The sequence below is a fragment of the Chelonoidis abingdonii genome, chromosome 4 (assembly GCF_003597395.2).
Source record: "Chelonoidis abingdonii isolate Lonesome George chromosome 4, CheloAbing_2.0, whole genome shotgun sequence".
NCBI classification, from domain to species: Eukaryota; Metazoa; Chordata; order Testudines; family Testudinidae; genus Chelonoidis; species Chelonoidis abingdonii.
Window position 1 is genome coordinate 87,114,239 of NC_133772.1, and position 271,743 is coordinate 87,385,981.

The 271,743-nt window shown below is 43.9% G+C and overlaps 6 protein-coding genes across 19 annotated transcripts in view; 4 read left to right on the forward strand and 2 right to left on the reverse strand.

The window, feature by feature from the left end:
- Window positions 1-25,052, reverse strand: part of DPF3 (double PHD fingers 3) — a 269,649-nt gene extending 244,597 nt beyond the window's left edge. Inside the window, exons 1-2 of one of the 3 annotated variants that reach the window (XR_012655786.1) lie at window positions 24,891-25,045; window positions 10,565-10,696 (exon numbers count right to left, since the gene is read on the reverse strand). Coding sequence is in view for 2 of the 3 variants with exons in the window: in XM_075065418.1 (XP_074921519.1) it covers window positions 10,565-10,626 (62 nt within the window). In the remaining variant the exon portion in view is untranslated. Of the gene's footprint in view, window positions 1-10,564; window positions 10,697-24,890 lie in introns of all 3 variants that reach the window. The other 2 variants (XM_075065418.1, XM_075065416.1) reach the window with 2 other exon arrangements.
- A 420-nt stretch (window positions 25,053-25,472) lies between these two features.
- Window positions 25,473-43,022, forward strand: DCAF4 (DDB1 and CUL4 associated factor 4). 3 transcript variants are annotated; one of them, XR_004373829.2, is made up of 15 exons: window positions 25,473-25,546; window positions 26,775-26,892; window positions 28,485-28,576; window positions 29,492-29,649; window positions 31,065-31,147; window positions 31,923-32,025; window positions 33,394-33,537; window positions 34,269-34,318; window positions 35,902-35,981; window positions 38,033-38,128; window positions 38,239-38,336; window positions 39,072-39,248; window positions 40,993-41,107; window positions 42,077-42,230; window positions 42,590-42,673. XR_004373829.2 is itself a non-coding variant. In XM_032781372.2 (14 exons), exons 2-14 carry the CDS (start codon window positions 26,783-26,785, stop codon window positions 42,802-42,804), a joined length of 1,521 nt encoding a protein of 506 aa, XP_032637263.1. In that variant the 5' UTR covers window positions 25,473-25,546; window positions 26,775-26,782; the 3' UTR covers window positions 42,805-43,022. The 3 variants fall into 3 exon arrangements, 2 of the variants coding, with proteins under 2 accessions (XP_032637263.1, XP_032637266.1); XM_032781372.2 differs by lacking the exon at window positions 42,077-42,230 and having other exon boundaries at window positions 42,590-43,022; XM_032781375.2 differs by lacking the exons at window positions 25,473-25,546; window positions 26,775-26,892; window positions 42,077-42,230 and having other exon boundaries at window positions 28,485-28,551; window positions 42,590-43,022.
- Window positions 43,023-52,712: 9,690 nt separating this feature from the next.
- On the reverse strand, window positions 52,713-85,933 carry ZFYVE1 (zinc finger FYVE-type containing 1). 4 transcript variants are annotated; one of them, XM_032781370.1, is made up of 12 exons: window positions 85,909-85,933; window positions 83,369-84,280; window positions 70,075-70,579; window positions 67,740-67,954; window positions 64,231-64,337; window positions 62,752-62,860; window positions 61,984-62,081; window positions 60,948-61,065; window positions 60,012-60,182; window positions 58,818-58,998; window positions 56,703-56,816; window positions 52,713-54,824 (listed from the first exon to the last, which is right to left on the reverse strand). In XM_032781370.1, exons 2-12 carry the CDS (start codon window positions 83,861-83,863, stop codon window positions 54,592-54,594), a joined length of 2,346 nt encoding a protein of 781 aa, XP_032637261.1. In that variant the 5' UTR covers window positions 83,864-84,280; window positions 85,909-85,933; the 3' UTR covers window positions 52,713-54,591. The 4 variants fall into 4 exon arrangements, with proteins under 4 accessions (XP_032637261.1, XP_032637260.1, XP_074921525.1 ...); XM_032781369.2 differs by lacking the exon at window positions 85,909-85,933 and adding an exon at window positions 85,260-85,551; XM_075065424.1 differs by lacking the exon at window positions 85,909-85,933 and adding an exon at window positions 85,295-85,506.
- Window positions 85,934-99,361: 13,428 nt separating this feature from the next.
- RBM25 (RNA binding motif protein 25) lies at window positions 99,362-138,106 on the forward strand. 2 transcript variants are annotated; one of them, XM_032781367.2, is made up of 19 exons: window positions 99,362-99,551; window positions 107,811-107,931; window positions 111,255-111,304; window positions 112,862-113,032; window positions 113,365-113,422; window positions 113,828-113,988; window positions 117,347-117,529; window positions 119,701-119,754; window positions 119,997-120,080; window positions 123,601-123,881; window positions 127,152-127,368; window positions 127,724-127,813; window positions 128,855-128,928; window positions 129,765-129,915; window positions 130,365-130,689; window positions 131,341-131,615; window positions 132,247-132,345; window positions 133,728-133,775; window positions 136,480-138,106. In XM_032781367.2, exons 2-19 carry the CDS (start codon window positions 107,826-107,828, stop codon window positions 136,570-136,572), a joined length of 2,520 nt encoding a protein of 839 aa, XP_032637258.1. In that variant the 5' UTR covers window positions 99,362-99,551; window positions 107,811-107,825; the 3' UTR covers window positions 136,573-138,106. The 2 variants fall into 2 exon arrangements, with proteins under 2 accessions (XP_032637258.1, XP_032637259.1); XM_032781368.1 differs by lacking the exon at window positions 119,701-119,754 and having other exon boundaries at window positions 99,372-99,551.
- Window positions 138,107-146,019: 7,913 nt separating this feature from the next.
- On the forward strand, window positions 146,020-213,601 carry PSEN1 (presenilin 1). Of its 6 annotated transcripts, none has more exons than XM_075065422.1 (12): window positions 146,020-147,136; window positions 151,600-151,748; window positions 166,829-166,972; window positions 176,007-176,260; window positions 177,854-177,995; window positions 183,245-183,312; window positions 184,589-184,809; window positions 192,461-192,559; window positions 195,951-196,037; window positions 203,104-203,277; window positions 208,728-208,846; window positions 209,307-213,601. In XM_075065422.1, exons 3-12 carry the CDS (start codon window positions 166,889-166,891, stop codon window positions 209,460-209,462), a joined length of 1,404 nt encoding a protein of 467 aa, XP_074921523.1. In that variant the 5' UTR covers window positions 146,020-147,136; window positions 151,600-151,748; window positions 166,829-166,888; the 3' UTR covers window positions 209,463-213,601. The 6 variants fall into 6 exon arrangements, with proteins under 6 accessions (XP_074921523.1, XP_074921522.1, XP_032637257.1 ...); XM_032781363.2 differs by lacking the exons at window positions 146,020-147,136; window positions 151,600-151,748 and adding exons at window positions 153,926-153,965; window positions 160,481-160,707; XM_032781364.2 differs by lacking the exons at window positions 146,020-147,136; window positions 151,600-151,748 and adding exons at window positions 153,928-153,965; window positions 160,481-160,707 and having other exon boundaries at window positions 203,110-203,277.
- Window positions 213,602-239,044: 25,443 nt separating this feature from the next.
- Window positions 239,045-271,743, forward strand: part of PAPLN (papilin, proteoglycan like sulfated glycoprotein) — a 75,116-nt gene continuing 42,417 nt past the window's right edge. Inside the window, 8 exon segments of the mRNA XM_075065425.1 lie at window positions 239,045-239,133; window positions 248,503-248,565; window positions 264,126-264,241; window positions 267,970-268,030; window positions 268,836-268,938; window positions 269,643-269,773; window positions 270,137-270,260; window positions 271,106-271,186. Of these exon segments, the coding sequence (XP_074921526.1) occupies window positions 248,509-248,565; window positions 264,126-264,241; window positions 267,970-268,030; window positions 268,836-268,938; window positions 269,643-269,773; window positions 270,137-270,260; window positions 271,106-271,186 (673 nt within the window). The 5' untranslated portion in view covers window positions 239,045-239,133; window positions 248,503-248,508.

Below are 271,743 nucleotides of genomic sequence, written 5' to 3' on the forward strand. Positions count from 1 at the left end.
CCGGAGAGATGGGTTGTGGATTTGGGTGTAGATCAATGATCGGTGGGGTCTAAGGGTATGTTGATGTTGTTCATGTTAGTGTAGGGAGTATCCTGAGTAGATTTGCAGGTTTTAGTGTATTCCTCAGTGGGATTTGAGGGAAGTGCCTATAGAATTTGTGTTGGAGAGTTTGTCTGGAGAGTTTGTCTCATTTTGGTAGTCAGATGTTATGATGAAAAGACTCTTTATAGCTCTTGTGATGAATGTCGGGTGGTGTTTTGAGGCTGTGGATGGGCATTGCGTCTGCATGATTAGTTACTGAGGAAGCGTGTTGTTAGTTCTCAGTCAATTCTGCTGTGCAGCGTGGCGATAGCATTTCATGTTAGACGTCAGAATGTCATTTCGACCTCAGGGGAGTCCAGTGGAGTTTTTCTGTGTGCGTTGGTGGGGAGGGGTAATGTGTATAGTGGTGTTCTAGTGTGTGTTGAAAGTATTCTTTGAGTCGAGCCGGGCGAAAGTAGCTTTCAGATTGCCATAGAACTGTTATGTTGTGGGGGTGGCCAGGCCAGAAAAGAGAGTCCCGAGATGAGGACATCAGACTTTTTTCTGGGCTGGAGTGTGTAAGTTGGGATAGATGTGACGATATTGGGTGGGTGGGTTGGGGGTAATTGGTGGCCCCTGAGGCAGGTAGTGAGTTTTAGACAATTACGTCTTTTTTTTGGTAGGAGAGGTGAGTGAGTATGGTAGAGTTCTATCTTTTTAGTGAATGTCCGTTTTGTAATGGAAGTTTGTTTTAATGAGAAGTCTCTAGTTGGAGAGCTCTTTTTTGAATGTTTTCCTGTTTGCTTATTAGGATGCTGAAATTCAGGTGTTCCAGTTTCTTTTGATAGAGTATGGCATATATATATCCTGGTGTGTGTAGTGTAGAGAGCAGTGCTTTTTTCTTTAGTCGATTTGGGATGTCATCGTTTGCATTGGAATGGAGATGATATTGTTTGTTTTGTGCAGTTTGTATGAGGTTAGATGATTTCACTCCTACGGTAAATGCAGTCTTGATGGATGTCTAAGTATAGAGGGGTAGCCAGTTAGTCTGTTCTGTAAAAGCAAAAGATACTGTGGACCTTAAGATAAAAGACATTTTGGGCGTGAAGCTTTCGTGGTGATACCATTCGTCAGATGCATTTGTGGAATACTTCAGGGCGAGGGACTCTTTGCTGCTTTTACAGATCCAGACTAACACGGCTACCCCTCTGATACCTGAATAATGTTGTGATTTTTGGTATAAGGGACCATCTGTCAGAAAGACAAGCCTGCCTGGGTGGCAAGATAGTCCCCTTAGGTACTCTGGTCTATCTGTGACTCCACATTAAGACTCTTCCAGTTCTTGAGGAGTTTACACTTGATAATTGGTTAGTGAAATTTAAGTCTAGACCTCACAGCTAATTTGGGGTCTTTGCCCTGCCTCTTAACACTCTGCCCAGAGGTTGTTACTCAGGCTCATGAGCCACTGTAGGACAGCTTAAAAGAGGCTCTCTCTTTCCCCCTTTCCAGAAAAGTCACCCTAGAGATGAAAGAATTCAATAGCATTCTTTTACAACTTTAAAGCTGATTTATTATCACAAAAGAAATCACATCACGTTATCTTTACAAAAACGAAGACAGCGTCAGATGAGTTATAATTTTGTCTCCGTGCAAGATCATACTCTATTGACAGCATCACTAAGGCCAATACATGCTATTTACCCATTGTAGATTGGAGGCTTAAAAAAAAAAAAAAAATAGGAGCAGCAGCAATAGGGCTAATTTGCTAAAGGATCACTCCTCTTTGGAAACCAAAGAGCATAAAGACAAAAATCCTTAGAGCAATGCAGATCTGTGGGAAAATATTCTGCAGTCCTTTATGCAAGTCTTGTTTAACATCTTAATTAAAATCACTTTTCAAATAGTCACTCTCTCAGCTTGTTTAAAAAGGGGGGTTTCTTCAACAGAATCATCTTCCATCAAATCTATCCCGTAGCATTTTGATAGTTGAAACTTTTGAGATACTGTACTTGTCATCATTTGTTGTCAGACTCCTAATAAGTGAAGATATGCTGTTGATTTTTTCAGCAGTTTCAGATTTCCTTGTAATTTTGCATATAATCACATCTAAAGCAATGTAAAATACATCAACAGCCCAAAAGTAAATTATGAACAATGTCAGACCAAGTCACTTCATGACTTGTGCACACTTCTGGAAATGCTGTTGCCATGCCTCATGAAAATTCAGTTCCTGGTGTCCTCACTCTCCTCTATGAGCCATCCTACCCAGATGGACTATGTCTCTCCTGATGCACAGCCTACAGAGGAGAATGGGAGCATGAACTATCCAAACTGCAACTCCCAGCAGCATTTCACATTTTGGCTGAAATTTTTTTGTTTGTTTTCAGATTTCCACCAAAAGAAAAAACAAATCCCAAGTTTAAACAAACCTTTAATCCAGGTCTACTCAGCATTTTATAGGATTGCCTTGATCCTGCAAGGACAGATCCTTATCCCAGGCCAAGTACCAGTGAATACAATAAGACTTCAGCCAGGAATAAGGGTTTGCTCACATGGATCCAACTGCAGAATGAGGGTCTTAAATGGTCAGCTCTTCAGGTCAGGAACAGAGCAGTCATTTGTTTGAGACAGAGCATCTAGAGTGCTGTAGTACATGAACAATAACATCCATTTGTCATCTCAGTTTTCTTGAACCTCCTTGCTCTTGCATGAGGGGAACTATTTTATACCTCTGTCATACTCTAATATGATCTTTTATCCCCAAATAAAATACTAATTTTCTTAGTTTCTCCTCATATGAAAGTTCTCCTTGCCCCTAACCACACACATGTACAGTATACTGCACTGAATCACTTGTTTATTTTCTCTTTCTCATGTGTCATTTTTGACCAGAGGTCACAAAACCTTAATTCAGTATTCAAGGTGAGGATGCTGCACCAGTTGACACAATTGCATTATACCTTCCCCCTCTCCTTTATCTTGTTCTCTGTCCTTTATAAAATCAGATGTGTTTTATAGAGAAAGTGAGTACATGGCTATTAGTCAATTTACACTCAGTTGTTACCTAGGAAGAAAAATCAATTACATCTTGTCAGGTAATTAATCCAGTTTATACCCCATGGTCTGGTAGCCTCTGGAAGCTCTTAACCATTTCATACAGCATACTCCATCTGTCATCCTTCCTGATCCCCCACAAGGTCATAGCACAGAGTATGCCATTTAGATCCTAGAGCCAGTTACCTTAGCAGTTCTTTCCTGGGAACTTGGAAAGATTTCCAGTTCCTAATTAGAAAGTACTTTCTTGTGAGGAATGATAACTCAACCAACTCTAAGTCATTTTTAATAGCTCTTACTTACTCCTTTAATTTCCATCCAATCAAGTCCAAAGCCAAAGATTTTTGGAACCTATATACCAGGAAGTTATGTCGCTACCAGTATTTTAAATATGAAAGACTGGAACTGTCTTTCAGCTCCATAAGATAGGTATCCAGTTTAGTATCTTTTCTACTCCCGAAGACCATCTCATCACACTTTACTAAGAATAGGGGCAATATATACATTCTTTGTAGAGGTTTATTAGTTTAGAAGTTTGATTCATCTAGTAGTTCCTTCCAAACCAGTTTACTGCTTCTAAATAGGTCTGTGGCTTGGTCTACACTATATACTTACTTACGTATCACTATAGTCTATATCAATCTTAACCCCCTGTGTAGACAACGTTATATTGATGAGAGAGCTTCTCCCACCAACATAGCTTACGCCTCTTGCAGAGGTGGACTTATTAAGCCAATGGGAGAGCTCTCTCCCGTCAGCTTAAAGCACCTTCACCAGACGTGCTACAGAGGCACAGCTGTGCCAATGTAAATTTGTAGTGTAGACCCAGAGGCGGATTTACAGTAAAACACTGGTTGCCTTGGCACTGGGCCCCCCAATCACAGGGCAGCTGCAGGGGCAAAAGCTTGGTCCTGCTAGCTTCTGGGGCTCCTGCTGCAGGCTCTGCACCCACCGGTAGCCAAGCTCCCCATTCCCCCCACTCTTCCCCACCACCTCCCCCACTGCTGCCCCCATTGCTGAACAGCTGTTTGCCAGTGCTTAGGTCGCTCCAGGGGGGAAGTGGGAGAAGCAGGGCCACAGTGCACTCGGGGGAGGAGGCAGAGGCGGGGCCTTGGGGAAGGGGGTGGAATCAGGGCAGAGTGTAGCAAAGGCAGGGCCCCCGCACTCCCCCTACATATACCCCCCCCCGGGACCTGCCTGGGCAGGGGGCTGGGAGCACCCACAGGACCCCAGCCCACACTCCCAGCCCTGACTCCTGCACCACCCCGCGAGCACCAAATGGGAGCTCCTGCACCCCCGCCACATTCCCACCTGCACCCCTTGCACCAAATGGGAGCTGCCCCAGGTAAGTGCTTCCCACCCCAACCTCTTGCCCCAACCCTGAGCCCCCTCCTGCATCCTAACTCCTGGCCAGACCCTGCACCCCAACCCCCAGCCTGCTTGTTCACCCAAACTCCCTCCTAGACCCTGCACCCCCAGCCCTGAATACTGCATCCCCTTCACACACTCCCAGCCATGACTCCTGCATCCCTCTCACACACCCCAAGCCCCCACCCACCCTGACTCCTGCACCCCCCCACATCCCCACCTGCACCCCTCACATCAAATGAGAGCTGCCCCAGATAAGTGCTCCATACCCCAACCCCCTGCTGCAGCCCTGAGCCCCCTCCCGCATCCCAACTCCCAGCCTGCTCCTGCACCTTAACTTCCTCCCAGACCCTGCACCCTCAGCCCTGAGTCCCCTCCCGAACCATAAGTTCTGGCAGGACCCCACACCCCAATGTTTTATTACTTTTTTTTAATAAAGTGCTCTTATTCAAAGCACTTTACAATAGTTAGCTAATGGTACAAACAATATTTGGAAAGATCGTTAAGTGATCGACCCTCAGCGATTTTCAAGTAGTCTGTGGAAAAATAAGTTAGACTACAAAAACAATCACTTTATTTTCATTTACTTCCTATTACTTATAGGAGGAGGATGAAGAAAAAAAGAATGAAAAATGGAGGCGGTGGGGAGGTAAGAGAGAAAGTTCTTTTTCTTGGCTGGGTCCCAAGAAGAGGCCCCAAAAATGAAGCTGAGCACAGGGCCCCACTAACTCTAAGACTCAGGGCAGGTCTACATAGTGGTGGATTTTCTCCCCCACACCCTGATTATTTCACAGCTTTTGATAAGCAAGAGGGAGCTGGGCAGGGCACATCCCATGTACAATTTTTAAGTAAGTTTTACAGTTTCATAGACACAGGACCCAACCTTGCAATCTCATCCTCAAGGACAGACTCTGGCCCCTGGAGCCTGACACTGTTTGTTTTAATTCCCTGTCACATTCTCCCACACCCCAACAGATAAGCAAAACTACCCACACGTAGCCTCTTCATATGAGGATACAGTCTATAAAGAACCACCTACTTTCCCACGTAAACCCTCCTGGCTCTGACCCCTTTTCCTTCAGCATGTACTCCTGAAAGGTCTCAAACGAAAAACACTCTAGCTTTTTAAGTGACTGAAAGGCTCTCACAACTAGCCTTTTTTGTCCTAGCAGGAGAAAATTTGAGAGTTGTGTTGTATTTATTTAGATGGAATAAACGAGCTAAAGGTGTTAACATAACCCAGTCACTGTCCAACATCAAACTGTTAGAAATAAAGACTGGGGATTGGTGTACAGAGACCTCAGCCTGCTTAGCACCATGGCAAATACACCTTTAAACATCATTTAACCTTTTCTGAAAGATAGAGAGAAGAATGAAAAACAGCCTAAGCATTCAAAATTTAAAGTGTTAAATAGGGCTTTGATTTTAAACAGCAGCCCTTGTTCCCTTTCTCTTTAGCTGCAGACAGTTTTTAAAAGGAAAAACTCCCTGTTTGACAGTCTTCTAGATTGCATTAAAGATGGTAATAACAGTCCTTTTGAGGAAAAGAGAAGTTTAGTTGAAATGGGCTGGAGTCATTGCTGCTGCTAAAGTCCAATCTTAGAAGGAAAAGCCCCCTTATTTAACAGTCTTTTAGTATCAAAGATGGTAATAACTGTTCATCCCTGGTGGTCTTTGGGATTTAGCTGGGACCAGCAGGGTGGTGATGTCATCTGGATCCCTCTCTCTGGTCAGGACATCCCTCAGTACTAGGACAAAGAAGAGGGGGTCCCAGGAGACAGTGTGGGTGGCAGCTATGGTGAAGCTCACTCCAGTAGTTTCCACCTGTTCTGTCACTCTGTTCTTTCCCCACAAAAATATTTATTTAAAGGAACCAAAAAGGGGGGTGATGGGTGGAATAGCCCATCCCCTCATTATTTTGTTCAACAATTAGGCCCAATACAGGCTCATTAACTTCTGGCTCCACATTTCTTGCTTTTAGCAAGTACAATCTCAACACAGTCCTTGGATCGTATCAACTTGGTCTTTTTGTTTAGACTAATCTAGTTATTCTGTCTCCTTATCAGACCTTTTCCCATCAACATTTGTTATTATAGGGTATTGTAAGAGCTTATGAACTTTTATATAGTTTTTACAGTTGAACTCGTAATTTGGGTAAATGTGTAGGTCCAGTTGTCACAACAGTGGCCTGCATACTTCATAAAATCTTGCACCTCCTTTTTTCTTCAGACACAGAGCACTCAGATACAGGCGATTCAACAACATAAATCTCCAGCCAACAGAAGGGGAGGCTGTCCTGTGTCCAACTTTAGATATTGTTATGGCAGGAGTAACTAGATATCAATCTTCCACACAATCTTACAAATTTGTTTTCTTCACATGCGAACAGGGTACAGGGTTTGAAGAAATGCTATATTATTGTCAGTTTTATAGACTCATAGACTCTAGGACTGGAAGGGACCTCGAGAGGTCATCGAGTCCAGTCCCCTGCCCTCATGGCAGGACCAAATACTGTCTAGACCATCCCTGATAGACATTTATCTAACCTACTCTTAAATATCTCCAGAGATGGAGATTCCACAACCTCCCTAGGCAATTTATTCCAGTGTTTAACTACCCTGACAGTTAGGAACTTTTTCCTAATGTCCAACCTAAATCTCCCTTGCTGCAGTTTAAGCCCATTGCTTCTTGTTCTATCATTAGAGGCTAAGGTGAACAAGTTTTCTCCCTCCTCCTGATGACACCCTTTTAGATACCTGAAAACTGCTAGCATGTCCCCTCTCAGTCTTCTCTTTTCCAAACTAAATAAACCCAATTCTTTCAGCCTTCCTTCATAGGTCATGTTCTCAAGACCTTTAATCATTCTTGTTGCTCTTCTCTGGACCCTCTCCAATTTCTCCACATCTTTCTTGAAATGCGGTGCCCAGAACTGGACACAATACTCCAGTTGAGGCCTAACCAGCGCAGAGTAGAGCGGAAGAATGACTTCTCGTGTCTTGTTTACAACACACCTGTTAATGCATCCCAGAATCACGTTTGCTTTTTTTGCAACAGTATCACACTGTTGACTCATATTTAGCTTGTGGTCCACTATGACCCCTAGATCTTTCTGCCATACTCCTTCCTAGACAGTCTCTTTTGTCACAGTTTCTTTGGAGAAGAGCTGTTACAAATAGCAACAGAGTTCATACTCTGTGTTAATATCTCTAGAACTAGAGTTAATTCTTGATACACAGTTGTTTACTGGGAACCAAGCACTGGTTTGGGGCTAAGAGTCCTGAAAGAGGGATTTTGCAACCCTCTCTATTCAAAGAATGTTGTGTATATTGTAAATAAAACAAGTTGCCTAAGAAGATAACCAGACTTCGTGCCATTGATTTCTACTCCAACAGGAAATCAACCTCCAAGGCCATGCCCTCTGCTACTGCTCAGAAGAGGAGAAATATTTTCCAGCTGCATGAAGATTCAACTTCACACCTGAGGGAGATTAATAAGGAGCTGAAGTAGCTGACAGTAGTTTTACATCTAGGGCAAAATGTTTCTTCTGGGATACTGGCCAGTTCTTTCCACTTTTCATCAGGTCTTTCATGAATATGTTGCAGGATAAACTTCCTGCAATCACTGCATTAAGAATTTGTAAACTGATACAATGATTCAGTAGAAAGGGGAGCAAGAAAAAAAAAACAGTGGCAGCCAGCAAAGTCTTGTCCTCAAGGGATATTATTTATAACAAGATACCAACCATCTGCAGATCATGGCACACTTTTTTGTGGTGAGGGTGTTTCCTCATAGCCTCTCCATGAGCACATCATCCCAGTATTTCACTCTGTATTGGCTCCCCATTGAATACAGAGTCCAACTCAAATTCTCTGTCCTGACATTCTCAGCTCTCCATGGGATCACCTCTGCTTCCATGACCTTCCACAACAGCTTCCTTCCAGCAGAGCAATGACACTATCAATCAACAAGGCAGGTTTGGGAAGAGACAGAATTTTCAATGGAGTTGGACTAAGACTATGGAACAAGATACAAGAATGACCATTGACTTCAGCATCTTTAGAACTAAATGCAAGCCATTTTCAAAGGATCTAAGTCACTTTGGAAACTAAGGGTATGTCTTCACTAGCAATGTTAAACCGCTGCCATGGCTTTGTAGTGGCTGTGTAGTAAAAAAAAAAAAAAAAAAAACCAACACACACCTCCATGAGGGGAGTGGCTACCAGCACTGGTGCACTGTCTACACTGCTACTTTACAGTGCTGAAACTTGCAGTGATCGGGGGGGAGGCAGGGTTCACACCCCTTAGCAAGAAAGTTGCAGCACTGTAAAGTGGCAGTGTAGACAGGGCCCTAGTCCCATTTTCAGACATGACTAAGACACTTAAGAATCTAAGTCCCATTGACTTTCAATGGGCTTCTAAATGCCATTGTTACTTTTCCAAATGGGACTTATGTGTTTTTGAAAGTTTTACCCTAAACTAAAGCTGTCATATACAGATAGCTAAGGGTTAATGTCTCTTTCACCTGTATAGGATTAACAAACCGTGATCTGCAACACCTGACCAGAGGACCAATCAGGAAACAAGATACTTTCAAATCTCGGTGGAGGGAAGCCTTTGTTTGTGGGTTTTGGGGTTTGCTTTGTTCTCTCTGAGTCCTGGAAGGGACTAGACGTGCAACCAGGTTTCTTGCCAATCTCCCTGCTACAGTCTCTTATATATTCAGAATAGTGAGTATTAGTAAAAAGGCGGTTATAGTCTTTTGATTGTTTCTGTATTTGCAACTGTGTATCTGGCTGGTAGAGTTTTTAATGTGTATTTTGGCTGAAAGTATTTTAAATTGTATTTCTGTTGGAGAAGGCTTTTTCTCCTATTGTCTATAAGCTGAAAGACCCTGTAATATTTTACCATCTAGATTACAGAGATAACTTGTTACTTTTTTTTCTTTCTTTTTATTAAAAGTTTTGCTTTTTTAAAGACCTGTTTTGATTTTTTTTCCCCAGTTGAGGCTCAAGGGAATTGAGTCTGTACTTACCAGGGAAGTGGTGGGGAGACAGAGAGAAAGAAGGGAGGGGAAGGGGAATCCCTTTGTTTAGATTCACGGAGCTTGAAATCTGTATTGCCTCTGGCGTGAGGTGGAAAGCCTCTGTTTTTAAGATTCAAGGAGATTGAATCCCAGTGATCTTCTAGGGTTAACCCAGGGAGGGGAAGCCTAGGAGAGGCACTTAGTGAAGGGAAAGAGTTTACTTTCCTTGTATTAAGATCCAGAGGGTCTGTGTCTTGGGGGTCCCCAGGGAAGGTTTTGGGGAGACCAGAGTTTTTATCAGGCACTCAGAGTCCTGATTGGTGGCAGCGTACCAGATCTAAGCTGGTAATTAAGCTTAGAGGACTTCATGCTAGTACCTCATTTTTGGACTCTAAGGTTCAGATTGAGGAAAGTATACTATGACAAAAGCTTTTACTACTTTTTACTCCTGCTAGCTCTGCAAAATCAACCAATGAGCTTGATTCCATTTCTCCTTATGTATCCTCAACAGAACTGTGTATTAAGCCCAAATCAGTTACACCTGACTAATCTCACACACAATAGGACTGCAAAGGGGAAGCACAGGGCAAAATTTTACTTATAGACCATCTCTCGCTGCTTACAATGAATGACAAGGAAAGAAGCTGGATTGACTGAGGCCAGTTTGAATTGTGAATTAATAAGGCTAGTAGATTATATATAGATTTTACACAAACACACACACACACAGATTGTAGGGCTGGAAGGGACCTCGAGAGGTCATCGAGTCCAGTCCCCGGCCCTCATGGCAGGACCAAATACTGTCTAGACCATCCCTGATAGACATTTATCTAATCTACTCTTAAATATCTCCACATATACATTATACATATATTATACACACACACACATATATACACACACATTATTGAACACATTTGATATGAAAAATATTGAGAGTCAATAAGTATAGAACCCACAATGCCCTATCAAGGAATCACTTCTCAGAGTGAAGCAGCATTGTAATGTTGCATTAACACAGCAGCATTGCATACACCAGGACTTATTTTACAAACTGTTATAACACGTAAAAGACTTTGCTGTGAAAGTTCATTTTACTTGTGATCTTTTTGGTGTATTTGGGGACCTCCTTCCTTCAGTGGAGATGAAGTTGATATCATACGACACAGAGCAGGCTTCTTCTAACACCTTCAGTAGAACTTCTCTAAGCATCCTTAGCATCCTCTTGGACTTAAATACAAATAAAAACACATTAAAATAAAAAATTTAATTGATTACAGTATTATAGAATTGCAATACGGGCACAAAGCAGGTTATGAGAATACTCCAAAAGGAACACTCTGCAGACCTTGCAGTGTTTTTGTAAGTGCACTACTGCCCTCCAGTGGATGGAATCAGATCTATTCCAGTGTTTATAGACTCTCCTGCATGTCTAGGGAAGCTGCACCTCTAACTTGACAGGCAGAAGCCTATGTACTGGAAGTACAAGTTCTTAGATGCCAAACAAATGCAACAAGTGGATGGTCATGATTGTTAGCACATGCTGTTATGATCCAGCTATTGATGTTTTGTGACAATTTCCTGCTAAAGCAAGAGGATATAAACCGGAATTCAATAACTAGGGTCCTACCAAATTCAAGGCCATAAAAAACGTGTCACAGACTGTGAAATCTGGTCTCTCCCGCCCCCCCTCACTATAAAATCTGGTCTTTGTGTGCTTTTACCCTATAAAGATTTCACAAGAGACAAATGTTTCTCAAATTGGGGGTCCTGACACACGAGGGTGTTGCAGGGGTGGGGGTCGCAAGGTTATTTTAGGGGGGTTGCGGTAATGCCACCTTTATTTATGCACTGCCTTCAGAGCTGGGCAGCTGGAGAGCGGTGACTGTTGGCTGGGCGCTCAGCTCTGAAGGCAGCGCCATGCCAGCACCAGTGCAGAAGTAACGGTAGCAATATCATACCGTGCCACCCATGGAGGCTAAACCTCCCCAGTGCTGCTGCCAGACAGCCGGCTGAGGGGTTCTGGGGGGAAGTTTTTTATTATGCCCCATGCAGGTTCCAGGACAGCTGAGGAGACAGTATGTGCTACCACCTCCTCAGCTGCCCAGGAACCTGCATGGGGCATAGCAAAAGCTTCTTCCAGAGAAAAGAGATGCACACTTTTCTCCAGGTGGCTTGGGGTCTGCGGAGGGGAGGCATGGTGTGGCTGCAGCTGGCCCGGGACTCTGGGAAGGGGAGCTTGGAGCTGCGGCTGGCTGGGGGCTCCTCTGGGCTGCTGGGGGCATGGTTTGGGGCTCCAGCCAGCTTGGCGATCCTCCGGCCAAGTGGGGGAGACTTGGAGTTCCAGTTGAAGGGGCAGGGGGACGGCAGAAGGGGTGGAGCTGGGGCTAGCCGCCCCAAAGGGGGGCTCCATTCACTGCCCATAATGTCACCCTTACTTCTGAGCTGCTGCCTTCAAAGCTGGGCAGCTGGAGAGTGGTGGCAGCTGACTGAGGGCCCAGTTCTGCAGGCAGCAGCGCAGAAAAGACGGTTACTCACCTTTGTAACTGTTGTTCTTCTAGATGTGTTGCTCATATCCATTCCAAGTAGGTGTGCGCGCACCGCGTGCACGTTCGTCGGAAGAATTTTCCCCTAGCAACACCCACTGGGTCGCCAGGCGCCCCCTGGTGTGGTGCCGTTGCGGCACCGCATATATACCCCTGTCGACCCGCCCGCTCCTCAGTTCCTTCTTGCCGGCTACTCCGACAGTGGGGAAGGAGGGCGGGTGTGGAATGGATATGAGCAACACATCTCGAAGAACAACAGTTACAAAGGTGTAACTGTTTTTGTGCTCATGTGCTTGCTCATATGCCATTCCAAGTAGGTGAATCCCAAGCCTTAACCTAGGCGGTCGTCGAAGGGCCACTGCCATGCAAAACAGGCCAAGCCCAGGAGCTTGTGTCGTGCTGGATTGTTGTGCCAAGGTGTAATTGGGAATAGGTGTGCACGAGACACGTAGCTGCACGCATAGCTATGGTCGACACGAGCGGTAGAAAGGCGGTCGTGAGGCCTGGAGCCGTGGTGGAAGTGTCTGCAGTCCGCGCCCTGGAGAGGCGTGAGCTAATCATGGCATGCATCGATTGCACGCTGTGCCCAAGCGGATATTCTCTGAGTAGGGTGACCTTCATCGTGGTCTGCACGCGGTGACAAAAATGGCGTTCGGAAAGTGCTGGTGCGGTCATGTAGAATGCTAGGGGCTACGGTAGTCCACGAGTGTTTAATTTGCTGCTCGTCTCGGGATGCGTTGAGTTTAGGAAAAAAAGGACGGGAGAAGATATGATCTTGGTTGAGATCAAGGATGAAACCGACCTTGGGAAGGAGTGCCAGTGTCGGGGCGCCAGCTGCACCTGTGTCCTTTGGAATATCTGTAAGGTGGGATCACCATGAGCGCGCGAGCTCCGAAATCCTTCAGCCGATGTATGAGCTACAAGGAAGCCACCTTCCACGGATAAGTACAGGTGAGAGCAGGTTGCCAGAGGCTCCGAATACGGAGAGAGAGCATCTAAGTAGTCTGTTCGACAGGAACCAAATGGAGGGCCCAGGAAGGCAGGGAGCGGACCTGGAAAAGAGCACGTCCAGCCCTTTGAGGAACGCTGCGAGACCGCATCGGGTGTGAGAAAAAGAGGAAGCGTCCTTCTCTGGGATGGAATGTCGAATGGCAGCCGAATGCGCAAGATGAAGTGCGGGCCCTGCCTGCTTGAGGTACCAGAGTATCCAATATTACATGATGACCTGTCAGGGTGAATGGTGCGCCTGACACCAGCGAGCGAGAACCTCTTCCATTGGCCATGTAGGTAGCTCTAGTGGATGGTTCTTCCTGCTACCCAGGAGGACTCAGCTGCAACTTGGGTGTGGAGCCAGTGCAGCTCCCCCCGCCGAGGCGACTCAACCACTCAGGAACCATGCCTGTCAGGTGGAGGGAATTGCAGTCGGGATGAGAAAGTCTGCCGTGGTCTGGATATGAGAGTCCTTGATGGGAGGCAGGGGAAACGGGGCTGGCTACGAGAGGTCCAGGTGGTGTATCAGTGTTGGCGAGGCCACGCGTGGGCGATTTCAAAATACTCGAGCCCCTGTCCTGCACGAGCTTCACAGGACCTGTGCCATTAACAGAAAGGGTGAAAGGCATACAGCAAGGTGGGTCGGACCCAAAGAGACGAGGAAGGGCGTCCTGACGATCGAGCCCGTGGGCTGAGACCGCAAAAGGAGCAGAACTGGGAACAACTTACGGTTGCTGCGGGAGGCGAAGAAGGTTCGATGTGGGGAAAGCCCACTTTCGGAAGAGAGAATGAGCTACATCCGTCAAAGTGCCACTTATTGGGTAGAATGACCTGCTGAGCGGGCCGCTAACGTGTTCCTGGACCCCGGAGGAAGGAAGCCACAAGATTTCCATGGGGTGGGCTAACCAGGCAATTCCATAACTGATCGCCTCCTGACAAAACGGGAAGAGAGCGGGTCCCTCCTGGCTTGTTATATAGTGCATCGCAGTGGTATTGTCCGTGAAGCACTCGAAACATAACGCCTCGCAGGTTGATAAAGGCCTGAAGGCGAGATGGACTGGCCCGTAGCTGCCAGATGTTTATATGCAATGACAAGCTCCTTTGGGCGGACCTAAGGCCTTGTGATCGACCGAGGCGCCCCCATGGAGCCCCCCATCCCAGAAGAACATCCGTTGGCAGGACATGATGGTTTGACTGGGGTAGGTAAACGCGATGCCCCGCACACCACCAGGGAGGGGTTCTGCACCAGCGGAGGGAGTGTAAGAACGCTTCGTGGATTGTGATGACAAACGAGTCCATTGCTGATCTCGCGAGGGGTAAACGGAGGCTACCCAGATTTGCAAAGGGGCGGAAGGCGGACTTGGCGTGCTGGTGACAAAAGTGCAGGCCCATGTGACCGAAAGAATGAGACAGACCCGGGCCGAGGTCGTCGGGATGCATTTGTAGGCTCTCTAATGGCTGGTGACTGATTGCTGGAACCGGCAAGGGGGAGCGAAGCTGTTGCGGCGTTGATGTTCGAAGGACAGCCACCAATGAATTCTATCCTCTGATGTGGCACGTAGGTGGACTTGTCGAAATTGATCATGAGGCCCCAAACACTCGAACCAGTCCATATGGTGCGGCTACGTGTTGCGGCACTGGTCTTCGAGGTCCGCGAACAAGCAGTCCGTACAGGAAGGGAAGACGCATATCGCCTGACAACTCGAGGAAAGCAGGCCACCACTGGCTACATTTTGTGAAAAAAGATGGGCAAAGTCGAACAGGCCGAAGGACCTGAATTGGAAGTGCGATCTATCACCATAAAGCGAGGTAGCGTCTGGCGTGTGGGGTAAATCAGACATGAAAAAGTACGCGTCCTTCATGTCAGAGCAGCGAACCAGTCTCCCGGATCCAGGGGACGGGAATAATAATAGTCCCAAGGAAACAATGCGGAACTTCAACTTCTTAAAGAAGCAATTGAGCCCACGGAGGTCTAGGATGGGTCGAGCCTCCTTCGACTTGGAGAATAAAAATAATGGCAGTAAAAACCCCCTGCCCCTGAGTCTGAGGATAGCCTCCTTCCTATGGCCTCCAATTTCGAGAAGGTGCAGATCTCCACTGGCCAGAGGAAAGCTCGTGAGATGGGTCGACGGTGAGGTGTGGGTGGAGAGGAGGAGGGGGTGAAATTAAAACTGGAGATGGTAAACAACTCCACCGTCATAAAGACCCAACGATCGGAAGTTAGGTCTGGCCCCGGGGAGGAAGGAAGAAAGACGGTTGGAAAACTGTGTAGGAGTCCGGGGAAGGACTGGTGCTCTGCTCTCGACCGCACCTTCAAAAGTTTTGCTTTGGTCCCGGCAGTGGTTTGGCGTAACCATTATTCTGCCCCCCTTGAGAACCAGACTGGCGTCTCCGGTTCACCCGGCCACGTCTTCTATTAAAGTCCTGTCGAGGGTGTGGGGGAGGGGGTAGGAGTGTTGAGGGTGGGCCCGAAAAGACCGCCGTTGGGTCTGTGGAGTGTGCATCCCGAGGGAACGCATTATAACATGGTTGTCCTTGAGGCTTTGGAGCCTAGGGTCCGTTTTTTCAGAGAAAAGACCCTGGCCTTCAAATGGGAGGTCTTGAATTGTGTGTTGCAGTTCGGGAGGTAGGCCGGAAACCTGCAACCAAGATATTCTCCGCATTGTGACTCCTGATGCAACAGTCCTAGCCGCCGAATCCGCAGCATCGAGGGAGGCCTGTAGAGAGGTCCGGGAGATCTTTTTCCCTTCCTCGAGCAGGCTCTGGAACTCTGGGCGGGAGTTCAGTGGGACCAGTTCTGTGAATTTGCCCATGGATTGCCAGGTATTAAAGTTGTATCTACTGAGAAGTGCCTGCTGATTAGCAACACGCAACTGCAGACCCCCTGCAGAGTATACCTTGCGTCCCAGTAGATCCATACGCTTAGCTTCCCGCGATTTTGGGGCAGGGGCTTGCTGGCCATGGCGCTCCCTCTCGTTCACAGACTGCACGACCAGAGAGCATGGAGGAGGATGGGTGTAAAGGTATTCGTACTCTTTAGATGGTACCATATACTTCCTCCCCACGCCTCTGGCCGTTGGGGGGGATGGACGCCGGAGATTGCCAGATCGAGTCCGCTTTAGCCTGGATGGAGTGGATAAACGGCAGGGCTACACGTGTCGGAGCATCGGAAGATAGAATGTCCATGACCGGGTCCTCCACCTCGGGAACCTCCTCCACTTGGAGGCTGATGCTCAGCGCGACACGGCGGAGCAAGTCCTGGTGGGCTCGAAGTTCGATGGGGGGTGGACCCGAGGTTGATGTACCCGCTACCGCCTCATCCGGCGAGGAGGAGGACGAGAGACCCGGGACCACTGGCTCATGCTGTGACTCCTGTCCCAGAGGGGGGTCAGCTTCCGCTGCGTCCTCAGGGTCCTGGGTTACAGTTGAAACGTCGTCACCTGCTGGGGGAGGACGACTGATGGTGGCCTCGTACCCGACGGACTGAAGCCGCTGACCGTGATGTTGTCGTGGGATCGCCCTGGGCTTGGTGGTAGGCCCAGGGAGTCCAGAAGGACCACTGCGTTGGTTGTTCCAATCCCTGGGATTCAGGGAGGGCACGGGCGTGGGGGTCCAAATCCCCATACAGAGCACTGTCTGGGTGGGACGAACCCGAGGGGTGTCTTGACGTCCAGGGCGGAGCGGATAGTCCGTGCGGTGGGTACCGGATGTCACGCCGTGCCGCAGAGCGGTACCGGGAGTCATACCGGTGCCGAGATCGGGACCGGGACCTTCGACCAGCGCGGTGCCGGAAGGTCGACCGGGACCGAGAGTAACACTGGTGGGATCAACTCCGCCTGGAACGGTGCCGGGAGCCAGACCGCCTTGATGAGTACCGGTCCGGAGAACGCGACCTGGACCGGTGCTGCAAGTACGACCGGCGCTGAGAGGCGGATTGGTACCGGGACTGCGAGCGGCGTCTGGATGCTGATCGGCAGTACGAGCGGGAGCAGTGCCGGGACCTCGACCGAGAACGGTGCCTGTCCGTCGCCTCGGTGGACGTTGGCCTGATCATCGCCGGCTTTCCTGCCGAAGAAAGGACCCACACCGGCGGTGCCGGGGGTTGAGGCAGAGTAGGCTCTGTGAGCGCAATCAGTTCCCTCGCCGTTGCGAAAGTCTCCGGCGTGGTGAGAACAGCAAGCTCAACCAAGGCAGGCGCCGGGGAGCTGTCTTGCACCGGACTCGACGGCTCTTGCCTGGCCGGAGTCGACGGTGCGGGAATCACCGGTGCCGCGGCAGCTGGCGGTGCCAGACGGCTCGGTCTTCCTCCAATGCTCAGGACTGCGGTTGCGAAGATACAGCCGCAGGAAGCTTTGGATTGGCGCTTGCAATTCAGGGGACAGGAGTGGTGCCGTGGTTTACTTTCTGCGCCGGAGACGTTGGTGTCAAGAGGTGGTTTGGTAAAGGTACCGGCTGTCCCGACTGCTGGATGACGGCGCCACTTCTGGGGCCGGTGCGGACTGCGGCGCACTCAGTGCTGAAGCTGCAGGGGTCAGAGCCGCCTCCATCAGGAGCATGCTTTCAAGCGAGAAGTCCCGCTCCTATTTTAGTCCGTTGGTCTTGAAGGACACTTACAAATAACGGCCACTTTGTCTGTAAGGTGGGATTCCCCAGGCACTTCAGGAAAGACGATCATGGGTCTCCCAGTAGGCATCGGCGAGCTACAGGCCGAGCGCACTGTTTGAAACAGGGAGAGCCAGCCATGTAGCCCCGGCCTCCGTAGAGTGTGAGAGGATTGAACCTCAGCTCGTCTACTCTATTATACGAGTAACTATACAACCAATACTAATAACTATTAACAACCAAACAGCTCTACAAACTAGAACTATGAACTTAGAAGAGACAAAAAATGGTGAAGAGCCTAGAGAAGGTAGGTCCAGCTAACCGCACTCCACTGTTCCAACGACCGACACGGGCAGATAAGAAGAACTGAGAAGTGGTCCGGTTCGGCAGGGTATAATATTGCGGTTGCCGCAACGGCGCCACGCCATGGGGGGTCCTGCCGACCCACAAGGTGTTGCTAGGGAAAAATTCTTCCGGAGAGAACGTGCACATTGGCGCGCGCCACACCTACTTGGACAATGGATAATGCGACAAGCACTCGAGAGAAGTAAGAAGGTTGCAATAACATACCATGTCATCCTTACTTTCTGTGGCTGCCTCTGCAGCGAGGGGGTGCTTCAGTGCCTGGCCACTGGCTCAGTCAGCCACCACTCTCCACAGCTCTGAAAGCAGTGTTGTCCGACCTGTAGTAAAAACAGTCACAAAGTAAAGGATAGCAGTACCTCAACCCACCCGACAATAACCATCTCACACAACCACACACACACACACACACACACACACACCCATCCTGAATCTGTGTCACTCCATTGGTTACACAAGTTTAAACAAATCTTTTTTAATCCAGCTCTACTCAGCATTTCATCTGGTCCATGGAATCACAAGTGGAAAAAACAGACAGAAAAAAAATGAATACTACATAGCCCATTAGACCTAAGAATTTTTCAGGCAATGCACCTCTCCTTCAGATAGTTACTTTATTTAGAACATTGTTCACCCAGACATACACAGCTCATTTTCATGAGGATCCCCAGGACACAGAAGTAAGACTGACTTACATCAACAAGCTCTGGTGCCATACAAACAATATCACACTGGAGTCAAAACAGTGACACTATTGGGCCATCATCACTTCAAGTGGTTTCACACTGGTGAGGCTTTTAATAGGAACCAGTCTCTTCTCCCACTCACACTAATGAAAGGCAGGATTAACTTGTTGAAGTTAATGGAGCTCTCTGGTCTAAAATTAATCCAAGAGGAGAATCAGGCCCACAGAATCAAAAACAGCTTAAAAAAAATATATTGGTCCTACTTAAAAAAAAAAAATTGGCAGTCTATCACAGCCACTTGGGAATTTTCCAACCATCTGCATTCCCACAGGCCTTGCTCTGAGTCACTTTTGGTGCTAGGTACTTAAAAGTTAAAGCACAAGTCACCGAACCAAGAGTTGAATCCTGGAAGAATTCCTAAGAATCCCCTTAGAACCGCAGTCCATGCCACACGCACCTCCCAAGCAGCACATTTTCCCTTGTTTAACAAGCCTGTGAAGGCTAAGCAAGAGAAAGAGGGTCAGAATGTTCGACAGAACAAGTAAATGGATTTCCTGGTTTCCCCAACATTTGAGTTTTCTGAATTAAACTTTTGGGAATGGCAAAAATCTAGTTTGGGCATTTTGCAAGGGGGACCCTAACTCAGCATTTCTGAGTTTTCTTAAGTGTGGGATTTGTGTTTTATTGTAACCTTGACAATATTTCGGAGGAGCCCAGGTGGAGACCTTATCTGACCATTTCCTGTTTTCTAACATTCAGTTTGGGACTGAATAAAGAGGGGAAGGCAAAAAAGCCAGTTGTTCAGAAACAAACAACTACAGGTTAAGAAAGTTTTTTTTGTTTTTCTTTGTTTGTTTTAATCAAGAGGCTATATGAAGAAGCCACCAGTTACATTTACTTCCTCCTGTTGTTCTGCTGCTGCTACTTTAGCATCCTGCTGACTGACTGCTATCCTTGACTCTTCCTGACACCTTACCCACCTGAGGATTGGCTCTCATTGACCACCTGCCTGTCAATGCCCTAGCTTTCAACTGTCTGTTTCCTATTAGTGGTCTCTCACTGACTTGTCCCTCCGTTGCTCACCTTCTGATAACCCTGTGTTGTCCAACCACCTTGAACCAAGTACTGAAAGGGTTATTTCAAAATTTCAAAGAGCCACAGGCAGAAGGGGAAGGGCAGTTTCAGGTTGCCATTCCCCTCCTCCCGCCCCTTGCTCTGACTTAAATTCTTAAGAAATTGAGCAGCCTATAAAGGCAACTCCCCACTCATGTTCCCCATGCCAAACTAGATTTTAAGCAGTTGAAGCTAGGCCTGGGAGTGAAGCAGTGGATAACTATTTTTTAAGAGCCCTGCTCTTAAAAACTCCATCAATAAAAGGGCTCACTCACTGCAGGAGCACCTGCACATGGGCAGACATGGCATAGCAGCTGTCTCCCCATATGGTGTCACTTCATTCTGCAGTGGTCTCTCTTCCTGAAACTTGGCCTTCCAGCAAGGTCATACTTTATAGTCCATCCCTTCCAGGACGCAGAAAGCCCAACCCAACTACGATCCAACGACTTTATAGCAGCTCTTCCCTCTGTCACTGGGATCTGTGGTCCTTACACCCCTTATCCAGGAGACTTCACTCCACCTGCCACAGCTGCTAGGAAAACCCAGGCACTCCTTCTACTCTGGGTTCTAGCCCAGAGACCCTACAGCTAGCCACTAAGGTCTACTTCTTCAGACTCCTTACTGACTAGACCTAGACCAGAGATCAGCAACCTTTGGCACATGACCCCCTCAGGGAAAGCCCCTGGCAGGCCAGGTTGGTTTGTTTACCTGTCGCGTCCACCAGTTTGGCTGATTGCAGCTCCCACTGGCCGCGGTTCACTGCTCCAGGCCAGTGTGGCTGTTCATGGGGGTGGTGGGACAGGAGAAGAGTCCCCAAGATAGGACAGACTCTTCCCCCAGGCTAAGTGTGTGGATGGATAGATTAACAATATTGTTGGGTGAGTTACAGTTCTGTGGTGATCTGGAAGCCTACTCTCGTCGTCTCCGACTCAAGGAATATTTTCAACACACCACTGAACAGTGCACTGACCCACAGGAACCCTCCTACCAACACTACAAGAAGAAGAACTCTGCGTGGACTCCTCCTGATGGTCAAAGTGACAGACTGGACTTCTACATAGAGTGCTTCTACAGACGTGCACAGGCTGAAATTGTGAACAAACAGCATCACTTGCCATACAGAACACAACGCCATCCACAGCCTCAGAAACAACTCTGACATTATAATCAAAGGGGCTGACAAAGGAGGTGCATTGTACATGTACATTAGCCAAACCAGACAGTCTCTACGTAAAAGAATAAATGGACACAAATCGGACATCAGGGATGGTAACATACAAAAGCCAATTGGAGAACACTTCTGTGGTAATAGCCTCCTGTCCCAGATCTGGACTTTAGCGTCCAAGACCTGGGTGCTTACCTGAAACTCCCCGAAGCTCACTACCAGCTTGGATATTTTTGCTGCCACCAGGTCAGGAATTTATAGGGCCTGACCCCCCTTCCTCTCTCTGGTGTCCTCAAACCCTTCCTTGGGACCCCAAGACCCAGACCCCATGTCTCTCTCTCTCTCCTCTCCAGCTTCCCCCCTTTCTGGTTAGCCGAAAAAAAATGCAATGACATGCTATACCTTCACTCTCTGAAATACACCGAGAGGCACCTAAGCTTCCCGAGGCTAGGCATTCACCTAGGTCAGCTCATACAGAGATTCCCCATCCCTTTGTCCTGCAGCCTTTCCCGCCCTGGGACAATAGGAAGGTGAGACACGGAGAAGTTTGGGCTTTTCCCTCCCCACTCTGCCTCACATAGGAAAGAAACATTCCACAAGGTTTTAAAAAGAAAACTTTATAGAAAAAAAGAAAGAAAATATAAAACAATAATCTTGCATTAAGAAACTCAATACATGGCTCTTGCTTATAGAAAATATGAATAAACAGTCTAGAATTTAAAAGATAGCCCTGATTAAACACTCCAACACAATCAAATACATGTCAATACACACAAAGCGCATCAAATAGCCGAATTACTTGCTTTCCCTTGTACTCACAGATGTTTAGGAGAAACTTGAGATAAGAGGAAGTAAAGAGCTTGTCCCTCACAGCCGAGGAAGCAAAAACAGGGCACAGCAATCCACATCTGTACATACAACAAAAGCTCCTTCATAGCGCGAAATTACTTTTGCTTTCCTTTGTACTCACAGATGTTTAGGAATAATATTTGAGATAAGAGGGACGATAGAAGGAAACTTGTTTACCCATAGCCGAGAGAAAACAACAAAGACCCCGAGTATACAAATTCCCGCCCCTGACTTTAAACAATCCAGTTCTCTGATTGGTCCTCTGGTCAGGTGTTTGGTTACCCTTTCCAGGTAAAAGAAACTTAACCCTTACCTTATCTATCTACTTATGACAACTTCAATTTCCCTGGACATTCTATAACAGATTTAAAAGTAGCCATAGTTGAACAAAAAAAACTTCGGAAACAGACTTCAAAGAGAAACAGCAGAACTAAAATTAATTTGCATATTTAACACCATTAATTTGGGCTTGAATAGGGACTGGGAGTGGCTGGCTCATTACAAAAGCAACTTTCCCTGTCCTGAAATTGACACTTCTGCATCAATTATTGGCAGTGGACTACATCCAGCCTGATTGAATTGGCCTTGTCAACACTGGTTCTCCACATGTGAGATAACTCCCTTCTCTTCATGTTTAATAATGCCTGCATGTATAATTCTCACTCCATGCATCTGAAGAAATGTGGTTTTTACCCATAAAAGCTTATGCCCAAATAAATGTTAGTCTTTAAGGTATCACCAGACTCCTTGCTGTTTATGTAGATATAGACTAACACAATTACCCCCGGATACTTACTTTCCACAGGAACACCCATTTTTGCTTCCTTCCAACTAGCCCTTAGGATCTCAGCCTCCCTCCTTTAACATGACCCCAGCAATCTCAAGAACATAACCTAGCACACAAATCTCTCCCTTCTTCTCTCCTCAACCCCCATACTCATCAGGAAATTCACCCCACCCCTAAAATCCCCCCAAATCAATTAAAGTCAATGACTAAGACCCCACAATCCTTCTAAAATCTCTTACAGTAGGGGCACTCAGCCTCTTTTTGTAGGACTCCTGCCACCATTCATTCTCTCTCCTGGATGCCCCAGTGTCTCCTATATCAGCTGCTGTATGGTTGGTTGGCCTCCAATCCCCTCCCCGCCTTGAGAAGATTACATGGCTCCACCCCTCTGCTCTCCCTGTTCTTAAAGGAGCAGGAGCTCAGAGGCTGCTTTGCTCTTCACTCCTCTCTTCCTGAAAAATAGTTTGCAGGGAACATATTTCCGGTTAGTAATAAAATATATTTTTCTTCATAACATGCTCATTCTCAAGGCCAAGTCTTAAGAGTCCCAAGGAACTCACACTGGCCACCCCTTCTCTACTCAGCCCCTATGCTTCCTGTCATCTGCTGGCCATTTATCTCTGCCACCTGCCTCTACACCCTGCCCACCATTGTCCTGACCTCCTGCTGCTTATGATTGCCTCTAGACACCTCTTTCCTTACCTCCTGTCCTGCCCCCCTTCTGCCTGCCTTTTACTGCCCACCTAGGACTGTTCTGTACCCTTGCCACCTTTTCACCTCCAATTACTATGTTATGGTCTTACAGCTGTCCTGCCCAGACTTTATTTGCAATTCTTGCATTTTATTCCCACAGTCAACTTCTCCAATATGTCTTTTAATAGCATTTAATTCAGGAAAGCACTAGAGAATGACCCTCCTGGAACAATCTGTCTTGATGGAAGTGTGTGGCTTCCTTCTTATCCATGGTAAATTGTTAAAGAAAATGAGGTTCTAAGCTTTTAATTGATTTTGGGGAGAGTTATGAAAGGGGAGAGAGAATGTGACATTTAATTACATTTACATTTCAAAGTGGGTTTTCCTTTAATCTCCTTACTTGTATCTACTGCTCTCTTGTGTATTTTAGACAAGGAATTTCAGAGGCCATAGAAGCCCTGGCAGCTTGCATAGCTTCCAGACCTCTGCTTTTTGCTCAGTCCTCAATTCCTTTGTATAGGAGGATTGCTCATCTGTGGTTTGCCTTACTGCTGCTGGAAGGGTACCTGTGAACTTTTATGTCTCCATGGAAACACTGGTGTCATTTCCAAATCTCTCAGTAGATGCTGGGTTTAAGTGAGAAAACACCCATTTCCCTCCCTGCCTTTCCCCCGCCTTGAGAAGATTCCATCAGAGAACACTAGCCTCACTTCAGGTGTATTTATACCAAAACGTTGCTGGAATCCACTACAGTGCTTCAGTAAACAATATTCTGCATTTCTATCCAAGGATAGAAGGATCAAGGATCTCAAAGTGCATTTGACATTACAATACCCCTGTGAAGTGTGTATTATCCCCATTTCACAAGGTCAAAACAGACACTGAGTGTAAGTGACTGGCACAAGATAACACAGCAAGTCAGCAGAAGAGCAGAGAATAGAACTAAATTCCCCTCATAAAGCCCCAAATTAAATTCCTCATGCAGTTGAATAAACTCCCACATGAAAAGGAATTAGAGGCACATACCTCACTTACTATGAAAGACTAACATAACTTTTAACATTAATAATCTATATACAGTGTATAGGTTTTGTGGGACAAATTGTAGCTTGAGGCTGTAGGGAGCTGCTGAGGTCTCTAGGGCCTAAGGGCAGGGACTTGCACATAATATACTGCATAACAGACTTACTGCTGATCTGTAACAGCAAGATTAACTGCTGGTAAACAAGATAATCTAACAGTCATAATGTACATGATACACTGGGTAGGTTTTTGCCACTGGAATTACAGTAGAATTTGTATAGTTCAGATGGCTCTTATATGCTTAGTTGCTAGGTCTTCCGATATATTTTGAGCTGCTCTCTTTCCTTATAAAATAGGTAGTGGTTGCCTAGGTATCACATATTGTTATTATATAACAGTGTACTTATAAAAACACTAAATGCACGTTAAACTATTTATACATATTATACTGCTCAGAAAATATTTACTATTGTGGCCCCCACTGCCAGCAGCAGGATTAGTCAGTGTAAACAAATAACATTGTAGAAGTGAAGTTGTTCTACTAATTCCGTTCCTCCTTTTAACTTAAGCTAGCAAACCTAGGAAACAGTCCTATTTGCGTGCTTACAGGACATCATTCATGCTCTGTATCAAGCTCACATCCAAAGCCTTATCTCGAAACCTCTGGGAAGGGATTTTTCGGGGACGGGCAGCAGGAGCTGACTCGTGACTGTCTAGGAGGCACTGACTGACATCAAGGTATAATGTCAGCAACTGCCGTATCTCTTTAACAGCCCGGGGGGAACAACCTGGGTCTCCCTTACCCAGGGGCAGGTGCGCACAGAATCGGCCCCAACCTCACCGCCACTGCCGCGCCGCCTCACCCGAGGGCAAAGGAAGGAGCTGACAGCACTACCACGAGCACTCACAGGCACCGCCCCCAATCATTGCAACTGCGCACGCGCGGCCCAGACTCCCCGCCCCATTCCTGTGCACGACAAACCGCAGGAGTCCGCGGCGCGTTTCCACCGTCAGACCGTCACGTGACATACCATGACCGCTCCCACCTCCGCGAGTGATCACCTGAGGCCTGACCCTTTGCTCACTTGGCAGGGCGAACAGTATGTCATATGATAGATACTGTTCAGAACCAATCAGAAGCCGACAACATGAGAGGTGACCCAATGAGCGGGATGGGAGCGGCAAGGGGGCGGGACCGGGTACAGGAGGCGGGGCCATTTTCACGTGTGGCGAGTGGCGACCGGGAGCGGGAGGCCTGGAGAGGTGGGTTTCTGACAGGCGGGGGCCGGGCTTGTGCTTGATTCCGCCGGGCAGTAACCCCTGGGGAGGGGACCCCGGGCAGGGGCACGTGGGCAGGGCCCTAACCTCTTTGGGGCTAAAGGGGGACATTCCCAGTTAAGCAGGGAGCTGGTCCTCAGCTGTGCGCGTCCTGAAGGTATCGGAGGGAGATTCTCAGAGGGAGGTTGGTGAAATGCAGTTAAGAAAAGCACTGCCAGTCACCAGGCAGCTCTGTCTTCAGGAAATTCGGCTAGCAGTGTACCCTGACTCATGTTATTCATAAAACCCTGTAGTGATGATAGTGTTGAAGGTGTCCATGCATCACCTAGCATAAAGGGACACTGCTCCTGATTTGAACTGCTGGGCGTTGTTACTGTGATGTAAATCATGCTGCAAGAATCTTAGTCTCTGTCATCGTGCTGCAAGAGTAAAATACAAAAAAAAAAAAATAGGTATTATAGTCATGGAGAGAACCAGAATTTATCATTTAAAAATATATTCAGTATAACCCAAGCATTGACAAATAGGTCAGCCAAAAGTTAACTAAAACTCAGGCAACTAAGACTTATTTGTAAAACTGATATTTCTCCTTCCATCAATCTGATATTATCTTAATTCCTTGCAGAAAGAGACTTGACACCCAAAAAAAACATGATGCTATAATCTGAAGCACTGCACTTAACTCACTGCATTGTTTAGTTTGACACAGAAGAATATTATTGCTGCCATCATACTGTCTCCATGGAGCCAAATTCAGCCCTGGTGTTAGCAAGTGTATTTCCATTGATTTACAGTTGTTTACACCAGGCTTGAATTTGGTCCATAGAAATTCTAGGTACCTGGGCATTCATATTTAAACATACATAGAAATTAGGGGAAAATATATATTAAGTCATTGTATTGCTCTCCTGTGGGCCAAATAAGGATTATTGCATACTATATTGTCTCCGGTATTTAGTCCAATCTCATTTTAAATTATTCAACCTGTTGTTCTTTCTCTACTTATATTACAAGTGTGTGGCCTTTATATTCTCTCTGTGTTCATCCTAAAATAAGTTTCTTCCTTCACTATCTCTTTAATTTTGACCAGCAGCATGTCAAAACAAATTTGAAATCTGAGGAAAATTATGTATTAAGAGAATACCCTGTGTATTGAACCCTTCCAGACAACTGGACCTGAAATTGTAGTTGTGTATGTATCTGTGTACTTTAGTGTGAGAAATGAAGAGAAACAATTGGAGAAGTAAAGAAAAGGAGGGGTGGAGCAATCGCAGACAAACCTACCATCCCAACCACTACAGAAGACCCAACCATTGTAGCTTTACTGAAAGGCAAGTATACATCGCTTAATAATTTATCTTTAATACTTTAGACTTTAAGACTGTTCACAAAGGTAGTTTGGGGGAAGGAAGGTCGGGATTTTGGGTGTGGGTTGTTTTTTTTTGGTATTTCTTAATTTGTTTTGTTAAGGTTTACTGTAAAATAGATATGTATTTCCCATTTTTTACAGACTGGGAAACTGAGATAAAATTTATAGGGACTCTTATCTTGAAATCTAGTCCATTTTTACAATAAAAAGTAGTTTACATATTACATCTGCCTTTTTGAGTTTTTCTGATCATTTTTTTTGGCATTAAATTTTTTTCTCTCCCTTGTTGCTATGAGATACTCATACAAATAGTAGGGCAAACTGACTAAGGCTCTAATTCTGCAAACATTATGGACCATTGATTTTATTGGGACTACTCACATGGAAAGTTATACACATGTGTAAGTGTTTGCAGGATTGGACCCTTATTCTGACTATAAAGGGGAAACAGGTTTTAAAAAGGGTTTCAGATTGAAGTGATTTTTTGTGTGTGTTAATTGTTGTCCTTTAAATAACTAGTTCAATCTCACACAGCAAGCCAGTGATGGAGCCAGTATTAGAACTAAGAAGTTCCTTGGTCCTAATCCTGTTCTCAGAACACTAAATCATGCAGCCTCTAAGCCAGCTTGACCTACTGCTTTCAGAATGCATCTGACGAAGTGGGTATTCACCCACAAAAGCTCATGCTCCAAAACGTCCGTTAGTCTGTAAGGTGCCACAGGATCCTCTGCTGCTTTCAGAATGACAGGCTATAAGATCCATTACAGAAATTAGTAAGAACAGAAACATTGAGAATTAGTAACACATTATGCATGTAATTTTAAATAGAGTCTTAAGAAAATAACCCAGGGAAATTCAACCTAATATGGACCTTGCCAACTTAAAATAGCTTAGTTCTGTTTTGAAAGTCTTTTTCCTACTGTTATTGCACAAAATAGCTAAGCTCATTGTGATTGAAATAAAGTAGTAATTTTCTCTCATCTCTTCAGTTTTTTTACTCTGTGCATTTCAAAACACTTTGGGTGAAATCCTGGCTTCACTGAAGACAGAACTCACATTGACTTCAGCAGTACCAAGGTTTCACCAATAGTATCAGTTTCACTGTAGAGACAATGTGTTTTCCCCTGTTATTTGTGTGGATCTTTTACACAACAACATGGAGGCAGGGAGAGAGCAAATCAAAAAAACTCAGGGCAGTTGTACAATATTTAAAAAAAAAACAACCAACATTAAAAGTAGTTTCAGGTAAAATGACTAGATTTTAATGTGATGATGACCTGTTAATGTTTATATAATACCTTGAAGATGAAAATGAAGTATTACTATTTTCACATTGTATGTTCATTCTGTGTACATATCCTGTGTATACACAATATACCTAATAGCCTTGCCAAATTCTACTCACCTAGGGAAAATCATTGTTTTTAACAAAGCAAAATAGTTTTTTCATTAGAATAATCTTCATGGGAAAGGTATATGAGGAGATCTTGCGTCTGGGCTTGTAAATTTTCAAGACAATTTTGCAAGCCGGACATAACAGTGCTTTATTGTTAGGTGTGAACAAGAGGAATCATGGAACTCACTGAATGCAGGCACCAGCAACAGCAGATCCTCTTCTGAAGTATGTCATAGCTCTCCAGTGCCTGGTAAGGGACCATTGTGTGCAGGGGCCAAAAATCAGCACCTAAACATTGGGTGTATGAAGACAGAAGATCCTATCATAGTTTACTTCACCTCTCTAATATCTATACCCACCTGTGGCAGAAATCTTCTAAAAGTTACATTATTGAAAGAGTTATGTTAAACAGACAAAGAAAATACAACAGTACAACACACCCCTGTGGGATGGGAGGATCCCAGAGCTCAGGCTCCAATCTGAGTCCAGAAGCCTACACAGCAGTGAAACAACCCTACAGCCAAAGCCCTGTAAGTCATGTCAGCTGGCACGGGCCAGTTGCGGGTTTTTCTTTGCTGTGTAGAGGCACCCTGAGTGAGCCAGTGCAGTCCACAATTAAAATGTCTCATGGATTGGAGGTATCTAAGCCTTTGATTTGGGAAGTGTAATTAGGAAAGGGTGTTTGTCCTGGGGAAAGGGGATTGCTGCTTTTATGCTTGGCCGATGATCAGTTGTCCATTGTTCTTGGTGTTTGGGGCTTCCTAAAAAAATTTTTTTTGTCAGCACTGTGCCTTTTGTGACTTATTTATGTTCAAGAAGAGTGGCCATGTCTTTGTTCTCACGCACCTTTCCCTGTGTTTCCCCATTTGTATTTGCTGAATTTAATCTCCGTTACTGCTGGTCTCCCTCTTCATGTCCCTGTAATGACATTTCCTCTGCAGATAATAGGAGCATGATCTGGCTTTTGCTGAGGTGGCCATTAATGTAATCAATACCTCTCTCCATTTGTGACCTGCCAATCTAGAAGCAGAAGTTTGTGTCCTTTTTCACTTGGAATCCCCAAAGTGGCTGTCTTTTGGCTGCTGTTGTGGAATTGGGTGAGGTCAAAGGGAAATAGAAAAGGTTTGCTCTCAATCTGATTTTGTTTGGTATTTACTCTTTATAGAACTACCAGGATTTTACTATGACCCTGAAAAGAACCGCTATTTCCGCCTGCTCCCTGGACATAATAACTATAACCCTCTCACCAAAGAGAGCCTCCAGTACAAGGAGATGGAGTGCAAGAGACTGAAGCTCTTAGAAGAGGAGGAAATGCAAAAGAAGGTGGGTTCTGTCTCTGAACTTTCTTTTAAACTTTACTGTGCTGTGACCCAAGACACCAGGATGGGCTACAGGTTATAAAACCCTCCAGTTTCAGCTTTGGTATAATCGCCTCTAATGCTTGATGTTCATGGTCAAATATTCAAACATTTGTTCATACCCCGCCCCCCCAAAACTGTCAAGATGGAGTTATGGTTGAGACTACATAATCAGTAATTTAGGGTAAAATACATTACAGGGATGATGTAATAATCTCAAAACCAAGTATAATAAAGTCAGGAAATTCACAGTTAAGGTTAAACTTAAAACCTTAACTCTGCCTTGTCACAGAGTCTTCAAACAGTTCATTGATAAAACTCACTAAAATCTTGTGCCTATGCATTTTTTTTTAATTTTTTTTTGTAAGGATTAATAGTCATTTTTTCTAGTTGTGGAATTCTTTATAGTAGAACATTGTGTCCTTTAGCATGTGCTGAAAAAAAACTTCTATGAAGAATTAAAAAAAATGATTAATCCTTAACACTTTTTCAAATGTAACTTGAGGACAAGATTTTAGTAAGTTATAGGAAGTTTGATGTTTCTATGGTGTTCTGTTACTGAGATCATGGGGTGGGGGGGGAAGTCTGACACAAGGTGCTAAACTTCTTAAAGAGACCATTTTTAATTTAATTTTAATTCTTTAACTGATTTATTTTTAAGTTTTCAGAACAAATGAATTCTCTGAGAAAGAGTAAATACTATCATTTGGGGCCAGGATATGCTTCCTTCACTATGGGGTCAGACTGATGTCTCCATTAAAAAAGCGACTACATCAGTGGACTAGTTTTCACAGGAACTGTGCACTCGCAGATCCCATTAATCTCAATGGGAGCTGTGGGTGCTTAGCACCTCTGAAAGGCCCCAACAACCTGTTTGATTAAAAACTGACTTTCAATCTACGTTAAGACTACAAAATGGATTGTAAAAACCTGGTATGCTTTGCCTTGCCCCGGTTCCATCTACTGTTCCATCTTTTGCTTTCATGAGCACTGAAAGTATTCAGCCCAACTCTATAATGACAAATGGAAAAGCTTGGTTATTGCAACCTTAATGTTGCACAGTTAAAATAAAAAAGGAAATGCCAAAGCTAAAGTTTTGATGGCAGCATTAGGTGGCCATATTGTATTTCAAAGTTTTTGATTTAAGATAAGAACTTGAGACATTATTTTGTAGTGAAAATGGTACACGGATTTCGAACCGCAAGATGAGACAGTCACATAGTATTAAGCAAAAATTGGATAACTGTGTAATTCAGTAAAATGAAGGGCAGTTAATTTTGTGTTTGGAAGCAGCCAGACACTATTCTGGAGGTCAAGAGGGCTGCTTTTGATCCTATGCAAGCACAAGATTGCACACTTTCATTTGTTCTTTTTTAATAGAAAACATCCAGAGCTGGATTGAACTCATCACTTGTCTTACGCAAGAGGCAGTTAGGGTTACTCAGCTCCACCAATTATTGCAGGTAAGATAATTTCAAATCCCTTTTTCACCCTATAAAGTTCTACTGCTAATGTTTCTTTGCCATTAATCTGTAGCGTACTCTGTTGTTCCAGTAAGGGACAGAGCTGGGGAAGCATCGGTAATAGATACAAAAATATACACTGCCTTTTTTATAAGACGTCTCGTTGTTTTCTGTGCAGCTTTTCCATTACATTTTATACAGCACATGCCTACAGAATGGCTCATCAAGTCTTCCCTAAAATGACAAGAATTAAGATGAAAGAAAATATTCTCTAATCATCAGGTTTTGAATAGTTTGAGTGCGAAATTTCCCATCCTTATTATAAATACATATTCTCCTGCACTTTATAAGCATATTGTAGAGTTTTTCCTTATGTAAATACACTTTAATGGACCTAGTCTACAGGAAATTTCTCTTTTCCTTAACTTCCATGGCATCAGTGGTGCAAGGGAGAGTGCTACTGTAGACAGTGTGTCAGCAGATGCCAGCAACCTGCCTTTTCCAGTAGAAGCTGATTGGGAAATTGCATTGGTCAGACAAGGCTGGTGTATGTACAGATGGGGTCCCCGAAGATTATATATGGTGACCTCCTCTGAGTCTTGGGATCTGAAGGTTGCTCGTGCTATACATTGTTGAGGCTACAACCTGCCAGCTCCTTGGGCTGTTTACCTGTTGCCTAACCTGCTGAGATAAGGAAGCATCTCAATGCTTTTTACCCAGAATTCCTTTAATTGGCATTATATATCAGCATAGTTAAACATGTTTTCCTTTATAGCTTGGTCCACGAATTAAAGGTGAACTGCATGCAGAGGAGGAAGGTAGAGATTCGGAGCCCAGATTCCTCAGTTACTGGAACCAACAATTTTAAACTAATAGTGGTATGTTATGGGCACTTCAATTTTTAAGGCTAGAGAGCACTTGGCTATAGTTATTTTCTTGTGCACTCTGGGATTTGTAATATGTTGGTTTATGTACATTGGGAAGTGCTTTTCTTTGTAGCAGATTGTATTGGCAGTTTCTCCTCCCGTAAAGAAGGTATTCCAGATTTGGGGAGCTCTGGGGCCAGCTAAGCATGAATATGGTATCTTTTCCCTGTGACCATTCTCCTTTAAGCAGTCTGCACTGACTATTTTTCACTCTTTTGGTGGAATGCATATATCCTTAAGTCAAATATTGCTCTCGTTTACATATTTATATTGTGGCAGTGTCCAAAATGTGCTGGGTGCTTTCTTAACACCTAGCCTGAAGAGTTTACAGTCTGCAAGGACACAACCAGATGAAGGGTGGAAGGAAAGGTCATGAAGATAATTGGCAAGCTCGGCTGGTGAGAGAGGAGGAGAAGTAGGTGGATAATGGAGTATAACAAAAGAAGGAGGAGAAAGGGAGAGGATGAGATTGATGGAGTCAATGGGGGTGGAAGAGCGAAGTCAGTGATAAGAGCAGAGTTTATTGTCCAAAAAGTCTGTGCAGATGTTAAGAGCGACATCATGAGTCTGTGGATCTGAAGGGGGTTTTTGTGGGTTGGGGGAGAACTTCTGATAGCAGAGGCTACCTAGGAAGCTCAGCCACACTGAGCCCTGGCTGTGTAGATGGGAGTTAGGAGAAGCGGGCTGAGAAGCCCTGAACTTAACTCTATTCCATGGCTCCTGCTATGACTGGCGCTGTGGTGTGAAGCGGCTTTAAGGGGCGGCATCTTACAGAGGCTGCCTTGGAAGCTCCCTGCTGATCCGGTGCGTGTAAGTGAAAGCTGTTGAAGCCAATGCGGGTACTGAAAATTTCCATTGGTTTAAATGAGAGCAAAATCTGGAACTCAGGACCAGCACTTTGATTGCAACAGCACCAATCTGATCCGATAGGGAGAGGCTTTCAAATGACAGAAAAGTCTACATTTACTCTGAATGAAAATTCTTTATGCAGAGCCTCATTTATGCACTGGAGCCTGTACTTACTGATTATGCTTCCTCATGACAGCAAAATCTGTCCACAGTGCCATGCCAGAACTCAGCCAATAGGAGACACTATTCATTGCTGTCAGGTGTTGAAGTGGAAAATAGCAAATCTTAAATGTTTTTCTAGTGAATCTCTCTAGAATGCAGATGGCCACATACACGCAGTGTCTGTGGTGCTGAACTGCAATCAGGTGATGGTGGGAAAGCACTGTTAATGGATTTCTCATTATGGACCCAAGCAGACAACCTAAAGCCAGGTCTAGTTTAATTGCCCATCGTGATACACTTCTTTTGCAGGCAGACACGGCTTGTGAGCGGATATTCACTGTGAATGATGTAGAGCATGGAGGGTGTAAATACGGCATCATCAACCTCAGTGGTTTAGGGAAGGACTCTCTCACGGTGGAGATGTATGACAACCTCTACTTCACAAACCGCAAGGTACCGTTCTTCTTCCACTGGCTCCTCACCCAGGAGGAGTTCCTTCCCTTCTGGAACTCTCAAAATGTTGTACCATGGGATGTGTGAGTGGAAATGAGGAAGGGGGGAGGGAAGGACAAGGGGAAGGAAGAGATAATGGAGGAATCCAGCAATAAGGGATTGAGTAAATTTAGAAACCACAGAGACCTGAACGCTGATACTCCTGAATTGCTTTTGGAGAATGGTGTTGCAAAGCTGTCAGTCCAGCACCTTTTATGAACAGTATATTTCCACAGAATTACTCTTGGCAGCACTTGAAAAAAGAGGCCTTGAGGAATTAATTCTACTGCTGATTTGTTTGCTCTGTTTCATCTTAAGAAAGAAAAAAAAATGCCTCTCTTTGAATGGGAAGAACTTTTAGGACAAAATACGACAACCTGTAGGTGACCAGTTCCATGTAGAAAAACTGTCTTAGTTAAGAGGTGTGCTGAATGGGCCCATCCAGGTTTGGGGAGACTTTTTTGGGTGCTGACCCTTTTCTGCTTCATGCAAGTACTAGCAAGAGGCTGAAACGTCTGTGTCTCTTCATTGGACTAGTCATCACTAGTCATTTTCCAGGTTGTTCTTGACATTCTCCAGTATACTAAGGGTGTGTGCTCAGTTTTTCAGACTTATGTGGAATGTTTGAAAATGCACTTTTCTGAATTAAACAGGAGACAGCAAGTATTGGTCTATCTTACTTTTGTTTGTAGGTTAATTCTGTGTCCTGGGCATCGCTGACTCATCAAGATTCCCACGTTTTATATCCTTTTTTAAAATAAAGCTTCAGGCTTGCTTCCACTAAATGGCAAATTGCTTCACAAAACAGAACATAAAAACGGCCATATTGGGTCAGACCAAAGGTCCATTTAGCCCAGTATCCTGTCTTCTGACAGTGGCCAATGCCAGTTGCCCCAGAGGGAATGAACAGAACAGGTAATCATCAAGTGATCTGTCACCCATTCCCAGCTTCTGGCAAACAGAGGCTTGGGACACCGTCCCTGCCCATCCTGGCTAATAGACATTGATGGACCTATCTTCCAGAAACTATGTAGTTCTTTTTTGAACCCTGTTATAGTCTTGGCCTTCACAACATTCTCTGGCAAAGAGTTCTACAGGTTGACTGACAGCCACTTATCAATAAGAAATCCCAAGTACCTGCCTCAAAAGGGCTTAATGGGTCACTGGAAAATAACAAAAGAAGCCCTAAAGCTGAAAGAAAGTATGTTGTTAAGTCGTAAGTACACATGGCAGCATTCAGATGTATAGTAAGTCAAAAGACAAGGCTCTTACAACCTCACCTTCAGAGTTAACACAATGAATAAATAATATCAAATCACTTTTGGATATAGGGAGGAAATAGCAGGAATGACGAAATAATGGGCTGGGGTAGGAAAACTCTCAGAAGAGCTCTTTAAAGTGTTTTTCTTTTATGAACCCATCAGGGTGTCAAGTTTGGGATTGGCAATGGAGAATGTCTGATTAGAGATTAATGGCAGAATGCTACACAAAAGATATGCATCTTTACTGACAGGCTTGCGTGGAAGGTGCAGGGACACAAATGGGAAAATGTGAAAGGAGCATGGAAGTGAGGTTGTTGGCAAACAAAGGGTGTGTGCAGGAGTATTAGCAAACAAGGGGAGATGTAGGCAAGTGTTGGATTCTGAAGGACCTGGAAAGGGAGAACAAGGAGTTCAAAAAAATTATTCAGACAATAGCAAGAAGCTAGGGATAGCGTGAGGGAGCAGAGTGTCATGGTCATACTACCGGGAGAGGAAGAGGACTTTTCAGAGTGGTGTTTCAGACCTGCACTGCCGTAGGCCTGGAGTTTTCACTCTCGCCCATCTATTGATCATAATTCCATCACATCAATCTGGAAAAGTAAGTTTAAATCCTGCCCATACCTGTTACTACTTCCAGAGAGCAATGTGATACAACCCCATTTTTAATTTTTTTATGCATTGGGAAAGACAGACCCAAAGTAGTTTGGAAAAGGTTGTTTTTTATGTCTTCACTCTCCAAAGTTCTATATCTGGATGATATTTTATGATTGGGAAAATTTCCTGTAGGGGAACATTAAATATTAAAACTAGAATCATAGAATTGCAGATCTTGTCCTCTGATTCCTATGAGAGAAGGGGAATGAACACCTCTCGGATGTGATGAGGCTTAATTCATTAGTGACTGTGAATCACTTTAAAGGTCATCAGAGAGGCATCTTGAAGGACAGAATATTATATGTACCATGCTTCAGAGGCATCTCTTCTCCCTCTGTCCCCGAGTAATTTCATGCAACATGTGCCACTTCTGGGAGAAATCTTGGTTTTCTTTAATAGCCTCCAGCAAGTTGTGCCTCATGGGGATTGCAGAAACTCCAGGCTGTGCCAGTCTGCTTCCAGCATCCTTATTCAGCAACTCTAACCCAGGTAGAATACCTTTCTGTTCTGGTTAGAAGTTGTAGTCTGAAGAGGGCCTGAATGAGGAATGACTTGGAGTAGTTTTGTAAGCCTCACAAGAATGAATATTAACACTGTGTGATGAAGCCCAAGAACTGATTTGGATAGTAATAACTTTAGGAACTAGTTAACAAGGATAGCTTATGGCACCAGTTGTTTACTGTATAGTACTTGGCAGAAAATGTACTCACTTCTAGAGTAAATATTTATTTGGAACTTTTCCTATGTAAGCTATTTGGCCTCCCTTAATACCTAGAACCTGGATGGATAGATAGCCCATCAGGTGCTCACTCAAACTATCTGGTCCTTTCAAATGGAGTGAACCAGTGCACAATTGTTCTTCCAGGTACGACCTTTGCCCACAGTAATTGTTCACATACGTTTATTGATGGGACTATTCGAGATGGCAGTCCTCTTGTAGGCCCCTCTGCTCCTCTTCCAGTACTGATCTCCCACCCCCAGCCCATGGCAAGCACTGTTCAGTCATATGAAAACCTGAATATTAAAGAGAGAAGGTTAAAATAAATTGGCTTTAATTTGAAGGGTGTGGCTACATTCCCCTATGTTGTATTTGTGCTGTTCCTTTTCATAAGGGTGGAATTTCCCTGAGTTGACTTAAGTCCTCACTATGCTGCTCTCTCTAGGTCTCTTTGTAGTGTCATTCTCTAATTTTGCTACACCTCTAATTTTTGTGTCCTGTGCAAGTTTCGCCACAGTTAAATTTACACCAAAGAAGTGTCTCGTGAAGACAAACATGTAAAGCACTGTAATGGCGGGGAAATACATGAGTTATTTCCAGAGGCTTTTTAAAAACAGTCACATAGCGTTAGTGCTAACAGGAAGGGTTGCTGTTTGAAGACTGCAGGATGCTTTACCAGTTGACAAAAGTAGTCCTAGGGCAGTGGTCCCCAAACTTTTTCCATTGTGCCCCCCTCCCCTTACTCATAATGGAACCTGTCCATGCATGCGCACACACCCTAAACTATGGTCAGGAGCCATGGTCGGTTGCTGAGGCTGGAGCTGTGGCTGGGGTAGAGGGCGGGCCCAGAGCCAAACAGGAGGCAGAGTGCGCCTGGGTGGTGCTCCCTCCCTGCTTCCTGTGGGTGCTGGCCCAAGCCCTGCTGTGTCCCTCTGAATGTTCCTCCATGCCCCCTTAGAGCGGTCATGCCCCACAGTTTGGGGACCACTGTTCTAAGGTCTTTTGAAAAGCACTGCTTTCAGATACATAAGGCACCTGCAGCATCATCTCTAACCCTCAACTGAGGGCTTGGTCTTAACATACTTGTGTGAAGTGAATAAAAACTGCACACTTAGGAACTGTCAGTAGGTTGGTTTTGAACTGGGTTGGGAGCTGAGGGAACAATGCAAATCTCGTGTGTTGCTGTATAATTAAACTTCGCTAATTCAGCAGACAGGAGGGTCAGTGCAGCATGTTCAAAGCTGCGTTTGTCCAAACAAGACCCTTCCTCACTTCTCCGCTATTCTTCCTCTCCCCCCCCCCCCCGCCAGATGAACATAATTTTAGTGCCTAATGTGCTACTTTTTGAAAATCCTTATGAATTCTCATCAAGGGGAGAAGCAGGGGCATAGATAGGCTTTGGCTGTTGGGGAAGGCAAAATGGTGTCCTTATTCCAATGCAGTTGTATTAAAGCACTATGTATTCCCAGTTTTTATAAACCTTGAGAATGTGGGAGCATTGTGTAGCTATTTCTTTCAGTCTTCCCTCTCTTCCCCCAGAATAATGCCTATGACTACAGAGTAGTTCTCATGGCAGTGTTCTTCAGCAATCACTCAAGCATCAGGTAGAGCAATCTTCTGTTTCCAGAAGAACAGGCTGGGTAGCAACAGGCCTGTAACTGGGTGATTTAGTACACTGGAAGCAGAAAACCTGAATGTTGTTAGAGGTACAGAGGCCTGGTGAAATTTTCTAGGGGCACAGTTAACTTGAAGCTTCCTTCCACATCTCCTTGTGGTGCCTGGGGGCTTCACAGTTTGTTCTCTTCCCTGTTGCCACCCTTAGGAGATCAGCCTGGAATGCTGTGCAGCTTCAAGATCTCCACTGCCTGGTCCTGTGCTTGGTGCCTGAACCCCCAGGCTGATAACTGCTTCAGCACAGGTAAGCAGGAGTGTATTTGTACTACTTCTCAAGGGGAAAGAGCTCCACCATCATGGCCTCCAAGCGGTCTTGCCCAAATGATGGCCGTGTATTTGTTTTATCTTTCTCAGGGCTGATGCGACGAGTCCTTGTGACCAATGCAATGACTGGTCATCGGCAGACATTTGGAACAAGCAGTGATGTACTGGCACAAGAGTTTGCCACCCAGGTAGAAAGGGACATGGGCCTTTGATTTATTAGACAGATGTATGCATTGCTGATTTTGTGGAACCAGCAGCCCTATGTTCACTGTGACTACTTTTTGTGGTGGCTTCAGTAGCTGCTCAGTAATGAAGTTGACACTTGATGATGTGGCTGACCATGGAAAAGCAACAAAAATAAGCTACACTGATTTCAAGCTCCATTGGAAATGTGGGGTGGGATGGGGGGGAATCAATTTTGTTAAATAGAAAAGGGTTAAAAAGAAAATGAAACAACAAATGCAAGGAATTATAATAAGGCTTTGCAGTCATAGTGCCTATTATCTGAGCATCTTAAAGCACTTCACACACACTAAGTATTAGTGTTCGCATTTTACAGATGGGGAAAGTAAGGCAAAGAGAGGTTAAATGACTTGCTCAGAGTCAAAGTTTGTGGCAAAGGTGGAACTAGAACTCCCGTTCCCCTGATCTAACCACAAGACCAAGCTTCCATTGCTTTTTTACTGCTAAATGTTTGAAAGCAGAATGAAAGTCCTAAGTTGGTTGCAATGTTTTGCAACGTGACTATGCAATTCTGTTCTTGTGATCCTACATGTACAGTGATATTATTCTGGCACTACAATGAAGGGCTATCTTATTACTTGAACCCTTCCTACGAAAGTGGCCACAACTGACTAGAGAAACCTGTCTGGTACTGTTAAATGTTACAACACTCATCTCCCTGCATGTTCTGGTTTGTCTAGACTCCAGTGCTGTACAATGGCTGCCGTTCAGGGGAGGTTTTCAGCATTGACATTCGTCAGCGCAGCCGGAGGGGTCACAGCTGGAAAGCTGTCCGTCTCTTCCATGACTCAGCAGTCACATCTGTTCGCCTTCTCCAAGCTGAGTACTATCTTATGGCAGCAGACATGGCTGGAAAGGTAGAGTTTCTTTTTATGGAAAGCTAGATAGCGTCTCATCTGTTCTGTTGGCCAGGAAAGACCTGAAAGAGGATGCCTCTGACTTTAGAGAATTTTTTAGTTCTTCTTTGTCCCCTGCCCAACCTCTCGAAGCTTTCCCAGCTCACTGATTGGTCAGAAGGAAGTTGTGAATGGTTTCCAGATGTCTATATTCTCTGATCTTTACTGTTTCTGAGATACTTGGAGTTTGGCTATGTCTACACTAGCATTTTTGTTGGTATAATCTGTGTCACTCTGGGGTGTGAAAAAAAACACTCTGGGTGGGGAGGGATAGCTCAGTGGTTGAGAGTTCAATCCTTGAGGGGGCCATTTAGGGATCTGGGGCAAAAATCTGTCTTGGGATTGGTCCTGCCTTGAGCAGGGGGTTGGACTAGATGACCTCCTGAAGTCCCTTCCAACCCTGATATTCTATGATTCTAAGCACTGGTGTGTACAGTGCTATGTCAGCAGGAGACACTCTCTTGCTGACATAGCTATCACTGCTCATTGGAAGTGGTTTAATTATGTCCACAGGAGAGCTTTCTTCCATTGGCATAGAGCAGCTACATGAGTGATTTTACAGCGGCTCAGCTGCACTGGTACAGCTGTGCTGCTACAAGCTTGCTAGTGTAGATGTGGCCTGTCTTCTCCAACTGGTGCATGAGCACGAAGCACTGGAACAGCCATAGCACACTCACTCAAGAACTTGGAATTCTGCTGGGATTCCCTGACCCAGATGGAGATGCTGCTTACTAGTCAATGGGTCATTATAAGAAGTCTCATGCAGATCCTCCTGAGCAACTCCACCAGAGAGGATTCAAGAGCTGGGAGATTCGCTAAGAAAGATATTTTGATAATAAATTAAAGGCGAATGGGGCAAATAGAGAATAAAGGAGAGGAGAATGTGGAGTTTATGGAGGAGGTAAAATGGGGAGGCTGGCAGAGAGGACAGATATGGAGAAAGAAAGGCAGAAAAATACAAAAGTTCATTTTTCCTTTGGCTTCTAACAAGTTGCCAGTGCAGTGTATGGTATCACCGTAGCACTCGCATCATTCCCTAGAGAAGGGATTAGTAATGCTTAGCACTTCACATTTAGGTCAGCATAGGTGTGGCACTCAGAGTTGTGAAAAATCCACACCCCGAGCACCATAGCTATGCTGACTTAATCCCTGGTGTAGACACAGGTAGGTTGACAGAGGAATGCTTCCATCGACATAGTGACTGATGCTCCAGAGATGGAGTACCTACAGCAGTGGAAAAACCCCTTCCATTACTGTAGTCTGCATCTATGCTACATAGTTACAGCAGCATAGGTAGGTAAGGCATAGCTGTGCTGCTATAGTGCCCCTAGTGTACACATGGCCTAATCAGGTACTCCTTACCACAGCCTTGTGAGTTAAGTAAATAAGCAGTGTTATCTCCTTTTCACAGATTGGGAAACAGAGATGGGGGATGGGGTAGTGGTGCTCAATCCACTAGACAAGTTGCCTGCAGTAAAACAAGTGGAATGAGCCTTTCTATAACTGGTTCCCACAGCCAGTATCCTAAACCAGTGCTTCAAATAATGGTGTCTAGGTGGTAATTCCAAAACTGAAGGAATTCACTGGTGAGTTTGTAAAACCTTGGGTGTCTACTCCTTTCTCTCACTATCACCAGCAACAACTGTCAAAACTTGCCGCTGCTTCACTAAAATGTCCTTTCTTCTATTACCATTTTCACTTGCAGATAAAGCTATGGGACCTGAGAGCAGTGAAGTGTGTGAAACAGTACGAAGGCCATCATAACGAACATGCCACTCTCCCTCTGCAAATAAATGAGGAGGAAGGTCTTGTTACGGCAGGTGTGTCAGCTTTTCCATAGTGAATGTATGTTTGATTCTCTACACTCAGGTATGTGGGGCATTTGTAGAGAGAGGCTATTGTAAATTACATGGGCATAATAAACCACAAGTGTGTAACTCAAAACAAAAATGATTTGGATGCATTTTAACTGAGGATGGTCCTCTGGGTTTCAAAAGATATGCTCCAGCCAGTAGGATTTCTCAGTCAGAAGTTAGGAAAGACATTGGAAGACAAAATGGAAGAGAGACAGTGGCAAGTGTCTGATTTAGAAGTAAAGGAAAACAGTACTAAATCTTTTCATGAGTCCATAAAAAGGGAAGTAATTAACATAGAAGGATAGATGTCCTGGAAAGTCATATTAAATAACAGGAGTATATTGGGTCTTTTCTTTGATATCCAAAGGAGACAGTAGGATGAATGGGAATGTGGTGGGATGTGTACCCCACACAGGTTCTGAAGAGATTCATGTGGGCCTGAGAAGTCAGTTAAGATACTTGTCAGCATCTGCAAGAGAGCCAGGCTTTATGGATAATGAAGCCCCACTGAGGAAGGGCTGGGTTGTGATTATGATGCTAGGAAGTTTGTGGCAGAAAGGGAGTGCAGGGAGAGCCAGCAGTCACTCTCCGGGGGGATAGAAGAGATAGGAAGCATCTAGGGAGGCAGCACAGAATCTGAGGGAGTAGGTCTTGGCTGCCAGCTTACAGGGTCGCTGGGTTTGAGCCCAGAGTAGAGGGAAGGCCTGGGTTCCCCTATCAGTCACCAAGAAAAGTAGTGTGAAATCACCTGTGGTAAGGCGTATAAAGACAACAGAGCCCAGAGACAGAAGGAAGACTACAATAAGATAATTGGACTACAGTTTCATTGTACTCTGTTACCCCAAAAGGGGCAAACATAAATATTGTGACCTGGTGGGGAAGGCTGACTTATGGGAAGAGACTTCACTGTGGTGACAGAGTGCATGTCGCTAGGGGGTGCCAGACCAAAAGACAACTGATACACCATGCCTGGCCACCAGGAGGGCTGCTGCAGTGAAGGGAGCCCCTTTATAGGGAGCTATAGAAACACCAAGATATTCCTGAATTTGTTTGCTTTTTCTTGTTCACCATAAGCAGCACAATTATGGTAAGAGCTGTTTTTTTTTTTTTCCTCACTATGATCGATAATAAAGAACCTAGCAGTGGGGATACTGCTTTGGATAATGGCATACTAAGCTCTGTGTTGCCTGATTTTTTTGAGCTCTTGCCTACAGTTATTTGTGTCCATCCCACCCTATGTAGAGTAAAACATTTGACTCATGTTTTTCCTTTTTGGAGGAACTCAGGATTTTTTTCATGTGTGGATGGAGATGGGCATTGGTTCTTTTGTTATAGTGTATTAAATACCTTTTTCCTCTTCTGGGACCAGAATTTTTCAAAGCTAGTTATGATCATTTATGTGGAAATATTTCCTTGTCCTGATTTGCAGTGCTTTTTCCTCTCCAGTGGGTCAGGATTGCTACACAAGAATTTGGAGTCTCCAAGATGCCCATCTGCTCAGAATGATTCCCTCTCCACACCCATCCTCCAGGGACTCCATCCCCAGTGTGGTGTTCTCTTCGAGACTCGGAGGCAGCCAAGGAGTTCCTGGCCTGCTCATGGCAGTCAAGCAGGATCTCTACCACTTCTCTTACAACTCAGATAATCCATATTGTCCCTAGACCGGGTATACGGATCTTCCAGCCCCCCTGGGTGACTCAAGAGTCAGCTGTTAGGTGTGGCCTCTTATTGTCACCATTGCATTGACTCAAGCTGTGGTGATGCCCTACCTGCTCTGTCTGTGGAGTTTTGAACTTCACCCAGCAGGCTCAGAAACTTTCTACTGTATCTGCTCTAAAACTACGAGGCAGTTGTAAATAAAAGTGATGAGCTGTTCCTATAGAGTACAGGTTTTTTTAATTCAGCTGAGAGTTTGGAAGGAAGGATCATTTGTGGGATGTGACTTTCAGCCGGTAGCTGAAACTCATTGGCAAAAGTTGCATAGAAAAAGCTAACTGTTCTACTGACTCTCCAATAAGAGGGAGACATGAAAAGGGAATGGGAGAAGAGCACCCCAGACAGAGCAGGAAGTAAGGCTGCTCTCTAATACCGGACAGAGATTGGTTAAAACTGGAACAGTCAGGCTTCCAGGAACACAAGCAACCTCAGAGATTAGTGAACGTATTTAATATAAGGAGTTCTCTTCATCCCACAAGGCTCCATACTCACTGATATTTTGTGTGGCATCTTTCTAGGCCTAGTCACTTAGCCTTTCTGAGCCCCCCTCCCCCCCTTTTCTACTCCCCATCCCCTTTCTCTCATGCTCTCTGCATTCTCCCAACACAGCATGCTGTCCCCTCTTTTCTATGCCACTGTATCTTTGTCTTCAAATTTCTTATCCACACCACCACTTATTCCTGAAATACAAAACTCTGTCCCTGCTAGAACAGTGAAACGTTAAGGCGAGTGCTTCCTTTACTGGAAAAAAGTCACTCAGTGGGAATGTTGTGTCTGGACAAATGCCAGTGAATAATATGTGAAGTTTTATGCAAAAACAGACTGAAATTCTCAAATTAACTTTACAGAACAAATAACTAGGCTAATTTCTTCAGTTACTAATTCTTGGTCTATTTGTGGCTGTTTGTTGAGAATATTTGCAGTTTGCAATTCATGCTTTGGTTATATCTTACGTCATTGAGATTGTTTTTGTTTTTCAGTTGGATTGGGTAAATGATTTCCATATCCAGTACAACTTGGTACAAATGGTGACCGTTAACATCTACTATTCAATTGAGAATTGGCTTTTGGAGTATTTGAAGTTTAAAATGTCTTTTGTACAGGCATTTCTGCTAGTATCCCCTGAGCTGCTTAACATTTGTAGAAAGCAAAATAAACAGGGTTATGAACTCCATTGAATCAAAATTCATTCTTGAGTTTAAAACAGTACATTTAGAACCCCTTCCCCCACTGTTCTCCCAGCTGTAGTCAAGACCCTTGGCTGGATAGGATAAGGATCCTGTAATATTTGTGTCCCATTGATGTGGGAACACCAGCTAAAACAAGTGTGGCGGGAAGGCATCTTGTTTTTTTTCCTAGTGCTTTCTTCACTCCCGTTCAGCAAAGTCCATTAAATGCAAGCAGCTCAGCTGCTGTGCCTGCTATTTCTATGAGCTAAGCATTCATGAGCCCCCGCACACACATTCATCCCACCCCCTGCCAAAGTCCCTCCAGCTAAGGCTTCTAATTAAGCTTGTGACAGGGATACAAAGGAAGAGCTGGGAGTGCAGGGGAACAAGATGTGATCAAGTGTGCAAGCCGTGGCTGAGGGCACTGGAATAACCTCTCTGGAGCAGCAGTACCTGGGTCCTTGAAGCAGCCAGTAGGTAAGGCAGCTAGAAAGGAAAAGTCCTAGTGCCCTTCTACTGCAATCTCACAATAACCTACTTCCTCTGCCCTGATGTCCCAGCAGAGGGACTGTGGTCTAGCAGGAAATGCCCAGACTGGACCTGGTTCATGCTTGTTCACTCACTCATATGTAAAGCCCTGCAAATCCCCAGACCATTTATGTGGATCGCAGATGGATGTGGATTCAGATTTTGTATCTGTGCAGGGCTCTACTCGTATGGAGGAAGTTGGGGACATTTTTAAGCTCTGTTTCTCCAACACCTGTTTTCCCAAGGACTAAGCCTATTAGCCCTCATGAAAAATACTGTGCTGCCAGGCTACCAGAGGCGCACACATTTAACTTCAAGTGGCTTTCTTCATTTGCCTAGTGGAAGTCTAGTGATCAGCTCAAGCTCAACATGGCTAAAACGGAGCTCTAAATCTTCCCTTCCCACTACTCCCTTTCTCAATTCCTGTGGCTAGCACTGCTACTCTGTCATTCTGGCCTGTAGGTAGCCTCTCTCTAGGTTCTCATATCCAGATTCTTTCCACACATCTCCTCTCAGGTACAGCCTTTTCTATCCATCCACAGAGCTAAAACTCTTGTCCAGGCTTTCATATTGCATATTTATTACTGAAACATTCTTCTCTCTGGCTTGACCAATGCAGTCTTGCCCCTCTCATTACCATTCAAACTGCTGCTGCAAAGATACTTTTCCTAGCCTGTCGCTTTGACCATGTCACCCCTCTTTGCATCCCTGCACTGGCTCCCCCTTTCCTATTGCATTCTATTTTATAAGTTCTGAGACTGCATCAAACACAAGCTGCTTGTCTTCACTTTAAAAGCCCTTCATTTTCTATGCCCACCCCTACCAATCATTTCTCATTGCTATCAAGCTGTTAGTGCTCATCTCTGATTGGCATGATGATGGGCCAATCTCCATTGCCCACTCAACTTTTCAAACAAGCACTTTCTCCTATGCTGCCTCTCACGCTCCGGAGGGGCTTCCTGTAAACAGCCTCAAAGCTACTTCATGAAGGTCTTACAAACCTTCCTTTGCCAGGATACCTGCAAAAAAATTGACAGTAGTTAGGCTGCTGATGTGCTGAGACCACAGCGTATCGTGCTGGCCATCATTCCCAGTGTTTCCTTGTGTGGCTGTATCTGTACATTAGCTTTTGTCTTGTTTTGTACTTAGATTGTAAGCTCTTTGGGGCAGCAGCTGGCTTTGTATTGTGTGTTTGTACAGCACATAGCCTAGTGAGGTGCAAGAGTGGAGCTCCTAGGTGCTATGGTAATAAATCAAGGCTCTCTCCAGCCCCAATTAAACCCACCACCTGCACTTACCTTTTTGCTGGCTGTGGCTACTGCTTTCCTCTCCTATAGCTGGGTCCTTTGTTCTTCTATCTGCCTCCTCTATGCTTCAAGAAGTCACTCTGCGACCCTGCCCCCCTTCCTGTAGAAACAGCAGTGGCTCTAGCTACTCCTTCCCTGTTAAAGGACCAGTAGCAGTTGTTTGCCTCCTGTCTCCCTATACCCTCAAAAGAAGGTGCAACTCCACATTTTTGTGGTGGGGTCCTTCCCAACTGCCTGCTATCCAATGCCAGTATATAGACATGCTCCTAGCAAAAAGAGCAGTTTCCCGGTAAGAGAGGGCAAGAAGTCGGGCCCTGTCCAGGGACAAGCCATGGCTGGACAGCACTGTAGCTGACATCTGTTGGGGGGTGGGACTGCGCTGATGTAGGAATCAAGCAGAAATTCTGAGAAGAACCCTTCTAGGTTTACTGAAGTAAAGAACCTTACAGACACCCAGTTGTTCTCCTCACAGTTATAGCTTTATTTCAGCAGAGAATGAGTCCATGTTTGTTACCTTAGTGAAACATGTTACTGTATGTGCCATAAGGTACTGAAAGCAGCATACGATCCTCTTATTAGTCACTTATCTCTGCCCTGAGTGAGATTTCTCTTAGCACTGAGCTCCTTAGGTCACAAAGGGAACACTGAAAAATGGCAGCCCCAAACCTGAAAGTTACAGGAATGACAAGCTGGGTATTGCTCCTACGGAGTGCAACTGCTGCAGTATTTCTCATTGGCTGTTTTTCCTTCACTCCCTGCCTACAAACCCAGAACCATGGAGAAAAGTCCTGGCTGCACAAAAGGCAATGAGAAAACTCTCATTAATGTCAGTTAGTCTGCTATTATATTCATGACAATGAAATGTACATGACAATCCTGTAAAATGCTGAGTGCCCTCATCCCCTGAAGGGAGAGGGATAGCTCAGTGGTCTGAGCACTGGCCTGGTAAACCCATTATTGGGAGCTCAATCCTCAAGGGGGCCATTTAGGGAACTGGGTTAAAAATCTATCTGGGAATTGGCCCTGCTTTAAGCAGGGGGGTTGGACTAGATAGCCTCCTGAGGTTCCTTCCAGCCCTGATATTCTATGAAAATGTATTTGTGCCCTAGGAATGAATCCAAAATCAGTTAAAGCTTCCTGGCCTTTCATTTTAGTTCATTGCTCAACATCTAGGTCCTGCAAAGTAAGGACAATTGCAGTGGCCAGGTTGAATACCAATGATTTACTAATGAAAAATGAATTTTTAAAAACAAAACTTCATAACATGGCCCTTTGAATAAATAGTGTTCTTGTTTGGCAGTGGCAGGTGCCTGCAAACACTTGTGTATGTGCATTGCTTCAAGCACATGAGCAGTCAGATTGAAGTCAATGAGCCTACTCTCATGCCTAAAGTTAAGCACCTATATCAGTGTTTGCAGGATCCAGACCTATCTGCTAGCACAATTTACTTTCTCTAGATTGTCTTTTCCAGCCATAGATTTCAAAACACTTCACAAAATTATCCTCACATTAGAGAGAGGTTAAGTGATGTTTTCATGGTGTGGGCAAGTCAGTGAGAGGCAGTCTGACAGACCTCAAGTCTCCTGACTTCCTGTGTTCCAACCAGTAGACCACAGCTGTCCACGCTGTCTGTCACTGTTGTATCATCATTGTAGCTATGAACAGTTGTGATGTTTTTCTGACAGCCACCCTCTAGGTACTAGTGCTTCCCATTAAAAAATCTAGTCTGCCACTATAGAACTGCTTTCCAGAGTAGAAATGGAAGAATTTAACACCCATTTGGAAGTATTAGAAATCAGGGTTCAAAGCCTCCCAAAGGAAATTTCTACAATTAAAAGGCAGGGGGACAGGATGGGACTTATTTAACTCCAATGAAACTCTGATTTCTAAAGGAAGCTGAATTCTACAAGCCCAGCTTTGCAACAGCAGAGCTTTCAGATACATTTTTATTTATGCAATATGTAAACTACATTAATTAGTGACAATCTGTAATTCAATGCAGTGATCAAATGATTTATTATACTGGAGAAGATATTGTTACACCATATACTTGGATTTTTGTAAGGGAATTGTTCATATTGGTAGTGGTCATTTCAACCAAATACACTTCATTGCTAGGTTGCAATAACTGATCTTGCTCTTTGGCAGCTGCCATGTTGTTAACTTATATTAACTTCCTGTCACAGTGAATTGCTAAGTTGCAAGGCTTGACTACAGTAATTTTCCCATGTGCTGGGATCCCAGCTGAAGTCTTTCCACTGTGAAGAACTTGAATAGTCCCAAAATGCAATTATGTGGCTTATGGTTGGTGACTAACAAAATACACGAGTCAGGATTGTTTTCTGTAATAAACAGAGATGTTTCAGGAAAGATTGTAATTTTCACATGCATATGCATGGTATGATTCCCTCATTCTGTAATATCTCTGATTCTTTTGCTATTGCTGAAAAATGTGAAATGGACTGAAACGAATAGTTATTTGATTTTGGCCACAGCAGGAAAGCAAGACCCTTCCTCTTGCTTTAGTGTGTGTGTGTGTTTTTTTTTTAAATGTAAAAAATACAATTGCCATTGCCCTGCTCTACCCAATAGTACCTTTCAGAGGCAGCTGTTTTACAGGGGAATAGCTCAGTGGTTTGAGCATTGGCCTGCTAAACTGAGGGTTGTGAATTCAATCCTTGAGGGGACCATTTGGGGATTGGTCCCCCTTTGAGCAGGGGGTTGGACTAGATGACCTCCTGAGGTCCCTTCCAACCCTGATATTCTATCTACATTTCATTTTAAAACTGATGGGTTTAATCACTTTTAGCTCCACCTCCTGTAACTTTGTGCTAGCTACTCTCAGCAACCTGCATTTCTTAAGCCCTTAGCAGTAACACTTTGGAGTCAATGGGTGTGGCCCTGCACAAACTGATTAGCAAAGGTTAAGGACCTTTTGTGGGAAATTACCAACAATATATATCAGAGGTGGCCAAACCATGGCTTGTGAGCCACATGCGGCTCTTTTACAGTTTAAATGCAGCTCGTAGGGCCCCTCTTCCTCCCCCCACCCCATTTTTCACCCACAAGACTGGGGGTCTCTGCCCTGTGGTGGGGCTAGGGGCTTCAGTCCTGCAGGAGGGACCTGCCTGGGCTTAGGGCTTCAGCCCTACGGGGCACACCTGCTGGGGCTAGGGCCTTCAGAAGGAGCAGGGCTAAAGCCCCGAACCCCAGCAAGTACCTCCTGTGGGGCTGAAGCCTCGAGACCCCCCTCCCCACAGGGCAGAAGACCCCCACCCCCACAGGGCTAAAGCCCTGAGCGCCAGTAGGTGTGCCTGCCTCTCAAAACTTCCAAAGATTACTGTATGCGGCTCAGCCAGTCAGTACGTTTGGCCATCCTTGATACATATTTTCTCCCGTTTCAGTAATTTTTCATGAATTTTTTTTAAATGAAAAATTTTCAAATCTAATTCTCCCACCTTACCTTCATTTTCTGTATTTGTTTAGAAAAAAAATTAAAACTGTGAGAGGAAAAGGGGATTCTGCCCCCTCCCCCCAAAAATGAAAATCCAGTCAATCCCTTTTCATTTATTAGCAGGCAAGGACAAATCTATTGCTACCAAAAGCCCAGATCCTGAACTGTGTTTTTAGGTGCCTCATTCCCATTGAAATCAATGGGAATTAAGGCACCTAAGCATCTTTGAGGATCTGGGGCAAATGCTTCTGACAGAGGCTTAACTCCAGGTACTAGCACATAGCTACACTAGCTGGCGTTAGTCACTGAAAGCATATGTTGTCCGATTACACACTGAAAAGGGAAGATGTTCAATAGACAAAAATGAGATGCCAGCACAAACTCTAGCAGGCAGGCTAGAGGTAAGGGAACTACATGTAAAAGAGCCAGTTAGTTCTCTGTATGGCCAGGTGGAAAACCCAAAAGCTTTCATGCTATTAGTACACAGCCTAATCCCTCTTTCATAACAACTTGGGAACTGGTCGGTCTCCCAAGGCTTCAGCTGGGGCACTTGGGGATGCTGTAGCAGGCAGATGAGTGGTTTCTAGTTGTTGCAGGGCATGGCAGAGCTATGGATCAAGGAATAATATTTTAAAAAGCACAGAGTGGTTTTGAGACCATGGTCAGGGGAGGGACTGTTTGTTTTCCAGACCACAGACAAAAGGCCCAATGCAGAAGTGACAAATGGGGGGGTGTCAATTACAAGTGAGTAAATTGGAGAGAATATAATTCACAGGCCACACAGACAGCAGAAGGGTGAGGTTACAGCAGGAAAAATACAAAACAGGAGGGTCAAAGAAATGTTCCTTTTCTTTCACATACTCCTGCTAGATGCTTTTCCTGTCCCAACCCTGCTCTTCCACCCTCTGGTTGTCTAAATTCCAGTAGTCTACAGTCACCATGTGCTATATATACACATCTTATGTTGCCTCTGAGTTTGGCCCAAAGATTTCACAGTGTGGGGACATCTGAAAGTGAACAAATTTATAGTAACAGATAAACCTCCTACTGTGTCTAGTTCAAAATTGGAGAGGAAAATCCATCCTTTCTATTCAGAGGAACACGCATCTCGTTACAGGTAACTGACACAGTCAGCTGATTTGAAGTAGATAAGTCTGAGCAAAGAATAAAATCATCTATGTTTCCTCTTCCTGAAATCTGAGCTGCTTACTGTACAACTTGTGTAAAGAATTATTTTCATACTTGGGCAAACTGAGAGACATATTTGCACATCAATTCACAATTCTTATTTTAAATTTTATTTTATTTTATTTTTTTTGCCACATTTGCTAGAAAAGATGTAGTGGTTTCTTGATCCACTGTGAATCTGCCATCACTTTTCTGGCAAAAAAATACTATCAAGCACAAACTGCTTTTTTCTGTAAATCAAAAGTCTGTTATCTTGCCACATCTCAGATAGACTGAAACTAATCATCTTGCCAAGACAAGTGTTTACTGCAGCCACTAAAACATTACCATTACAGTGAACTGTTCAAGTTGGTGCAAAGGCCAAACTCCCACCTTGATTTACAAGACTTTAAACTGTGACTCTCTAACTGGTAATCTACAAAACCCACAAACTAGTCTTTTAGAAATATACTGAAAGAGAAGGCATTTTTCATCTAATAGGGAAATAAAGTTTTGCTTTTAACCCTGTGATGTTTCATTCCTCAATTCCAAGAATAAGTGTTTTCCCCACCTCCCAAGTGAACTTCATTCAACTACTAGACCTCTTCCAGTTGACATTGTGAAGTGATCTCCAGTTTCGGCTTTTCCAGCGCTCAGGAAAGGCTACCGATGCTCGGAGATGGACTTTTGCAAGAGTCACTCTATTTAGATGCTGTGGGAGTGTCTGCAAGAACAGCTTCTCTGGTAAGAAGTTGTGGGCTTAGACTGCAAGCTTGGGGTAGGCATTGTCTTTTTGTCCTGTGTTTGTACAGTGCCTGGCACAATGGGATTCTAGTCAGTGACTAGGGCTCCTAGGTTGCTATGGTAATACAAATAAATAATAATAATGAGCAAAAGTGAGTTTATTTCAGGTCTTCAAAATGGGGTTTCCACTTCCTGTCCCAGATGCTACAGTGTTACCTGCTTAACACTCTGAAGCATTAAGCAGGCAACACTCATTTTTCAGGTTGTTTTCCCATTTAAAAGTTTATGCTGCTGCAGAAATACAGAGCATTGTCTAAGTTCAAGGGAGTTGTTCAAAGCCATTTTCTTATGAAACACTAATGCCTCAAGCATAGAATCTGGTAATCCCAGCTCCTGCTGGGCTCAGTTAATGCACACATTCTAGGCACATTTATCTCCTTTAAGTGCCTGATCCAACGCCCCTTTAAGTCAACATGAATCTTTCCACTGACTTCACTAGGAGATGAATAAGGCTCTCAACCAGCAGCTAGTGCTGAGCCATCTAGGCTTTCTCATGAAGGCTGTATTCCAACATGAGAGCAGGATCTTGAATATGACTCATTTTGAAACAGAGAAGAGAGTCTAAAGAAAAAGTCTGACTATGCTCTATTCTCCCCACACCCATGATACCTGATGCTGTCAGAACAGGGAGAGAGGAGGGCCTAGAGTGCACAGCTTAGAACAGTGCTCTTTAACCTGTGTGGTATACAGTTTTTTTTTCCCCCTGGGAGGCTTTTGTAACCTGAGAATCTTTTTTCACGTTCTCCCTTTACCCAAGCACTCTCATTGGATGCTATTGCTATAGCAAAAAGCACAGTGCATTAAAACTTAGGCCTTGTCTATCTGGACAAGTTGCACCAATATAACCTAAGGTGTGAATTTAAACCAAACTAGTTAAACTGATGCAACCCCCTACGTAGACACTCTTATTCTGGTGTAAGACTGGTTTATTTCACATTAGTTTAAATGGATTAGGAACAGATTTAAATTAAACTGAAATAAGCCACTTAAACTGAAATAAGAGTCCACACAGGAATTTAAACTGGTTTGAAAAGTGATGCTCGTTAAACCAGAGCAACTTTACTGTGTAGACAAGGCCTTAGCCGAGTCTCTTACCTTTCCTGTTGCTACCTTATTTAGGGTTACCTGTTGCTCCTCTTCTTTATTTTACTGATGCTCAGCTACAACATTTCCCCCGACATCAACCCCATTTAAGGTAAGCACAACAAAAGACTCTTGCTTTGCTGACAAGATCTCAGCACAGTCCCAACACCCCAGAGCACTAGAACTGTCAGTCAGGATTGGACTCCATGTCCCAATAGGCACTCTGATACCACCGCAATGCATATGCTAGAAATGCATAGACAGCACTTTGTTTTAAATGGATTGAGGCAGTACATCTGCCTATGGCAGGACAAAATTCTAACAAGTCAACGACACAGAGATTCTGAAGTGAAGACTTTATACAGGGAATGTCATGGATGGTTTCCTCTTTGTGCATTAACATGGTAGTAAAGCCACATGCATGGAAGCCACACAGGGCATGGTCTTCAAACCAAAAACAAAATTGCATTGTTCACCACCTATTCAAAAATAAACAGCTCAAAGTGCAGAGCTATACTGTAAAATGTCTTTTCTAAGACAGGAGTGTTACCCACTCCTATCCCCCACTCCCTTCCAGGTGACTGTCAGCTTATGACAGCCTTTGATTACAAAATACAAGTCAGTCTCTGGCAAGTTTAATCAGCAGGGAAGGTTTCCTACCACACATTCCATTTCAGCTTCAGCGTGAAGTCTCAGAACAGCTGCCTGAGGCAGTCACTTTGCAAACAGGTTCCTTCAGGGGTGACAGCAAGAACTGTTAGTTAAAAGGCCAGAGCCAGCACACTTGTTCAGAAGGTCTAGTCTTTTATAGTAGTTAATTTAATAATATAGTCCTAACAGAGGGTGTCAATCATTGAGCTACACAAGGGCAATGTTTAACGGGTAGGACTAAATCAGTTTCAGGGTATCGTGTCAAACTTCAGCCACTACAATTGGAGACAAGTCCCCTCCATGGGAGCATCCCTTGTCTACATAAACCAAAAGTTCAGTTCATGATGATCTCTTATTTCTTGTCATGAGAGCCAAAACCCACAGAAAAGGAGCGTATCAGTTGAGCACAGTGGTTTGCTCATTGCTGATAAATTCAGTGGTTCAATGCAGACCTTTATGGAAGGGTAAAGTCCAGTGAGTGCCACTTGCTATAAGAGCTGAGAAGAGATTCCTGTTTTCCAGCTGGATCTGGAGGTTTGGTTGGTTTGTTGTTGTTTTTATAAGAAAGATCACAGTCAAATCTGTTCCATTTCTATGCAGCAGTCTGCAAGACCATTGATGGCACCATGGATTTGGGGACCCTTTAAAACTTTAGTAAGCCTAGCAAACACTAGACTGCAGGTCATGCAATCTTCCAGAAAACAGGCACTTGCCTCGTTCTGGTCACAAGCCTCTTAGCTTCTGATGAACCTCATAAAGCAGTTAAAGTGCTCCAGGAAGGAAATACAAGCGCATGGGAACATGGTCAAGAAGAGTGAGGCCCTGCAATCTTGTGCTGACGTGGAAATGGGTTCTACCGCAGATGCCCTAGCATTTTCCACATCATTTGTTTTCCTTTTAACAACTCTAGCTTGATCTCTGCCATGGTGCTAGGTTCACCTCCACTCACCTGCACTGCAGTCTCGTGACCTGCCAGACTAGCAATTGTTACCACAATTCAAATGGATTTTGCAAACCCCTTTAGTGACAGCAGGTGGAGCTTCCAGAGGAAGGGCCCTTCCCATTATCAGATGCAATTTATCTTGGGGAGCCGTGGACCCTCCTGGCAGCAAAGGGTCCAAACCTTTACAATAGGACCGTGTGATGAGTAAAATGCTTCAAGAGAAAAATTAGAAGGCACTGCAGTGGCTATGAATTTGACCCAATACAGCAGGGTCCAGCTGCATCTCTTATTTGAACTAGAAATATTCAAAACTTCACTAGCCACCGGCATCCTTAACATACTAAATTATATAGATATAGATGTTTAAACTGGAATAAAATACATTGGATTTGGGTTGCTCATTTATGTGAGCTCCCCCCTTCCCCAATCAGCTTACAATTAAAACCTGAAGGTCCAGTTTACTCACTTGAGCTCATGTCCCAGCATTCCAAGATGGGTACAACATGAGAGCAGGCCCGAGATCAGAAACATGCACTCTGGCTGCAAAAGGTGAAAGGGAGACCAAATATTTTTTTCTAACCCTGAGAACCTAAGGAATCATGAAGGACCCAGACAGGAAGCTGGGGTTAAAGATCACCAGGTTTCTTATTGCAGTTAAAACAGACTCGCACTGGATGATCCCATCCGCGGGAAGGGACTGCTCGACGCTCGTTTGAACATTCATCGCAGAATCCCTGGCCACAGGCTCGACAGTGGTGTTTAGAGATCTTGATGTTGAACTCCTTCTGACAGTTGTGGCAGTGCAGGATTTCATGATCCGGCACCCAGTAAGCAGGTCTAGCAGCATCTTTCACGAGCCCTACAAAGGATTAGAAAGAACCACGGCAATTAGAATGTCTCCTGTTCTTTGCTAAGGAAGAGGGGGAGAAAGACGCAAGGACTACAAGCAATGTCTGTGCCTTTCCAAGGAGCTCATTATGGAAACTGTTAAGTTCTGCCCACAGAACACTTCATTCTAGCAGGCATCTGCTACTAGTTCAGGCTATTCCAAATCTTTCATATTCTGCCCCTACACAATTCAGTGGCATTAGTTTAATGGGGACCCTACTACCACTACACTATTGTTTAATAAATAATAATAATAATTATTAGTTTGAGCTGGTTTGGTAGCCCTAGAGAAGGATATCCAATAGGAGCAACATGCACTGCAAGCTTCCTCTCCACATTCAACCGTGACCAAGTCAGGGGCCAGATAGCAGATCAGTCTCCAAGTCTCTCTCAATCCTAGACCTTTTTGCTAAGACTGCCACCTAGGATACCAATTTATAACACATGATGTGGATGCCTGTCTACTAGTAACCAGACTGAGAACTTCAGTTCATTCCACATCAGGCATCAAATAGCAATCAGTGGCTTACAACACTTGGCGACTACTGACCTGGGCTGGATTTGGACCAGTGACCTAAACATAAAAATTCTTGCATTAAATCTTATTCACCCTGGCACAGCAAGTAAAGTAGATCTACTAGATCTCTGTGGGCCATACAGCCCACACAATGTCATGGTCTTCTTGTAGTTCACACTGTGGAAGTAGGGCAGCTAATATTCTTAACCCCTAGTCTTGGCTCCTCAAGAAAACAGAGTGATCAAATCTCCCTGAATTACTGGAGTGATCCCACAAACAAACAGAGTATTATACCAAGAAAGGAAGAGATTCTGGGCTGGGGGAAAAGCACAGCCCACTTTACTAATTTTTTGCCATTTTTTGCAGAAGGCCCTCCAGGATAAGTGGAGGTGGACACCTCCTCCGGCCAGGACTCGTTCAGAGAACATTGGCTTTCTCTGCCTTATCTTCTGTCCATTGCAGTTCAGCTGGGCGGCCAGAACAATGTAATCATCACTCTTTCAGGTATGTGTACAATGGTAGTAACACCAACATCATTCCTGCTACCATTTTATTAAATAATAAAAGATCTACCAGCCTGAGTAAATTCCAGACAGAGCAATGTCGAGAAGGTCTGATTAGTGGTTAATGCAATTCTTCACCCTCTACTGCTGTGTACCTCTTGTGGGGTGGGGGGGTTTGGTCAGCAGAACAGACAGCAGTCCAGCTATGGAACAACATTTTAAACCCAGGTATCTGCTGAGGCACCTGGGTTGGTACCGAGCACACCAACAACCAGCACATTGTCATTGTACTAATTTCAGCATTAAGGACCATCCTCCCAGTTACTGGATGTTTAAATTTCTTGGTCCTGATTTGCAGAAGTACCGAGCACCCAAAGATCCCAATTTTGTCAACTGGAGCTGCAGGCACTCAGAACCTCTACAAACCCGATAGAATGTCTCATAGTTTGGCCATTATTTTTTAAGTACAGCCTAGGAAACTCAGCCTGTCAGATCACTGTAATAACCCTACTGGCATATTGAGAAGAAGTGATACTCAGAACTCAAGGATCTGTGATGCTGGACTGCCAAGATAATAGAAGTGAGAACGCATAAACTGGAAATAAAATGCTGAGGAAGTAGAGGAAACGTAGGGAGAGAGCTTGGCGGGGCCCATGGCCCTGCAGGGGAAGAAGTCAGAAGGGGGACCCTCGACCCACATTGGGACTCTGGGATAAGAAGGGTCAGTGTGCATTGCCAGCTCATTTCAAGCACTGAAGTTTAACAAACAGCTATGACATACCCAACCAAAATGTTGTTAGAAAAACAATTGGAAGCAAAGAGCACCCACCTAGTGGAATGTCTATGGCAGTCACCACAGCTCCAAGAGTGTTCTGCACTGCCTCACCAACCTTCCTGGCAATCAGCGTCCCACCTTCTTCCTCTGTCTGTGACTCAGGCACATCTGCATGATAGAAAAGTTATGGGTCAAAACCCAAGGCACAGTTCCTGCCATGTCTCAGTTAATCTGTATTATTAGAGAAACTAATGTTAAACCAAGGTAACTTGGTTGGTTAGGTGCAGCACCGGTAGCGTAGGCCTGGGGTTCTCTGGCATCCCAAACACCATTCAGCCTTTATTTCACACCCACCGTGCCTTCCTTGGGGAAATTTGCATGACCTTCACTGTTACACTTTCCCTCCACCCATATGGACAAGACACCATCTGCTCTAAGACCAGTGCAGAGGGATGCTATCTCCCCACCAGCAGATGTTGCCTTCTGGGATAGTGGGATAAAGTCCAATTTAGAAATAATTCCTCCAAGAGATCAGATTTTTCAGTAATTTCTTGTGAATGGTACTTGCAGTAAAAACCTCAACCTCAGCCTAGATCAACCCACACAAGCGGTCCATTTTCTAGACACTACTGTGCTAATAAGTGATGGTACTAAACACCACCCTATACCAGAAACCCATGACCGCTATGCCTACCTACATGCCTCCAGCTTCCTATCCAGGACACACCACAGATCCAGTGCTACAGCCAAGCTCTAAGATACAACTGTATTTGCCCAATCCCTCAGACAGAGACAACACACTAAATTATCTGTGAAGTATTCTAAAACTACAATTACCCACCTGCTGAAGTGAAAAACAGATTGAAGACCAGAAGAGTACCTAGAAGCCACCTACTACAGGAGGCCCAATAAAGAAATAACGAGACGCCACTAGCCATCACCTACAGCCCCAACTAAAACCTCTCCAGCGCACATCAAGATCTACACTATCCTTAAAAGATGATCCTCACTTCACGATCTTGGGAGACAGGCCAGTCCTCGCTTATAGACAGCCTCCCAACCTGAAGCAAATACTCACCAGCACCACACACCATACAACAAAACATAACCCAGGAACCTATCCTGCACAAAGCCCAATGCCAGCTCTGTCCACATATCTATTCAAGTGAACCATCATAGACCAATCACATCAGCCACACCATCAGGGGCTCGTTCACCTGGCAATCTACCACGTGATATATGTCCATCATGTGCCAGCAATGCGCTCTGCTATGTACATTGGCCATACCGGATCAGTTCTACGCAAAGTTATATTATATTGATGTCGCGACGACAAATTACTGACATCGAGGAATCACACATTTTCCAAGATAACCAGTGGGAGAGACATCTTCAACCTCTCTACCATCTCGGTGACAGACTTGAAGGTGCAGTTTTTGACACAAAAAAACTTCAAAAATAGACTCCAAAGAGAGACTGCTGACTGGAATTAATAGTGCAAAATTAGATACAATTAACTTACGTTTAAACAGAGACGGGAATGGTTGGTCATGCACTAATGAATATTTCCCTATGTTAAGTTCTCCTCACACCTTCTATGGGTCATCTCAATTATCACTTCAAAAGTTTTTCTTCTCCTGCTGATGATAGCTCATCTCAATTGATTATACTCTTCCTGTTGGTATGCATACTTCCACCTTTTCATGTTCTCTGTATGTATAAATTTCTCCTGTCTGTGTGTTCCATTCTATGCATCCGAAGAAGTGAGCTGTAGCTAACGAAAGCTCATGCTGAAATAAATTTGTTAGTCTCTAAGATGCCACAAGTACTCCTGTTCTTTTTGCGGATACAGACTAACACGGCTGCTACTCTGAAACCTGCAGTAAAAAGGGTCTCTCAGAGTTCATCTTTCCCCACCAAAAGCATTCACAAACATAAATTCGAATCCTGCTCTGAGGTGGCATGTACCCCAAAGAATGGCACCATCTACACCCATTACAAGGGCATCAGTTGGATCAATTTATGGGCCAACTTCCCTATCTGCCCTAGAATGGGGCTTTTGACAGAAAATCAGTGGTAAGATTTCAGACACAACATATGGTTAATGCTGACAGGAAGGTGGAGAATTTCCCTCCATTCCCAGAACTAGCATAGTCAGGTCAGGATTACCTAACCGGATGCCCCTGCTGTCAAGGCAGTTGTCACACACTCTCACTGGTGCTGGTCCCCAGCCCCGCTCAGGGACGGGGCGGGTCTTGGAAGAGCAGCCATCGCAGAAGCCCTCCCCGCAGGCCCGACAGTGATGTTTAGTATCATTATCTTTAAAGGATGTGCCACACTTGTTGCAATTCTGAATAAGACAAACCAGAAAGAGAAACTATTAGTTTGATTTTCCTAATTATCTCCAGTACGAAAAGCGTCCGAGAGCTAGATCACAAGATGGCAGGGACAATGGCACTCATGAAAGTGACTGGATCCTGCACAAGTGGGAAACGTATTGTAAGTCTCACAGTTAACTGATCTGTACTTGCACTGCAGAGACTTTTTGATGTCTTTCACTGAAGTGTCTCCGGCATAGACCCCACTTGGGGTGGTGCCAGCATTGTCCTTCTGGCTCGATGACTTCATACTCAAAGAAGGGACCCATGGGAAGGCTAGCATGCTGTGCCTAGGCCAGCAGCATTACTCTGAACCCCATGGTTGCATCCATGAATGGTTACAGCTACAGGACTAGGCAGTTGATCAGTGGGCACCTGAACGTTTTTGAAAACAAAGATAAGATGGTCATTTCCATTTTAGCCATCTGCCCAATTCCGTTTATATGCCTTCTCAAAGGAACTGGGAGTCTCTCTCTAATTTAATTGTAAGGGCCAAGTATTCATCTCCAGCTTCATATTTTGTACAAATTGGTTGCACTTGCAAAAGTGGGAATACAAAAATGGGAGGCCAGGACTTCAGCTTTGATTCTTTAGACTCAAGAGCAAGCATGTGGGAGCCAGCATTTTTATCAACAGTATTGATGGTGGGAATGGGTCCACCTTGAAGGAGCAGGAAGGGTCAATGGAATACTAAGGGGACAAATTGCACATCCAGGGAAGAAGGCATCTGACATTATCTTTCTCAGGCCACGCCAAGAATGTGAATAGCAGGGGTCCCTGCCCTTGGCTCTGAAGAGCTGCTGGAGGTACGTGAGCTGCAGTTTGCAATCCACAGGAGACAAGGCACCTGAAATCTATCAGATTTTTTTTAACTGGTTACTTTGTAATTTTATTTTTGGAGAAGGTGTGGCGGAAGGGTTATGTGCAGCTAAGCAAAGGGAGGAGGTTCCCTCAACAGCATGAAAGTACCACAGCTGCTACATACCAGGATTTGAGAGTTGGGTCTCCAGTAGGCAGGGGCGATCTGGTCCGTCAGCCAAGAGGTCACAGCTTTTGTGGGTCCCAGGCTGAGCTCAGACACAGACTGTGCCATGAAATTCATCCCATCCAACAGGCGCTGAGCTGCATTGTTGTTATCTTTCAGAAATCCATCTGTCTATAATACAATGGAGATTTACATGAAAATGGAAAAACAGACAAGGAAACGTTTACTTCTCCTGAGTAGATGCTTCTAGGAGGAAATGCCCGTCCACTGCTGCTGTTAAAATGGAGAACACCAACTGGAAGAATCACACTCCCATCTTTTTTAGAGATAGGGGATGTCTTAATGGTTCAAACATTCACACCAGGAGTCCAAATGTTGACAATGTCAACCCAGTTCTTCATCATTCCAAGGTAGGCTGAGTACTGTTCAATTTACTCTGTGCAAAACTTTCAGGGGGATCTTAAAAAACAAGGTCCTGTCCTGACTCCTGTCTCATGTGGCTATTGAATATCCCATGGCACTTTCTGTAAGAGTAAGAGGTTTGCTCATATGTCCCTTAATCCCACAGTTGTTCAGCATGCTGTGCAGCTGGTGACTGGATTTCAGTGGGGATGTGTGTAAGGAGCATATTGGGATGAAAGCCCACTATAGAAATGTAGAGTAATTTTACTTATTAATCAGAGATAGTAAAGACCTGTTGGGTTTTCTAGCTCATATCTTGGGGACCACTGCAACATTGTGATGTGTCCAATCCACTTAAATGTCCACTTGAGTAAACTGCCTCTTGCTAAGAGAAGGCCCACCCTGGAAAGGGCTTCATACTTCAAACAGCAGGGGCAGCTGCCATTGCAAGAGTCAGTCCATTTTTATTGCCATTATGCAAAAAAGAAAAAAAAAAAACCCACACCTCCAAAGCACCCCAACAACAAGACTTACTCCTGGCCAGACGTGCTCAATTTCTGTCCTCACCACTGTGTCCACAGGATCTTGGTTCCCGAACCAGTACTGCCGGCTGCGGTACACCACTCCACAGTTGGGGCACTCAATCACATACCTGCAGTGAGGAACAAGGAGAACTGGTTACCTAGCAAGGGGCTGGAGGCCCAAAGGAGTTGGAAGAGGAAAAGAAAGGGAGAGCAGAAAGACTGCCTGCTCCTGCACTCATAGACTCATAGGTCAGAAGGGACCAACATGATCATCTAGTCTGACCTCCTGCACAAAGCAGGCCACAGAACCCTACCCATCCACTTCTATAAAAACCCCTAACCTATGTCCGAGTTATTGAAGTCTTCAAATTGTGGTTTGAAGACCTCAAGCAGAGAATCCACCAGCAAGTGACCCATGCCTCATGCTGCAGGGGAAGGCGAAAAACCTCCAGAGCGTCTGCCAATCTGCCCTGGAGGAAAATTCCTTCCCGACCCCAAATATGGCGATCAGCTAAACCCTGAGCATGTGGGCAAGGCTCCCCAGCCAGCAGTCAGGAAAGAATTCTCTGCAGTAACTCTGATCCCATCCCATCCAACATCCCATCGCAGACCATTGAGCAGACCTATCTGCTGATAATCCAAGGACAATTGCCAAAATTAAACTATCCTATCATATCATCCCTTCCATAAACTTATCAAGCTTAGTCTTAAAGCCAGATATGTCTTTTGCCCCCACTACTCCCCTCGGAAGGCTGTTCCAGAACTTCACTCCTCTAATGGTTAGAAACCTTCGTCTAATTTCAAGCCTGAACTTCCTAGTGTCCAGTTTGTACCCATTCGTCCTTGTGTCTACATTAGTACTAAGCTTAAATAATTCCTCTCCCTCCCTAACGTTAATCCCCCTGATATATTTATATAGAGCAAGTATATCCCCCCAGAGTCTTCTTTTGGTTAGGCTAAACAAGCCAAGCTCTTTGAGTCTCCTTTCATAAGGCAGGTTTTCCATTCCTCGGATCATCCTAGTAGCCCGTCTCTGAACCACTCACCCTGACCATGCGTACTTGGCAAGGCCCATCCAAGGAGAATCAGTGGAAGCAGATGTTTTTGGCACCACATTGACTTCCTTCCCACGCTCGTAACAAGCCTGGAACAGGAGTGTTTGATTAGAATCACATCTTTTGGCATCCTAGACACCAAGTCCCATGAGACTGTTTGGCCACGAGTGGGTTTAAAGGTCTTATCTGGTGTGTGTTTGTGGAGATTGTTTGCTAAAGAGGCCACCTGATGGACCTCATCATTGATAATGGATTTTTTGTGCATTATAATCAAATGATGTCATTTGTCTAAACAACAGTAAAATTATGGCTGTGGGTGAAGTAACCTCTAGGCTCCTCCATGTGACCTTTGAGTTACATACACCCGCCCCCTCCCAAAAAAATCATCATTAGGGATGGCTGGTAGGAAATAGAGAGAGCAATTCAGGGGCTTATACATTCACTGAGACTGAACAGCAACACCTAATGCTTAACCTGTCCTGAGAAATGGCAGCAGCGCAGCCCTCGGTGATTCAGTCAGCGAAAAATTCAAGCAGTGTGACTGGGCTGCCGGCAAACAGAACAATTACCCAAGAACTGTTAAAGATCAACAGGAATCTTGTTGCCAAGTGAAGGCCAAAAGGTTGTTCCCACGAGTCTTCAATAGAAAAGAGGAGCAAGACCACAGGTAGATGAGAGTAACACCTCTCATTCTCAGAACGTGGGTTCCCCTCTTCTCCCTCTCCATGTACTGGACCCCATCCCTAGGGTTCTGTTTACCTTGCAGGTATAGACTCTGTTATCGTACTGGTGGGAGTATCTGCAGCGGCTCTTGGCTTCATGAGGAACTCCTTCTTTCGCATGGTTCATGCTGTTCTTACAGCCACAGCTGGAATTCAGAAGCAAACAGTGAGCAGGCTAGAAAGTCACTGGTACAGGACTGATCTCGGGATAAGGTCAGCTATGTTGCCACAACTAAATCTAGGTTTTATTCAATATCATATGTTTGTATAGGCCCTTTAATACCAAAGCCCTTAAAAGCTGTAGGTCCAACAGTGACTTCACTGGCCATTGTAATGCAGCCACCACGGAGTGGGGTAAGCAGCGGTTTCATATCAACATTATACAGCAATTTAGTACAGGAAGTGAATACTGTATCCAACAGAAGCTTCACGAGGGATCTAGATGGAACTAAGCAAGTTTGAAATTTGGCCAAGACATGAGAACTAACATCTCAGTTGTTACAAAGAAGTGCTAGTGAATCTTTAATGACCACAAAAGACAGAGAAAGTAGTTTTACACCTTATTTGATAGACAGGACTTCCAGCACCACAATCTTCCATAGCACCATGCTGATACAGCTCAGTACAGACTCAGAAGGATGAATGCCACCTACTGAATTATCAGCACCACTTTCCACACTACCTGGGCTTTCATTAGACAGGACTTGCAGTCAAGTTCTGATGCATCTGACAGGTTAGTATGCAAAATCTCATCAGCCTCAGTGGGTGTGGCTTCAGGTCACAGTCCAAGGTTGGATGGATGTCTGTTTTGGTGATGTTTATGTAATAAACATAACAGAAAGTCTCACAGGGCAATTATTTCTGACTTCAAGGGATTCTTGTAGACCACTCACTTCACACTCTGCCCCTTGAGGAACTTGCAAGTTCTGAGACCACATGCTTAAGAACACTATGGAAGGGATGTGGGCAAAAAGAGATTACACTGATACTTAACTTGCGATATTGCAGATTCTACAATATTAGGTTTCCACTGCAATTTTGACAGAGGGAGCCCCGGGCGGCCACTCTCAGCCCCAAGGGCCGACAGTGGAAAAATCACAGAAAAAGTAATAATGGACTTTTCTACTGCAAATAAGAACGTCCATTATTACTTTTCCTCAATTTTCCATGGCTTGTCTGCAACTCAGCTGCAATTTTTTGACATTCGTCCTGCAGTTCAAGTAGGGCCTTACTGCTATATGAAAACAAGACCACATTGTCTAACTGGGACACAGAGACTGCAGCCTCCACAGTACACACATAGAACTGCTTTTCACGGAGTTCAAGTGGGTTTTGGTGTCAGGGGAAACATACAAATTCTGTATTCAGACTAAGGAGTTACCACACTGATGTCACTGCCTATGCTGATGATGCTTCTCCAAGGTACTTGTGACCTCACTATGACAATGCATTCTGATACTGCAGATCTTGACAGCACTGTCTCCCAGAAGGATGAGGGTGTGTCTTGCCTACTTACCCACAGCTGAGACATACAGTAGAGCAGGTGAAATACTCATCCGGAAAGAAGGAGCTGTGAGCCATCTGGTCATCGGGGATCTCACCGCTGAACCGGTCGCTCAGTGCCTGTCAGACCAAGTGAGAGAAATTGCTGAGGAATTCAGAGCAACAAAGACATTGATTCACCAGGCCAGTGACAGCCTTCTGGAAAGGTACATGTCTTCATGGACATCCTGGGAGACTTCTCATGGATACTCCATGGGTTCCTCTTTGGGAGAGGGCCAGATGGGCTGTGTAGCTAACAAATCATGGCTCACTGACCAGGAAACCATACCTGTATGAGCTACAAAGGAAAAATATAATCCCTTCTGCCTTCCCTCTAATACAGACCAAACAAGATCAACAATCTTGCATGTGGCAGGGAGATGAAATGGATGATCAAGGGTTTTTTCCATCTCTAACTTCCATGATAGGGCAGAAGGGGGTGGAAGAAGAAGGTTGCACAGAGTAAACAGCTGGATAAAAAGGGTTTTGTATTCCACACTAAAGGAAACATTTGGTCCTACATACTCAACACACCATGCAAGGTTTGAGCTAGGTGACTTATACCAACTAGTATCAATTAAGGCCACTGGGAACCATATAGCTAACCCCCTGCAAAACTTTATTTTTAGTAATGGTGAAATAGTGCAAGTTTCCCTCCTGGGGCCTTCTCAAAGTGCCTCAATCCTATTCTGCAGGGACCACATATGAGGTGAAAAGGGAGCTCACTCTCCATGGTCCATTCAGCCCTTGGCTTTTGAGCTCATACTGCAAACAAGCATGATAATTAGGGCCAGCTGTGATGGTAGCTTCTGTGATGAAGACATGTCTACACTTGGACCTGGGGCTTGTCTACACTGGTAATTTACAGTGCTGCAACTTTCTCGCTCAGGAGTATGAAAAAACACCTCCTGAGTGCAGCAAGTTTCAGTGCTGTAAAGCACCAGTGTAGACAGCGCTGGCAGCTACACCCCTCGTGGAGGTGGTTTTTTTAAGAGCGCTGGGAGAGCTCTCTCTCAGCACTGCGCCAGAACCACACAAGCCATGTTAAAGTGCTGCCACAGCAGAGCTTTAGCATTGCCAGTGCAGACTAGCCCCTGGACTGTGACCAAACACATTATACACAAACCACTAAGTGGCTCAATTGTCAGTGCTTTCTGATTATTGATGTGGGCTAGATGTGAACTGGCAGCACCATAAACAAAATGTGGCAATAGCACTTAAATACGTGAGAAAAAGAAACCACCACAGCACACATGCTGCGGGAATGGTGAAGAGGTGGATATTCTTCTCTTCAAAAGAAATCACTTTTCCTCTTTCATTAAAAAACCAGCAAAGCAAAACAACAGATTCTTCCCACACCCCCTTCCCCATTAGATACTCAGAATTATGTACCGCCCCGGTGGAGCTATGTTCCTGACCTTCACTGGTCCCAAGAGTCAGATCTTTATCTAGAAAGAAAGGCAAGAAAATACTCTCTCTTGTAGGGAAACTGAGGAAAACATTTGCTTCAAATCTATGTCTAGGTGAGTGCCTGGAGATCAGTTACCCTAGTAACAACATAGATCTCTCCATTTTCAACCATTTTGGTACAACTGTGTCTGTCTTGGGCATTTATAACATGCCTGCCGCTGCTAACACTGCTTCAGGGTCCAACCCTATTTTTTATACCTGTATTATAAAGCTATGTTTAATGCTTTAGAGAGACAGAATAATGTTATTTTAAAAGTTTCATTTTTACAGGCTTTGTTTATCACGAAGCCTGAACTAAACATCACCTCTAATAGGCAACTCTATGCATGTAAGGTTTTCCTGGAGAGCCCATCACAATAATACTGAAGAGCTGAACAAATGAACTAAAGATCATGCTACTACTTTAAAGAGTTATCACATTCTCTAATACAATGTTGTTTGACTTTTATGTATGTATCAATCTCTACCAGGCAATCAATTCCTGATGGTCCCTTGGGTGACTATGCACAAAGTAAAATAATAATATTGTAATAAATTTAAACTCCTCAAATATTTTACTTCATGAGGCATTTTGTAAAAGACAAGTGCCATACTGTTAATCTGTCCATTTGCTTAGGTAAAATAAGTCCTTCAAGGGATGTTATGAAGGCCAAAAGTGTAACTAGGCTTACAAAAAAATTTTTATAAGATCATGTAGGATAGGTCCATCAATGGCTATGAGCCAGGATGGTCAGGTGTGCAACCTCATGCTCTGGATGTCCCTAAACCTCTGCCTGCTAGGATCATAGACTCATAGGACTGGAAGGGACCTTGAGAGGTCATCTAGTCCAGTCCCCTGCACTCTTGGCAGGATTAAGTATTATCTAGACCATTTTTGTCTAACCTGCTCTTAAAAATCTCCAATGATGGAGATTCCACAACCTCCCTAGGCAATTTATTCCAGTGCTTAACCATCCTGACAGTTAGGAAGTTTTTCCTAATGTCCAACCTAAACCTCCCTTGCTGCAATTTAAGCCCATTGCTTCTTGTCCTATCCTTGGAAGTTAAGAAGAACAATTCTTCTCCCTCCTCCTTGTAACAACCTTTTATGAACTTGAAAACTGTTATGTCTCCTCTCAGTCTTCTCTTCTCCAGACTAAACAAATCCAATTTTTTCAATCTTCCCTCATAGGTCATGTTTTCTAGACCTTTAATCATTTTTGTTGCTCTTCTCTGGACTTTCTGCAATTTTTCCACATCTTTCCTGAAATGTGGCACCCAGAATTGGACACAATAATACTCCAGTTGAGGCCTAATCAGCACGGAGCAGAGCAGAAGAATTACTTCTCGTGTCTTGCTGACTACACTCCTGCTAATACATCCCAGAATGATGTTCACATTTTTTGCAATAGGGTTAACACTGTTGACTCATATTTAGCTTATAGTCCACTATGACCCCCAGATCCCTTTCCGCAATACTCCTACCTAGGCAGTCATTTCCCATTTTGTATGTGTGCAACGGATTGTTCCTTCCTAAGTGGAGTACTTTGCATTTGTCCTTATTGAATTTCATCCTATTTACTTCAGACCATTTCTCCAGTTTGTCAGATCATTTTCAATTATAATCCTATCCTCCAAAGCACTTGCAACCCCTCCCAGTTTGGTATCACCCATTGTACTCTCTTTCCTCCCTCAGTCAGCTTCCGCCCAGGTATGAGTTTGAGATTTTGCTTTTCTGGTTCTCCTTTAACCTTTCCATCTGATTTTTCAGGGGGTCTCCATAAGTTCTTCTTTATTTTCCCCCTGTCCTGCTGTCTTCCCCCAGCACAGATCCACCCAGCCCATTCAACGGTCTATATGAGATACGTTGAAGACTTGCCTTTTCTCTAGATATCCGCAATTCTGCATTAGAGCTTTCTGTGGAACTTTATTAGGGTACATGATACTTGGGAATGGTGCCACAGACATGAATAAGGACCCCAGAAGCCTCTCCCCCAATCACTGGTGAGCCCCACGCTGCAACAAATGACTTACTTTCAGTGCTTTGAAGATAACCCCAGGTTGTCGTGGGGAACGGGTGGTATTGTTCTCCAGCTGGTACTCCACAGCTCTCCTAAGTCCCGAGAAGTCTGTGGGGGGATTGTAAGTCCTCGTTCCCTTGTAGTGGATTGAGCTGAAGGCTTCGGGAAAGCGGCTCAGTTTCCGGAAGCGATCCTGGATGAGTTTTTCAGGCGCCTCAGAAGGGTGATCTAAACCCATTCAAAAGCAGTTACAGGTGTATTAACAACTGCTGGTTTAGCATAATACTATTTAACAATCAGGCAGTGTTTCAACAATGCAAAGTGTTATACCCATATTCCTAACTACTCTTCACCACCCTTCTGTGATGCAGATAAAGCAGTATTTCCCATTTGACACATGGGCAGAATGAAATATTTTCAAAAGCCACCTCTGTTTTGGATACAGTGTTAGCCCCCTACAACCAAAGTTGAGAGATGCTGAGCACAGCTAAAACTGAAATCAATGGGAACTGTGGGTGGTCAGCATCTCTGAAAATCTGGGCTTACTAGTCCTAAAACGGGGCATCCAAAATTAGAGGCCAATTTGGAATATCTGACACTAAATAAACAAGCTCTATGTTACAGTATGTTAGAATTCAGCAGTTCCTGGCTCCGGGTCACTAGGCCACACCATGAAAGGTTTAGAATTAGGCCTTCATTCCCACCACTACTTATATGTTCATTCTACATGCAAACCATATGGCAGGAAAGGGAGAGTCTAGGTCTACCCTCCCCCAGAAAACCCAGCAACACAGAATTAGCAATTTCAGGTCACACCAACAGTCTACTAACTCCTAGAACATGCTTCCAGCAATGGCATATGGTGCATGCTTCACAGGAAGGCAAATCTCTACCCCTTTAAAAAAAACCCACACATCCCAACACTGTCCCTCAAGCTGGACAACTGTGCATTGCTGCATATGGTGTGTGTTAGGGGAGTGGCTTCCCTTCTGGCTTCCACAGAGATCAGCTGATGCTCTGAAGTATATGTTTTTATTACCCTGCCTTTGTGCATATAACAACAACTGTCATTATTAGTCATAAAATTAACCAGCTACAGTATTTGACTCTGGCCTCCTGAGGCAGCAAATTCCAGCAGCTAACTACATGCTGTGTGAAATCCTGCGCTCCCTTATTTGTTCTACATCTACCTACCAAGGTGAGAAGGTGATACCATTTTTATATAGCCACTTTGTTGCTTAAAAATACATTCTGAAAAATAACTGTAGGGAGATGCTGGGCTCAGTTCCTTGGTTTTTCTATTTGCTGAGTGCCTTATGGTCAGCAAACACCCAGCCTGAAGAAGCCAGCAACAATACTGTGGGCCTGGAGGGAGTTGCTGTGGCCTTGCACAGCAGGGCACTTCTGGATACACACAAACAGAAGGAAGCTAAACCCTGTCTGCCCTGATGTAGCCAGGTGCACTGACCAGGGCTCCCCTCAAAATATTAGAGCATGGTAGTGGTGGGCAAAGTAAAAACAGGGTTTAGTGTACACTTTGAAAGAGTAGGTGAACTCCTGGTCCCTTTGAAGTCAATCACAAAACGCCCACTGACTTCAATGGAGCTAGGATTTCACCCATAGATGTGTAAACAAGCCATATGACTTAAATATGCTTAGTCTGGCATGCAACGAACCAACTTAAAATACTGAAGAAGGAAATAGACAGTGGTGAGAAATGAAAACATAGTGGTGCTGACACCTTGTAAAGGCACTGAAGGAAAACCTACTGGCAATATTGCATATTTTTAGCGACTCCCATAGGAAGAAGCAGGACAACCCACCAGCCACTGGCGACCACACACTCAGTCTGTGTTTCCTAGAATTCATGCCTGCCTAGGAATGCTATCAATCCCCAGAAATCCCAGTGCTCAGGGAAGGGTGCAGGTTTATAAACAAGTTCATTTCATACCTCTTACCCATTTAGTTCTGTAAGTATGATCTGTTTTCATTTATTTTTGTGACAGGGTCCTCTACATCCCTATTATAAATGTTAGGGTCCCCCACTTTCACTTGCCCTCGCTCTATTGCCCATCTTCCTGGGTCATTGCCACAGTCACTGTCCTATGTTGGAGGCGAATCACAGGAGATTCCCTTCAGGACTAATCAGTGTTGATCATTAACTGGCTAACTAGGTTGCTACCCTGTGACATAAATCTCTCACTCCACCATCAGAGCATATCATGCTGCCTCTGCCAGCCTGAAACATGAGCAAGACCAGACTCTTACCCAGATCTTCCACATGGAAGTCCAATTAACACATAACATTTAGCTATATTTTGATTCACTGTTTCTTTCTCCCTACTCACCGGAGCCCAGTAGCTTGGTGTGCACAGTCTCATGGAAGATAATGACTGCAGGACCCAGAGTGGACAAGGGGACATCCAAGCCACAGCGGGCTGTGGTTGCCTTCAGCTCCTTAGTGAAATGTTTCAGGTAGGCCTCTGAAGCATCTCCAAGGAATTTGAAGAGGTCATTGTGGAGTCTGTCAGCATGCGTACGGTAGATAACAAGGTCAGAGATGGCCAGGACCTTCAGAAGCAGCCGCGTTCTTTGGCTCACATTCACTGTGGCCCCAAGCAGACCTTCTGTGTCAATCACCACCACTTTGTGGACAGGGTCATAGGCTGCCCATACACCGACTGTGCAGGATTCTTGGGCTGGAGATGTCTTAAAGACCTCACGACCACAGAAGAAAGTGTGATTAAGCGTGTGTGACTTGCCATCCCCAGTGTTCCCAAAGATGGAAACCACCTTCAGGTGTTGGTCAGGCTTGCAGTCCAGTTTCTTAATAAAGTCTTCTTCATTCATCACCTTCCAAAATAAGAAAATTACATTATAGATGGGAAACTAGAAAAGACAACACTAAAAGCAGAGCTGGCTTCAGAGCTCACAGGGTTCGTGAGGATGAGCAACTTTCATTTAGGTCTTTTATAAACCTTACAGACATATAGGAGTCCCAGGCAAAATTTTCAAAAACACCAAGGTTGTAGGAACTTAAGTCCCATTGACTTTCAACAGGGCTGGCGCTTTCATTTAGGCGACAGGCAGTTGCCTAGAGCGCCAGCATTATGGGGGGGGCGGCATTTTGCCAGGGGGGCGGCAGGCGGCTCCGGTGGAGCTGCCGTAGTCGTACCTGCGGAGGGTCTACTGGTCCCGCGGCTCTGGTGGAGCTGCCGCAGGCATTTCTGCGGACGGTCCGCTGGTCCACTGGAGCCGCGAGACCCGCGCGCGGGGTGGCAAAATGGCCCGGCACCGGTCCTGCCTTTCAATGGCACCCAGGCTTCCACATCATGTAGGTGCTCTTGCCCTCCATTATCAGTGGCCAAATGACAGCTCCTCCATATCCTATCACCAACTCTCCAAGCCAGTTCCCCCCTACACACACCCCTCCTGGAGCAATATATCATATGGGATGAGTAGGGGGAAAGAAAGAAAAAAAAAAAAAAAAAAGACAGATTTAGATCCAGACTTCTGGAGTGGTTTAAAACCAATTTTTAAAGCAGGTTTTTCAAAATTGCAAGACAGACCTGATATTCCACCTTGTAATAACTTGATTAGGCCTTTTTTTAAGCTCAGATAAAAGAGATGATCAGATAGACAAGGCAGGCTCACCTGAAATCCTAAATTCAATTGCAGAATAACAGCGCTTTAGAGTTCAAAGTTTTTGTCCTGCTCAAGGTCTGGTTATTGTAGTTTGCCATGTGTGTTCACATGAGGACAAGGCAGCTTTCCTTCAATAGGTGTTTGCTCAACATAATTTGAGTCACAAGAAGAGCAAAATAAAAACACTTACTGAGAGGGATTAAATTCAGTTCATTCCCCCACTTGACTCCTCCTCCTCCATGGAGTTCCCTACAATAGCGAAGGGCACGGATTTCCCTTCTACTGGCCACTAATTTCTGGATACCTGGGTCATTTCCCAGGAAAAGGAATAGAAAAGATTTCTTCCCATATGCTACTCCTCTCACAAGTGTGTCCCAAAACTCCCCTCCCCTGCAGGTTAGTATGGTTGGAACATCTCAGAACACAAGAGCCACAGAGATCAGGAGGCAGTCAATGGATTCTTTGAATAGGTTTATTCTTAAAGAATCTGAATCAGTGATTACGCCCCACCCTGCTATGGTGAAATCTGTGAGCAAAATGTAGACTGTACATTAAAATAAAGAGAGTCAGTGTTCCAGGGAAAGGCTTGTAGCAGCATTCAGAAGGAGAAATTATAGAGTATGGGGCCAGGGTACTTACAGGCAGCCTCACAAATTGAGGGAAAGCAGCAAACCATCCAGAAGCACCTTTCCTTCTCGTCGGCCCTTTACATGGAGTTATCAGGCTTTCCAGAGAAAGAGTGGGAAGGACGAAGGCACACCCAGGTTTTAGCTGGGGGCAGGAGTGTGCCTGTTTTTGACAGCTGTGTCTTTAAGGGATAGCTTCAAATGCTCAAGTATATTGTGACTGATTAAGACAATTGCCTCTGTAAGGCTCGATGCTGAAGCCTCGCCCTTTAAAAACATCTGCTATGTTTCCAACTCCAGCCCTTTTCCAAGAACGCCAATCTTTAAAGAAAAAATAATCTGTTCTTAACCCTTCCTCCCTGTGTCCCAGATAGTGCCCAACTATTACAGCCTTGGCACTCCCTGGAGGCCAGATGGGCAACAGCTATATTAAAATAATTGCTTAACAATTGGCTGGACAACCAAGTGGGAATATTTCAGTGGCTTTGATTACATGCGTTCAAGATGTCTGGTGTGAGATGACTGAGTAGGGGAATATCAGCAATGTTGGCAGCATGAAGGCACTAGAGAGAGTCAGAGGAGGCCAGCTCCACACAGAATTCCTAGTAATGGGTTTGCAATTCATTAGGGCCTGATCCTGGACCAGACCCTCACTGGGGAGGGGCAATGAGCCCCAGCACCTCTTTCATTACACTGGGCAGGGGCATTAATGGGATATGAATTTGCAAAGCTCCAATGTTAGTGTTCAGCACGCACTCTTCTAAAATTACACCATGCCAGTGACCTGAAGACTGGACTGTTTCATCTCTTTCCAAAGCACTGAATACACAGGCAACCCTAGAGAATACAATGGTGTGAAATCCAGCCACAGCAACTGGCTTACCAATTTCCCCTCCCAGATTTGGTCCATTTACACCAGCCAATGACAATTGTTAAGCTTCATCCCAACTGAAAGCAATGAAGATCTAGAACTCAAATGCTTGCTTGCCCCCCTTTTTTTGGGGGGGGGGGGCGGAGGAGGTCCTAAAGAAGCACAGATCTGTCAGGGCGTGCAACAGCATCTCCTGGTGTTGATGCCAAGGCCTGGGTAGTGGCAGCCCATCTAACCCAAACAAAGCTGTGGAAATTTCTCATGCTGCGTAACACCACACCTCTAAAGTGGACACAGGGGCAGGGGGCAACAAAAATCACATCCATAAATGACACTGCAACATCTGATTTCAGAGAAAGAACTGCACTGTCTAAAAAGAGTGTCCTTTTCCTTAGCCTCTAGTCTCCCTGCCCATATTCCTCTCTCTTCCCTTTTGCCATTTGTAACACTGGAGATTCAGTTACAGCTTTATTATACTTAGAGATCATAACTGATAAACACACTCTTCTACCTCTAATAAAAAGAGATCTTATCTTATTCCCCATATCACAGGTTATAACCATGTTTATTCTTATTTTCTGTACAGGTATTATGATATTTGCATTTGTGTTAATAATTGTCATATACTTACATAAAAGCACCTCTCTAATGTGCACTTTTGATGACATCTCGAGTGGGTTGTTAGTGGGTTTGAATGTGGAACCTTCAGCACTGAAAGCATGAAACTCTATCACTATAGTTAAAGGGATCACTTCTGTAGCTGGTAGGAGCTGTAGACTCTTATCTTTCCATGTGGATCATCAGTCACTAGATCCACAGTGCTAATGTGGTTCATGTTTGGCTCACTTGTAAAGGGAATTATATACTTAGAAATTTATAACACCTAATCTAATAAACATGAAACTTGAGCAATAATAAAAGCGAAGAGAACTGTTAACATAACTTCTCTTGATCATCCTGAGGACATGAAACACAGACTGTCAAAAAACTTGGATGTTAACTTGTCTGGATGCTAAGTACACTGTTTTGAACTTTATTCAATAAAGGGTCTGATCCAAAGCCCACTGAAGTCAACACATACCTTTCTAGAGATTTATGGGCCATATGAACTGATGGGATCAGGGAGAAGGTAAAAAAGATAGTCCAAGACTCCTAAGATGAACCGCCTGACCATGAATTTCTTGACACTGATCTCATTTATTAACAATATACGTTAAAGTTCATGTAAACAAAAAAAAAAAGAAAACTCACAAAATGAAAACATTCTCTATGACTGGCACCCAAACAAACTGAACTCTGACCCATAGGCAAAACACTCACAATGACTACCACGTCTCAATTAACCTTATCCATTTTTCACAGAACTTTCTCCTCTCAGAACTGTGCATAGGACCTTTTATGTCTTACCCTTATTCATGCAAAGGCTGTACAAAGCCCGCTTCTTCATAAGCCATACACAATTCACAAACTCAACAATGCTCCATATGATATTCAGGTAGTGTCGTATTGACAGTCTTGAACTGAAGTTTGGAATATATAGGTTTGAATTGTACTGGCTGTTGCATTTTAAAATCCTACTCTTTGACTGGGTTCATTTTGGAATGGCATGTCTGGTGACTAAAACTTAAAAGTGTTGTCAATCTATAGTTTTAGATGCCAAATGTATAAATCATCAAACCTATCATTCAACAGACTCAGTTGACAACCAATATGCCACAGCATCCCCCAACACACAACCACTGCATTGCTTAAAAGTGTATATTTAAAAAAAAACAAAAAACAAAAAAAACAGAAATCAATGGAAAAATAAATGACAAGATTCCTGGCAGTGTGTTCAAATATGTGTCTCATATATATATCAATTTTCAAACATCTGAAATAAACCACTGTCTAGACAAAAATAGCAAAAATAAATGAATCCCAGAAGGACTTTTTTCATTCTGAAAATCATTGTTGTTTTTTTTTAAGTTATGCAATACAAACCATTCTATTTCTACACTTCTAAAAATCATTTTTAAAACTGGTAACACCTACATCAGTTCAGACCAATGGCTCTTTCAACTAAAGTCAGAGTGGGAAAGAGTCAAATTAAGCTTTATAATGGAATACCAGTTGCAATTTTAACTGCGTGGTCTCACCCAGTGCCTCCATAACAGGCAGTACTGAACTTCTGAAACGCAGAAGTCAGGCATTTTTAGGCAGCAAATCTCAGAAAGGGTTAGCATTTATATCATAGAAGTTGGGAATCAAAGAGACCCAGTCCATCTTTCCCAAGGCAGCATGGCTCCCTATGATACTAATGTTTTGGCCAGTTCAGTTTTAAATTATTCAAACTACGGGCTCCATCCAGGACTGGATTAAGGCCGAGGCACTACAGACCCAAGCCTAAAATGCCAGCTCCTGGAATCAGGCAATGAACTCAGAATCTCAGCTTTCCTTGGGAAAAAACAAAATCTAGGCCATATGTTTGTGAACTGAAGTCTGAAAATATGAACTGAGCATAACAGATGGAACGATATTTGTCTGGTTCTGCAAACTGAGAGAATGGCTCTGAGAGGTGTGAATTACTCCAGGCATCTCAGTGCTTTGGAGACCCCCACCAGCGCCACCCCACGGAGGAAACTGTGCCATGAGTAAAGCGCAGTAGGCCCACCCACCAACCCCAATGCACCTCAGCTGCTGAGATAGTTACTGGGGAGCCCCATGCTGCTGCTCCTACACCTCCAGAGGGGACTCCTGTTGGTGTTCTTGCTGTCCCCCAGGGGAGGGGAGCAGGGGAAAGTCCCTGCTGTCACTCCAGGGGAAAGGGACTCTCTACAAGGAGAGGGAGCCCTCCCTCTGCCATGCCACTCCAAATGGGATTCAGGACCATGGAATGCAGATGGGGCCATAGTGGGGCTCTACGTTATGATGCGCCTAGGGACTCAGATTGCCTTAATTCAACCCTGTTTCTATCACTCCTTTCCAGCTTTCAAATGCCTCCGAGACCAGAGATTCCATTCTGAGCAGGCAGTGTGACAAGTGGGCCAGAAGGATCAAAGCGGGGCATTTAGTCTAAAAGGTAATCTGTAGATTTGGTTTCCTACTCAGTTTATCTAATATTTCTTCTTTCTTGTCATGAGATTTTTTTTAGTGTGAAAAGTCTTTCCAAAAGAGTTATGCAAAGTAGTTAATTTATAAAATCAAGTATTCCTTACTTATAATTAAAATTTAATGTTTCATTGTGAACTAGGCCCTGATCCTACAAATACTTCTGCACATGTTTAATTTTATAGTACCCTGAGTAGTCTCATAGACTTCAATAGGACTAATAAAGATAGGTAACCATGGGCATAAATATTTGCAGGAACAAGACCTTATACCATCATAGGCCCTAATTCTGAGAGACAGCCCAGGCAGTGGGGAGGAAAGGGAACAAAACAAAAGAGGCTTTAAATGAACTAAGTGCCTCCAGAATTCTATATGTGGCCCCCACAGCTGCCAATGGACCACTGTCAGCCCAGAATAGTCAGAGCACAGCTCACTCCAGCCATGCCCCTTCCCACTATTAACTCTCCCCTTGTGTTGGGGGCTGCAAGGAGTTGCATAGGACTGTTCCACCAGGGAAGCCCCTTTACACTGAGGTATTCCCTAAGGGCAGGCCACTGTACCCTCTTTTGGCCTATGGAATGGTGTAAAGGGGCCACAGTAGAGAGAAAATCAGGGCCATCTTTATTCTTAGAATGAAAATTCTTCAGGGAGGAGGCAGTATCTTCATGTGTGTTTGAATAGCTCCTAGCACAATGTGATCCTGATTGGCACATCTGGGCTTTAAATAATAACATTATTATTGAAAGTACACATTGTCCATGCCTGGACCATGGGACTCTTGGACTCTTGGCTGTGAAAGGCAAGAAGGCAGGAGTGATAAAACCTTTTTTACAAATTTTGGGCAAGCAAATGGAGTCTGTGAATCCAATTTCAAAGGTCATGAGGCAGACCAGGCATATTGTGGGGAAAAACTGTAAAAAGAGGCCCCATTACCCTTCCACAGCTCTGAGACAAGATAGTAATTGGGAACCGAGCAATTACCAGGGAGGCTACGTCCATGAGGGGCAGCTAGGTGGTACGAAACAGCTAACAACTTCTGAAAGCAAGGCAGATAGTCTGGTAACTGATCCCCTAGGTGGAGTACTCTTTTTTTACTTTTATGCTAATCTGAGAACAATGAACACTTCCTCTGCTCTGTGAGGACTCCAAGCTGGTTATTTTTTTAGAACAGCTGACAAGAATGGAACAGGAATGCTAATAATACTTTGTACTCATAGTATTCAGAGTCATTGGCCTCCCAGCGTGCTGTGAGGAAAGCAGGTGTTATCACCCTAACTCTACAAATAGCAACAGGGAGGCACAGGCAAGTGAAGTGACTTGCCCAATGGACAGTAAGTCAGTAACAGCCAAGGATGGCATCCAGCAGTCCTGACTCATAGATATCTTTTCTTACTACTAGACAACACTCCCTCCACACTAACAAAGTTTAACTGCATTGTGAGGCAGAAGCATCTTATGCAAGGGCCTTTAATGGGGTTATATTTAAAGAATATTTTCTACATAAACTCTCTCTTAATCTAGTCTCCCAGTAGCCCAATGGGAAAGTGTGAAATAGAACTGGGTGGGAGGAGAGGCAAGGAGTCAAGACCTCCCTAGGAGGAATGTGACAGTTCCAGTTTCACATGACCACCAAGCTACTCAGCCAACATCACTGGTGAGGAAAAAGCAATGGGAGGCACTGAGCTCCAAGGGCTGCTCCGGTACCTGCCTCTGGGGGTACGTCTACATAGCAACATAAGCCTAGGGTTAGTGGGACTCACATCAGCTGACCAACGTCAGGGAACCCTGGGCTTGAATATGTACACTGCATTTGAACCCTAGGGAAAGGATTTTCTGACCTGTGTTCAAATTGAGGGCTCTGGAATCCACACTGCAGTGCACAGACCTGAGTCGAAGTAACCCTATCCCAGAGCGTCTTGCACACCCCTTCCCATGTCGACACTCTAGCTTTACAAATGTGTTGCACTGTGGGAAAACTCTACTGCCCACCCTGTTTCCTAACTGTGATGGCTGCTATTGAGGAGACACCAGTGTTCACAAGGAGCTCATAAACTGCGTAATTAGCCCCTCTCATAGCTGTGTCAGTAGAATGAATTACCATCTAATATGAGAGTTGGGCTCTTCACCTCTAGGCTGAGTCACACTGGCAGGAAAATGCCCACATGCTCCTGTTCTGAGGATAATTAGGCCATTGGGCTCCAGGGCTGTCAGACTATTCAAATGAAACTTGGCAATTCTTAATTTTTAAAATGGGATATTCCACGAAGGTGGTTTTGGTTGGTTGTTTATTATTTAGTTTTGTCTGTTTGTTTTGAAGTTTGACATAAAATGTAGGTTTCAGAGGGAAAACACCTACACACCCCTCAGCCTGGCCGCTGCCAGCTCCGAAGCAGTGAAGCGCATCCCCAGGGTTTGGGGTACAGTGTACGCCAGCACTCCCTTGGGATCCCTTATCCCTGCCCCCACTGCACCCCAGATGCTGTGGGCCTGGCTCCAACTCACCGCCCTCACTGTGCCCGTATGCCCCTTCACACGCAGCCCCAGGGAGGGCAGGGAAGGCCCAGGAGCAAAAGCCACAGAGTGGAGTGGGGAACAAGCAGTTGCCCTGTAGGGAGGGAGAGCAGCAGAGCTCCTGACTCAAAGCTGGGGAAGGGGTGACCCCCAACATCCCAGCAGTCAGGAGCTACCTCCCGCCTGTCAGCTTTGCTCCCTGCTCCAGGCAAGCTCTGCCCAGCAGCGAGGAGGAGCCGGAGCAGCTGCAACAGGAGGCTGCAGAGAGGTTTTGGGGCTGACTCCCACTCGCCACCCTGGTAGTGCATGTTTCCCAGGCACCTCTGCACACGCAGCCCCAGGGAGAGTGGTGGCGGGGGGAGAAAGTGGAGTGGGGACAAAGAGGCTACCCTGCAGGGAAGAGGAGAAGCCAGGATGTTGGGGGTCATCCTCCCCAAGTTGTGCTGATCCAGGAGCTCTGCTGCTCCTTCTTCCTGCAGGGAAGCCGCTTAGTCCCCCCGCCAATCTCTGTCCCTTGCTCCCAGGCCCTCCCTGGGGCTGTATGCGCTGAGGCACCTGGGTTGTACTCACCAAAACCTGGCTGTGCTCTTGTGACCAGAAAGCAGCTCTCCTCGATCAGAAGCAGCTTTTCACAGTCTCCAATGAAAACCCTCCAGGTGCTCTGATAAGGCACTTCCAGACCAGCGTTCAGCAGACATTGGGCTAACGCTGACTTGAGCTGCTGCCATTTGCAAAGGGATGTGTGGCTTCCTTTTGCAAGAGACTGCGCCACAGATTGTCAGCATAGAAAAGACTAAGGAAGTTGCCCCAAATAAGTTTGGGATACATCCAGAGCACTTCTGTGACTCGAATCAAACCGAAGCTGTGTGCACATAGGAAAGCAATAGGGCTCAGACCTTAGATCCCAGCTTAACACAGGCTCAGACTCTCCAGCTTTGCAGGGTCCTGGGACTCCAGATTAGCAAAACTGTTGTGTGGACACAAAGGGGTTTAGGTTTACGTTGCTCTGTAGACATACCCTGACTGGTCCCTGCTGGAACAGGAGAGTACAGCAGTGGGAAAGGCCAAGAGAGATTGGATGAGAGAAGAAAAGGGGTCAGGAGATTACCTGACTCTGCCTCCCATGGCTTCTCTTCAAGCCTCTACTTGCTCTGCCTGTTTTCTGCTCCCACTGGAACCCTACAAAGAGCCCTTTGGTAAGCATGGGGAAGGCACCAGCATATCTGCCAATAATCCTAGTTTAGCTAGTTTTTGAAAAACCATCCTGGGACTAAGGGACAAGCAACTGATAAGTAGCCCACAGCCTGCTTTTCAGAGCTGTGCCTTGTTCAGCAAGAGGGCAGAAGTGTGACCACACACATGTAGCGGTGAGCAGCAAGAAGCAGGAAAGGGAACCTGCACTCACTGAGGCAAGAAACAGCCAGTTGCCCAGGGGGAAGGCAGAACAAGCAAGCCATAGGGAGAAAAGTGATGATACAATGCTTTCCAAGGATTATTTTTCAAATCAGCGAGGAATCAGGCTAGGAACCACTGGCAGGGTTGTGTATTCTGCTGAGTTTTGTATGACTCCTCTCACACTTCTAAGAAAAAAGTATCCTAATGTTCTCCAAAATGCTTACAGACCTGAGAGGTGGCGAGGGAGGGGCTGCTTTGTAGGAGCATTGTATCTGTCAACACTTTTCAGTTGCTCCCATCCTTTGGGCTGGGAGAACAGAAAGCCAACCAAGTGGGGGAGAGGGAACTGGAAAAGGAGTAGGAGAGAGATGAGGAAGTGCTGGGGAGGGAATGACAGGGACTGAGAACGGAGACATTAATAGAAGCTGAGGTGAAACAAATTCACAAAGATACATAGGAAAGAAAAGCTTCCTAAACCAAATGAAGAGGGAGAGAGAAAGGAAAACAGGTGAAACAGATGCCAGGGACATGGAAGCCCAAGTTTCAGACCATGCAAACAAGACATCCCACCCCTAAGAGTTGGGAACCTCTCTCAAGCCCTGTGTCTGATTGGTGTCACAGCTCTGCTTCTTTTTAAAAGTCTGAGGCAAAGGCTCCACTGCGGAACTTAAGGCTGCAGGAAAGCAGGGTACAGTCCTGGGGAAAAGGCTCAGGCTGACAGTGTCATCAAAATATTCCGACATCAGCAGATGGGGGAGAAAGTGTTACAGAAACTGGGAGCATTTGCTACACAAATGCTTCTCTGCACACAGAGGCAGACAGTAAAACAGAGATAAGATCTTCTCCAAAGACAGAAGTCATTTTGTTAGTTTGTTTTGATTGCTAAGGATTCCCTCTTTAGGAAAATGTGTTCCATGTTTTTCTACCCTTTCACCTCTAGACTCTGACCTGGCTCAAACCAGCAAGTAATAAAGGGAAGCCCCAGTATTTTCAGGACTATTCAGGGAGTGAAGTAGCTAAGCAATGCTCCTTAAAGCAGCTTTCCATCAAGAGTGCATGTAACCTTTAAATTAGAGGGAACATTGGACCCTAACAGCAGAGCAACCTATTACCCAACAGTTGCATAAAATGACCAACCAGATCATATTGAATGGGCCATCCTTGGGGCAAGTACAGGATGTGGTTTGCTTTCCATCTTCTATGTTCAGCAGTCATCCAGGGCATCTAAACTTTCTTTAGTCTCTCCATGGAGCAATAGGTATATCCTGTGCAGTGTTTGGCAGGAAGAAGCTCAATTTCATACCCTTGAGCAACAGGTTGACAAAAGATGTCTCACTGCAGGGGTTACAGAGAAACTCAAGCATGGGGCTGGACTCAGGAGGTGGAAAGGGTTGCTCTGTTAACAAGGCAAGGAAAACTCTTGAATTGGAAAGGGAGATGGTTGCTGTGGAAGTTTCAGCTGAGAGAATCAACAATAAATGGACCCTCCTTTCTCCATTTAACATTGTGGCTTCCAGGAACCTAGCCCCTTGTAACTTGCTGCAGGAAGCTTTCTTCCTCTCTTTGTTAAGAAACTCTAGCCACAAAGCTTTTTTCCTTGCCTCACTTTGACTAAGAACAAGAGGCCTAGCTGTCTCTTATGACTGCTGCTCTAGGTTCATAAGTCAGTCACCTCATGCTATAGAAGGCAGAATCCACATGATTAACCATTCCCATGATCAGCTGGAGCCCAGGAGGTTGCTTACTCTACCTAAGGGTGTACATGACATAATTAGAATCTTGGACAAACTGATATTATCCCACCTGCTACTGATGGTGGGACTATACCAAAGGACTGGATTCATATCCTGTGGTAAGAACCACCCATTAAATCAATTCTCTGTGATTCTTAGGCCAAAGCTACTATAAGAGGTAAGATGAAAAGTTTAGCAAAGGTAACCTATTTGTAGTACCATACCACCTAAGGACTATATGCACAGCCCAGAACCTCACGGTGCTAACCACTATATAAAGACAGAAAAGATGATCCCTGCCCAAAGGAGCATACAATCTAAGTATAAGACAAGACACAAGGGATGGATACAGATAGGGAAGTCAAAAGAAGCAATAAGACAGGATTGGTCAGCACAGTACCAGCATAATCATACCAGCAGCATAATCATTGCTAAGTGTTTTGTAGGCCTCATGGCAAAGGAGAGTTTTGAGGATCATGAGCAAGTTCTGAGGATGTTTACAGGGAGAACTTGTTCAAAATAAAATCTCAGCCTGTCTCTTACGTGCCATCATGGATATCTAGCAGTCAGCTCAACCTCATCAGGGCTAAAAGACAGCGCTTAGTGGGAAGGGCTTGTGGGGAGGGGAGACTACCTCCTTTCTTGATCCCTGTGGATAACACCACTATCCTGAGTGTCACTCAGGCCCGTAACCTGGAAATGATCTTTGACTCAGACCTCTCTCTAAGTCCTCACATCCAAGCTACATCTAAATCTTTCAGATTCTTTCTGCATAACATCTCAAAGATATGGCCTCTTGTACCCATTCATACAAGTAAAACTCTCATCTCAGGTCTCAATTACTGGAACATCCTTTTCTTTAGCATTGACAAACTCAGTTTTGCCCCTCTCCTATCCATATTGAATGCTACTGGATAGGTCATTTTCCTAGCTCATCACTCCGTCGAGGTCACCTCCTGTCTTTGAACTCTTTGTGCTTTCTCCCACGCTTTCTCCTCATGTCTGGTAGTAGTATTTATTATACACTAATCAGGATGATGGTAAAATAGGCTCTCCTGCAGTGGTCATTCTGAGCTGATGAGTAAGAGTGCTGTCTTTACATACATTCTTTGCACAAAGGAATGGGCAATCAGTTCACCCCAGCTGTGTTCAGGAGGAGTTTTAAAATCATACCTGTGACTGTAACACCCTAAGCACAGTATCTCGAGGCCCAGATGGCACCCACAAGTCTAGGTTTTCTTATAGAACTTTGTCACTTCTATTGTCTCTTCCCTGCCCTCACACACAAAAAAACAAACAAACAAACAACAACAAAAAAATCCTAAAACAAACCACTTTATCATCTGTGTTAGCTGGGTTCCCTGTGCAGAGACAGCTTATCTTGATCTGTTCTCCATTAGTCTACCCAGTTTTTCCCACAGCTCTGCTCATTATCACATGATCTCTCCCAAAGAAGACTCCTGCTGCACAAAGGGCTTATCAGTGTGGTCTTTTGACTACCTCAGCAGGAGATGGTCTCCTTCTTGGATGATAACCATTAGCATATGCTAGGCATATAAGAAAATTCCTGAGCACTATGCCTCTTTGGCCAAGGATACTAATTTAGCACCAAGAGCAGATTATCCCAATTTCATCATTAGTGCTGTTTTACGATTCAGGTGTCTGACTATATAAAGAATTATTCAAATGGAGTCTAACAGAACTATCAAGAAGTATGGTTAACACAGAAACTAAAATATCTTGTCTGTTCAAAGGACTCAATAGTTCTTACCTGAATCTCTTCAGTTTCATCCACCAGGAGGAAACTTGCAACCTTTTCTGTCATCTTCCTCCTCTTGGTCTCCTCATCCATCCCTTCCTCCTCTTCCTCTTGGGGTTTGCTACCATGGTACACGGTAATTGGGTGTTTCCTTTTGTTTCCCCCAGCGTGCATCCTCTTCTGACACTCCACGCATAGGTTTATTTTGCACATCTGGCACCTCATTGCTGCCCTCTGCCTGGATCCTGTGGCATTGTTGTGCATTATATTCCCATTGGCACCCTTGCAGTTGTCGCAGTAAGGGACATGGCCAGGTCTTATACGGGTCCGTTCATGGTTTCGCAGCCTTTCCTGCCTGTGCAGCTCTTCTTCACAGCGCTGACATTGCAGGGTCCCACACTCATCGCACTCAAAGACTGCTTCATCGGTCCCACTGCAAACATAACTTTCCTGACACAGGAGTGCTGTGCTCAGTCCCTTCTCTGCTGTTTGAGCATGAGCACTCATCGTCACCTTTTTTTTTTTAAAGTTGTATTTATCTGATCAGTTTTTTGTTTTTTTTTAAATGGAAAGGTATACAGGTTTTCAAGAGCTTTCAGTTGTAAAATTAATCTGTCTTCACAAGGACAAAAAGCTGCAAAAAGAGACTTTGGATTCTTAACTTTATAAACAATGTAATGACTGCTCCAGTAAAGATTTGTACCAGCCTGAACATTGAATCTCTCTCTCCACTCCAAAAAAGGTTTAATGATACGTAAAGTGCAGATGAAGTGTTCTCTCTCTAAAATAACCTTAAACGAGATTGGTTGTTTCAATTGCTGACCCACAGGGTTTTCTACTTAACTTGAAGCTGTAGTTTCAGTAATATAGAGAAGTCAGACTGGGGTATTTCAATAGACAGGTTCAAATGTTTCCCTGGAACACCTGGAGCCGAGGGAGGGAAAAAAGATGAATTTCAAGTAGTAACATATGATCTTAAGAAGAAATGAGTTAACATTAGAAATGCATAGTGCAGAGCATTGTATCCCTAGAAAATTCACTAGTCCCTCCTCACAGTTAAGCTCCTCCCTCAGGGTTCACAGCACGCCAGGGACTTTCCTGATCTGCTTTCCCAAAGAAGAAATTATCTTTGTATGCTCAGCCCTGTCATTCTAGATACAAAATCTAAGTTATTATAACCACACTGACATTTGTTTGTATGCCACACACACATAGTATTTCCAAAATAAGGCTACTAAAACAAATAACTGCTACATGTACATTGCAGATCAACTAGTCTTTGTCTGAACACACTTGTTTACAGTTGCCACCCCATATACAAAGCCTATCATGACTAAGTCAGCTAACTTGTCATTTAAAATGTATTTTAAAAAAAAACAACTTTTTAAAAATTTAAGCTGATTATATTTGTGGCCTGGTTCTTCACCTACCTTAAATCAAAACAATCAACAATTTTTTTCTTGTTTAAAGCAATAACTTATCAAAAATGTCATCAATGATAGGGCGAGAGGGAGGTGCCAAGGAGGGTTAAACTGCACTTATACACTGTTTACACTTGTGTCTTGATCACTCCAAATACAGACTCTGCCTGGAGCTAAAACAAATGTTTTCTTTAGTCACTTCACATTTCTTTAAACAATTCTACATTTACTAAATAACAGCAGTATCAGCTGCTTGCCTGCTCATACTTTCACCATTCGCCTACCTTAAACCAGACTAAACAACATTTTGTCATTTTAAACAGTTTTTTTAAAAAGCAGTAATTCCTTCTGTTAAACAATAACAACACTATCATCAGCAGGCGGGTTTGCGAGGGGGATAGGATATACTGTGCCTAAGAACAAAGAAGGCCCCCCAAAAGGGACTCCATGACCCAGTCTATTGTTTACAAAACAGCGGGCACCTTCCTCCTCCTCCTTCTCTTCCTCCCTCCAGCACTTAGTGACTGTGTCAGGTCCCAGCCGCCTCTTCCTCCTCCTCTCAGCAGCCTGGGGGGAGTCTGCCCCGCTCCCCGACCACGTCGAGGTGTAGCCCCGGGATGGCTGTGTCAGCCGCCCCCCAGGCAGGCTGACTGCCCCCGCGGGGTGCCTGTGCCAGTTCCCCAGCTTCTTGCCTCCGCCTCCCCTTGTTGTCAGAGGAGATCAGCTGATCGCAGGGAACTTCAGGCTTATTTTCTCGCCGCGAAGACAGGAAGGTGAGCGCGGAGGAAGAAGCAGAGGGCGCCCAGGAACGCCGGGAGCTGTAGTACTGGTGCTCCTGCGCCGCGCCCTCATGCCTGCGGAGCCACGGGCGGACTGCAAGTCCCAGGGTGAGCACCGCGGTACCAGGCGCCGCCGGCGCGCAGGGGCGGCCGGGAGTTGTGGTTTCCAAGGCCGGCTCTGCACCGGCCGCAGAACGTGGCTGGGGGCGGTGGGGTGAAGGCGGGGCGGGAGAGTGACTTGCGCTGGGGTGAGCGCGTGGATTGGTGACTTGGGGAGAGCTTGTGTCGTAGCGCGCTTTATCTTAGGGACTGTGCTGACGTTTTGTGAGGGGGGTGGCTGATTTGCCTTCACCTTGTTCTCATGCTACTAGTGGTTTTCTCACTCCTACCCTTGTAATAAGTCACTGAAAGAGCCCTCTCACTCCTACCCCACTGCTTCTCAGGTTGGGTTACTACAGTTTTCACATGGGAGTTACACTCAGAAGTGTGTGTGCTGCTACTGGGCTTTTCCCTAGGGTCTGGGTTTTTCCTCCCACTCCTCTCTCAGGGCCAGGAGGGTACAGCCTTTTCTGCTGATACACTGTCTTAGCATTGCACATACTTTCAGGATCCTCACTGATGACTCAATAACACACACAAAAGCCTGCTTTCCCACTCTAGCAGCAAAGCTGACACGGAAATTGGCACCAGTTCAGATTGGACTCTATCTCTGGTGGCAGGTCAAGAAGTGGAGAAAACTGGCAGCTTGCCCCCTCTTTTTTTCATTTCCAGGACTGGGTGGGGGGAAACAATTTATGGCTCATTTTCCACCACCACTTCAGTATCTTGAGATCTTGCAAATAATTAGATCCTCTAGAAGATGGAGAAACTTTGCTAAATTTGATTTTGACAAAGAGGGAGAAACTGGTTGAGAATTTGAAAGTGGAAGGAAGCTTGGGTGAAAGTGATCATGAAATGATAAGAGTTCATGATTCTAAGGAATGGTAGGACGGAAAACAGCACAATAAAGATAATGGATTTCAAGAAGGCAGACTTCAGCAAACTCGGAGTTGGTAGGTAAGATGCCATGGGAAGCAAATGTAAGGGGGAAAAGAGTTCAGGAGAGTTTGCAGTTTTTCAAAGAGAAGTCATTTAGGGTACAAGAGCAAAGTATTCCACTGTGTAGGAAAGATAGGACATATGGAAAGAGACCAACCTGGCTTAACCAGGATATCTTCAATGATCTGAAACCCGAAAAAGAGTCCTACAAAGAGCAGAAACTAAGTCAAATTACAAAGGATGCATATAAATAAACAACGCAAACATAGGAAAAAATTAGAAAGGCCAAGGCACAAAATGAGATTAAACTAGCTAGAGACATAAAAGTAACAAAAAAAAAAAAAAAATCTACAAATACACTAGAAGCAAGAGGAAGACCAAGGACAGGGTAGGCCCATTACTTAGGGGTGGCAGGAAACAATAACAGAAAATATGGAAATAGTAGAAGTGCTAAATTACTTTTTTGCTTCAGTTTTCACCAAAAAGTTTAGTAGTGCTTGGACATCTAACATAGTGAATGCCAGTGAAAATGAGGTAGGATAAGAGGCTAAAATAGGGAAAGAACAAGTTAAATAATACTTAGATAACTTAGATGTCTTCAAGTAACTAGGGCCTGATGAAATACATTCTAGAATACCAGTGGCTCAGATATTTCCTCAGTCAGCTTCTTATTGATTATCTTTGAAAAGTCATGGAAGATGGGTGTGCTTCCAGCAGACCGGAAAAGGGCAAATACAGTGCCTATCTATAAAAAGTGGAATAAAAACAACCTGAAGAATTACAGACCAGTCATCGTAACTTCACTACCCTGAAAGATAATGGGCAAATAATTAAGCAATCAATTTGCAGACACCCAGAAGATAAGGTGATAAGTAACAGTCAGCATGGATTTGTCAAGAACAAATGTGTCAAACCAACCTAATAGCTTTCTTTGACAGAGTAGCAAGCCTTGTGGATGGGGGGGGAGTAGATGTGATATCTTGACTTTAGCAAGGCTTTTGATACTGTTTCACATGACTTCAGAAACAAACTAGGGAAATACAACCTAAATGGAGCTACTATAAGGTGAGTGCATAACTGGTTGGAAAACTGTTCCCAGAGAGTAGTTATCAGTGGGTCACAGTCAAGCTGTAAAGGCATATCAAATACAGGGATCAGTTTTGGGTCTGGTTCTGTTCAATATCTTCATCAGTGATAGAGATAATATGGCATAAAGAGTACACTCACAAAGTTTGTGGATGATACCACAAACTGTTTCCCAGAAGCTGGGAATGGGTGACAGGATGGATCACTTGATGATTATCTGTTCTGTTCATTCCCTCTGGGGCACCTGGCATTGGCCACTGTCAGAAGACAAGATACTGGGCTATATGGAGCTTATGTTACCAAGATGGGAGAGGGTTGCAAGTGCTTTGGAGCATAGGATTAACATTCAAAATGATCTGGACCGGGGTGGGCAAACTACGACCTGCGGGCCACATCTGCCCATAGGATCATCCTGCCTGGCCCCCAAGCTCCTGGCCCGAGATGCTAGCCCCTGGCCTCTCCCCCACTATCCCTCCTTCCCCGCAGCCTCAGCTCACTCCACTCCCGGTGCAATGCTCAGGGAGGCAGGGCTGGGAGCTCCTGGGGCAGCGCAGCTGCAGAGCATGGCCTGATCCGGTGCTTTGTGCTGTGTGATGGTGGCATCATGGCCTTGCTACAGCCAGGCGGCGCGACTGTAGCGCCGCCAGCCACCAGTGCTCCAGGCAGCGCAGTTAGGGGGCAGGGAGCAGAGCGGGTTGGATAGAGGGCAGGGGAATTTGGGGTGGTGGTCAGGGGGCAAACAGGGGGTTGAATGGGGGCAGAGGTCCTAGGGGGCAGTCAGAAAGGAGGTGGGGGTTGGATGGGGTGGCAGGGGGCAGTCAGGGGCAGGGGTTCCAGGGGCAGTCAGGGGACGGGGAGGTGGATGGGGCAGGGTTCCCAGAGGGGCCATCAGAGAACAGGAGGGGTTGGATGGGGCAGGAGTCCCGGGGAGGGCAGAGGCCTCCACCACCCCCTCCCATAACCAGCCCTCCATACAATTTTATGAAACCCGATGCAGCCCTCGGGGCAAAAAGTTTGCCCGCCCCTGATCTGGACAAACTGGAGAAATGATCTGAAGAAAATAGGATGAAATTCAATACAGACAAATGCAAAGTACTCCACTTAGGAAGGAACACATACCAAATGGGAAATGACTGCCTAGGAAGGAATACTGCGGAAATGGATCTGGGCACAGGAGCCAACTTTTAAAAATGCTGGGGAATGCTCAACCCCTGGCTCCACCCCAGGCCCTGCCCCCGTCCACCGCTTCCCCCAAGGCCCTACCCACACCCTGCCTCTTCCCACCCTCCCCCTTTGTGCCTAGTTCCACCCCTCCCCCTGAGTGCACCACATCCTCACTCCTCCTCCTCCCCCTCAGCTTCCTGCAAGCTGTTCGTGATGGGTGGGAGGCATGGGGGGAGGAAGGGGAAGGCGCTGATCTGCAGGGCCCGCCGGCAGGTGCAAGGCATGGGTGGATGAGGGAGAGCTGACAGGAGGGCTGCCGGTGGGTGCTCAGCACCCACCATTTTTTCCCTGTGGGTGCTCCAGCTCTGGAGCTGGCTTCCATGGAGTTGTCGCCTATGGATGTGGGGGTCAGAAGGAGTACTGAAGAAAGGGATCTGGGGGTCATAGTGAATCACAAACTAAATATGAGTCAACGGTACAACACTTGCAAAAAAAAGCAAACATAATTCTGGGATGTTTTAGCTGGAGTGTTGTAAGCAACACACGATAAGTAATTCTTCCGCTGTACTGCACTCAACCTGAGTATTATGTCTGGTTCTGGGTGCCACATTTCAGGAAAGATGTAGACGAATTGGAGAAAGTTCAGAGAAGAGCAACAAAAATGATTAAAGGGCTAGAAAACATGACCTATGAGGGAAGATTGGATTTGTTTACTCTGGAGAAGAGAAGACTGATAGGGAAAATGAGAACAGTTTTCAAGTACATAAAAGGTTGTTACGAAGAGAAGGGAGAGAAATTGTTCTCATTTACCACTGAGGATAGGACAAGAAGCAATGGGCTTAAATTGCAGCAAGGATGGTTTAGGTAGGACATTAGGAAAAATATCCTAGCTGTCAAGGAGTTAAGCACTGGAATAAGTTGCTTAGGGAGGTTGTGGAATCTTCATCATTGGAGATTTTTAAGAGCAAGTTAGACAAACATGGTCTGGATAATACTTAGTCCTGCCATGAGAGCCGGGGACTGGACTAGAAGACCTCTCGAGTCCCTTCCAGTTCTATGATTCTATCCTAATGACCATCTGAGGATCACTGGATGCAGTTCTCGCTGAACCTGCCAATGTTTCTCAGTAGATTGGCTGCTGAAGAGTGATGGGAATGTTCTCAATAATGGACTCTTCCCTCTTTCTTTGTGTTTGTGGGGAACAAGAAACTCTTGCTAAGTGGTTGGGCCAACTCTGTTGCTGAGTTTTGGCAATCTGGTAACATGCATGTTACTAAAGTAACTGATATATCTTATCCATCTTCATGGTACTGGACCTCTTTAATTTGTTCCACTTTTTTTCTTTAAGCATCTTCAACACAAGCATTTCAAAAGATTTTACAAATCTGGATTAGTTTAGCCTAGGGTTGTATCATAAGCATAAATTCCAAATTCTGAACCTTAGAGTCCAAAATTTGGGTGCCTGCATGAAACCTCCAAGCTTAATTACCAGCTTGGATCTGATAGCGCTGCCACCAGCCAAAAATTTCCAGTGTTTGGCTCACTGTGGTCTCCCCAAAACCTTCCCTGGGGGACCCCAAGACTCAGATGCCCTGAGTCTTACCACAAAGGGAAATAACCCCCCTCCCCTTGTCTTCTCTTTACTTCCTCCCCAGGCTTCCCCTCCGTGGGTTATCCTGGAAGATTACTGTACTTAAACTCCTTGAATTACAAAACAGAGAGGGCAATTTACCTTCCCCCCTCCTTCTTTTTCCCCCTCCCAGTCTTTCCCTGAGAGAGACCGTAATCCTGGCACAGAGATTTCTATCCCCTAGAGCCTCACTTAGAAAAGAAAATCCAACAGGTTTTAAAAAGAAAAGCTTTATATAAAAAGAAAGAAAAGCCATAAAAATGCTCTCTGTATCAAGATAACAATATACAGGGTCAATTGCTTAAAAGAAAAATATGAATAAACAGCCTTATTCAAAAAGAAATACAATTTAAACATCCCAGCAACTACACACATGTAAATACAAAAAAACAATAAAAGCCTATTGTTTTTCTACCTTTGTACTCACAACTTGGAAACTGAAGATTAGAAGCTTGAAGATAGAAAGATCCCTCTCATAGCCGAGAGACAGACAAAAGACACAGACAAAGGGACACACACCCAAACATTCCCTCCCTGAGCTTTTAAAAATCTTGTTTCCTGATTGGTCCTCTGGTCAGGTGTTTGGTTCCCTTTGTTAACCCTTTACAGGTAAAAGAAACATTAACCCTTAGCTATCTGTTTATGACAGGTTGCCTGGTCGAAAAGGGACCCTGGCGGCTCTGGTCAGCACTGCTGACTGGGCCGTTAAAAGTTCAGTCAGCAGTGCTGCAGGGCTAAGGCAGGCTAGTCCCAACCTATCCTGGCACTGTGCTGCACCCTGGAAGGTCCAGATTCTAGGCAGGGGGGCCACGGGGCCCCAAGCACCGGCATTGCACTCCCATTGGCCAGAACTACAGCCAATGGGAGCTGGGGAGCAGAGCCTGCGGGCAAGAGCAGCATGTGGTGCCTCCTGGGCCCCCACCCCCGTGTAGGACCTGGACCTGCTGTATGCTTCTGGGGTGCAGCACAGAGCCAGGACAGGCAAAGAGCCTGCTTAGCCCCACTGCACCACTCACCAGGAGCTGCCCAAGGTAAGCCCATGCCCCAACCCTCTGCCCCAGCCCTGAGATCCCCCCCAAATCCTGAGCCCCTCCTGCACCCCAAACCCCTCATCCCCAGCCCAGAGCCCATACCTCCTCACACCCCAACCCCCTGCCTCAACCCGCAGCCCCCTCCCACATCCCGAATCCCTCAGCCCCACCCCCCAGGCTGCCCCCTCCCACACCTTGAACCTCTCATTTCTGGCCCCACCCTGAAGCCCGCACCCCCAATTAGAGCCCTCACTCCCTCCCACACCTCAACCCCCTGCCCCAGCCCAGTGAAAGTGAGAGAGGATGTGGGAGAGTGAGTCACTGAGGGAGGGGAAATGTAGTGAGCGAGGGGCAGGGCATCAGGGAAGAGGCAGGACAGGAGGCAGGGCCTCAGGGAAGGGGAGTGGCTAGGGTTTCAGTTTTGTGCTATTAGAAAGTTGGTAACCCTAGTTTAGCCTCAGTACCATCATGAGGTAGGCAAGTAGGTATTCCTCCCACTTTTCATATGAGAAAACTGAGGTACAGACAGGGTAAGTGATTTGCCCGGTGTCCCACAGGGAGGCTCCAGGAGAGCTGGGAAATACAATCCTGGTCTCCAAACTCCCAATCCTGTGCCTTAACCACAGATCAATTTTTTTCTCCTTGGTTTGCATAGAGAGATGGATTATCTTACCTTTGCACTTCTTGTAATGAACTTTAGTCACAATTTGACTTTGGAAGGACCATGATTACCCACTACTGGAAAGTGGCATACTCTCCATCTTCAAAGTGGTGTTCACAAACACTTACAGCATCCATGTCCATGAAAAGCCTACTCCCTCTTAAATGCAGGTAAGAAGTGCTCTGCTACTTGGCCTCCTTGGTTTGCTTATACACAAATGTCATCCAGATGATACTGAAATGCATAAATGGGTTGGCTTCAGTGATGTTTAACTTACCTACGATATCATCTGCATGATAACCAGAACTGTGTCAGGAGCCCATGTTGCAACACATATGAGACCTTAACAGTGTTCTTGATCATGCTAAAGCTTTGGATCTGTCCAAGACTTTAACACATTTCAGGGATGTTTTGGAAGCACGTAAGGTCACATCTATGCTACAGATAAGGAAATGCGCTTTAACTGTGTCAGTAGACAACTGTATTGGAACTAGAATACTGCTCCTCTGACCCTCCCAGTGATGTAGCTCTACATACAGCACGATGGAACCTAAATCTGTTACATACTAGTAAGCTCTGTGCATGTGCATATGTGGTTTCTCCATTTCCCCCACCCCCAACAATCACAATTTGGTCTAGAGATTTACCAGAGAAGAGAATAAACAACTAGAAGAGTAGCATAATGATTAAATGTCTTATTGTTCCATTTCAAAATCCAATGGTAATCTATTTGTAGTCCATTGTTTGTGTAGTTGATAGTCTGTAGAGATAGTGAATCAAATTTGTGGAAGAATATCAATATCAACTCCAGTTGCTGAGCCACATGTCTTCAAATAGCAATTGGAAAATGTTTTGCAGCTGGATGTTAGGGACAGCATACACACGCAAGGGTGAGAGGGGAAACTTTCAAATCTCACAAGATTATTCACAGGAAAGCTAGGAATTGTTATACCAGATGAGATCAATGGTCCTACTTAGTCTCATATCATGTTTCTGACAGTGGCCAGGACTTTATATTTCAGAGGATGATTTAAAATCCTTATGATCAATGGACAACTCTGGCTGTACAGGTTAGTTGTGTGGATTAAAAAAAGTTGTATTGTTGCCTTTTAATTTTACTGGGCATCCCTTTGCTCTTCTACTATAGGAAAGATGGTAAATAGGAAAGCCTGATTTATCTTCTCTATATGAGTCATTATTTTAGATACCTCTATTACATTATCCAGTGTGGGCTTGGTCCTGTGCCTGGTGACTTCAGTGGTGCTGGATTCTGCACCAAAGTGGCTGGATTTAGGCTGTTATGTGACAGTCATTTTATAGTCATGCCTCAAGTGCTTTGGGTGCTGGCATGGCTGGAAACAGTTTGTCGCTATTAGTGTTGGAAGAGGACTTTGCTATTGTCAAGTTCCACACCCAAAATATATATATATATCCTCTTTTCATCCCGACTGCATGTTTGGTGACTGTGATCTTTGAATCATCTTGTCTGACACTGAAAAAACTTCAGTTCTTTTATTTTCTATTAATACCATCCATCTTCTTGCCATTACTATTTATGTCCAGTCTCTTACATGGTTAACTCCTGAAGGGGTATGAGCATCCATACAGAAAACAACTTTAAAAACGCAAACAGACCTCATTTCCATACTTGCCTGCTCTTGTAATATGGCTTTTCCCTCATTCTTCTGGCTATATTCAATCATTTTACTTTACTTTTTTTTTTTCTTTTCAGAATCCAAATATTCCTGAATGAGTAGGGTCTCCAAATATCAAATCCTCCATATTTGATGATCAACCTTCCACCTGTCCTGATTAGCTAGTTCCCGTTAGAATACTGATTTTTGGTAGTTGCCAAACTTCTTTATAAGAATGTGTAGATATGAAAAACCACTGTCAAATACCATAGTTAAAAACTAGTTTTATACTTTAATTTCAAGTGTTTTAAGTCTCTTAGAAAACTGAAAAGAATTAATTATAAAAAGCAGTGCAGATAAACTAATGTTAAATAATATTTTGGTGCTTATTGCTTATATGGTAAGATACACTGTAATGCAAATTTTAGACTATTCAAACTTGTAGTGAAAGAGGAATTATGGCAGGCTTGCTAGTATACACAGCAAGGAGAGTGTGGAATGACTGGAGCACATTCCCAGCTCTGCACTGACCTCCTGGGTGACCAAGGGCAAGTCATTTCTCTTTCTGCTTCAATGGCTTAATTTCGTAAAAAGATGATAAAACTTCCCTACTTAACAAAAGTGTTTAAGTTTAAGGTTTAGTATTGAATATTAAGTGATGTATCCTTCCGGGGCAGGGCAGGGGTGCGGGGAAGGTATTATAAATGTACAAGGATTATTTCACCCATTTTACAGATGGGGAAATGGAGTCACTAAATTTAAGGGATTTAGTCACCTGAATCCCTTAATTTAATTCAATTAAATTTAGACACAAAAGCATGGTGGGGCAGGGAAAGAGGAACAATACAACCATTGGTTGTGAGGGAGCTATGCCACTAGGGAAGAATGGGGATGGGGGTTAAATCAATGTAGACATCGCAGGAGCTACAAAGGTAGGAACATTTTTGTCTTTCTTGATCATCAATGCTCTATATCTTTAGAGCCCCCATTGCCTTCCCAAACCCTCTTTCACTGAGGGAAGTATTGGAAAGAATCTCTTCAAGGTGAACTGTGACAATTCCTGGACCTTCTGTCCCCTTCCTTGAAAACCAATGCATAGGCTCTATTTGAAGAAAACAGACTGTAAATAGTTAATCATTGTTTGTTTGTTTATAATGTGTGTGAGAGAGTGCAATCTACACTTTGATTGTTGACTGCAGCTTAGAAAAAACATAAGGATTCACCTATATTTCACCAAAACAAAGACTTTCCTTTAATTCAAGGATTTTAGAGTAAAAGGACTTGAGTTCTAGTGCTGACTTTACATTTGGAAAATGTTACATTGCATATTTCAGAAACCACCTTAACTCTGTACTTTGTATAGCTGCCCACCATCTATATAACAGATAGTAGTATACTTATAACAACCACAATTTCAAACATGGAATTAGAAATTCAACACATTCTGCAGGTAAGTTATCTCTCTTTTCTTTGATAACTAAGTAATGTACTAGGCTGTGTTGAGGAAAGTATTCTGGGACCTATAGCAAGGAAACAAAGTGGATTGGGATAAACCGAATACGTGATTGGCATCTGGACGGTGTGGTTTCTGACTCACAAAGGAAGGATGAATAGCCAACATATGCGGCTAGGTTTGAGAAAGAGATAATTTTTATAATATTGGAATAATGGGTGAGCAGGTGGATGTGGGAAGGAAGTGTTGCTGAACTCTATACTTGGACAATTTACATGGTTTCTTGATCAGAGAGACTAGTTGGGATGGGGGAGGGTGGAGTCTGGGGTCTAAATAATTAAGGTAAAGTAAAGAGCAATAGGTAGATGTCTATAGCTAATAACGAATGGGTGAACTGGTGTCTGTGTAGATCAAAATACCAAAATACCATGGATTTCTTATTAAGGGTCAAAATGGGGATAAATTACAATTGTCTTGTGAATTATTAGTATCTCTGGAAGTGGTATTGCGAATTTTGATTTTAATTTTTTTTCAGAAAGACTATAGTCTCAAAAGGAGTAAGCAACAAGCTGTGATCTGAGACCACAAGATGGGAGCCAGGAATTTAACGTTTCTCAATCCTGCCTCTCTTTCTTCTTCAGTTTTCCGATCTGTAAAATGAAGATAAGATTTGTCTGCCTCACAGATCTACTGCATGGATAAATTAATGTTCATAAACATTTTCATGACTAATAGTGCTAGATACTGCAATTGTTACATTTGTATTTATTAGTAAGGCTGCAAGTCTGTCACAGAGGTCACAAATTCTGTGACTTTCCGGTATGTCTGAGACTTCTGCAGTGGCCAGTGCGTCTGGCTGGGGCCAACCACGTTGGCCACTGCTGGGGCAGTCTTGGTCCACTGCGGCCCCCACCCAGTACCAGCAGGGGTCCTGGGCCGCACACTGACACTTGCTCCACCAAGCACCAGTGGGGGTCCTGGGCTGTGGGCCACTGCCCCCCCGCATCAGTGGAGGTCTCAGGCTGTGCACTGCTCCCCCCTCCCCAAGCACCTGTGGTGCCCTCAGGCCATCCCCCCCAACCAAGAGCATCTGCAGCACCCCCGGGCCACCCTTGCCCCAGAGCACCCAAGATTTAGTCAGAGGTATATAGTACAAGTCATGGATAGGTCACAGACCATGAATTTTTTTTTTTATCCTCCATGACTTTTACTAAAAATACCTGTGCCTAAAACATAGCCTTATTTATTAGTTATGGAGAAGTATAAATTGTAGCTAATCTATGTATTATCCTATTTAAATTAACAGCCTATAGTAAAGAAATTTTACTTCTAAAAGAGTCAGGTATTCACAAAACAGTGTACTACTGCCAAAACTGTTCAGCCTTGTACATATGCAAATCTATAATTCTCTTTACTAATAATTTATACAAATCTAATGGAAACAGCTTAAAGGGAAATGGTGCGCAAGACTGATGTTTTCACTGGCCTGCTGGCTGCTCAGGAATATGTGTGAAACAAGTTAGTGGACTCAGTTTGGTATCTCATTGCTGAATGTTCCAACCTGCTGCCACAATTGACAATCTTGTTAGCAGAAGACAAGAAGTAAATGTGCTGTCACAACTGAAATATTGTCTCAGCCTCTACAAAGGCAGGCCAACAAAAACTGGCAGGCTCTCTGTGAAGGCTATTGTTCTTCTAGAATATCTGGCAAATTTCTCCAGCATTGTGTTTGTAACAAAAATCTATGAAATAGATTTCTTCATAGGACAGCAACTTTGCCCCAACCATTACTCTCTTTGTTACTGGTCTGTTATAGGTATTAACCCATACTCTCCTGAAAATTGTCTTGAAGCCTCCTTTCTCACTATTGCAACATTGAGTAAACTGACTGTCATAAGCATAATTCCTAATTCTGAACCTTAGAGTCCAAAATGTGGGTGCCTGCATGAAACCTCCAAGCTTAATTACCGCTTGGATCTGATAGTGCTGTCACCAGCCAAAAATTTCCAGTGTTTGGCTCACTCTGGTCTCCCCAAAACCTTCCCTGGGGGACCCCAAGACTCAGATGCCCTGAGTCTTACCACAAAGGGAAATAACCCCCCTCCCCTTGTCTTCTCTTTACTTCCTCCCCAGGCTTCCCCTCCGTGGGTTATCCTGGAAGATTACTGTACTTAAACTCCTTGAATTACAAAACAGAGAGGGCAATTTACCTTCCCCCCTCCTTCTTTTTCCCCCTCCCAGTCTTTCCCTGAGAGAGACCGTAATCCTGGCACAGGGATTTCTATCCCCTAGAGCCTCACTTAGAAAAGAAAATCCAACAGGTTTTAAAAAGAAAAGCTTTATATAAAAAGAAAGAAAAGACATAAAAATGCTCTCTGTATCAAGATAACAATATACAGGGTCAATTGCTTAAAAGAAAAATATGAATAAACAGCCTTATTCAAAAAGAAATACAATTTAAACATCCCAGCAACTACACACATGTAAATACAAAAAAAACCAATAAAAGCCTACTGTTTTTCTACCTTTGTACTCACAACTTGGAAACTGAAGATTAGAAGCTTGAAGATAGAAAGATCCCTCTCATAGCCGAGAGACAGAGAAAAGACACAGACCCAAACATTCCCTCCCTGAGCTTTTAAAAAATCCGGTTTCCTGACTGGTCCTCTGGTCAGGTGTTTGGTTCCCTTTGTTAACCCTTTACAGGTGAAAGAAACATTAACCCGTAGCTATCTGTTTATGACACTGACCACTACAAAGCAGCTGTAAATTTGTAGTGTGAGCACCTTCTGCTCTCTTTGACTTGAGGCACTAGTTGCTGTATATATAACAGTTGCTGTGAACTCTGCCCCCCTTGACTTGAAAGTGGGTGGACTGGATTGGCCATAGAATCATAGAACTGGGAGGGACCTTGAGAGATCATCTAGTCCAGTCCCCTGCACTCAAGGCAGGACTAAGTATTATCTAAACCACCCGACAAGTGTTTGTCTAACCTGCCCTTAAAAATCCCCAATGATGGAGATTCCACATCTCCCTAGACAATTTATTGCAGTGATTAACCACTCTGACAGGAAGTTTTTCCTAATGTCCAACCTGAACTAAAGGTCTGGGTGAGGCCTGAACTCACAACCCCAGGTATACGCCCTCCTGCACTAACCAGCTGCACCACTGTAGGTGCTTGTTAGAAAATGCCTCCCTGCATTGGGTCAAACCTAGGTCAATTGCTTGGAAAGGGGCTATTCTTACCACTGTACCACCAATGCATCCATCTATTGGCCATGATCCTGCAAAGCCTTGTGCTTATCTTTATGTATTGTGTATATAATCCAAGAAAAGCTTTAAAAAGAAATAGCGAGGTAGGGTATGCCTTTTTTGATTTATGTGACATGAGCTGAATTATTGTGTAAAACAGATTCTCAAACTTATGCTTACTGTGGCCCAGCTTTTAATGGTCTGTACAAGACAAGCTCTTTCCTCCTCTTCATGCTCACAGGTAGAATCATAGAATATCTTCCACTGGCAATGTCATGGTATCTTCCTGGTAACTACAGTAATTGCCTACAGGGGAACATAGTCTGGGGAGGGGACAGCGTTTTGTATTTTTAAATGTAATTTATTGCGCTTTCGCTGCTGGCAAGGGAAGCCAGCAGCATGCGCCCTTCTCGCCCGTGGGCCCCACCAGCAGTAGCTGCTGTGTGTTACACCAGTTCGTCGTGGGTGGCTCACGGCAATGGGGCGACGCTGGCACCTGGCAGGCAGGACGGTGCCAGGGCGGAGGATAGGGTGCGGCTATACTGAGCCGCGATGCGGGGAGGGGGACACCAACCCCCTGATGCTTTTGTGTTAGGCAGGTGAGACGCCAGCAGCCCGCGGCCACTTGACCTCAAGATGGCGATTCTAGTAAGGGTCAATCAATTGGTTACCGCTCCTGGCTGCCCCCAGCAAAGATGGCGCCGGACGTGCCATTTCTCCCTACGCCCTTCTAGCCCTCGCCACTCTATGGTAAGAAGCGCTTAGTGCCTCTGTGCGCATAGCGAGGGCGTTCCGTCAGAACTCCCAGGATGCCTCTATGATCGGGCGGCGCGGTGCAGGGCGGGACGCTGGCGGAAGGGTGGCTCACGTGACCCCCAGCACAGCACGGTGGTGCGCCTGGTTCTGCGCGGTGTGTTCGCGGCCTAGAGGCCCCCAAGCCCGGCGGAGGCGGCGAGCGGGACAGGCCTGCCCCATCCCCGGCTGGCGCGTGCAGGAGAGGCTGAGGCGGTGCCCCGAACGCGGCTCCTGCCCCTCAGGGAAGGAGGGTGAGTCCCGGGGGCAGGTGGGGAGAGAAGCCGCCATCGGCGCCCGCCCGCCGGCCCAGGGAGGAGACGCGATTCCCCCCCCCCCCCCGCGTGCGCGAGGAAACCCCGCTCCCCATCCTGGGGAGAACCCGCTCCCTCCACCGAGGACCACGAGGGCGCTGCCCAGCGCCGGGGATGGGGGCGAGTCTCGCACTGAGGTGTGCATCGGTGTATCCCCCCTCCCCCCAGCAAGCGGCGAGTCTCTGCCTATGAGAGGGGGAGACGGGGACGCCCCTTCGCTGAGGGGTGGGGGCCACCTGCCATCCTCTCACTTGGAAACGCGGAGCGTAACCATCCATTCCCCCCCCTCCATGGAGGAGGGGGGCATCTCTTCGTCTCCACTGCCTGGCCCTGTGTAGTGAGTGGTGTTAGCTACATGTTTCAGCGTAGGCTACTTGGCACATACTCTGGGCAAAACCCATGGTGTTTAAGAATTTGCTAGTTGGCTGTGGATCCCACTAGGATAGACCAAGACTGACTAATTTGCTTTTAAACTGTATTGGTTTTGAAGATGTCTACGCTGGTAAAATGTATTGTGAGAGAACATTTTAACTGACATGTGAAATGTGATTTTGAAATGTGGGCAAGGACGATCATATTCAAAAATATCTTAGCTGGCTGTGATTAACAAAACTTTACCTGACTCTCGGGAGTCTAGCGTTTTAAAAGTTTTGATAAGAATATTTTTAAACAACACTTGTTTCCTCGAATAGGTCTACACCATCTCTGAGAAGAAGGTGGAGGCTTTCTCTGTTAGAAGGGAATAGTCTTCCCTTCATTTTAGTTAAAGATGGGGAGTCTCTATCAACTTCCTCCACACATGCATATTCTCTGGCTGTATCACTTTGTGAGGTGAAGATAAGCTAGGGGTGGGCAAACTACGGGCCGCATCCGGCCCATTAGGGCTTTGGATCTGGCCCATGGGATTGCCAGCCCCGTGGCTGTGCTGCAAGCAGCTAGCACCACATCCCTGCGAGCTGTGTGTGCTGCCCTTGCCTGTAGGCACCACCCCCAGCGCTCCCATTGGCAGGGAACATGGAACCGTGGCCAATGGGATCTTTGGGAAAGGTACCCACAGGCAAGGGCAGTGTTTGGCGCTCTCTGCCTTAGCTCTGTTGTGCGCTGCTGCTACCCTGGAGCCACTCAAGTTAAGTAGTGCTGGGCTGGAGCTCTCACCTCCATCCTTCCTGCACCGCTGCCCTGAGCCCCCTCCTGCACCCCAACCCCCTACCCTGAGCCCCCAACCGCCTGCCCTAGCCCCAACATTCATGGCCCTGCATGCAATTGCCCCACCCAGATGTGGCCCTCGGGCCAAAAACTTTGTCTACCCCTGAGATAAGCCACGACCACCAGTGCAGTGCAATAAGTGTGAAAGTTAAGGTTCTAGGCATTGTTGGGCCTTGAGAGAGAGAAGCCTAAATCATAGTCTTTTGTACTTTTTCTGGGGGCCAGATACCCTCTCAGTAGTTGCTTTGCAAATAGTTTTCTGGGTCTTCATGCTCCTCTCTAAAGATTTCCTGAGAAAGAAGGCGCACTGGATGCTGTAGCCGTAGTCACACAGAGGAGATATAATCATGTTGCTGAGGAATCCTCTCGTTCTCAGGATTGGGGTGCAGGCAGGCCCCTCATTGGCCTTCACAAATTGAAGCTTTGTGTGGGCACAACAAGTTGCAGAATCAGGGGCTAAACAGTAAAGTGTGTTGCAGTGAGAGGCAGGGCATGGAGGGAAGAGTAATGGGAAGGATAATGGCTATTTGCTGTTTTGGTTGTGTGTGCTGCCTCTTGGGCCGCCTTTGCCTGCATAGAAGGTGAAAATCCACAGCCCTGAGTTACGCAGCTATATTGAACGAAATCACAGTATGCCAAGAATATAACAGAACCTCAGAATGATGGCAAATTGTGGTTTTAGCTGTTTTCTTCTTCAAAATAGCTTAAAATTCTATAATGAGGATTGTGTTAACCTAATTTAGACCCCACTCCTGCATACATTGAACTTAATGACAATACTGACCAGAACAATTTTCTTTTTCAGTTTCCTCTTCCAGAGGTCATCCTGTTCTGCAGTCTTTTTGATATTTTTCTTGCTAACCTGTACTGTTAAGTGAAATGAGAAATGTGCAAATTATTTGAGAACAATGTATAAAAAAGGACATTCATTCATTCTTTGGCAGTGATACTACTTAGGACTAGACTTTGAAGACTCCCATAATCAGAATTGTCTAAAGTTTTTCACCCTAGGAGTTTGCTTGTTTTAGAAAGTATTTGAAACATGGATGTGATGAAAAGATTGCAGATTTTTAACAAAATACAAGGTAACATAGTATTCAAATCACCAGCAGAATATTTGTAACATCCTATTAATTTGAGCAATTCTGATATAATTTACAAGCCTCACCAGCATAATTCTGCAACCAGCTGTATATAAAACTAGACTTTCAGTAAAGCATTCCACGTTGGAGTCCAGACAAAAAAAATTTCTAAAATATATTTCGGAATATATCTGCATGTGCACCAGCTTTTGCCTAAGACTTGAACAAGCCAAGCTTAAATTTCTGATTGGTTAACCAAACTGTAATAGAAGAATTTTCCAAAGGTGAATCGCACCAACAGCATTTCCTTATTTCAGAAACTGCTTTCTTATTTGCCTCATGTTTTGCCAAAAAATCTTCTTACTGTAGACTAAATATACAGACTTTGAAATGCAAAAGGACAGTATTGGAAGAATTTTGGAGGTGAGGTAAAATCAGAGTTAAAATGGAAATAGCCAGAACAGCCTTGACCATGTCATCGCTACTTTGATGACATAATATGCATCTTTAACTTCAAATATATATTTTAAAAAATTAATCACGTCACACAGCGGGCAAGAGTTGAAGGTTCTGTAATTCCTGTGCTACAATTGATATTACCAACACCTTGTGTAGTGCAGCCTCAGTTTAACATTCAGTGTTGTAATTCACTGTTGCATGAGAAATACAGGCTTCTGAATGCTGTTTTTTAATAGATTTTTAAAATAATTTTTTAGTTACCTTTGGAAAGGAAACTACCCATTTTGCTTGACCAGATTTTGAAAAGACCAATATTAAAACAAATGGAAAACTATTCTGGGAATTAATGCTACTAGTGTCAAAAGTTAATGTCATCAAGATGTTATTTCTGCAAGGAGGCTTAGTTGCCAATTTAATAAAAAATTAAAGATGTCCTTGATTGCTTTAATTACATTACTGATTCTAGTAATGAGAAATTCATGTTCTACTTACAGCCCTGTCTGCTCACCCATCATTATTAAAAATATATTCTATATATTTAAAGTTCAAAAGTACTCTGAATAATTGAAATTTTAGTTTCTTTAGCCACAGAATGTGAACATGGCATCAGCAGTGCAAGCTTCCCACGCTTCCTTGCTAATATGCTGGAACGGTGATGCAGTGGAAGTGCTTGGTAATGAGACAGTAGTACAGCCTCCACATTATTTCAGTATTTGGAATGGCATCACTTGTGATGGTGACTTCAGTGTTGTAGACACCTATTCTCCAGGTATTGAACTCTGGACTCTCATCACTGACACATTTTGTGTAGGCTCAGTTTCATTCAAAGTCCTGCTATGTTAATGCATTAGTGAAAGCCACCTGTAACTTTGCATAAGGTAATATAAAAACAAGAGCTATAATATACACTTCTTCTCACTTGTGAAAATATATTGATATCATTTAAGTGCTTACTTCACACTTTTTCTTAACACTTTGGAGAAATCTGAAGTTTTCCATATACCTATTGAGTGGACAGAGCTTGAAAAATTTATCAGATCCAGAAAGCTAACCCTACTAGTTGTAGGCCAGTATGAAAGGGCAGCCCCTGGTGAGAAGCTCCATATCCCAACTGCTAGGATGCCTACTAGGGTGTTCTCTCTGGACTGTGCTTGGATGCTCATACCTTTCTGTATTAGCCTTTGGTTTGTGGGTTGCCAGCTGTCTAATCACACAAACCTAAATATCCCTTCCTTGAGGCCCCACCCCGCTCACTCCACCCATCACCCCTCCCCGTCACTTGCTCCCTCCCTCCCCACTTTCACTGGGCTGGGGTTGAGGGGTTTGAAGTGTGGGAGGGAGCTCTGGGATGAGCCTGGGGCAGGGTGTGGGTGCAGGAGGGAGTGCAGGGTGCAAGCTCTGGGAGGGAGTTAGGATGCAGGAGGGAGCTCTGGGCTGGGATGGGGGTTGGGTTGCAGGCTCTGGGAGGGAGCGCAGGGCTTGGGTAGGGGATGGATGCAGGAGGGCCTGTGGCATGCAGGCTCTGGCTGGGAGGCGCTTACCTCGAGTGGCTCCCAGTTGGTGGCGCAGTGGGGCTAAGGCATGTTCCCTGTCTGCCCTGGTCCTGTGCCGCTCCCAGAAGCAGCTGGCACGTCTCTGCGTCCCCTGTGGGGGGAACAGGGGGCTCTTCCCATGCCTGCAAGCGCCACCCCACAGCTCCCATTGGCTGAAGTTTGTGACCAATGAGAGCTGCGGGGGCAGCACACAGAGAACTCCCGCCCCCCAGAGGCCGCAGGGATGTGCCAGCTGCTTTTGGGAGTATTGTGAAGCAGGGCAGGCAGGGAGTCTGCTTCAGCCCCACTGCACTGCCAGACTTTTAGCACCTAAAATCTCCCTGTTTGTCTTCAGTAGCTTCCAGAAGGTAGGGTGTAATTCTGGGAGAATCCCAGCAAAACCTGGCTGGAGGGTTGGCAACCCTAACAATTAACTTGAACCGCCAAAGCTCTTCTGACTGATAGAAGGGAGAAGGAGCACATGCCTTCTTCTCTCCCTCATCTAAGAGTTTACTAATTGTTGTTGGAGAAATCCTGCTACTCAATTCCTTCTCTCTGGTTCTTGCCCCACACACCCCCAAAAAAAACCCCAAAAACCCACCCCCAAAACAAACTCCAGACAACCTCCTAGCTATATAATTGAATTGATTCACATTAGTGAGATCTTTTCAAGGGCTAGAAACGTGTTCCTTTTTTAAACAAGTTTAAATTTGGTGACTTTTTCAAGTTGTGAAGATAGCAACACATTTCATTCACTGTAGGCCTAGATATGAAAGTTTGTAAACCATGTCTGTTCCTTAACAATTGTTTTTTATTCATGTTGAGGGCTAAAGGTTATTCCATTGAATGCTAGGTTTTGCTTTGATTTTGATCAAAAACAAACCTTAACTTATATGGACATATGAGCCTCCAGCTCATTTGGAACAAATCTGGGTCCAATAGTTCTTTCCTGCCATCCTTCCCAAAAACTGTCTTTATATATCCACATATGGAGGAGTCCCTTTGTTCAGACCTCTCCTTTCCTGGGACCCTGGGAAGTGATTGCTTGCAAGGATGCATATGATGCATTTGGCTTTTGGTTAGGAAAGTACACAACTAAAAAAACCTAGGTGGAGAAGGGACTCTCCTTATTCTTCCACCCCAGAAGTCTTAGATGTTAGTAGTATTTCAGCTATTTTAAACTGCTACGTCAAGTATATGTGACAGTAGATTTTTGATCCAAGAGCTTAATGGCAAAAGGGACAGCAATGAGAGAGCCATAGAAAGGAGAGGCATGCTAAAAAAACTGAACTGTAGAAAAGTTTGTCTATTTTGTATGATGTAAGTATAGCTTAGATCTTATAAATGTAGGAATACTTCTGTTTGCTTCCTGGTTCATCCACCACTACAGGCCTTGTATCGCAGATATATTTTACCTTTGCTTGTGGTGGGAAGAGCTAGATGCCCTTTGGCCAGTTAAAGGGACGTTGTCTCTACTTGAATCTTTTGTTAATTGGCTAACTTTACTACACTTGCATAGTGCTCCATTTTAACTAGTAGGAACTGAACTTTAAAAAATAGCTTTTTTTTTTTCTTTTTCCTGCTCCTGCTTAGAGGTATCTTTGACGTGATCTCAAGAGTAACACCAGCAAATATGCTTGGACTCACTGTCCCAGTGTACACGCCTGCTTATTTCCATAGTTCTTCCAGACTCTGTGAAAATAATCTTGGTTCTGAATTCTAATATCACATGTAACTCCTTCCCTGAGGTCTCTGTCTATCTCTTGTTATGGTAGGATAGTGGTATTAGCTTTTAGTGCTAATATCCTAGCACTGCCATGTTTTCTGCTTGCTTCTATGTATGGGAGGTACTCCTAGGCCCAGTGGCTCGTTTCGTGCACCTCCGTGCCCCAACATGAGTCGGATATAGATAGTGTTTCTTGTTCCTCATACATCTAGCTCTAGCACTATTTCCTGCTCATTCTGGCTCCTGTACTTGGGGGAGGGGGCACCATCACACTCCAAATTATCTCTCTAACCAACTCTTGCTAAACAAAATCCATTTTTAAAACTGGACAAAAAACATACCTTCCGCAGGATTGGAACCCTGTTGATTCAGGGATAGGGCTGAGTCTGGCATTCTGACTTAGTGGTACCCCATTTACTTAAGAGTATAGGCTCATGGTAGGGTATTTGCATGGTAATAGTTACTGATGCATTAATGTATGAGACTTTACTCAAGCAGATAACATGCAAATAATACTGATAAGCATACGGGTTTTTTTGGTTTGTTTTTTTAACACCAGTTTTGTCTGTAAAGACCAGATATTTGAATAACAAGCTAGATTACTTTTTAGATAGTTTCAGCACTATCTTAGCAATTATATTCACAACTATTATATTAAACTAAGAGTATATACCTCCCTTCTGTTTTGGTAGGAGGTGTAAACACTTTTCAAACTGTAAGTGGTCTCTTGTAAGTGTATATATAGATCAGTGGTCCCCAACGCAGTGCCTGCAGGCGCCATGGTGTCTGCCGGGGCATTTATGTGCATCCGCCTAGTGCCCAGCAGGGGAGAGAAGCTGCAGCCCCGCGCCTGCCGGGGACAGAGAACTCCGGGGCCTGCAGGCTGCAGACACCAGTGTTCTCTGTCCCTGGCAGGCACAGGGCTGCAGCTTCTCTCCAGATTTGAAGCCGAGAGAAGTCGTGGCCCTGCCCCTGCCGGGGACAGAGCGCTCTGGGGCTGCAGGCTGCGGGCGCCAGTGTTCTCGATCCCTGGCAGGTGTGGGGCCGCAGCTTAAGCTGGAGAGAAGCCACAGCCCTGCCCCTGCTGGGGACAGAGAACTCTAGGGCTGCAGGCTTCACTGTATGTTAAAGTAAGAATAGTAAATATATTTGGACCAGCAGTTCAACAATGTTTAACTTTTTTAAAATAAATAAGATGAAAACTGTAGTTTATCTTGTAAAAACTCCATAATTTTTCTTACAGGTAGATAAAGAGCAAATTCACATGGTAAGATGAAAGAGTAATTGCCGAATAATTTAATTAATACCTTTTACATGTAAAATTACCCTTTTATCTTATGGATTCATATATTATGTATATTAAATATGGTGATTTTCGTATTATTTAATGTACAAATACAAAATAAGCCTTGAAAAACTGTTGGTGCCCGCCACACTCTTCTGAAAACATGAATGTGCTACTGGCCACACAAAGGTTGGGGACCACTGATATAGTGAGTGTGTCTGAATAGTGACTGCGTTGTAGAATGTTCTTTATTATGGGTAGGTAGCATGCTGACTCTTCAACTCATCAGCTGCCAGCCAAGTTGAACCAACAAACGTAGGAAATGGCAAGTTAAAAATAGACCGGAGAACTCTCTGTATGCCTATCAACTCTCTGCGTTCACAGTTAGGAATTTTCCTGGTGTTTGTCCCATTAATGGATATTACTTTTAGCAAAATGTCAGGAAATCCCGATTCTGACCCTCAGTAACTTGTCTCACAAACATCTAATACATTAGCACTTCATCTGTGCAGGAGAGCTAGTTGGCTTATTGCAAAACTTTATTCTGAAATTATTTTTTATTTTAGATATTGGAAAAGTAACTCCTGTGGGCATATTGTATTTTCTCTGAGCTCGTTAACTACAAACAGTTCTTTGTGAAATGTTTGGCATAAAGAATTAGTTTAATCTCTTGCATCTGTCCATCCTAAAAGGCAAGACTTTCATGTTTAGTAATAGCACTATTAGAAAAGAAGTCTTCCACTACTGCTGCGTTATTGCTTCATTGGGGAAAAGAAAACTAAAACTGAAGTTTGCATTTCCAACAGGCAGTCCCTAAAAGGACGAAAATCAGAGTTAGTGTGGTGATTATCAGTTCACTCCACTTCGAATAGATGATGTTTTGAGGCTATCTTTTTTTCCCCCTCCCAGATTGCTGCTGCAAGAATGTCTTTTCCACCTCACTTGAATCGCCCTCCTATGGGAATCCCAACACTTCCACCTGGGATTCCACCTCCACAATTTCCTGGTTTTCCTCCACCTGTACCTCCTGGTAAGTGATGTTAGCAAGTAGAACCACCATGGAACCAAGTGAATTTTTCCTGTACTGAATTTTAAACCTTTTGTATTCAGTCTTGCACTTATACAATTGCGAACAGGTATTTGAAGGCTGAAGACCCTATTTATCCATAGAGATTTATCCATAAACTTCTCATTGTTATGCCCAATGTTTCGCTGACCAGAAATTAAAACTTTTAGAATGAGAATAGCTCAGTTTCTGTGTCTAGTTATTCCTCATTCTCTCCATTGAGATTGTCTCCTAACATCATTTGTTTGTGGTGATGGGTTTTAGGACACCTACCTACTTGGCAATGGACTGCAGTTTTCAACTTTTTTCAAACAGGTCACTGTAACAGCCTTTGGATGGTAACCCAAACACCATAGAAGGCACTTTTGGATACCCTGGGCATGTGTGCTAGGAAAATATAGCAGCAACTTTTCGTAGCTGCTAGCCTGTTTTGAACTTGAACCCATAGGTGAAAGGCTTCAGAGCTCATTAGCGGTCCCTTGGCCATGGTTTTAATTTGCACACGGAGAACCTTTCCTTGTTGTTTATATTACAGTACACGTAGTCCTCAGGCTTATGACACAATTGGTTCCTGAAAATTGTCGTAAGTCGAAACATCATAATTCAGAACCACAGTACACTCCATTGCGGGACCAAGTGTCGTGAAGTCTAAACCAGTTGTCATAAGTTGAACTAGGGTGTCAATTCAGAAATGTCGTAAGTGCCGTTCATCATAAATTGAACGCCGTAAAGTCGAGGACTGCCTGTAATGCTGAGAGGCCCTAATCTAGAGGGGGCCCTTTTGTGCTAAGCCCGTGGTCCCCAACCTTTTTTGTCTGGCGGGTGCCAGACGACGAGCCACTGAGTACCGTGGCTGGCGGATGAGCATCCGCTGAAATGCCACTGAGAAGCAACAACGTCAATAGGCATCACCGCCGACAAGCAGCACCATCCAGAGGAGTCAACGCCGAAATGTCACCGAAAATCAGCAGCGATGCCTCTGGATGACGCTGCTTCGCGGCAGCATTTCAGTGGATACTTGTCCACCGGACAGTACGTGGACGCACATAGATGCCCGGGCGGGCGCCATGGTGCCTGCGGCACTGCGTTGGGAACCACGGTGCTAAGCACTGTGTGAAGACATGGCTTACAGCTTGAGAAGTTTACAATCTAGTCCAATTTACAAAACACAGATTTTATTTTAATCCTTGTCACATCTAAATATTTCCCATCAAGGTTGGCAACTTTTGGGACCACGAGATCCCCTAACATAGGAGAAGTTGGGGATGAGCTAGCCTACTTTTTGTACTCTGCATTGCAGGTTGGGAGCCCTGAGTTTAGTTCTGTCTCTAGCTTTCTAAGCAAGCAAAATGTTCTGGAGGAATGGGAAGTGTTCTGAGATTTCATAAGGAACAAGATGGATCCTTGGGATGGAAGCTATTACTGGTTGCACATTTTGTTTTGGAATAACTTTCTAAGACCATATATAACTGCCTAAAAAAAACTGAACTCTGTGGACCATGTTTCTCCTCCAAGAGATACAACTTAAATATTGTGTTCTATATTTTAACAGATGTCAGCAGGCCATATAGATAACTATCCCAATACTGCTTCATATGGGAATGTGTGCCCTATCTGGCATTGTCACATGGTGAAGACACACCTATTAGTACCTTATGGTGCCTAATTTTTAGACCTGTTTTGTGTGTGTGTGTTGGGTAAAACTTGCTTTGACTGGACTTCCATAAGCCCATTTTATGCAAAAAGCAAGTTAAAATCCTCTGCTAAACCTGTCTGTTGTAACATTAACATTTCTCTCTCATTCATTTTCTGTTGTTGTCTCCTTATACATATTGTGCTTCCCAGTCTCTCTTCTTCCATTTTTAAATCTCTCCCTCTGCTTCCATTCTACTCCCCTTCCAGTGTCTCTTCTTCCTCTGCTCCCAGTGCTTAACCATTGGGCTATCATTCTAGTTTCTCTTACATTGATTGCTCATTCTTTCTTCTCATGCCTATGGACAGGCCAGCCTCAATCTGAAGACAGAAGCTTTACTTTTCCAGGCTAACAGTACATGCTTCTCGCTGAACTTCAGCTGCATAGGTTGGAGCAGGGAGTAACTGGATGCTGGTGGAGTGGGAGAGAAGGGTGAGAGGAGCTGTTGCATTATGTTGCAGTTAAGTACTGCTGCAAAATGCTGCACAGCCCATGGGCTATAGAAAATGCCTTGTTGATCCTGTGTGTGGCTTTATGGGTTATCCAGTGGTGTCTTGCAGAGTAAAATATTTTCAGAAGCCATGTGGCTGAACTACTGCATATATGGCTATAAATGTTAACACAGTTTTATGTCCTAGTGGGTAATTCTGGAATGGTTTGCAGAATATAAAACACTCATCCTCCTCGTGCATTGAGATCCCCACACCCCCAACCAAGCTGCTGGCATCCAGATTGCCACACACAGAACCCTCTTACCTCACAGCTGGATCGGGCTGAGCCTGCTTGCCCCACACCTGGATGGGGTGGCAGGGCTGGGCATGCGTGCAATACTCTCTTCCTCTCACTCACTGTTGCAGAGTGCCTGGAGCTGCGAAGAGGCAACAGAGATAACATCACAGATAACAGTCTTTTTCTGCTTAGAGTTATTCCATTAGGTAATAGTGGAATATGCTGTGGGTTTAAAGTTCCCAGTGACCCATTTGGGGGTAGGAGGAGAGAAGCAGTCAATATAGCAGGGGTAGGCAACCTATGGCACGGGCACCAAAGGCAACCGCAAGCTGATTTTCAGTGGCACTCACGCTGCCCGGGTTCTGGCCACCGGTCCAAGGGGCTCTGCATTTTAATTTAATTTTAAATGAAGCTCCTTAAACATTTTAAAAACCTTATTTACTTTACATGCAACAATAGTTTAGTTATATATTATAGACCTATAGAAAGAGACCTTCTAAAAACATTGAAATGTATTACTGGCACGCGAAACCTTTCATTAGAGTGGATAAATGAAGACTCGGTACAGCACTTCAGAAATATTGCAGGGGTCGGCAACCTAGTTTTATCTGATGAAATGTTTTGTGTTTTTCAATTTTTGTTTTTAAATAACTGAAGGTTTGTTATGTAATTTGCTACAATAAACATCAAGGTTGCAAACTCAAGCAGACGCACATACAAAATGCCTGAATTAAAGTTGCCCATGCAACCCTGATTTAGCCGTCTTGTACATATGCATTTTGATACAGTCTTTAATTATATGACCACATTATAATTAAATGTTGGTGTGTGTGGGTAACATTGATATATTCTCTGTCTCCCTCAGGGACCCCCATGATTCCTGTACCAATGGGCATTATGGCTCCTGCTCCAACGGTAAGTGGTACTGGGAGTAGGGGCAAAGTAATGTGCACAGAACATGCTTTATTGATTGAAACTACTCTATATGTAATTTGCCCCCAATTTATTAACAACCTTCATAACCATGAAAGGAAAGGCTTGGTGTTAAATGTTTGATTGATACGTTAAACTCTGAACTGGGCAAGGTTTTAAAAGGATGTATATAGAATTGCTAACTGCTAGAAATTGAAACAGTTATTGTTTGCAAATAGAAATAAAAGTTGAACTTTCTATCTCAAATGAAGTAATTTAGAGATGGCCTTGTGATAATACTCTGCACTGCTGTGCAAAACATTAGAGTTGGCTGACTGGTCTCTTGCTTACCAGATCAGTAGGCCTGCAGGGTGCCCTGAGGTATTCCGTCGCCCGTATCGGTAAGTACATCGCCCAACACTGCTGCTAAACTGGCCAGAAGAGTCAGTGCTGACAAGCTTCTGAGCAAGTTCTGACAAGTCCTTTTTGGCTACAGTGTTGTGGGAGGGGAAAGATGCTCAGGACTTATGGAGACCTTGAGGGAAAAACTGCTTTTGGTGGTTTTATCTATACACATGGATTCTTACTGGCATGCAGGGTTGTTTTCTGACTATAAAATCTGGGTTCATTCTAGGTATTAAAGCCATTTCCTAGCTGTTTTTCCATCTAAACTAATGGGGCTGCTGTTACTAAAATCTTGCGAAAGTGGAATCTGCTGAAGAAATTAGTCCAAACCTAATGTGTCTAACAGAGGAATATACTCATGCTAAATTATGTATTTTATAGCAGTAAGATGCTGGAACAAATGCATTATTCAGTATCTTGGAAGAAATATGGTTGTGCCCCTGGCCTTAAAGAATTGATGAGGAAGAAATAAGCACATGCGCACAATGAATTTTTTTTTTTTTAAAAAAACTTTCTTTATAACATGACTGGAAGATGTGCACACACATGAATGCACCATACTGACATACGTATGCTCCAGTTCCCAAACCATTTCTTCTTCACATTCAAGAAAAGAGGCCATCATAGAGGAAGGATGTGGATTGATAAAGTAAAACATTGGTTTCTGTGTAAAATCTGGAAGTATTAGGACATGGTACGTGGTGCTATGAGTATTTTTTTGAGCCAGAATTAATCTTTTATTTACGGTCATAACTGTTAAGAATCTATTTCTCATAGGACATTAAGGTGTACCAGTTTATCAAAGGATGGCAGGCTCATTGCTCATTTTTGGAGGAAGTACTGAGTTAAAGATGACCCATAACGTCTTATCCAAAATGATCTCCTTGCACAACTATACCTCTTTCTGCCTTGCATTTCCAGCAAAGATTTTAAAATAACAATTTCATTCTTTTGAATCTAGTAGGCAATATCTATCATATTCTGTGTAGAATCTTAAAACTACTGTCCTGCTGTATTGGCGTGCAGTTATCATGCTATGCTATAAACTTATTAGTGAAACACCTCTAGATCTCCAACTCTTCCTTGTTTTAAGGCTCTAAACCATTTTCTGATAAGTTATAAAATAGATACAGACATCTTGTTTTTCCTCCATAGGTCTTAGTTCCTACCGCAGTGTCCATGGTTGGAAAGCACTTGGGAGCCAGAAAAGAGCACCCGGGTCTAAAGAATAAAGAAAATGATGAAAACAGCGGTCCCACTACCACGGTCTTTGTGGGCAACATTTCCGAGAAGGCATCAGATATGCTTATAAGACAGCTCCTAGCTGTAAGTGCAGTAGTTGGTTTGTTAGACTTCCACCTCAGATGGTGTGTAATGTAAATATTCCGTCATCACTATAAACATGGTAGGATTAATTCACAAGCAGTGAAGTTGGCCACTGATGGTGCAGTAATGACATGTTCATTAGACTTGTGTGAAAAGTGAACAATCAGTTTGACCAGAATAGCTTTCTTTCAGCTGGTACCAAATAGGAATATAGAAGATTTTTAGCAAAATTAACCCTTTTTTGATTCCTTCGCAGAATGGTACAGTATTGTGTGAGCAACTGTTTAACATTTATTAAATGGTAATGTTCCTTTCTTAATTTTGCCTTCAAGAAATGTGGCTTGGTTTTGAGTTGGAAGAGAGTGCAAGGGGCATCTGGAAAACTTCAAGGTAAGTGTTGCTTTTTGGCATCCTGATCAGATTTATTTATTTTGATTATCAGGCAGCTTTCAAGTATATACTGACAAATGAATATAATTCTAATATTTTGCATTTAAATTGAGTTGCATATGGCAATTTTTCCTGTTAAATCTTTATAAAAAAGGAACAAGGTCGAAATCTTAAATTTTGTAATTCTTTCAGAATAATGCAGTGGATATTTTTTTGTAAATTTGCAGCGTAAATATTTTCCCTTTTATGATGCATATTTCTGGAATATTTTTAAAGAAGTGTGAGAACCTATTAGTTCAGAGTTCCCAATATGGAAGATATTTAATGATCTGTAAGGAAAAAGCTGTTAAATATTTACCTGAAAACATTGTTTTTTTGCTTTTCATCTCAATCATCAACCTCTAGCTTTTGGGTTTTGTGAATATAAAGAACCAGAATCCACTCTGCGAGCACTGAGACTACTCCATGACCTCCAGATTGGAGAGAAGAAGCTGCTAGTTAAAGTTGATGCCAAGACAAAAGCTCAGCTAGATGAATGGAAAGCAAAGAAAAGGGCTTCCAATGGGGTAGGTATGCAATGTGAGACCTGCACTATGTAACGAGGGGCGGGGACAGGGTTATCTAGGTCTGGAAGCCAGGGCTCTTGGTTTCTATTTCTATCTCAGCTCTTAACTCACTCCATGACTTTTGCTAGACTGGCTCCTAAATCCTGTTTGAGAGTTTGTGGGGCTTGGGAGCCTAATTTGCTAAGCATTTTTGAGAATTTTACTTTAGGGCTTGTTGACACTTAAATTTGCATATTTAACCAATGGAAACACCTATTTTTCAATTTAGCTTGCCTTTGTACATTTACTGAGGCATGCTAAACCAATATAAGCTAGATTTAAATTGATTTAAGGGTGTCTGCATGCAAAGTTGCACCAATTTAACTAAATCTGTTCAAAATCACAGCTTTAAATTGATGCATCACCATGTATCAGCCAGGCCTGAATCTCTGATTCTCAGTTGATATTCATTCTAAAGAGGAGTAATACATAGTATATTGTACCTTACTGTTCTGAAACTTAATGTTTAATTAGAGATTTAAGACGTCTTTTAAAAAGTGACCTATAGAAATGTATTGTTTGTTACAAAATCCATGAGCCAGTTGAGGGACCTGAATTAAGTTTCTCTTGCAGCCTTCACAACTGTTTAAAACTCATGCAAGACAGAAAAGTAGATTTATTTCTTTGCTGTTATACGGCAGTGAACAGATCACAAGCAGATGTAACATTAAGCATGTGGAGTATTTTTTTTTCATCCATAACTTGAGGGAACACCTATTGGAGGGCCATCCAACCAGGGTTACTGTCCATCTAACTCATTCTGAATTTTCTGGTTTAATTATTTAATTGTCTTTTTGGGGTAGTTTGGTGTGCTGGATTTACTGGGTCAAATTCATCAGGAGTGTAACTTGCTTGAAACTAGTAGTTATACTAAAGATTAATGTGGCCCATTTTTGCTAGATGCTTCTCTTTAGCAAGGGTAATAGAGCATCTTCATTCATTTAAAATACCTGCACTTTTTCTGTAATTGCCCCGAGCAAAGGCATATACCAGTGGGCACTCGGTTCTTGAAGGAACAATTATTAATAGTTCTAGTTGGCCAAAGTAGATTTTCAATTTCATTTTGTAGGTAATGAACACACAAAAGTTGGTAAAACTTTTGCAATCAGCGCTTTGTAGTAGCTCAGAAAGCTATACAGAATATGCTGGAAATATGAATACTTTTGTCCAGTCAGAACCATGGCATAAATATGACTTCAGGTTTTTAACATAATTTGTCTGTCTAGCATATGGGGTCACAAGACTATTGCTCAGAACAACAAAGTACTAACAAGGTGAAATCCATATGGTACAAGTACTCTAGTTGCTAACCTAGATTAAGGGAAGAAAGTTTGACTCGAGCACTCACTCCTATCAAAGCTTCCTTTTCCCCCTCTGGCAACAGCTGTAATTTCTATGCTTATGACTGGGATTGTAAGTAACCTTAACACTGTAGTGCAGTTGTAGGACATGAGCAAGAACGAGTATGCTTTCTGTGAATTTTTTTGGTGTAGCAAGGCAGAGAAGGTCAGTTGTGACATGAAGGTTTCCGATGGCGATAAATTTAATCACCTATAGTGAAAATTCCCAATTTTTTTTTTTTTAGGATATATTCTTTAAGTAACCTATTGATATCCATGTAGAAAAGCTCTGTACTCTGATTTCATATAGTTTTGATGATGTAGACCAGTGTTTCCCAAACTTGGGACACCGCTTGTGTAGGGAAAGCCGCTGGTGGGGCGGGCTGGTTTGTTTACCTGCCGCGTCCGCAGATCTGGCCGATCGCAGCTCCCATTGGCTGCGGTTCGCTGCTCCTGGCCAATGGGAGCTGCTGGAAGCAGTGACCAGTACATCCCTCGGCCGTCCTGCTTCCAGCAGCTCCCATTGGCCTGGAGCAGCAAACCATGGCCAGTGGGAGCTGCGATTGGCTGGACCTGCGGATGCAGCAGGTAACAAACTGACCTGGCCTGCCAGGGGCTTTCCCTACACAAGTGGCGTCCCAAGATTGGGAAGCATTGATGTAGACAAATTAGACCCTGGTATGTTCTCATTATTGGTGGTTGAAGGAAATATGAATTGCTGAGGAATATTGATGTAAGAAGTTATGAAATACTACCTCCACTGAAACACTGAGTTATAGTAAATGCATTAAAAGTTTATCAAAGTGCCTGCAGTTCCTTATTAACCCTTTCATGCCTTCCTTGGCGTGCAAGGACCACTCTCAGATCAGAAAGTTGCAGTGCTCTTCTCAGAACTCGTTTTCATGATGATTTTTTTTTATATTAATATACATTACAACACTTAATTTCTGATATGAGGGGGAGAAACCAAGCAACGTTTTGATCTAATTTAGCTCCTCTTCGTGATCACCTCTTCTCCCTGGACCTCTTCAGCTCCCCTCCCTGTCACTGCTTTCTAGCTCTTCTCAGTCTACTCCTTGGCCTGGCGGGCTCTTCAGCTCCAACTGAACCCTTCCTCCCCCATCATTCTTAGCTGCTGCTCCATCAGACCCTTCCCTTCCTCCCCCTACCCGCCTTTTACCCACCACCTATCGCTTGATGAGACACTCAACTGGATTCTCAGGTGAGATTCCATTTTTTTTACAAAATGGGGGAGTGGGGCAGTAAATGGGCAAGATATTCTTTATCCAAAATATTTTTCATAAACTTCTGCATAAAGTTGGTGCAAGGAGGTCCTTTCCCAGAGTTTCCCTTTGTCCTGCTTCCCCACTTGGAGAAGAAAAAAGTGAGGATAAATATATGATCAGCAATAAGGAAACTTCTTGTATGGCAGGGATATTTTCTTTCTAGAAATGTTGCTTTAAAATAGCTCTTTCCCCACAGCTCACTGCTTTAAAGTTTAATTAGAAAAGGAAAATATTTGTTTTGTATGATAGCCTAGTGGGCTTCCAAAAAAAAAAAAAAGCTTAAAGGTGAGCTACTGAAGTGGTCTAAAGTTCCTGATGGAGAGAGACCAGAAGCTATGGTAGATCAACATTAGGGCCACAGCTGTTGATACTCCCCATTTGCTCCCTCTGTCTCTTCCTTGACCTTGATCTGTTTGTCAGTCTTATCACAATCCTGCTGTTGCAGTCTACAGCTATTCCACTTGTAAAACCCTGGAATGCAGTCCCTTTCTGGCACTGCTAGTGTGAGGAGGTCTGAGCAATAGGATGGAGTTGAGAGCTGTTCTTAAGCTTTGGTAAACACAGTAGAGGTACTAGCAGGATTATTTAAAAAAAAAAAAAAAAAAAGACCATTTGGGACAAAATTCTTCCTCTCACAAGTGGGATTTAGTGTGACAGTTTGCTGATTTCACTAAATTTGCCACTTTTCCCTAGAACTCCAGACCGGAGTCTACAAATGATGACGATGAAGCACTGGATGAGGAAACAAAGAGAAGAGATCAGTTAATTAAAGGGGCCATTGAAGTATTAATACGAGAATATTCCAGCGAGCTCAATGCCCCTTCCCAGGAATCTGACTCTCACCCCAGGAAGAAGAAAAAGGAAAAGAAGGAGGACGTATGTGTTTTGATTTTGGACAAAACAGATTTTTCTTCAACTCACCTTTTATATAATGGCCAAACCCTGTGCAAATACTTTAACTCAAAACTTCTGATGAGAAAACAAATCGACAAGCGTTGATGTCAGCAGCAGTTTCATGTATTTAAATTGAAATCTAGTCAGTTTTAGATGCCATCCCCTCTGGATGGTTTAGGGGGTCTGAGCACCTAGACTTCTTGGAACTACAGGTTTGACTCAGCCTTTCATCCCTCTGAAGTAGATATGTTGAACTCAGTGCAGTTTATTGTGTCCTATAGGTTTTTCAGATGAGACCTTAAAAAACAAGGTCCTGCCTATTCTGTGTTGACACTTAAAGATCCCAGAACACTTTTTGTAAGCGTAGTGGTTTGCTCTGGTGTCCTTTACCAAAATTTTCTCTTCTCCTCACTGTTTGATAACATGCCATGAGTCAGCTGGTTGTTGCTACTTTACACCCCAGAGGTGGTTGCATTTCAGTGGTGGTATATGTGTATAGTTTTGAAACACTTTGGGATCCTCCAGGGATGAAAGGCATGTTTTATAATTTTATTATTTTTAGTATAAAACTACTGTTATAAAAATGTTTTAGTTTGGCTGTGTTTGGCCAGCTGGCTTTCCTAAACTTTGTGACACACAAAAAATCTGGTGTTTGGCAGAAATGTTCTGATGCAAACCTCCTTTCTGGGTGATCCTTTCAGTGTACTAAAATAAACTCTGGAGAAGAGGGGAGAACCAAGAATTTACAATTAGCAAGCTAAGACTTTGCTTTTGCAATTGAGTCTCTAACCATGTGAAAATGAGCTCTTGACACCTCTCAACCTCCACCCAAGGTTGCAAGAAATCAGAATCTAGTTGGACTGAGATTTTTACCTGCTTAAATCCACTGTATAATTCCCATTCCAAGGCAGTAATGCAGCTTCAGCTGCTGGTGGAGTGTGAAAGAGCGGTGCAAGAAGCAACACCTCTCCCTCTGGGAGTGAGTATATCATCCCCACATCATTCTTAGTCTAAAATAACCTGAGGAATAGGAGTCCTGAGTTGAGAATTCAGATTTCCTTCCTCACCCTTTCTTTGGGGCAAGACTTTTTGGATGAGAATCTAAGAATGAAGTCATTGTCTAATGCTGTGGGCTGTATAGTATGCAAACAAAAAGTACTGTAAAATGTTTATTGTGCTGTGGCTATCTGTGGTCATGGATAATGACAGATGACTTTACTATCACATTGCCATGCCACTATAATCTTGCAAGAGCCGAATACTAAGTGTACTTTTTGGAACTCTGCTATCTCTGCATGATCTAGCTTTGACCAGTCTGAGCTAGCGGAGCAGATTAATATGTTCTGCCAAAGACACAGCGGCTGTTGGGTTGAAATTGCATTTGCCTTCTCTCCTCGATGGGTAGGGAAATGAGAATTTTGGAGGCTATCATCTTTGGCCTGTGGGGGTGCAGGTGGGAGCAGGGAGATGATCCTAGTTCATCACTCCTTTGACTTTTAAGGAGGAGGAGAGAAGAATCTGTGGGTGGGGGGTGGAGGGAAGATACCATATGAAAAAAACTGCTTATTCTGGGGCTTCTGTCCCCCTGAAGGGGATGGGAAGAAAACTGCTGATGTTAGCAGCTGAGTCCTTCACTAGTTCCACTGGATGAAGGAATGATGGATGATGTGGGGGAGAGGAGGGTGTGTGGGAGGAGTGGCGAGTGAGTGGAATCTGTTTTTGAATTTCAAGCACGGGGGAACCTCGCTAATTCGCACTAACTACCAGGAGACCCATTGCAGATGACTAAATTTTGCGAATTAGCGAGTAAATAAAATCAAGATTTATGCACCACAATGTATTGATCACTTATTTTGACAAGTGTAGCTTAGTCTTATTTATGACATTATTATAGTGTACTAATGTCGTGTAGTACGCTTTGTAATTCTGTGATGTCTTACTAATGAGACCTCACTACAACATCTGTTAAATCATTGCTGAGAAATAGATCAGTGAAGGGAGAATTAGCGAGGTTCTTCTGTAATTTTGTTGAGTCAAAAAAATAAAATCAAGCAATACAATATTGCTTATAGTACAAACATACAAAACATTGTTTTTCAGAGTAGTGTGCAATCTATTTTTAAAAAAAAAAATCTCCGTGGATTTTTCCGCAGATTTTCCGCAGATTTCCAGTGGCCCCACTGATACCTTATCCACTCATCACCAAGGTTCGTTTACATTGTAGGCTTTGACAATGACTATGTTTACTGCTAGTTGCCAGATTTGTGACTCTTGTCCATCTGATTTTTCACTCATTAACATCAGACTGTCAGGTTTGGTACTACAGAAGGGGTATATTTATCTCTTACAAGACTGGTACAAAACTTCTAACCTTGAGCTTTTCTTTTGTTCTTCTGTGTATGTACAGATGGCTCTTAATGCTTTTCCTCCTGTCCCCCTTGTTTTTTAGGAGGATATAAATGCTATAGAAATGGAGGAAGACAAAAGAGACCTGATATCAAGAGAGATCAGTAAATTCAGAGACACACACAAGGTAGTATTCTTGTTTTTGCACTTGATACAAAATTAGGCTTTTACAGAATCCAAAAAACCCCACTTTTATAAAATTTACTGATACAATACACTATCACTTAAAATACTGTTTTATAATGAGGTGTAATATATATAGAGAGAGAGAGAGGGAGAGAGCGCTATTTAAAACCAGCAAAAAACACATACCACATTAAGTGGCCCTTGGCATTTGTAAGACTTTTAGTTGCTATTGATTACTTTGCAGTCTTCTCACTTTATCATGAATAGACACAACTTAAGTTTCTACACATACATTAGGTTAGATATATTTATAACTGAAGACTAAACAGGCTGCAATGTAAGACATACACTTGAGTGTGTTTCTGTAGACGGTTATAACGTAATCCAAGGAAACGTTTTATGGAGAGCTGAAACTTAATTTTAAATTTAAGACTTCTTTATTTTAATAGTTCTAAGTTGAGTGGGGGAAAATTAAAAATAGGTCAGTGATTACCAGAATTACCAAAATTTAGATGCATGGAAGAATTGTAAATTCCCATAAAGCTAATCTATTCATTGACCCCCACCATTATGATAGAGATCATATGGTGACTAATGCAAGATGAAACTCAGCTTGGAAAGTAACATGGAATAGGATGTAAGTATGAGCTTCTGTTTTTTATTATATTTATGGATGCCCCCTCAGAAAAATATGCAAAGGGGTAACTGGCTTGGAAATGTTGTGCACAGCAAATCCCACTTCAGGGTTCCCACCTACAAAAGTTTCTGTTAATGTCAGTGCATTTATGAATGTTTCTGGTTTGGAAGGTGGTACTAATGGATAGTGAAATGCAAACTGTGCATGTAATATATTTCAATGTTTAGCTTATAAGGCGGTATTAATTTTCCCCAGCAAGAGTGGAGGTGGTCCATGACCCATTGAAGTATTAACCAGTGTTCACATTTTGAGCAAACTTTTTTTTTGAATACCTGAAGTTGACATTGATTAAAAGGTTGAAGGTGCAATAAGGTGAAGCGTACCCCTGTTGTTCAGCTTTACCTTGTGCAGCTGTTGGGTGGTACTTTTTCACACAACTTTATCAACGTCAAGCAAAAGGAACACTGCTGGCAACGTAAATACTGCATTTTCCTCTCCACTCAATTTGGGAATGAAAACCTAAGGAAAATTCCAGAAGAGATCTTCTGGTGAATTTCAGTAATTAAATATGAAACTGGTCAATGGTGAGACATAGAAAAGTTGTGTTTAATTGCAGGCCCTGTCAAGTCACTGGTACAAAATATAAACAAATCAGGTGGTTTAAAAAAAATTAAAATGTGCTTCACTGTTTCAGAAGCTGTCAGGCATTTTACTGCCTTTGATCTATTTTATTGGGCGGGGATATTTTGGATTTCTTAACTTGAAAATCAACTTTAATTATAATAAGTGGCCATTGCATATATTGGGTGGAATGATTTAAAAGGGCTGTTGAATCCATAGCAGCTGGCTAGTGAGCACAGTGAACCTTTGCATGTTTTTAAAATGAGTTTATAAAACAATAACCACAGACTGTCAGGGTATCAGCCTTGCAGGGGGCGTCCATTTACAGCACGGACGAGTCTGAAGAGAACTCAAGGTAAGATTTATGATTCTTCTATCTGTCCTTTTCTCTTCATTACTTCATTATATCTGTGATGCTTTTTCCATCCCATTATCCCTTCAGACTCTTTTGTTTACACTGGTAGCAGTTATTTAAACGAGATTTTGATATTAATCAGATAGGCCAATTCATTCCTGTATTAGATTTTTAAGGAACCAAATTTATAAAATGAGTCATATGAGACCAAAACTTGTACAGATAAAATGTCTCGGAGACACAATTTTTGCTATGAACAAGTATTTGAGAGAAAATCCAGGAATTCAGCAAAAGAAATTTCTATTGGGAACATCTAAAATAATCTGTAAGTATCAACTATTTCAGTATATAAACTTTTCTTTAAAAGTATATGAAATTGAGGTAAGTTTGATTTTGAAAGTTGACATAGCATAGTCTAACATCTTACCATATTAGTTCATTACTTTATAAGACGTCTATAAAATAATTTCACTTAGTTTCTAAGTTTTCACCCCCTCTATTTTGTAGAATCTTAAGTTTTGTTTTTCATAATATCAGTTTCCTACCATTTTTAATCCCCTTTTCCTTTTGTGATTTCAATGTATCCAACACTAGCATGCCTGTATTTTACTGTCCATGCAGTGTGGTATGGTGGCTGGATATATTGATCTCTTGTGAATTAGCTTTATTTCTGTAACCCTTTGTCAGTTCTCTGGTCCATGGGCACGTGACAGAAGAATATTTACCAGGTAAGATTGCTTTTTAAAGTTGTCTTAAATGCATTGTTTAAAGAAAGGAAAAAAAAGAAAAGAAAATGCACATTTTATTGTTTCAGTTTTTAATTTCTTTACAGTGGTGGTAAACGTGGAGCCAAAGGGGATAAAACCTGTTTTTTCTGCTCAGTATGTGTAAAAACCATGTGGGGTTCTGGCATCTGTCAGGTTGAGAAACTTGGTCTGTCTTTGTTGTTTGGTATTTTTGTGAACCGTGTACTTGCTCTTCCTCCCAGAAACATAGCTTATAGGCAAAGTTAATCCAGTGTTGGCGATCCATGTCCTAGCACAGCATCTGTAAGTTAACACACAATTGCTTCCAAGGATGGATTTATCTATCATTCTATTGATGTATTTTCTATTGTCTTATAGGAGTTCTGGTTATAGATACTGTTTTTAAATGGAAAAGTTGCAACTGTATACAACTTTAGTGTAACTGTAGCAGATAACCCTTTAGTTTCTATATTTCAAATGAGTGATTTCCAACCTTTTTTAATCTTTCCATCTTGTAGGGGTGGAAGTTGAGGATTCCATTCCGCAGAATTCACTTTTTACACGTGAACAGTTAGAGCTCTTTAGGAAGGGCAAAGTGGGAGGGGTCCAGCTCCCTCCTCACTGTTGAGGCATGTGCACCCGTGTGCAAATGGATGAATTTCTTTGCCCCAAGTTTTCAGATACGGTTGATTTGGTCTGCTGAGACCATGGGGAAACAACTCTGTCCCAATGGGCATCAACTGAATTCTGTTTGTCCAGCTCAGAAGAATAAATTTTTTTGTTAGCTAAAAGTTCATTTTGTTTGTACCTAAGTGGTTCATTGCACCTGTGGAGTCTCTGGCTCTGCTGTGAACCATGATTGAGAGTGCACTGTGTATGTGCAGCTCAGTCGTCATACAACAGTCCAAGGCCAGTCCTGCCCTGCCATCCAAGGTTGGAGATTGCTGGTCTGTGTAGATCTATGCTTTTGCACGAAATCTAGTCTTGTGATTGCTGCATTTTGATTTCAAACTTATGAGTTCAAAACAAACTATTCAGTACATTAAATGTTAAATCACTGGCGGTTTTGGTACGCCCATTACCAGCCTTGCGTGTTGCGCCGGGACTATCAGATTCCTGCAATTATGGAACTAACTGTGAAAGTTCTCTTGTTGGTTTCTAGAAACTGGAGGAGGAAAAAGGCAAAAAAGAGAAAGAGAGACAGGAAATTGAAAAAGAACGGAGAGAAAGAGAGAGGGAACGGGAGCGTGAACGAGAGAGGAGGGAGCGCGAAAGAGAGAGGGAACGGGAGCGTGAACGAGAGAAGGAGAAAGAACGGGAGCGTGAACGGGAGCGGGATCGGGATCGTGACCGGACTAAAGACAGAGACAGAGACCGGGATCGAGACCGTGATAGAGACCGTGAAAGGAGCTCAGACCGCAACAAGGATCGAAGCAGATCACGGTAAATAAAAGTTTGAGTTGCTGGAATAGAACTCTAGTTCTTGCTAAGGCTGTTTACACAAGTGAATATAGTTCAATATATTGGGGTTTTTTTCACTTAGGATTAAGAGCTGTCTTTTTTCTAAGTATGTTTAAAAAAAAAAAAGTCCATGTAAAATAGGAAATATGATTTAAAAAAAACTTTAATTTTGTACATAAAAAGTACACAAAGCATATGACAGTTCCCACAAAAGGTGAAGCCTTGTTGCTCAGCCTGTCAGCCTAGCTGATCGACAGTATGAACAGAGCTAAACTGCAAAGAAGCTAGTGACTAAACATGGTGATGCAAAGTCTGTATGCAGGTTGTGAGACAAATGGGAAGAGGGAGAGAGTGTTTCAAGGAGGTGTATATGTATTAGCCTTGGCACTCAGTGTCTGCACCCTGAATTTAAGGGACAGACTAAATGCTTTTGAGGCCCTTGTCTTGTGGAGGTAGAGCTAGATGGAGGTATCACGAAGTGTCAGAATTGGTAGTCTTATGGGGCACTAGAGGGTTAAAAATAATGTGGAAGATGATGATAAATGTGACTGTCTCTCAGTAGATGGTGATAATGTACCTTTAAATTCATTTAAGATTGAAGCTTTGTATACAAGACTTTTCAGGCCAGCAGTAATCTTATTTTTTTTATGTCCTATATAAAAAATAGAGTAGGGACAGTATTCATACCTAAGGCAGTTGTTCAGGCTGACTCTCTCCCCACCACCCCTTCTTTCCCCCGAAAAAAGGGGAAGAGGCAGGTGGTGACGGTGTTATGGAAAGATCTTTCATAACTTGCACAACTTTCTGGCTTTCTTATTCTCGTCTGCTTTTGGGATGGGTAGGGAGAAAGAAAAGAAGAATCCTTATAGGTCTGGGTGAGGCAGCTGGAAGAGTATCTTTCATACAGACTGGGTTTGAGGGTTATTTTTTCATAACTGGTTGCATTACACTAGGGGCTGGCAACCTTTCAGAAGTAATGTGCCGAGTCTTCATTTATTCACTCTAATTTAAGGTTTCGTGTGCCAGTAATACATTTTAACGTTTTTAGAAGGTCTCTTTCTATAAGTCTATAATATATAACCAAACTATTGTTGTATGTAAAGTAAATAAGGTTTTTAAAATGTTTAAGAAACTTCATTTAAAATTAAATTAAAATGCAGAATTCCCCAGACTGATGTCCAGGACCTGGGCGGTGTGAGTGCCACTGAAAATCAGCTCGTGTGCAGCCTTCGGCACGCGTGCCATAGGTTGCCTACCCCTGCATTACACTCACTATATCCCCACCAAAGATCCTTTTATGCCTCTTCAGACAGAGCATCTGCCCTCCATCATGAGGTGACCTTCTCTTTCCCTGTAATAGTCCTTCAGCAAGGTGATATCCTTTGTTAAGAGGATAAGGGAAAGTTTTATACATAAATATAAAGAAATAAAAAGATTAACTTTTTCTCAGCAAGACCTGCTCTCCCTTTTCACCAGGATTAACCTGGCATACCTCTGTTCCTGGTAGCCTGAAGAATAGGGGACCGAGCTTGCAGTTCAAACTGAGATCTCTGCAAGTAGCACAAACCTTAAGAGTTCTTTAAACTGTAAAACGATGGGCTGGAAAATAAAGGGGACTAATAGCTTTGGGACATGTATGTGGGAAAACTACTAGAGAACATTGATCCTTGAATACTAGTTACTACCATGTGAGCTTAGTGATTCCAAGTGTTTGTGGTTGGGCTGACTAAGAAACAGGTTTAAAAAACAGCAAAAAATTAAATGTACATTTACATAATCAGTTCCATCACTATAGCTAATCATTTTGTACAATAACAAGAGGAATAACTCCAGAGAAGGCAGAGTGGATAAAAATCAATGATTTTAAAAAAATAAAATATATTTTTTTAAATCTAAATCAGATTTTTTTGATAAAATGCTTTTTGATGGAAAAACCCATCTAAAGAGAGAGACATAGCTCAAAGAGATCTCATCATGGAATAGGGATTATAAATTCTAATTCTATAGTATGAGACAATATATTCATGTAATCTAGGGGGAGAGATAGCTCAGTGGTTTGAGCATTGACCTGCTAAACGCAGGGTTGTGAGTTCAATTCTTGAGGGAGCCATTTAGGGATCTGGGGCAAAAATCTGTCTGGGGATTGGTCCTGCTTTGAGCAGGGATTTGGACTAGATTACCTTCTGAGGTCCCTTCCAAACCTAATATTCTACAGTCCTATGAAACTGAGAGAGTTATTTCATTTAAAAAAGAGGGGGAGGGATAGCTCAGTGGTTTGAGCATTGGCTTGCTAAACCCAAGGTTGTGAGTTCAATCCTTGAGGGGGCTGGACTCGGTGACCTTTCAGGGTCCCTTCCAGCTCTACAAGATAGGTATATCTCCATATTAATCTTTAAGAAGAGTTTTGTAAATGAGTTCCAGTAGTTCATGGATTACGGACCCAATCTTATGGGGTTCCAGGGGCTTCTGTATAGATTATTTAGATTAATCTTTCTATTTACCCAATGGGACTCAATGCTCAGTCTAGAAGATACCATCAGAGATGCTTAGTTTTGTAGTTCTCAAACTGTGGATTCGTGTCTCCAGAGATAACATGCTTGTTAACAGCAAAAATGTTTTTAAATAAATAATATATAGAGGTGAGAAATAACAGACCTCAACCCTGTTGTCGCTCTGCAAATTTGCATACACAGAGTCAATCCCTTACCTCTCTCTAAAAGTGCAAAGTTTCAAAAAGTTCAATGAATAGAACATTGTTGGGGGCGGAATAGATCTGGACAAGGAGGAGAAATCTGGAGATAAATGTGAGAAGGGAGGAACAGGCAGTAGAAACAAAAGTGAAACTTTTTGAGCAGTATATTCCAGAAGTCTTAAGGTTTTTCTGAATGTACCGGTTTGAGTTCTACCATACCATTCTCTCACTAGATGGGAAAACCTATAATGGCATCAGGCTGTAAAAGAGACCCAGTTTGGGTCTCATCTATCTCTTGAATTGTGAAGAATATGCATTAAGGTTATAACAACCAACAAGAAAGCACATTTATGTAGAAATCCATGATTAAATCAAGTCTTCCTGACTAGTGATTTAAATCATGATTTAAATCAATTTGATTTAACTCAAATCCACCCTGAGAGAATGTATCAATACTGTATTAAGTGTTTGAAATTACATCCAATACTTGTTTGTGTTTGTTTGGTAGAGGAAATAAGCTAGCTGGTTGTATGCTTAATTGTATTGGCTCTTTTCCTTAGAGAGAAAAGCAGAGACAGAGAACGTGAACGGGAGCGGGAAAGAGAACGAGAGAGAGAGCGGGAGAGAGAACGAGAGCGGGAAAGGGAAAGGGAGAGAGAACGGGAGCGGGAGAGAGAAAAGGACAAGAAAAGGGACCGAGAAGAGGATGAAGAGGACGCCTATGAACGCCGAAAGCTGGAAAGGAAACTACGTGAGAAGGAAGCTGCTTATCAAGAGGTAGTTTGGGAGTAGCTATGCTTTTCAAATTACTTGGAAAGTCACTTCTGATGTCAGTGACTTTTTAATTGTGTGTTTCTTGGTGGTTGTCTTACTGCACAACAGTCCACTTTTTTCCCAACCCCGTATCTAACCTTTTGGCACTGGATGACAGGATTCAAAACACAATGTTACACAAATTAAATCAGTCTGGAGGGAAATTTCTGGCCCATTTATTCCAATGGTTTAAAACTATAAGTAGCGAATTTGTATATCTTGACCTAATTATTTCTGAGTATGTGGAAACTGATTTTGTTTTTTAGTTGGTTTCTAATGCTCATGAGATTGGAGAGTATTTTGTATATTTTTATTGCAGCGTCTTAAAAACTGGGAAATCAGAGAACGGAAGAAAACAAGAGAATATGAAAAAGAATCTGAAAGGGAAGAAGAAAGACGAAGGGAAATGGTAAGATTCGCTATTTGCAATTGGATTCAAAAATTTTTTCCTGTCTGAATTAGAACTGAGGTAGATTCTGTAATTTTCTTCACATAAAGGGCTACTGTGAAATATCCTGTAACGTATTGTCCTGCTTACATCAACAGAACACATGGATTTTGAACACAATATCTTAAAGCTAACTAGCCACTTAAGTGTGATAGATGGCTTTTAAAATGTAAAGCAGAAGCATTAAGTAGGAGATCCTGGAAAAATAAATCTTGGTTGCCTGGCTCTAGCAGAAGCAAAATAGGGAGAGAGCAGGCAGCTGCAAAATACTATAGTTGTCTTACAGAGAATTGCAACTTCAGTATGAAATGTTACAACTGTGACCAACGCACCTGTCAAGTTTTCATTGTAAACGTAGTCTGTTTTCTGACATATGAAACGTTGGTCAGATGTAGTCTGCTGGATGTACTCATGTGGTATGCTTGGCATGTTCAGATTCTGCAGAATGAGGGTTTGTTTTTTTAAAGATTCTGTTCCTCTACCACGTTTTGGCTTGTGCATGAGCTCAATGCTGCAGCACATTGCAAAGGAATATTTAAATCTAAAATTATTCATTAGAATTATTTGTTGATTAAACTTTTGGTTTTATAAAATCTAAATTTCAAGACTAAATGGAACTAATAGTGCCCATTTAAACTGACACTTTCAAATCCATTAAAAAACTGGCTAATAAAGAGTTTATTTGAAGAACCCTATTGTGGTTTTCTTATTTAGGACACAAGAATATTGACCATATGAAAAAGCTTCAAGATGTTAGATAATGAAAACTTCAGTGCTTGACAGTGAGGGACATTTATCCTACCAGTCAGAGATGGACAAACATTAGTGAGTTGTCACACTATTATATGGGAGGAGGGGGATGATGACACTCCAGAAGCTCTCCATCTGCTGGCAGGGGCAATCTGTATCCAATAGCTTAAACAGGGATAGAATGAAACTGAATGTATTTTGTCTGAGAGGAAGGAGTAGAAAACCTTTACAGTAATGTTGATGTCACTACAGGCAAAAGAAGCCAAACGGCTAAAAGAATTTTTAGAAGATTATGATGATGACAGAGATGATCCAAAATATTACAGGTACGTTTGAGTAAGCAACCAAGCGGGAAAATCTAATCCTCATTAACTAGCTGCTTAATAAAATTGTCATGGTTACTGGTAGAAAATAAGAGGCATGAGTGCACAGGGAACTTGGCACTCAAATACTGTGGTGATAGGGATCATTAAGTAGCTAGATTACCTCATGGAGTCAGTACATTCGAAATCTGAGGGAACTGGGTAACACTTTACTGCTACTCACTGATTCAAGGAGCATCCTCTCCTTCCCACTCTAACAGAGATGAGAGTACTGCTTTAGGGTGAGGCAGAACATCAGATCAGAGTAGTCCCAAAACTGTGGGTAAGGGAGGGAAGAGTGGACTTCTATATAAACTTATTTCTCTGCTCTTTATACTGGGGCTGTAAATTATATTCAGAAAAATTTTGTTAAATCAGGGTGGTGAGGATCCTTCTTATGGGAATACCCAAAAAAATTAACTTAAACTGATGAATTAAAATGAGGAGGAGTTCTTATCAAGTACAGGTTTACTCAGGTCTATAAAACACTTACTATTTTCCTAGCTTTATAAATGATCCCACTCTGACTATAATTTTTTCATTCAGGATTCCAGAAAGAGCACTTGTCTCTCTGCATGTCTCATTATCTGCTGAGCATGATGATGCTGATTCTTTGGAGTTGTGTATAGAATGAGAGTTGACATTTTAGCATCTCCCATCATGAGACTAGAGGGTTCAAGGTGCACTTATGCATCTTGTGGTTTTACTTAACGAAAAAATGAATGGAAGCAGTTACGTGTCTGAGAAGGCTTTCATTAGATTGTTCTTAACTTTAAGCACAAAGTTTGTATCTTCTTCAGGGGTAGTGCTCTTCAAAAGAGATTGCGAGATAGGGAGAAAGAGATGGAAGGAGATGAACGAGATAGGAAGAGGGAGAAAGAAGAGTTGGAAGAAATCAGGCAGCGTCTTCTGGCAGAAGGACATCCAGATCCAGATGCAGAACTCCAGAGGGTAAGCAACAACTGGTCTGAGAAAGGAAAATGCATAAATCTTTGTAGTATTAGGCAAAGTTAAATGTCGAGTACACATTTAATAAAGTGGAGGTTTGTAGTTGATCCGGTGGTAATATATGCTTTGTTCGTCCAAATGTAGATATAGAAAGCTTTTTTGGTTTCCAGTCTTTATGTAAGTATCATAAAATTGTTAATCTGGATTATTTTTTTTAAAAATCCAGATAAAATGGAGTTTAAAAAATGATTTGGATTTACCAGGATTATCCGATTATGAAGACAGTAGTAGGGTTTGTGTATATTTTAGTCCTTAGTAACAGATTATGCAGTGGACACTTCATGGGGTAGAGGGCAGGACATTTAAGTAGGTCCTTTCTCAGAATCTTCCCAAATAGGACAATTTTGGTTTTGAGAGGTTTTTACGTTTGCTAATTGGCTGTTTGTTTGCAGATGGAACAAGAGGCCGAAAGGCGCCGACAGCCACAAATCAAACAGGAGCCAGAATCTGAGGAAGAAGAGGAGGAAAAGCCAGAAAAAGAGGAAAAAAGGGAAGAACCAGAGGAAGAGGAGGAGGAACCGGAACAAAAGCCTTGCCTTAAACCAACCCTACGACCCATCAGCTCTGCCCCATCTGTTTCATCTGCTAGTGGCAATGCAACCCCTAACACCCCTGGTGATGAATCTCCCTGTGGCATCATCATCCCTCATGAAAACTCACCTGATCAGCAACAGCCAGAGGAGCATAGGCCTAAAATAGGACTTAGCCTCAAATTGGGCAAGTTGGCATTTCATTTCAATTTTCCTTGAGAGTTTGTAGAGAGAAGAAACACAGGAAGTTGGAAAGCAATTCAATTTTCCAAATTATATTGTTGATTTTGGAGCAAAACTGAGCAACCTGATATGCTAAATTGCCAGTAACTAGGATGTTCTTCCTGTTCAAAGATATCTTAATATATTAGCTGATTTGTCTAAAATCTGGGAAGAAGAAAACAGGTTTGGCATGCTAAGTGAGTGGTTTCCTAAAGAATGCTCTACTAATGAGCTGTGATTAATACTTTGGACTTAAGATGTCTTTTGTTAGAAGACCTGTAAGCATTAGACGGAAAACCCATTGAAATCTGTCCATTGACATCAGTAGGCTCTGGCCAGAAGTGCTTTACAAACATTTATTCATAATACCCTTTTCAAAGACCAGCAAAATAAGGGATAGAGAGGCTGACTTTCCCAGAGTAGCACACTAAACTGGTGACAGAATCCAGACTAGAACAAGAGTCTTGACTCCCATTTCCTTTCCTCTGAGCACTGGAGAACAATTTTACATCCCCTATTCCTTATTTAGGGGTGTGAATTTTACTGTGAAGACAAACAAAACTACCTTCAGTTGCAAATTTACAAATATTTTATTCTCTCCTGCCTTTCTTTGTAGGTGCCTGCAATAGTCCAAGCCAGCCCAATGCTGTGAAGAGGAAGAAGCTCCCCGTGGACAGTGTATTCAATAAATTTGAAGATGAAGACAGTGATGATGTGCCCCGGAAAAGGAAATTGGTCCCCTTGGATTATGGTGAAGAAGATAAAGGCTCCTCCAAGGGCAATGTCAATACGGAAGAAAAGCGCAAACATATTAAAAGTCTTATTGAGAAAATTCCCACAGCCAAACCAGAGCTCTTTGCTTATCCTCTTGATTGGTCTATTGTGGATTCAGTGAGTAACTGTTTCTTTAATTTAAAAAAAAAAATAAAGCTAATGTTAATCGGAAAGCATAATCTGCCAAGTGATGCACCATGGTATTCACTAAAAAGACAAAACATTTGTCACCATGAGTCACATCAATAGCTCTGACTCAAATCAAACATGACAGTTGATGCTGTACTTCCTGTCCACAGATAGCATCTACTCTGCATCATGTCATGCCTACTTAGATTAGCTCCTGGGCCTCTCCCTAGTTGATGATACAAATTTATATAATGGGTTTTATGATAGGACCAAAAGTCCACTAGAAACTTATTGTAGACCATAAGACTTGATTTAAACCATAGGTGAGAATTAGGGACATTTAATTTACTGTGTCACCAGGTTCCTGAGGAATAGCTTTCAATTTCTAACAAGTTCTGTTAGGTAGTATAACTCTTGCAGAAAATTGGTCTGCATTTGTGTTGGGTGGGTGTAAACTGAATTAAAAGTTTGATCTGACATATAATGTTGGATCTTTCACTAGTTATTTGTGTGTTAGATCCTCTGCATCACTGTTAGTAGCTCGCTTCTGGGTAGTACTGATGGGCAGTAAGGATGATGGTAATAGTCTGACATAAATGGTGTTCTCTTTCCTTTTCAGACATTAATGGAACGTCGAATTAGACCATGGATCAACAAGAAAATAATAGAATATATTGGTGAAGAAGAAGCCACACTAGTTGATTTTGTTTGTTCAAAGGTTAATATAATTTTCCTCTGAATAACTTTCGAAACATCTGGGTTTTGTTTCCAGTTTAAAAAGACAATGGCTGGAGAATAACCATTTGAAGATACTACCAGTTTGTAATGTTGACCAGCAGCAGGCAGTCAAGACCGATCTAATGCATGTACCCAATTACAAGACAGCTCCTTTTAATACATACATACTCACATTATGCATATACCCAATTCTCTCTGCAGTCTGCTGCACACTTAACTGGATTTTTGTAGAGAGACGCTCCAGGTCAGCAGATGAGATTTTGCAGAAACTTCAGATGAATTAAAAAAGAGATTTTTATATAATTTAAATAGGAAAGTGAATAATAATCAGTATATTATCCCTATTCACTTTCATATTTAATTCAGTTTATTTTACCTTGCCCCGTAGGTCTTAATTTTTAGTATTTATTGAAAATCCATACCTGTTAGAAGCTCTCGGAGGGAAGCAGGAGATTTTGCTTTTCAGGTTCAGAAGAGTTAGACTTTTGGCTCCTGAAAAATGTGGGATACACTTTGTGTGTGGAATAAGCATGTTAAGTGGATATAAAATGATTATATTTGAAATATTTGACTATGGTGATACTGACATTTGCCTCGTTAGATTTCAAATTTAATAGATAATTGAAATGAATGTGGCAGTTGATACTTGTCACAGCTTTGGAACAGGCTGTTTGCGTATTCAGGCAGAGACCACTGGTCTGATTTTACATTTGCTTCACTTTTTTAAAAAGGTTTCTTCACAGCCATAGGGCTAGAAACATTTATTTTATTTTTTAAAATAAAAGGCTGACTTTTGGAGCACAATTCTGATAGGAGGTATTAATTTTAGCAAAGTTTTCATTTATTTGTTTAAACTTTATTAAATTTTATATATAATGCCACCCTCTCCTGGAAAAGGACTTTGAGCGCTGAAAAACAATTTCAAATATGTTAAAATAAATACTACCCATTCAAATCTCTAACAAATAAAACAAAGGGAGGATGATTGATACCCACCCACTCACTATTCTCCTCTATCCTCTCCCAATAGCAGATCCAGGTTGGAGGAGGGGAAGTTCCTTCACCCTCACTCCCTAAATTAGCACAGCCAGGCTGGAAGTGTAGGAGCAGTTAGTTAAGTGAGTCCCTTGTGGCTTCTTGGAGCTAGGCAATGCTGGTGTTTATCCCACACATTGACCTTGATACTAACACTCCTGTGAAAGTAGATGCAGTCTTTAAGGATTCTTAATAACTTGCTGAGGCAAAACAGTGGGTTGCTTGCTATAGCAATTTCAAATTTAGGCTTATTTTTCGGAGATCTTTAATATAAGTGCAGTTCTTAGGTTCTCAGTTTGTAGACTGAAAACCATTTATTTGTTTCAGGTTATGGCTCATAGTTCGCCGCAAAGCATATTGGATGATGTTGCCATGGTAAGCTGAAATTGAATATCAATTATCTTCTATTTTTTCCCCCCTCATGTTTCCCCCTGGCCCACTGATACCTCTCAATTCAATGGATTGGTTTTGTTGCCTCATATACATTACGTAGAAGCTAATAATTACAGACTCAGAATTTCTACCTTTGAATTTTGTTGAATCTCTGTCAATATTCATCTGTTATGGACCCTTTCTCTGCAGCAGTTTGGGTATAGCAATTGACTGCAGACTTAGGATGAAGCACAGGTACATACATTATGATAGCATTCTGCAGTCACTGATGATGGACTTTCTTAATTAGGATAGTATAGTATGTTTAATGTACATCCATTTCCAGTTTTCTTCTGAACATTTCCAAAATAGTCATTTTCTAGATTTTTACGTATGTCAAATCAGTCCACTTACAAGTGGACTGGCTCCACAACCTTCCCTTTATGATTTGACTTGTAAAATCTAAAACTGCAAATTTCTTCAGTAAAACTGGAGAGAAGGGTTTTTGTTCCTTTGGTGAAAAAAGTATCTTGTCAAGAATGCACAAGTCAACTCCTTCCTCCTGAAGAAAGCACCTAGGCAGTTCATATTTGTTTGTTAAACTAATAACAGTATTGATGCTAGGCAAAATTCATACTGTTCGTATTTAGATTGTGATAGAACCCAAAATGTGCTAGGCACTTTCAAAATATAGAGGAATACAGTTTCTACCTGTGTAGATTCTAGATGGGAAAGCTGTGTTGAGAAACAGATACAGCATACAAGCAAAGTAATCATTGGGGGAGGGGACATGTCACATCTTCAGTTGCATATGAGTTTGGGGGTTTTAAGTTACACATGAAATTTCTCATCCCTAACCTCCTCCTACCGTTCAGCTTCATTACAGAGATGGGAGAGGCAAATGCAATTGCAAGCTTCAGTTTGTGTTGTGACGCTATGCCCTCCCAACATTGTCTTCCCCCTCCACATAAATAACAATTAATTCATAAGATAGATAAAGGGAAAAGATAAATAGATGACTTAGCTAGTTTCTTGTAGGTGTTGCAGAAGAAGTGGTTCTTCAGAAGGGATTTAAAGGAGAGGGTGGTGGCCATGGGAATCAGCTCAGGAAGGGCATCTTACGGAAGGATAGGGAGCAGCATGGAAGAAATTGAGGCACTTGAAGGAGCACACAAACGACATCAAGGTGGCACAATGGGGCAACAAATGCATGGGAGAATAAGAAGGCAGGGACAGAGTTAGATAGAGAATGATTGTGAGAAACTTGGTGTGTGATGTGGTGAAACAGATCCATTGGAAGAATCCAAAGAAGCAGTAGGGAGGTCAGATTCTGACCTTACTGCTTGAGTTTTGTTCACATTAAAAGGGGGCAGATTGGATGTGGGGGAGACCAGAACACAGGTGGCTGTAGCTCTTAGGTTGAGACTAATGGCTTACACAGAGAAGAAAGCTTGGGTTTTGGATATATTGTGTAGGAAAAAGGAAGAGTTGGCAGTGACCTCCAGATTGCAGATCTCTGTGTTAGGGAGGATAGCAGCATGGTCTCTTGTGCTGGAGAATAGGATAAAAGGATAACACTGCTTTGTAATTCAGCCTGTTGGATCATTGTCATGCAGTCATGTTTCTGAAACTTAAAATTGCTCGGTTGCTATTCTGTAAAACAGCTGTTTATGGTGGAAGGAGCAGTTGAGGACCATGATGCATGGATATTTAATAGTGATAGAACAGAGTGTGAAAGAAAGGTGCCAAGATGAACTATCTGCTTGTATAGCAGTTGTTCTTAAACTTGTGGTACTGGTGACCCCGTTCACATAGCAAGCCACTGAGTGCGACCCCCTCCTTATAAATTAAAAACAGTTTTTTATATATTTAACACTATTATAAATGTTGGAGGCAAAGCGGGGTTTGGGATGGAGACTGACAGCTTGCGAACCCCCATGCAATAACCTCATGACCCCCTCAGGGGTCCCGACCCCCAGTTTGAGAGCTCCTGTTGTATAGCTTGCGGAGATAACCCTTAGCCACAAAATTTGGATCCAGATTCCAACATTCCCAAATTTCAGAGGGAGGCTCAGAAAAAAAGATTTTGGTTTGGCCCATCCTAAAGATATACGAGTCAGTCACATAATTTAGATATGGATCAGAACTCTTGACACTTCCACTCCCATCCTCCTGAACTTTAGGATTCAGATCCAGAGTTTCAGTTGGCCCTATCCCTAATTTGTGAATAAAATATGGTCTTCCCTAGGAGACTAAATGTAGCATTGATTAATTGGAGTTATAATAAAAATAAGTACATATGACATGAAGTCAACTTAATGAAATAAGATAGATACCTTGGGTTCACTTCACTTTCAAACTAAAATATGTAAAGTGATTGCAATCTGCTCACGCAAATCAGAGGACCCTAGCCATACTTGTTAAACTTTATATAATGCCTTACTGAAAAATTCAAAAGCTTTTTAGTTTTGTGTACTAAGATCATATTACCCACCACTTGACAATAATACATAAACTTTTTCCAGGAACAACTTAATATTGCTGTTTAATAATGGAAAATAACTTTATAACTCGATTTATTTTGCTCCCCAGATGTTTCTTTCCTATAAACCCTACCAAAGTAATAAGTCTGTCTGCTAAGTTTAACTGTAGTGTCACTAACTGGAAACCCACCATAACCTAATATATCTTTTTCCCCCACCTGTAGGTACTAGATGAAGAAGCAGAAGTTTTTATAGTCAAAATGTGGAGGCTATTGATATACGAAACAGAAGCCAAGAAAATCGGTCTAGTGAAGTAAAGCACTCTCCTTGCTTTTAGGGTTCCATTTGTTTTTTGTTTTTCTTTTCCATCATTCAAGAACTTTGAATTTTCTCTGTCCTCGGAGACACTTGTGAGACCTGTATTTTTTTTTTATGTAGAAAATGTGAAAAAAAAGTGTCCTCTGCTCTGTTGAGGCCACTCTGCCCCCCTTTGGTTATGGTTATATGAATCCTGCATTGCTTCTCTTTTTATAGTTCACCAGGTACAATTACTGGTATGTTTTATAAGATGCAGCTACTGTACAAGTCTCTGGTGATTTTGTTCGGCAAATCTGTTCCTTGTAAATATTAAAAAGACTCCATTGTTTTGCAAAACATTTGCACTTAATGTGGAACTATATCATACAGACCAAGAGAATTGATTTTACTGAAAGTATATCATCCTCGTCTCTCTCTTCCTCCCTCCCTTTTTATTTAAAGAATGATCATAATAGAATTGAAATTAGAATTGTAAAAATAGAATAAGTGGTGCAGCGACTTTCTTGGCTTTCACAGTATGTGTGTGAGCGTGCCTGCGACTGTTGATTTGTCCCCCTCATCTGACCTAGGGAAAGGAGTGGCCTTAAGCTTTTCATTGTATGTGAACGTGTAGGAAAAATGGTGGTGTTTTGCCAATTTAGAATTCCTTGTGAAACTGGCCAGATTCCTCCTGCAGATGCTCAACATTCTCATAAAGGGAGTGCAGATTGCAGGATGCTTCTTATTCTTTGTTAGTTATGATGAGGAGATGACTTCAGTGAGCACTATTTAATGCTTTTTTTACCTCATCTGTCTTGTGCACAATTATTTCATTTTAGCCCTTCTCTGCTAGCCCTTCCTACCTCCAAAAATAATCTGACTGATTTTTAAGAAATTACTTTTAAAACACCTTTTTTAGAATTTAGAAGAGAAATTAATATGCCAGTTTAGGACATTTTGGGAAAGAAAAGGTTGAAGGATATAATTAACTATAGCAGTTTATGAAACTAAATCATACGTTTTCAAACAATGTAGAAGTCTGTTTTTATGCGTACTATCAAACCAGCCCTGGTTTTGTTTTCCTTCATTTTTTGTACTGTAAGCAGGCTGTATTGTCATTGAAAGTGGGTGATATTTTCCTGCCTTGTCTATATAGGATTTTTATAAACAAACTGATGCAGTATAAATGATGAGATGTACTGTACACTGCATTTTTTATCTCATACCCAGGTGGAAATGCACTGATGATGTGCGATGAGCCGTCTTGATTGCAGGATGAACGTTTTCCAGGGAGCAAAACGATCTCAAACATTTTTTTTAATTTTTAAACAATTCTTATTAGCAAACAAATTAAGTACAGCTGTTCAAGTATCTGTGTAACTGTATTTAACTGAAGGATACAGGTTGACCTGTTTAGAAAGCATAACTGTGACCTTGAGTTATTAGATTTCTTGCATCCTAAGAGGACATTTGAAAACACTGTTCTTAACAAATGGGATCGTGTAAAGGTTCTGCCATGTAAATATTTCAAATATTAAAAATGTATATATTTGATTTGGGGGCTCAAATTCTTTTGGAGTTTCATGTAGCTTGCCATTTTATTGAACATATCTATTCCAGGTCAGGAACCAGAACAAATGTCTGCAGAGGCTTTTTTCCTCTTCTATGTGGACTTAACGGAAGCGTGCAGATGTGGTCCTAACTTGCCCTTTTTTATCCCTTTGAGTTTGTATGCTTAAAGTGTGCTTTTCTTTATTTGGGTTGAGATCTAATATTGTTTTATGTTATGGTTTAGTTTGGGTTCGGTTTTTTGCACACACCCATACACACTCAACCTCATCCATGCTAGCTTTTGCTCAACGTGTATGACTGCCACTTGGTATTACCTGAGTGGCACCCTTTTCCCCTCCTCCACCACCTTCTTTGGTGGCTCTTCCAGATGCTGATGAAATTTGAAGTTATGAACTTCAGGGTGGGAGTGAAGAGAGAAGGGGGAGCTGGTTGAACCTAAAAATTCAAGGCCTTATTTGTTCCCTCTAATACAATCTTCCCATCTCTGTCCCTAACGGTACTGTAGTAGAGCAAGCTGAACTGATCTTTAATGCCAAGCAAATGTCACTGAGACACAAACTGCCCTCCATGCTTGGTATTTTGCTCAACACCCCAACAGGTTATGAAACTGAAGCTAGATCTTTGCTTAGCAGAACACTCAGCCAGTAGGGTTGTTCTACATAACTGCCTATTAAATTATGTAAATGGATTTGATAATGCTTGTGCACTTGCTTCCTAGAGAAACTGAGTTGAATGGAGGTCTGGGTGGACAAGATTTTGTTAAAATTTAAATTGGAATATTAAGCAAATATGGATTAGTTCGATAAATAGTATTCAGACGTGTGTAAATTATTGTATTAGTGATTTATTTGGAAACTGGGTTTAAGGAAGTTGAGAATTTGTCACTCATTTATGTTTGGTAGTAGTGAGTGCACAAGATCAGGTATCTGCAGGTTCATAACCGATTTTTTTTTTCCCCTTCAAAATGCAACACTGACTATAAAGTTTTCATACTAGTGTTGCCTGTTTCTTGTTGACCATGTTACTTAACAGTTATTAGTGTGGTTTACCATTGAGACTGGTTTTACTGAGCTGTTTTTCACCCACTTAGAAGAGGATGATTCTAGTTTTTGTGAATATACAAAGATCAATATCCTCTAGGATGTTCTCTGGATATGGGTGTGTTGTGTTTATGGATTTAAGTCTTTTCCCCTTGGATTTCTGTAAAAATATTTATTAAAACAATCAGTTAGTGTTTGAAAACTTATATTTCTGATGTTTCTAGGCTTTTTAAATCTCTCAAAGCATTAAATGGAATTGACATTAGTATATAGAAAAGGAAGAAATTTACTATTTGCTGGAATGGATTTCAGAATAAAGTAATCCGTAAGAGCGCTGCACAATTCTTAATACAGAATGTCTCTTCCTTAAGTGTTTTTTTCCTTCAACACACAGGAACAGCATTATTTCAAAATGCAGTTACAGAAGAGTTGCTACAGTTGATTGTGTAAACTATTTTGAGAGACAAGGTGGGTGAGGTAATATCTTTTATTGGACCGACTTCTGTTGGTGAGAGAGACAAGCTTTCAAGCTTACTCAGAGCTCTTCTTCACCTCGCCCACCTTCTCTCTCAAATATCTTGACCAACATAGCTACAGTGCGTAAACTGTTTTGATGGATATTTGACATTCTCTGACCATTCTAAATTATTTTATTCTCTGAACATGTGGAAACTTGGGCTGGTTGAATATATACTATTGACATGTTAGTACAGTGAGAAAGTGGATTAACTATATATTGGTCATGAGATCTTTTGGTTAACTGTCCTATAAACTTTGATGGAAATTTGATGTGGTGTGCTATAGCACCACATCAAGTACTTTTGTTCTTATCATGGGATACATTTCACTATGGTATGAATTAAACGAAAAATATTTATCTGTGTTATGGAAGCAATAAGGGGCCCTAGTCATGGATCAGTGCCCCATTGTGTAGGGCACTACAATTTAACTTCTCTGGTTGGTTGGTTTTTGTTTTTTTTTAAAAAAGGCCATACAGATGCTCTGACTATCCTGAGACTAACCCAGCAGCATTAATACCAATATACATATATAGCACAATTTTCCTTGACATATCATGTTCATATTGCCGCTGACGAGTGTTGTACCACCTGGTGGCACCTAACAGTAGAACCTTCTTCAACTGTAGTGCCTATTAGAGCGCACATATGCCTTCTCCTACCCCTTCCCTTGGCATTTCTGAGGGGGAGGCTATATAAGGGGGCACTGCGCCCTATACCATCTCAGTTCCTTCCACTGCTGCACCAGACAGAAGTTCTTAATATAGTTTTTAGTATTAAGGTAGTTTTTAAGTATAGATAGATAGGACACTGCCAAATTCACAGCCATGAAAAATGTGTCATGGACCATGAAAGCTGGTCTTTTGTGTGCTTTTACTTTATACTATACAGATTTCATGAGGGAGACCAGCGTTTCTCAAATTGGGGGCCCTGACCCAAAAGGAAGTTTGCAGGGGGTTGCAAGGTTATTTTAGGGGGGATCACAGTATTACCACCCTTACTGAGCTGGGCAGCTGGAAAGCAGTGGCTGTTGGCTGGGTGCCCAGCTTTAAAGACAGTGCCAGACTAGCAGCAGCACAGGAGTAGGGGTGGCAAGATGCCATGCCTTCTCATCTTTACTTCTGCACTGCTGCCTGGAGAGCTGGGCGGGTAGAGTGGTAGCTGCTGACTCAGGGCCCAGCTCTGAAGGCAGTAGCATGGAAGTAAGGGTGGCAATACCGTACCATGTCATCCTTACTTCTGTGCTACTGTGGGCAGCAGTTCAGCCTTCAAAGCTGCGCTCCCGGCCAGCAGCCGTCGCTCTCTAGCTCTGAAGTCAGTGTCTCAACGGCAATACAGAAATAAGGGTAGCAGTACCGCAACCCCCTCTACAATAACCTTGCAATCTTCCCCCCCACACACACACACCCCCCTTTTTGAGTTAGAACCCCTACAATTACAACACCATGAAATTTATGATTTTTAAAATCCTATGACCATGAAATTGACCAAAATGGACCATGAATTTGGTAGGGCCCTATAGACAGTACATACGGTTGGGTCCATGTGAGGGTGGAGCAGCAGCAGCAGCAGCTGGGGCTTCATGAGATATGCTTCATTTCCAGCTGCCTTCCTGGCACTGGATGAACTCATTAGGTGTCCAGGAGAAAGCTACTCTCCTTTTGGGTGTTCTGCTTACCAGATTTTCGCATGCAGGGACTGGCGGAACAGACTAAAAACTGCTGTTTTAAGAAGCTCTTGCTGCTTACGCTATCTTGTTCTGAAGATTCATGGGATCCAAAGACCAAGAGCCCTGTTTCAGCTCTGGTTACTTCCATATGTAAGTCTAACTTGTGTAAGGGTTCCAAGTTGTTGAGATCTTTGTCAGTGCTGGCTCTTGATCCTTTGATTAAAGCTGTCAAGGCTTCGAAGGCACTGTTGGTAGAAAAGAACTGACTGCCTGCTAAGAAACCTAGAGCCATTTTGGTTCCAACTGTATTGGTTCTGAAAAAGTTGAAGGTGAAGGTGGCAAGTGTTAGTAGTGCCAGATCTTATATGATCAACTTACTGGATCCACCCAGTTCTGACATAACCTCTGTGCTGCAGATTTTGAAACCTAAATCAGTTCTGGGTTCCACTTTAAAGTCCAGAGTTGTGGACTTGAGTATTTCTCTGGTCTGATACTCTCCAGGCTTATGGCACCAGTTCCATCCTCCACTCCTGTTCCAGGACTATCCTACGATCCAAAGAGGATGTTAACAGTGGTGACAGATGTGCACCTTCTTGTGTCTGTGTTCCTTGGATCTGACTGACAGGAAATTGTTGATGAAGAAAAAACAATCTGCTTCTTCACTTGAAAAGAGACTAAATTTCCTCTGCTTTTCTCCTTTCTCCAGATCCATCTATGCCCCCATTTCCTAAGACTCCTATGAGATCTCTAGGGAGATCTTTCTTACCTTTTATCTCTCTTCACTATATTGTTCCATTGCTGTCTCTGGTACAGTTCATAACGGATCTGAGGTTGGATCCTACTTAAGAGGAGGACAGAGGAATAATTTAAGAAACCTGATTCATCCTGGGGTATGCCCCCTGATCCTTTTGCTCCTCTTGTGTGTGTTTCTGCATCCCAGCTACTAGAGAGATTGGCAACTGTGGTATTCATGGCTCTGTTGAGCTCAACCACAAGAATTTTTGGATTATCCTCCTTATGGATAGAGAGATGCCTGTGTTTCATCTGATAAGGATCCAGTTAACAGTCCTCAGATCTAGTTCCTCTGGACCCATTGGCAGCTTAGACAGTTGTACCTAATATGCTCTCTGAAGAAGAGGATAAGGAGACAGCTCCCTTTTTTGAGCAGGAACAAATAGATATTGATTTTGAACCTGATTTGTCACCTGATGAGCATGTGAGTGCAGCTTCTGCTTTCTCTCATTCTGAGGTTGCTCAAAAGTTCCATTGTGGCTGTGGAGGAAACCACTCATTGAGTTTGACGTTCTTGGTGCTATTTTGGTAGGACAGATTATGGGAAAGCATGCCCTCAGAGCATCTTTTGATGTTTCAGACTCTTTCACCAGAGCACTTGCATCCACAGTTAACTTGAGTAGGCATGCTTAACTCCGTTTGTTTTCTCTAGCTGCAAACACTACATTTAAGGTTTCAGAGCGGTAGCCGTGTTAGTCTGTATCAGCAAAAACAACGAGGAGTACTTGTGGCACCTTTATAAACTAAAATTTATTTGGGCATAAGGTTTTGTGGGCTAAAAAGTGGGTTTTAGCCCATGAAAGCTTATACCCCAATAAACGTGTTAGTCTATAAGGTGCCACAAGTACTCCTTGTTGTTTTTACTACAATTAAGATGAAAGATCATCCCCTTTGAAAGGCAGATATTTTCAGCAATCAGACTTACAAATTGTTGGAGAAATTAAAGGAAATTAGATCCACTGCTCATTCTCTGGGTCTTTAGCCCTGGCTCAGAAAGGACTGTCCTTTTTTGATATTAGAGCAATATTACCCTCAATTGTCTGTTTTATTTTTCCTCAAATCTGAGATGTCAGCAACAGCAACCCCCAGCATTTCAAACCCAGCATAAAAATAGGTCTTTCAGATCCAGATCTAAGATGAAACATCTGTTCCTTTTTCTTTGCCTTCATTGAACACCAGGCCTCAGATTTGATGTGAGAACTGTGGACCAATCAGTGAGCATCTGTCCTTTTTTAATGTAATGCTAGCTCTATTCATCAACAAATGGAGGCTGATTATATCCAACTTACAGGCACTATGTCATTCAGTTTGAAAGACTGTCACCTTTCAGTTCCCCCACCCTGCTCTTTTCAGGGAACCCTGCCATGAGGCTATTCTACTTACAGAACTACACAAGCTGCTCCAGGTAGGAGTAGTCAAGGTGGTTCCCAAATATCGCTGAGGTCAGAGGTTCTGTTCAAGATACTTCCTGGTACAGGAAAAAAAAGGTTGTGTATATCTGTACAATTTTCTTAAAACTAAAATTGGACAGATGCATCTGGAAGTTCCAATTTTGTATGTTAACCCTGGCCTCTATAACTCTTGTTTGCATCTATGGATTGGTTTGCCACACCACACTCTATTTTAAAGGATGCTTACTTTCATATCTCTACCTGACATAGTCATTGAAATTACCTGCATTTCATGGTGGTGGGATGCAATTTCCAGTACAAGGTGCTTGTGTTTGGCATGTCCACTGGGACCATAGTGCCAAGTATTTTTTTCCCCCAAAGTGCCTTTCTGTGGTAACAGCAGACATGAGAAAACGGGGTATTTTTGTTTACCCATATTATAGGTCACCAAAAGCTGCTGCAAGCAAGGATCTGTCACTTCACATCATGTTAACTGTGTCCCTCTTTTCAGCTCTGGGTCTGCTTCTAAATGTCAAAAAAAAATAAAATCTCTGTCCAACTCAGAGAATTCTTCTTACAGGTTCTATAAATAGGCTCTCAATAGCAGGGAAAGCTTTTCTTCCAGAGGACAGATTTCTAAAGTAGAGCAAGTGGTTTTGCTAATTTGAGCCTGTCAATCCTGAAGTTATCCTCTTCCTGGATCTCTTGGGTTTGATGGCAGCTACCACTTAAGTAACTCCATTTGCTCATCTCAGAATGAGACTGATGTAGCATTGGATGTCTCAAATCTACATACCTACCTGGACAGTCTTTAAAATGTCTTGTCACCATGGTTCAGGATGTTCTGAATTCGCCACGGTGGTAAACGGAGAGACCAGAGGTAACCTGTTCAGTCCCACTTCACCATTGGTCATTATAACATCAGATGCATTAAATAGTGGATGGGGGGCACATTAATGTCAATTTACAATCTGAGATCATTGTGTTTCTCAAGAACAGATCTTGCAATAGATGTATTTGAAATTAAGAGCCATTCATTTGCCCCTCATACCTTTCCTTTTTATAAAAGGAAAGGTTGTTCAGTTAGTGACGGACAATTAAATCGCTCTATTTTACATGAACAAAAAAGGGGGTCTTCTTTCCTGTTATATGCGAAAGTGGTCAGATTATGGGATGGGTGCATTCTTCATGAGATCTATCCAGTGGCCCTGCATTTAGCAGAGGAAAGCAATGTGCTTAGCAGATTCTCTCAGCAGAGAGAGTTCTCCGATTCACAGGTGATCCTTGAAGGATCAAGTAGCATAAGACATTCTCCTGTTGGGTCTGGTTTGATGTAGATCTGTTTGATACAAGGATCAACAAAAAGTGTCCTCGCTTCTGTTCAAGAATGGGGAGGGACAGTCAGTCCATCTCGGATGTCTTCCATCTATACTGAGGAAGGGGTCTTTTGTATGTTCCCTCCACTCCTTCCATTATTTCAGAAAGTGCTGAAAATTAATCAAGGCAAAAATTATATTGATTGCTCCAGTGGTATACAGACTTGCTTAGGTGTCAGTCTTCATATGCGTCTGTCTCCAGATCTCTTGTCACAGGAACAAGGCAGGATAGTTCATCTCAATCCTTAGTCTCTCTTAATCTGACTGCTTGGGCTATCAGACTTTGACTAGTCTTGAATAGTTATGATCCACATTAGAACCGAATATACGACTTAATTATAGAAAACTGTCTACTAAAAAGTGTTACCATTTAAAATGTCTAGATTTGTTGCTTACATGCAGGTAAAACCTGATTCTGCAGTTTCAGCTTCCATACCACGTACTTTGAAACATTTTATGTACTTAAAATCTGAAAGGTCATATTCTTCAGAAGTTTACCTGGCAGCTATTTCAGCTTATCATATTCTGGCTGATGGTAGATCTCTTTCTACCATTGTTTAGATAACCCATTTGTAAACTTTCTAACTTTCAACATGTATCCTCCTTTAAGGGATTCAGTCTCTTAATCTGACTTTTGTCTATGCTTATGAGGCTACCTTTTGAGCTTCTGGTGGAATATTCCTTATTTGTCTATTAAAGTGATCTCCACTATTGCTACAACGTGAGGGTGTGCAATTCATTCACCCTTCTGATTGATGTCTGACTTGCCATTTACAAATTTTCATAAAGATGAGGTGGTTCTGAGACCTGCTCCCAGGCTTTTACCAAAAATATTATCTGAGTTTCATATCAATCAGAAAATAAATTTACCTTTTTTTCCCCCAAAACCTCATGCTAATAAAGTGGAATCTGCATTACATACTTTAGTTGCTAGAACAAGTCTTTATTAAAATTGAAATCGGAGATTTTGGAGTTCATCTAGGGTCTTTTTCTTAAGAAAAATAAGGCTTAGAATGTGTCTGCTCAGACTACTTCAAGATGGATTCTATTTAGTCTTACAAATTAGCAGAAATTCTGTGCCTGCTGTTGTATGGTCTTGTTCTATTAGGGCTGTAGCAGCATCTTTTGCTTGTTTTAAATGAGATTCTATTCAGTAAATTTGCAAGGCTGATACCTGGAAATAAGTGCACATATTGACTAAACCTGGGTAGTCAGTAGGTGGACTGCGGGTCAAATCCAGACAAACAGATGCTTTTGAATAGACTGCAAAATCATTTTATTTACTTATCGTTCTTGTTGTTGCGATGTAAAAAAAATGTTTCTCTGGAGTCTGGACCTTGACTATACCTTGACAAAAAATAGACTACCCCTGGACTAAACATTTTAGTCTAGCTTGAAGAGAACATGCCAACTTTGGCAGAACTGTCCTTCAATTATTTAACTAGGACTCTGTTCTCACCTCCTTGGTTTTCAGGACTGCTTGTCAAACTACCCATAAGTGGGAATATGCGGAGCCCTCAAAGAAGAAATGAAGGCTGATTCCTTGTAACCGGAGTTCTTCAAGATGCCTCTGCATATTCACACTTCTTGTCCACGTTCCCCTCTTTTTCAAAGTCTAATGGTCTTTCTCGGTTGGTGGTGGAAGGAACTGAGGTGGTAGACAGCACAGTGTCTCCTTATATAGCCATGCCCTGGGAATGTTTGGAAATGATGATGAGGAGAAGGCAGTGCACATGTGTTCTAAGGGGCACTGCTTGGAGGAGGTTCTACTGTTAGGTACCACCAGACAATGTTACATCCATAGGTATAAATATGTAGAGTCTTCTCAACTTAGGTTCCAAGTAACTTTCATTTTTCCTTAGTATGTATAATGAAATTAAAGGAAAACCATGAATAAGATGGTTAACTTCGTTGCACATAAAATGTCAAGGAAGGTCCTGTTTTGTTGGATTTTTATTGCAGCAGTCTGATGGCATTGGGCAGATAAATGGTTTCTTCGAAGAGTTGCTTTACTTTTCAGGAACTATACTACCATTCCTGAAGTATTCAAAGGTTCTGCTTTATACAGCTGAGCCATTCCTTTCAGATGCTCTATTATAGCTGGGCATCTTCAGCCCACTGTTCATTGGTAACTGTTTCAGCATTGCAGAGTCTACACTCCTGAAGACTTTCTGGAGCTGATACACGTCTAATGTGGATAAGTGAAGGTGTGACACTGCTACCCAAGTATGTCTTCTCTACTAACCTTACAGCTGTAGCTGAACCCCCTAGGTCAATCTGGAATCCAGGGTTGAAGATTCTTTGTCAAGTCTGTGCTTTGAGATACAGTGAAACTCCGCTATAACACACCCCGCGATAACACAAATTCGGATATAACGCGATCATAAGGTAGCTCCGGCTGCCCCAAGCAAAAAAAAGAAAAAGAAAAAAGCAGCCGGAGCGCTGCTGAAGCACCGGGGGGGGGGGGGGGGGGGAGCGCCTTCCCCACTGCCTCTCCCCCATCCCCACTTCCCCTCTGCCCCTTGCATGTCTTCCTTGCTCTCGCCAAGTGTTTCCCGATCTCTCACCGCATGGCTGACAGCTGGGAGGGATGCTACAGAAACAGTGGCACAAACTCTGCTCTGAATATCAGCAACTTCTCAGTGTCAAACGCTGCAATTGGATCTCCGGGTGAGGGGAGTCGGCTGAGCGCCTTTCTACAGATCTCTCGAGAGCTGCTCCAGCCCCAGTCTGCCAGATCCCAAAACTCTGGTTCAAAGTCCAAACCCAGCCATTCTCAGGTTGATTCTGGCTCATTTAATAGGTTGATTAGTTTGTGCTGTCACTATTTATTGCTACACCCTTTCAGTTACTGTTATGGGCAGTTCGCAAATACAAGTCATTTTCTGCCCAAGAGAAACTGACTGGCTTGAAATGGTAAATTTTCGTAACCCTTCTACAACGCAACCCCGATTTACTGCGATTGAATTTTTTGGACCCCAGTTATCGTGTTATAGCGGAGTTTCAGTGTAGTTGATCCTGTCAGTCTTTCCTTTTGTGTTGCTAATTTATAGTTTTTTTTTTTCTCCTCAATACCTCTTCTACCACCTCCAAATGACAAATTAGAAATACCAGTGATTCTATTCAATACTAGCCTTTTTTTCTGTTGCTGTAATGCAGACAGAAGTGGATGCCAGCTTCAGTTCTCACTGATGGGGTCCTATTCTTTTGATATATGCACATTCCCATTAATAGGAGTTAAACATATAAAATGAGAAGAGATAAAAACCTCATTTTAAAAAATATTGAGATGGCAAACATTTACTCTTGCTTCCAATTTTCAGGTGTCTGTAAGCTGTTACTACATTTCACTAAGAAACTTCACGCTTTTAATTTCTCGGAATGAAACAGCTATTGAGTATTAAGTCTTTCTGAACCATTTTAGCTTGCTTTCATGTCTTCCAGTGAACTGCAAGTGATGAGATATTAAACTATCAAGATTTGGGAAAGCTTTTAATATTGCGAGATTAGAAATGGTTCATGTTTACGGTGTCCCACCTTTTCTTTAAAAAGGGGGAAACTGACATGGATGCCATTTAAGCGTATTTAGTAGCATTTGCTCTTTAGTTTCTCTGTGGGAGGACTAGAACTCTACCTCAGAAATGCCTTAAGCAGTTCAGGTTTCAGAGTAGCAGCCGTGTTAGTCTGTATCCGCAAAAAGGACAGGAATACTTGTGGCACCTTAGAGACTAACAAATTTATTTCAGCATAAGCTTTTGTGGGCTACAGCTCACTTGCACATCTACCAACGTGATATATGTCATCATGTGCCAGCAATGCCGCTGTGCAATGTATGTTAGCCAAACCGGACAGTCTCTACGCAAAAGAATAAATGGACACATCTGACATCAGGAATCATAACATTCAAAAACTAGTCGGAGAACACTTCAACCTCTCTAACCACTCAGTGACAGACTTGAAGGTGGCAATTTTGCAACAAAAACTTAAACAGATTCCAAAGAGAGACTGCTGAATTTCAATTAATATGCAAATTAGATACAATTAACTTAGGTTTAAACGTAGACTGAGAATGGTTGAGTCATTACACTAATTGAATCTATTTCCCTATGTTAAGTTCTCCTCACACCTTCTATGGGTCATCTCAATTATCATTTCAAAGGCTTTTTTTCTCCTGGTAATAATAGCTCATCTCAGTTGATTGGCCTCTTCCAGTTGGTATGCATACTTCCACCTTTTCATGTTCTCTGTATGTATAAATATCTTGTCTGTGTGTTCCATTCTATGCATCCGAAGAAGTGAGCTGTAGCCCATGAAAGCTTATGCTGAAATAAATTTATCAGTCTCTAAAGTGCCACAAGTACTCCTGTTCTTTAAGCAGTTCACTGTCTCTCCGTGATATAGGTACGGACCAGAAGGATTTCTCGCTAATTAGAGCTTAAATAAGGGTGGATACCTTACTGTTTGTAATCTTGTATGGTCTGGTAGATTGAGCTCAGGGCCTTACAGCCAGGAACGCTTGAGTTGTTGTAAAGCCTTTGCTAACACAGCTCCCTTAGTGACCTTAAGCCTCTGCCGTAACCTCTGAGTCAGATTCATCCCTGCTATAACTCCATTAATTTCAAGAGTTTTATACCATGGATTAATTTGGCCCTCTTCCCCATTTTACAGATAAGGAAAATACTTAACTTTGTATACAGGTGTCATAAAGACAGATTAATACTTGCTATTTTCATGCAGCTATCAACTTACTTTAGGTGGCATAATTTTGGACCACGTGATTGACACCTGAGGTGAAATCCTGGCTTTATTGAAGTCAGTGGTAGTTTTGCCATTGACTTAAACGGGGCCAGGATTTCACCTTTGTGTATGAAGGGGTAGAATATGTCAAATGGGGCAAGTTATGACTTAGCATGCAGACGTGTAAAGTTGTCAATGTAAAGAAATGCTAAGGAATCCACCACCTTGGAATCTAAGTGTCAATAATATGAGCAGCAGAAATGTCCAACAAGGTGTCTTCTCTGTTGGTTTCATGTTGATAGTAGAGCTATTGATTAATCACAGTTAACTCACGTGATTAAATCAAAATTAATCGCAATTAATCACAGTTTTAATCGTACTGTTAAACCAGACTATCAGTTGCATTTTGTATTCTGTGTTGTAATTGAAATCAATATACTGAACAATGTAGAAAACATCCAAAAATTATATATTAAATTTCAGAGTGCTCACTTTATATTATTTTTATTACAAATATTTACACTGTGAAAATAATAAGAAATAATTTTTCAATTCACCTCATATAAGTACTGTAGAGCAATCTCTACTGTGAAAGTGCAACTTACTAATGTTGATTTTTTTGTAAAATAACTGCACTCAAAAACAAAACAATGTAAAACTTTAGCATCTACAACCCCAGTCAGTCCTACTTCTTGTTCAGCCAATTGCTAAGATAAACAAGTTTGTTTACATTGTTGCCAACTTCTTATTTATAATGTGACCCAAAAGTGAGAACAGGTGTTTGCAAGGCACTTTTGTAGCCGGCATTGCAAGGTATTTGCATGCCAGATACGGTGAACATTCATATGCCCCTTCATGCTTTGGCCACCATTTCAGAGGACATGCTTCCATATTGATGATACTCGTTTAAAAAAAAAAAAAGTGTGTTAATTAAATTTGTGACTGAACTCCTTGGGGGAGAATTGTATGCCTCCTGCTGTGTTTTACCCAAATTCTGCCATATATTTTATGCTATGAGCAATCTCAAATGATGACCCAGCTCATGTTCATTTTAAGAACACACTCTCACTGCAGATTTGACAAAACACAAAGAAGGCATCAATGTGAGTTTTCTAAAGATAGCTACAGCACTCGACCCAAGGTTTAAGAATCTGAAGCGCCTTCCAAAATCTGAGGGATGAGGTGTAGAGCTTGCTTTCAGAAGTCTTAAAAGAGCAACACTCCGATGCAGAAACTACGAAACCCGAACCATCAAAAAAAAAAAAAAAAAATCAACCTTCTGCAGGTGGCATGTGACTCAGGTGATGAAAATGAATGTGGTGGTCCTCACTGCTTTGGATTATTATCCATCAGAACCTGTCATCAGCATGGACGCATGTCCTCTGGAATGGTGGCTTAAGCATACAGGGACATATGAATCTTTAGTGCATCTGGCGTGTAAATATCTTGTGAAGCCAGCTACAACTGTGCCATGCAAATGCCTTTTCTCACCTTTTAGGTGACATTGTAAACAAGAAGCAGGCAGCATTATCTCCTGCAAATGTAAACAAACTTCTTTGCGTGATTGACTGAACAAGAAGTAGGACAGAGTGGACTTGTAGGCTCTAAAGTTTTAGGTTGTTTTGTTTTTGAATGCAGTTATTTTTTGTACATAATTCTACATTTGTAAGTTCAACTTTCATGATAGAGACTGCACTACAATACTTGTATGAGGTGAATTGAAAAACATTTTTACAGCACAAATATTTAATAAAAATAAATACGAAGTGAGTACTGTACACTTTGTATTCTGTGTAATTGAAATCAATATATTTGAAAATGTAGAAAACATCCAAAAATATTTAAATGAATGGTATTGTGTTATTTAACAACACAATTAATTGTGCAATTAATTTTTTTAATCCCTTGACAGCCCTAGTTGATAACCTTACTGACTAGATTTATTTTTACAGGCATCAGTTTGACTCAATTTGTCTCACAATTTATGACTGACTATTGTACTGTAAAACACTCAGTACGTCCACACAACCCATAGAAAGCTGAAAGTTTTTGGCATTTTGAAAATGGAATTCAGGATCATCCTTCAAATATAATAAGGTAAGTTAGTCCATTTCAAACCTGAATTTGCTTCCATCCCCACAAAGTCCCCATTATTGTACTCTTACTAAAGCAGGATTACTGACTTTACATGAAGTTTAGATTTTTTTTTTTTACGTTGATTAAAAAAAATAAATCTTGAAGTGAGGAGTAACTTCTTTATACCTCTCAATTTGGGGAATATTTTTCAGTCAGTCATGATGAGTCATATATAGAGCAATGGCTCCCAGTTCTTGAAACATTCCCCTCTCCTAGTCCTCCCTCGCATCTGGTAACTGATCAAACAGGACAAGCTCATTACTACTAACTTACAACAGGAAGATGAAGAACCCAGTTATATAGATTGCTATCTGTTTATATGGGTTATTTTAAAGGCAGCATGAAGACTGTAATCTGTGGCATACCAACAACCAAACACCTTTTTTGTATTCTGAGTACCCCACTGAACCAACCTACCTGGTAGGAAAAAGCAGAGACTGTGAGGCAGGAGCTTGTATCAATCCAAAGACAACCCTCCAGCAGCTCCTAACTCACACTGTGAACAGATGCAACTACCCTGGTCAAACAGAGAAGCCTGTTAGGCCCACAAAGCACAACCTCAACACTTAAGGCCCAACAGCAACTTATTGGAGGTGAAAATTTACCTATTAGTTCACTTAAACTGCAACACCAAGAAAAGTTGATTTAAGAGCTAGACTTGCCTGGCAGAGTAACACTCAGGCAAAATTTCAGATAAAATAGCTAACTTGGGCAATATACCTGTTTCACACATTTTGTCCACTCAGCTTCTTCCTACAATTCTAAGATTTAGTCCATCTCAATAAATGCAGGAATGTTGCTTATACTGAGTATTTTCTTTACTTCAATTCTCTATCTTAACCAGGCTTCCTATTTCTCTTGGAGATTGTTCTAGTCTAACTGATGATCAAGGTTTTCCAGTTTTTGTATCCCCTTTTAATCTTTTTCACTCCTGTCTGAGCCTGTCTTCCTCTGAGGAAAGCTTGTCTTGCTTTATCCCTTTTGTCTTGATAGCTTCTTTTACAGTACAGTGGAACTAGGGCAGAGTGGTAACATGTGAGTGACTTGGGCCTTTTTTCCTATAACTGGGTGGGATGACTTTTAGTGTTCCCGTATTTAGGGTAAGTAGACCAGAAATAACACATGTGAAGGTGGGATATGGTCTATTTGCTGCATTTGCAGCAGCCTTTCTGGTTTTCTGTCAAACTTGAATTTGTGCTAAGAAAAAAAATATATGCACAAAATCTTAATTTACTTGCTGCTTTCCTTTGCCTATGCTGCTTATTGTCAACCATGAGCCTGAGAAATTTCTCACCCTGAAATCCTTCTGTATGCTGTAGGAGGTTTCTCACTTTCTAATTCTTACCTTTTCATCTTGCTATAATCTTACTTCATTATTTTTAGAACATTTCTAGTCTTGCTTTCTGGATTATAAAGTTACTATGGAGTGACTTAAGAACAAGATCTCCAAAGAACCTCCAACGTAGTACTTTTACTGTGCATCTTGTAAGAGCCTAAAGTCCTCTACATTATTAACAGATGCTGGCTAGGGTTATGCTTTCTCTGTAATTGAGGTGAATAAGAAGCCCATGTTACCCAAGAATTGGGAACTGCGTCCCTTTTCTGGGAGGAGGATGTTACTCTGTTTTTAGCATAATGCTGAAAGCCAGGTCCTTCCTCCCATTTTTAGTAATATCTAAAGTTATTTAAGGGGTAGCTATGGAAGGTGCCTGTTTGAGGAAAAGGTCTAACTAGTTTACAAAGGACAGAGCATCCATCACAGCAGCGTGTATTCAAAATCCAGGGCTACTATTTTTCCTCAGGTGCTATTGCCTAGTTTTTTCCTGGTAGTGTAGGTGCAGTTCGAGGCTGACTCATCATCACCCTCTGGCTGAGGTTTTGTGGGTTGCAGGCTGGAATGACGGGGATTGTGCAGTTGCTGGGGCTGCCCGTGTCCCTGGCCTCAGACCCAGCACTACGGGTGCGCAGCTTCCTTCCAGTTGCAGGTCAATGCAAACACCGCGCTCACTTCCCGGGCTCCTCGCCCTCCTGCACTCGGACGCCGCCCCGTGACTGGCGCGCACGGGTCACCAGAGAAGCTACACGAGAAACGGAAGTGAGGTCATTGGTGCGGTGGAGGCGGGGCCTGGGGCGGAAGCAGCTGGGGGCGGACGCTCGGAAGGGAAACAAGTAGCTAGCGGCGGTGAGTGGCGGGTCTGGCGGGGGGAGGGGGCCGCGTGCTCCGAGGGGCCTGGAGTCTCGGGTGAGTCCCGGTGGGGGCGGCTCCAGCTCCTGTGAGCGCGGCCGGGGTGCGCCTTGTGCGAGTCTGGGTCCCGACCCCGCTCGCTGAGCGCTCCGGGAGCCGCTGACCCCACGGGGCCTAGGGAGAGGCAGGTCCCCGGACGGTCCCGGCTTGTGTTCCGGGGCAGCAGGGCCGGTAGGAGGCTTACGGGCAGAGAGGCGGGGGTTGAAGGGAGGGACCCGGGCTCCTCCTCCCAGTGCTTCCTTCCTCCGCACCCGGATTGATGGTGATCGTGTTACCCGAGCCCAGCCCTGACCCAGGGCCCCTTGTGCCAGGCGCTGCCCAGACACGGAACAAAAGATGGTGCCGGCTCCCAGAGAGCTTTACAGTCTAAGGAGGCGAGGGTCGCTCCTGGGCAGGCTGGAGGCGCTGATGCTGCTGCCCCTCCTGTACCCAGGGTGTAACTTTGACATCTTTAACCTGCACCAAATGTTCTTACACATTAAACAAACGAAAGCTCTGGCGAGGATCACTTATACAGGAGGGGTTTCACTTTAGGTGCAGAATCATTTGTATCTTTTTTTATGTTCATTAGACTGCAATAAAAATTCTTCAGGGTGGCAGCTGCTTGAATTTGCATCACACCTGCTGTAAGGTGCTCCCACTTTTTAAGCATCTGACTTGAGACTGGAGGGAAGCTTTTAATTCATTAATGCAAGACCTAAGCATTTAGCCCTTATGCTGTAGTTTTCTGGACTTTACTATGTAGAAGCCAGGTTAGCAGTGTGGTTGATGGAAGATTTGAGTTATGCTTGCCCTTGAAACAAAATTTAGAATTGTATGGTAAGAAATGAAGATGTTTGTGGATTGTAAGGATGTCCAGTACCACAATAGGTAGTCAATTCTGACAATATTAAAATTATCATATGGAGAGAGGAGGTTCCTTTCTAGCAAATTCTTGTGAAGTGGTTGACCAATTGGTCATAGCCATTGATGGAAACAGAATTTGTCCTGAAGAAGAGTGTAGCAGGGATTCCTGGGTCCTTTTAATATACGGATTTATACTGCACTAATCATTGACACATCTAGGATATGTATTTCCTGTAATTTAGCTTTACTGTACAGCTGTTTTGTTAACTGTGGGACTGTCGTCTTATTGATCAACACTGGTTTCTTTTGCGCTCAAAGGGAAGAGATCCAGATCTTCTCAGTGCCTGGAGGACCTGAGTTTAGTGCTTGCCTCTGATTCTGAGGAGTGCTGCAAGGTAGATTTACTGGGTTTTCAAGGAAGAGTGTCTTGTTGGGATTTTGAGCATTTCTGATAATGAGGTATCTGCTAAGTATTGCACCTCTCAGATACTACTTTATGGTTACAACCCCCCTTTCATAGGACTTAAAAGGACCTCCTTTGCAGTTTGTCTGTACCTCTTCTAAATCAACACGTCACCAAGCAGTAATGTGCAATTCCCAGCCCTGACATTGCTTCCACGGCATTGTTAGATACATACCTGCAACTTCAGGAAATAAGAAGTCTTAAGAACGTAACTGAATTCCACATTGTATTACTCTTCCAAGGGATGACTACTTTGTTAGATGCATGTTGTGGCAATTACTTTAAAGCAGTGGTCCCCAACCTTCTCGTCTGGCAGGTGCCAGATAAAGGACCATGGCGATGGTGGAGCACCTGCCGAAATGCCGCCGGATTTCTTTAGTGGCGTCATCAAGAGGCATCGCCTCCGAAACGCTGTAGAAATTTGGCGGCATTTCAGCGGATGCTCCACCGCCGGCCAGGATGCGGGCGCATTTAGAAGCCCCCACAGGCGCCATGGCGCCTGCGGACACCGCATTGGGGACCTCTGTTTTAAAGTGAGGTTAAGAGAACCACAGTGAACTGGACATAGAAGAAACTAAATTAAAGCATTGAGCAGACTGAGTTATAGGGAAGAGTGAAACTGAGTGATTTATTTAATGCTATTTCATAGTGTAAGGTTAAGAAGCCAATTAATTCTGCCGTGACTAGTGTCATGCTAGGCCAAACAGTGGGATTATTGAAGTTACCAGATCATATCATCAGATGTTCTCTGTCCTCTTAAGTTATAATAGCCAATTCAGTCCTGCAGGTTCCTTCATTGTGAATAGTGGGAGAAGGGAGCGTATTGACCACATCTGACTATCCACTGATCTTACCACCAGGGCTGAAACTGCCAGGAAATGTCACTGGTGATAGCATTGCTCAGAATCCCTTGTCAAACTGCTGCTGATGGTAAAGTAATATCTCTAACTTCTAGATCAACACTGAAGTTATAGTAGCAATTAAAACAATCCCAGTTCAAGTAATTTGTTAAATAATGCAAGGTTTACCTTTCTGTGGTTTTTAGACTGAGAAATACTTTTACAAGATAAGTTTGCTCACTTCAAAGAACGGTTGAAATGTCTATAGCCAAATTGCTTTGTCACATTTAGAAAGAACATACAATAATGCTAAAACAGATGCTGTCCTGTTAAGAAGTTTGTAACAGACTCTAGAGTGTTTGGTAATTAAAACAATTGCCTTCTGGTTGGGTGAAATACACTTTCCTTTCTGTCCTAATGTAAAGAGACACTTGACTTAATAGTGTTGCAAAGAAACACATTTGTTTACACATTACTAATAACTTAAATGAGTAAATGTAAAAATTTTTTACAATTAAATTTACCATGACTGTAACTCACTGCACCTTTTTTGCATTTTGATGAGGAAAATAGTCGGTTTTGCTTATACGTGTTCACTTCTAGGTTCTTCTCAGTACTGTAATATTTTGCCTTCAAACATTTTAGGGTCATAGATTCCAAGGCCAGAAGGGACTACTGTTATCTAGTCTGGCATTTTGTAAAACAGGGGCCATAGAACTTCCCCAAAATAATTCTTAAAGCATACCTTTTAGAAAAACATCCCATTTCGATTTAAAAATTGAGAGCGATGGAGAATCCACCACAACCCTTAGTAAATTGTTCCAATGATTAGTTACACATTCTGTTAAAAAAATAAGTCTTATTTCTAGTGCCCTACCAACTTAACAATCATAAAAAATGCATTGTGGACAGTGAAATCTGGCTTCCCCTGTGATATCTGGCTAGTATAGGAGAGGGGCAGGGCTGGAGGTGCCCCAGCCAAGGACTGCTATCCAGCTGCTAATCTTGGCCAGGCTGGGTAGGGACAGGACTTTCTTGGCCCCTGCAAGGACCCCTGCCCCTCTCCTGCTGCAGCTTTGGGAGGTTCTTGGAGCTGGATTTGACCTGGGAGTGGCCTGTGCAGGGGAAGAGGAAGTCCTGTCCATCCCCAGCCCTGCCGAGACTAGCGGCTGGAGCCAGATATGCGGTAGGAGGCCCTGGCTGGTCACCTACCTGTAAGGCCAGCCCTGCCCCCCCAAAAGTGATGCCCCCAGCACACCCCATGACCCCTCCACAACAGCTTTATGACACCCTTTTGGGTAGGGACCCCCACAGTTACAGTACCCTGAAATTTCACATGTAAACATCTGAAACTGTGAAATTTACTTTTTTTAAAATCTTATGACCGTGAAATTGACAAAAATGGACTGTGGCTTGGTAGGGCCCTCGTTATTTCCAGTCTGAATTTGGCTATCCTCAACTTCCAACAAGTGGGTCGTGTTATACCTTCCTTTGCTAGAGGGAAGAACCCAGTATTAAATATTTGTTTCCCATGTAGGTACTTATGGTTTGGACTTTATTCTGTTTGCCCATTATAAATGTAATCAAGTCACAAAGATTTGTACCTAAGCTACCATTAATTTTTACTTCTGTGATCAGTTTCCCTTTGTCCTGTCAAGACTAGGCGGAAATTATTATCTGTAACATTTAGAAATGTCAACGATGTTTTAGCACTGGCAGCATGAGATCTCCAGCTTATATCATTCAAATTGAAGTCCCTCAAGATTATGCATTTCTTTTATTCCTTACACATTATAGATAGGAGTGTTCATTCTGTTCCCTAGTGTGATTTGATGCCCTGTGGTAGACACCAGCTAATACTCCATCTTCTCTGTGTTAGGACAGGGGTCGGGAACCTACGGCACGTGTGCGAAACAAAGCACACGAGCTGATTTTGAGTGGCACGCTTCCACGGTCCCAGCCCTCAGCCCCACTGCTCTCCCCTGTGGGGGCAGCAGGCAGAAGCTTGGTTCTGCGGCAGCCAAGCTTCTCCCTCCCCCGCTTCTTCCCCCAGTGTGGTGCTTTCCTGCCCCGCCCCCTCTCCTTCCCTGTGCCAATCAGCCGATGGTCCTTGCGAGGGGGACGGGGAAGAGCGGCAGCATGTACACAGCTCCGTAGAGGAGGCAGAGACAGAGCCTTGGGGGAGCGGGTGGAACAGGGCATATCCCTTCCAGCCCCCTGCCATGAGCCACTTAGGGCAGGGGGCTGGGAGCACCCTCACGAGCCGAGTACCCCAGCCCTCTGTCCTGACCCCCCCACACACACACACTCAGCCTTGTGCCCTGCACCCCCCACAACCCCAACTGTCTGCCCTGACCTTTGAACCCCCCCCAGCCTTCTGCCCTGCATCCCCTACGCCCCCCAGCTCTCTGCCCTGACCCCTCCCACACACACTCAGCCTTCTGCCCTGCATCACCACACACGCCCAGCCCCCTACCCTGAACCCTCACACATACCCAGCCTTCTGCCCTACATCCCTCCCACACCCAGCCTTCTGGCCTGACCCTTGAACCCCCCTCACACCTCGAGCCCTCTGCCCTGACCCCCGCAGCCTTCTGCCCGACCCTGAACCCCCCCCCACAGCAGCTTCTGCCCTCCCCCCCACACCCCCAGCCCTCTGTCCTGACCCTTGAACCCCCCCCCCACACAGCCAGCCTTCTGCCCTACCCCCCCAGCCCTCGCCCTGACCCCTGAACCACCCCCCAGGTCTGGGGTCCAGCCGCAGGCCTGCTTAGCCCGCCTGCGCTGCCAGCCTAGGTGAACAGAACCCCAGGCCAGCAGCGAGCTGAGCAGGCTGGCGGCGTAAGATCAGCATTTTAATTTAATTTTAAATGAAGCTTCTTAAACATTTTGAAAACTTTGTTTACTTTACATACAATAGTCTAGTTATATAATATAGACTTATAGAAGGAGACCTTCTAAAAACATTAAAATGTATTACTGGCACACGAAACCTTAAATTAGAGTGACTGAATGAAGACTCGGCACACCACTGCTGAAAGGTTGCCGACCCCTGTGTGAGGACATTGATCCATAAGCATTCAAGGTAATTTTCTTCTGAGTGATCAGTGACTCAGAAACAGATTATGCCATTTTTGACATAGTGGTACTCCTGCTCCCCTTTTCTCCACTCAGTTCTTCCTAAATTGGTTAAAATCATTGATTTTAACATTCCAATAGTGCAAATCATCCCAGTGGGTTTCAGTAATACCAAATAGATCAAATATAAGCTTATAAATGCACAATTCCAATTCCTTTTGTTTGTTATACAGGCTCCTCGTACTGGTATTTAGGCAATTAAATAATTTCTTTTCTCCTTATCCTTTGGTTCCTTGGTTAGTGCTGTTCTTGACATCTTGATTCTAGCCTCCTTTTACCCTCTGCTTTTGTTGTCATTTTAATATCCCCCTGACATTTCTAGCCAACCTATTCCCAAGAGATGGTTTCCTCTTTTCCTGGGGTAGAGGCCATCCAAACTATACAGCCTCCTCTCCCTCTAGAAGGTAGACCAATGTTCCTCAAAACTCAAACCCTATACCACTTCGCCTAGCGAAGTGGTTCATTTCGGGTTCTGTTCATTTGTATTTAAAACAATTTTATTTTCATTTGTTGCTAAACATTTTTGAAGCATTTGTATTTGATTTAGATTTTATTAAAGATTGTTTTTATGAGTTTGACCCAGATTAGACAATGCCCTTTTATTATGGATTCCTTGCTACTCTTTCATTTTTCTTAGATAGTTTCTCTCACTGTTGATGTCACGTTCAGGTCTTTCTAAGTGCACCCCCATCTCGTGTTCGGTCTTTTTCCCTTATCTGTCTTGAGGTGGAATCTTGTGATGATCAGACCGGGACTTAGTATGTTATACCAACTTCTTATTGCCCAGCAGGTCCAAGTGGGTTTGGGGCAACTACATTTCTTCCCTTCAGGAACCTGTGATCAGTAATATTGGCCAAGAGCCTTCTTAAAACCAAGTGTTTTTGTTTAGTAGCTTAACAAAGCATTAGGCCTGGTCTGCACCACAAAGTTAGGTTGGGTTTGTGGGGAGAAGAGGCTGTGCAGGCACAGCTCCAATCCAGCTGTAGAAACGTTGACATCTGTGAGTAGATTGCTGGGGGCATGTGGGAGAAGGGCTACAAGAGGGACCAGCCACACTACCACATGAAAGCCAAAGACTTGCACCAGAAGGCAAGGGAGGCTATTGATCGATTTGGTGCAGAGCCACACACTTGCCACTTTTACGAAGAGATTCGTGCCATCAGCAGAGACCTCACCACCTCCAAGAGCCCGGTGGGTACTTTGGAGGAGCCCAAGTCACAGGCGCCTGCCATGAACAGCAAGGAGGAGGAAGTGGACAAGGAAGAGGAAGAAGAGTATGGGAAAGAGGCAACTGGGGGATCCAGTTGTGAGAGCCAGGACATATGTTGTACTTCACCAGGCCAATCCTGACAGTTGAGCACGGGCAGTCATGATGCTGAGGAAGGAACCTCTGGTAAATATGTAGTTTGCTTTGATATTACAGGGATGGAACCCCCAGTAGCAAATTTGTGCTACTTGTGCTAGAAGAGGTAGTGAAACAACCAAGGGAGGTAGAGTTGCTATCTGCATTTCATTTCCCTCTAGAGTTAGACGCAAGGGGCTGTGTGGAGCAGTTGGTTTATGTGCACTGGGATGTCCTGTGAATCCTGCATAGAAATCTTGATTAAACTTTCCTGGGGGTAGTCTGCAATCCTTTGCTGAAGGCTTCTTGGGAGGGCTGCCTTATTTCTTCCACATCAGTAGGACGCTTTTTCATGCCACTCAGCGATTACTCCAGTGAGCAAGAGAGCAAAGCCAGGCAGAGCACACTACAGCTACACACACCACTTTGGCTTGCTATTAAAACAGTCTTTCAAAGCCCCACTGAGCCATATAGCTCTGCGCTGAGCTCTTCTTATAGGCCTTATATCTGGCTGTTCAGATTCAGCAGACACAGCTGCTTCATGTCCGCCCTCCACCCCAGCGGAAACTTTCCCCCTTGGCTTCACAGATGTTATGCAGGAGACATCAGGCAGCTATTGCCATTGGAATATTTTTTTTCACTGGGGTCCAGTCTCGTAAGTAGGCAATGCCAGTGACCCATCAACTGGCCAAAAGCACATTCACCTGTCATTCCACACCTGTTGATCCTGTAGTTGAAGTGCTCCTTGGTGCTATCAAATGGCCGGTGTACGGCTTCATGAGCCCTGGGGGAAGGGGTAGGTTGAGTCTCCCAGGATCACTATTGGCATTTCAACATCTCCAGTGGTAATCCGCCAGTCGGGAAAAACAGTCCCTGCTTGCACCTTTCTGAACAGCCATTTGTTCTTAAATATACTCGTTTCATACACCTTCCCTGACCAGCCACACTGATGTTGGTAAAGCATCCCTGGTGATCCACCAGCACTTGCATAACTATAAAAAGTAGTCCTTTCTATTGATATACTCTGTGGCAAGGTGGTTTGGTGCTAAAATAGGGATGTGTGTGCCATCTGTTGCCTCACTGCAGTTCGGGAAGCCCATTGCTGCAAAACCATCCATTACCGTCCTGTGGATTGCCCAGAGTCACAGTCCTCCATAGCAGGCACTTAATGGCCCTGTGCACTTGCATCAAAACAGCTCCCAGGGTTGGTGTCCCAACTCTAAATTGATTTCTAGCTGACCAGTAGCAATCTGGCATTGGAAGTTTTCACGGTGCAATCACCACTTGGTTCTCAGCTGTTACTGTCTCTCTCATTTTGGTCTCCCTGTGCTGAAGGGCTGGGGTGAGTTCGCCATGCAAATCCAGAAGTGTGGCCTTGCGCGTCCCAAAGTTCTGCAGCCTCCGCTAGTCATCCCAAACTTGCATGCCAATGCGATCCCACCAGTCAGTGCTTGTTTCTTGGGCCCAGAACCAGCACTCAGCCATCTGCAGCTGTTTCCTGAATGCTGCCAACAACCTTGAATTGTTTGTTTCTATGTCCCACAGCAATCTAGCCTCCAAGGAATCGTCATGTTCCCTGTGGCTTCTGTTGCAGCTCTGCAAATACTGCAGGATCAGGCGGCCCATTCTCGCAAAGCTCATCACAACAGTGCAGAGCTGTGCAGGATCTATGCTTCTGTCACAGATGGCAAACAGTGAGGAGGGACGTGGATTTGCGGGGATTTTTGAAGAGAGGCACTAAATATTATGGGATAGAGAACATTGCATTATGGGAAGTTGAATCCATGCTCCCAGTCACCTCTGCATGACTCATTTTGTCCCATGAGGCATTGCATAAATTTCCCAAAACACCCTGTGCTGGATCGTGGTGAATTGCGCAGTGGGATAGCTACCCAGAGTGCATTGCACTCTGCATTGATACAAGCACTCCTGGTGAGGATGCGCACCGCTGACACAAGGAGCATAGGATGGACATGCACAAACGATGTAATAAATGCAGGGACTGTATGCTGCCATAACCTAGGTCGACATAATTTTGTAGTGAAGAGATGACCCTTGAGGAAGAGATTTTAAAAGCAAGAGCCTAGATGCACATTAGGGTTTGTCTCCATTTAAAAAGCTACAGTGGCACAGCTAGGCACTACCTTCACTGATGGGGGAGAGGGGTTCTCCTGTCATTACAGTTAATCCACCTCACCAAGTGGTGGTGTTTAGGTTAATGGAAGAATTCTTCCATCGACCTAGCCCTGCCTATGCTGGGGGTTAGGTCTGCATAGTTGCAGCTCTCACGAGTATGGAACATTCACACCCCTGAGAGATGCAGCTATCTATGCTAATGTAAGTTCCCAGTGTAGACCAACCTTCAGTTAGGCTATATCTACACTAGAGACCTTACAGCGAGACAACTGTACCACTGCAGCTGTACCTCTTAAGGTCTCCCATGTAGGCGCTCTATGCCGATGGGAGAGAGCTCTTCTGTCGGCATAATTAAACCACCTCTAAAGAGCAGCAGTAGCGATGTCAGTAGGAGAGCACCGGCACTTCTGTCACTTGGTGAGGGGATGTATTTTTCATACCCCGCCCAATTAAAGTTTTTACTGACAAAAGTGCTAGTGTACACATAGCTTTAGATCAGTGGTCTCCAACCTTTTTACACCCAGGATCTACCCTGCCCTGCTCTCTCCATCGCTCGCTCTCCCCCAGCCTCACTCACTTTCACCGGGCTGGGGTAGGGAGTTGGGGTTGAGGGGCGGGTGCAGGCTCTGGGCTGGGGCCGGGGGGGTTGCAGTGTGGGAGGGGGCTCTGGGCTGAGCCTGGGTCAGGGGGTTGGGATGCAGGAGGGAGTGAGGAGTGCAAGCTCTAGGAGGGAGTTTGGGTGTCGGAGGGGATACAGGGTGCTGGTTCTAGGAGGGGGTACAGGGCTGTGGCAGAGTGTTGGGGTGCAGGAAGGGGTTTGGGGGTCTGGCTCTGGGAGGGGGCTCCATGCTGGGGAGCAGGAGGAGGTCTGGGGTGCAGGCTCTGGAAGAGGACTCGGCTGGGGGTTGGGGTGCAGGAGGGGGTATGGGTTGCTGGGTCTGGGAGTGGGCTGTGGGATTGGGGTGCAGCCTCCTGTCAGGCGGCACTTACCTCCAGCGGCTCCTGGTCGGCGGTGGGCGTAGCAAGGCTAAGGCAGGCTCCCTGCCTACCCCACCCCCACACTGCTTCCAGAAGGGGCCAATGCGCCCCAGGGGCTGGGGGTCACATGGCTCCATGCGCTGCCCCTCTTTGCAAGCACCATCCCTGCAGCTCTCCCAGCCAATGGGAGCTGCAGGGGAGGTGCTTGCAGGCAGGAGCAGCATGTGGAGGGAGACCCTTGTCCTCTCCCCTCCCTCCCCACCTTGGGCTGTGGGGCTGCGCTAGCTGCTTCCGGGAGCGGTGTGTGGCCGGGATAGGCAGGGAGCCTGCCTTGCTGCCAGAGATCGTGATTGGCTGGAAGATCATCTAGGATCGACCAGTTGATCACAATTGACTGGTTGGTGACCACTGCCTTAGATAGACTTACCTCCTATGTTACTAGAGCAGGCTGGAACCATTAGAGCTAATCACTCTGGCATTGTCTCTTAATGACCATTAAGTGGAAGTCATTATTAGAAACGGTTTCCTGTCTCTTTCCTGAGGTGGATAGACTCTGCTACCCAGACAGACCTCTAGGGAGAAATGTCAATTTCCACGTATGGTATGGAAACACTCAGCAAGTGAGAGATCCAGATACAATATTATTTATTAAACAGCACCCCTACATTTGTCACTTGGTTTTCTCTAAAACTCGTACTGAATTATTTTCCTGTGTCCTGGCTTTTACAGTCCAGTTTCCTGCCTCTAGTACTTAGCTGTTGGGTGGGGATGTGGGAGAGGAGAGGGAGAGATTAATTCATATGTATCTTATTCTTTTTGCATTAGAGCTTGCACAGATTTTAAGTAATAACTGGGGCTGCCACTTGTATATTATGCATGGCACATTTGAGTTGATTTGCCCAAGTGCTATCTGTTAGGGGATGTGAATATGCATTAATACTTGAAAACTTGCTGAAGGTTTTTGTGCTTAGTAATTGAATGGAAGTATTGTTTTGTGTACCTCCAAGCAACTGCCAGAGCATTAAAGATACTAAATGCTATATGTCAAATTTCAGTTTTTCAAATGTCAAGATTTAAAACTATAAACTTGCATCAAGAGGCTGAGAGATCTCCAACCTGAGAATGAGTGAACCAAGAGTGAAGAATCCTGCATGTGGTTTACTGTTACTTGGCTGTGGGATATGGTGTGAGGTAATGAGGCTAAGGAAAGTTATAGGAGGATGTTCTGCAGTCTAAAATACAAGTATGTTGTTTACATTGTGAACAAATGTGCAATGAATGTTTGCATAATTGCTCAAAGTGAGATAAAGAATTTATCCTCTTTCTCAATGACTTATAGAATCCTACACTTGGCGCTTCTTTTGTTTACCCTCATGGCTGACTGACTTTTCTGATAATTTTTTTATTTTTGTGCTGGGAAATCCCCATAGGGCAGATTTTCATGAAAACGTAGCATGGTTGTACATCACCAAAGATCAGAGGGGTAGCCCTGTTAGTCTGGATCTGTAAAAGCAGCAAAGAATCCTGTGGCACCTTATAGACTAACAGACATTTTGGAGCATGAGCTTTCATGAGTGAATATCCACTTCGTCAGATGCATGTAGTAGAAATTTCCTGGGGCAGGCATATATATGCAAGCAAGCCAGAGCTAACAAGGTTAGTTAAATCAGGAAGGATGAGGCCCTGTTCTAGCAGTTGAGGTGTGAAAACCAAGGGAGGAGAAACTGCTTTTGTAGTTGGCAAGCCATCCACAGTCTCTGTTTAATCCTGAGCTGATGGTGTCAAATTGCAGATTGAAACTGACAGCTCAGCAGTTTCTGCTTTGAATCTGGTCCGGAAGTTTTTTGCTTTGGAGGAGGGCCACCTTAAGTGCATGCTATAACGTGGGCCAGGGAGGTTTGAGTGTTCTCCTACAGGTTTTCTGTATAGCCATTTTTCCTAATATCTGATTTGTGTCCCATTTATCCTTTTCCGTAGAGACTGTCCAGTTGGCCCGTGTACATAGCAGAGGGCATGCTGGCATAGATGCATATATTACATGGGGATGTGAGTGTGAATGACGTGATGTGTGGCTGATCTGGTTAGTCCTGTGATGGTGTCACTGGTTAGATATGTGGGCAAGTTGCATTGAGTTTGTTGCATGCGATTGTTCCTGAGCTGATTACTGTGCTGCAGTGTGCAGTTACTGGTGAGATATGTTATCAGGTTGTCAGTTGTCTTGGTGGAGGACTAGGCCTGCCACCCAGCCTGTGAAAGTGTGGGATCATTGTCCAGATGCGTTATAATCACTGATGATGCGTTAAGGGTTTTAGCTGGACTGTAATGTGCATGGCCAGTGGAGTCCTGTTGGTTTCGTTCTTGGGTTTGCTTGCAGTAGGAGGCTTCCTGGTACATATTCTGGCTCTGTTGATCTGTTTCCTTATTTCCTCCTGCAGTATTTTCATTTTGGGAAGCTTGATGGAGATTTGTAGTGTTGGTTCTCTGTCTGAGGTAGAGCAGTCGTGCGGTTGTACCTCAGTGCCTTGGCTGATAGACAATGATCGTGTGATTGCCGGATGGAAGCTGGATGCGTGTGAAGTAGCATAGAATTCAGTATGTTTGTCAGGTGAGGGTTTAATGTGACCATCACTTTATTGCACCCATGGTGTGTAGGAGTGACCTCCCTGTAGATTGTCCAGGCTGAGGTTGATGGTGGATGGACAGCTGTTAAATCGTGGTGGAATTTTTCCAGAGTCTCCTTCCCATGGGTCCAGATGATGAAGATGTCATCAATGTAGCGTAGGTAGAGGAGGGGCGTGAGTGGACGAGAGCTGAGGAAGTGTTGTTCTAGGTCGGCCATAAAAATATTGGCATATTGTGGGGCCATGCGGGTGCCCATAGCGGTGCCACTGATCTGGGGATATATATTGTCATCAAATTTGAAATAGTTGTGTGTGAGGATAAAGGCACCAAAGAGAAGCAGGAGAAATGGTTATCCTGTGTCTACATGAGTTATGAAAGATTTTTTTTTAAAGAGTTGGTGGATATGGAATCTTAACACATCTGCTTTTCCTTGCAGTGTCTCAGGAGGAAAGATCTGTTTTGTGTAGCAATAATTGGTTTCCACAGAGCTGTCTCAATGACAGAGCTATCTGCACACCTACCTCAGTTCCAGCATGGGCAGCTGACAGAAAACTTCCCTGACAACCACCTGTGCAATACTGTAAGTAACAAACTGCTTCATCAGGCAATCAGCTTGCAAATACCTACAAGATAATAAGGTGATAAGTTAACATACATTCGTCAAGAGCAAATTGTGTCAAACCATCCTAATAGCTTTCTTTGACAGGGTAACAAACCTTGAGTATGGGGGGGAAGCGGTAGATGTAGTATATATTGACTATAGTAACGCTTTTCATACCGTTTCACGTGACCTCGTAAACAAACTAGGGAAATACAACCTAAATGGAGCTACTATAAGGTGAGTGCATAACTGGTTGGAAAACTATTCCCAGAAAGTACTTATCAGTGGTTCACAGTCAAGCTGTAAAGGCATATCAAGTACAGGGATCAGTTCTGGGTCTGGTTCTGGTCAATATCTTCATCTGTGATTTAGATAATATGACATGGAGAGTACACACACAATGTTTGTGGACGATACCACAAACTGTTTGCCAGAAGCTGGGAATGGGCGAAAGGGGTAATCACTTGATGATTATCTGTTCCCTGTCAGAAGACAGGATACCGGGCTATATTGACCTTATGTTACCAAGATGGGAGGGGGTTGCAAGTGTTTTGGAGGATAGGATTAACATTCAAAATGATCGGGACAACCTGGAGAAATGGTCTGAAGTAAATAGGATGAAGTTCAATATGGACTAATGCAAAGTACTCCACTTAGGAAGGAACACATACCAAATGGGAAATGACTGCCTAGGAAGGAATACTGCGGAAAGGGATCTGGGCACAGGTGCCAACTTTTAAAAGTGCTGGGGAATGCTCAACCCCTGGCTCCATGCTGGGCTCTGCTCCCATTCCACCCCTTCCCCCAAAGCCCCAGCCACATCCCGCCTCTTCCCACCCTTTTGCGCCTAGTTCCACCCCCTCCTCTGAGCGCGCCACATCCTCGCTCCTCTCCCTCCAGCTTCCTGCAAACCATGAAACAGCTGTTTGCTGCAGGTGAGAGGCACAGGGGGGAGGAAGGGGAATGCTCTGATCTGCAGGGCCTGCCAGCGGGTGCAAGACATGAGAGGATCGGAGGGGAGCTGATAGGGCTGCTGGTGGGTACCATTTTTTCCCTGTGGGTGCTTCAGCCCTGGAGCTTCCATGCAGTTGGCGCCTTTGGATCTGGGGGTCATAGTGAATCACAAACTAAATATGAGTCAACAGTGTAATACTGTTGCAAAAAAAAAGTGAACGTCATTCTGGGATGTGTTAGCAGGAGTGTTGTAAGCAACACATGAGAAGTAATTCTTCCGCTCTACTCCGTGCTGATTAGGCCTCAGCTGGAGTATTGCATCCTGTTCTGGGTGCCTCATTTAGGAAAGATGTGGACAAACTGGAGAAAATCCAGAGAACGACAACAAAAATGACTAAAGGTTTAGAAAACATGACCTGTGAGGAAAGATTGAAAAATTGTTTTAGTCTGGAGAAGAGAGGACTGAGAGGGAACAAAACAGTTTTCAAGTAGATAAAAAATTATTACAAGGAGGAGGGTGAAAAATTGTTCTCATTAACTTCTGAGGATGAACAGGAAGCAATTGGCTTAAATTGTAGCAGGGAAGATTTAGGTTGGCTATTAGGGAAAACTTCCTGACAGGGTGTTTAAGCACTGGAACAAATTGCCTAGGGAGGTTGTGGAATCTTCATCATTGGAGGTTTTTAAGAACAGGTGAGACAAACCCCTGGCAGGGATGATCTAATTAGGGAAAGATCTGTTAGGGAAAGGGTGTTATAAAATTTGGAGAGTGCTGATCTAAACTAAATTCCTTTTTGTAGGGGGAAAAATCGATATACTCACTCCACAAATTTATTCCTCATGAGACTTCTTTTTAATTTTAAAAAATGTAAGAAGTATCTGAGATTCTTCTTCGAGTGATTGTTCACGTCCATTACACATTAGGTGTGTGCGCACTACGTGCACAGACATCAGAAACTTTTCCCCTTAATGGCTCCCGTCGGGCCAGCGGGGAGCCCTGCTGGAGTGGCGCCTCATGCTAGTGCATATATACCGCTGCCGATCCGACCCCACTTCAGTCCTTCTTACAGTCCATGGCGGCTTTGGAACAGCTCTCTATCTCTTGCTTGCGAGTGTCCCTTATCATAGTTATCAGCAATTAATAGTTATCAGTAGTTAGTAGTTATCAGTAGTTAGCACTTCTTAATAATAGATAGTTAAGCTTTCTTTGTTTAGGTGTTGGAAGTTGTCTCCAGCACCAGCCCTGGGCTGCCGGGCATGCCGCAGGCCCAAGGCTTGCTCCACGTGCCACAAGCCTATGCCAATTAGTGACCCCCACGACTCACTGGTACGGTCGAAGGGCCAGCCTTCAAGCTGAGGGCGCTCCCTGCATAAGAAGCCGGTACTGCCCAAGCAAATGGGTGCTCAAAAGTGAAGTGCTGCCCCGGGAAGTGCTCCGGCGGCTCTAGCACCGAAGAGCCCATTGAGCCTCGGGCTAAGCGCCTTGAGTGCGGAGGAAGGGCTGGAGGAGCTCCTAGAACAGCCCTCCACACCAGACACTTTTGAGGTGACAGAGGACCTCATTCAGTTGTCGGTGGCAAGCTCCCTCTCTGCCAAAGAGAACCCTCCAGCACCATCTCCTAGAGTGCCGTCAAGAGACAAGCCGGCAATGGTGCGCCAATCGAGGTCACCATCCCGGCACCACTCCCGGCGTCGGTCCTGGTCGAGCTCAGCCTCTGCAGATTCGCAGTTGCCCCTGACCCAGCAGGACTCGAGGGCACCAGCTCCCAGCCAGCATACAGTACCGGCCCAGCCAGGCCACTGCTCCCCAGCACCATCACCAGACTGGCTCCAAGGCAACACAAGATCGAAATCCCCAGGCCCGAGCAGAAGCCAACAATCCCGGTCCCAGGAGTATTGGTACCAGTACTGGTCGGCAAGAAGCTGTTCTCCAGCCCCTCGGCGGCATCATTCTGTGGCACCATCTTGGCCTTCCAGGTTGGCGTCCACGAAATCTGAGGTGGACTCAGGCTGCTTCAGCTATGCCCGCAGTTATGCCCAAACAACAGCAAAAGGCGTAGAGCAGAAGGCTTTGCCTCTTCTAAGGGATACGACTTCCTCTTCTGTCACCCGGCCCCCTGTTCACTGGTCATCTCAGCAGTCAATGAACGGGAACAACATGGTCAGCAAACCCTGGCTCCTAAGGCCAAGGAGGCTAAACGTCTACACCTATTTGGCAGGAAGGTCTGTTCCTCTGGGGGCCTCCAGTTGAGGATCACGAACCAGCAGGCAATCCTAAACAGACACAATTTTAATTCCTGGATGGCAGTTTCCAAATTTGAAGACTCCTTGCCCCAGGGCTCTCAGACTGAGTTTGCAGCCCTCGTGAATGAAGGAAAGACGGTAGCCAAGACTTTTCTGCAGGCCTCTCTCGACTCGGAGGATGCAGCTGCCAGAACAATCACCTCAGGAATGATGATGAGGCACTCGGCATGGCTGCAGGCGTCAGGCCTTTCACCAGAGGTCCAGAATACCCTTCAAAGGGTCTGGTCTCTTTTTGAACCAAACGGATACCAGGCTACATAGCCTCAAAGACTCCCGGGCAACCCTCAAGTCGTTGGGAATGCACACCCCGGTGACTCAGAGGAAGCCTTTCAAGCCCCAGCCGACTCAGCAAAGACAGTACCAGCCCCGCCCTAGGCAGGAGCCTACAGGAGAGGCAGAGACAACAGGCAGAGGCGGAACAACACGCTTAGCCAAGGCCAGGGCAAGGCAAGCCCCAACCTGGCAACAAGCAAGAGTTTTGAAGGTGCGCTCGAGGACAGCGTACCAAGCCAGTTGCCGGATTTTTCCCTATGTTTCCTGGACCGATTGTCCCACTTCTACCGTGTGTGGTCCCGTATAACATCAGACCGTTGGGTCTTATGCACGGTACAAGTGGGATACATGCTTCAGTTCTCCTCCTTCCCTCTCTCCCACCCCCCTTCCCTGCCCCTCTTCAGGGACCCCTCTCACAAGCAACTCCTTATGCAGGAGGTACAGATGCTCCTTGAGGTGGGGGGAGTGGAAGAGGTCCCGTGGGATCTAAGGGGGAAAGGGTTTTACTCCCATTCTTTTCTTATTCCCAAAACAAAGGGGGGTCTTCAACCCATTTTAGACCTGCACGGACTCAACAAATTCTTAGTCAAGGTCAACTTCTGCATGGTCTCCCTAGGCACTATTCTTCTGTCCCTGGATCTGGGGGATTGGTATGCTGCCCTCACATGAAAGATGTGTATTTTCACGTCGCTATTCATCCCACTCACTGGCGATTTCTGAGGTTCACTATAAACCAACACCATTATCAGTTTATGGTTCTACCCTTCGGCCTGGTGCACCCCCCCCCCCGTTCACAAAATGCATGTCGGTAGCGGCAACCTTTCTACGAAAAAGGAGAATTTGAGTATACTCATACCTAGACGACTGGCTTCTCACGGGTCAGTCCGAGGAGGAAGTCTGTTCCCATGTGGCGGAGGCACTGGACATATTCCGCAGGCTAGGCCTTCTAGTCAACATGCCCAAGTCCTCCTTGATACCTATGCAAAGGCTGGAATTCATTGGAGCAGTCCTGGATTTGGTACAGGCACGGGCAAGCCTCCCAGAATCCAGATTTCTGGCCATCCAGTGTGCCGTAGATTCAGTGCTGAAGTTCCCTACGGCCAGATGCTGCCTGCAGCTCTTAGGATACATGATGGCTTGCACCCATGTAGTCAGACACGCTCGATTGCGGCTCAGGATTTTGCAGTTGTGGCTAGCTCAGTCATATCACCCGGACAGAGACCCCTTAGACCTTGTAGTGACAGTCTCTGCCCAGGTGTTGGACTCCTTGCACTGGTGGCTCAACCAGCAGGTAGTTTGTGAAGGGATCCCCTTTGCCGCACTGCAATCCATGCTGACGCTGGTAGCAGACGCGTTAGACCTCGGCTGGGGAGTGCACTTGGGGGATCTACGGATGCAAGGTCCAGGGACAAAATGTTGCTCCACATCAATGTGAAAGAGCTCTAGGTGGTTTGCCTAGCCTGCCAAACCTTTCACACTGCTTTAGAAGGTCACAGCGTGACCATTCTGGCACAACACTACTGCCATGTTCTACATAAACAAGCAGGATGGAGCCCAATTTTTTCTCCTCTGCCGAGAGGCCCTTCTTCTATGGGACTTTTGTATAGCACGCTCAGTACACCTTGTAGCATCATACCTCCCGGGGGAGCAGCTGGTGGACTGCCTCAGCAGGTCATACCGCATGCACGAATGGTCGATGAGACTGGATGTCTTGCAATCAATCTTCCAGAAGTGGGGATTTTCCCAAATGGGTCTCTTTGTCACCAGGGACAACAGTCAATGCCCACAGTTTTGCTCTTTCCAAAATCACAGACCAGGCTCAGTCGCAGATGTTTTTGGGATCCTTTGGAGAGGAAGCCTGAAGTATGTCGATGAGCAGGAGCAGTGGAAAGGCAGAGATCTCCTCAAAGTTCGCAGAGACAAGGCAGTAATGATTCTCATCGCCCCAGCTTGGCCCCACCAACATTAGTTAACAACTTTGCTGGAGCTGCCAGTAGCCAACCCAATTGCCCTGCCCCTGCACCAGGATCTCATGACGCAGGACCGCAGCCACCTGCTCCACCCGAACCTACAGACTCTGCAGCTGATGGCATGGAAACTCTGTGGTTGAATGCGATGGAGAGCCAATGCTCTCTTCAAGTGCGACAAATTCTCCTCGGCAGTAGGAAACTTTCCGCTAGGGCGACATACCTCACTAAATGGAGGAGGTTCTCCTGCTGGTGTGAACCAAGGCATATACAGCCACTTCAGGCCTCCATTCCAGTTATCCTGGAATACCGGCTGCACCTTAAACATCAAGGTCTTGCCCCTCCTCAGTTAGAGTGCATCTGGCTGCCATTTCGGTGTTTCACCCGGGGGAGTCGGGGCATTCTGTGTTTTCCAACTCCATGGTAGCCCAGTTTCTCAAAGGGCTGGAGAGGGTGTTTCCCTACTCACGGCCTCCGGTCCTTCCCTGGAACCTTAACTTGGTCCTGACCAAGCTTATGGGACCCCCGTTTTGAGCCCCTAGCCTCTTGCTCTTTCGCTCACCTCTCCTGGAAGGTGGCGTTTTTGGTGGCCATTACTTCTGCAAGGAGGGTGTCCAAGTTGAGGGCCCTCACCTTGGAGCCCCCTTATACAGTTTTTTATAAGGACAAAGTGCAACTTAGGCCACACCCTAAATTCCTCCCGAAAGTAGTCTTGCAATTTCATATGAGACAGGAGATTTGTTTCCCAGTGTTCTTTCCCAAACCACACACGGACCCGAGTCACCGTAGCCTACATACTGTGGATGTCCATAGGGCTCTGGTGTTGTATCTGGTGTGAACTAGACCTTTCCACAAGTCGACACAGTTGTTCGTCACCATTGCGGAGAGAATGAAAGGGCTTCTGGTCTCAGCGCAGCAGATATCGTCATGGATTGTGGATTGCATCTGCACGTGCTCTGAGCTTGCCAAGGTGCCGGCCCTGGCGATCATGGTTCACTTGACTAGGGCTCAAGCGTCCTCAACAGCTTTCCTGGTGCAAGTTCCACTCCAGGAGATTTGTAAAACAACCACCTGGTCATCGGTGCACACATTCACAGCCCACTACGCAGTCCATCAACAGGCCAGAGAGGACTCAGCGGTCGGCAGGGCTGGGCTGTGCTTCAATCAATTGTTCCGTGACTCCTACCCTCCTCCTATGGTAAGCTTGTGAATCACCTAATGTGTAATGGACGTGAACAATCACTTGAAGAAAAAGAAACGGTTATCTAACTTTTCATAACTGTTGTTCTTCGAGATGTGTTGTTCACGTCCATTATTCTTCCCACCCTCTTTCCCCTCTGTCGGATTCTCCAGCAAGAAGGAACAGAAGTGGGAGTCGGGTCGGCAGGGGTATATGTGCACCAGCATGAGGTGCCAGTCCGGCGGGGCTTCCCTCCCAGCCTGATGGGAGCTGCTAAGGGAAAAAGTTTCCAAAGTCCGTGCACACTGCGCATGCACACCCAATATGTAATGGACATGAACACCACATCTTGAAGAGCAACAGTTACAAAAAGGTAGGTAACCGGTTTTTTTAATTACTATTCATACGTCAGTTTTCTTTAAAAAATTGTAAAACTGGGAATGAAATGCCAGACTGATCTGTAGAGTTTTTTCCAGTTTTAATAATGATAGATTCTTCTCAGTGTAGTGTAGTGCATGTAAACAGCATAAAGACTGGTTTCAAAATAATTTTCATGGGACTTTCATGCAAAAAGTGTCATAAATGTCACATTGTCACCATCTTCAGTAATAGTGTAAGAAGTTGCAGTTGTTACAAACTTTGGGCTAAGGTCTGCTTTCAGGCCACGTCTAGACTACGCGCCGTATCGGCGCGTTAAAATCGATTGCTCTGGGATCGATATATCGCGTCTAATCTAGACGGGATATATCGATCCCTGAGCGCGCTTATATCGATTCCGGAACTCCACCAACCCCAACGGAGTTCCAGAATCGACATGGTGAGCCGCGGACATCGATCCCATGCGGTGAAGACGGGTAAGTAAATCGATTTTAGATATTCGACTTCAGCTACGTTATTCACGTAGCTGAAATTGCGTATCTAAAATCGATTTTATCCCGTAGTGTAGACCAGCCCTCAGATGCTCATGCCTCAACAGTATCTCCAACCAAGGAAAAAAATAGGCCCTTTAGTTTGTGTAATTTCAGTTTATGTAGAAGACAAATCCATGCTATTGGACAAAATTAACATCAGTTTTAACAACTTGTCCTGTTTTGGAGTTTCTAATATTCCTTTATATTAGGGCTGTGGATGAATCACTGTTAACTCACGCAATTAACTCAAAAAAATTAATCGTATTTAAAAAAATTAATCGCACTGTTAAACAATAGAACACCAATTGAAATTTATGAACTATTTTTGGATGCTTTTCTACATTTTCAAACATATTGATTTTAAATTACAACACAGAATACAAAGCATATAGTGCTCACTTTATATTTTTATTACAAATATTTTCACTGTAAAAATGATAAACAAAAGAAATAGTATTTTTCTATTCACCTCATACAAGTACCATAATGCATTCTGTCTATTGTGAAACTACAACTTAGAAATGTAAGTTTATTTTGTTACATAACTGAACTCAAAAACAAAACAATGTGAAACTTTACAGCCTACAGTTCTACTCAGTTCTACTTCTTATTCAGCCAATCGCTAAGATAAACAAGTTTGTTTGCATTTACAGAAGATAATGCTGCTGGCTTCTTCTTTTCAAAGTCACCTGAAAGTGAGAACAGGCGTTCGCATGGCACTTTTGTAGCTGGCATTGCAAGGTTTATGTGGCACATATGCTAAACATTTGTATGCCCCTTCATGCTTTGGCTACCATTCCAGAGGATGACGCATGTTTAAAAAAAAAAAGTGTTAATTAAATTTTGACTGAACTCCTTGCAGGAGAATAGTATGTGTTCTGCTCTGTTTTATCCACATTCTGCCATGTATTTCATATTATAGCAGTCTTGGATGATGACCCAGCATATGTTGTTCATTTTAAGAACACTGTGACGGATTTGGTCACAGAGACCCCCTTGGGACCGTCACCTGACATGCTGGAATTACGTCTGAGCCCGTTTTCCCTACCAGCTTGGGACTCCAGAACCCTGCCCTGTTGAGCCAGACACTCTAGCCTGCTGCAACACAAACCCAGGTCTGGTTCATGCCCCCAAAGCTGCAGACTTTAACCAAAAACTGCTCAGCAGGTTTCCTATCTCCAGCACCCAGACACCCAGCTCCCAGTGGGATCCAAACCCCAAATAAATCCATTTTACTCTGAATAAAGCTTATACAGAGTAAACTCATAAATTGTCCACCCCCTGTAACACTGATAGAGAGTACCAGAGGGGTAGCCGGGTAAATAGTACAGTGTACATACCCAACTCCATAGCCTCCTTGGCCTAGCATACAGAACACGGGTTGCAAACAGATGCTTATGGAAATGGGATTACTTATCTTGCAGAATGACAACAGTGAAAGGCGACGCCATGATAATAGTGAGCGAAGGCGCAATGACAACCCTGAATCAGAAACTAATGGGCAGCCACAGAATAGGGCGCAGCAAGTGGTGGAACAGGACGAAGAAGATGAGGAGTTGACATTGAAATATGGGGCAAAGCATGTGATTATGCTCTTTGCACCTGTCACACTTTGCATGGTGGTAGTTGTTGCAACCATCAAGTCTGTCAGCTTTTATACACGCAAGGATGGACAGCTGTATGTATCAAATCTTCTGTTTTTTTGTATTGTCTTTGTTGGTTTGGGTCTTCTGGGGATCCTTTCCTTTACTATGTGTCTGCACATCTTCAAGTGCCTATGTTATACAATGACCTTTCCTCCAGCCCAAGCTCTGGCTTGATGCTGGTCCTTCTGGAATCCAGCAGCCCTGCTTTCAGCATTGTTCCCAGCTCCTGTCAGCCTGGAGTCTGATCCAGACTGGTTTCTCCTACCAGATCAGCCCAATTTTTCTTGTGCTTGCGTAAGTTAAAGGACTTACCATGGTGAAACCTGAAGTTTCTCTTTGCTGCTTTGCCAATAATTTCAACTCTCTAATTTCAACTCTCCCTTATAGAAGCACATCTCTCAAGATAATTTGTTCACCATTACTTTCATCTGAATCTTGGCCTTTGACTGAATAGTTTGTGCCTCTTATGTGATGTTTATGTGATATGAACTTAATTCTGAGCACAGGCCATGAAAATTGCACTCCATTAGAAATTAAAGCTTCATTAGCGATGAAAAATGAGAGCTTAATGAACATTCATATGTATCCAGTGTTCAGGTTTGTTTATGTTGCTTGTTGAGAAAGAAAGAAATACATTATCAAGAGCTGTCCAGAATTTTCCAACTAAATCTTTCAGTTTCAACAGATCTGCGCTGTCCAATGGAATATTTTGTGGAAACATGTTGAATTTAACAAATATTCATTTTTGGAGGAAAAAAACTTAGACAGCTTTTTGATAATGTCACAATATATTTGGTTTGTGGCTTCAAAACAGATATTGCAAAAAATTCAATTTTTTAAAATGTTAGATCGGAATGAAACATTGTGATCTGAAATTACTATTTTTGAATTTAAGAATTAGGAAGTCTTAAAATTTTGATTTTGTTCTGTTTTTGGAATAGATTTTTTTTTAACTCATGGAATTTCCCACAGAACAGAAAATCTAATTCCTCCCCTTTCTTTACTCATTTTTATCTTCAGATTGCGTTTTACTGAATATCCACTAGATGATGTATGTACAAAGCCCAAATATACTTAGTGTGACCTAATTCACATTTACTTGCGTGCTATAAATCAGGAGTTCTCAAACTTCATTGCACGCGACCCTTCTGACAACTAAAATTACTACGTGACCCCAGGAGTGGGGACTGAAACATGAGCCCGCCCGAGCCCCACTATCGCGGGTGGGGGGACCAAAGCCAAAGCCCAAGGGCTCAGCCCGGGAGGCCTGTAACCTGAGTCTTGCCACACAGGTCTGAAGCCTGAGGGCGTTGGCCCTGGGACCCAGCAAGTCTAACACCAGCCCTGGTGACCCCATTAAAATGGGGTCACGACCCACTTTGGGGTCCCAACCTACAGTTTGAGAATCGCTGCTATAAATAAAATAATTCTTAAATGTTGGTTGCTCTCTTATTAAGCAGAAAATAACTCTCACTTCTGTAACTTTAATTTGAAAGATAAGTACTGAGATGTCAAGAGGGAAATTGGCTTTAAATATCTACATATTGATCCTGAGCTTTTATCTAGAAAATATTCATGTGGAATATGTATTGGAATTTCATTTTTTTTTTTGGTCTGTATTGTAGTATCTACACTCCATTCACGGAAGACACAGACACTGTGGGACAGAGAGCCCTGAACTCTATTCTCAATGCTGCCATCATGATCAGTGTCATCATTGTCATGACCATTCTCCTCGTTGTGCTTTACAAATACAGGTGCTATAAGGTGAGCACAAATGCAGTTAACCTTGGTAATTAATCTTTTAACCTTCTTGTATTTACTGAAATCTATTGTCAGGGAAAGAGCAATCATGATTAATTAAACTGGCAGCACAGACGTTCTTGTGTTTTTGGAGCTTTGTTCCCCATATTGGGAGGGGAATGGACAATTTATTTTATCAGATAGTATATAGTCTTTCATGGAGTAAAAGTGGACAAGGCATGATCCTGGCATTGCCAATAATAAAATGCCCTTCAACAGCAATTTTTTTGTGTGACAGTATGTCACTGAGGTCAGGACTCAAAAATACATAAGTATTATTGATGGGAGCTCAAACTTAATCTAGATGAGGATCACATCAAGTTGCTAGAACCTACAGTCTCCATATGTCAAAGCTCCATGCTAAAGCTGCGGGTGTGGGCTACTTTTGGCTCAGTAATTGTTTTTTTCTTTAATATCCAATAAAGCAGAATGTGGAATAACAAAATATACTGTCCTTTAGTCAGACCCTTGAGTATCTGTGTTGTTCAGTCACAGAATTTGCCTTCAAATTCACTCCTTGCCACAAAATTTAGTTCCAACTTCCGTGATTTTTGGGAGGAGTTTCTAACCTGCATGTATACAATGAAAAAAAATCTGAAAATTTCACCACTTTGTGACATCTACCTGAGTCTGCAGACACTCTGGAACAAGATTTATGAGGTGTTAACTTCCCCATCTGTCACAATGGGGTATTGACTCAAAAACCTAACAATGTTTAAAATAGCTATTTAAATGATCTATTTCACTGCTGATCATTTTAGTAGAAGCAGCCAACTGATGTGCTTAAACCCGCAATCCCAGACTGTTTCTTGGGCCTCCCAGATGCCAGAAGCCTCATCTGTGCTTACCAAACTGTCAAAACCCTGTGGCTTCCCCTTGGCCATTTCTACAGTGCAGTTGTGCACTGTCATTACAAAAATCTTTGGCACATCAAGAAAGTGAATATGTAGACTGCATAAAACTAAATTTAATAACAAAATAAATATTGGCGCTTTGATAGTGATTGCATTTATTTTCATATTTGCTTCATGAAAAATGTTGAATTTTTGAAATTAAATGAAGCTAACACAGTATCTCCAGGCTGCTGCACTGAAGTGCTACAAAATCCAGGCACCCAGTTGGTGAACATAAATCTAATTTTCTGCTGGGTATGTAAAGAATCACAGTTAGTTTACATTTCAGTGAACAGAAACGAACTTCTAGCAAACGAATATTTGACATCCCAAATTGTGGCAGTATGCTATCTACTTTGCTCATTTGTAGTGCCTTTTCATTCAGGCATTATGTCTGGAAAAATGCCTTTGAGGTAAGGAAAGTATTGTCCCAGTTTTCCAACGGGAGAAATTGAGGCCCAAATGTGAAGTGTCTAGCATGAGGTTACAGAACAAATCAATAGTAGAGCTGGTCCTCATTTCAGATTCTGATTCTAACCATCAGAAATCATGCCTTCTAAGTTTGTCTGAGTAGCTTCTCTTATTTTTTCATGTATTTTTATTTTTGCCTTAATTCCCCCATGTTTTCAGTCTGTCTAAGAAAATTCTTTTACTGCCAGAGCTCCGGATTTAATTCCCTGTATTTTGCAAACCTTGGCAATTCACTTTTATTCAGGTTTTAGCAGGCAAGCTGACTCTGTACCAACAAATCAGGTAGTGTAGGAGCCATTGTCAGGTGAGACATGGGAATGTTTTAATCAGAAGTCTAGAAACTTGCCATGACACGTTATGAAATATGTTGGATAACACTTGTCTTTCACATGAAGTGCGTTAAGAAACTTCTATGAGAAAAAGACAGATGGTTCTGAAAACCAATTGATGTTTGAAAAGCCATGTAATGTGAAGAACACGTATTAGTGGTGTGGAAAGTGTTGTGATACCTAACTGAACAATTAGGTGTATCAGTGAGGCTACTCAGGGTAGTTAAGCACATGTAAGGCCTGGTCTGCACTAGGGAGGGGGATCGATGTAAGATACGCAACTTTAGCTACAGGAATAGCATAGCTGAAGTCGACGTATCTTAGATCGAATTAAAATTACTTACATCGCATCCTCATGGGACTGGATTGATGACCACACCTCCCCTGTCAACTTTGCTTCCGCCTCTCGCACTTCTGGAGTTCAGGAGTCGATGGGAGAGCGATCGGGGATCGATTTATTGCATCTACACTACATGCGATAAATCGATCCCCGATGGATCGATCGCTACCCGCCGATTCGACGGGTATTGTAGACGTACCCAAAGTGTTGCAAGATTGGGGCCTTAGAGCAGTGGCTCTCAACCTTTCCAGACTACTGTATCCCCTTCAGGAGTCTGATTTGCTTTGCATATCCCCCAAGTCTCACCTCACTTAAAACTACTTACTTACAAAATCAGACATTAAAAATACAAGTGTTACAGCACACTATTACTGAAAAATTGCTCACTCTCTCATTTTTACCATATTATTATAAAATAAATCTATTGGAATATAAGCATTAGTAAACAAGTATAAGTAAACAAGTCATTATCTGTATGAAATTTTAGTTTGTACTGGCTTCGCTAGTGCTTTTTATGTAGCATGTTGTAAAACTAGGCAGATATCTAGGTTAGTTGATGTACCCCACAGAAGACCTCTGTGTACCCATGGTGGAGAACCACTGCCTTAGAGTTATGCACTTTTTGGCATTTGTTCAATAGAGGAGAACTGCTCTTTGCTAGAATGGGACATTAGTATTCAGGCAGACTGTATCTCCAGGTCTCTTCTCTTCCTAGCGAGTGGGACAGTTTTCTTTGGGGTTTTCTTATTGCTAATGTGTTCTTTTAACAATAAAGTTATGTCATCTTGTCCATCAAAGTGACCTCAAAAGATTTTGTTTTTAAAAACAAAATCCACTCTTTCACTCTATCAGAATGTATGTGTAGCCTTACACAGTATTTGTAAAGCTGATCCCTCAACTTCAGAGTTCTTCCCCTTGTAACAGTTGGTGGTGACAGAAATTTGTCTTCCCTGCCAACAGCATTTAAAAACAGAATGCTTAATGCAAAGGAGAAAGCTGTACAGCCTTTATTTTTTTGAGAAGGCTTTATCAGATATAGAGGCCAATCTGTGAGGTTACCCAGGCTTGCCAACAAGTCTTGTTACATTGAGGTTTTTTGTAAACTGGGGGTATGGCTACACTTGAAACTTCAAAACGCTGCCGTGGCAGCGCTTTGAAATGCAAGTGTGGTGGTCACGGCGCCAGTGCTGGGAGAGAGCTCTCCCAGCACTGCACGTACTCCACATCCTCATGGGGTTTAGCTTGCAGTGCTGGGAGCCATGCTCCCAGCGCTGCGGCACTGTTTACACTGGCACTTTACAGCGCTGTATTTTGCAGTGCTCAGGGGGGTGGTTTTTTTGCACCCCTGAGCCAGAAAGTTGCAGCGCTGTAAAGCGCCAGTGTAGCCAAGGCCTGGGATACATGATGAAGGATGGCCCAGAGGAAAAGAAGGAAAGTGGAGAGATGCTGCAGTGGCCACTGAGCACACTTAAAAAAACCAAAAACATTTAAAACATATATGAATCTTGACTCTTGTTTGTTAGAAGGTTGTTGCTGTTTCATGCAAGTAACATAAATACTAATGAAACAGAAATAATCTCTACAAGGTAAAACGTTACATTTCTTAAGACGTTTTTATTGTTTTAAAAAATATTTAAAATCCAATATAAACCCTTCGCAAGGAGGGAAATAAGGAGAAAAATAAAGCTCCAGATCAGAAAGATTGAGTTCTCTTGGATATATAGTTGTTTTGAGCAGTAAATTCTGCTCTGAATCTGACTTCAACACAGGAAGGATTTTTGTGCCATTTTACCCAGTTTAAACAAGTACTAAATTACTGCTTCTGAATTCTTTATCTACAAAGAACTTTAATCTAGTTGTGGGGTCTGTGTGTGAGGTTCCTTGTCTAGAGGAAAAAATATTTCTTTTTATTTTATATATTTCATACCCCATTGCACCTCAAAGGTACCCTTCATAAGGCCAAAACTTGCAGAAAGTCTTTAACAGGTTGGAATTTTTGACTTTCGTACAATTCTAGGAATCTTGTTTTCTGAAGAGACTGTCCATTCCCCTCCTTCGTTCCTTTTTGAAAGGTTTCTTCTATTTCTTTTTTCCCTAGGTTTTGGATGATTTTCTACCAGTTCGATGTGGCATTTCAGAGCTTTGTTTTTTGTAATCGGGTGCTTAGGAAATCTAGCATTTTGTCTTTTTGCAGCCTGTCAGTTCAGACGTGATCATAGTTATAGGGCTTTCCAAATTCTCTTCAATCTTTGTTTTTAGTCTGAAATATTAGCATGAAGGACTTGTCCCAAAGTATTCTCACTCCTTTAAAACAAGGTTTGATTATTTTTTTCTAATGTAACTTTTTTTGTAAAATTCATGTATGTCTTGCTAGACTTTAATCTCAAAACACTGTTGTCTTCTTGATATACTTGGTGACGTATTTTGCTATCAAATTGTGCGATGTGTATAGGCCACGCTATTAGGTGTTTTTTATTGCATATGAAGTGCAAATACTAAAGCTACTTATATTCATTATTTATTCATTCATTCCTTACATGATGCCTTATGTCAATTTTATTTGTTTTTAATATGCTAGAATTCATAAATAAAACATTTTAACATTGTACTTCATCCGTAAGGTTACACATAGATTCTGCTAATGATTTGGAAACTGGGCTGTTCATTTCTTTAAATAATAGAAAAATTAACAGATGTTTTTCATGTATTTTACAATGCAGTATATATTCTGCTTTGACATCAAGCCAACATTATCAAAATGCTGTAAGTTAATAGGCCAAAAATACTTTGCACTTGTACAACACCTTTTTATTCAAGGATCCCAAAGCAATTTACAGTGGTTGGTTAAGTAGTGCCCCATTTTATAGATGGGTGAACTCAGGCACAGAAGTAAAGGGACTAGCCAAAAATCAGGTATCAGTACACAATAAGGTATGGAGCCAAAGACTTCTGAATCTTAGTCCCTTGCTCTAACCACCAGGTATTAATATTTTCCTCTTGGAGAGGCTGGGGCTGGAAGTGGTACTCTGAAAATGGGCTCAGATATTGGTGTATCTTCTGCTTACGAAATTGAACCTTTTTTTTTTTTAAAGGGCATTTTTTATAAAGATGTACCGGTAATTAACTTTAAAATGTCAAGTTTGAAATAGAGATGTTTGTTGATGTGTCTTCCTCTTTCAGGTGATCCATGGCTGGCTTATAATTTCTTCTCTATTGCTGCTTTTCTTTTTCTCATTCATCTACTTGGGGTAAGTCTACAAGAGTTTCACCTTCAGAATTTGTCTTCCAGACAGTCTTTGTCTCTTCACCATAAGCATATGTAAACAGTTGCTCTCATGTCACCATGGTAATTGGTAAGGGTCAGCCATGCAAAGGATGTTTATTTGGTAACTGTCTAAAAGACTTAATCTGCTGAAAGGAATCTGCTCTGCCACCGATACACACTTCTGTTATATCTAATGGAAGTTATGCACTTGCGTCTACAGCAGAATAGACCCATGTTTCAAGCCTTTATACTTGTCTTGTAAGTCAAATCCTGAAGCAGCACTTCACCACCTCATCAGGAATGGCCATTTAGCAGCATTCTGTGCCATCAGCATGCTCAAGCACTGATTTTTCGCAGGCCAGTGGAAGTTACCTATGACTTGGAGAAAATATACTTGTTCCCTGCAAGGTAGTTTTTCCATTCGTTGTATTCAGTAATCTCTCATATCTGATTGAAGAATATAGCTCCATCCTCAAAGGGAGATTTTTACTTTCTGGTAATGGTGGGCAGCTATAATGGTGGTGCAAACCCCAAACACTCTATTACAGTCAACATGCTTTTCTTAGCCCTGAGTTAGCACTGTGATTTCATCCAATAGGACAAAGGTGAATGATGAACTCCAGGCTTATATTCCTGGAGAGCCATCGTAACTTCAGATTTCTTAGATATATTTATTTCACAGAATATTTTATTCTCTTAATTTAAAAAAATTCAGTTCATTAGGGCACAGGACAATGTCTGATCAGCTGAAGCATTCACACTACGTCCTCTTTCCCTTGCATGGTTGACACAGTGGTACTACATGTCTAGTTGATATTCCAGGTAGCTAATAGAGCCATTTGTATGCCAGGAAATTATTTTTTTTGAAATTTTACTTACAAAATGGAAGACCATCTATAGGTTAATCAAGGTAACTACTTCGCATTGATGTTCTGTGCTGGCAGCTTTTTGATCTGTGACTGAGAAGGAAACAAGAGGGTCAGTGGAAGGTTGTACTGCAGAAAACTGAATTAGTAAACCTAAAATAGTTTAAATGAAACACACTCTGTAAAACTACCTCTTCCTCAAAAAGCAAACTGTTTCTTTGCGTCCTTGCCAGATCTAATTAAGATCTAATAAAAGAACAACTTGAGCAAGATACATGGAGCATAGAGTTTTAAAATCTAATTCTCAAGTTTGCCTTCTTTGTTTTTTGCCATTGCTATAGGGAGACAGATGCCTGTTTTCTTTATCTAATCTCCTTTTCTTAAATGTTTTAGTGAGGTTTTTAAAACCTATAACGTTGCCATGGACTACATTACACTCGCGCTCATGATCTGGAACTTCGGTGTGGTGGGAATGATCTGTATTCACTGGAAGGGCCCGCTCCGGCTCCAGCAAGCATATCTTATTATGATCAGTGCTCTCATGGCCCTGGTATTCATTAAATACCTTCCTGAATGGACTGCATGGCTTATCCTAGCTGTGATTTCAGTATATGGTAAGATTCTGAAAAAAGCCTAATACCAGCAATAATGATGGCATGCCCTCTTCGTACTTTCACTTCTTCCATCTATTTGACCACATAAAACCCAGGGTCCGAACATCGGCAGGGCAAGGGTTTTGCTGCAATGTCTTACGCAAATTCTAGGGACCAGATCGTGTTCCCTTACATCTAACTCATGGGTAAGTCCCCCTCAAATGGCTGTTACCTGTGAGTGCTTCTGCAATACCGTCTCTATCCACATACCCTGGACCCTACAAGGGTCTCCCCCGGGGTCTGCAGGAAGTGCAGGTGGGAGTGGAATTGGGGTAGTACAAGGGAGGAGAGGATAGACTTGAGACCCATATTGTAGTCCTCCTTCTGGTCTCATTGACGATAACTCTCGTGTCTCCCACTCCCTCAGGGGCCCTTGGGAGCTATTGCATTTCCAGAGTGAAGCAGTTTCTCGGGAAGCTGGAGCCACATCCTGAGTACAAGGGCTTGAGGTGGATAGCTGTGGCCTCCCTAGGGTCCTCCAGATACCAAGAGGGCCAGTCCATCCCCTGACAAGAACTGGGTAATCTCAGAAATTTCTCTAGGAGTTTTCCTTAGGAAAAAGTCCCTTCACACAGGAGGATCTAGTCATGGCACAATGAAATACTCTCCCACAGTTCAAATCGATATAGTAGTAATTTCCTTTTCTAGACTATCATATATTATGTTTCATCCCAGAGAAGGCTGCAATAAACTATACCTAGAGATCACATAACCTGTCTCAGACAGTTATCATACACTTGTAAAGGGCACTGAAGTGGAGTGGTACTCTGTATTTTATGCCATTCATGATCTTGCTGTAAGGGCAGATGTGTCTCAAAGACTGATTTAGTTTACATAATAGGCCAGAATATCTAAGGTTACGGCTACACGGCAAGCTTGGAATGTGATTTCCTCTACTTATGTACACGTTCGGCTCTAGCTTTTTTGCTGCCCCAAGCACGGCAGGCAGGCTGCCTTTGGTGGCTTGCCTGTGGGAGGTCCCCGGTTCCGCGGCTTCGGTGTACCCGCCGCTAAATCCGTGGGACTGTCAGACCTCCCACAGGGAAACCACCGAAGGCTGCCTGACTGCCGCCCTCGCAGGGACTGACAGGGCGCCCCCTGCGGCTTGCCGCCGCAGGCACCTGTTGCCTGGAGCTGCCACTGAGCGCGAGTATAAGTAGTTGTTAAGCCGTGGTAGCATGGGTAGTGGCAGCGGAGGCTGAACTGTGCTGAGTATGTAACCTCTGGTTTTGGGTGGGTTTGTACTTGGTGCAGCTCAGCCATACCTCCGCTAGCCATGCTAGACTGCTATTGATACTCGTGCGACCAAGACAAAAGCTAGCACAACTATGTGTTCATGATCGCACCCCTAGCTCCTAGTGTATAATTGAAATGTCTTATAGCAAAGAGGAGGATCAATGCAAACTTATTCGTAAGGAATTTGAATTAATTTGGAAACGCAAAAGTGAATTTTAACTGCAGATGGACATGAAATCTGAAATTCCCTGATAATGGGAAAGGTGAGGGTCTGGTTTTTTCCTCCATATTTATAGAAATACAGGATTAATCAGACTTGATTAGCCCTTTGTCCATCTTGGGCCAGTATTATACTTAGATACCTGATGCCTCAGAAGAAGATGAAAATGTTCCTTACGCACATAGTGCTAGCTGGCTGTCCCAGGTTCTGAATGAGGTGGGGAGAGTCTTCCTTGGCCTTCATAGGTCAACTGCTTATTAAGCCCTTGTTTCACAGCTGGCATGAACCCAAGTGTTAGTAGTCATAAGATTTTATTTATTTCACTTTAAACAACATAACATGTTTAGACAAGACTGTCCCATCCATGTGAAATAACAATAACAGCAGCAATTCCTGTCCAATAGAAAATAGGCACTTACACAATAATAATAATCCCCACCCCTCAGATTCCCCAAAGAAACCCCACACTCGGAGCACCTTAGCCTTTCCTAGGTTCTAGCCCGAGGAAGACTGGCTTCACAGTGTGACCTGAAAGTCACCACATTTGGGCTAATTTCAGCCTGGTAGGGGTGAATGCCACGGTTATCAGATTCTTATCTAATTCTCTTTTGGACCCAGTTGTACTTTTGACCTTCACAACATCCCATAACAGTGAGTTCCAAAGGATGACTGCATTGTGTAAAGAAGTACTTCCTTATGTTTGTTTTAAAACTGCTGTCTGTTGATTTCATTGGGTACCCCTGGTTCTTGTTATGTGAATGGGTAAATAACACTTCCCTATTCACTTTTTCCACACCAGTCATGATTTTATAGACCTCTGTCATACCCCCCCTTACTCCTCTCTTCTGTAAACTAAACAGTCTCAGTCTTTTTAATCTCTCCTCACATGGAAGCTGTTCCATACCCCTCCTCATTTTTGTTGCTCTTCTCCATACCTTTTTCAATTCTAATATATCTTTTTGTGATGGAGTGACCAGAAATGCACGCAGTATTCAAGGTGTGGGCATACCATGGATTTAGATAGTGGCATTTTGATACTTTATGTCTTCTTATTACTCTCTTTGCTAATGGTTCCTAATGTTCTGTTAATTTTTTTTTACTGCTGCTGCACATTGAGTGGATGTTTTCAGAGAACTATCCATGATGATGCCAAGATCTTTCTTGAGTGGTAATGGCTAATTTAGACCCCATCACTTAGTGTGTACAGTTGGGATTATTTTTTTCCATTGTGCATTACTTTCCTCTTAGCAACATTGAATTTTACCTGCCATTTTTTTTTCTCAGTCACCCAGTTTAGATAGATCCCTTTGAAACCCTTCCCAGTCAGCTTTGGATTTAACTATCTCCAGGTAATTTTATATCATCTGCAAATTTTGCCACATCACATACCCTCTTTTCCAGATGATATATGAATATGTTAGATAGCACAGGTCCCAGCATAGATCCTTGGGTGATCCGGTGTTTACTTTTCTCCATTGTGAAAACTAATAATTTAGTCCTACCGTTTGTTTCCCATCTTTTAACCAGTTACTGATACATGAGAGGACCTTCCCTCTTATCCCATGACTTCTTAGGGTTTCTGAGAAGATAGTGGGGATCCAGTTGCTAGGATATTGACATCTAGCAACCAGCGACTTCCCTGCCTTTTCTTAGGGAAGCTGAACAACAGATTTTCCAGGTGGAGATCAAGGGTCTGGAGCACTATGAGTTGGGAGAGAAGAGTTAGCTGCTGGAAGGAGTTGGGGCTCTTACCTGAAGTTTGAGCCAGGAGGTCAGACGGAGGAAGGGAGACAGAACTTGAAACAAGGGGTTCACTACAGCTTGGCTGGGCTCTGGACTAATTAGAATGTACTATGCTTTAACCTTCATTTCTCTAGATTACCCTAATGATTTCCTATGCTGTGTTCCAATTAAGAAATAAATGCTACTGTTTTGACAGTGCTATGTGAGTGTCACTGCAAATGCTCAGCAAAGTGCATTCATCCCCAAAGAGGGTACAGGTCTCTGTCAGGAGCCTGGCTCAGTTGGGCTTGCTGAACAGAGCTCAAGGTGTGAAGCAGGAATGCTGTAGGCCCAGAAATCCTGTGTAAGGAGACAGTGGAGCCAACTGGCTTACCTTGAAGGAAGAGCGAGACCCTGAGAGGGTCTGGCACACTGAAGGGGCCTGCTAGAGACTGTTCCAAAGCTGGGGCTATAACACCAATCCTGTGAGTCTATGACACTGGCTCCTCAAGGGACAATCGTATCAGGAGTACGAATAGCAATTGCTGCCCTGCTCTACATATGCCACTCCTTGGAACTTTAAGTAAATCCAGGAGTGTCCACTTTAACACCCATAATAACTATAGATATTATTGGAACAGTCATAGAATTCATGTGTAGCCACAGTACAGATTCTTCGCAATGAGATCTTCATAGCCAACTCTGTCTCAGTCCTCAGATGGCAGTCTGGTCTTGCTTGGGACTTCTAGGCCACAAAACTTCATGCATCCATGTGACCCCTTTTGTCAGGCTTCACCTATGCAGGCTCCAAGTTTGGCTGAGTAAGGTCTGTCCCAAAGAGAGACTCCTTGGATAAGAGAGTCTCACTTCCTCCCAGTGGCTGGACATCTCTCACCCGATGGGAATAGAGAGAGAGAGTTTGTGTGTGGTGGGGGGGGTCCCTTGCTTCTGCCCCACCCACAGACACTCATGACAGATGTATCCCTCCGAGGCAAGGTTGGCACACCTGGTTAACCGTATAGCTCAGGGCTTCTGGACTTCTTAAAAGTGGCACACACCAGGTCAACCAACTCAAGCTTCAAGCAGTCCATGAAGCATGCAAAAAATTCCTCCCCTTCATTCAGTCCACTTGGGTCCAGGTAAAATCAGACAATGTGACCACTGCTTAATATATAAACACACAGAGGGAATCAAGGTTTTCATCACTCTGCAGGGAGGTGGTGCACTTCTGGAACTGGTGCATTCACCACCAGATCATCCTCTGCAGTGCTTCTACCTGAGGTAATGAATTCCTGAGCAGATAGCCTCAGCAGGCATTTTCACAAGTGGGAGCTCTACCTATCTGTCACCCAGTGAATCTTTTGCCAGTGGGGATCCCCATTTTCCAACCTTTTTGCAACCCAGGACAATAGAAGGTGTTCAACTTATTGCTGTCTGGATGCTCGGGGAGCTGCTCCAGAGAGGATGCATTCCTAGTCCACTGGTCAGACCTGTAGATGTACACCTTTCCTCCCATTCCGCTCCTGCCATGAGCCCCTCAAAAGACCAGCCACAGCAATTCTGGTTCACCAGGCCCCAAAAGGTGGCCTCCTACCCATGCATTCACCTGTACTATTTCCAGACCTACGGTCACAGAACAGGAGTGGCACCAGGTATCCCAAACCGGCACCCCTTCATCTGACAGCCTGGTTTTGGGATGGATGACAGATTTAGAGAGATCCTGCTTGAAGAAAGTTCTGTTTGTCCTTTTCAAAAACAAAAAACCTTCTATAGGAAAGTGTTACACTGCTAAGTGGGAGTGGTTCTCCCTGTGGTGTCAGAGGCACAATTTGCGTCTAGAGAAATCTGGCATTTCTCTTATCCTGGACTGTCTCCTCTCATTTGAAGTCACAGGCCTATCCATTAGTAAATTAAGGGTTTGTTTAGCAGCTATCAATGCCATTTATTCTCTGGTAGAGGGTTTCACCATTCCACAACAGTCAAATTCTTAAAAGGCACCATCAGAATGTTCCTACCAGTATCAAGACCTACTCTGTTTTGGGATCGGAACCTACTGCTTTTCCAATTCATGAAACTGCCCTTTGAACTCTTGGCCTCCTGCTGCCTCTTACTTTTATCAATGAAGGTAGCCATCCTCACAGACATTACCTCAGCCAAGAGAGTAGTTGAGCTTAGGGCCCTTAGGGTGGGCTTGGCTTATATTGTCTTTCACAGGGACAGAGTATCCCTGAGACTGGACTGCAAATGCATCTTTGAGGTTCCATCTGACTTTCACTTGAACTGGGCACTCCACCTACCTGTTTTTTGGGGGGTTTTTTTACCCAAGATCTCAGGAATATAGATGCAGGGAAAGGAATGCTGGAGCCCTGCAGACATCCAGTCTGGATAGGACAAAGCACTTTAGAAGATCTCCATGACTATTTGTCTCCATATCTGAGAGGATGAAGGGAGAGGCAATGTCTTCTCAGGGATTCTCAGAATGGGTTTCCAGCTGTATCCCTCTCTGCTATGAGAGGGCAGGAGCCCCTCCTTCACAGTCTGTCAGGGCTCGCTCTACCTGAGTGCAAGCTGCCTCAGTGGCATCCTTTCAAGAAGTCCCACTCTTGGAAATCTATAGACTGGCAGATTGGCTCTATTGGCATGTTACCGGGCACTATTCCCTGATTCAAGCCTCAGCTGAGGATGCTTCCTTCGTTTCTGCAGTCCTGCTAACTGGTGCAAAGCATGGGTGCGGATGAAGCTTCCCCTACCCTGCCTCTTCCCCTTGAGGCCACACCCCTGCTTGTGCTCTTAGCCCCCCCACCCGGCCCTGACCGGAGGACAAGGGGGCAGGTTTGGGGCTCAGTCAGAGCTACGAGGACAGGGGGGAGAGAGGGGGCTGAGAGCTCGTCCCCAGCCAGACTCAAACTCTCAGCCTCGGCCAGGACCACGTGCAGCTCTTGGCTCTGGCTGGGGCTCTGAGCCTGGAGCCTTTCCCCCATTGTGTCCCTTCCACCTGCAGCCCTGCCCCCATTCTGCCCCTACTCCGCCTCTTCTCCCTCCCCCCAAGACCCACCCCTGCTCACTGCTTCCTCCTCCCCCTCTCTCCTGTGGCCCTGAGACCAGAAAAGCTCTATGCCCCTGACGTGGCCCAAGGGCTGTGACGGAGTAGGGCGATTTTTCCGGGGGCCCCAAATCCACCATTTCCCCTCCCCCTGGTGGCATGAGGTGTAGGGAAGCTTATCCTCCCCCAGCCTCCATTGCGCACGACCCGGGGTGCAAAGCTCTTCCTCGCACTTGCCTTCTCAATGGGCACTGCTTGGGAGTTGCTCATAGTGAATACCCGTAGCGACTAGTGCTCAAAGAGAGGGAAGTAAGGGTACGGCTACACTTCCCACGTTACAGCGCGGCCACAGCAGCCCTGTCACATGGGCAGTGTAGACATGCTTTATAGCCGGGGGAGAGCTCTCCTGGCGATTTAAAAAAAAAAACAACCCACCCCTAACGAGCGGTGGTAGTTTTATTGCTGGGAGTGCAGCTTTTAGCGCTTTTCAGTGCTAAAACTTTTTGTCACTGTGTTTTTTCACACCTGCTGAAAGTGGCAGTGTAGTCACAGCCTTACTTACATTATAGTAACAGGAGTTCTTTGAAATGTGTGGTTCCTATGAATATTCACAATCCACCTTCCTTCCCTTATGCTTCGGATTCTCACATGATTCACAGCAGAGTTGGAATTGGAGAGCAGTTTGCCCCACCCCATCACACCCTCTGTTTGCAGCACAGGGAGAGACAGACACTGCTATTGAAGAATTTCTGGTTGCGGGAGCAGTGAATAACCATAGGGACCATGCATCTCAAAGGACTTCCATTATCATAAAGTAATTAACTTTCCTTTATTGATCTCCCAGATGTTTACATGTGTGCGCAATGGACTGTTAATAATCTAAACATCAACAATGTCATCATTAGATTTCAGAGTTGTCAGTTTACTATAATTTTAACAGAAACCTCAAGACTGAGTGCTTATCCCCCAGTGCTGAGCTGGATATTCCATAGATATTGTCATGGAGGGCAGTGGGGCAGCAAGATTGCATAAAGAACATTAAAAGTAATATGGCATTAAAAGTAATGTCAGAATAGCTCCAGAGATGTTAGTGTATTTGTATTCTTATTTCATTTATTCAAATGGCTTGAAGGGGGGTGGGTCCCTGCCACATAATTTAGATATAATAAACTATCAACTCTATTTACCTCAAATAATTACATCCATTGGACTTGTATCTTATCACTGAGAACTGGACTGAGACAAACTCATTAACCTGGTCTGTATTCCAGGCAGCATCCCAGAGGGTATCCCATTACCAATTCCTGCAGCCACTCTCACATAAAAACTTTTTAAAAACCAAATCTGTAATTCTGTAGTACAGGATCTTTTCTGTGTGCTCTCCCCTGCAGATCTGGTTGCTGTCCTATGTCCTAAAGGTCCTCTTCGTATGTTGGTTGAAACCGCTCAAGAGAGAAATGAAACACTCTTCCCAGCACTTATTTACTCCTGTAAGTATATTTCATTAAGGCTTTTAGATTTATAATCTCTTGCCTGACCTTGAGGAAAGGAGATGTAATCATCCCATTGGCTTCTTTTGATTTAATATGTTCTGTTGTATGCGCAGCTGGAAATCACATTTCATTTCCTTGGGCCTCAAATTTTTCATTTGCTATTTGCTCAGAAACCTGGAATATGTTCTTTGTAAGATATACGAAGATAAAAACAGCACACGTTGTTCTTTTTAAATTAAAATGGAAAAGTGGTAAAGGATCTTGGTCCGGCCAAAACAGTATCAGTAGAACGTGAATCTAGCACACTTATGATAGGCTTTGTTTCTATTTAGAAATATTTGTCCATTTGCAGGGCTTAAACAATCTACTCGCTACAGAGAAGGGGGAACTCATGTTGGTGAGCGAGGGGATCCTATCCCGTGTATTCCTACAAGAAATAGATTTTCTTCAGACTTTTAAAAATTATGTTTCTAGCTTATGGTTGCAAGCAATAACCCTTTAAATGTGAATTGCTTCTGTGTTCTCTGTATGTGTTTGCTTCTGGTTTTGCTCATAGTTTGTCAACCAGAAATTATTTGGAATTTTGACACAAATCTGCAGACTAGTTTTAACCCAAAAACATGTTTAGGCTTTATTCACAAAGTGTATGTATGGGGGCAGGCGGTGTGCCCACCTTGTAACTTATAGTTCAGTGCTTAGAGCACTCACCCAGTAAGTGGGAGATCTAGTTCAATCCTTCCCTCCGCTGATATGAAGCAGGGATTTGAACTTGGGTCTCTCCTCCTCCCCCATCTAACCACTGGGCTATATTTTGGTGTAGTCTGGGTTATAGTGTTATGATCTTTCTCAGTCTTTCCTGTTGAAACTGTTCTACCTTTTATAAATAATTACGCATTGGAGCAAAGGTTGAACTTCAGTTTCCCACGGTTGAGGTGAGTGCCCTAACCACTGAGCTATAGAGTGATTCTTATTTCCTCTCTATGTTCCAACAACTATTCAAGTACTTTATACAAAGTAGGACAGCTTCAACAGGAGACACACCTGTCCCAGGATGTTCTGTAGTCCAGGTACTCTCCTAAGTGTGGGAGAAGACACAAGTTCAAGTCCCAGCTCCATATCAGGCAAATGGGGGAATTGATCCTAGGTCTCCCCCATGCTGGGTGAATGCCCTAACCATTCAGCTAAAAGTTATAAGGTAAGAACCACAACTACTTCTGGCAGTTTTGTGAATCTGGCCTTTAAAAAATGCCTGGAAACAAGACCTTTTTAGGTTGAAATTCACTAACATTTTTTCCAAATTTTTAGATTTAGCTCAAGTAGAACCAAAAAAATCAGTTATTTGCCCAGCTCTAGTAAGCAGCAGCAGTGTAAAACTAGCACAAATCTGATCATTTTCACTGCTGCTGTTCATAATCCTGGGAGCAGCAGTGAAATTGTCAAGAATCAACAAATTTTACTTTGCTGCTGCTCAGGAAAACTCTGGGTTGAAACAGAAGAAGGACTGAAACTAAAATGCCAGGTGAAGATAAAGTACCAGACACACACTTTTACCTCCAGCAGCTAAGAGTCTCTGGGATAGGGAGAAGAGAGTTATTTCTCCCTTCCAGCAGCCATATTTTAGACTAATCAGGTACCCAGAAGACAGAAGCTGATTTAAAAAAAACCTGAGCCCCCGAGTGAGGTCCACTATGGTAATGCCAACTTCCTCTCCCTTACCAGCAGCTGGGGCTGGATTTCTTACCAGGGCATCACCCATGGAGCTTACTATTGGGGATTCCTGCTCATCTTGCATCTTGATTTCTGGCTAGTGGGAGTATATAGAGCTTTTTAATCACTGTTTATTCAGACTGGGTAAGTTCAGAATATCTGGTTAAACCGCTTACCCAGTCGGCTCTCTTGTAGTGTTGAAATACATAAGACCCCTTACAACTGGGGGAGGGACTGTGGTCTTGTGGCTGACAGGAAGTCAGGAGTTGTCTTTTTCCTAGCTCTGACATTAACTCACTATCTGATCTTCCCCCACCTCAGTTGTCTTGTATAAAATGGGGTCAATACCGATCTCATAGGGGTGTTGTGAGGCTTGTTTTGGGGAAGAAAACTGTTTGAGATCATCTGAAAGGCTCTACAGAAGGCAAGTTATAAAGAATCCAAAATACTCTGACAATGAATGGAAGACTGGTTGTTTAAGGGGAACTGCAGTGTTTTTATCCAAAATAAAAAAAAATTAACATTAAAGATTAGGGTTTTAAAAGCTGGCCAGAAGTTCATGATAAATGCAGTTTATTACCTGGATATTGCCATCTCAGATATAGAAGGGTGGGACATATGTGATGATATCCAGCTCATCAGACAGATTGTTACCTGGAGATCTGACTTGTTAGGGTGTCCACCACTGACATTTTCCATACATACTAGCTTTGGGATACTATTATGTCCTGAAAACCTAGCAAATATCATATTAATTCAGAAATCATTGTACAGACACTTCCGGACTTACGCAAGCGTTCCGGAACGCATTGCGTAACTCAAATTTTGCTTAAGTCAGGAACGTATATCTGACAATTATGCCCCCAAAAAAACCCTCTTGTTTCTAGCTTATGGAACCTTTTCTGTAAGCGCGGGTTTGCGTAAGTTGGGTTTGCGTAACCCAGGGGACGTCTATATTAAAATGTCAAGCACAGTAGAAATGTCTTATGTTGTAGACTCCAGTTGACTGCTCAGGAGAGAAGGGTGTGGTGTGGAGGGGATGGCGGGGAGGTAAGAGTAGGATGTAGTGAGGGTTGACTTACCTGTCACAATCTTAGTTCTGTTGTACTGGTAACATCCGCCCAAGCCGGCTTAGCCCTTCTATATGCCCAAGAAGTGGAAGTTAGGGCTGGGAAACAGCAAACTTGAACTACAAATAAACAACTTAAATTGAATAAAATTAAATTGTGAAAGAATAGGAGAAGTGACCAGCCTTTTAAAAAGAAAAATAGCTTCTATAGATACAGTTACCAGCACTGCCTGTGTAAACTGATGCTACTTTAATACCAGTCATTATACTTCCAAATGAAAATCTGGTTGCTTCTGCACAGGAGAGTAGGAGGAGAATCATCAGTACAGTTTTTCAATGTGTACTCTTAATGGGAAACTGTATCTCTAGGCAGCTGCACCTTGACTGTAATTTTTATAACACTTATTATGACCAGTCTGTATCCAGTCAGATCTAGAAAATGTGTTGTAGCTGAAACTGACTTCATCCCAACTATTAGTATGCCCTTAAGTATTTTAAAAGGAAGTAAAACCGCCTGTGACAGAAGATAGTTGCAGCAGAAAAATGATACCCCAGTGCTGACGCCACAGTTTGTCCTCTGACACATGTTGACCAACGTCTTTTCTTCAATAGCAACGATGATGTGGCTAGTGAACATGGCTGAGGAAGACCCGGAAGCCCAACGGAAAGCTTCCAAAAGCTCCACTTATGATAAACAAGGTGAGGATTTCTTTTGCATGTTATCTTATAGTAGAACATCTTCATAGAGAAAAGCGGCAAAGAGTCTTGTGGCACCTTATAGACTAACAGACATATTGGAGCATAAGCTTTTGTGGGTAAATTCCCGCTTCGTCGAATGCATGCACAGGTCTCTTGGCTGCTTTTTACAGATCCAGACTAACACGGCTATCCCTCTGATACTTCATAGAGAACTGTCCCTGCTTTCAGATGGAGCTTTTTAAACACACTTTTTGCGCAGATAATACATGGTTCTCCACTCCCTCAGAGTGATAGCCCTGCTAGAAATAATCTGTTTTAACTGCAAATGATGATCAGTTAATATGCAATTAATACTCTTGCAGCTATTTATTATTGTGGAACTCATGGTTTCTATTTAAGAGACTTGTCTCAACAACAAGTACTGACTGAGCTCAGTTCAGTGCAGAGGATAGTTGTGGTAAGGCAACATCCATGTGCAGGGAAAGACACAGTTTATAAAATGAGATTTTAAAGAATAAGGCCACATTGAAAGGGCAGATTTGATCAGGTTTCCTGATAGTCCATTCACAGATTTCTCTACGACACTGAGTGGGTTCTGTTTTCTTCCTTTTTCTAAGGGCTCCCATCCAGTGAGCTTGTGGTATAGAGCTGTTGTCTCACTGGATAGATTCAGGCCTGGTCTACACTACGCATTTAAACCAAATTTAGCAGCGTTAAACCGATTTAACCCTGCACTCGTCCACACAACGAGGCCCTTAATATCGATATAAAGGGCTCTTTAAACCTGTTTCTGTACTCTTCCCTGACGAGAGGAGTAGCGCTGAAATCGGTATTGCCGTGTTGGATTAGGGTTAGTGTGGCCGCAAATTGACGGTATTGGCCTCCGGGTGGTATCCCACAGTGCACCATTGTGACCACTCTGGAAAGTGATCTGAACTCGGATGCACTGGCCAGAGTAGACAGGAGAAGCCCGCGAACTTTTGAATTTCATTTCCTTTGCCCAGCGTGGAGCTCTGATCAGCACGTGGTGGCGATGCAGTCCCAAATCCAAAAAGAGCTCCGCAGGACTGTACAGGAGATACTGGATGCTGATCGCTGTATGGGGAGACAAATCTGTTCCATCAGAGCTCCGTTACAGAAGACGAAATGACAAAGCATTTAAAAAATCTCCAGCTATGCTAGACGGAGGCCACAGCAGGGACTCGCACAGTGCTGCGTGACAAGCGTAACGGAAAGGCAAAGAATCAAATGGAACGCTCATGGAGGGAGGGAGGGGGGACTGAGGACTCCAGGCTATCCCACAGTCCCCGCAGTCTCCAAAAGCATTGGCATTCTTGGCTGAGCTCCAGTGGCTGAAGGGTCAGAAACATTGTCCAGTGGTTCAGGGTATATATCTCGTCAATTTCCCCCTTTTCCCTCCGTGAAAAAAAGGGAAAAAAATCAATTCTTGCCATTTTTCAAATGTCATCTGTATGTCTACTGCATGCTGCTGGTAGACGCGGTGCTGCGGCGATGGAACGCTAGATCCCCCTCCCCTTCCTTTCCTGATGGCAGACGGTACAAAATGGTGGAAAACCATCATCAGCCTGTGAGTGCTCCTGGCTGGCCTCAGTGAGGTCAGCTGGGGGCGCCTAGGTAAAAATGGGAATGACTCCCTGTCATTCCTGGCAAACGGTGCAAAATGCTGGGTAACCATCCTCATCATAGCAGCTGGAGCCTAAGCTCCATCAGCCCCCCACCCCCGCCTTTCATGTCTAAAGAAAAGATTCTGTACTCCCTGGACTATCATAGCAGCTGGAGGCTGCCTCCCCCTCATTTTATCTCGCTAAAAAGTCAGTGTTTCTTATTCCTGCATTCTTTATTACTTCATCACACAAATGGAGGGACACTGCCACGGTAGCCCAGGAGGGGTGTGGGAGGAGGGAAGCAATGGGTGGAGTTGTTGCAGGGGCACCCCCTAGAATGGCATGCAGCTCATCTTTTCTGCAGGATCTCTGGGACTCTGACCCGGAGCGACTGCGCACTCTGGTTCTCTAGTAGACTTGCTCCATATTCTAGGCAGGACTGACTATTTTTAGACAAAACATAAAGAAGGAGATGACCCGGGGAGTCATTCCCATTTTTGTCCATGTGCCCCCAGCTGACCTCAATGAGGCCAGCCAGGAGCACCCATGACAGCAGCAGACGGTACAAAATGATTGATGTGGGGGAAAAGACCACCACCCAGTTAATTTTGGATCAGACGGCCTGAGGCACCTTTATTGTTATAACAAGATTACAAGTATGCACACAGGGAGAAATGGCATGACCTCATGCAAGAGATAAGCCGCTCTGTCCCTTACAAATTTCACCAAGCTTATAAAGGTTAAAACCGCAAAACGTCATATAGATTACACAAGTTCTTTGCCATTTTTGGTAATGCAATTTTGCAAATCAGCAGATTATTTACTGTAAGTTCAGTTTGGGGTATTTCCAGTTATTGTTTTGGAATTATATTGACTGTCTTATGACTCCTTGATTTGCAAATACATATTGCAAAGGTCATTAAAATAGTGCATATCAGCAAGCTAGTTGAACATATTTCATGTGTTCTGGCAGTAATTGAGCTGGTTATTTTGATAACCCCTCCTTGGAGTTTCCCTTAAGCAAGCATTATTTATTATTTTGCATATACTGCATAAAGCAAAGCTGGCACTCGAGGGGACCCCTTGTCCCCCCTTCTAGTTCCTCTTTTGTCAGTGTTTCATACCCCATTTTCTCATATTTAGTTTCTCCACACCCAGTGCCTGATATGTTGCTAAGCAAGTTTAGTTTGAGAACTAAAACCATGGCTTTTACTTAACAATTATTGGCCTTTATTAAGTTTAGCCAAAGTCTAGGACCTGAATATATGAACCTATAAACTAATAAAGCCGAAGCATTACTTGTTACCATATTATATTATGTTAGAATTCAGATGCCCGTATTAATGGCAGGGACCGGCACCGACGTACTGTTTGTATTCCATTTTAACCAGTACCCTGATGGCGTATCCATGACAGTGACAGCAACTCTTATAAGCAGCTGCAAAATCAGGCCCTATATGGAGAATTACAAAGCTTCCTTTAAAAGGCCCTCACATTGATAACCGTCATCTCATCACCAATTTATCATGGCAGATGGTGCAAGAGGGATGGTAACCATCTCTGCTACCTTGCAAAGGCAAATGAATGCTGCTGTGTAGCACTGCAGTACCGCCTCTGTCAGCAGCATCCAGTACACAACAGTGATAAAAGGCAAAACAGGCTCCATGTTGCCATGCTATGGCGTCTGGCCCAGGGCAATCCAGGGAAAAAGGACGTGAATGCATTGGTCCTGCTTTTGCTTTCACGGAAAGGAAGTTGGAGGTTACACGACAATTCCCAGAATCACCTCGCGACACTTGTTTTTGCACCATCATGCATTGGGATCTCAACCCAGAATTCCAATGGGCAGGGGAGACTGCGGGAACTATGGGATAGCTACGGGATAGCTACCCACAGTGCAACGCTCCAGAAATCGATGCTAGCCTCGGTACCTGGACACACACCACCGAATGAATGTGCTTAGTGTGGCCGCATGCACTCGACTTTATACAATCTGTTTTACAAAACCGGTTTATGTAAAATTGGAATAATCCCATAGTGTAGACATACCCTCAAAGACATTCTGCTGACAAAAAGTCCTCATGTTGTCATGCCAGATCATGATATAATGTGATGACATTTTGCTGTAACATCATATTGCATCAACACGTCTCACGGTAACTGGTTAAAAGATAGGAAACAAAGCATAGGAATAAATTATCAGTTTTCACAATAAATAGCGGATTCCCCCACCCCCAGGGATCTGCGGCCAGTTCTTTTCAACATATTCATAAATGATCTGGAAAAAGGGGGTAAACAGTGAGGTGGCAACATTTGCAGGTGATACAAACTTATTCAGAAAGGTTAAGTCCAAAGCTGGACTGCGAACAGTTACAAAGGGATTGCACAAAACTGGGTGACTGGGCAACAAAAATGGCAGATGAAATTCACTGTTGGTAAGTGCAGAATAATGTACTTTGGAGAAAACAATACCAACTTGTAGCGGGGTAGTTACCCCGCTCCTGCCCTGAAGGGCCTAAAACAGCCCTGGGAAAGGGCTGGGGCAGGGGAAAAGCTGGGCTGATTGGTAGAGCAGCCACAGCTGGGCCACACCCCAATCAGGCCACAATTGGCCTGTATAAAAAGGCTGTGAGCCAGAGGCCCAAGAGAAGTCTCTCTCCAGGCTGGGGAAAGGGTACTGGAAGTGAACCAGGGCTGGGGAGAGCCAGAGGAGCAGGGGAGCTCGAGGCTAGCAACTCCCCAGACTGCGGGGCCTGGTCCAGGGCCCATAGAGGTACTGGGAGGCAAAGGCAGGAGGTCCAAACCCCCTGGTGGCTTTTACACTGCAGTCCGCCCCAGGGAGTGGGGGCTTGATGATGACTGGCAGTAGCCCAGACTGAAGCGAAGTGGGGAGTAGAGGGTTGGGGGTTCCCCAGAGAGGGGAGACTCAGAGGCAGAGTGAGGGGTTACTGCCAGGGGGCAGCTCCCCAGATAACAGGGCACCGGAGTCCAGGAAGGGACGCGGGGGCCTAGCAGCAGTGGAACACCGGCTTGCAGAGGGTGCTCCAAGGCTGGAAATGAGCAAATTCCCAAGACACCAGCAGGAGTGCCGCATGGGTGAGTCCCACATCGCTACACAACTGTACGTATAAAATGACTGAGTCTAAGTTAGCTGTTACCGCTCAAGAAAGAGATCTTGAAGTCGTAGATAATTCCCTAAAAACATCAGCTCAATGTGAAGCAGCAGTCAAAAAAGCAAACAAAATATTTGGAACCATTAGAAAAGGGATAGATAATATGACAGAAAATATCTTAATGTCACTATATAAATCCATGGTATGCCCACATATTGAATGCTGCCTGCCATTTACATCATCCCATCTCAGAAAAGATATATTACATTGGAAAAATTACAGAGAAGGGCAGCAAAAATTATTAGCTTCTGTATGAGAAGACATTAAAAAAGCGGGGACTTTTTAGTTTAGAAAAAAGACAACTAAATGGGGATATGATAGAGGTCTGTAAAATTATGACTGATGTGGAGAAAGTGAATGACAGTGTTGTTTACTCCTTCACATAGTACAAGAACCAGGGGTCACCCAATGAAATTAATGGGCAAGCAGTTTTAAAACTAACATAAGGAAGTATTCTTCACACAACATACAGTCAATCTCTGGAACTTGTTGCTAGGGGATGTTATGAAGGCCAGAACTAGAACTGGGCTCAGTAAAGAATTAGGCAAGTTCACAGAGAATAAATCTATCAGTAGCTGTTAGCCAAGATTGTCAGGGCCGCAACCCGTGTTCTGGGTGTCCCTAAACCTCTGACCACCAGAAGATGGAACTGGATCACTTGATAAATTGCCCTGTTCTGTTCATTTCCTCTATCATAAACCTTTCTCCCAAATCTGGACCTTAGCGTCCAAAATCTGGGTGCTTGTATGAAACTCCCCCAAGCTTATTACCAGCTTGGATCTGATCTCGCTGCCACCATCCAAAATTTCCAGGGTTTTGGCCCCCTCTGGTCTCCCCAAAACCTTCCGGGACCCCAAGACTCAGAAACCCTGGAGCCTACAAACAAAGGGAAATAACCCACTTCCCTTCCCTCTCTCTCTCCCACCCAGACTTTCCTCTCTGGGCTAACCATGGGAGTATTGATGCAATCTCTTTACATCACAATATAGAAGCATATCTCCTCTATTCCACAAGAGACAAACCCCAATTACAAGGAACCAGAAGAGATTCTATCTCTCCTCCCCCTTAGCTTCTTCCGCCCTGGGACATTAGGAGAGTTAAACACAGAGCGTAGTGTTTCCCCTCCCCCTGTCTTTCCTTTCTCCTTAACCAGAGAAAACTCAAACAGGTTTTAAAAGAAAGCTTTATATAAAAAAGAAAGAAAAAGACATAAACATATTCTCTGTAACAAGATGACAATACAGGGCTATTGCTTATAAGAAAATATGAATAAACAGTCGATTCAAAAAGATATCCAATTTGAACCATTCCAACAAGTTACACACATGTAAATACACCAAAACAACATAAAAGCCTATATTGTTTTTCTACCTGTACTTACAAGTTGGACACAGAAGATTAGAAGAAGAAAGAAGCTTATCATAGCTGAGAGACAAACAAAAGACTCAGAGTCCAAAAATTCCCTCCCTGACTTTGAAAAATCCAGTTTCCTGATTGGTCCTCTGGTCAGGTGTTTGGTTCCCTTTGTTAACTCTTTACAGGTAAAAGAAACATTAACCCTTAGCTATCTATTTATGACATCCTCTAACACATCAGGGATCAGCCACTGTTGGAAGACAGGATACTGGGCTAGATAGACCATTGGTCTGCCTCACTGTGGCCATTCTTATGTTAGAAAAGAGCTGGAAAGGACCTTGAAAAGTCATCAAGTCCAGGCCCCTGTGCTGCGGAAGGACCAAGTAAACCTAGACCATCCCTGACAGGTGTATTTTAAAAACAGATTAGATAACCTCCAATGATAGGGATTACAAAACCTCCCTTGTAAACCTATTCCAGAGCTTAATTATCCTAATAGTTAGAAAGTTTTTTCCTAATATCTAACCTAAAATTTCCCTTGTGGCAGATTAAATCCATTATTTATTGTCTGACCTTCAGTGGACATGGAGAACAATTGATCACAGTTTTATAACAGTTTTTAACATATTTGAAGGTCCTTCTTTTCAGTCGTCTTTTCTCCAGACTAAGCATATTCAGTCTTTTTAACCTTTCCTCATGGGTCAGGTTTTCTAAACCTTTCATCGTTTTTGTTGCTTTCCTCTGGACTCTCTCCAATTTGTCCACATTTTTCCTAAAGACTTCAGCTGAGATCTCACCTCTGCCAACTAGAGGAGGAAGGTTACTTGATGTGACTTACTGTATTAACAGGAGTGTCTATGTATGAGAAACACTTTTGAAATAAGTTTTATATTATTATTTTCTTCCCTTGAGCTGCAGCAAACCAGATTCAGAATGAAGATGCTGACATGGATGATGGAGGTTTCAATCCGGAATGGGAGCAACAAAGGGATAGCAGAATAGGGCCCCTTGAATCCACTCCTGAATCCCGGGCTGCTGTTCAGGCTCTCCCTAGTAACTCCCAAGCCAGCGAGGACCCAGAAGAGAGTAAGTATCGTTCCAAGACTGAATAAATGTACATTTGATTTTCAGTCAGCTAAAGATAACGTGCCTATTCATTCATATGTTACTTACATAGACACATAGGACGGGCTGAAAATTCCCCAATGATTAGGACATGTTGACCCACCTGATGACCTTCACAGGACTGGATGGACTTAAACCATCATGTAACAGCAATGACCTGAATGGCTTTTTTTCAGTCCACTGATGGTCAGAGAGTGTCATTCATTTGAATACAGACCTTTCAACTGTGATCCTTGCCTTTGTCACCTCAAGATTAGAATACCGCAGTACACTCTGCACAAAACTACATGTTAGGTCTAATTAAAAACCAAAGTTCAATGCGGGATGTTGCAGCTTGCTTGCTTGTTTTTTGCTTTTTTTTCCCTGTAGCAACCTGCTTGTTAAGTACAGTGTCTCTCATTGAGCACATAACATCAATAGTCGGGATCTGCACAGGCAGGCTTTTCGTTTCCAGGTGGAATTTAAGGTGTTGTTGGACCTGTAGAGCGTTAAGCATTTTCAGACCTGCCTGTCTGGCAGACTGTCTCTCTCCCCATGTGTTATTACCATAGTTGTGATCAGTGAAGGCATTTGTTTACAGTGGTAGGATGTTAGTAGGGTGTATTACATAACAGCATCTTTGGCATTTATTGCCTACCTTTCTCCAAAATAACCCAAATCTCTGTTGACCTTCAGAGTGAACTGCAAAGCCTCTTTCTTTGGTAGAGCTTTTGGGGAGGACACTTAGGGGCATAGGGGTCTTGGGAGTGGGATGAAGTGTATTTTAGTCTTTTAACAACTGACCTAATTCTTTTGTGTAGACTGGCTGTGTTGGTAGACAGTTATAGTTTTCTGAATGGATTGTTATTTAAAGTAACTGTTAGATTCCTATCCCAGGCTATAGGCACTTTTTCTCCCTGCCCCTGTGGGTACTTTAAATGAAGAAAATAATAAATTGTTCCAAAATGTGTGTCTTTGTCCCTCTATTTCTACAATCAGTAGTTCTAGGAGCATATTTACAATGCTGCTGGTCATACTTGTCAGCCAGCAATAACTTGTTAGAAGTTTGTTGGGAAATTCACGTTTTGTGGCAGTAGCTTTGTAGCCATTGCACTGATCACTGAGCGTTTAATACACTGCAACAGTATTTAAATGTTTAATATCATCAGCATGGTAAGACAGCATTCTCAACACTCCCTTTTTCGTCAAGTTACTGTTCAACACGACTTGACTTGAGAGAGAATTGTTTTAGCATGCAGTGATCACTGTGCAGAGCAAGCAGTGATACAGTCTGTTAATTCAAAACACTAGTTTTGTGTTTTTAAGAGTGAGTTGGGATGTTGTAAGTATTTTTTTTAATGTCACTTTGCTAATAAAGGTAAGTGAACACATTCTGTACTAGATGCATCCAGTAAGGTTCCCACTGAATTTTTCCTTTAAAGTTTAGCATCTGTCTCTGGAGCTTGGGTTATTAATCACTAGGGTGACCAGATGTCCTGATTTTATAGGGAAAGTCCCAATTTTGGGGTCTTTTTCTTATATAGACTCCTATTACCACCCACTCTCTGTCCTGATTTTTCACATTTCCTGTCTGGTCACCCTATTAATTACTGTAGTCAATGGTAAGTAACTAAGGCATCAATTTCCTTCTACAGCTGTCTCTTGAAAGCCCTTTAGATCTGAGATCAGGACAACTGCTAGTCCTAACTCTGCATAATTCTTTTCGTTTTCAAATACTTCATTTTTCATTAAATTAGAGCTTCCCAATATGATGAGAAATTAAATTTTGAATAGTAGCTGCAATTCTGGATGTTTTGGATATTCAGAAGTTGTTTCCAAAATGACTTTTTAATTTTAACAAGGAACCTTGCTGCCAGGAATTAAAATAAATGTTGTTAATACTCCTTGGAGCTTGGTAATCTAGTAGGATTGGAATGTGCTGCCATGCAGTGTTTCACTTGGCATCTAGCTTGGTATCGTCTGTGACAGATCAGTGTTAATTTGACAGTGTTTCATAGCTGTCAAAAAAAAAAACAAAAAACTAAAACCTATCTCTTTAAAGACAGACTGAGTTATGTTTAGATTGGCACCTCCAGTCAAGACAATTAACAGGAGAAAGCATGGCCTTTAGGAGTATGGGAAACTATACTTGTAAATGAGATTTTGGAATGGGGCTGGGAGACCCTATTGTGTGTGTACACATTCTAAACGCTCCAAACTGTAATAGTTCTTACAGGATAAGCAGGAACCAAAAGAGCTGATCCAAATCTGAACATGATCCTGAATGAATTTAGGAAACACATAATGGTTAAGTCTTAGGGGAAATCACAGTGAACAGATCAGAGTAACCCGAGCAGTGGTACTGAGGGACTCCAGGGAGATGAGAAGTATAAGGTGCTGCTGATTTCGAGTAGTGACCTAAGTTGGCTTTTACCAGTTTTAAGACTAGCTATTTTATGCAGTCTGTTTCTTTTGTTTTAATCAATCTCTTCTCCCCTTCCCTCACCAGTAATCTTGATTTACTACAAACTCTGTGGTTTTGGGACTGTCTGTCTCACAGTTTGAAAGAGTTGAATCCACCACAGAGGTTTAAGCAGTAGTAAAGAAAAGGGTTTCTGGAGTCTGTCCTTCATGGGACTGTCTGTCTAATGGCAGACTAGTTTTTTCCCCACATTGTTGCAGCCTGAGCTGCAGTCCTCCCAGATTCACAGGAAATTTCTAGTGAACATGGACAAGAACTGAGTGGAAGGGGTGTATGGTAACACCCTGCTCCTGGGCTAGCAGAGGCTCAGGGGCAGCCATGCTGAGTCCCGGCAAAACGGAGGACCACTTTGCAAATCAAAAATCAGTGCTGATGGGATGCAAAGAGTTTCATCCAGCTAATGGCCATAGCAACATATGAATGAAGTACACCTCTACCTCGATATAATGGTGTCCTCGGGAGCCAAAAAATCTTACCGCGTTATAGGTGAAACTGCGTTAGATCGAACTTGATTCGATCCGCTGGAGCGTACACCCTCACCTCGCTGGAGCGCTGCTTTACCGTGTTATATCTGAATTCGCTGCAGCTGTGCCTCTCTAGCACAGATCCTTTGTACCTTTATGGAAGGGGTTTTTCCCTCGATGTAGATAATCCATCAGTCAGTCCATCCAGGCAGCAGATAAGTTGATAGAATTCTTCTGTCAACCCATCTGTGTCTACACAGGGGGGTTAGGTCGACCTATCTACGTCGCACAGGGTGCAAAATTTTTCACAGCCCTGAGCAACATAACTAGACTGATCTAATTTTTAAAAGTAGACCTAGGCTGAAAAATAAATGTGGGGAATGGTTAAGATATGGGAACTCCTTTGAGTTCACAAGGGAACTGTTGAGGATCTCTCTAGAAAAAAACAATAATTATAGCATAGAGTGGGAGTGTCGAACTCATTCTGAGGTGAGGGCCAAAGTGTACTTTGACTTGGGGTTTGTGAGCCAGAGAAACAAAACTCACCAGTAAGGAGCATGTTTTCCAGGCTCCTCTGACTGTAGAGTGCATCTGTTTAGCTAAGTTAATTCTTCCTTTCTCCTTATCTGAAAAGTAACAGAAGGCTGGATTGGTTGGTGGAGGCAGCAGTGGCAAGCAAAATATGGTGGGAAGAGGAGGACCCACTCCCATAAACCTGGTGCTGCAGGGGTCGATGGGGTTATCAGGAACCCTGAGGGAAAGATGAGGAGAGAGAGAGGGAAGAAGGGCAGAAAGAGGGGGAGAAGAGAGAAGGAGAGAGCAGCTGCTCGGAGAAGAGGAGCCCTATATTTCCCTCCCCAGGGCAGAAGACCACCTGTGCCTCATCTGGGGTAGCAGTGCTATGGGGCCTGTCCCACTAGGCCAGGATGAGCAGAAACAATTTGAGGGGCAAGGGAAGCTCCGAAGCAACGGGGCTCAGTCCCAGTGGCAGAAGATGCAAAGGCAGCTGCCATAGCAGGAGGAGGAATGCTGAGGTGAGATGGAGGCAGCAGGGGCTTCCTTGCATATGGCCAATCAGGCATAAGCTCACTCCTGAGCTCTTCCTCTTCAGCAGGTGTCCACTTGATCTCCAGCTCTCCCTTGGTTCCCGCAGAGCAAGTCCAGAGTTGGATTGCACTGATGTGACAAAGGGAGCTGTGGGCTAGATGAGAGTATCCAAGGGGTTCGATCTTGCCCACCATCCGGGTGTTTGACAGCCTTGACGTAGAGGCTTTGAAAAAGCTATGGCACTGTCTGAGGCTTATTAGTAGAACAAACATACAGGAAATCATCTTTACTTCTGTTTTACAGAAATGCTGTTAATTGGATATTATGCTACTAAAGTCCCTGCCGAGGTGATAATTACCATAAAAACGAGCACATTGGCTCATGCACTTTTGAAGGGTCCATGTACTGCAGAAACACAAACACCCATTTAATCTGAAAGATGCATCATAATTACACAAAGAGCCTTTCAGAGCTATCAAAAAAAAGATTCTATAGAAGACACAAGAGGTCACTGGAATGTTTTGCTGGTTGTTGGTTTGTGCACTGGAAGATATGTAACTGGAAACTGCAAAATAACAAGTGACTCATCTGCCCGCTAGGCAGGGTAGTACGAATAGTCTTTTGGCAAAATGTTGCTGTAAAATGAAACAATTGAGAGTGGCTTAGATCTATAACAAATATAACAGAAACATCCAAACTTGCTCAATTCAGAGTCACACTGGCAATTATTAGGAGTCTGAAGACCTCAACTAATTTGCATAAAGTGGAGCAAATGGGCAAAGGTCTTCCTTTTTACTCTAGAGACGGTGGAAATAACCCGTTTGTGTCAAAATGGAGTACTCTGTAGGGACCTGCCGTTTTTGCTTGCCACACCTCTGTACGAAAGATTAAATCAGCTACAGGCCACATAGTAGAACTCTGTGAAGTGCGTTTTGGCTATCCTTTTTTTCCAGAATGTTTTATTTTTGAGCATTCTATTCATTTTTCCCTTTTATATTCCAATTCCTGATATCAGTGTTTATCTGGTAGAGATAGTCATGCCAGTAAGTGCTTCTTCCCTTGTTGCTTTAAAACAGCTTCTGAAAAGCTACTTCTCATTGATTCTGAGCCTCCCATTTCGACTCCTTGCTAACTTAATTTAAAATGGGGTTGTGCGTAAAAAAGAAATTTCTCTTATGTTTGATTTGTGACATTTAATCTGTTTATAACTCGACACAGTGAAGTGTACTGGCAAGCTGTGACATATCATTCATGTGTATTGGAGACTGGAACAGCTCTGCAGCAGGAGGATCAAAAAGAATCTGCTAGTTGCTTTTGGGTGTCCTATTGGTTTCTTGGATTATTCTGTCAGATACGTGCAACGGAAGTCATTTGTTGTGGCTGTTGGTGCGAGTTGTTTTGGGTCTTTATGTAACGCTCCCATATTTTTACCATTGCAGGAGGAGTAAAGCTCGGTTTAGGAGATTTCATTTTCTACAGTGTTCTGGTTGGCAAGGCCTCAGCAACAGCAAGTGGAGACTGGAACACAACTTTAGCCTGTTTTGTAGCTATACTAATTGTGAGTATAATGTAATGTGGTGGTGGTGATATTTCAGTGCATTCTTCAGTGACCCCAGGGGCTGCTGTTGTATGTTTTCCTTTGGGATTTTGCATATTGGTTATTCAGTGCCTGATCTTGCCGTCATGATCTTAAACTGCAAGTTTTGCTGTGGATTTCAGTTGGAATAGGAAGGATCAGTCACTTAAGCGTCAGTTCAGCACAGCACCTAAGTTCATGTTTATGTCCCATTGATTTCAGTGAGATTTTAAATATATGCTTCAGTGCTTTACTGAGTGGGCTCATTAGTGAGTTACTTTGTGTAGTAAGTAATCCTGACATTAATAGCACTCAGTGTGGAAAAGCAAAAGAATATTGTTGACCAACCTTTTTGTCTGCCCTTCGGCTTGATGTGTTCTGTAATACGTATTTTTGCTGGATTGAGTTTTACCATGTAACATCTCCTTGTTCTTCTTTTCAGGGTCTGTGCCTTACTCTACTACTTCTTGCCATCTTCAAGAAGGCTTTACCAGCTCTTCCAATCTCCATAACCTTTGGACTCGTTTTCTACTTTGCCACAGATAACTTGGTGCAGCCCTTTATGGACCAGCTAGCATTCCATCAGTTTTATATCTAGCACAGGTGAAGCTGATATTCTATGGACATTTATATTGACTCTAGAAAATCTGGGAGGAACAAGGGATTTTTACTTGGTCCTCACATGACAGTGAAGTTCAGTGCTCAAGATTTCTGGCCTGAATCATTGCAACTTCCTCCCATATTTTCCTGAGCTACTGCACTGGGTACCATATGATTCTTCTGTGTAAAAAGGGTTTTTTCTCAATGGATGGACTAACTTGGATGCCGTTATGTCATAAGCAATCTCTAAATGATAAACATGTAATAAGGACCACCTGTGTAAAAGCTGCTAATGCTTCTACCAGCAACGTGAGCCCTGGGTATAGGTTGATATTTTCCCAACGCTGAAGACACTTAGGACTGCCATGAAGTTAAATGAAGGAAGTTAGCAAAGTTCTGTTTGATTTGACATATAAACCATTTGAAGAGAATCAATCCAATATAAACCTTTAAAGCAATGTTTTTCACCAGTTGAGTCCTGACCCCACTTTGGGTCATTAGGAAAAGGCCAGGTATTGCAGCAATGGGACCGAAGGAGAAAGAATAGTCTCTCCTAAAGAGAGTTCCACCCCTTAATAGTCTCTGTGCCTAAGTATGTTGGTTTTGATAAGTCCAAAATATTATTTTCACACTGGAACAAGAGCCTGTTCTCAAATTTACTAACACTTTTTGCATTCTCAAGCACAAAGCGTGCATCCTGTACTACCGCTGCCAATTTCTAATGTAGCTACCAAGGCTTGGACTGAATAGTTTGAAACAAGTCAATCATGAAGTCCTAACATGGATTCTTGTAAAAGGTTGGAGGACTAATACTCTAAAATTTTTCCTCACTAAAATTTACATGACAATTTCTGGATTTATTTTTGTCATCTTGCTAATCTTTGCTACAATAACATCAATTCAAACCCTGCCTTTTGATGGCAGTTTGCCACACAGGACTGCATTGCTCTGAGTTCCTGTTCTCCCCCACTGGATCTTTGGGCATATGAAATAGGCAGACATTTGCAGCAGCATCTCCATCCAAAGCATTCCAGGATTTTAACCTTTTGTTGTCAGGTGTAGAGAAATGGAGGGTTATTTTTAGTAGCATTCTACTGTTTCCTTCAGACCTTTCTCTCCAAAAATATATAGTTGGAAGGATCTGGATTACGGCAAATTAAAATGAAGGGCAGTGTTTTTCCTAGGTAACAGTCAGTTGATTTCTCTGTTACATATTAAGCTTTAGTATCAGCTGTTGAAGGTTATTTCAGGCTAAGTGATTTTAAGTGAATTTATTTTATGTAGTGTATTGATAAATGAATATTCATTAGTCAAGTAAGACATCACTTAATGTTGCTTGGAAATAAAAACTATGGCCTTTTCCCCCAGTTACAGTGAGGCGTGATGGTATACAAAATTGGAGAAACCTGGAGAAGCTTAAGAAGGGAGAAGAGAGTCCCAGAACAGCTGAAAGGAGGCCTATGGGTTGTTAGCCTTTATACAAAGTGAAAAATTGAAACTAAACTTAATAACCCCACCTTAATTTGTTTTGTTGTTGTTCTTTATCTAGAACTACAATGATTTGGTGTTTGGTGAACAGTTTTTAGAATGGGATGTTTTGGGGATGATGAGATTGGCGAAAAACATTTTGTGCAAGCAAAGAGCTTGGTTTTGGTGCAGCTGAGCTCAATGAAGCATAGAGTGGATGGAAAGGTTTGACTGTTGATGGTATTGCAGCCTATGTAAATTTAATATTGGAGTCCTTTCTAAACAAGACACCTAATGGACAAAGCCAGTATAACAGAGCCTCTGAAGCAAACTTTCTCCCCTCCAGAAAGAGCTCAACTTCAGAAAACATGAAGTAGTAATAGGACTGAGACTTCATGGACATTTTCAAGTTGTTGTTTGAGTACTGGGTAATATGTTGAGGTGTTTGCATTTGTGTTGCATACCAAGAAGGCTTTGCTTTCTTTAATTGCCTCATCTTTAATGTCCTTGGGAACTTCTGTGTATTGCCCAGTGTGACCTCTACTAGTCACAGAATGTTGGCATCTGGAAATCAGGGCAGTTACATCAAATAAGGTGCGCGCGCTCTTCTAATCTGAAAGTATTTGCATTCTAGGTAGTGGCTGCATTTGCCTGTTGAATTCATTATGGATAGCATTAATAAAGTAACCACATCTTGGTACCTCATTCTGGCTGTCTAGGTCAGAACTGCTTGTGTAATTTTAAGGACTAGTAAACTGTCCCAGATACTACTTGAGTGGAACTTCATTTAAAGTTGGATTTTTAATACAAAGTTTTCTACAGTTTGAGTTTTCTTTACTGTTGTTACTTGGTCCTCTCATCAGCATTAATCTCTGAGAAATTCAGCTGGTTTTTTTTGTTGGGCATTCTAACTATTGCTTGTTCTTTATATAGAAAAGGATTGCCAAAAGTTGGTACCTCTATCATCTGTTTGTACATCAGAGCCAAGTCTCCATTAACAGAGTTATTAGTAAAATGCAGAGGTGATCTTTTGTTTGAAATAGTCCCTGCTGGAACTCTGACTCCCTTAAGGCCCAATCTAATGCCTGTTGAAGTAAATAGGAGCCTGTTTACTTCAATGAGTGTTGGATCTGGCTCTTGAAGAACAACTCAGAATCTTCAAAACATTTAAATTGCCAGTCTTCCACTGCCTAAAATTCTGCCATCCTGGAGTTTTAATCTCTAGCTGTGTTACAGAAGGTTGTGGTGGAGATTATACACCAATATAATAACATTAAGCCTTGAGTACACTTGCTACAGCCAGGAGATGCAAAAGTAAGATTGAAACTCTTTCCTGGATTTGCCCTTTTACATTGAAGTACAGTACCACATGTGCTGAATACAATATTGTGATGCTAGACCACTTCAGTACTTGGTCCAGAAGGGTTAATTAAGAATAGTGTTCATTCTGCATTTCCTGGATTTGGGAGTTCAATGCACAAGTATGAAGTTAAGTCCTGTCATAATTTCTCTTCTAGCCTTCCATAAAAATACACATCTAATTTGTTATTAGATTATTTCAATCTGGTCTACTTTGTATAATCCAGAGATTTCTGGTATATTTTATAGCTCTTTGAGGGGGTTATTGATTCCTAAATTAGAACACTATTGACAGCACCTTAGTCTGCAGAAGCTCTTAGCTTTTATTGTGTTATCCCAGTAGCGGTGGATCTTTCTCCTGTGTGTTCCAAACATGTCTATCACATTCGATTAACCAGTAATTGTTGTAGCTTCCCTACTTTTCAAACTTTCGTAAGTGATTAGTCTCTTTTAATGGCTACTCATCTGCAAAATGTCATAAACCAAAACATTGAGTTGTAAGAGTGCTTAAAAATGTCCGCTTGGATTTATACCATGTGTTTTCTTCCTCATTGCTTTTATTTTTGGATTTAGTCCAGAGTTATAGTTATAGTTATAACAGATATTTGTAAATAGGGAATTATTTTCATGGCTATACTGAATGCTGCTACTATAAATAACTGGAAGCTCCTGACTGTGGTGCATCTGCGTTCAGATGTAGTCAGCGTAGGGTGAGTCTGGAGGTCTAGGTGCTTGTGTAGAGCACCATGTTCAAACTGTCCTAGGAGTAAATCCTGATTTTAAGCCAAATACTCAAGGGCTGAACTCTGCTGAAAATGGCTAACCTCCTTGGAGTAAAAAGCAGACCATGCATTTGGTACTATACATGGCAACTGTTCTGCCATTACCACAGTGAGAGAGAATTATCCTGGACTGCATTTTAGTGGAATTTCCGGACGGATGATGAAGTGTTAGGAAACTTCTCAAAACACTTAAAATAAATAAAAGGATGCTCGGGGGAACTGTTTTGACAGCTATGCTGTTGAGACCCGTATAATGAAGACTGTGGAACATGTCTGCACTATGGTAGTATCTTGTTTTACAGCATAAGTTTGGTCATTGGAAATGCTGGAATATGAATTAGAATTGGATTATTTTACACTCAAGAATTTGCTGTTTTCTTTTTTACAGACACTGGTTTGTACATAATCTGAATTGAATGTGAATAAGTTTTTTAAACACCTTTCCAATTCTTGATAAGATACAGTTTTGATAGATTATTGCCAATTTTCCTTTGTCTAATCATTAAAATAAAGAATGCATGGATCCTAACTTTGCTGATTGTCGTGGTTTCAATATGATTATATTAAACATTAAACTTTTATTAAGGACCTAAACACCGCAGATTTTAGCTTCAGTATTTAAAGAATAAGAATCTTGTCTTAAAGAGATGTTTAAAACCTCTTATTTCCCAAAGGAATAATTTCTTCAAACTAGAGTCCCATAAAAACACATTTTTAAAGCTTCTTTTCATATTAATTTGGAGAATCTGTCAAAACCAATTATAGGAACCCACATGAGACATAATTAAGGCGTGAAATAAGCTATATAAAATTGTTAAAATTCAGGATGTTTTATGCAGCAAAAATAATCGTAGTCAGGCAACATTTATGTAGGTCACTCGGGAAGAAATCCCCTCACAAACAGCAGTTAAATGTACAGCACTGAATACTGATTTCACAGCTATAAGAGTGGGGGGAAAGCCTCATACCCTTCAAACTGTAACACATCGGTTTTATTCCTATTGAGTGATGAAAATTTAAGTCAATTTTACCACTGTTGTGTGGAAACTGAGGTTTCCTGTACTGGGATTTGTCCTGTCTCTGTTAAAATAGAAAATGGAACTCAAATTGTGAACAGAACTCAGCAAATAATTTGTGATGAAATTAGCTGTGTTGTTGTTGAATTGTCCACAAGCAGCTTAAGACTTTCTCAAATGTAGCTGCTCAAGAATGATTTAGTACATAATTTTGGTCTGTAGGGTGTTTGCATGGGTTTCACTGAAGTTCTCACAGCAGCTATTTGGTCTACCGCTGACACCTTCATTAACCAAGCACTATAAGGTGGATTTTCTGTCTTCCGCTGAGGCCTCCTTTGGCCTGAAGGTGCTGCAGGGGTTGGCCCAGAAATAAATGCCAACTCTTGAGCAAGCTCACCAAAAGAAGGGGTACTTCTTTCTTTCAGAACTTTGGTTTTATAACCATCCCCACATCTGTTCTTGGCTTGCTATTTCTCTGATGTCCAGAATTGTAGGAGATGCTGGGCTGCAGAAAGGATAGTATTGGTAAGAAATTTTCCATTCTGTTTAACATATAAGCAATGATCTGTTTTAAAAAACAAACTATTGGTACTATTTTTATATGCTTCTCCCTATAAAGCCTGGTATCATAGTCACCATGAATCCAACCAAATAAGGCCCGCGAGGGAGAAATTCTAGCTAATAACGTTTCAGGGATGTTTTAAATTATGTCCCAATTTTAAGATCTGATATCTTGGGATCGTTCAAGGTTTCATATAAGTGCTCAGAGAGGCAGCGCCTTCTCTAGAATGAAGACTTCAGACTTAATTCAGGCTGTTGGGTCTTTCTAAGAAGTATTGTCTTGCTGAAATGTGTATCTTTTTAAATACAGAACTGAGAATACTTGCTTTACCATTCTAAAATCTCAGGGTTTGCAAAGTAAAATGCTAACAACTTATCCACTGCTTCACTTTGAGTCTCTTTTCTTCCTCCCTTCCTCTTTAATGTAATCACCTGGTCTGTGTAACATGAGATTACTCTGCGCTGATGTTTGAGATTTTGCTATCTCTTTACCATGGAAAGGGCTGCTCTGCCTGCAGTGGAGACATTGTTAGATTCTGAATTGCTGGGAAATTGCAACTGAGGCATGAGAGGTGACTGAATTAATTAGTAAAAGTTTAGCATCAAATTCTGATCTGCTGTAAGTGGCAGTAACTTCTCAGCTCAGAGCAGGGGACCATCCATCTTCATTGTTTGTAAAATGCTTGGTATATTGTGGGTGCTTGTAATGGGCTGGCGTGGCTCCCCTCCTCCCCGGAGAGGGTCGAGCCCCGCCGGAGGCCAGAGTGGACGGAGCTACGGAGCTCTGAGCCCACCCCTCAAAGGGTCAAGGGCGACCTGGAACTATAAAAGCCGGCCCTCAGAGCTCAGTCAGGCCTCAGCAGCCGGGGAGATCAGACGTACCTCAGGGAGCTTGAGACTGGAAGACTCTGGCGACCCAGGGGAGCCACCCAGACTGGCCGGAGCTCCCCTGTGCTCGCTATTTGGAGGAGCTGCCAGAGCTTCCCTGTGCTCACTATCTGGAGGGGCTGCTGGAGCTTCCCCATGCCTGCTACCCAGAGGAGCCACTGTAGCTTCCCCGTCCCTGCTAGCCGGAGGAGCTGATGGGGCTTCCCCACGCCTGCTGCTACCCGGAGGAGCCGCTGGGGCTTCCCTGCGCCTGCTGCTACTCGGAGGAGCCATTGGCGCTACCCTGACCCGACTATCCCGAGGAACTCCTGGACCTACCACCCAGCCCCGATTTCGATGAGCCTATGCTCGTGGACCCTTCAGAGGCCGATGTTAGGACCCAGGTAGGTCCTGAGGGGGAGTACGGAAGCAGCCCGGGGGCAGCTGACCCCAGTCAGGCTGTGGAATTGCCGGATCCTATGTCAGTGTGTTGCGGTCAGGATCCCCACTGACTGACCAGCGGAGTGACAGCCGCTGTTAGGGCCCCGGGCTGGGATGCAGTGGAGTGGGAGGGCCTGCGTCCCCCCTGCCACCCAACTCCAGGGTGGCAGACTCCACCTCTACCTGGCCTGAGGAGGCCAAAAACTATAACTGAAGCTCAGCCCTGACCAAAGGCCTGAGCTTACCGACTCAGCCTTTGCTGCCTCGCCCTGACCCAGGGCTGGACCTTAATCTATTACTGGTACTACTCAGTCCTGACCCAGGCCTGAGCTTACTGACTCTGTGTTTGCTGTCCGCCTTGGCGTAGGGCCCGACGCCTCGTGGCTAGCACGGCAGCCCTGCCGAAGGGCCTGAGCCCCTTGCCCGCCGGACGGACAAGCACTGCAAGGACCGCCGGGCTAGTTTCCTGGACCAACCGGAGTGGAGTGGGCCGGCGTGGCTCCCCTCCCCCCTGGACTGGGTCGAGCCCCGGCCGCACACATTTACAGTGCTATAATAAATAAATACTTCAGTAAGGCTACACCAAGTCTGAACTGGGGCCTTTACTATTTTTAAAACTGCATTTACATTTGGGTGATGCTTTTAATTTGTCTTCAGGTGGCGTTAATAGATAATTCCTGTGTACTCTTGTTTTTTTTAAGTGCAATTTTAGTCTGTAAACAATGTGAAAAGGGCAACATCTTACTCGACAGAACTTCCCCTTGTCAGAAGAGGAGATTCTGAATTCAGACTTCAGTGACTGAGCTGTTTACCCTTTTGATCTGGTTAGCACTAGCTACAACTAAGCACGGGTCCATGCTCATTGATGTGATGGCTGAACACCAAGGAGAACACTCCTCAGAAGATAGCACAAGCTGAATTCTGTTGCTGCTCCAGTGTAATTGTTGCATACATATTGTCATACCATATAAACCCAATGGTCCTTCTAGTCAGTGCCAGATGCTGCAGCAGCAGAGGACATTGCAAACAACTCCATCATGGAATAATCTGCCCCAAAGAGAAGTGTCCTAGCTCCCTCAGTTAGTGTCTGTGTTATCCCCTGAAGTATCAGGGCCCCCTGCACAAGTATGAAATTTATTTGGCACACAGGGCCTAATTCCATTTTTTAATTATGATCAGTGCACCAGGATATAAATGCAGGATTACAGCCTACCTTTAGTCCACAGCAAAACATCCACAGATGCCAATAGGTTTGACAAAAATGGTGGTGTCTGGCCTTTATGTTGTAACTATGTTTGGTTATTTATTCACTACCTTATTGTCACATTCCGTTTCAGCAAAGGGGACTTGTTCCCAACTCAGGACATGAAACAGGCACCACATGAAGGACAGAACTGAGACAGGAACAGGTCTCTCAATGTAAAATATCTGGGCCAAACTCCCACCAAATATTATTTACAGAACTGTGATCCGAGCGCTATAATTAAGGATGTTTCTATTCTCAGCATCAATTAACAGGAAGTTCCGAGTGCAGGATGAAAATAGATGTTAAAAAGAAAAAGTATTACATTTTATAATAGGGCTTTTTATAAAGTGAGTGTCAAGGCTCTGGGTAACTGGTGCTGAATCCTGTAGATGAGTCATAGATAAACTCCCAGTTATCTGCTAAGGTTTCAAAACTATTTTAAGGACTGTAGAACTTGGCTGTTGCCATAGAAGCAATAAATCCTTTAATCTCACTTCCTGTGGAGCTGAAGCTGTTATTTGATTATCTACTTTGGGATCTTCAAGGCAGGTTATGCGAGAGAGGAGTAGAGAGACAACAGCAGGAAGAGATATTATTGTCTTAAAACTGCTGTCCAGTCTGATACCATTTGATGAGGATTTCCTGACGCGAAGATTCTACAAAGGGTTAATAGGAAGAATGCCACTAGGGAAACAATGCAAAATGAAAGTGATAGGACAGACCTCTCACTGCTATGACTATGTGAATCTACTAGCCCCTTTTTGGAGGCAGTATGGGCTAGGGATTGGAGAACTAGACAGAAGAAAGAAACCTAAGTTTGCCGATAGCAGAGGTGGAAATAGAATCATCTTTGAGCAAATTGCTTCATGTTCTGTGTTTTGTTTTCCCTGTTTGATTTATATTGTAGTAGTGTCTGTAGACCCCAGTCAGGGATTTGGGACCCATAAAAGCTTGGTAGACGTACAGAAAGATAGTCTCGCCCCTCAAGAGTTTACACTCAGTCTGTAAAGTGAATTTGAAATACCTCTTTGTGCAGTGCCTTGATATATTTGGATAAATGTACTCTCTAGCTGCAAAGTAGGGCATGCTTGTTTGCTTGTTTTAGATTACCATTTTGTGACTGCAGGGTCATCAGAAACCTGCAGAAAACTTTTCAAATTCTGCAAGGGGCAATGCCATCTAAATCTGCATTTGGAGATCAGCATGGCTATAAAGCTGTCATAATTTGAAGGGCGGGGAGGGGGGTTAAATGTCACATTGAAACACACTGCAAAATTCTGCACTGCCACCTGGAATGACTTAAAACCTACGAATCCAAGGTTGAGGTAGTTTTCCTCCCAGTTAGTAAGGTTTGGCTATTCTGGTTCAGAGCATAAGAACTGAGGCCTAGTCATTACTAGATCACTATAGTTAGTTTCACTGCAGTCTCCACAGAAGGCTGGAGTTAAGTAATCCACTAAGCATTGTATGTGTAAGCCAATATGTTTCGTCTGTATCTGTATTCGCTATATACCTCGTTTCATTTCTGTGTTTTCTGAAGCCTGAGACAAGCCCCTGACAGGATGCATGCTTTACCTGTACAAATAAAACCATTTGGAGCGCATAAAGTGTGTTTCCAAAGTGGTGCTCACTGGCTGACAAATACTAAATCCATAGCTATTATCCCTCCACAGGGTTCTGATGACAGAGGTAACTTCACCTCCCACCTCATCTTTCCTGCTCTGTAGCCCTGAACAACTCTGTACTAAGTGGTGAGACTGAGACACTGGAGTTAGACCAGCTAATCGTTCTGTCCCTATTGGTGGGATTGTGACATTAGTATGAAGTCAATCAGTTATCATCCAAACTTTTTCTTATTTCCTCCCTGAGTGAATTTGCAAAGTGATAAAAGCATTTTCACATTTCAGTCTCAAATATTTGATTAATCATAAAACTTCTATTTGATTTATTTGATGTCTTGCAGATCTGTAGAAAAATGTGATTTGCCTGATTACTCATTGATCTAACTTTGCAGGGCCGGCTCCAGGCACCAGCCGACCAAGCACGTGCTTGGGACGGGGCGGCGCTCAGGTTTTTTTAGGGTTTTTTTGGTTTGGCTGGGCAGCGCTGGAGGGTTTTTATTTGTTTGTTTTTGTTTGGCTGGACTCTGCGGGGAGGACTTGGGCAGTGCAGTGCTCGGGGGGGGGCTTGGGGGATGCCATGTGTCACTTGGCGGGGCTGGGGACTTGGATGACGCGGTGATTGGGAGTGGCGGGGGGCTTCTGTGGCACGGTGCTCGGGTGGGGCGGGGACTGGGGGGGGAGGGGGACTGCTCTATTTTTTTTTTGCTTGGGGCTGCAACAAAGTTAGAGTTGGCCCTGTAAGTTGGGGTTGCCAAACTCATGCTTTTCCAGAGGGCTCCCAAGGGTCACACAGGCTGTGCCACACCCAGGCATTTGGCTCTCTTGTTACACATCCCTGCAGTCAGGCTGAGAGGTCACACATCCAGGTAGGCCCTAGAAATGTCCTGTAATTGCTGCTGCCTGCGTGGGTCCTCTACTCTCCCTGTTTGGGCCAAGCTGGGAAGCAGCAGCTGAGAGGAAGAAGTGGTGGTGGTGGGAAGAGAAGGTGAGGGGCACAATTATTATAGGATAACTCTAATTCTTTAATTTTATATTTTATCTTAAGTTTCCTTAAGGAATTATATATATGTTGTAAAGAGAGGCCCTGAGTAGCAAGTAAAAGGAAGGCCTTGAAAATAATGAGTTAAGTAAGAGACCAGGTGGAATGAAGTAGGGAGGATGTCTGGTTCAAAAAATCACTTCATGAGATTAGGGGAAATTTCTAAAAAGAAGGCCTCTGACATGGGGGTGATTGCAGATGGCTTTAAATGAACTAACATGGCCCTTTCCCACCCACACACCAGTGTTACCTCAGACGTTATGGCCTATGTGAACCCCAGTGCAAAAACTGTTCATCAGCGAGAAGGAGGGGAGGAAAACCTTGGGAAGAAAGGAGGTTGTAACTCTCATCTGGATTAAGACTGGAAATAAGGGTGAATTGTCTCAAACTGGTTTTTAGCTAAAGTTAATAATTGGCAACAGATGAGTGACAGCCTGGGGCACCATGGTCAAGATGCAAGGAGAAGGGTTTGCCTGTGGCATGGGACCACAGAAAGGGAGCTTGGGACTGGGGAGGGGGAGATGGGAGAAGCAGCAGGGACCATGGGGGGATGGGTGAGGAGTCTGAGGAGGAGAGGCAGTGTTTCGGTGGAGAGACAGTGGGGGTCAGAGGCAATGGGTCAGGGGGCCGGAGGAGGTAGCGAAAGTCTGGGGGAATGGGTGGGGAGGCAGCGGGGGTCAGGGTGATGGGAGGAGGGCACCAAAATACAAGTTCGCCCAAGGTGCCATTTTCCCTGAGGCCTGCCCTGATTGGTGATGACATCATTTGTTTGTAAAAGGGTTATGAATTGACCCGTTCTTTGTCAGGCTCTGCCTAATCATTCTGGAATATGCCAAAATGAGATGGTCATCCCAAGGCCTGGCCTATTTGTAAGTATACTGAACACATGCTTATGAATACTTTGTTGTTACTGTATTGGGTGTAGTGACTGTTTATTTTTAGGCTGTTAGATGTGTGTAAGGCAGCTACATAAAATACCATTTGGCTTTGGGATTTAATAAACTGGTGTTTGCTGATTTCCCATATAAATATTAATAATTCCAACTGCAATGGCTGCAAGCTCCCTCAGACATTCCCACTTGGTTCCGGATGCTGGACACCCCGCTGCCCCCCCATAACCTTATGACATCCTCCAGCACTCACCTTTCTACAAAACTGTCTCTCCTTACACTTCCCAGAAGGTACCATTGCACCCCCTTCCCTCCCATACTCAGCTACCATAATTTGTGCAGCAACACATCCTACCCCACCACTGCCTGGCACTATGTTGCCCAGAAAGTTACATGTATGGTGTACACATATGAATATTTTCAGTGTCATCCACCTCTTTGTAGAGTTGACTGAAATCTGTTACGGCACTCTCTGTCATGCAGTTGATGGTGAATGGGAGGTTTTTGTTTTTCCTCATGCTTTGAAGCCTTATGTAAATAAGGCATAGCATCATGGAATATCTCATTTTATTTGCAAGGAAGGTGATAGTACAAAACTCTTCACTCTGTTTTATTCTCAGTCAGGCAAGGATTCAGAAATTTGTAGGTCACAGCTATTCTTCTCTCGCAGCTTGATGTCTCGGTGACCTTATAGCTAGATCTTTATTAATAACTTGAGACTTTGTCATCTTCTCCATGTATTAATAGGACAGGTTTAAGGCATTTGTTTTATTTTTCTAAGGACCTATCAATGCCCAGGAGGGAGTTAATGTAATTGTGGTCACTTTTAGAACTGATTTCTACTATTCCATATTTGATTTCTCTAACATGCTAATTTTGAGACAAATCCATTAAGTGCACTTAATGTCAACAATTTTTCCTTTGCCCAGCCATCTGATATAAAACCAATTCTGCGGTGTATTGATCTTCTGACTGGTGATTAGATGAAGCATGGAGGGAAGTGCTGCTGCTTTCAATGATTTGCTGATTTATTTTGTAAACTTCTCTAATATTGTGTTTTCAAATGTAAGTCAATGTGGCCAGGGCTGTGGATGGGAACCCTTCGGTGTAGAGTTTTAGTTCAAAATAAATAAAATGTATAGCTGTACATGCAGCTGAACCTACAAAGGCTGCCTTGAATTTCACAAGACTGAAAAGTATCAAGGCAAACAAACATATGTAGTGATATGGGAAATCAGCTACTCTCTGTTATACTTAGAAAGGATGATAATGTACGGAAGGACCCAGTCATTGTCATCTTGCAGTGGCCCAATAATCCATCTCACATAGTATTCTGACTCCCAGTATGATGATTGCATTAGCAATATGTATGTAAGCCCTATGGCCTGAAACTCTAGAGCAGTGGTTCTCAAACTTTTTTTCACATAGCAAGCCTCTGAATGTGACCCCCCTTTATAAATTAAAAACACTTTTTAATATATTTAACACATTATAAATGCTGGAGGCAAAGCGGGGTTGGGGTGGCGGTTGACAGCTCACAACCCCCCCCATGTAATAACCTTGTAACCCCCTTGCAAACTGATCCCCAGTTTGAGAACCCCTGCTCTAGAGTGCTTGGAGCTCATTCCCGACACCTGTTGGTGAACAGGGAGAAGAATGACCCAGAGTTGCCTGAGAACTCCAGATGGGCAAAGGCTCCATAGGGAGGGGGAGGGGGAGAGGGGAACAACTGAAGGGGCCTGGCAGTTTGGGGCATTTTTGTTAAAATTCAATTAAGTTTTGAGCTTGGGGCCCAATAAAATGTTGTTCTCCCTGTTGGGAAATGAAAGAACGATAGAATAGCACCAAATGTGCCTGGGGCAGGGGATTGTCATGGCCCAGACTGCAGTAAGGAACAGTTGGGTAAAGGAGGCTGGACAGGGTGAAAAGGAGGGAAGAGGGGAGTACCTGGCTGGTGGTAAGGACTCTGTAGAGCATCTTATACTCCAGGGGTTCTCAACCTTTTTCTTTTTGAGGTCCCCTCAGCATGCTATAAAAACTCCATGGCCCACATGTGCCACGACAACTGTTTTTTTCTGCATATAAAACCCAGGGCCAGGGTTAGAAGGTAGCAAACAGGGCAGGTGCTCAGGGCCCCAGAAGCCTTGCAAAGCTAAGTTGTTCAGGCTTTGGCTTCAGCTTTCTGCCCTGGGCCCAAGTCTAATGCCAGCCCTGCTTGGCAGACCCCCTGAAACCTGAGAGAGGCCCCCCAGGGGACCCCAGACCCCTGATTGAGAAGCATTTTTAGACACCATAGCTCCTTCTGTAAATCAACAACAAGCTGAGGCAGCATACAGCGCTGAGCTGAGGTAGCTTCAAGGTGTTGGGCTGAGGCGGCAGACAGTGCAGAGGCAGTGCTGAGACAGGTAACAGCACTGAGGTGGCTTGAACTGATGCCAGACAGTGCCACAGCTTAGCTAAGGAACTCAGGTGTGGGCTTCCCTATTCAGCAATCAAAGCTGAAATCACTTCAGCTGGGTCAGGTGATAGAGTTCTTGGGACTGCACTGACAATACTTCCCATAGAGGCTGGAGAAGGACCTGCCTGAATTTTGGACTGTGCCTATCCTGGACAACAAACTGTGAGTGAGGGGGTAGGGAGAAGGAGGGAAGTGGCTAGAATAGTGGTTCTCAACCAGGAGTCTTCAAGGGGGTACATTAACTCATCTAGATATTTGCCTTCTTTTACAACAGGCTAGATAAAAAGCACTAGCAAAGTCAGCACAAACTAAAATTTCATACAGACAATGACTTGTTTAAACTTTTCTATATACTATACACTGAAATGTAAGTACAATATTTATGTCATAAATGACTTATTTTATAATTATGAGATGGTAAAAATTAGACTAAGCAATTTTTGAGTCATAGTGTGCTGTGACACTTCTGTATTTTTGTGTCTGATTTTGTAAGCAAGTAATTTTTAGGAGAGGTGAAAGTTGGGGGTACACAAGACAAATCAGATTCCTGAAAGGGGTACAGTAGTCTGGAAAGGTTGAGAGCCACTGGGCTAGAAGGTGTTAGCCACTCACAGCTGTGAGAGGAGGTTAAGACTGTTGCTCAGAGACCCTGCAGAACATGGTTGATTTGTTAATAGCTGGCTTTCCCAAGTTCATTCTGGGTCTCCTTTTCCCCACCACTAATAAAAAGATTTTGTTTTATACCCCTGGACTTAATGCTTGCAGATTGGGAACTATTGCCTGCAGTTGAGACCCAGAGGAGGTAATTTAACTTCCCAGGTTTTCGGCGGGAGCTCAGTCTGGTGTTTTGTTTTCAATAGGAACCTCTAGAAAACTGTACCTGGCATGTTTTTTCTGTTGATAATACATATAAAAAAATCCAACTGGAAGGAAGTGGAAGGCATAAACCACTCATAAGGATCCTAACTGTGGAATACAGTGCTGAAACTCTTAATGGTTAAGGTTGTATGGGTGTCACTTTGGTGACTTGGTTGATTACTGTTGTTTCTTGTGGTAGATAAGGGGGTGAGTGTATGAGTGAGAAGGAGATGTGTATGGCTTTACTCCATATTTCCCAGGTTTTGTGTTTTGAGCTGGGTTGTGTTTGGCTTTAACATCCACTGTCATTAATGGGCTTGGTTGGTTGGTTGCTTGGTTGCAAATTTAAAAGTCTATTTTCAAGTTGCGCTCCCTGCAGTGTAGAGGAATGCCTGGAGGTAGTGTGAGGGAGCACATTGACTTATTCCAGAGGTGTCTCCTGTGCCCCTTTGGAAGAGCCCAGAAACTAAAATGCCCAAGGTACAGTTGCTCTAATGGGAGATGAAAGGCCTTTATGCCACCTTCTTCCAAGCACCCTCTTCCAAGCACATGCAGGTATGTGTTAAGTGAGCTTGTGCCTTGGAATCGTCTGTCTCTTAGGTGCTCTTCTTGGTGATCTCCTCCCTCCCCCCGCCCCCCTTGCCTCTGGGGCTGAAAAGGTAGTATAGCTGAGTGTACTGCTGCAGCCAGTAGCGCCAGTTCCCAACCAGTATGGAAAACCCCAAGAAGTCCCTTCCCTCAGTCTATGCTAGTCCCTGTAATTTTCTTGCTCCCCTTCTCCTGCCTCTCCTATCCTTAGCACTAGTGCTGCCCATCTGTTGACATCTCTTTCTCAAACGTGCACTCTCCTGTGTGGCGGGGGTTGGTGGTCATTTAGGAGTTGAGGTCTTTGGATATAGTGTGTCTAGAGCAGCCAATGAGTGGCTTAACTCAAGCCTTCTGATTTAGTATGACCTTGACGTGACTAGACTGGCAGCCACTGGTTGTACGCAAGCCCCTTCTTTAATAATGCGATGGAAGCACTTTTTGTACTAATCATCTCCCCAGAGCACTTGGGGATTAGGCATGACTGAAAAACAGTCTGAAAAATGTTTTGGACCATGCAGTTATTAACCTTTCCTCATCAACCAATCCTTGCAACCCACTGATCATTTATGTTGCTCTTCTCTGAACACCCTCCAATTTGTCAGCCTCCTTCGGACAGCGAGATGCCTAGAACTAAGCACCAGGTCCCTGGAGTAGTTGTACTGGATCAGGGGTTCTCAAACTTCATTGCACCACGACCCCCTTCTGATAACAAAAATTCCTACATGATCCCAGGAGGGGGGACCCAAGCCTGAGCCAGCCCAAGCCCCACTGCCCCAGCGTAGGGAGGCCCAAAGCTAACGCCCAAGGGCTTCACCCCCAGAGAGTGGGTTTGTAACCTGAGCGCCAATGCCCCGGGCTGAAGTCCTTGGCCTTTGGACCCGGGCGGTGGGGCTCGGGCTTTGGCCCTGGGTCCCAGCAAGTCTAAGCCAGTCCTGGTCACCCCATTAAAGTGGGGGTGCAACCCACTTCGGGATCCTGGCCCATAGTTTGAGAATCGCTGTACTAGAGCTTTAAAAGGAATTATATTAACCTTGCTAATTCATGACATGAAGCCTATAAGTGATGCAGCTCAGCACTGCTTGATTATTTTTCTCTTCCATACTGAACCTCAAACTCCTGTTGAAGTTGTGCTGTCCCATACCATTCCCCCACATCTTTTTTTCTGCACTGCTGCTAGTCAGTTCCCTCTGCCACTGAATAATTGTAGTTTGAATTATTTTCTCCCAGATACATTAGCCTGCATTTTTCTAAAAAAAAATTTTTTTTTGTTGTGTTTTGCCCATGTCTCCAATTCCTCTGTAAGGGCCCAACCCAACACCTATTGAAGTAATGCCCAAAGTCCCACTGCATTATTTCTCTCCCTCTAGGGTATTTATAGTTCCCTCCCAGTTTGGTATCACCTGTGAATTTCATAAACACATAGTTCACTTTTTCTTCCAGATCATCAGTAAAAACACAGAATAAGACGAGAACTAAACGTGATTCCTGCTTTTCTCCACTAGAAAGACACACTCGTGCACACACGCGCGCGCACACACACTTCAATTAATGTTACCATGGTCTTTCAGGAAGTTTTCAGTTCCCAAAACAGTGTCTGTATCCAAGTCAGTTTGAATGAGTTTTGAGAGTAAGATTGTGAGAGACAGCATGTTTACATGCTGTACTAAAGTCCAACTAAATTGCCTCTCTACTGCCTTCTCTATGCATTGGTGTTGTAATTCTATCTGCATTAAATTGTGTAGGACTGCTGTGTGTACGTCTCAGTGCTGGCAGGGATAGTTCCTCACTAATAAAGACCTGCAGTTTTGTAATGCTGTTACATGTTCCAGCCTATTCCATTGCCATGTGTGTCACATGGGATCTGAGCTGGAAGCCAGTGCAAATGTTTCTACAAGGACTTTAGGACATATATTTTAATTATGTTTATACTTCCCCCTACCCTCCTTCCCTTTTGTACATAATTTTCCCTCTAGCCTTTGCAAAGTGCTCTGGTCCACCTGCCAGTGCTAGTTTCTTGTATGACTCTGGCCCCTTTAACTTCCCATCATGAGAAGTTCCAAGGCTCTGGCTTGAAATACCAATACTGAACACTGTCAGGCCCTAGCACGATTCCATCGCTGCCTTCGGCTTAAGCTGGCATAGGAGGAGAGGAGCCACTCCCTGCATGAGGCAGCTTTATTGTCTGCATAGTCAGAGCTCGGGGGAGGGGGATGACTGTAGAATGAACACCTAAAATTTTCCAAGATTAGAGAGAGAATGTCCTGATCTGAGGCCAATGGATGGAGGGAGAAGGTCTCTGTGGGAATGATTGTGTGTACACGGCCTGTCTCTTTCTAACTCAGGCTGGCATTTAACACAAACAGTAGTGCCACAGAGCCCACTTAAGGCTCCCTCTTAAGCACACCAGTTGTCACTAAGCATACAAAATAAAGTGCAATACAAAGAGTTGTGTACCAGAGCATAACTAGGCTAGGCGTAGGTCTGAGGGAAACAGTCTCTCTGTCTCTGCACACATGCTCTGTTGGGTGAGTGGGGTTGTGCATGTCTGTGTGTGTAGAACACGTGTGAATAGAATGGGTGTGTAGAGGCATGGACTGGAGTAATATGTTACCAACCTTAGAGAGGCTGCTTTTTGTCCTTACTTTGCCAAAGGTATCTTTGCACCTGTCTCCCACTTTCTGTGTAGACTGACCAGATGGCCAGTACTAACTTACAGTGAGTTCCCTTCCTATGGAATTGTATGCGACGTCCCTGTTTTAGCTGAATGACAAGTATCAGAGGGGTAGTCGTGTTAGTCTGGATCTGTAAAAAGCAACAGAGAGTCCTGTGGCACCTTATAGACTAACGGACGTATTGGAGCATAAGCTTCCGTGGGTGAATCCCTACTTTGTCAGACGCATGTGCCGAATGAGTTTCTCAGGGTTAATGTCATTGCACTGGATCCCAAGCAAATGAATGATCCTTACTATTTGGGCAAGTTTATTATTAAATTAACAGAATTTCCAGGGAAGTACGCATCACACACACCCCCACGTCACCAAAGAGTGGGCAAAGCGCTCACAGGCTCCAGTGACTGATGGGATCAGCCCATTGCCCAGAGGAATCTGAGCAGTGTATGGGTAGATTGTTTTTGTGTCATTTATGTGGCTGGCATCATTGGCAAAGCTGAGGTAGCAGGGGGTGCAGGGTGGGACCAGTAGGATATTGAGTTTAAGCTTCAGGATGGTGTGAAGGTGAGCAGGGTATTTTGTGCAAAAGTGAGAAGTTTAAACTTGATTCACTAGCTCCCCCTTACCCAGAGCAGAAATAGCTTGAATCTCCTCTTGCCTACGTGTGTTTTATACCGCTGTATGGCTCACTTCACTGGAGCTACTCCTGATTGACACTGGTGTCTGTCCGCAGGGTTGTTGTAGCCATGTTGGCCCCAGGATATGAGAGAGACAAGAAAGATAAGGTAATACCTTTTTTTGGACCAACTTCTGCCAGTGGAAAGTGTGACGGGTGAGGCAGGCCATGCTCTTAGCAGGAGCTGAGGAGGGTGCTGGCTTGCAAGAGGCTCAGCTGAGTAATAAGTGCAGTTAGTCTATGTGAGTGATGAGCACTGCAGAGAGCCTCTGTGTGAATCTCCATGGTGAGTGATGGGCGAATCTGAGAGGCTGCAGAGAGGGAGTGTTGTTGGGCCTTTTGCTACACAGCACATGTTACTGTTGTCAGTGCTTCAGCAGATTTCTACAGCGCAGTGAAAATAAGTAGATTAACACAGCAAAGAAGATTAGAGATGCTTTGGGGAAAGGAAAGGGGGAGGATGAGCAGAGGAAAGTATAAAAAGAGACAGCAGGAGTGTGAGTGCCAGGCTTCCTGGTGTGTGTTACTCAGGGTACCTGTCTTTGGCCCCTTTGGTTTCGGGATAGGCCAGCTGAACGGAACTGTACCAGGCACGATGTCGAAGGAGAAACTGGAGTCGCTGGTAAAAAACATGGAGATCATGCTGTCAGAGGTGGAGCAGCTGAAGATCCACTGCACTAAGCAGACAGAGGAGGTGAACCAGGTGGTGCAGGAGTTGCGCCGGGAGAACAAGGATCTGATGCAGAAGTACGAGCGCATCTGCCAGGATCTGAAGGAAGCCAAGGAGACCATTGCCCAGCTTCAGGATACAAAGTTTGCCTTTGAGGCAAAGGAACGACAAGCACAGAAGCTCAACAGACAACTGTGAAGCACTACAAAGGAGATGCATGAGATTTTCCAAGCAGACCTAAAACCAAACCAAAACCTTCTACCACTGGAACCTAAAAACACTGGACTGAACTGGACTACGTTATCCCCAGACCAAAGGGACATGGTGGGGAAAAAAGTCACCTATTTGTGGGGGTGAGATCTAAGAAAGGCAAGAGAAGTGCAGCTTGGATTCTCTCCTATGGGGTTCCTTAGTAATGATTGCACACTTTATCATTCTGGGAGAAGATCCCTGACCCCTATCCTGGATCATAGAGATCTAAATCATAGTTGTAGTGGGGACCACCAAAACCTGAGCATGGCACCATCATATCTGCCATGGAGTTCACACAGGGACAGAGCTGGGGGAAAGGAACTGGACCCACCTTAAGTTTGCTGGAGGGGACTGGACTGTGTGAATACATAGAGGAGAGAGAGAGAGCTCATTTTCTCATCAACTCCACTTTGTTGCAGTGTATGCAGACTTTTTTGTGCTGGCATTAGGCTTCAGTACAGTCATGGCTTTTGCTTGAGATATAAATTTTCTTACTGCCTGACTGAAATACACTTGCTGAGGTGGCATTGTCTCAGCCTCATGATTCCAAGCATTGGCTACTAAAGGCATGGCTGGCCAGAGGATATTAATATTACAGTCATTCTTGTCCTTTTCCCATTCCAAGCTGAAATGTAAAACTTTCAGGGATTTCTGTCTAAATTTCTATTTCAGTGTAGTCAGCTCATGATGATTTGGAGTGTTTGGTGTGTTAGAATTAAATCTTGGCTGACTTAAACACTTTTTAAATGAAGGGCTATGTTTTGACACCAGATTTACATTTATTAAGTCTCAGTAACTCTATATTAATGGAGCAAGAATTAGAGGGAAAAAATGGAGGAGGGGAGGTGGAAAATACTGTCAGGAGGCTGTTTTGCTTTCACTGTCTTTCTTATACTGTCTGTCTTGTCACCAGCACTGCAGTGGATGTTCAGTGCTGAATGTAGCTAAGAACAGGTGACTTTTGACCATACAGTGAATAGCAGGAGGGGTAGAAGGTGGGAGTGTGCGTGGGAGAGGCTGGTTAGAGAAAACAGCCTCAGAGCTTAAACAGAATAGTTGGAGTGGTTCCAAGAGGATCTTTCTTCACATCAACTGTGCTATGATCGGCTTCCTTTTATCCTTCAAAACTTCTCTTTATTATTCTTTTGCAGCAAACTCAAACACACAGTGAGGGCCAAAGGGCAGGCAGAGAGGGGAAATTGAAAGGGAAAACTAATTCTAAAACCCACAACATCAAATCGTCACCTCTCATAGTCAGTGTGCAGCTGTTGGGTGTGTTTGTTTTTCCCAGACAATTAGCTATCCTGTAAAATATTATAATCTTCGCTTTTGAAGGAATCAGTGTCACTTTTTGATCAGCAGAACAAGCCCCTAGAGCACTGGTTCTTAACCCATGGCCCAATCAGCACACAGCTGCAGCCCATGTGCCATCCTCAGATCAGTATAGGTAGTGTATATAGTGTGTGGATGCAGCCCACATAACACATAGAGAGCTATGTATGTGGCTCACAATGGAAAATAGGTTGAGAGACGCTGACCTAGAGGCTCAAGATGACTAATGCTGGGAGTCCATAGAACCTGTGTCTGAAGAGAGAGGTGGAGTTGCTTAATTGGCTGCTTTGGCTTCCCAGTGAAAACCCTGTGTTGAAAGATGCAAAATCCCTCCAACACAGAGATTTTCAAAATGTAGGGGGTGCAGAGGAATGTTTGGGGGAGAGGGAGTGATGATGCCAGGAGGCTTGGCCCAGCCCCGTGCAGGGGAGCTTGGGGAGGAAGCATCACCTCCACCTTCTGTCTCACCTAAGTGGGCCACCTAGGCTGTGGGTCAGTGTCAATGCTTCTGCACCCAGTGCTAGCTCCGCCCCCAGAGGCAGTCACACACAGCTTCCGCCATCCTGAAAACAGAAGGCAGGAGGGCAGGTATTGGGGGTGAGGGCACAACCAAAAATTGAAACTCAAAGTGGGGGGAGGGGCTCAGCTAAAAAAGTTTGAAAACCACTGTTCTACTGGGTCCCCATCCAGCACAAGTGATGCCAAGTGGAGTTCTGCCATTGGCTTTAAAGGGTGCAGAGTCAGGCCCAGAATGAGGTTAGATGCATTTTTCTCCTCCAAGACAATCTCAGTTTTGGCCTGATCCAAAGCCCATTGAAGTCCAGAGAATCTTTCCATTGATTTCAACGTTCACGTCTTCTGAGCAGAGTCACTGTGTCTGAACTGCAATCAGTACACTGGGACTTTCTTTCTACTTCACTATGAACAGATTTCACTCTACAATTTAGTATAAGCAGGATCTATTCCATAATAGTTTGTTCCATTTGTATCATCTGGGCCAGGGTTTAGCGTTAGCTCTTCTGTTCTGGGTGGGGCAGACTAGAGTATTTGAAAAACACGTTGGAGATAAGAGATTTTTCCTTTACTTTTTAATGTGTAACCTGAATAGAAATGTCTGGGCCTGACCCTGCATTCCTTGCAGTCCAAAGGAAGTTTGCAGGGCACAAGAAACACAGGATCCAGAACTAAGTTTCTTAGGTTTTGTTCTTATGAATCTTTTCACTTCAAATTAATTTTCTAGCCCAAATCCACTTTTGCTTTGTTTTTCTACTTTTTTTAAACAATTAAAATTTAAACCAATAATAAAAAGGAAAACAAATGTTATATGTACAGCCATGGGAGCTTCTGTTCTACATAAGGTAATTTCTCACTTCATTCATATCCATGGTGTGTGTGTGTGTTTACTAAAAGATAATTAATTCCAGTTTCAACTCCGTGGAACAACAAAGGGACTAATGGAGACCATACAGATTACTCAGTGTTCCTAGGGTAATCACTCTAAATAAGATTCTCTCTCTGGATGCAAGCTTCACTCTATATTTAAATCCCTGACACTGGGAGGAAAAGGAAATTTCTATAAACCTGTGATCAGTTTCTTGGCAGTTAAGAGAATTCTAAGGCCTTGTCTTACACTGCCATTTTACCAGTGCTGGTAGCTACTCCCCTCATAGCGATGAGTTTTTTACAGTGTTTGGAGAGCTCTATCCCAGCGCTGGTGCCGTGACTACACAGCCACGTTAAAGTGCTGTCGCGGCAGTGCTTTAATATTGCTAGTGAAGACTTACCCTTAGAGTCTGTCTGTCTTTAGGAACGGGGCCAGCCCTAGACCAAATGGCACTCCAGGCCAGGAGCATCTTTGGTGCCCCTCAACCCATTTGTTAAACTTTTGAATAGCTTATTTTTTATTCCATTTGTAGCTAATTTAATGGCTTTGATGAATGATTTGCATGTATGATTTCTGTCTCTTATATAAGATGATAAACTTATGGAACCTTCCAGACTTTGAGAACTACAGGTTTCTACCAAGGTACAGAACATTCTAGGAGGTTAGTGGAAAAATGAATCCACGCACAAAATACCTGAAACATTTTATCTCAAATATTCCATTTTCCCTTTTGTTGCTAACAACAAAAACAGCACTCTAACCCTGGCACCTCAGCAGTCACCTGACCGTAAATCCTGCCCTGTTTAAGAATGGTGAAATGACTATATATAAATATCCGAAAACAGTGGGTTTGGGATGTGAAATGTATCCCAATGCTTTAAAAACAAAAATGGAATTGAAAACATGCCCAGTGATCTTGGTCTTATCCTGATCTCTTGCTGGTATAACTCAGGAGTAGCTCTGCTGATTTAAAACCAGTGTAAAGGACATTAGAACTGGATCCTTGGTTTTTATATCCAAATCTTCAAATGTCCATCTCCAGCAGGTCATTTCCCCAACTCCACTCTATTTTGAGGTTTCGTTTTCAGAGATACTCTCAGATGCGGAATAGTATCTTCTGTTAAAATTAGTCATGGACTTTGGAAGATTTTAATATAAAAATTATTCATACGTGTTTCTCCTCCTCTGTTTTAAGGTAAGGACGAGAAGCTTGTGTTTGATTTTTCTCATCTCACCTGGCCTGGAGTCTCCAGCAGGTCAGGATTTTAATCTCAACTGATCGGAACTAGAGTAATAGAGTTTAAGGCCAGAAAGGACCAGATCATCTAGCCTGACCACCTGCATGTCAAAGGACACCAATGGACCAAATGGACCAAAAATAATTAGAGTGACAGGCTGATCACTTACCTGGCAATGGAGAGGGGCAAGGCCAACTGCCTAACTCTGTGAATACAAAAGGCCAGTTCATGTACTGTCCCTCTGGGGAAATGCAGCACGAGAGTCAGAACCCAGCTGACAGAAAGGGCTGGAGAAGGGGACAGAATCTGGCTCAAGGACACTAGAGCCCAGGCTGTGCTGTGCTGTGCCTGAGCAGCAGCCAGAGAAGAAAGTAGTTCTACCCAATTAGGAGAGGTGTGCTTCTGCTGCTGCATGTGATTGCAGGTTACTACAGTGGACAGTTGAACTCATCACCTTCCTAGTCTATAGGTGGCAGCTCTACCACATTAGTCAAGAGAGAGCCTCCTGTGGCCTGACCTAGTAGGTGCTAGTCTGAGATGATCTCTTTACATCTCTTATATCACCGCTCTTCCCTGGTGATGCAGGCAGTGGCAGGGTGCTGACTGATTTCACTGGCCTTCACTGAACAGTCTTGTCTTAATGTGCTGAGTGAAGGATCTGAATGGGAATCAGGGCTGGCGCTTGCATTTAGGCGGCCTAGGCTCAATCGCCTAGGGCGCCAGGATTATTAGTGGGCACCATTTTGCCGGAGGGGGTGGCAGGCAGCTCCAGTGGACCTGCCGCAGTCGTGACTGCAGAGGGTCCGCTGGTCCGCGGCTCTGGTGGAGCTGCCGCAGTCGTGGCTGCGGACGGTTGGCTGCTCCCACGGCTCCGGTGGACCTCCGCGGAGCAGCCGACAATCCGCAGCCACGACTGCGGCAGCTCCACCAGAGCCGCGGAAGCAGCACGCAGGGCGGCGAAATTGCCGTACGCCTAGGGCGCTCAAACCCCTAGCGCTGGTGCTGCTGGGAATGAGAGCGGCACCTCCAGCTGCAGGCTCTGCACTGAGATTTTTATGCACAAGCCCATTCGTTTACTATTGATCAAGGCTGTATTTTGGGGGGGATGTACCATAAGCAGATGTATGGGGATCTTGGGCTGGTAGCTCATGTCATTCAGCAGTCATCTTGCTGAGTCTGAGTGTAGGATTTTGCCAGATGCTCCCAACCCCTCAGGGGCATGAATGAACAGGAGTATAGATCTGTTTGGGAGCACTCACCCCTTGCATTTTAGCAGTAAGCCCAGAGCATCCATCCAGTACTGGCCTTCTCTACTCGGCCAGCATGCTCATGCATGGGGAAGAACTCCCAAGGGAAGTGTTGGGTTGGAATGAAAGCTCAGCACCCCCAGAAAGCCTGGCCTTACAGTCCCTTGCATCAAGAGGCGAAATAGCCCCAGTTTGTATCCACCCTGGACAGGATGAGCTAGAATCCCCTGTTCCTCACCTCTGCAAATGAAAAACAATCATATGAAAATTTAATTTTAAAAAATGCTGAGTGCCCAACAGCTTCTATTGAGATCAGTGGTCATTCCTGGGTGTTGACAGTCAGGCCCTAAATATTAACATAGCAGCCCAATTTCAGACTTCTGTTTTTGGAATTGTTAGGCAGAATTCTTTCTGTTTCTTTCAAGCCTGTGTGTGTCAAAGACACTATAATAATAGCAGTACTCACAGATTATTGATTCCTGTGGCTGTAGCCCTGCTAATACTGGGAATTATTTTTCATGTACTTTACCCCATCCTACTCAGATACTATTGCCTCCTCTCCTAACCTGACCAGGCTCCTGCTGAGCCCTATACCCAGGTGCCACAGAAAGAATATATCTGCTAATAATTGTGGTCATACAAAAGTTCTGTTAATTCATCTGCTCACATTGCATTGAGTGGGCCAGTCCTCAGCACTCCAGGAGAGAGATCACAGGAGTGTGTAGGTGACCAGAAGCCTGGAGCAGAGAGGCATTTATGGAGCAGTGCAAGAATTCCTGGTAAAAAATAACTTTTGCAAGTAACTTCTTTGGTATAGTAAGTTATTTCAGACCTTGCTGTAGTCACACAGGAGAGTCCATCTACAAGAGAAGTCTCATAATATTTTCCAGCTTTCATCTGAGGGGCTCAAAGTGCTTCATGAACATTAACTCCTCCTCACAGGCTAGCGCTCCTGGGGGTAGGTAAGTACACCTCTACGTTGATATAACGTGACTCAATATAACATCAATTCAGATATAACATGGTAAAGCAGTGCTCCGGGGGGCAGGGCTGAGCACTCCAGTGGATCAAAGCCAGTTCAATATAACGCGGTTTCACCTGTAACGTGGTAAGATTTTTTGGCTCCCGAGGACAGTGTTATATCGAGGTAGAGGTGTATTGTCATCCCTGTGTTAGAGATGAGGAAGCTGAGGGTCTGAGGGATCAGGTGACATACTCAGGATAATAAAACGTGAATCATGGCAGAGCTGGGGTTAGAACCCAAGTCCCTGACTCTCAGTTCCCTGCTGGAAGTACACAGATATTCCTGGATCTTGCTAAAACAATGAAGGGAACCTTAAATAGCAACAGCCTGTCAGTCATGTGAAGCTTGTCAGGTTCTGTATTCTTATAGGAATCAGTCCTTCTGAAAGGAGAAAGGGATCTCCCTGGCAATAAGGGAGTCTGGTGGCTCCTTTCCATTAAAAGTCCTCTGAGGGCTTGTTGGAAGAAAATCTGGTATTGCTGCTGCCAGGACAGACCCCTGCCTAAGAGATCAACAGCACAGTAGAAGGGATCTCCTTCATAACATGCTTTGTACCAAAAATGTTTCATTAACAATATAAAACAGGTGACCTGACTCACCCAAATTCTCCTCCTGATGGTGGTCACGCCTGTGTCACTGCCCTTGCTTGCCAATGCATCCCCTGGATGAAGCAGGCTGGTGGAGAGGGTGAGTGTTCTGTGTGTCTGACTAGACTTGCTGCACTGTAAAGCTCGGGTTCGCTGTCAAATTATGAGAATGACCTTGGTGCATTGTCACCTCTTTTTTTTTTCATTCAAAAGTGTTTCCAGGACTTACAAGGTACACAGGGATCACTTCCTCTTTCACAGAAACTATGTACACTTTAACTACTTACAATAGCAAGCATGGGATCACCATGCAGAAATTTGGTGCACACTTATACCCAATCATTTGATTGCTTAGAATGTATACTTAGGGCTCCGCTTTGGCCTGGAAATTTTGCAATTTCAAGCTGTCTTGTGAGACCCACAATATAGATTTCCTGAGATGAGCTGGGCCTGGCTAAAATCCCACAAGAACAGCCTTTGTTTTTCCCATGTTCCTGCCCTCCTGTTGGAATCAGGAAGTGTGAGGTCCAACGCCTTTTTTGTTTGGCTGGTGGTTGGGGTTTTTTGATGAAATGAACTTCACCAAAGTTTCAGATTGTTTGAGTTTGGAGTGAAAGTTCTGGTCAGTGCTGATTTTATTTCAACATCCGCAGGGAACATTTCTTAGATCTTTATGGTTAAAAGTCTCCAGATGCTGTGTGCACCCAGGATCTGCTTTAGCAAAGTAGGCACAGCTGTTTCTTGGCTGTGTCCTGGCCAAATTCCAGGGTGGGCAATTACATTCCTCCTCCCAAAATTCCTCCTGTCAGTGTCACAAGAGCAGCATTGCCACACCCAGGCTTTCAAAAATCATGAGATCTCTAAAACAATGCGTATGGAGTTCTGTTGATTTGCCTGCTGGCTTTGGAAGCTTTAAGGATCATGTTTACAAGCTTTTCTCCACAACTGTGAGGGCTAGAATTTACTTAAAAAAATTACAAGCTGAGAGGCTGGTGTATTCACACAATGCCGAGGCCAGTGGGGGTTAAGAAAAACATCAGCTAACACAAGACTTGTTATAAAATCATGAGACTTAGCAACACAGGTTTCTGGTTGGCTTGAGGCTGGTTCTCCAGCAGGGCCTTGGGCTGCTACTCTCACATCTTGTATGCTGGGTTGCTTGGGAAGCGCTTGGTCTGGCTGCAGTGGAGGCATCCAGTGCCAGCTGCGGCATCTTCTCTGGAGCACCATGGAGCTGACATCAGGGACCAGGAGGGCCGAGCAGGATTTGGAGATGGTTCTCTTCACTGACAAGTCCTATCTCAGGATGAGCCTGTGGCTGATGCTGCACTCCATGTGACAGTAGAACCGTGCCAGCTCCTGGTTCTCGGGATCTGGGCGAGGATGCAGTGAGCCGCCTGGTAGAGGAAGCTGAGCCTTTTGAAAGCTGCCTTGTCCTTCACCTGGGCCGACATCGCTGGAGGATGAGTATGTCTCAGTCACCTGGAGACACCAGCAGCTGCAGCCTCTTCCTGCCCAATCCCCAGCTTTGTCAAAGAAGAATTTGGATGGCTGTGTGGAGAGCAGTTTCTGTTGTGACAGGACAATTATTTTTATGTTGTTAAATGGATATTTCTCGTATACAACGTGCTGACAAGGGATGGATGAGAGGAACAGCTATTTGGTTGTGTAACTGATGCATTGGTTTGTGTACTGCACCTTTAAATCTACAGAGTTCTGCAGTCTACAGAGACAGGAGGTCATTTTGCTTTCATTGCTGTGCAGACTGACACAGAGGAGAGACACACTGGATGCTCTCTCATACAGACCTTATTGTTTTCTCATGTTTTGTTCATGTAATAGTAATTTAGAGGGATAGTATAGGGTTGTTTTTTTGTATCTGGAAAAGCCAGAACCATAACTTGGCATTTTAGTGCCTGGGGTGAGCAAGTATATTTGCACCCTACAGTTTTTCATTATTTTTCTATCCCCCGCAGCTTTGCACACTAGGCATCTTCCCTGCTCGTGCCACCCTGGTTACAGCCCTGGGAAAAGCATACCTGGGTTCTCCTATGGCACCCATCAGCTTGGGTATCTGAGCATCATGCATCATTTGAGATTTGCTTGTCAGTAGATATGCCTCATGGGCAAAAATCTCTGCTGTAAGATTATCAAGTACAGAAGCAGTGTTACCAGCTCTCTGGATTTTTGGGGGGTATTTCCTAAAGCCCCAGCTCCTGGAGTCATGTGAACATGTGAGACCTCAGCTCTCATTTAAAAGTAAATTTCTTTGGGCTAGTCTACACTACTGCGCTACATCAGCACAGCTGCATCACTCTAGCACATCTGGTGAAGATGCACTATGCCGACGGGGAAAGCATGCCCTGCTGACACAGCGCAGTATAGACATCACTTTAAGTCTATGTAATCTACATCATTGCTGGTGTGTAACTCATTTTGTGGACCAGTTATCTGGATTCTTAAAGTTATTTTGCCCTGGATAGGGGCCCAAATCAACAGGTGAAAGAGACTCTGTTTTCAAGATCAAAGAGGGAACTACAAGCAAGAACTCACTGTCATCCATTAGTTACACTGGCATTCTGTCAGCATCTTTCCTCCTGAGCAGTTTTTACTGTTGCTAAACTGTTCTCCCAGCTGGTTTTTCACAGAGGATGTAAACTATATGGTGCATGTTAAAGGAGAAAAGAGCATCTCAAATAGAGATGGGCCCGAGCTGTAATATTCATCTCTGGATATAGGGCTAACTCCTCCAAAATGCTGGGACCTTCAGTTCTGACGATGTGGTTAAGCCCATCATAGAGATGGGGCCAGCTGTGAACTGGATTTGAATTCAAATTTCCCACAGTCTAGGGAATGCCTTGTTGATGACTTGTGGCTCTGGCCCATCTCTAGTTTCAAAGGAAATGTGATTACATTCAATATTTTGTTATTTAGACTTGGGAATTTATTGAAAATGAGGAACAGTGGGTGGAACTAGGAATTACTGTATCTGTCTCTTGATATGCTGCCTGCAGCTACAATAAAACTAGTTATGAAGGGCTCCACCCAGACAATAACTTGCAGCACAGTTTTCAATTAAAGCACGCACACATTCAAAGGGAACTGGAAATCATCCTAAATCAGGCTCTTCCATGTGTGCACGGTTACAACTCTGGCTTTCAAAAGCAAAACAGGAAACTCATAAAGAAACTTTGAGGCTCAAGGGGTTAAATGAAATCCAACTCTCTCCTTTTCCTGTGCAGTAAGGATTAGTAACCAAACAGAAGCTGGGGAAAGGAGGGTGTTGGAGCCACTGATTGAGCTACAGAAGTGGGGAAGTGGACACGCAGCTGGGCTACAGGGTGGCTTTAGTGCCTCTGAACCTTACACTCACCTTCAAACAAACTGAGGCAGAAGGTAAGAATTAGTTTTGCATTATGGGTCACTTCTTTCCTCTCCTCTTCATCTCATTTGCCACTTGTCTATTTGTCTTTCCTTTGCTGTTTATGGACTTTTTATTTCCAACTACTTTTTATCAGCCTGGCTACAGTTTAAAGGGCAAGAGAGATGTTTGTTGAATGGAGTCCTGTGATTGCAAAATCAGATTTCCTGGCAGAGAGGGAAGAAGACACTCTATATATTCAGTGAATGTTAATCCCTGCTGCTCCCCACTCCCAAGTTAATTAGTCCAGGGGTTAATATAATCAAATAACCATTACTAACATTCTTGTGGGAGAGGGAAGAGGTATCAGTTAATGTTGGATGAGCCCAGGGGCTTGGTGCCTAAACAGATTCTGCCAGCATAAGTGTAGAAAGCAATATAAGTTTAGCAGGGCTTGTTTTGGTGTGAGAACTGTTACCAGTTTGTGGGAAAAGTAAACCCAGTGATTAGGACCGTTAAGCTGCGGAACCAGTGGATCCCTGTGCCTATTGGCAATTATACTCAAATAACCATTACTATGGGAGACGGCTGTGTGGATTGAAGGAACACCTGCCTATTTCCAGAGGAAGAGTGTCTCTATAGTGATCATTACACACTCATTTCACCTGTCCAGAACATAGACCTGATCCTGCAGACCTCTTCTCAAGCAAGTAGTCCCACCAAAGCCAGTGCAAGGAAGGGTTTGCAGGATCAGGCCCCACTCTGACATCTTTTGTGGTTTTCCTGTTTCTAAACAAGTGAATATGTCAGCTGAGAAGGCTACTTTGGGAGCTCACTCTGAGAAAGAGATGGTAAAAGGATGGCTAGTGTTGTGACAAGTGCTGTGCTAAATCTAAAGGCACAGGATTTACAAAGTGCCCTGGTATTCTCTGGGGAGGGGCCAGCTCCTTTAAATGACTTACACAGCTCAGAAAACCCGCATGGCTGTCCAGCATGGAGTTCTCAAGATCAGGAAGTACAAGACTTGGTATAGGAACATGGGGAGCGGGAGGAAGGCTGGAGGAGGTCTGTTTGTAAAGCTTGATTAAAAGTTTTTGTACCTCTGTACTCCGTGATCTTGGAAATTTTTGCACTACCTTTAGATTGTACACTCCCCACTTCTACATTGCAACAACACAGAGCCCTTCAGCAAGATTGTCTGTAGACAACTTTGGGATTCATACTCCCCTTCCTCTCTGTACTTTGATAGATGTGATCCCCTCTCTTTCTGTAATGCTTTTTTATCCTAGAGTGTTTCATAAATGGTAAGGACACAGGTCCAGTGAAATGCAGCTGTTTCTGGGGTGGAGGGCAGCAAGCAAGAGCACAGCCCACTGTACAACAGTGTGTGTGGTGGGCAGTGTTGTCCAGGGATAGCAGGACAAACACTCTGCTCTTATAGAAAGTGCTGGGATTTTTAATGCCTACCAAAACCATATAGGGCCATGGATTTTAAAGGGATAGTAACTTAAACATAATTTAAAAAGAGAAATTGCTTTACCTACATTACTAAAACAGGTTAAAACGAACATTTAAAAAATTAAATGAAAATTTCCACTATAGATGTTCTGTGTTTACTTTATTATTTCTCTCTGATTGGACAAAGAAGATATTTTAGCCCCCCCTCCTTTTTTTTAAGTCACTTTCATTCTCAGATTCTCATGCAACAGCACAGACCTGTGCTGATGACACTGCAGGGAGATGTTTTGTTCTAAAATCTGATTCCATCAGATTTGTAATGTTTCTGATGGTCTTCAGTTTTGTAAAAGTAGCTCTTTTCCCTTCCTCCCTAAAAAAGCCTCTAACAAAAAGTTTGGGGCCAAATTTGCTTTTGCAATGACCCTGTAAGGTTGTACTGCCTCCACACAGTAAATTGTGTGGAACCTGATGTACGTACATCAGATGGATAAAGGCCTGAGTTAACCCTCCTGATATTGGAGACTCTGATTCCATAGAATCTACACATTTCAAACTTTCAAACCTTATTACGGCTAGGCTAATAAGACATCCCCTGTAAATGTAACCTGTGAGACAGAACTCCTGTGTGACCCAAATGATTTGTGGCAAATGCCAAGGAGGGGTGCAAAATTTTGTTGCTAGGTCTCTCCACATTCTCTCTCTCTCTATCTCCCCTTAATAATTTAAAAAAAAATTGAATTTGTTTCCTTTTAAAGATAAGCTGTAAATGACTGTCTCTCTCTAAATAGAAGGACGGCAGCTCTGAGGCTGGAATGCAGCATCAGACAGAAGTTAGAGAATGGATAACCTGAAATGTTGTTTTATAAGCTAGGTGCCTTCTGATGCAGTCTGTGTGTTTCTGGTTTTGGCTCACCCCTTTTTGAGTTCAGGCATTTATCAAGTGTGATGCAAGTGTTCTGCAGTGTCAGTTCATCTAGTCATTAAAGGGTTAGTTATCTCATAAGATATGAACATGGACTGAGTTGGAATGCGTGTGAGTAGCTGTGTTCCAATTTGCCTGATGTGCTAGAAAAGGTGATACTTTGTTGCTGCCTTTGTGTTTAGTCTAGAGACACAGCTGCTCTGTAGAGGAATTTGGGAATTTTTTTATTATTATTAACACTTTAATTATGATATTGCCTAAAGGCTCTAATCTGGATTGAGGCCATGTTGTTCTAGGTGCTGTACAAAATGTAAAAAAGAGATAATTCCTGTCCTGAAGGGTTTACTCATTAGGCTGCTGGTGGTTATCTCACTCTTTAGAGTCCTTGTGTAAAATGATAAGCACTTCATTAAAGAAACCAACTCTGTGCTTTAAGATTCTTCAGAGCACAGCGTGTGGAAATAGTAAGTCTCATAAAAGAATGAGCTGTTTCTGTGAATAAGAATAGCATCTGGCATTACAGTACCTAGGATGGGATTACAAGCTTTATCAATCCTCTCCTTTTAGGCTGTAGGCTCATCACCACTTGGGATCAGGAGGAATAATTTTTCTCCCGGAGGCATAATACTGCTTTAGCATGAGCTGGAATGGCTTCACTGCAATGTTATAGCCCTGTAACTCGAACCAGGGGTGTGAGCAGGGTGGCCATGGCCCTCCCACTTTTTAACATGGGCATACTAGTCTCAGGCAGGCTGTCAGAGGCTGGCTGCACTTTGTGGCAGAGCAGCTGAGAAGATGATCAGGTCCCCTGCCAGTGGCACCTGCCTCTTCCTGATGGAGGGGCTGAGGTGGGCCTTAGTGCCCCGCCCCCCCATGGGGACCTGCCCCCTGCTCCTCCTCTTCCCCTGAAGCCCTGGCCAGGCCAGAAGCCGAAGCTGGACTGTGGTAAGAGCTGCCCAGGAAACCCAGGCTGCTGTGGGGAGCCCTGGACCCTCCACCTGCCTTGGGCAGTGTGCACCCAGGGGCAGGGACATGAGCTGGGGGCTGCTCTCCAGCCCCCTGCCCAGAGCAGGTGGAGGATCTGGGGCTCCCTACAGTGGCACTGGCTCCCTGGGCAGCTCTTACCATGGCCTGGCTCCAGCTATCTGCCTGGCTAGGGAGCGGGGCCTCAGAGAGAAGGGGAGGAGCAGGTGGTGGCAGGACCTTTGGGGGAAGAGGAGGAGCAGGGATGAGACGAAGTTCTGGCTCTGGTGGTCAGCCCACTTCTGTGCAGGTTCCGGCGCTCCCGACCCAAGCCCTGTGGCCTGAGTCAGTTGGTAGCTGTGGGTCTTTTATTACAGTGTAGACGTGGATTCCTTTGAAGCATCCAATACTGGTTATGGTTAATGGCAGGATACTGATGCTAGATGGACGATTGGTCTGAGCCAGTACCTCCATTCCTAAATCCTTAAAGGTGTCCTTTAATCCTGAGAGATTTACACACTGTTCTGTGAGGGTCATAGAGCCGTCTCCCATTGTAATCTTTGTTCTGCAGGAGTTCATTATGTGTATATCCACCCACAGTTTGTCTCTTATTTGACTCCATTATTGGATTATACCAATAGTTCATCTAAATCCAGTATCCTGTTTCTGGCAGTGACTAAAAGGCATCTCTGGTTTCTGAAGAGGGATATATATGAATGGAACTGGTTGCTTAACTACACATGTGCTTGTGCATATGTACACACCATGTGGTTCCTGCTCACTCATGCAAATACACAAACACACTCAATATGCAAACGTATGATGTTGTCTGGAAAAACTGTACCACCCATGGATTGTTTATTTTGCTACTTAGTTCTTAGAGCAGTGACTGCTGTGCTCTGGCTGCTACTGGGGAAGCACGGTGATGGGTCTTTGCAGAACAAACAGCAGGTTTATTTTTAGATGACACAGTTATAATTTTTCTCTGATCACACAGTCCCATATGCGCTTCCTTTCATATCACACTGCAGTGCCAGGAGTGATCACACACTCATAAAGCTATTTTTTTTTAAAGCTAATTTTTAGCAACTGCTGAAAGGTGCTGGGCTGGCAGCCCTGGAGATGGAAGCTGTTTCTCCTAGCACAGGTACTGCCTCTTAACTTTTTTTAGTGGAGTCAAAAGGATTTTTCAGTTCTGCTAGCTCTCATCTCCTCCCACTTACACAGCAATGTAAAACTGGTGTAACTCCATTTACTTCATCAGACATACTTCTGATTTACGTCACTAAGGGAGAGGAGACATGGGCCCCACAGGTGCAAAGAGAGAGAGAAAACTGTAAAGATTATTGTAAAGTTTACACTTGAAGTACTATTACAATACTTGTATGGTTGAGAAAATTGTCTTGTTGTTGGGGAGGGAGGAATAGTTTAATTGGAGGTAATTACCCAGCATCTAGACTCCGGTTAGCTTCTCAATAAGTTTCCTAAAGTTAAGTGTGTTAACCAGAGCCAGCTAACAAGTTTTTAAACATCACTGTCTTTGTCCACATTCAGTGCTAGTGTTTAAAATCATGTTAGTTAATATACATAAGCTAAAACTTTTAAAACACCGTTCATTTTCCTAATCTATCCAAACCCCAAATTAATGACCCATAGCAGTATTAGAATATAAATGCAAGTCTTTAGCTAGTCTTTTTCATTCTTCTTTTTAATGCTTAGGATTTCTTAATTTTAATTCTCATCATGTATGTTCTGTCTGTTTGTTCTATTGTGGCTTGTGGCAACATTAGCTGTCTAGATTTTTTTTACATGGGGCAATGTAATAGAGACTTAATCAAAATGTGTAGTCAGTGAGATTACTAAACTACAAGTTATAATTAAATCTTTAAAAAAATAAAGGTTTGTAATGGAACCCTGGTTGCAACCTTAACTATGGAAGGCTTTCTGCAGAGGGCTAAATCTGAACAGATAGCTTAGCGTCTGCCCATTACTATCCTCATGAAATATTGCATTTTTCCTTGTAATGGAACATTACAGGCTGGGACAACCACCACCTCTTCTCTGATGTACAAGACATACTTACAAATATGTTCAATCTACATCACTAATGTTACTGTGCTATGAATTTCATGGGATGGGAAAGACACAGATGTGCAATTTCTGCAAAGACATAGCCTCATCTCGCATTGCCATCCCACCTCTTAGCTGGGTATGGGAGGGTGAAGGTTCACTGTAGAATCCTCTTGGTCAGGAGGTGCCAGAATCTGACCTTGCTGTTGTAGTTGATGATTTTTCAGTTTCTCTTTTCACAATCCCTACGTGGTGGGATTGAAACAAGCTTCTTGTCTGCCTGTTCACCCTGGTTCCTGACTCACAGGTCCAACAGTGTCTGCCATGAGTTACTCTTGTTCGATTCTCCTAAAGTTCTGCCAAGCTTGGCATTGTTGTAAGAGTCCCTTGTGATAATAGGGCTCACCCAAGCTGGCCACGACAGTGATCTACATATGATTATATGTCCGTAATGAACAGTGCCCCAGATCTCACCATCTCTCTCTCTCAAATTACAGGGGACTTAGGTGTCAGAGTGACAAGGTAGTGACTGGAGACCTCAGTACTAATTGTGTCGGAAGCTTGTCTAGGTGTTTTGATTTAGTCTTCAGTCCTTAATACAAAACCACAAACATAGCTTTACTCACAGGGCTGAAATTGCCAGGCATGGTTCAGATCGCAATCGAAGTGCATTGGCAGAGCTGCAGGGGTGGACAGGACTGGAATAGCACAAGCTGCTGCAGGTCAGGATTGAGGTGTGTTGGCAGAGCTGGACAGATTCCCATTGGAATAGCAGGCAATGTTGCAGGCTGAAATTAAAGTATGTTGAGAGCTGTGCAGGGGAAACTTACAACGCACCTGCACTCAACCATGAAGTAAGAGAGTGCTCTTACTGTTACTGCTATCGTCAGTATCGTATTTTAAGGTCAGAATTCACCTCAAATCTAAAAACATAACAACTTCATTTAAGAAAAAAGTTACAGCTGAAAGCAAGTTTCAGTGATGACTAATACAAAAATAAAATTACTTTCTTAGAATCCTGCACCTCTTTACAAAAGGTCAAACATTAACAAGTGTGGAAATGAAGAGTTAGGGGATCCAGCCAGTTCCTCACTGCCATGTAAACCTTTCTCAAGCACCCAAGTCACCCCACTTTTTATTCTCTGGTCTCCTAGTCATGCTCCATCCCTCCATTCTCTCCTAGCATCTCCAGCCAGTTCATATGTATAGACATTTTAAAATTTTAAACATTGCTTTATATTCAGATTAAAAATAGCTCTGTCTGAGTGTGTCCCAGGACTTAGCTGCAGGTAACAGGAGAGTGGGGAGGGAAACACAATACAACATCCTGCCACTTTAACACACACTTGCTTGCTTATTTTCTATACAGAGTATTTTTCCACCTTGGTTCAAAGGGAGTCAGGACCAGGGCTTGCTTCGGCTTGGTCAAAAACAAAGAGAGAAATGTCAACCGAAGGACGGTTGGCCTTAGGCAGGGGAGAAAAAGAAACAGCCATTAAGTTAATAAGTCTCTTGGACCCAGTTTAATCCTCCTGTCTAAGGCAGAGGATCAATTTCTCAGTGCTTCCTGGCTTGGTCCTCAGACCTTCCCAACCCTTTTTCCAGCCAGGGGAAAGCTAACCCTCATAGACCTTCTCCCAGCCTCTTTATATCGCTGCTCTAGTGAGCCCCTAGTTGCCTACCTCTGTATAGGACGTGTTCACCTCATCTCATGCTGTTCGTGTTATATCTCTAATTCCTATGCTAATCCCTCCAAAAACCCTAAAAAAGGAAACTGATTCTCCCTGGCAAGGCCAGCAAACCAAAAACTAAAATAAAAAATGTGGAGTTGAGCCATATTGGAGATAGAGTGAGTAAAACAACAGTTATGAACATTTTAAGAAAATAAACAGGGAACTTTTAAGACATCATGGGCCAGATCCTCTGTTTATGTAAACTTTCAGCTATGACTAAACCACCTTAGGAATCAAGCTCCATAATTTAAAAAATCCCTTTCTGATTGGTTGGTTGGTTGGTTGGTGTGTTTCTTGGTTGTAGGTTTGTTGTTTTTTCCTTCCCCTCCGTCTCCCTTCCAGACTTCCCAGAAAATCTGTCCTGGCATAGAATCTTCAAGGGACCTTGAGAGGTCATCTAGTCCAGTCTTTTGCCTCAGGGCAGGACTAAGTATTATCTAGACCATCCCTGACAGGTGTTTGTCTAACCTGCTCTTAAAAATCTCCAATGATGGAGATTCCACAACCTCCCTAGGCAATTTATTCCAGTGCTTAACTATCCTGACAGTTAGGAAGTTTTTCTTAATGTCCAACCAAAACCTCCTATGCTGCAATTTAAGCCCATTGCTTCTTGCCCTATCCTCAGAGGTTTAAAAAAACAATTTTTCTCCCTCCTCCTTGGAACAACCTTTTATGTACTTGAAAACTGTTATCATGTCCCCTTTGAGTCTTCTCTTTTCCAGACTAAACAAACCAAATTTTTTCAATCTTCCCTCATAGGTCATGTTTTCTAGTCTCTTGTCTGGACTTGTACCATGCAAAGCAGAACCAGGCACTGCTGCCTGTCCAATGATTTTTTGAAAGGATATAGTTTAAAAAGAGAGAGAGAGAGATGGGGAAACCATTTTGAAAAGCAGCTGTCTAAATTGTGTCAGCCATTTCCTCATGTCCAAAAGGGCATGGTGTGCAGTGACCCATTCTGAGCTCCTATGGACCGAGGCTGTGTTAGAACATAGACCTGAGCTCGCTGAGAGGTTTGCAAACCTTATTGAGCTTGGTCTGAGTTTAGAGTTTGCAATGAAATGAGATTCACTGAGTTTCTAGTTTCCATTGCCACAGTGTCCCACTGGTGTAGTCAAAGCTACTGTGGAGGTACTGCTACAGTGCAGACTATCAGCTCTTTCCAGGCCTCCTAAATGCTAGCAATGGGCAAACCTCAAAATCTTCAGTGTTGGGTAGTTCAGTATTAAACCTGAGAGTCTGGATGCTTATCCCAGCATTCTTGGGACTGCACAGCTGGGCTGCACATTTCACCAGTGCCCTCTCTCATGAAATTGGTGGGATCTCATTCTGGCCAGGCTGGATTCAAACCAAAGAGCCCCCCCTAGTATTCTGGCACTTCTGCTTCCAGGCCCACCCTTTCAAATCTCAAAAAGGGTCAGGTTGTGGCTAAGCTTTCCATATTCGGCCCTTCACTCAAACTCTTGTATCCTGGTGCAGCTCACATGGGGCAAATTTTTTAAACTTGGGTGCCTAACTCTAGAAACCTGATTCTATATGAGGCATCTAAATAAATGTGGGCACCTGACAATTCCTGTTGACTTCAAAGGCAGCTGCAGGTGGTAAGCACCTCTCCAAAATCAGGCAAGATCTTTAGATGCCTAAATATGGATCTTAGACAGCCAAATTTGAAGATTATAGACATGCAAGATCACCTCCTGTATTCTAAGACCCTGATCCTGAAACTCCTCCAACTCAAACAGGGTGAGTCAGATGCAGAAATAATCTTTAACCTGGGAATTTCCTGGTTTTGACTGGCTGAAGTCAGAACATTATTATTTTAAATACCTTTTTTAAAAAAACCCTATATATGTTGTATGCATAAATGGGTGGGTAGGGGGACAAGAATCAGCATGTGTTTCCCTCTCCTGTCCCCTCCCCTCCATGCCCTGTGATGGTGTTCTCATTATGCCAAAGGCAAGCTTAGGAGAAATGCTGGGGATCAGTAATTACATGCTGGCTTTCTGTGGAGGATAATTTCAGTCTTTAAGTTGCCTTGATTTGTCTGGGATATGTAGTGACAAACTACCTTTTACTTGCCTTTGGTTTCAGTCCATCCCCTTTTCCTGTTGAGTCTCTTTCACTCCATGGTCCCTTCCATCAGCTCTCTCACTAGACCAGCTTGCCCCCTCCATCCCTGACCTGTGCGCCACAGAGAGTTCTAGCCATGAAGGAGCAAGAAACCAGCCGTTCTGATCAATGTTCTCTTTATTCCACAGAGGAAAATGAAGAACTTGTTCCTCCTGCTCACGCTGACAATGATGCCACTTCCTGCATCTTCAGTAAGTTAAGCACCTTTTCTCAAAAGTGGCTGCTACCAGGGATGGCACGAAACTTGGGGTAGAGGGTTTCAACTTTTGGCAGCCAAAGTGTTTGTAGAGAACTTGGGGTAATGGGTGTCCTGCTTGAAAATGACTACATACACGCACTTGAAGAAGTTAATACTTGACTGATGTACGCTTTATGTTGTATCTGTCCTCCATGTCTCTACCAAGGTGATAGTGGTACACACACATGCTAGTCATTGCATTAGAAAGTCTGTGAGTTAGTTGGGTATGTTACACAATCTCTCCCTGCTAAATGTTAACACAATTTGGCTCAAAACCAGCAGCCTTGGCCAAAAAAGAGCCAAAAAAGTTCATCCCATGTAAGCAATGCACTACGTTGTCCTGTGAAGCAGGAGAAACTCTGGAGGATGGCTTTATGCTGCTTGTCTCTGATATTAGACACTGTGACCTAAAGTCAGTAACTTCTCTTGACGGAATGTGTAATGAATGGAAATGGTGGTGCATCTGTAGAGGAGGGGAAGTTTAACAGTCTGTCCTTAAGTGCCTCTGTGGTGTGAGAGCCACACTGGATGCTGGAACTTCCCAGCTAGGGAGGTGTGAGGAGATGCAGTTTAATAGTAGAGAGAGGAATGGAAGCACCAATGCATTCAGATGGGTCATTCCTAGTTCCTTCTATGACAGATTAAAGGCATGACTCCTCATAGTCATAAAGGGAATTTCATGTTTAATCTGCCTCACCTGACATTAAAAATGTCCCTCCCCCATTTGTGATTCCTGTAGTCACAGAGATCAGTGAGAATTTGAAAATATCTGTATTGGAAGGTGCACCTAAACATTTTGCAGGAGGGACAGTTTTTCTCTTATGAAAGGTATTGTGTCTTTGGTGGAGCTCTGTTACTCCTCTTCTGATGTAGTCAGAGCTAATCGCAGAGCAGCCCTGCTGCTGAGGCAGGAACCCTTGTTTTGTGTTCACTGTCGAACAAGTTGCATGTAGCATAGGAGTCAGGTAAGATGGTTGTATTTGAATAAAGGTAATTCACCCTTCAGCCTTGCCAGAGCAGTATGGAACTCTGGAGTCAATGGTACTCCAAAAGGGCTTAAAGGACTGTCCAGTGACATGACAGCATGAAAAAAAAACTAACCGTCATGTGTGGGCTTCACTGTAGACACAGTAACTCTTCTGTTGTAAACTGTTCTCAACCTTTTGCCTAGAAATACAGAAGTTTTTCTGATGAATCAGAGCATAGGCAACTGTCATTGCTGGAGGCTATGACATTTTGTGTTATACAAACACACAATATTCTGTCGAGGATTGAGTAACAAACCAGGGCCCTTGGACACACATCTGGATAAACACCTCTAATCACTACTGTCAGGCACATCTTTTCCAATGGGCTATAAAACAGCTGATAGGATACTGCTAATGTTCCTTCTTCTATAGAAGCCCCAGGTCAAAAGTCCATGCTGTTCCAGCTGACACTGGGTTTTTGCTATTCTAAAAGAGCCCAGATTTAGAACATTTCCCTACTATGTGCCAGAAAGATAGAACTTTAGGAGTTACCTTCACATTTGCTGGAAATCTAATCCAGGAAATGAATTAAAACCTCTCAATGTGTAGCCTTTTGGAAGGGCTATCTCGCAGAAAGTAAATCCCCAAAACACAAGCATACTTTTGCTGCTATATAATTTAATAATAATAATATAATATTTTACCTCTTGAAACCTATTTTCATGCCTCACATATGCCGTAAGAGACATGTATATGTCCTTACCTAGTCTCAAATCCAACATGTCCATTTTATTGTCCACTCTGCTCAGAATAAATGCAGGATTGGAAGAGATGGTATACTGCAGGGCAGAACTGAGATATATTGACAAAACTCTGAGAGGACCCAGAGCTGGAATAGCAGGGGCACTGGCAGGTCAGCTTGATAGGAACTTACAGATATAATATAAATATAATATGGAAGATATACCTATATCATAGAACTGGAAGGGACCCTGAAATGTCATCAAGTCCATCCCCCTGCCTTCATTAGGCAGGACCAATTTTGTCCCAGATCCTAAGTGGCTCCCTCAAGGATTGAGCTCTCAACCCTGGTTTTAGCAGGCCAATGCACAAACCACTGAGCTAGCTCTTACAGAGCTACTTATAGAGTTCCTACCACTGCTTAGTGGGAGATGTGCTATGATTGAAAACGTTGGGGTGTCAAATCAGTAAAGAGGTCCATTGCCAGAGTTGTGTAGAGGATTGAATAATAGGGATGATGCAGCTCAATTGGAGGGGCTCTGGAAGAGCTATGTGTAAGAGGCTTGTGCTGTGCCTGCCTGCACTGCATTTGCCTTTAATTCTTTCATGGATGATAAAAAGAATCAAATTAATTCCCCTGCCTCCTACACCAGTGCCCAAAAAAGAATCTACATGTCCTGCCCTGCTCTCACAATGTCATTGGCTGATTTGCTATGATTCCCCAGCTGAATGGGTGCATGGATAGGCTAGTATATGACAGCAAACCCCTTATGGCTTAATGGATTAACAATATGAGAAGTGCATAAGCAGGATGTGTGCAGGGGTGCTGAAAAGGGTATATACAGACACAGGGATTATGCCCCCCCCCACCTTTTTAGTAGCTGTGAATGTCGTGGAAAATCCAGCTGTCTCAGCTCTGACAACAGTGAGTGAAGGTTGATGACTCACATCATGGGGTCAAATCTGCTCTCACTGAAGTCAATGAGAGTTTGAACACTGACATGACTGAGAGTAGGATTGGGCCCAGTGTATTCCAAAATTGAGCATGTGCACACACACATTTACAAAACATTCTACAGAAGTTACAGTCTGCTGGCTTCTGAAATTCCCTGCTATCATCGAGTGAGAGGGGAATTTGCGAAGAAGGCCTTCTGATAATGAACCACATGCCCCAAAGGACGCATGCTGCCTGGCTACAATGATTGGGACCGCTTCCATGTGATGACATTGCCTTAACAGACTGCCTTCAGTGGAGGTGGCTGGAGAGCATGGACTTGGCAACGATACAGACTGATAATGATAATGCACATATAGAAATCAACTAGGTGTGAGCTGCAGGCGGGGTGTGTGCATACGTGTGTGTGCCTGCTTGTGAACAGGACTCCTTTAAACTAATTTGATTGAAGGGTGAGTCCTAGTGGCTGCTCTTTTCCTTCTCATCTTCATTTTCATGTTCCCCGTTTTAGTCTGGAGTGGGCAATTTTTTTTTATTTTAATGACATCAACTGTCAGATCAGGGAAAGCAGCAGAGAACTGAGTAGGGAGGTGCTGGCATAGGTGACAACTGAGAATTTTGTCTGGGTCCAGCCTCAGTAGGGTGTCTGAGATTTATGGCCAGAGTGAGCTGCAGATTTAGCTGCTGCCTGCAATAGGCAGCACTGAGGAGGAACTCAGATGCACTGGCTGCCTGCAGCACCCAGCTGGCTGATATGAGTTTATCTCCCAATGCTCCATCCTCAGCAGCACCTGCTGTCCCAGGCTTTGCCTCCCCTTCTCGCCAGCCAGAACATGCTGGTACAGTAGTTTCCCCAGGAATTGAAATTAAAGGGGGTGTCAGGCCAATGAGATATATAAAAGAGATATGAATAAAGTAAATGTTTTGTTAGGATAATGCAAATTTAACATAAGGATAATGCAAGTTACACATAACAGGTCTAGATTTCTAAAAGATATATACTTTTTTTTAATGTATTTAATTTAAATTGACTTTTGAAAAGTAAACCATCATGGGATAAGAGGGAAGTCCTCTCATGGATCAGTAACTGGTTAAAATATGGGAAACAAAGGGTAGGAATAAATTATCAGTTTTCAGAATGGAGAGAGGTAAATAGTGGTATCCCAGAGGGGTCGGTACTGGGACCATTACTGTTCAACATACTCATAAATGATCTGGAAAAATGGGTAAACAGTGTGGTGACAAAATTTTCAGATGATACAAAACTATTCAAGATAGTTAAGTCCCGGCAGACTGCGAAGAGCTACAAAAGGATCTCACAAAACTGAGTAACTGGGCAACAAAATGGCATGATGAAATTGAATGTTGATAAATGCAAAGTAATGCACATTGGAAACAATCTCAACTATACATATAAAATGAAGGAGTTTGAATTAGCTGTTCTCTCAAAAAAGATCTTGGAGTCGTAATAGTTCTCTGAAAACATCCATTCAATGTGCAGCAGCAGCCAAAAAAGCAAACAGAATGTTGGGAATCATTAAGAAAGGGATAGATACGAAGACAGAAAATATCATATTGCCTCTATATAAATCCATGGTATGTGTACACCTTGAATACTGTGTGCAGATCTGGTCATCCCATCCCAAAAGAGACATTGGAAATGGAAAAGGTACAGAGATGGGCAACTAAAATGATTAGGGGTATGAAACAGGAGGAGAAATTAAAATGACTGGGAATCTTCAGCTTAGAAAAGAGACGACTAAAACAACAGAGGTCAATCAGCACAGGCTAAGTACACTTGAGAACACAGCTCTGTTTGCTTGGATATCTAGGTAGATTAGGTGTGACTGTAAATACAAAATCTGGTCCTGAAGCCTTTCCCCAGTCTCCAGCTCATCACTAGTTGTCAGGGAGACCTCATTTAGACTTTGCTAACAATCATCATTTGAAATTATTAGGTTGGCCAACATCACCGAAATGAATGCACTGACATTGTCATAAAAACCAGCTATATAAGGAAGCTAGTCTATATTCATACTTTTGAAATCTATTATACTTTTTCAGATATGTATTTTATCATACACTGTATATGCTTTTAAAGTGTGTAATTTCAATTTCAATTCAAATTTCCAAACAGTCACTAAATTGGCATGTTTCAGAGTAGCAGCTGTGATAGCCTGTATCTGCAAAAAGAACTGGCATACTTGTGGCACCTTAGACTAACACATTTATTTGAGCAAAAAGCTTTTGTGGGCTACAGCCCACTTCATCGGATGCGAATGGAACATATAGTGAGGAGATAGATAGGTTATACACATACAGAGAACATGAAAAGGTGGGAGTTGCCCAACCAACTCTAAAGGCTAATTAAGATGAGCTACTCTCAGCAGGAGGAAAAAAACTTTTGTAGTGATAATCAAGATGATCCATTTAAGACAGTTTGACAAGAAGTGTGTGAGGACACTTAACATGGGGAAATTGATTCAATGGTGTAATGGCTCAGCCATTCCCAGTCTCTTTTTAAGCCTAAATTGATTGTATCTAGTTTGCATATATTCCAAGTTCAGCGGTTTCTCTTTGGAGTCTGTTTTTGAAGCTTTTCTGTTGCAAAATTGCCACTTTAAATCTGTAACTGAATGGCCAGAGAGGTTGAAGTATTCTCCTACTGGTTTTGAATGTTATAATTCTTGACATCTGATTTGTGTCCATTTTCTTTTGCATAGAGACTGTCCGGTTTGGCCAATGTACATGATAGAGAGGGGCAATGCTGGCACATGATGGCATATATCACATTGGTAGATGTGCAGGTGAAACGAGCCCCTGATGGTGTGGCTGATGTGATTAGGTCTTTATGATGGAGTCCTTGAATAGATATGTGGACAGAGTTGGCATCTGGCTTTGTTGCAAGGATAGGTTTCTGGGTTAGTGTTTTTGTTCTGTGGCGTGCGGTTGCTGGTGAGTATTTGCTTCAGGTTGGGGGGCTGTCTGTAAGAGAGGACAGGTCTGTCTCCCAAGATCTGTGAGAGTGAGAGGGTAATCTTTCAGGATAGGTTGTAGATCTTTGATGATGCGCTGGAGAGGTTTTAGTTGGGGCTGAAGATGACGGCTAGAGGCGTCTGTTATTTTCTGTGTTGGGCCTGTCTTGTAGTAAGTGACTTCTGGGTACTCTTCTGGCTCTGTCAATCTGTTTTTTCACTTCAGCAGGTGGGTATTGTAGTTTTAAGAATGCTTGATAGAGATCTTGTAGGTGTTTGTCTCTGTCTGAGAGATTGGAGCAAATGCGGTAGTATCTTAGAGCTTGGCTGTAGACAATGGATCGTGTGATCCGGTCCTGGATGAAGCTGGAGGCATGTAGATAAGTATAGTGGTCAGTGGGTTTTCATGGTGTTTATGTGACCATCACTTATCAGCACAGTAGTGTCAAGGAAATGGATCGACTTGTGTGGATTGGTCTAGGCTGAGGCTGATGGTAGGATGGAAATTGTTGAAATCATGGTGGAATTACTCAAGGAGGGCTTCTTTTCCATGGGTCCAGATGATGAAGATGTCATCAGTGTGGAGTAGGGGCATTAGGGGACGAGAGCTAAGGAAGCGTTGTTCTAAGTGAGCCATAAAAATGTTGGCATACTATGGGCTATGCGGGTACCCATAGCAGTGCTGCTGACTTGAAGGTGAATATTGTCTCCAAATGTGAAATAGTTGTGGGTGAGGACAAAGTCGCAAAATTCAGCCACCAGGTTTGGCATGTAACTAGTTCACAAAACTGGGGAGGGGTGTTGGGGAAATTCAGGGGGGTGTAGGAAAATAACTGTGCTGGTACCAAGCAGAACCGGCAGGATCGATCTGTCTCCTCTTCCCAACACATGAGGGACCCCAGGCTCCGTAGGGAGGGACCCAGGGAGGAGTCCAGCCCAGCTGCCAGCATCTGCTCTGTTGTTTATATCAGTAGTGCCTAGGTGCAGGATACGGGCTCATTGTGCTAGATGCTCTACAGACAAGTAACAAAGATGACAGTCCCTGCCTCCTAGAGCTTACACACTAGGTGTCGGACAAGACAGGACAGGTGGACAACACAGACAAAGGCCTTAGTGTAGACAAGCCCTAAAGCTGCTTCTGTTCTAGGAAAACTGGAATTCATGGTAATGATGGTGGAGGCTAGGAGTGAGGCATTTTTTATCATTGAGACTCAGAGCAGGAGGAGATAACACAACAGTAAAACTTCCCGAGCTCTGTCTACAGTACAGCTCCACCACTGCTACTGCATGTGAAACTGTGCCACGGGAGACTAGAGTGAATTTTCCTGCTGTAGACAAAGCTTCAGATAAAAGCCACTTTCTCAAGGTCTTGCACATGAGTCATCCTTCCCTCTTGGCTATGGAGATTTTGATTGTTTGGCACATAATGGGCCTGATTTCCAGCCAGGCCTTGTCCTGGCTTCCATTTGTGCAAGTGTAATTTTGTGCCTGCAAATAATTGCACCCTGCATGTTTTGCCCCTTTTGGGCCAGATTACAAACCCCTTCCCCATGCTGGTGGCAATTCCAGTCATCAAAGCAGTCCCACTGAAGTTACTCAGCCTATTCCAGTGTGTAACTGCTCATCATTTTAAGGGGTACATGATCTGGCTGTTCAGGTAGTTAGAGGATGTCTAATTTGCCCCCACTCTGAATAGCAAAGGGAGGCTGTTTTGAGGCCTGGTTGAAAATCCTGCCTAGTGTGTATTAATCTGGAAACTCCTGCCTTCCACTGGTATCTCTACATTTACACTTAGATGAATGGGTTAATGTGATGTTCTTTAATATGGTGCTCACTACGTCTGTACCATTTAGTATTTCATCTCCTGCTGCCACCACCTTGTTTTGTTTTAGTTGTTCCTGTTTTGTTTGAATGCATTTCCTTGATGACTTTTGTATTGTTCACAATAATGATACTTAGCACTTTTTGCCTTTAAAGATCTTTACCAACATGTGTCTCCGAGGCAAGAATAATGAGGAATTAAGACAGAATTACTGGAAATGATTGCCTGAGTCCAGCCTCAGCAGAGTGTCTGAGACTCATGGCCAGAATGAGCAGAGATTTAGCTGTAGCCTGCAATATATACAGGCAGCACTAGAAGGCAGAAGATGGACTCCTACCTGCAGCACCAGCTGCCTGCACTCTGTGTTGAGGGTTTTTCTTTTGCCTTATTTATATAGGACAACCATTTATTTCTCATTTGTTTTGTTACACCAATAGCCTAAAATGAGTTGCATATCCAAAAGCAACCCATCTGCATATACCCAAATAACTGCACTTGTCATGTTTCTACAGTGAGATGCTGAGCACCATCAACTCCCCTTCATGTCAATGGGAGTTGAGGGATCAGCACCTTGTAGGATTGAGTCTTCAGTCACTCAGGAAAATGACATGCAGATTATTACTACTTAGATGATCATAATGCACCACAGATGCTAGGATTTTTCCACATAGAATCCTAGAATATCAGGGTTGGAAGGGACCTCAGGAGGTCATCTAGTCCAACCCTCTGCTCAAAGTAGGACTAATCCCAGATAGATTTTTGCCCCAGATCCCTAAATAGCCCCCTCAAGGATTGAACTCACAACCCTGGCTTTAGCAGGACAATGCGCAAACCACTGAGCTATTTGTCCCCTCATTTTAGTCCAACCCCCTGCTCAAAGCAGGACCAATCCCCATGTGGAGGATGACCTGATCCAAGACCATTAACACCATTTTTTCTCATTGATAACTTCTTTGTTTCTCAGCAAATTGTTTTGCAAACACAGCCAGTCACATTCCTTGCTGAGGACTCCATGCACCTCAAGAGTGGACTCTTTGTCAATCCATTATGAAATAAACTGTGATCAACCTGGAAGAATCAGAACATTTTTGTGTGTGTTGTAATAACTGTTCTCCCAACCCCACAATCACATATCTCAACAATGGCCAAATGGAAACGTTTGCCCTTGATTAGACCTCAAGTGTGCATCAATACAAAGATAAACTTGATGCCATTAAACAGACTTAGCAAATAAAAGCATGGAAAGTTATCTAAGAAATGCAAAGTACTGTAAGATCAAACTGGATATGAGAACTGACCTATGCAGTCTCTGGGTATGATTGTAGTTTTATGCTACAGATGTTCTACGTGACTTGACAATAAGACATAGGGAACCAAGTCCACATTAATCTTTTATCACTGAAGTTGACAGTCATACCTTCTCTTCCAGCAGGTAACATTGTGCAAACTCTTGTAGCTAGTCCTCCAATGTGGAGGCACTTTTCATCACCTCCTTTTTTTTGGAAACAAGCTTGTGTGCCCAAATAAGCAAGGTTTGTACCAGATCTATGTATCTATCTAATAAATGGATTATTGGGTTCAGTAAGCCCCAGAAATGCTAATTGTGGCTCAAGTAATGTGTTTGTTTTTTTGAGGAATTTCTAAGGAGTTTTGAACAGCAGTTCACAATATAAAGTTGCTGACTTAGTGGAGAAAAGGGCTGATTAGATACAGTGCCCGGTGCAGTTCTTTGGGAAACTTCTGAAGGGGCTGATTCAAAGCTCTTTGAAGCCAATGACATGGATTGGGCCCTAAATGCTGAAAAATAGGACCTTAGAATGTAAGTTCCTTCTTAGCCATAAAGTGGTGCTATAATTATAAAACCATTGTGTCTCCAATAGGAATTTTATGCCTGATACCTGCCAGTGCTCCCTCTGTTTGCAATATGTAGTGTAGTTCTGGCCATGTCACTCCCAGGATATTATAGAGACAAGGTGGGTGAGGTAATATCTTTTATTGAACCAATTTCTGTTGGTGAGAGAAAGAAGCTTTTCTATAAAGTTTTCAGAGAAGAGTTCTGTGTGGCTCGAAGGCTTTTCTCTCTCACCAGCAGGAATTGGTCCAGTAAAAGATATTACTTCACCTGCCTTGTCTGTCTGAAATACCCAGCCTTTTCTCTTTACTTATCTACTTGTCTGTCTCCCTGAGCGGCTGAGAAATCCCTGAAGGGCCTTCTCCAATGTCACACAGGTACTGCCAACATTCTCTACCCCTCCCAGTTGGGTTTCATACCTCCTCCCCGCAGTACCTTGTGCTGTAAGTTCAGTTTGTATCCTGCTTGGTTCATGGGCTCCTTAGAGCACTGTGTATATTGGAATCACTCTCAAAGGCAGGGTGTGAACCAATCCTCACGGGAGCAGGAGGCATCCCTTTTACACCACTAACTGGTTACTCTGGACACAGTTGTCTTTATAAGCAGAAGATGCCACAAATCAGGTCAGCAACAGCCTAACCCAGGAGTTACAAATGTTACACTAGACTTAGAAATGAGACCATTGACCTTAAAAAGTTCCACTCGGTTCAGAGCACCACCATGGGGGTGCTAGCCCATTAGGGGCCATATGCAGGAATGTTTTGTCCCCCTCATATTAAAACATAATAAAAAGCTAATAGGTGGCCCCTTGAGCTTCCCCTAAAGCACTTGCTTAGTCTGCTTATGCCTAATGTTGGCTCTGGAGCACAGCAGCCTATTTACTCTGCCACACTGACCACGGAGAGCTGAGCATGTCACATGAATATCCCACTCTCCTGAGTAATCTTACTCTTTAAAATCCTCCCTGCACCTGGAGTACAAGACGTCCAAGCAAAGGAGAGAGTCAGCAAGGGGGCATATGTCATTCTACTGCTTTAACCATTCCCCGCAATGGACGGCTGTCTAGTAAGGAGAGCTAACCAGAGCTTGTGTTTCTGATGCCTTTGTGTGTCAGGCAGGGCAATTCTGTACCCTGTGGTGCTTTCTCTGACATGTTAAAACATGCTCTCCTAGGCACACCCATGGCAAATTAGAGAACTCTGTGGATGTGTGTTGCTGAAGGCAGGAAAATGGAGCTGGGTGGTACACTAATAATGAACGTTGATGATTCTGCTTGAGGGTGCGGCAGGGACAGGGGTTTAGTCATCATGGCTGACACTAGATGAAAGCCTACCAGAGGCTGAGCAGAGCAAAGGAAGGCTGTTGGGACAAAAACTGGATAATGGTGTCTAGAAACAGCTCTTTATAAGGATCCTGTAATAATAGATTTTGTATCTATCATAAATACACAGACCTATAAAATAGCTATATATTTATGCAAGTCTGTACACATGCACACAAAACAAGCCCAGTGCATTGTTTTGAATATATGGGAGTAGTGAGCCCAGAATGGAAATTCCTCTGTCACTATACTGCTCAGCAAGGGCTCTTTTGCTGAGATATCCCCTTTGTGCTGTGGCTAAACGAAGTAGTGTTGAGTCGATGATTGCTCCTGGGCTCTGCAGGTCCATACACCTCACTGTGAAGAGTCCATGGGGATGTCACTTTGTGTACAGAGAAGAAAGAATGATAACACTTATATAGCAGAAATGCCTGAATATTTAGCACACCAGTCCATGTGCTGAGAGAGGGCTTGAGAGCAGCTGCTGCCATTCTACCCCCTCCCAGTTATCTGATTCTCAGCCGCCGTGAGTCAGGATTTGATCTAGGTGTTTTCTTCTTCTTTCTGCTGACTGAAAGATCCTTTGTTTCCAGAATGAATTAATGCTGCTTCTGAATCAGCCAGCTGGTAGAAAGGAGAAACACCGTAGAGCAACAGATCTGTAGCATGTTTCATTCATCTGTGTATAGGGACAGAGGATGAAGGAGGAGAGAGAAGGTGTATACAGATTGATACCAGTATAGAGGACAGGAGTAGGGGGCTGGAGGATCAATTAAAAAGATTGAGAGGCCCAAAACTCCACTGATGGGACCATTCCTAAAATGGCGAGGTGGGAAGGAGAGAGAGACATCCAGCAGGTTATTTCTGACCGAGGGGAAACGCATGAATGGGTGAGACAGACTGATTAATAAGAGTTCAGCTTTGGGCCCTATGCACCAGCAATGAGTGCTCTGGCCAGGAAGATATTTACTAGAAAGGGAAAAGTGCATGGAAGTGCCTGTAATGCAGAGAGAGCAGTTTCGCTGAGTCAGGCATGCTGTAGCTAGGATGAGCATAGATGGCAGGTTATATGGGCTCGAGGTGCCCGGGCTCCAGGAATATTCAGGGCTGGGGGCCCTGCTCCAGCAATATTTGGAGCTGAGTCTCTCCCCTGGCCCTGCCTGGATCGGGCCCCGGCTCCCTCGGGTCTCCCGCCACCGCCCCGCCCCGCCACGTCCCTGCCTGGAGCAGGTCCCGGCCTCCGCCTTCCACCCCTCCCCCTGCGTCCCCCCTCTGCCGTGTCTCTGCCTGCTCGTGCTGCCAGAGAACGGCTCCTGGCAGAACTGCTGTCTGCTCCCCCAGGGTCCTAGCGCCTGCCATCCGCTAATGGCAAGGCAGGCTGCCCTTACCCTGCTCTTCTGCCCTAGCCCTGAGCCTCTCCAACACCCCAAACCCCTCATCCCCAGACAGAGCCCTCATCCATCTGCACCCTGATCCTCTTCCTCAGCCAGAGCCTCATCCCTCTGCACCCTGATCCTCATCTCCAGCCAGAGCCCTCATCCCTCCACATCATGAACCCCTCATCCCCCTGCGCCCTAATCATCATCCCCAGCCAGAGCCCTCATCCCCCCTGCAACCTAATCCTCTGCCCCAGCCCTGAGCCCCCACCCCCGCAGCATGAACCCCTCATCCTCAGCCCCAACCCTCATTCCCCTGCACCCTGAGCCTATGCCCCAGCTCTGAGCCCTCCCGCATCATGAACCCCTCATCCTCAGCCCCAACCCTCATTCCCCTGCACCCTGAGCCTCTGCCCCAGCATGCACCGCCTCCTCCTTCCTACACCCCCACCCCCAGCCGAGCCTGCACCCAAACTCCGTCCCAAAGCCTGCACCCCTCACCCCCTCCTGCACACCCACCCCCAGCCCAGAGCCTGCACCCAGCACCCAAACTCTCTCCCAGATCCTGCACCCCTCACCCCTTCCTACACCCCCACTACCAACCCAGAGCCTGCACCCAAACTCCGTCCCAAAGCCTGCAGCCTTCACCCCCTGCTGCACACCCACCTCCTGCCCCAGCCCGGAGCCTGCACCCAGCCCCCAAACTCCTTCCCAAAACCTGCACCCCTCCTTCACCCTAATCCCCAGCCCAGGACCTGCACCCCAGACCTCCCTCCTGAAACCCCTCCCAGAGCCCTAGGCAGGTGGAGGCGGAGTTTGAGGGGGCGGAGTTGGGGGGGCAGGTTCTGGGCACCACCAAAATTTCTACAAACTTGCCTCCCATGAGGATGAGAGAGATGGTCAGCACCAAGGGATTCATCTCAAGGGGTTTGGATTGTAGACTTGTAGTGTAAGAGGTTGAAGAGGGTTGTACATAGCATGTATAACGCAAACAGGACATCAAAGTGCAAGGAGAAGGAACGACTTCTTCCAGTGCATCCTTACAAATGCTAGAGCATCACAGGGACAAGGTAGGAAGAACTCATGGGGATGTTGCAGAAAGACATTCATGAGTGTGATTCGGTAACAGTTACAGAAATATAGTGGGATGATTCCTGTGACAGTTGTATCTGCAAAGGGAGACATTCTGTACAGGAGGGAGAGAGGAGGAGAGACAGCTGTGGGTGTTACACCAAGGACTCATATACAAGCAAGGAAATATAGATAGAAAATAAAAAAGCCATCTCCAGAAGACACAGGGAATTTACACACCCAGGGGGAGGACTAATTTGATAGTTTACAAGGGCCAGGCCAAGTTATGGCTGGGCCAACAGTCGTACTGGAGATCTGAAACAACCGTTTTAGGATCAGCCTGATCCGATCCAACCCAGCAACTATTCTGTTACAACATAAGATCACAATGAGTGATGTCATCATGCTGTGCTGCCAGCCTGCAACAGCTTGTTCTTCAGCAGGAGACCATTCCCGGAGTGCAACTGGAAGATGATGTCTGGGTGCAGGGGAATGCCAGCTTTATCCAGAACACACATGCCTTCATTGCTCAGGGGCTGCAGTGGCAGTCAGCACACAGGATGTTAATAGCCTTTGGCTGTTCTTTTCTGCAAGGTTGTAAATAGTGTAAGATTTGACTATTACATTAGTTTGTATTTAAAGTACCAAAGAATGTTTAGGGAAGCTCTGGATATGTTCCAAAAGACACAGTCACCTTTGCACCCCTCCCTTTCTGAGCTGTACCCAATACAGCTTGGATGCAGTCCAGGCTCTGGGCCCTTGAGAGTGATGTAACCATTAGCAGTAGGCATCCTGGGTTCATAAATCCTGCCGGATAAACTCGATTGCTTTTTGGACAGAATTCTAACATTAAAGGGCAAAGGAAATGGAGTGGTTGTAAAGAGAGCTACTGACTCCTGTTGCAACCTTTTATATCTCTCAGCTCCATTGTCCAGGCGGTAGCAACGTTGGCTTGCTGCCCAAGCAGACACTTAGCCCCTCTCAACTGCAGGATTTGCAAACAGAGCCCTGTGGACACACACACATAACCCTAGTTACAAGCCTTATTTTCAATTACCATTCTAAATCCAAGACTCCTATCTCTCTCTGGGATGCACTGTTTTCCCCCCTTCTGTCTTCCAAATAATCTCATAGTAAGTAATCTCCTTGCATCCCTGCAATCATTATTCCTTCTCAGACTATCTCCCCCCTCCCCAAGTTCCACATCCTTCTCTGTACTGATCATGCTGACTGCAATGAGCCAGGTTTCCCCCAGCTACAATATTTTACACCCTTCTGGGGCAATGTTCTCTTACTGATAGCATTGCACTTAGTACTAATATCTTATCCTAGTCTTAAATGTATCCGTGGGTTCCCTTGACACCCATACTTCAGTTATATCATCTAGAATACAAACATGATTAGGACTATCAATGCTGATTCCCAGAGCATGTGGTGACCACCAGGGATAGTCAGGAAAAAATGTTCCTCCCTGGAATCATATTGCAGACAGCTCTATTGTAGGTGTTTTATGCCTTTCTTTTAAGAGTCGGGCCTGGAGATAGGATAAAGGAGTAGCTGGCACTATTGATCTGGTCTGGGATGGTGATGCCTATGTCAGCATATCTTTTTGCCTAATCTGGGAAGTAGTGCTTTGTGTCTAGACAAATTTCATTGCACTGCAACCCCCTTCTGACAACAAAAATTACTACACGACCCTGGAAATGGGGACTGAAGACCAAACCCCTCCGCCCCAGGCAGGGGAGCCAAAGTGGGAGCCTGAGGCCTGCCCCCCCAGGTTGGGGGGCGAAGTCAAAGCTTGAGGGCTTCTGGCCTGGGCCGGCGGGAGCTGTAACCTGAGCCTCGCCGCTCAAGGCTGAAGCCCTCAGGTTTCGGCTCCAACTCTGGGCGGTGGGACTCAGACTTTTGGCTTCAGCCCCAGGTCCCAGCAAGCCTAATGCCTGCCCTGGTGACCCCATTAAAACAGAATCACAACCCACTTTGGGGTCCTGACCAACAGTTTGAGAACTGCTGGTCTAGAGTGTTGGGAGAAACATCCCAAGGAACTGGGATCCTTTCTTGGAGGCAACCGAATCGATTGAAGGTAAATAGAGTTGGCCTGTATGTCTATGCTGCAGTAAAAGACTTGTGGCACAGCCATGGCGGGCCCAGATCAGCTGGCTCAAGTTCACAGGACTTGGTCTGCAGGGCCATAAAACTGCAGTTTAGATGTTCGGGCTTGTGATCCCGTAGGTGGGTGGGGCACTAGATTCTTTTTCTAGTACTTAAGGCTTTTTATTCTTGGCTCTTGTCCTTTTCCCTGTATCTCCTTACCCATTAGCTAGGGAGAGGGAATGGTAACACCTTTGCTTGGTACAGCATGATGTAGTTGGTTCAATTTTGCTACTTTTATTCTGTCTCAACGTGTTCACTTGAATGTTTGGTTTTCACAGGCCCGCAAGGCAAAGCGGCAGATTGATTTCTGGGGGGGCTGGGGAGAATGGAGCGGGTGCAGTCGGAGCTGTGGCGGGGGCATCAGCTTTCGGCAGCGACGCTGCTACTCGCAAAGGTGAGGGTTTTCTTCTTTTTATATTACCGTGCTCTTTCTCCCCCCATAAGAGGCATCACCAGGTAGCTCAGGGTAGCTTTCTAATTTCTCTTGGTGGACTGAGCTGTCAGTCACCTACCAAAGAAAGTTTGACCTGTCACTCTTATTCCCTGCATGGAAATAAGGCTAAATCTGTTTTCTGGAAGGCATCTCTAATAAGCAGCTCTCCCCCAAAAGAGTTCGTTTAGAGATGAAGTAGAATCTAGTGTATATAAATAAGATGAAACTGAGAGGCAGAGTTTGGCTCCAGAATGGGGCCAGATCCCCAGCAAGTGTAAATCAGCATTGCTCCATTAGCCTCAATAGAGCTTCAACAATTTACACCAGCCTAGGAGCTGACCTTAGGTTTCTTTTATTAGGGTTTAGAGTGTGGCTTCAAAGCTGAACAAGGCTAAAATTTGATCTTGGTGATGCCAAAATTGCAATAGCTTTTCTGTCAAAATTTCAGCCCAAATATCTTAGATCTTGAGAAACCAGCTGTTTCCACTGGATCCAGAAAACAGACCTTTTCCAGTTTTCAGCCCTAGACACAGCTAAAATTATGGTGGTGGGTTCAGATCCAGGGGAACAATTCCAAACTGACCCACATTCAAGGTGGATTGAGGGGGATTCTTATTTGAGGTTACAGTTTGGGGCCATCTCTAATATATAATGGAGTCACAGTAAAAAGTCTATTCTATAGGAAGCTTTTCACATAGTTTTTGTTATAAACCTGATGGAGATTTTCCTCTAACTTTCTGAATAGGCTGGGCTCACTTCAGTCTGAAATGCCCATGCTAGAGGAGAATGGCATTGTTGGAAAGTTTGAGGTTAATTGGACAAGAAAATTTGTGTTTGGGGCACAAGTTTGATATGGCAAAATGGTGTCTTTCTGGCCAGGATTATGGTGCCCTGTGGGGGAAATGTGCACACCACTGCGCCTATCATTCTCCTGCAGGCAGAAAGCCATGTCTGTGCTAAGATCTTTCAAACCAGAGCTGGTGGGAAATTTTCCATTGGAATGATTTTTGATGACATGATGTTAACAGTGCCTAAGATATGTCCACATGACAGCTTTCTTGGTGAGGCAGCACTTAATGGGAATCATGGATGTGACCTATCTTGCCAGAAAAGGGAAATCCCTTCCTGCAAATTTTTGTTTTCAAATTTCCAAAAAACATTTCATCTCAAATTGGGACAAAGTCAAAAACACTCCCCCCCACCCCCCCAAGGAAGGGATTCCCAGAAAAATTCTGAAAATTAAAACAACCTCTCTGCCAAAGAGGTTCTTGTAAGTTTCATTTTCTGCTTCAGGGAAAAAGTAAAATTGACAAGAGCCTTCCAGGCAGGCTGTTGGTGGCTGACTGCCCAGGTGTTCCTTTTCCCCAGTGCTCAACTTCCTGCCACCTGCCTCACCTGGCTGTGTCTCTAGTGGGGAAGCTGAGCTGCCCTGGTTCTCTTCTCCCTACTATCTGGCTGCCAGAGAGAGGAAGTGGTGAGTCTATGAGCCAGGAAGTCAGAGAACAGGGGCACTTGGCCTCTGGCAGCCTCAGTCAGATTCTCTTATATTAAATCCTTCAGTTCTCCCCAAATGGAATTGTTCTGGAAATCCCTTCCCATGAAGAACTTTGCATTTTTGATACTGGGACAATTTTTTCCTCCCCAAAAATATGATTTTTCACAGGAAGGGATTTCTTTTTTCTGGCCTCTTATTTCAGACTCATGTGTAGATGTGCAGACTCATCCCTGCAGCGCCTCCTGCTGGTCTGTTCCAGGAATTAGCTCATTCCAGCTCTAGAGCACCCTTTGCAGGCCAGTGATCCGCCTCTCCTCTGGCCCCCATGTCCCTCCCTGGACCCAGTGCCCTTTATTCCCGCCTTGCCTCAGTATATGGCTACTTCCTGTCATTGTCTATCCCCCATGCCCTGGGGCAGACTGCAGTATCAGCCTACTCATCACTGGCAAGAAGGGTTTGGACCTGCTGCCTTGGCCTACTTCTGGGCTGCCCTCTGCAACCTCCAATACCTGTTAGTCCAATGCTAGGCTGCAGCCTGGAGCTCCCTGGCTCCTCAGCCTTTTCCCAGCCCTGCTTCACTCAGGTACCCTGTATCTGGCTTCCTGGAGCTAGGCCCTTCTCCCTTTACAGGCAGAGGGAGACTTTTTGGGCTTCTGGCTCACAGCCTCTTATAGAGGCCATCTGGGCCTGACTGGGGCATGGTCACAGCTGAGCCTACTTTCCCCAATCAACCCAGGCTTCTTGCCCCAGCCACAGCCCTCTCCTGGGCTGTTTTAAGGCTTCAGGGCAGGAGCAGGGGACCACCCTGTTACACCATGATTCCCAACAGGTACTGTTCTACCAGCAGAAGCCATAAGGTAACAGTGCCTGAACAATGGTCAACGTTGTTCTCCCTTCGGCTCCTCAATCTCCTTTTAAAATAGGTTTTTTATAAGAGTTCTGATTATTCTGCAATATTTCAACAACAAAAAAACAAAATCTCCAAGCATACCTCTTCCCTTTGCTTCATGATCTGGCCTGTCTCGCTCTGGGTTGACTCAGCATTCCTGGAGACCCGCCTTGCTGTGTCACAAGTGTTGAGATGATGGACCGAAAGAGTAGGAGGAGGGGTACAACCAGTGGCAAATTACCCACTGGGCCAATGGTCTGTGTCCAGAGACCCCGGCCAATTTGGGGACCCCCCAGAAAAATGGGCACCCCCACATCCTGACCTGCTTCACCTATCTGCCAGGTAGGCACAGGGGCTTGCCCTGCTCCACCTGCCCAGCACTCCCACCGGGAGGTGGGGTCAGGATGTGGGGACTTGCCCTGCTCTGCCCACCTGGAGCTCCTGCTGGGGAGCTGGGGATGCCCCCATGCCCAGACGCTGCTCCCCGGCAGGAGTGCCAGGCGTGGGGGCTCAGGGCAGGGCAAGCGCCTGCACCCCAACCCCATTTCCCTAGCAGGAGGGCTGGGGGGTCAGGGTTGGGGAACTGCAGGGTGGGGGTGGAGAGAGGCCCCCACTTGCTCAGGCCCAGGACCCCATAAATCCCTAATCCACCTCTGGGTACAACAGATGGCTTTTTCAAATCCAATTTCTCCCTGGATATGAACTTGTTAGGCATTGAGCTGTATCCCTCTCATTTTGAAGAGTCAGCAGTAGAATCAGGGAAGATGGTTACCTCCCTTCCCTTTGGCCATTCTGTTCTTCCAGCTAATGAGTCCCATAACAGGAGGAATGTGAATGGCAGGGTAGTTTGAAGTGTGCGTGCACACTGACTTCATATCCATTGCCACCCCACCCATTCTTCCTACTCACCCCCAGGTAGACATGCTGTATCACACAGCTGCTGTTAGAGACATCAAGCTTTGTGTTAATAAAAAGCCTGACAAAGAATAAAAGAAACAGCCTGCACTAATTGGTGGGGAAAAAATGTTGCCCCCAGAAAATTTAAAAACCACCCTGTGACAATACATAGTGTATATACTACCTGTATCTATAACAAGATTACAGCAAGATGCCAGGTTCAGTACAGTAGGAAAGAAATGGGCTCTCTTAAGTTGGTAGCTCTTTGGGACAGGGAACGTGTCTTAGTGCTGCATGCTGTGTGCTGATAAATTCACTGTGTTACCTGGGAGATCATTAATAAATAGCAATGGGGATGATATTTACAATCTCTTCAGAACTACTTCACATTGTTTCTCTGTCTTTCAGGACAGATGGTGGGTCTAACTGTATTGGACCAACTCGAAACTATCACTTGTGCAATATTCAGGTACAGTGCTCAGTATATTCTCTCCCTGCTGCTTCCTCTCCTGAAGGAGCTTAATTTTCTTCAGAAGCCATGTGCTGAGCCCACTCAGTGCCAATAGGATTCTTCTCCTCCCAGGAGCACCAGAGCCAGTACTGCTGGTGAACACTGTTTGCTTGGGGGTGCTCACCGGTGACTAGGCCCCAGGCTAGAATTTGTGCCCTTGTGCAATAGATTCTGGGCACATACCAACTCTGTTTGGTGATTGCAGCATATAGATATTAGTATAATTACAATTATCTCACCCTCAGTTTTCTGAAAACCCCAGTATCTGCTCACTACACTGAGAATTCCTTCTACTATCCAGAGCCTATTCAGAGATTCCCAATACATACAGAGCATCAAGGCTGCATTTGAGAGACTGTGGGAAGCAGAGGGATCAGGAAGACAATATGAGAAAAGGTTTAGGGCTCTGGGTCTGAATCCTTTGACTACGAGACAGGTCTGGTTTATTATGGACAATGCCATGGAAAGAAATCAAGGAGCACTCATACTGTTGATGTTCGTGGTTATAGCTTGGTAGCCATCCAAAGACCTTCTCTCTGGGAAGAAGCAGTTCCCTAACCACCTGCTTTAAGAGAAGAAAGAAGCTGGCCTGACCTGGAGACAGCATAATGCGCTGTCATGTGTCAGAGCTGCATTCAGGAGTGACTTTGTCATTGCCCGTCTGTGAGGAAACTGTGAGGAACACACCCCAGTGAGATCCTTTCCTTTACCTCCCTCCTGCCTGTGAGAACGTTTTGCGACTGGGTCCTCTCTTCCCCCACAGAGCTGCCCTGAGGGCTCCAGAGACTTCCGAGCAGAGCAGTGTGCTGAGTTTGATGGCACAGAATTCCAAGGAAAGAGATACAAGTGGCAGCCTTATTATGGAGGTAATGAATACAAGGTTTTAAACTTGTTTGCTTTGGGGGTATTTGGCTTTGCCTGAAAGTAGGGGGTCTCTGTCTGGAAAGAGTCCTAAATGCATAGGTGTCTGTCCGGAGGGGTCCTCTTCTGGAACAGCTACAGGTGTCTGTTGCAATGGATCATCTTCCAGAACAATTGCATAAGATCTCTGGCAAGGGTTGCCTTCGAGGCACAGAAATCTATAGCTCCACCAGCTGTTCAACACCTTTGATAATCAGGCAAAAAGTATCTCAGATTGGATCCCCCAAAATCAAAGCTCTTCATGTTCGCTGCCAAAAATCTTGCTACATGTGGTTTGCTCAAGGACACTCAGAGAACCAAGTCTAGAGGCAGGAATAGAAATCAGACGTCCTAACTCTCTGCTCTACCCTCTGGACTCTACTGTCTTCCATATTCACCCAGCCAGCTCTGAGTGATTGGTTTTTTTTAAGCTTACTTGAAGAATTTCATTCTTTGTTGATATGTTACTGCTGTTCCTCTGTCTTAACATTTGTTCAGTCTCTCTGAAAAGCCTCATACTACATGGGAATGCATTGTGTAGGAACCAGTCATTAATGTTAATAGCAATCCACTCCTCAGGGCCTAATCCTACATTTAAGGTTCAGGCTCATGGTGTGTTTGTAAGGGATTAACCATGTCACATGACACCTGCTATTTTCTTCCCTTCCAGCTCCCAATAAATGTGAGTTAAACTGTATTCCCAAGGGAGAGAACTTCTACTACAGGCATAAGGAAGCAGTAACTGATGGGACGCCCTGTGAGCCAGGCAAACGGGATGTTTGTGTCGAGGGGGTCTGCCAAGTAAGTCATCCTACCACTTCATCCCTTTTCTGTGAGAGAGAGTAGGTGTATGTCAGTCTTCTTGGCATTTCCCTTTATCCTGTCCAGCACTTCCCAAACAATGCCCTTGTTACCCAACAACACAGCAAATGCATTTGGTTTCTAGGGAACTGAAGGAAGAGTGGGGAGCATGTACATACATTTCTGTGGACTCTTGGGGAGAGTTAACCACCAGCCCAGTCACCCACCCTTTCTACTGCACCTCAGAGCTATCTAGTTTATCCTCCTCCTAGTGATCAGTCTAGGCCTTGGCCTTTTCTTTCTCCATCCCATCCCTTGCTCTGGTTTTGGTTTCAGCACATTAATGCTGTTGTTTTCTGACAGGCTGTGGGCTGTGACAACATGCTCAATTCTGCCAAGAAGGAAGATAAGTGCCTGCAGTGTGGAGGGGATGGCAGGGCCTGTTACGAGGTGAAGGGCACTTTTGATGTGCTCAGCCTCCCCAAAGGTACAGTAGTAGTGGATTTTCTAGGAGGGTGAACAGGGGAGAAGGACAGAGTAAGCCTAGCCTCATTTTGACCCTTCACATGAAGCTGATGGATTTATCTGCTCTCTCTGTTTACTGGAGCCATTAGACCAGTGCACTCACCCAATCCACCCATACAGCAGGCTAGAGCTAGAAAACAGTGATCACCTCTATGTGCGGGTCTCCTCCTATTTCCCACTGCAACCCTAAGGTTCTCCCACTCGCCCTCTCTTGTAGATGCCGCAACTCTTGTAGACAAGAGACGCTCCATTAAACTATCCCTCAGAGCATGCCTGCTGGAAGTGCTCTTTGCAATGGAGCTGGGTACCCAAGGTCTGCAGAACCTCTCAAAGGAGTGGGAGACTGAGACCAGGACTTGGAACCTGGCTCTCCCACATTTGTCTGGCTCTGAACTACTTCTTCAGCCTAATGATTGCACTGGGATGAATCTTTGTCTGCGGAGTTGCAATCTGATGCATTTTGAAATGTCTGAGATAGGAAACACTGAAAATTAGGGTTTATAATGGAAGCCCAAACGGGCTCCTGACCATATTGTTCTCAGGGTGCGATGCTCTGATAACACTGCTCTCAGATGTATTTTAGCCATAAAGTGGGTGGACTAAACCATGGGTGAAACAAATCTGGGTGCAGCCATCCTAAAATCAATGAAGCTGCAACAGCTGGATTGAGTTCTTTCCAGTTATCTCCAAACTCATCCATGCAGCCACTAGTGCAGCTGGGCACAGCTCCCACGCACACGGGCGAGCCTCTCACATCCTCCATCACTGTCTGTCAGTACCTTGACCAACTTCCTTCATTTTCTTCAGGTTACAATCAAATCTTCATCATTCCCATGGGAGCCACAAGCCTCCGCATTAAGGAAGTTATGCCCAGCAGGAACTTCCTGGGTAAGACAGACATTGTAATGAATGTATTACGACACCATAGAAATGGACTCAAGCCACAAAATTCTATTCTGACTTTCAAACACACGGGAATTCAGGGGCATGTGGGGCTGAAGCTTGGCCCTGCCCCCTGCAAAGGGAGGAGCTGGACACAAAGTTCAATTCTAAATCCAGGTTCGGATATTGAACACCATTAAAGAACTAGGGGTGCTCAGACCTGGGACTCAGACTTGGCCCAGCACCACTACTGTGACTCTACATATGTGAGGATAAAAAGACCAAGCCCTATTTAAACCTTCTGTCTGGAACTTCTAAGAGTCTGACAAACATGGCAAAGTTTGGGTCGGGATTTGTCTGTTTGCCACAAAGCTTGTGTCACAAAGTTCCTCCTCTACCTTGGTGGGTCCTGCGCTTCTTGGCAGATTTGCTCACCTCAGTGATCTTCCCCACAGTCTGGGTCAACTCCTCCTGTGTCTCATCAGGAGTTGGGAGGTTTGGGGGGAACCCGGGCCCGCCCTCTACTCCGGGTTCCAGCCCAGGGCCCTCTGGATCGCAGCTGT

Excerpts from the sequence above, each read along its gene's own strand:
- DCAF4 (XM_032781372.2), top strand. The coding sequence starts at position 26,783 with ATGAAGAGAAACAATTGGAGAAGTAAAGAAAAGGAGGGGTGGAGCAAT. Across the intron at positions 29,650-31,064 it reads AGGAGGAAATGCAAAAGAAG|AAAACATCCAGAGCTGGATT; the intron begins GTGGGTTCTGTC and ends CTTTTTTAATAG. Across the intron at positions 32,026-33,393 it reads ACAATTTTAAACTAATAGTG|GCAGACACGGCTTGTGAGCG; the intron begins GTATGTTATGGG and ends CTTCTTTTGCAG.
- PSEN1 (XM_032781363.2), top strand. The coding sequence starts at position 160,684 with ATGATGCTGAGGAAGGAACCTCTG. Across the intron at positions 192,560-195,950 it reads CCCAGCACTTATTTACTCCT|CAACGATGATGTGGCTAGTG; the intron begins GTAAGTATATTT and ends TTTCTTCAATAG. Across the intron at positions 203,278-208,727 it reads CAGCGAGGACCCAGAAGAGA|GAGGAGTAAAGCTCGGTTTA; the intron begins GTAAGTATCGTT and ends TTACCATTGCAG.
- RBM25 (XM_032781367.2), top strand. The coding sequence starts at position 107,826 with ATGTCTTTTCCACCTCACTTGAATCGCCCTCCTATGGGAATCCCAACA. Across the intron at positions 132,346-133,727 it reads TTGATTTTGTTTGTTCAAAG|GTTATGGCTCATAGTTCGCC; the intron begins GTTAATATAATT and ends TATTTGTTTCAG. Across the intron at positions 133,776-136,479 it reads TATTGGATGATGTTGCCATG|GTACTAGATGAAGAAGCAGA; the intron begins GTAAGCTGAAAT and ends CCCCACCTGTAG.
- ZFYVE1 (XM_032781370.1), bottom strand. The coding sequence starts at position 83,863 with ATGAGTGCTCATGCTCAAACAGCAGAGAAGGGACTGAGCACAGCACTC. Across the intron at positions 61,066-61,983 it reads GCCAAGTACGCATGGTCAGG|GTATGTGATTGAGTGCCCCA; the intron begins GTGAGTGGTTCA and ends TCCTCACTGCAG. Across the intron at positions 58,999-60,011 it reads GACCCAACTCTCAAATCCTG|AATTGCAACAAGTGTGGCAC; the intron begins GTATGTAGCAGC and ends TGTCTTATTCAG.